The 288,358-nt window shown below is 39.6% G+C and overlaps 4 protein-coding genes, 5 long non-coding RNA genes, 1 pseudogene and 1 gene segment (V, D, J or C); 5 read left to right on the top strand and 6 right to left on the bottom strand.

Moving 5' to 3' along the window:
- The window catches only part of LOC100551879 (CD8 subunit beta), a 67,224-nt gene extending 34,488 nt beyond the window's left edge, over window positions 1–32,736 (bottom strand). Inside the window, exons 1-2 of one of the 2 annotated variants that reach the window (XM_062957827.1) lie at window positions 32,597–32,736; window positions 32,218–32,514 (exon numbers count right to left, since the gene is read on the bottom strand). In XM_062957827.1, coding sequence (XP_062813897.1) covers window positions 32,218–32,514; window positions 32,597–32,642 — 343 coding nt within the window. In that variant the 5' untranslated portion in view covers window positions 32,643–32,736. Of the gene's footprint in view, window positions 1–13,974; window positions 14,270–14,345; window positions 14,451–32,217; window positions 32,515–32,596 lie in introns of those variants that run through there. The other variant, XM_008113101.3, reaches the window with a different exon arrangement.
- Window positions 9,115–10,872, bottom strand: LOC134292547 (immunoglobulin kappa variable 3-11-like; annotated as a pseudogene). The gene is made up of 2 exons (XR_009999791.1): window positions 10,475–10,872; window positions 9,115–10,389 (listed from the first exon to the last, which is right to left on the bottom strand). The product of XR_009999791.1 is annotated as an immunoglobulin kappa variable 3-11-like (transcript).
- LOC134292548 (uncharacterized) lies at window positions 16,996–21,419 on the top strand. Its single transcript, XR_009999792.1, has 3 exons — window positions 16,996–18,602; window positions 19,542–19,695; window positions 20,799–21,419. It is a non-coding gene; the product is annotated as an uncharacterized LOC134292548 (long non-coding RNA).
- Window positions 24,389–24,951, bottom strand: LOC134292546 (immunoglobulin kappa variable 3-11-like). The segment is given in 2 exon segments: window positions 24,389–24,753; window positions 24,843–24,951. Coding segments are annotated over 2 exon segments (411 nt in total).
- Window positions 32,737–62,343: 29,607 nt separating the features above from the next.
- LOC100552664 (uncharacterized) lies at window positions 62,344–63,633 on the bottom strand. Its single transcript, XR_010007084.1, has 2 exons — window positions 62,915–63,633; window positions 62,344–62,830 (listed from the first exon to the last, which is right to left on the bottom strand). It is a non-coding gene; the product is annotated as an uncharacterized LOC100552664 (long non-coding RNA).
- A 5,878-nt stretch (window positions 63,634–69,511) lies between these two features.
- LOC134292473 (uncharacterized) lies at window positions 69,512–71,590 on the top strand. Its single transcript, XR_009999717.1, has 2 exons — window positions 69,512–69,968; window positions 70,489–71,590. It is a non-coding gene; the product is annotated as an uncharacterized LOC134292473 (long non-coding RNA).
- Window positions 71,591–77,038: 5,448 nt separating this feature from the next.
- Window positions 77,039–87,759, bottom strand: LOC100552861 (cytochrome c oxidase assembly protein COX18, mitochondrial). The gene is made up of 6 exons (XM_062957516.1): window positions 87,382–87,759; window positions 84,622–84,722; window positions 82,951–83,114; window positions 80,855–80,976; window positions 78,105–78,212; window positions 77,039–77,357 (listed from the first exon to the last, which is right to left on the bottom strand). The coding sequence occupies exons 1-6, from the start codon at window positions 87,757–87,759 to the stop codon at window positions 77,187–77,189; spliced, it is 1,044 nt and encodes a 347-aa protein (XP_062813586.1). The 3' UTR covers window positions 77,039–77,186.
- A 32-nt stretch (window positions 87,760–87,791) lies between these two features.
- LOC134292472 (uncharacterized) lies at window positions 87,792–93,613 on the top strand. Its single transcript, XR_009999716.1, has 2 exons — window positions 87,792–88,752; window positions 90,716–93,613. It is a non-coding gene; the product is annotated as an uncharacterized LOC134292472 (long non-coding RNA).
- On the bottom strand, window positions 92,220–206,991 carry LOC100553063 (ankyrin repeat domain-containing protein 17). Of its 6 annotated transcripts, none has more exons than XM_062957514.1 (34): window positions 206,409–206,991; window positions 154,266–154,419; window positions 153,459–153,615; window positions 150,481–150,628; window positions 141,402–141,549; window positions 136,764–136,997; window positions 135,637–135,731; window positions 134,784–135,021; window positions 133,502–133,693; window positions 133,077–133,186; window positions 126,981–127,068; window positions 125,880–126,007; window positions 124,872–125,015; window positions 123,381–123,483; window positions 119,836–120,594; window positions 117,310–117,458; window positions 116,269–116,380; window positions 115,777–115,922; window positions 114,106–114,248; window positions 112,541–112,754; window positions 112,104–112,279; window positions 111,627–111,789; window positions 110,327–110,422; window positions 108,996–109,112; window positions 107,003–107,174; window positions 103,452–103,899; window positions 102,261–102,416; window positions 101,500–101,649; window positions 99,237–100,906; window positions 98,107–98,316; window positions 97,291–97,542; window positions 96,731–96,843; window positions 95,048–95,212; window positions 92,220–94,645 (listed from the first exon to the last, which is right to left on the bottom strand). In XM_062957514.1, exons 1-34 carry the CDS (start codon window positions 206,859–206,861, stop codon window positions 94,586–94,588), a joined length of 7,863 nt encoding a protein of 2,620 aa, XP_062813584.1. In that variant the 5' UTR covers window positions 206,862–206,991; the 3' UTR covers window positions 92,220–94,585. The 6 variants fall into 6 exon arrangements, with proteins under 6 accessions (XP_062813584.1, XP_062813580.1, XP_062813582.1 ...); XM_062957510.1 differs by having other exon boundaries at window positions 96,731–96,909; window positions 206,409–206,990; XM_062957512.1 differs by having other exon boundaries at window positions 96,731–96,909; window positions 98,107–98,304; window positions 206,409–206,990.
- A 36,971-nt stretch (window positions 206,992–243,962) lies between these two features.
- On the top strand, window positions 243,963–252,639 carry LOC134292501 (uncharacterized). The gene is made up of 3 exons (XR_009999740.1): window positions 243,963–244,081; window positions 246,185–246,239; window positions 248,444–252,639. It is a non-coding gene; the product is annotated as an uncharacterized LOC134292501 (long non-coding RNA).
- Window positions 252,640–285,849: 33,210 nt separating this feature from the next.
- LOC100563503 (interleukin-8) overlaps window positions 285,850–288,358 on the top strand; it is a 3,382-nt gene continuing 873 nt past the window's right edge. The window contains exons 1-4 of the mRNA XM_003230039.4: window positions 285,850–286,032; window positions 287,030–287,165; window positions 287,431–287,514; window positions 288,250–288,358. The exon at window positions 288,250–288,358 is cut by the window's right edge and continues 873 nt beyond it. Coding sequence (XP_003230087.1) covers window positions 285,969–286,032; window positions 287,030–287,165; window positions 287,431–287,514; window positions 288,250–288,268 — 303 coding nt within the window. The 5' untranslated portion in view covers window positions 285,850–285,968 and the 3' untranslated portion in view covers window positions 288,269–288,358. The remainder of the gene's footprint in view (window positions 286,033–287,029; window positions 287,166–287,430; window positions 287,515–288,249) is intronic.

The following is a 288,358-nucleotide window of genomic DNA, read 5'->3' as shown; positions in this document are numbered from 1 at the left end:
GATGTGGGCGAAACGTCAGGAGAGAATACTTCTGGAACATGGCCATACAGCCCGGAAAACATATAACAACCCTGTGATCCCGGCCGTGAAAGCCTTCAACAACAACATGTTGGCCTTAACTTCTCTTCCACTCTCCCCACACTTGCCGATCCATCCTACAGTTACTTTCTTCCCCAAGGGAGGGGGGCGTAGCACTATAAAAGGCACTTAATAATTTGTAAGATTAAAAATTCTCATCATTTTAAACAATAGCAGGTGTGTAGAAGTGGTGGTGGACATGGATAATTTTCTTTATTGTGGTCAGAACAATGTTGTTTTCAAAATATGCAAAGCCCTCTTTTCATCTGTTAAATGTTGAAAGTCATGGCCAATGTCCAGCACAGCTCAAGTGAGATTTTTGTGTTCCCTGAGTTGCGAGAAACATGAGTTCAGGTTTTAGACTTTATTCCACTGCAGCAAAGCTGGGAAGTGCCTGGTGCCTTTCTGGTCTACCTGCCTTTTGTTTAACAAGTGGGCAACGTGAAAACAAAGTACGCATTTCTTTCTAACACTGTGCAGAATATATTGTTCACCTTGTTGACATCGACAATATCCACCATCAGCAGTTTCGGGGCTATTGGTGGTCAGAGTGAATCATTTTCCCTACTCCAGTTTGGTGGTTGTTTATCTTTTTAAGGATGTGTTTATGGGAATTGTCTCATATCAGTACATATCATCGTCCAAGGAGGCATCTAGACTCATCAGAATGTATCAGACTCTGTTTTAAAACGGGATTAAAATATTTGAAATCACGGCCATTCTTTGGGAGAGGGCTTCTTTGATTTAAATCGAGTAGACCTGTCACCTCAATTAAACTGTTCAGCTATTCTCTTTCAAAATCTTATTTTTCTGGCTCTTCTATACAATTTTGCCCTTCAGATGTATTGATAAAGGAGAAATACAGCATCATAGCATTAGACTTGCAGATGGTTTTTGTACTGAGATGTATCACTGTGTAGAGGTGTGCTATAGCCTTGGCCACAGTAATACTCCGCTGCATCTTCAGGACGTACACCGCTGATAGTGAAGGTGAAGTCAGTCCCACTGTAGCTGCCACTAAAGCGATCTGGGGTTCCTTCAAAACGGCTGGTAGCTCTATAAATCAGTAGCTTAGGCTTTTGTCCTGGGATAAATTGATATAAATGCATATAATTGCTGATGGAAGAGGAAGCTTTGCACTGAATGGTGACTCTGTCCCCAGGATTTACATGTAGAGAGGCTGGTGTTTGAGTGATGACAATTTGTCCACTGGATTCTGGAAGGAAGGAGAGAAAGGAAGCATGTTAATCTCTCCATAACATTTACCTGAGAATTAAGACAGCACCTTCATTAACACTTACTTTCAAAGAGACTCAAAGTTAGCCAGACCAAATATATTTGTAACATTGTGATGATGTTTTTCATCCAGCTGTTCACCCAGATATTTTTCTTTCTCCCAAAAATCAAACTTGCAATCACAGTCTACAGTGGGAATTTATTAAATGCCAAGTATGGAAATCTATGCAAATCAAAAACGGATGCAGTTACATTTCTTCTCCGCCTGCAGGAACATTTCTGTCTTCAAGGAGCTAGAAGCACTTGGGTGGGTGTCTCAAGTTGCTGAAGCATGAGGAAACCTGATGTTACCTTATCAGTCAAGGAGAACAATTATTCATCATGTGTTTCTGGCAGATCATGGTGTCTGGCAAGTCTCTGCAGTTGTGTTGTCATTTACAGATTCACTGGCACCCAGAACAACTATTGGGGTGGAGTGGTCCTCCCCAGGAGGCTAATGGATCCAGGTGGGTTCCTCTTGGCTGTTGGGAGTTTCCTGTCATCTCAGTGGGAAATTTTGTTGATGTTCTAGCTGGCCTGTGAAATGGGAAAATGGAGTTGGACACAGTCACTCCTCTAACAGAGTGGAGTCAAATCATCCACTTTGTTTTCCAGAGAGTTGGTGGTAATAAAATAAGTGATAGAGAGAGAGGAGCAACATTGACTGAAACCCCAGAGACAGTTGTGTGAGAGCTCCCTTCAATATGTTACTAAATTCAGTGTTTGAAATCAGCATTGCAGACAATTTTAAAAAGGAGACACTTTGCCATTCTAGTCATCTACTCCTTCCGAGAAACAACCTACATTATAGCCCGAACATCCTTCAGGAAAAGAGACAGATAAGTGTGACTGCTGGGAAAAAAGTGTTTCAGGCAGTTCATCTGATACCACATTATGCCAAAAGAGGAAAAGTCAGAAAGGGACCATAAGACCTGAATAGCTAGAGGCATGGTGAAGAAAAAAAAAATGCTTGCACACAGAAAATGTTGCATTCTCCTGATGAATTTGAATTTAGCACAACACAAGGTGGTATGCTAGCTAAAAATGCCAATGCAATTCTAGGATGCAATTTAAGGATGTGGCCAAACTGAGAAGGGTGATCGAAATATTCAATGGTCTGGAAGCTAAGCCTTATGATGATGGCTTAGGTAGATGGGCATGTTTAGCTTGGAGAAGAGAAAGTAAAGAGGGGACATAAATATTTGAAAGGGTTTCACATTGAGGAGAGGGCTTGTTTTCTGTTTCTCTGGAGACTAGAACACAGAGCAATGGATTCAAACTGCAGGAAAAAACATTCCAAGTAAACATTAGATGAATTCCATGACAATAAGAGCTGTTTAACAAGAAAATACACTACCTCAGAGCATGGTGAAGTATCTTTCTATGGAGGTTTATAAACAAGGCTAGATGGCTATTTGTTGGCATTGCTTTGATTTTGTGTTCCTGCATGAAAGGAGGTAGTGATGTCCGAAGCGCCAGCATTCAAATTGATATGAACCCGCAGCGGAGAGTTCCGCAGATCCATCACCAAAGGAACAGAGCGGGACCGCAGCGGACTATTATTAAAAGATCTTTTTTTCTTCACTTTCCCCTTCCCTGAACTATGTAACAAATCCCCCCAATAAAAGTAGCATACATTTTATAACAGTAGCACTCTCTATCTGGTTATTTTGTGTCTTTCCTTGACTCCTTTTTCTTAACATGCAATCCTCCCCCTCCCTCTCACTAACCCGTCCGTCCTTTAAACTCTGGCTGAGGCTCCTCCGCCATAGGTTAATACGGCGGACAATACAAATTGGCTCATATCTTTATCAAAATTACCCCTAGCACGCTCTTCTTTTAGTTCTAACCCTTCCTAAGGTTCCTGACCCAAAGACCACCAGCGGAACCAAAATCGGTCCAGTTTAAAGCTTCGGAACAGCTGACTGTCAGACTGAGCCGACTGCTCTTTCCAAGCCTTATCCCGGACTTTTCTCTCCCCACGACCCGCGGGATGGTTTTAAGAGATCACCGGCCCATTCTGTGAGCTGTGGATGATGGATCGCTCTCCCTGCCGGGAAGACATAGTTCTCCAAGGACCCTCACCCTCTCTACAGCTGCTAGGAGGGTGCCTGGACGGGCACCCTCCGTGTTTCATTCACACCTTCATAATTTTATGAATGAGAAGAACACTCTTCCCAAACCTACCCCTGAACTTATGAAATCCTATACTTCCAAAGACTGCAACTCACATGTACCTCTTCCCCATGCTATTTCTATGAATTCCTTCCACCACAGATGAACTCTTTTCCCAATGTATCCGTGAATTTTCATATTCTATGAACCTGGACACCCTCATGAATCACTGTTATATGAATTTCTAATCGTTGGGCTAACTTCATGAATTGTAAAATCATGCTGCTAAAACTCCACTTTTATGAATTTCCATGCTGGGTTCTCCAGATGTTATGAACTTCGTTCTTATCAAATATTTTCAATTGTTTATATCATTCATGATTCCCCTTTATGCAATGTAACTCACTTTTATGGATTCTCCCTTATTTCCATGAAATCTATCTATCTGCCTATATGTATTTGTACTCTTTGGGATCCCCAGAAAATATGTATTTTTCCCAGCATGGTTTATATTCCAACTTTATTTTATTTTTCATTTTATTTCATATAATTGTCAAGTCATGAAATCAAATAGGAAATATTTTGAACTCAACCTGAACCCCAGAACTTATCCCATTTCCTATGACCCAGGCTTCCTTTCCCAAAAAAACAAAAGGATAATCTGCCACCGCTAAACCCAATCAAATTCAAATTGCATGGACAACATAGGGCTTGAGTCGCCGAATTCGGAGTTTGCTGACCTAAAGGTGATTCGCCCCAAGGCAAACATTGTCATATCTCACCCAAAGGAAAAACCAGGACACCTCAGGAAGGCGCCCTGCAGAGCCTGTCAATATGGCTCATCACCACCCATCTTTGCTTCCATCTCTGACACCCCAAGGCATATCTAAAATCTGTATACGTGACAGAAACAACACCCTTGATTGCTGCCATTAATAAATTAAGCACCCTTTAGAAATCGGTCTAGCAGGACTTAATCCGCTAGTTCCTGCCCTGTCACCTCATTGTTTCAATAACTCTCGCCTTCTCTTTCCTGATTGGCCCGAGTAGAGACAAAAGGCAGCTTCCTATTGGGCCAACGGAGCAAGGCGGGAAACGAAAGCCCGCCTCGTTCAACCTTCTAGCCTATCAACGATCAGATGGGCGGGGGAGCAGGGCGGGAAATTCAAAGGGCTGTCAGACTGAAATTTTGTATAAATATGGCTTTATTTTGATTGTATGGTACCCTAGTAGACCGAATGATCGCTACTAGAGTCCTCTTCAGCTGAATTGCTCAATAAAGACTCCTTGGCGGATTTTCCTTCAACTTTGGCGGACCTTCTTCATTTCGGCTTCAGGTTGTATTGCGGCTCGTAATTCTCCTTTTGGCTTTGCCAAGGTCCGTTCTCTCAGGACCGGATCGGGTCTCTCCTTAAGGGCCCGATCCCCTAAAACGCGGTCAACAACAGTAGGACTGGATTGCCCTTGTGGTCTCTTCTGAGTACCCTATGAATCTATGTACAAAGAAATCAAAGCCATGTTTGGAAATTGGGCTTAATCTTTATTGGTGACTTTCTTTGTCATATAGGCTTTAGTTGTTCAGGTCTTGCCCTTTGGAGGCAGCTGGTATCCCTTCAGTGAGCTGGGAAAACATGATGGCTTTGTGAAGAAAACTCTGTTCACCTTAAATGCTCTTCCGCTCTCCCCATTCTTTCCGATCCAACTTACAGCTGGCTATTTCTTTTCTAGAGGAGAGTGCACTGCACTATAAAAAGATCCACATTTTCTGCAACCTTAAGCAGCCTCGTTTTTTGTACATCAAACAGTTTGGTGGGTGGAAGTGGGAGTGGTACACAAACATGCATAATTTTAGACAGTGACTGTTGGGTCAGTGCTGTTGTCAAAATCAATTTCTTCTTTTCATCTGTTAAATGTTGAAAGTCCTGGCCATAGTCCAGAACAGTTCACATAATTATGTTTTTTCTGAGTGTCTAGAACCTTGAATTCGGGTTTTGTGCTTCATTCTTCTTCAGCAGAGCTGGGAGGTGCCTGCTGCCTTTCTTGTCCACCTCCCTTTAGTTAAACAAGTGTGCAACATGAAGATAAGTATGGATTTCTTTCTAACACTGTGCAGAAGATATTGGTTATTAAGCTGTCATTGACAGTGTCCATCACCATCAGTTGGTGGCCAGTGTGACATCTTTTCACAATTCCAGTTTATTGATTGCTTACCTTATTGAAGAGGTGTTTAAGGGACTGATACTCACTTATGTAAAAAGGCATTAGCACTGATTGAAATGTCCCAGAGTCTGTTCTTGTTCTTTCCAGTCTTATACTGGGTTAAAATAAATTGATTTTGGCAGCTGGTATAAAAGGTCTCTTACTGTACTAGGGGCTGAAAGGAAACATTATGAGTTAAACAAAATGTGTATAGATTTCCAAAATATAATAAGAAACAAGAGGTACAAAATCTAGAATTGTCTGGTCTTTGTAATTTGTGTGGATGAACTCTATGTAGTCTTTCTCTAGAATTTAACTGTAACCCTTGATATGAAACATAGGAATAGTAACTCACTGGAATATTCCTACTTGACGTAAAATGCATGTATGATTGAGCTACTGAACATGCTCAAAAACAGATTCAGCACTTGGATAGATCCTTTAAAGCAGGGGTCCCCAAACTAAGGCCCGGGGGCCGGATGCGGCCCTCCGAGGTCATTTACCTGGCCCCCGCCAGGTAAATGTAATACAATATAACACTAATAATAATACAATATAATAATATTGATTATATATTCTATATTACATATAATATTACTAATAATATTACAGTATAGTGGTATAGTTCAATATAGTAATATATAATGCTAATATTGTGCTATGCTAATAATATAATATATTGTATGTACATATAATTTGTAAGCCACTCTGAGTCCCCTTTGGGGTGAGAAGGGTGGGATACAAATGTAGTAAATAAATGCAGTAAATAAATAATAAATAAATTTTAGACTTAGGCTCACCCAAAGTCTAAAATGACTTGAAGGCACATAACAACAACAACAACAACAACAACAACAACAACCCTAATTAACTTGACTATCTTATTGGCCAGAAGCAGGACCACACTTCCCATTGAAATCCTGATAAATGTATGTTGGTTAAAATTGTTTTTATTTTTAAATATTGTATTGTTCTTTCATTGTTGTTGTTGTTGTTGTTGTTGTTGTTGTTGTTGTTTTTGCACTACAAATAAGACATATGCAGTGTGCATCGGAATTTGTATTTTTTTTCAAATGATAATCCGGCCCCTCAACAGTCAGAAGGATTGTAGACTGGCCCTCGGCTTAAAAAGTTTGAGGACCCCTGCTTTAAAGTCTGAAGTGAAGGCCAAATTGGCAGTTCTGCCACCAAGGAAGCCTCCTGCTGTGCCCTGACTGTCTGACTTTGGAAGGAAAGCATTGCAGCAATTTCTTCTGAGGCTGAAGTCATGAAGCAACACAATTAACCTCAATGAATCACATTGGAAGCTCATGGCCAATAGGAACAGCACAGAAATCATGAGATGGGGAATGGTGGGTAAGAGGAGAATAAGCCTGCACTAGGTCTGCATTCAGTATATTCCAGTGCACTGAATAACCAGGAGAGAGACAACTGCTAGTGTATGATTTGAAGTCACAAGCCCTCTTTTTGAGCGAGACTATTTAGTTTAAATGGAGGGTAGCCTTCTTCCTGCATTAAACCATTCAGAAGGTTTTTGTGCTGAAATGTATCACTGTGTAAAGGTCTCCTGTTGCCTTGCCCACAGTAGTACTCTCCTTCATCTTCAGGACGTACACCGGCAGGGCCGGCCCCACTATGGAGGCCACTGAGGCCGCCACCTCGGGCACAGGTCCGGGGGGGCGCCGTCAGGCTGGGCGGGAGGCGGGGCACTGCCCTGACAGTGCCCCGCCTCCCGCCCAGTGCGCCCTGGCCTGGCTGGCCTTGCCCGTCCGGCTGCCGGCTGGGTAAGGCCAGCCAGGCCACAAGGCTTGCCCGGCCAGCTGCCACAAGGCCAGGGTGCACTGGGCGCGAGGCGGGGCACCGTCAGGGCGGTGCCCCGCCCTCCCGCCCAGCGTGCCCTGGCCCTGCCTCCCACGCTGCGTGGGAGGCGGGGCCAGGGCGAATAGCGCGGAAGGCGGGGCCAGAGTTGGCCCCGCCTCCAGCGCTATTTGCCCTCGCCCGTCTGGCCTTTTCTAGCTGGCCAGACTGCAGCGGAGGTCCCTCCAGGCCGCAATCGCGGCCTGGAGGGACCTCCGCTGCAGTCTGGCCAGCTAGAAAAGGCCAGACGGGCGAGCGGGAGTAGAGTGGGAGGCGGGGCCAACTCTGGCCCCGCCCCCCCGCCCAGCGTGCCCCGGCCCCGCCTCCCACGCAGCGTGGGACGCGGGGCAAGGGCAAGCTGGGCGGAGGGGGGGCAACTCTGGCCCCGCCTCCCACACTATTCGCCCTGGCCCCGCCTCCCACGCAGCGTGGGAGGCGGGGCCAGGGCGCGGGAGGCGGGGCCGGTGGCGGGGGTGCTTTTCAGCACCCCCGCTTAACATTGAAAATTTTCTCCGGCCGGCCCTGTACACCGCTGATAGTGATGGGGAAGTCAGTGCCACTGTAGGTGCCACTGAAGCAATCTGGGGTTCCTTCAAAACGGGTCTTAGTATTATGAATAAGAAGCTTAGGCTTTTGTCCTGGGATGAATTTATATAAATGCATATGAAAACTCATGGAAGCGGATGCTCTGCACCGAATTGTGACTCTGTCCCCAGGATTTACATGTAGAGAGGCTGGTGTCTGAGTGATGACAATTTGTCCACTAGATTCTGGAAGGAAGGAAAGATATTAAGAACATGGTCAATTCATAACATGCTCTTGCAAAATAAGAGGGAAGAAAGAACTACCAAATCTTACCCTGAAACAAAGTGAAGAGAACCCAAACCAGGTATGTCTGTAGCATTATGAAGGTCATCATAATATTTCTATCGGTTCCCAGAAAATGTTACCAAGGGATCCAAGCTGCAGAATGACAAACATCACAGTGGGGTCTTATTATGTGTCAAGCATGGAAAACTATGCAAATCTGCAAGTCATGTAAGGCTAGAGGATATTCTTGTCTCTGCTTTTAGGAAATGCCAGCCAACCCCCAGAAACACCTGACTGTGCTTTGCAAGTTGCTGAGGCAAGGGAAGAATATGACATATCAATCCCAGTCAAGGAGAAAAATTCTTATTTGAAGGTTCAAGCTAGGTTGTTATGTTCTTGACATTTATGTGATAGAAAATGTTATATGGAAATACACAAAGTTCTGATTTTCCACATGATGAATCTGCTTTTTGCATGTTTTATGGGGATCGAAGTTTTCTGCAATAACGAGTGTGATGTAGCAGTTTGGGCATTGGACTAAAATTCTGGAGATCAAAATTCAATTCCTTTCTTAACTATAGAAATCCACAAGTTGACACTGAGCTAATCACGTTCTCTCAGGTCAGAAGAAAACAAAGGCAAAATCACTTCTGAACAAATATTGCCAAGAAAAACCTGTGATAAGCAACCTTAGAGTTGGTATATGTTGGAAATTATTTCAATGCACACAACCCCACCACCACCACCACCACCACCAATAATTCTGAGGTATATCTCTGCTTGACATAATATACTGCCATTAATTGCTCTCTAGGTATTTACAAGTTTTCTTTGCAATCCTAAATGGTTTGAACACAGATTATTTGGCCAACTGGTGGTTGAGGAAGTCTTTGGAACAGCATTCACATGTGCCATATTGTTCTCATTTGTTGAAGCTGCTCCAGACCCCTCTGCATTTTATTATGTGCTTTATCCCTCTTTTATTTTCCCCGCTCTTGATTATCCAAACGCTGTGTCACAGCCTTTGCTTGCTCATATACTATAGCACTCCACTTCTGAGAGTAACTGCTATCCCCCAAGTAAGTTCTGGAGAAGCATAGTGCCTTTAAGGTGAAAACACTGAATTCTCTGTTAGGTTTAGTATTCGCACATTTGAAAAATGTGAGACAGATTCTTTAAAGTCTGAAGGAAAGTTCAATTTCACTGCTCTGCTTACCTGGAGACTTCCAGCTTCCCCTTTTTCCTACCCTAGCTGTGCCCTGTCTGATTTTAGAAGGAAATCATTATGCCAGTATATTCTAAGGCTGCAGTTATGGACAATCAAATCCCTCAAATCAAGAGTTAAAGTGATCTCAAAGACCACAGCACTGGGACTACATGGACAGTGGGAACACCTCAGAAATCGGGCAGTGAACAATCTTGAGTGGGTGGGGGTCTGAGCCTGCTTTCTGTGTGTTCCAATGCAATGAATACCGAGGAGATAGACAAATTACCAGATGATTACTTGAAACCACACCCACCATTTGGGCTGGTAGGTATTAGTTAAAATGGATTGTGTCTGCAACAAAGACTGTTTCAGCATACTCTCTCCAAACCTTCATGGATTTCTTGTTTTTCTGCTTTGTCTTGTCCATCACATATAGTCAAGACAGAGAAATACAGTGCCCATTACATGTCGACATCAAGGAGAGATACAGTGCCCTTCTTATTGCATTAGGCCATTGATATGGTTTTTGTACTGAGCTGTATCACTGTGTAGAGGTGTGGTATAGTCTTGGCCACAGTAATACTCCGCTGCATCTTCAGGACGTACACCGCTGATAGTGAAGGTGAAGTCAGTGCCACTGTAGCTGCCACTAAAGCGATCTGGGGTCCCTTCAAAACGGGTGTCACCATCATGAATAAGGAGCTTAGGCTTTTGTCCCAGGATAAATTGAATTAAGGCCATGTCATCACTCATGGAAGAGGATGCTTTGCACTGAATGGTGACTCTGTCCCCAGGATTTACATGTAGAGAGGCTGGTGTTTGAGTGATGACAATTTGTCCACTGGATTCTGGAAGGAAGGAGAGTAAGAAAGCATGTTAATTTCTTCATAACATTTACCTGAGAATTAAGAAAGCACTTCCACTGACACTTACTTTCAAAGAGACTCAAGGTTAGCCAGACCAAATACATTTGTAACATTGTGATGATATTTTTCATCCAGCTGTTCACCCAGATATTTTTCTTTCTCCCAAAATTAAACTAGGCAATTGCAGCCTGATGAAGATTACAGTGGGAACGTATTAAGTGCCAAGTATGGAAATCTATGCAAACCCAAAAAGGATGCACTTACGTGTTCTTCTCTGCCTGCAGGGACTTTTTTGTCTTCAAGGAGCTAGAAGCATTTGGGCAGGTGTCTCAAGTTGTTGAAGCGTGAGGAGGAACCTGATTCTCAGTCAAGGCGAACAATGAATAATCAATATGCCCACAGCTAAATGAGCTAGAGGCATGTTGAAGAAGAAAGTATGCTCAGACACAAAAAATGTTACATTCTCCTAATTGTTTGAAATGTATCTGAAAGCAAAGTATGGTTTAGGCCACATCAGTAGAAGTACAGTATCTAGACCAGGGGTCCCCAAACTAAGGCCCGGGGGCCGGATGCGGCCCTCCGAGGTCATTTACCTGGCCCCCGCCCTCAGTTTTATAATATAATATATTGTATATACATATAATACTGATAATAATATTATAATGCAATACAATATAACACTAATAATAATACCATATAATAATATTAATTATATAATCTATATTACATATAATATTACTAATAATATTACAGTATAGTGGTATAGTTCAATATAGTAATATATAATGCTAATATTGTGCTATGCTAATAATATAATATATTGTATGTACATATAATTTGTAAGCCACTCTGAGTCCCCTTTGGGGTGAGAAGGGTGTGATACAAATGTAGTAAATAAATGCAGTAAATAAATAAATAATAAATAAATAAATTTTAGACTTAGGCTCACCCAAAGTCTGAAATGACTTGAAGGCACACAACAACAACAACAACAACAACAACAACAACAACCCTAATTAACTTGACTATCTCATTGGCCAGAAGCAGGGCCACACTTCCCATTGAAATCCTGATAAATGTATGTTGGTTAAAATTGTTTTTATTTTTAAATAATGTATTGTTCTTTCATTGTTGTTTTGTTGTTGTTGTTGTTTTTGCACTACAAATAAGACCTGTGCAGTGTGCATCGGAATTTGTTTTTTTTGTTTTTTTGTTTTTTCAAATGATAATCCGGCCCCTCAACAGTCTGAAGGATTGTGGACCGGCCCTCGGCTTAAAAAGTTTGAGGACCCCTGATCTAGACTAAGGGATATAATAGTAAAGGTAAAGGTTTCCCCTGATGTTAAGTCCAGTTGTGTCCAACTCTGGGGATTGGTGCTCATTTCCATTTCTAAGAGAAGGATACAGTCCTGGTTCTTTGCCTTCTTCTCTCAGCAGCAAATAGGCCTCAAAAATAGCAAGGCCTTTCTGAGTACATAGTTCTTTTCTCCAGCAGTACTCAGTCAGCACTGAAAAAAACTTGTTCAAACTGGTTCTCCAGCAGCAGAACAGAACCAGTATCAAATCAATTCCCAAATCGTTGCAGGCTCAGCCAATTGGCTTCATGCACATCATTTTCCAGTTAACACACATATAGCAGTGTCTTTGCAAACCATAACACTTTAGACTGTGGTAGAGTCCCTTGTTGGAGTTTTTTAAACAGAGTTTGGCTGGCCATTTGTTGGCATTGCTTTGATTGTGTGTTCCTGTATGGCAGCTGGTTGGACTGAATGGTCCTTGTTATTATGCGTACAAAGCATACTGAGCCATGTTGGAAAATATCACTAAATCCTTATCGATGACTTCCTGTGCTATAGATTTTGGCTGCTTAGCTGCTGGCCTTATAGCTGTAGCACACCACTTTTCGGAGTAGCCGATATCCTTTAAGTTTGGACTGGAAAATCAAGGTGACTTTGAGAGGAAAACATTATTGGCCTTCTCTTCCACTCTCCGCACACTTGCCGATCTGCCCTGCAGTTGCTTTCTCCCCCAGGGGAGGATGCACTGCACTATAAAAAGGGACTTAATTATTTGCAAGATTAAGAATTCTCATCATTTGAAATAACAGCAAGTGCTTAGCAGTGGGGGTACACATGGATAATTTCCTTGACTGTGGTCAGAACAGTGTTGTTTTCAAAATATGCAAATCCCCCCTTTCATCTGTTAAATCAGTGGTTCTCAACATTCCTAATGCCGTGACTCCTTAATACAGTCCTTCATGTTATGGGGACCCCCAACCATAAAATTATTTTCGTTGCTACTCCATAAGTGTAATTTTGCTGTTATGAATCGTAATGTAAATATCTGATATGCAGGATGTATTTTCATTCACTGGACCAAATTTGGCACAAATACCCGATATGCCCAAATTTGAATACTGGTGGGGTTGGGGGGAGGGAACTGATTTTGTCATTTGGGAGTTGTAGTTGCTGGGATTTATAGTTCACCTACAACCAAAGAGTATTTTGAGCTCCACCAACAATGAAATTGAACCAATCTCCCATGACCAACAGAAAATACTGGAAGGTTTGATGAGCATTAACCTTGAGTTTTGGAGTTGTGGTTCACCTACATGCAGAGAGCACTGTGGATTCCAAACAATGATGGATCTGGACCAAACTTGGCACAAATACTCAATATGCCCAAATCTGAACACTGGTGGTTTGGGGGAAATAGACTTTGACATTTAGGAGTTGTCGTTCCTGGAATGTATAGTTCACCTATAATCAAAGAGCCTCTTGAACCCCACCAATGATAGAATTGGGCCAAACCTCCCAAACAGAACTCCCATGACCAATGGAAAATACTGGAGGGATTTTGGTTCCTGAGACCATCAGAAATACATGATCCCTCTGAAACCCCTCTCACGACCCCCCCCCCCAGGTTCCGACCCCCAGATTGAGAAATGTTGTGTTAAATGTTGAAAGTCATGGCTAGGGTCCAGCACAGCTCATGTAAGGTTTTTGTATTTCCTGAGCTGCCAATAACTAGAGTTTAGGTTTTATACTTTATTCCACTGTAGCAGAGCTGGGAAGTGCCTGCTGCCTTTCTGATCTACCTGCCTTTTGTTTAACAAGTGGGCAGCCTGAAGACAAAGTACGCATTTCTTTCTAACACTATGCAGAAGATATTGTTCACCTTGTTTACAGTGACAATATCCATCATCATCATTTCAGGGCCGTTGATGGTCAAAGTAAATTACTTTCCCTACTCCAGTTTGGTGGTTGTTTATCTTTTTAAGGATGTGTTTATGGGAATGGTTTCATCATCTAAGGAGGCATCTAGACTCATTAACATGCACAAAACTGTTTTTATACTGGATTAAAATATTTGAAGTCACAACCATTCTTTGAGAGGGGGCTTCTTTCGTTTTAATTGAGTGTGCCTGTCACCTAAATTAGACGGTTCAGCTATTCTCTTTCAAAAGCTTTTGTCCTTCACATGTATTGGTAAAGGAGAAATACAGCATTATTCTTATAGCATTAGACTTTCAGATGGTTTTTGTACTGACATGTATCACTGTGTAGAGGTGTGCTATAGTCTTGGCCACAGTAATACTCCGCTTCATCTTCAGGACGTACACCACTGATAGTGAAGGTGAAGTCAGTCCCACTGTAGCTGCCACTAAAGCGATCTGGGGTCCCTTCAAAACGGTAGGTAGCATGATAAATCAGTAGCTTGGGTTTTTGTCCTGGGATAAACTGATATAAATCCATCTCATTACTTATGGAAGAGGAAGCTTTGCACTTAATAGTGACTGTGTCCCCAGGATTTACGTGTAGTGAGGCTGGTGACTGAGTGACGACAATTTGACCACTTGATTCTGGAAGGAAGGATGTATGTTAGTTTCCCCAGACATTTGCCTGAGAACTGAGGACAGCATCTCCATTAAAACTTACCTTTAAATAAATTCAAGGTGAGCCAGATCAAATATATTTGGAACATTTTGATAGTGCTCTTCCTCTAACTATTTCTCTTGCCAGGCAGTCACTGCCTGATGAGAATCGCAGTGGGGACTTATGAAGAGCCAAGCATGGAAATCTATGCAAATCCCAAAGGGGCGGAGATAGCCTTTCCCTTTATTTTCGAAGGAATGGTACTGTCTCCTACAAGAGTATCTCAACTTGCACATGAGGTGGAACCTGGTATAATATTCTTAGCCAAGGAGAACAATTTATCATTTCAGACAAGTTCCTCTTCATTTGTTAAATGCTGAAAATCCTGGCCATGATCTAGAAATGTTCAAGTAATGTTTTTATGTTTCCTCAGCTTCCTTGACTTTTGAGGAATGTTTGGTCAAAGTTTGTGCATCATTCCACATCAGCAGAGCTGAGAAGCGCCTGCTGCCTTTCAAGTCTACATCGTCTTTTGTTAAACAAATGGGCAACGTGAAGACCCATATTGCTTTAAAAATGCTGCTGAAGATATTGGTCACATTGCTAACCATGAGAATATCCACCATCATCAACTTCAGGGCTGTTGATGATCAGTGTGAATTTTTTCCCCTACTCAGTTTGATAGTTGGTCACCTTATATCTACGGGTTGATCTCGCCATCTCTGAGTGCATTCGGGCTGATGAAAAAGGCCCCGATCCTGTTCTTGTTCTTTTTGATTTTGTATTTAATCATAGAATCATAAAGTTTCAGTTTTAATAATTTTAACTGTTTGTTTTTAATACTATTATTATTTAATTATATTTTAATGTTTGTATATTTTTTGGTTTTAAATTGGTTTACAATGGTTTTTATTGTAAGCCGTATTGAGTCTTTTTAATAGAAAGAAAAATATAAAGATATAAATAAAGATAAACATAATAATGACAACAACAAAAATAATGGTAATGATGTTAAAAGAGAACATAACAGCCACCAGTTAACCCCCTACCATGCAGGAAAATTCAAAGCACTCTCAAATAAAATTTGGGTCTAAAGGGGTTGTGAGTGGAAATGTTTAAGAAGCCCTGGTCTAGCCTACATTTATTAACATCCCTTCCACTCTCCCTACTATTTTCCCAGAGGAATGTGACCTGCAGTATAAAAGGGACCATATTCTTTGTGAGCATTAGCAGTCTCACAGCTTTTAAATAAAGGCTCATCCCTGGCACAGACCCTTTAAAATCTGAAAGAAAGCTCAAATTCACATCTCTGCTTACATGGAAGCCTCCAGCTGCCCCCTTTCCTCTCATAACTGTGCCCTGTCCATCTGATCTTGAAAGGAAAGAATTGCACAAGTTTGTTCTAAGGCTGTAGTCATGTACTACCACAATTTGTCTAGGTTCCCTCAAAGCAAGAGTCAAAGCGACCCAAGTGAATCAAGACCCACTTCACTGGCACTAGAGGACCTCATGACATGGATGAGGTCCCACAAAGCGATTTGCTTTCCACACTGCATTGTCTATCACAGGGGTCCCCAAACTAAGGCCCGGGTGCCGGATGCGGCCCATCAAAGCCATTTATCCGGCCCCCACAGCACAAGGGCAGAAGGGGGTTGGGCTAAATGACCCAAGGGGTCGCTTCTTCTCTTACAACCATTATTATTATTATTATTATTATTATTATTATTATTATTATTATTATTATTATTGTTATTATTATTATTATTATTATTATTAACATTGAGGCTGGGTGGCCATCTGTCAGGGGTGCTTTGCTTGTGCTTTTGGTGCACAAAGGCAGAAGGGGGTTGGAATAAATGGCATACGGGGTCTCTTCTAACCCTCTTTATTATTATTATTATTATTATTATTATTATTATTATTATTAACATTGAGGCTGGGTGGCCATCTGTCAGGGATGCTTTGCTAGTGCTTTTGGTGCACAAAGGCAGAAAGGAATTGGACTAAATGGCACAAGGGGTCTCTTCTAACCCTCTTTATTATTATTATTATTATTATTAACATTGAGGCTGGGTGGCCATCTGTCAGGGGTGCTTTGCTTGTGCTTTCAGTGCACAAAGGCAGATGGGGATTGGACTCAATGGCCCAAAGGGTCTCTTCCAACCTTCTTTTTTTATTATTGTTGTTGTTATTATTATTACTTATTATTGCTCTGTGGCCAACTATAGTTCGGCCCTCCAACGGTCCGAAGGATCGTGAACTGGCCCTCTGTTAAAAAAGTTTGGGGACCCCTGGTCTATCAGATGCAGAGATCATCATAAGAGATACTAGGAATATCTACACCAACACTGTAATGCACCTTTAAACCGGTTTGGGAATGTTGTTAATCTATGAGCGGTTAGACTAAAAAATAACCCTTTCTTAGCGGTGATTCCACCAGATATACCAGAGTGCCAGAAGCACACTTCACAACCAGCAGAAACTTACGTGTGGTGAGCTGGGAGCATCTGTTGCTTAGGATAGCACAGGATTGCAGACCCAAAAATGTACGGTAAGTTCAAAAGTATTTATTGAAATAAAAGAAATAAATTCTGGATAGGAAAGTTCTTGGAGCTAACTACCTTTCTAAATCTCATATTCTAGGGAAGGTAAAATATAAAGTAATGTATGCATGCAGTTACATCTTGCCTGGAGAATGGCAAGAGGCTTCCTCACAGGAGGAGACAAAAGGCAGCAAAGAAGGAAAATGGAGGCTGACCATGTGGTCAAAGCCAAGGCCCAAACAAGATGGCGATAGAGAGGAAGTTACCTCATACCTCAAAGAGGTATTGTTACATCAACCAATGGGGGAGGAGATAGTAGCAAACAGGAAGAGAGGGGCAGAGACAGAAAGTCTCTTACAGGAAGGCATGCATAGGAATACAAAGGAATCCTTCATTCTAATCCTGTTTTCCTAGTCTTGCTACTCACTGGGGACTGGAAACTTGTGGAGTCCAGGGTGACACCCAACAGGGAGGAACCATTTTCGCTATATGGCTGATTAGATTGTCCTGTCTAGAACTGGTTTGAGGCCAGGTGCAGTTTTGTTTTGTTTGTGCTTTTCCATTTCCTGTAAAGATGTGCATCAATACACCAGGGCACATGAGATTTTAAAGAGGGGAAGGTGACAGTTAAGAGTAAAGGTAATCCATTAGCCCTTCCAGGGGATCAATTCACTAGCCAGCCATTCTCTTGGAGTGTTTCTTGATAGCTATGGTTTGGAAAGGAGCCCTTGGTAGCGCAGCGGATTAAACCGCTGAGCTGCTGAACTTGCTGACCGAAAGATTAGCAATTCAGATCCAGGGAGTGGGGTGAGCTCCCACTATTAGACCCAGCTTCTGCCAACCTAGCAGTTCTAAAACATTCAAATTTGAGTAGATCAATAGGTACTGATCCAGCAATATGGTAACAGTGCTCCATGCAGTCATGCTGGCCACATGACCTTGGAGGTGTCTATGGACAACACCGGCTCTTCGGCTCAGAAATGAAGATGATCACCAACCCCAGACTCAGACACGACTAGACTTAATGTCAAGGGGAAATCTTTACTTATGGTTTGGAATTCTTTTTACTGCACTTCCGCAGGGGAAGGTTTCCTTAATGCATTCTCCGTTTTGTGGAGTTGATTTTGCCCTGAATTTGGGATAACCTGGCATCCGCTGCAGCACATTTTTTGGCTGAACTCGGACTTTACTGTGACTTTTAAAAATAAATAGTATCCCCTGTGATCCATGCTGAAACCATGGCTGCAATCAGTTTATGTTTTCTTGAAGCTTCATTATAATGTCAGTGTAGATGGGGCCACTGTGTCATACTGTAATAAATCTTTCAGGTGATTTTTGTTCTGAAACGTATCACTGTATAGAATTTGGTTGTAGTATTGGCCACAGTAATATTCCCCTTCATCTTCAGGACATACACCACTGATAGTGAAGGTGAAGTCAGTGCCACTGTAGCTGCCACTAAAGTGATTTGGGGACCCGGTGAAACATGTGGAACTCTCATAAAGAAGGAGAATGGGATTTTTTCCTGGGATGAATTGATATAAAGCCATGTCATCACTCATGGAAGAGGATGCTTTACACTGAAGGGTGACTCTGTCCCTAGGATTTACATGTAGAGAGACTGGTGTCTGAGTGATGAGAATTTCTCCACTAGATTCTGGAAGGAAGGAAAGATATTAAGAACATGGTGAATTCATAACATGTCCCTGCAAAATAAGAGGGAAGAAAAGAACTACCAAATCTTACCCTGAAACAAAGTGAGAACAACCCAAACTAGGTATGTCTGTAGTATTATGAAGGTCATCATAATATTTCTCTTGTTTCCCAGAAAATGTTACCTAGAGATCCAAGCTGCAGAATGACAAACATCACAGTGGGGTCTTATTATGTGTCAAGCATGGAAACCTATGCAAATCTCCAAGGCATGAAAGGCTAGAGGATATCCTTGTCTCTGCTTTTAGGAAATGCCGCCAACCCCCAGAAACATCTGAGTGTGCTTAGCAGGTTGCTGAAGCATGAGAAGAATAGCACATATCAATCCCAGTCAAGGAGAAAAATGCTTATTAGAAGGTTCAAGCTAGGTTGTTATGTCCTTTACATTTATGTGATAGAAAATACTAAATGGAAATGCACAAAGTTCTGATTTTCCACATGATGAATAATAACTTTATTCATAACTTTATGAATCTGCTTTTGAATGATTTATGGGGTCACAGCTTGCTGCAATTTTACTTTTATTTTATTGTGTCAGAAGAGAATTACAGTGACCTCAAGGACCACCGCACTGGGACTACATGGACAGTGGGAAAACCTCGGAAATTGGGCAGTTAGCAATTTTGGGTGGGTGGGGGTTAATAGTGAAGATAGAGAAATACAGTGCCCATTACATGTTGACTTCAAGAAGAGATACCATGCCCTTCTTATTGCATTAGGCCATTCAGATGGTTTTTGTACTAAGATGTATCACTGTGTAAAGGTCTGCTGTTACTTTGGCCACAGTAATACTCCGCTTCATCTTCAGGACGTACACCGCTGATAGTGAAGGTGAAGTCAGTTCCACTGTAGCTGCCACTAAAGCGATCTGGGGTTCCTTCAAAAAGGCCGGTAGCATAATAAATCAGTAGCTTAGGGTTTTGTCCTGGGATAAATTGATATAAATGCATATCATTACTGATGGAAGAGGATGTCTTGCACTGAATGCTGACTCTGTCCCCAGGATTTACATGTAGAGAGGCTGGTGCTTGAGTGATGACAATTTGTCCACTGGATTCTGGAAGGAAGGAGAGAAAGGAAGCATGTGAATTTCCCCATAACATTTGCCTGAAAATTTAGACAGCACCTCCATTAACACTTACTTTCAAAGACTCAAGGTAAGCCAGACCAAATATATTTGTAACATCGTGATGATGTTTTTCATCCTGCTGTTCACCCAGATATTTTTCTTTCTCCCAAAAATCAAACTAGGCAATCATAGCCTCATGAAGATTCCAGTGAGAACTTATGTAGTGCCAAGTATGGAAATCTATGCAAATCCAAAACAGATGTAGTACGTTTTATTCTCTGCCTGCAGGAACTTTTCTGTCTTCAGGGAGCTAGAAGCACTTGGGCGAATGTCTCAAGTTGCTGAAGCATGAGGAGGAACTTGATGTAACATTTTCAGTCAAGGAGAACAATCATTCACCATGTGTTTCTGGCAGATCATGGTTCAATGAAATCTTGTACAGCTCGATTCAAGCCATTCCTGCAGTCTTCTATCATGAACTAGGTTTTTGCACTACAGTCCTTCACAATCAAATCCCTCAAACCAAGAGTTAAATTGATCTCACTGGGACTACATGAACAGTGGGAACACCTCAGAAATTGGACAATGAACAATCTTGGGTAGATGAGGGTTTATAGTGAAGATAGAGAAATACATTGCCCATTACATGTTGACTTCAAGGTGAGATACAGTGCCCTTCTTATTGCATTAGGGCATTCAGATGGTTTTGTACTGCGACGTATCACTGTGTAAAGGTCTACTATAGTATTGGCCACAGTAATACTTTGCTTCATCTTCAGGATGTACACCGCTGATAGTGAAAGTAAAGTCAGTTCCACTGTAGCTGCCACTAAAGCGATCTGGGGTCCCTGTGAAACGTGTTGAACTCTCATACAGAAGGAGCTTAGGATTTTTTCCTGGGATAAATTGGTATAAAGCCATGTCATTACTCATGGAAGAGGGTGCTTTACACTGAATGATGACTCTGTCTCCAGGATTTACGTGTAGTGAGGCTGGTGTCTGAGTGATCACAATCTGCCCACTGGATTCTGGAAGGAAGGAGAGAAAGGAAGCATGTTAGTTTTCCCGGTCATTTGCCTGAGAACTTAGAAGTTCATTAAAACTTACCTTTAAACAGATTCAAGGTGAGCCAGATCAAATATATTTGGAACATTATGATAATGTTCTTCATCCAACTTTTTCTCTTTCCAGAAAATCTCACCAGGCAGCCACAGCCTGATGGGGATAGCAGGGGAAACTTAAGAAGTACCAAATATGGAAATTTATGCAAACCCAAAAGGGGGGCAGATATATTCTATACGTGTAGGAACTGCATTCTATCCTCCAACCTCCAGAAACACATGTGTGAGTATCTCAAATTGCTGAAGCATGAGGAGGAACCTGACATAACATTCTCAGTCAAGGAGACAATTTATCCTCACAATGCTGAAAATTCTGGCCATGATCTAGAACAAGGTTTTTGTTTTTCTTCAGTTTCCAGGACTTTGAGGAATGCCTCCTCAAATTTGTGCCTCGTTCTATGTCAGCACAACTGAGAAGTGCCTGCTGTCTTTCTAGTCTTTCAGTGCACCCAGAGATGGTGACATTGCCTTTTGTTCAAGGCAATGAAGACCCCTATTGCTTTAAAAATGGTGCTGGAGATATTGGTCACATTGCTAACCATGATAATATCCACCATCATCAGCTTCAGGGCTGTTGGTGATCAGTGTGAATTTTTTTTCCTTACTCCAGTTTGACAGTGGGTCGCCTTGCTACTATGAGATGATGTCACCATCTCTGGGTGCACGCGGGCTGATGAAAAAGGCCCTGATCCTATTCTTGTTCTTTTTGATTTTGAAGTTATAGAATCATAAAATTCTGAATATGTTTAAATCAGTTTTAAGAATTTAAACTGTTGGTTTTTAATACTATTATTATTTAGTTCTATTTTAATGTTTGTAACATGATGTAACATTCTCTGTCAAGGAGAATAATCATTCTCCATGTGTTCCTGGCAGATCATGGTGTGGGGCAAGTCTCTGCAGTTGTGTTGTCATTTACAGATACACTGGCACCCAAAATAACTTGGGACGGAGTGGTTCTCCCTAGGAGGCTAATGGATCCAGATGGGTTCCTGTTGGCTCTTGGGAGTTTCCTGTCATCTCAGTGGGACATTTTCTTGACGTTCTAGTTGGCCTCTGAAATGGGAAAATGGTGGTGGACAAAATCACTCCTCTTTCAGAGTGGAGTCAAATAATCCACTGGGTTTTCCAGAGCGTTGTTGGCAATGAAATAAGTGACATAGAAAGAGGAGCAACATTGTTTGAAAATCCAGATACTGTTGTGTGAGGGCTCTCCCCAGTATGTTGTTAAATTTATTATTTGAAACCAGCACTGTAGACAATGTTAAAAAGAAGACACTTTGCCATTCCAGTCATCTCTTCCTTCACAGGTAAAACCCACTGCTTAGACCAAACATCCCTCAGACAAAGAGACAGATAAGTGTGATGGCTGGCAAAAGACGTGTTAGGTGCAGCTAGTATTCCTTTTAGTGAGTTGGGAAAGCATGATGCCTTTGTGAGGAAAGCCCTGTTCACTTTAAATGCTCTCCCACTCTCCCCATGCATTCCGATCTGACTTACAGCTGCCTATTTCATCTCTAGAGGAGGGTGCACTGCGCTATACAAAGCTCCACATTCTCTGCCATCTTAAGCATCCTTATTTTTTGTAAATCAAGCAGTTCGGTGGGAGTGGTGCACAAACATGAATAATTTTAGACAGTGACTGTTGGGACAGTTCTGTTGTCAGAATCAACTATTTCTTCTTTTCATCTGTTAAATGCTGAAAGTCCTGCCCATGGTCCAGAACAGTTCACATAATTGTGTTCTTTCTGAGCAGCTAGAACCTTGAAGGTTTTGTGCTTCATTCTTCTGCCACATATAGATCCTTTAAAGTCTGAAGTGAAGGTCAAATTGGCAGTTTTGCTACAAGGGAAGCCTCCCGCTGTGTCCTGACAGTCTGACTTTGGAAGGAAAGCATTGCAGCAACTTGTTCTGAGGCTGAAGTCATGAAATAATACAATTAACCTCAATAAATCGCATTGGGAGCTCATGGCCAATAAGAGCAGCACAGAAGTCATGAGGTGGGGACAGTGGGCGAGAGGGGTAGGAGCCTGCATGAGATCTGCATTTAGTATATTCCAGTGCAGTGAAAAACCAGGAAACAGACAAACTGCCACTGTATTATTTGAAGTCACAAGCTTAGTTTAAGTGGAGGGTATCTATTATTTATTTATTACAGTTTAAAGGGAGGGTACCTAGACTGAATCAGCAATTCTCTTTCCAAATCTTCATAATGTGTTGGTTCTTCCATAACATTTTTGGCTGTCACTGCATTAAACCATTCAGAAGGTTTTTGTGCTGAAATAAATCACTGTGTAGAGGCAAGCTGTTGTCTTGGCCACAGTAATACTCTGCCTCATCTTCAGGACGTACACCGCTGATAGTGAAGGTGAAGTCAGTGCCACTGTAGCTGCCACTAAAGCGATCTGGGGTCTTGCTTTGAGAGAACGTAGACAAATTGTGGTGGTACATGACTAGAGCCTTAGAACAAACTTGTGCAATGCTTTTCTTTCAAGGTCAGATGTTCTAAGATTGTAGTCATGCACCACCACAACCTTAGAACATCTAATCTTGAAAGAAAAGCATTGCACAAGTTTGTTGTAAGGCTCTAGTCATGTACCACCACAATCTGTTTACATGCTCTCAAAGCAAGAGTCAAAGCCACCCCAGTGAATCAAGACCCACTTCACTGGGACTAGAAGACCTCATAGTATGGATGAGGTCTCACAGTGCGATTTGCCTTCCATATTGTATTACTTATCAGATGCAGAGATCAATGAGAGATACTGGAAATATCTACATTGACATTGTAATGTAGTTTGGAACTGGTTTGGGAGGAACCAGTTACACTATATGGGTGATTGGATTGACAGGTCTAGAACTGGCTTGAGGCCAGGCACATTGTTTTTGCATTTCCTATAAGGATGTGCATCAATACACCAGGGTATGTGAGATTTTAAAGAGGGGAAAGTGACAGTTAAGAGCAGAGGAAATCAATTAGCCCTCCCAGGGGATCGACTCAGTGGCTGCTAGCCAGCCATGCTCTTGGAGTGTTTCTTGATAGCTTTGGTTTGGAAAGGAGCCCCTGATAGTACAGCGGGTTAAACTGCTGAGCTGCTGAAATTGCTGACCAAAAGGTCAGCGGTTCAATCTGGAGAGCAGGGTAAAGTCCCACTGTTAGCCCCAGCTTCTGCCAACCTAGCAGACTGAAAACACACAAATGTGAGTAGATCAGTAAGTACCACTCTGGCGAGAAGGTAACACCGCTCCATGCAGCCATGCCGGCCACATGACCTTAGAGGTATCTATGGACAACACAGGCTCTTCGGCTTAGAAATGGAGATGAGCACCAACACTTCAGAGTCAGATATGATTAAACTTAATGTCAAGGGGAAGTCTTTACCTTTACTTATGGTTTGGAATCCTTTTTACTGCACTTCAGCAGTAAGGTTTCTTTAATGCATTTTCCCTTTTGCTGTGTTGATTTTTTCCCTGGATTTGAGATAACCTGGCATCTGCTGCAGCACATTTTTTTGGCTGAAATCAGACTTTCCTGTAACTTTTTTAAATGCATGGTGCCCCCTGTGATGCATGCTGAAGTGAGCATTGGCAGTGTGCGTTTTGCGGCTGCCATGGTTTTGTTCTCTTGAAGCTTCATTATACTGTCAGTGTAGATGGGGCCACACTGTGTCATTCTTACTGTAATAGATCTTTCAGCTGGTTTTTGTACTGAAACGTATCACTGTGTAGAGGGTAGCTGTAGTGTTGGCCACAGTAATATTCCCTTTCATCTTCAGGACGTACACCGCTGATAGTGAAGGTGAAGTCAGTGCCACTGTAGCTGCCACTAAAACGATCTGGGGTCCCTGTAAAACGGCTGGAACTATCATAAAGAAGGAGCTTGGGATTTTTTCCTGGGATAAATTGATATAAAGCCATGTCATCACTCATGGAAGAGGATGCTTTGCACTGAATGGTGACTCTGTCCCCAGGATTTACATGTAGAGAGGCTGGTGTCTGAGTGATGACAATTTGTCCACTAGATTCTGGAAGGAAGGAAAGATATTAAGAACATGGTGGAGTCATAACATGTTCCTGTAAAATAAGAGGGAAGAAAAGAACTACCAAATCTTACCCTGAAACAAAGTGAGGACAACCCAAACCAGGTATGTCTGTAGCATTATGAAGGTCATCATTATATTTCTCTAGGTTCCCAGAAAATGTTACCAAGGGATCCAAGCTGCAGAATGACAAACATCACAGTGGGTTCTTATTATGTGTCAAGTATGGAAACCTATGCAAATCTGCAAGGCATGTAAGGCTGGAGGATATTCTTGTCTCTGCTTTTAGAAAATGCCGGCCAACCCCCAGAAACATCTGAGTGTGCTTTGCAAGTTGCTGAGGCATAAGACGAATATCACATATCAATCCCAGTCAAAGAGAAAAATGCTTATTAGAAAGTTCAAGCTAGGTTATTTTGTTCTTGACATTTATGTGACAGAAAATGTTATATGGAAATATACCAAGTTCTGATTTTCCACATTGATGAATCTGCCTTTAAATGTTTTATAGGGTCAAAGCTTTCTACAAAAATGAGTGTGATGTAGCCGTTTGAGCATTGGACTATAGTTCTGGAGATCAGAATTCAGTATTTTCCCAGCCATAGAAACCCACAAGGTTACATTGAGTTAGTTGCATTCTCTCAGATTAGAAGAAATCAAAGGCAAAATCACATCTGAACAAATCTTGCCAAGAAGGAACCTTATCAAAGTTGGTACATGTTGGAAATTATTTCAGTTCACACAACAACAACAACAAAGATCTGAGATATATTTCTATTTGTGCCATGATCTCCAATCTTTGACATCTCCGGTCGGCTGACAAAGAACAGATGCCAGCCATAAAACGGGCCAGCCATAAAACTTCAGTTACCCTCTGTATGTGAGAGCTCCTATATAAGTGGGCCAAAGAGAAGGTTCTGGTATTCGGTACAATAAAATCTGTTGGAATCTACAGCGTGTGTCTTGGTGCTTTTTCTGATGGAAGACTGACCCACAGCACAGCTGGGAGAAGAGAACCCGACAGCTTGACAGAATAAAGTTTTCTTTCCAACTTTTTTTATGTTGATTTAAGACTCAGAATGAGATGTTATGCACTTCCTATCCATACAACAGGGGCACACAAACTTTCAGCTTTGGAGCTCTTTTTGAAGCCAAAGTTTCTCATGGAGCCCAATTAAAGTTTATATATTATAAATAAATGCCCCATTCCGATGGCAGCAGAGGCACCCACAATGGCCAGGAGCTTTGTCATTAACTAAAGAGCTGCAGTGGTGGTGACATAGGCATGATCCATTCTCTTTCCCTGTACTGATGAGCACAGAGAAAGAATGATGGCAGCACAGCCCAGTCTGGACAGAGATCAGATGAAATGGAACCTGATGCTACTGTCCAGACTGCCTTGAAGCCGCAGGATACTCCACAGTATCCAACACATTTCAAAATATCCCCAGCTGAAAATGAGACTGAGGCCCCTTCTACATTATCATATAAAATCGGGATTATCTGCTTTGAACTGGATTATATGACAGTGTAGACTCAGATAATCTAGTTCAAAGCAGGCAGTGTGGATTATCTGATTTGGTAATCAGATTATATGGCAGTGTAGAAGGGGCCCAAGTCAGTTCAAAGCCATAACAACAATACCCAAAAACCTCTCCAATACTCACTGGAAATTTCTGGGTATCATGGAGACAGACAGCCTTCCATTCACCACGAGGCTGGGTTTTTTTAAAAGTGTAAACAAACCCTAAATTAGTGTGCATATTTTAATATGTTGACTTTCTTTTGGTACGCTTTCAAGAATAAAGCAGAAGCACAGAAAAGTTCTGTTTGCTCCCCAAAGCATTTCTGGGAGGAGGAAGCACAGAGGCAGCATAGCTTAATATCTATTAAACTATCTACCTCTCCACTTTCCTCAAAGACTAATAGGATATTTCATTGAACAATATATATTTATTTATTACAGTCAATGACCAGCAACAATTCATTGAACAATCTTCCCTAACCCTTCCACTTATTCTGAAATGTCGCAAGGAATTTTTCCAGAGGCACTGGTACATTCTTATGTGCAAACATATGTTCACAAAACCGATCCTGTTTGCCTCCTCTCAAAAAGGTAAGTACTTTCCTTCACTTTCCTAGAAAATCTAGAATCCCCCCCCCAATTGTTATCATCTGATGGGCTGATGAAAGTTTTCTTAAAATTGATAGGTTTTAAAAGATGTATATGGGGCACTGTATTCTTTTAAATTGTACAGATCTAATTCTTGCTTATGTTTCAAAGTATGTTTTTATTAGTTTTGATATGCTTGATTCTTGGGTCTTTCATTTCAATAGGGTTCACTATTATCATCAGTTTTGCACAGCCATGGAAAGCCCAGTAATGAATCCTTTAAGAATAGGGGCTTGTACTGTGAATTGTTTCAGCAAAACTCACTTTCTTTGTTTCTTGCACAACCTCCCTTACACCAGCTAGAGGATGCTTTAGGTTCAATCTGAGGAATCGTGAAACAGGTTCACAGGCTCAAGCACTTTATACATCAACTTTTTAGACCTCTCTCCACCCCTTTCTCAGCACTCCTTTACTATAAGCCAGGTTTACTTTAATGTCGTATGCACAGAAGCCAACACACACATACTCCCTTGGGAATGAGCAGAGGGAAGGCATAGTGTCACAGAAAACCCAATCTGTTTCTAAAGCTTTGCTTTGCTGAGCTAGTTTTTGTACTGAGATGTATCACTGTGTAGAGGATAGCTTTGGCGTTGGCAACAATAGTACTCCCCCTCATCCTCAGACTGGACACCATTGATTGTGAATGTGAAGTCAGTGCCACTTCCTTGGCCACTGAAGCGATATGGGGTGCCTTCAAAACGGTTGGTAACATCATATATAAGTAGCTTAGGCTTTTGATTGTCCTTAAGCCTATATAAAGCCATATAACTACCCATAGAAGAGGAAGTTTGGCACCGAAAGATTACTTTGTCACCAGGATTTGCTTGTATCAAGGCTGGTGTCTGGGTGATGACAATCTGCCCAGTTGATGCTGGAAGGAGAGAAACAAAGCATGTTGGTGAATATATAATATCAGCCTTGGAACCCAGGAGAAACTGCAGCTCTGTGAAAATGTACCTTCAAACATAGCCATGATGAGCCCGAACATATATATCTGGAACATGTTGATGATATTCATGCAACTTTCCACTTATTTCACTGATGATATTACCAGTTAACCAAGCAGCAAGATGTTGAAGCCTTCAAAGTATTGAGCTATTAAGGGTCGGAAAGGGAAATCTATGCAAATTTTCAGGGTGTGTAAATTAGATATTTGTGTCTGCCATTAGGAACTGCCTGCTGCCTGCAAAGTCTTAGGAACACCTGGATGAAGGGAACCTGATGAGGCAGAAGGAGGGAGTTCATATAGCATATCCTCAGTCAACTGTGTCAATCATGCAATGCTTGTTATTTTGATAAAGAAAACTATTATAGTGACATAAATCAGTTTCTGACATAATGAATATGCTTAAAAAAGAAATTGTAATAAGTCAAAATGAAACATATGTATACAGTAGAGTCTCACTTATCCAAGCTAAACGGGCCAGCAGAAGCTTGGATAAGCGAATATCTTGGATAATAAGGAGGGATTAAGAAAAAGCCTATTAAATATCAAATTAGGTTATGATTTTACAAATTAAGCACCAAAACATCATGTTATACAACAAATTTGACAGAAAAAGTAGTTCAATACGCAGTAATGTTATGTTGTAATTACTGTATTTACGAATTTAGCACCAAAATATCACGATATATTGAAAACATTGACTACAAAAATGGCTTGGATTATACAGAGGCTTGGATAAGCGAGGCTTGGATAAGTGAGACTCTACTGTATTAGGCATGTATACACTTATGCACAAAAAGCTTGGATGTTCCAGAATAAAATGGATTACATGGTCATCCATGTGGGTTTAACATTTGGAGATTTGATTATTCACAGACTTTATTAATATGATTTCTCTAGGAATCTATAAATCCTCCAGTCTGTCAACTTCTATTGGATTACAGGAGAGGAAAAATTATAAAAGTTGATGGTATCAAAAGTGTCTGAGAAGCACAGCAGAGCCAACAGATATAACTCCTCTCTAGCCCTCTGCACAGGTCATTCACCAATAGCGTGTTTCCCCGAAAATAAGACAGTGTCTTAAATTAATTTTTGCTCCCAAAGATGTGCTAGGTCTTATTTTCAGGGGATGTCTTATTTTTCTATGAAGAAGAATTCACATTTATTGTTGAACAAAAAATGAACATTTATTATATACTGTACAGTAGTTGTCATCACAAACCAACATAATCAGACGAACTGTGAATCCTGTCAAGAATTGCTTGTTACTACCATTATTTCCATGTACAACTGGTATAACTGGTATGTACATTTACCAATCCTGCATGCTCTGGTGTTCTGTTTGTCAGGCGCTGGGCCTGCTTCCAAAGAAAAACTTTGCTAGGTCTTACTTTCGGGGGAGGCCTTATATTTAGTAATTCAGCAAAACTTCTACTAGGTCTTATTTTTCGGGGATGTCTTATTTTCGGGGAAACAGGGTATGATGAAAGCTGATTCTGCCCCATAGCCAAGCTTGAAGCCAGTGTGACGCCTCAGGCCAGCGTGAGCACTGGGAACCAGACACGGAGGCCAATAAACAATTTAATATCGTTATTAAAGAAATAAAGGAGACAAACGAAAATAAGCAGAGTATATAGTCCAACAATAGTCCTTTCAGAAAAGGTCAAATATAGTCCAGTAATGTGAAAGTAGATGTCCAGTATTAGAGTTCAAAGTTTTAAATCCGATAACCGAAACACACTTAAACTTCTAGGCTGTTTGAGTGGGGATTATAGCAAGGTCTGTCAAAGAGTTCCAGGTTTCAATTCCGAGGCTAGGATACATGGCAAGGCAAAGTTAGTTGTGGTAGAGCTGAATCGCTGTCCAGGCTTGGCAGGGAGACGAGATGCAACGGCGGTCTACTCGAGAGTAGCGCGCTGCAGAAACTAGAGTCGATGTGAATTCCTCAACTGACACGTTGAACACCGCAAAGGTCAGTCGGTGCCCAGAACTTTTATGGGACTACAATCTCCCCTCCAGCCAGGTGTCTGAACACTCTTTCCCAAGGGAAAGTGGACTAAAGTCAACAACTTGCCAGATGCAATCCTCCCGGGAAACTCTCAAGGGAACTAGCTTAATTAAGGCTTGCTCTCTCCGCTAATCTAGCGCTTCTTCTCAGATTCTGCTTCTCCGAGCGAGATGTTTCCCAAAACAATCTGCGGTCAAAAGGAGCGCTCTCTGGAGAACCGGGCTCTGGCTCAAGGGCCTTTTTAATTAACTGTGGGCTAAAACTGTCAACAGGGGACATCTGGAAGGGAGCAGAATCTTGCGGAATTGGCACAAACACCATATCTTCTTCGGTCTGATCCATAATGGCGACAGGGTCATGACTCGAGGGTCTCTGAGACACTACAGCCAGACAGAAATGGATCTAGATACTCCATTTCTTTCAGGAATGCCTGGAGCTGAGATGTCACCACACAATGCAAAAGTGCACCAAGGAGACTGTTCAGTAATTCTCCAGTATTGTGGAATTCAGGGAGATCTGTTTTTACAAACAGCCTGACCAGAGGGATTGCAACTTATCCAAGCAACTACAGTATCCAAGACAGAGCAGATGCAATCAATTTTGTTTGCAAAGTGTCTTGCAAATTTGTCACAGTGGTCTTTCATATAGACTTTGTTCTCTTATAGGCCAGAGTTTAAAAGGCCCCTGATCCCCTAAAACAGCTCTGGTGGGTGACACCATGAAGATGCAATGGTGGCAAAGAAGTATAATTTCTTTACCCTCACCTTCGCCAGAGTATGGGACTTCCAATGAGCTCCACCCCATGTTTAGTTAAATTCTCTCAGCTTAGTTAAATTCTCTCCTTATCACATGGGGCTTGGGCTCCGTCCTACGATGCTTCCTAGCAGCATCGTAGGACAGCGGCCTGAGCACATAGGTGGCTACCCGTGTTCTCATTATCTAATCCAGGGATAGTGCAGGGGGAAGCTGAGCAATGACAATTTCCCTCGTGTGATGGGGAAGGGGGCAATGCAGAGCCCACTGTCCAACGAATTTGACTTGCTGACGGACGGATTCCCCTGCTGTCCCCAGGCTTAAGGACCTCAATGTGATGGATCCTGAGTCTTCTGCCATCACCACTCTAGTCTCCATCCAATTAATTTTGCTGCTGCCAGCTTCCTAGCAAATTGGGTCCCCACTTGGTTGCACTTTGAGGGGGCGGGATGGTTAGAAATGATTGTGTTCACTGCCCAGGCCATTTCCCCATTCCAGAGGTCAACCGGGACTTTGACAGAATCATCTGCCTAGACAACAGGAATCTCCCAATTTTTCCCCATGAGAAATAAGAATGTAAAATACATGACTGGCATTTAAATGAAAAATTATAATTTAGCTTATAAAATATATATGGAGAAAAGGCAATCTAGTTATGGAAAACTTGACTTTTATGTGACAGGCACTGCAGCAGATCATTCAAGGGAGGAGAAGTGTTTGGTTATAATCTTAAATTGTCTGCCCCGAGTCCCCTTCGGGGGAGATGGAGGCGGGATATAAATAAACTTATTGTTATTATTATTATTTATTATTCTCTTTGTGCTGAAGAACCATAAAATGCCATGATCAAGTGGTGCATGTCAACACACACACACAGAACGCTACAGAGAGAAAACATGGGCTACCCTGGGTTCCATCTACAATTATCACAAAAGTCCAGAGTTGTTCAGAGTAGTAATACTTTAGACAAACCCTGAGGCAACTACACTGCCCACCTCTCTCCCATTGCATCAGCATGTCAGAGTCCAGAAATGGAGTTGGTCCAAACCCAGTTCAATCCTGCCAAGCATTGTTACTTCTCACCATGGCAGCTGGCTATAGAGTTCTGGAGATGCCATGGTCATTACTGAGTGCCTTTGCAGAGATCAACAGAAAGAAAAAAGATAATCATCAGAGGTAATGGCAACAAGTGACCTGGCCACCTGTTAAATTGACAAAGGGCACCCTTTTCCTTTCAAACAAGCATAGGGAAATTATACTCTGGAGTATTCCCTGCCAACATGGGGTAAATGTTGCTCTCTGATATTATACATGTTGGAGAAATTCAGTAAAATTATTATTTAAAAGGAAACAAGGAAAGATAAAAAGCCTCTTCTGAATGAGAGAAATTCTCATTTTACTTATTTGTATTTCTTAGGCATTGGAAGGCGTAATAGAGAAGGGGTAGTTGCAATTCCTATTTCAGCCTCCCTATGTACAGTCAAAGAAATCTTGCATAATTCAGTTCTAACTACTGCTGCAGTTGTAGATTATCAAGATGGTTTTTGTCATGAGGTGTATCACTGTGTAGAGGGTAGTCATAGCCTTGGCCACAGTAATACTCCCCTTCATCATCAGGACACACAACACTGATAGTGAAAGTGAAGTCAGTGCCACTTCCACTTCCACTGAAGCGATCTGGGGTTCCTTCAAAACGGCTGGTAACATAATAAATCAGTAGCTTGGGTTTTTGTCCTGGTATCAACTTGTAAAAGTTCATGTAAGTGCTGACTGTAGAGGAAGTCTTGCACTGAATGTCGACTCTGTCTCCAGGATTTTTCTGCAAAGAGGCCGGGGTCTGAGTGACAACAATGTCCCCACTTGACTCTAGGAGAGAAAATAAACATGTGAATCAAATGTTAATCCTTGCCTAGGAGCTGAGAGAGAAAAAACAACCCAATAAACGTACCTTTAAAGATATTCAATATGAGACACATCAAAGTTAATTGTAACATGATTCCAGTGTTAATACAACAATTATTTTCTCTTATTTCCCAGAAAATGTTAAAAGGGTGCCTATCTTTACTGTGATGAGGATCCAAGAGGGGATTTATGAAGTGTCCTGTATGGAAATCTATGCAAATCTTCAAGGGGTGGAAACAAAATCATTGTCTCTCCCTGTAGCATTTTTATACAGGAGAAAGCACCTGGTGAGGGATTCAAACTGATGGAGTCTTAGGAGAGACCACAACAGAGCAATCGCAGTGAAGGAGAACAATTTGTCACCACAATGACATGAGTCATTGGCCATTATTTGGATGGGCCGTAGGGGCAACTACACTGCACATCTCGCTCCCACAATGGCAATGGGATGTTATACAGTCTGTCCAGTTGGTCCAATCCCAATTGGGCACCATTGGACAAGTCATCAATATCCGGATTGTCCTTTGTCACTGCAATAACTGGCTCCAGCATTCCAGTGACATCATGGACTTGTTGGGTGCCTCTGTAGAAATCAGAAAAGGCACCTGAACTGCCTTTGGGAAGAATGGGAAATCATCAGCCAAGGCACCTGTTGATGGCCATGAGCTCTCAGGAGTTCCAAGGTTGCCTGTCATAGTGACAAAGGCAAGCAAAGATAAGCTTATTCTCTTTTCCCTGTGCGGCAGAGCACAGTACTATATTGACAGTTTGAATTAAAATGTGTCCTGTTGTCCACACCAACCGTGAAATGTGATTCTACTTTTAGTTGATTCCTGAATCGCTTATATGCACTGCCAGGATGGATAGTCAAAATATGGGGGAAATGGAGAATGTATTGATACAGAATTGGTTAAGCAGAACATGGGCCATAGTTTTATCTGAAAAAATTAACATACAAAGTAAGATGAGGGACAGAAGAAACAAAAGAGACTTTTTTCAAGATTATATGGAAACCATTTAGCATTTATATGTGCCAGAGAAATAGTATATTTAAATCACCTTCGAATCAAGTGAAATTTTGGATGGATGACTAGGGCGAGATATGAATGTTATTAATACAATTAGAAAATAGAGCGAGGGTAATTTATTAGTAAAAGAAATGGCAGGGAAGTAGCTTGTCAGCATCTATGGGAAAGGTGAATGGGATAAGGCAAGATTTTAGATTGTGATTTGTTGCTGTCTTGTGATATTGTATATATTGTGAAAACTCAATGAACAGTATTGTTTCTAAAAAGATAAGTAAAAAAGTAAGACAACAAAATACCTCCCAGCATAACATAAGAAAAATAGAACTTTTTGAATTATTTACAACACAAATGCATATAGGAGGGGAATTATAATAATCACAAGACAAGACACGAAAACACAAAACCAACATATCAAACAATTTGGCCCATACTCAGAATAAATCTTGTTGAAACCCAAAGGTCATTGGTATTTCAATGAGATTTACTCCTGAGTAAGTCTTCCTTCAGCCTCCAATGATGCATCTACACTGTAGAATTAATGCAGTTTGACACCTTTTTCACTGGGTCCCCTCCAACTCAATATGGGAAGCATATTAATTGAATGTCTGGAGAGTTTGGATGGTGCCTTTCTACCCGGAAGAAGAGGATCAGTCTAGATGTCCCTTAATAGTACTATGATTTCTGTTCCCTGTTTATAAATGGCAGTTCCTAATTGGTCCTGTCATAAACATGGAAAAAGTTTATTACACTGCCAAAACTTTGACTTTGTGCAAGGGATATCGCCCTAGAACATGTTTTGCTTTGTTGACTCTCGACCAATTTAACACAGTTTCTGCCACAAAAACAAAGTTTCTGGAGTAGAACAACTACTTTAGAAGTAAAGACCACACAATGAAACAGGAAATAACACTCTCACACTAGAAACTGATTTTCTTTATTATTAAAAAAAATATTTTTAGAAAAACTTTGAAAATTCACCAAAACTCCGTGGATAAGTCAAACATACTGAAATTTGGTGAACTAACAGTGGTAAATATCTTCTACCATTGTAGTATGTTTTGTTGGAGGCTGTAGATATAAATAAACAGAAGCTTTACCACAGTTTCTGAGCAAGATAAACCCTGCAGTATAATAAAGTGTCACTCAGGCTTGTGTAACAAGTAACAATAACTTTACTTCAGTTCAAAAGTTCAAACAGGGCAACAATATATACAGCAGTCTCTCTGAATTCACACAGAAAACAGAGGAAATAAACAGTCCTTTTAAACAGTCTTTAAAATATGCTTCATGCCTTAGAAACAATCAGTTGGCAGTCATTTCCTGCCTGGCTGTTTCCAGCCAGCGTTCTCTTCACCCTCTGAGGTGAAAGTGCAGTCAAAAATATTTGTCTCTCAGCAAGCCAGAGACAGCAGCCAATCGGAATTCTGACTCCTGGCATGCTCAGCCAATCAGCTGCTGACACATTCGTTTCCAGTCAACCCACTCTCTTCATGGTGCCTCTTTACAAATCCCCACAAGTTTCACCTCAATAGCTTTAAAATGAGGGAGACAGGAGGCTCTGAAGTTTCCCACTGACAGTGATGTTTTCCTTATTGCATATGCGCGGCCAGCCGGCCATCATTAACAAAGTAATTACGAATTTTCATAAGTTTTGTTAGAGTTTCAAAATTTTCACCACTAAAAATTTTGAAACACTTTAGAAATGAAGCGCCAACGCCCCCTAGTTTTCTAAGTACTTTAAATCCATTTTTTATGGATTGCACATGACTAATCTTTACCCTTCTCTGCCAAAGAGTGCCGGTGCCTCACCATGCTACACCAAGCTGTAAGTTACTAGTTCACAATTTAGTTAATTATGAGCATTTATTATTAGGTGTGTTTGGAAGGTGCACTATGGAACAGCTAGTACCAAACTAGAAGTTGTTGGCTCTGTCTCTTGCACTTCACCCTTGCTTTAAATACAGTACATTCAAAAGTATTTTGCACAGCTCAACTCGAGCTATTCCTGCAGTCTTCCACCACTAAGTGGGTTTTTGTACTGAAGTGTATCACTGTGTAGAGGGTAGCTTATGGCATGGCCACAGTAATACTCCCCTTCATCCTCAGGACGTACACCATTGATAGAGAATGTATAGTCGGTGCCACTTCCTTGGCCACTGAAACGGTGTGGGGTGCCTTGAAAACGGTTAGTAGCATAATAAATCAGTAGCTTGGGTTTCTGTCCTGGTATCAACTGAAAGAAGTTTATGTAACCATCGAGTGAAGAAGAACCTTTGCACTGAATGTCAACTCTGTCCCCAGGATTTTTCTGCAAAGAAGCCGGGGTCTGAGTGACCACAATTTCCCCACTTGACTCTAGGAGAAAAATTAAGCATTTTAGTCAAGCATTAATTTTTTTTACTTGGGAGCTGAAATGGAACAGCATATTATAAACCTACCTTTAAAGATACTCATGCTGGCCCAAATCACATATATTTGTAACATGATAGCAATGCTGTAAATTATCAATTATTCCTGTTACCCAGAAAAAAGAGTGCTTATCTTTACATTAATGAGGACCAAAGAGGGAGTTTATAAAGTGCCAAGTATGGAAATCTATGCAAATCTTCAGTGGACGGAAACAAAATAATTGTCTCTCCCCACATAAGTTTTATGTTTTTTTAAAAAAGCCTCAGAAACACCTAGGCGAGAGATTCAAACTGATCAAGTCTCAGGACAGAACAATCTCAGTCAAGGAGAACAATTTGTCACAAGATCAGAGCTACTCAATTTTATTTATTTATTTCGTGTCAAAAGCATTGGTACAGCAAATACATTTCAAATAATGGAAATAAAATAAAAAAAGAAAAGAAATCACAAGCAACTAAATAGTTTTGGACCAAAAGCGGGCAACAGCAACCACATTGTCTGTAGCTTTAAACAACTCCTCCTCCGTGCATGAGGCAGGGCATTGTGGGCAAGCATACATATGCTGAGTTGTTTGTTCAGCTCCACAGTCACACAAGGTGGAGGATTCCTCCAGGTAGTGCCACCTTGCCAAGTTGTCTTTTGATCTGCCCACTCCACTTCTGAGTCTGTTCAGGGACTTCCAAGTTGCCCATTCCTGGTTTGCCCCTGGAGGAAGACCCTCATGGGGGGCCATCCAGTTAGAATTGCCAGGTTTAGCTGCCCAGAGGGACACCCTTGCTGCTGCTGGAGGAACATCAAGAGGAGTGGTGGTTCTCATGAAGCCCTTCCTTGATTTGAGTCTGGTGGGAGGAGGCTGATAGTCATGCAGTGGGTGGTTTTCACAATGTTCGACCTTTTTTCTCTCACCGTTAGCAGCAACTTCCCGTTGCACGTCAGGAGGGGCAATGCCAGCTAACTTGTAGAGTTTATCAACAGGTGTAGGTTTAAGGCATCCCGTGATGATTCTGCATGTTTCATTCAGTGCTATGTCCACCTGCTTCGCATGGGCAGACTTGTGCCAAACAGGACAGGCATACTCTGCAGTTGAGAAAGACAAGGCCAAGGCTGATGTTCTTATTACTTGTGGGTCTGCTCCCCATGCGCTGCCAGTCAGTTTCCGCAGGATGTTATTGCGTGCAGCTACTTTGTGCTTGGTGTTCATGCAGTGTTTCCTATATGTTAGTGTTCGGTCTAAGGTGACACCAAGGTATTTAGGATGGAAACAGTGTTCGAGCTCTTGGCCTTCCCAAGTAACTTTCAGTTTCCTGTTGGCTTCGCGGTTACGTAGGTGGAAAGCACACACTTGTGTCTTGGCAGGGTTAGGCTTCAGGTGGTTCTCTTTGTAGTAGCTGGAGAGATCTTTCAAGGCATTGGTGAGTTGCTTTTCAACTGTTTCAAAATCTTTTGCTTGTGTTGTAAGGCCAAGGTCATCAGCATATATATAAAGCTCTTTGTAAGTGGTGGTAGTGGCTGATCGTTCGTGAAGATGTTAAATAAGGTTGGTGCAAGAACGCTGCCTTGGGGTAAACCATTCTTTTGCCTCCTCCATCTGCTTTTCTGGCCCTGAAACTCCACATAGAAGCTGCGGTTTTCTAAGAGGGTCTGGACAGTTTTTGTAAAGTCAAAGTCCCGGGTGATATGGTAGACTTTATGCAGCATTTTTTTATGTTGTTGTTATTCAATGACATGAGTAGTCAATATTATCGGAAAGAAAATATTTCATCAGGACATTTTCAATTCCACTTTGCTGCAGAATGACTGAAGCACAAATATAATTTGCATGCTAGGCATAACATGGAAAAGTGAGGTCTCTCATAATGCAATTGTGGGTGTGGGTGTGCCTGTATGTGTGTGCCTTGACTTGACTATTAAGAATTTGTACTTGGAGGGCCCAGCAGTTCTCTCCATTGCCCATCTCTCCCTCCCTCTCTCTATTTGAGCTTGGTCACATATGTGTACATATATTACATTTCTATATATATATAAGAGTGATGGAATCACGGCACCAGACAAAACAACAAAACTACAGGCCCCCCAACTTTGAAATTTGACAACACAACCCATCATCCACGGCTCTAGGTTGATACAACAAAAACAAAAGAAAAATAAAGTCCTAATTAGAGGGAGAGGAATAATTGCTTTTATCCAATTGCTGCCAGTTAGAAGGCTAAGCTCCTCCAACTTGATCTCCTAGCAACCCAATAAAAAATAATAAAAAACACTAAAAAATAATTAAAAACACTAAAAAATTAATATAATAAAATACTATAACAGAAAATAACTAAAAATAATACAAGAAAATAATAAAATATAATAAATAAAAAGATAACTTACAATAAAATTAATTAAAAAATACAAATAATGTCAAATAAAAATTACACAACAATTTTTAACCAATACCACCACCACTTTGCCACAGCAACGCGTGGCCGGGCACAGCTAGTTACTTTATATACGGTTGGCCATGGATTCTGGGATCCCAAACAGTTGGGACTAGTGTCTCTCAGGCACTGACCACATAAGAGTCCCCATTTGATACATCATGTCTGTGTGCAATGGAGGCAAACTTGCCCAGCTTGGTGGTGAATGCTTTTCATACACTGCCTACTGGCTGGGAGTTATTGTCTATGCATTTCCCTTCATGGTATCTTCAGTGGTTTTGCTATACAGAGCGATTTTTACCCATGATTATGCAATCCACCGAATATGTATTCTAATAGCATTTTTCTCTCCATACATCTGTGTCTTTAATAGATGTTATCCCTAAGGTAGCAGCAATCTGTAAATAATACATATATTTATTTATTTATTACATTTATACCCCGCCATCTCTCACCCTGAAGGGGACTCAGAGCGGCTTACAAGTTCTATTTACATACAATATATTATATCATTAGCATAGCACAATAATAGCATTATATATTACCATATTGCACTATACCACTATACCGTAATATTATTAGTAATATTACATTTAATATATAATATATAATTAATATTATTATATAGTATTATTAGTATTATATTGCATTACATTACAATATTAGTATCAATATTACATGTGTTATGGTTGAGCCTTCTGGCTCCGATACTAGGAGACGGGGTCGTAAGACTCCTCGAGAGTCAGACTCTTTTGAGGAGCGCGAAAGGAAACGGCTCCGGGACTTATTTGCAGAACCAACAGATGAAGACTCATTTGAGGGTTTTACCGAGCGAATGGAGGAAGAGATGGTTAGCTCAGAGGAGGATGACATGGAGTGGACTCGTGTAAGGGAGGATTTGGGTGTCACCGGCAATGATAGTATGGGAGACGATTGGCGGGTTGCAGGATCAGACCCATGGACGGGCTGGAGGGATGGAGCGGGATCCACAGCTGGGGATGCTGTGGGGCGTAGTCAAAGGTGTTTTAGCTCTGATGAGGATGATGATGATGAGGCACCTGGAATTAGGATAGCAGCTGACAGCGATGAGGAGTTATGAACTGGGATAAAATGGGGTTTAGGATCAATGGCTAATTGCGTTGGGCAAGGTAATCTGGACGAACGCTTGGGCTCTTGTTGGGGAACTTCCTGAAGACGGGTGTGATTCGTTGCTAGATACGTAAGTTACCAAGGACACTGGGCATAGACGGCGGGAGGAACTGTGTGGGGTTTTTCTGTGCAACTTGTGTTTAATCTTGATAGCTTGGACCTCCGTCATCTTTTTGACGGACATTAATTACCTACTCTGGATTGACGCTGGACTGACTGACTGACTACGACCTTGGACTATCCCTTCTGTGGCTATCGGTGGAACTTGTGGAACTTTAGACGTCTGTGCTTGGCTTTTGACCTTGGACCGGATTGGGACCCTGCTGACCGCCGTTACCCTGATTGATGTGCCTGGACCTGGATTTTGCTCGTTGCACGGAGGAGTAAACAGCCTGAGTTACTAATCTGTAGCTTTTGAGTAGCAGAGAGGAATCTGCTGCCAGTTTTTTGTGTTCATTTTGACCTCTGTTTACCATCTTTTGTTTGTTTAAATTGCCAGGCTGAAGTAAGCACTTTTGATTTAATCCGGATTAAACTCCTGTTTAATCCGGTTTATTCTTTCGAACCGTTTTAATTCAAACGAAGCTGTTTCTGTTACTTTTCACACTGAAGACAAGTGTTTGCCTAGTCCTTTGTTTCCTACGGGCATTTTTTAGTTCTGTAACCTCGATAAACTGTGTTGTACTCTATTTGGTGGCGTTCTGTCTATGACAACATGTATATACAATATATTATATTACTAGCTGTGCCCTGCCACGCATTGCTGTGGGCAATTGGAATTGCACTGATTAGCCTTGTTGCTTCAAAGCCTGGCTGCTTTCTATACAGGGGCATCCTTCCTTGGGCAAGTTGAATGGGACAGAGTAGGCTCATGGCTTCAAAACCTGAAGGTTTTCTATCTAGAGGAAATCTTGGTTGGCCAGGCTGAGTAGCACTGAATAGCCTTGCTGCTTGCAAGCCTGGCCGCTTTCTCCCTGTGCACTAAAAGTTTAATGTTTTGTAGAAGGCTTTCATGTCTGGAATCACTGGGTAGCTTTTTGGGCAGGAAGCTCCTTTCCTGTAGTTTGAAGCCATTGTTCCATGTCCTAGTTTCCAGGGTAGCAGAAAACAAGTTTGCTCCCTTCTCCCTATGACTTCCCTTCACATATTTATACATGGCTATCATATCTCCTCTCAGCCTTCACTTCTATAGGTTAAACATGCCCAGCTCTTTAAGCCGCTCCTCATAGGGCTTATTCTCCAGACCTTTGAACATTTTAGTCACCCTTCTCTGGATACATTCCAGCTTGTCGATATCTCCCTTAAATTGTGGTGCCAAGAATTGGACACAGTATTCTAGGTGTGGTCTGACCAAGGCAAAATAGAGGGGTAGCCTGACTTCCCTGGACCTAGACACTATACTCCTCTTTATGCAGGCCAAAATCCCATCCGCTTTTTTTGCTGCCACATCGCACGAGGATGCCTTTATCTTTTTCACATATACTGCTGCTGAGCCATCCAGTCTCTGTAATAATCATAACAACAACAACAACAACAGCAGCAGCAGCAATAAAAATAATAGCAGAAAACCCAGGGACTATCCAGTTCACTCCCTTCTGCCATGCAGGAAAAGAAGAATCAAACCATCCATATAGTATGAGTTAGTTGATGCTCTGTTTATTGTATAATTTGTGGAAATTCAATAAAAGTACTACAGTAGAGTCTCACTTATCCAAGCCTCACTTATCCAAGTTTCTGGATTATCCAAGCCATTTTTGTAGTCAATGTTTTCAATATATCATGATATTTTGGTGCTAAATTCATAACTACAGTAATTACAACATAACATTACTGCATATTGAACTGCTTTTTCTGTTAAACCTTTGGTGTTTAATTTGTAAAATCATAACCTAAATTGATGTTTAATAGGCTTTTCCTTAATCCCTCCTTATTATCCAAGATATTCGCTTATCTAAGCTTCTGCCAGCCCGTTTAGCTTGGATAAGTGAGACTCTACTGCACTACTAAAAAGGAAAAAGAGGGGAAAATAACAACGGAAAGACAAAAAAGCCTCTCCTAAATTAGAGGAATTCTCATTTTGTTATTTATTAGTATTTCACAGGTGTTGTTGGAAAGTGTACAAGAAAAAGGCTAGTTGAAATTCCCTCATCAGCCTCTCTATGTGCATTTAAAGAAATCTTGCACAGCTCAGTTCAAATGACTGTTACAAAAACTAGGTTTTTGTTCTGAAGTGTATCACTGTGTAGAGGGTGGCTATAGCCTTGCCCACAGTAATACTTCCCTTCGTCCTCAGGACGCACACCATTGATAGTGAAGGTGAAGTCAGTGCCACTTCCCCTTCCACTGAAGCGATCTGGGGTTCCTTCTGGTAGCATAATAAATCAGTAGCTTGGGTTTTTGTCCTGGTCGCAACTGGTAGAAGTTCATGTAGGAATAGGATGAACCAGTAACTGAAGAAGAAGTATTGCACTGAACGTCGACTCTGTCCCCAGGATTTTTCTGCAAAGAGGACGGGGTCTGAGTGACCACAATGTCCCCACTTGACTCTAGAAGGAGAGAAATTAAACATGTGAATCAAATGTCAATTTTCGCCTAGGAGCTAAGAGAGAAAGAACATCCCAACAAACATACCTTTAAAGATATTCAATATGAGACATATCAAAGATAATTGTAACATGATTCCAGTGCTGTCAATTCAACAATTTCTTCTTTTTCTCAGAAAATGTTAAAAGGGTGCCTATCTTTACTGTGGTGAAGATCCAAGAGGGGATTTATGAAGTGTCAAGTATGGAAATTATGCAAATCTTCAGGGGATGGAAACAAAATAATTGTCTCTCTGTGTAGATTTTTATGTTCTTTCTCAGTTTGGTTAGGTATTTATATATGTATATTCAACATTTTGCTATCACAACTGTGTGGGGGTAATTGGCATGTGTTCTGGATGTACAATTGTTGGAACTACTGTCTCTTAGGCTTTGGGGAAACATGTGGGTCCCCATTTCCTGCTTGGGATGTGTGCAATGGAGTCAGACTTATTCAGTTTGGGGTGAACACTTTCCCTATACCTCATGATAGAAGGGAGACTCAGAGGCAGGGGGCATCACCAAGGTGGGACTCTCTTGTAACCCAAAGAAATCTGGCATTGGGACAGAAGTGTGGGCTCACTAATCCACAGGGATTTTGGCCGATGCCTAGATCTGGACCCATGTGTGGGCCAATCCAAATCAACTTAAGGCCCCTTCTACACTGCTATATAAAATCCAGATTATCTGATTTGAACTGGAATATATGGCATTCAGATAATACAGTTCAAAGCAAATAACGTGGATTATTTGCTTTGATAATCTAGATCATATGGCAGTGTAGAAGGGACCTTAGACAAAAGTCTCAGGAAGGCCTCAACAGAAAAATCTCAATCGTGGAAAACAATTTGTTAACACAAGAACTGAGCTTCCCAATGACATAAGTAATTTATATTTTGAGAACGAAAATATTTTATCAAGATACCTTTAGCTCCAGTTTTCCATGGAATGACATGTTTTATGTTTTGAAGAGCAAATATAAGTTACATAGTAGGCATTACATTAAAAAGTGAGGTCAATTAACTTCTGAGCGACTACAATTTACCCAGGATTTCATCTTTTGTTTTCACCCCCAAATAAATGGTAATAATAATAATAATGTCGAAGGTTTAATGGCCAAGGGCAGCTCCATTCATCTTGATCCAACTTGATCCATGCTCAGGCCATTGGGCCTCTCTCTTCCATTCTAGAACTGTGGAAATGTAACAGTTGGGAAATGAACAGTTTGGGTTTCGTTAGATAATAAAATAATGTTACAGTAGAGTTTCACTTATCCAAGCTTCACTTATCCAAGGTTCTGTATTATCCAAGACAGTCTGCCTTTTAGTAATCATTGTTTTTGTAGTAAATGTTGCAATGTTTTGGTGCTAAATTCGTAAATGCAGTAGTTAATACATAACATTAATGTGTACTGAACTGATTTTTCTGTCAATTTCTTGTAAAACATGAGGTTTTGGTGCTTAATTTGTAAAATCATAATGTAATTTTATGTTTAATAGGCTTTTTTTAATCCCTCCTTATTATCCAAGATTTTCGCTTATCCAATGTTCTGCCAGCCCGTTTATCTTGGATAAGTGAGACTCTACTGTATTAATAAAAATAAGCTTTCATTTACAGAATATACATTGAATATTGATTAGTGTCACCATTTACGGGAAGGAAGTTCTATGTGGTATTGTTGGGGTTAATTTAAATTTAGGTTAGGTTAGTATCTATATGTTGGAAATAGAAACCTTCTACAAGCTTCCTATACTAGTTATTTGTTATGTATATATTTGAGATTGCTGACTATATTGTGTGTTATATTGGTGTGTATTTTCCCTCAACTCTGTGTTATTAAAGGTTGTGGGAGGGACTACAGACCACGTGATTCTGATCTTATGATGTTCAGGATGAGACTCCATTTTAGAATGCGTTTGAATCAGAAGTCAGTTGGAGTCAGTTAAGTCAGTTAGAAGTCTGTTGATGTCAGAGCAGGAGTTTAGTCAGGATGCTGCAGTGAGATGTTCAGTTGATATATGAGTCTGTTTGCAGTAGATGTATAGTACAGTATAGTAAAGGTTTAACTATTCTTCAGTTAACATGAAACCAATAACCAATCTACCTGTATGTTAAATACATGAAGTTTGTAAGTAAATCAACTATCCCCAAGATTTTTCTGCAAATAGGCCAGCATCTGAGTGACCACAATTTGCCCACTTGACCCTAAAAAGAGAAAAATGGAGCATATGAATCAAATGTTAAGTTTTGCCTGGGATTTGAGAAGGAACTGACTCCCATGAACTTACATTTAAAGATACCTCAGACAAGATATATCAAATACATTCGTAATATGATGCTACTGCTGTTAATTAAACAATTTATCCAGTATCTCAGAAAATCTTAAAAGGGTGCCTCTCTTTCCTACGTGGAGGGTAAAAGAGAGGATTCATGAAGTGTCAGGTATGGAAATCTATGCGAATCTTCAGGGAATGGAAACCGAATCATTGTTTCTCCCAATAAGACTTTTATGCTTCTTGAAATATTGTAGAAACACCTGGCTGAGAGTTTCAAACTGTTCATGTCTCAGGAAGGACCTCACCAGACGAATCTCAGTCAAGGAGAACAATTTGTCACCACAAGATCAGAGCTAGTCAATGACATGAATAGTTAATATTATCATAGTGAAAATATTTTATCAAGAAATGTTCATCTCCGCCTTTTTGCAGAATGAGCTTTTGTATCTTTTGAAGATACTCTAGGATTTTGTGAAATAGAGCAATGGAGTCAAAGGACAAGAAATGGGAGTCCAGATAGACATTCTGCTATTCCACTGGTTGCTGAGTGGGAGGGAGCCAGCCTTCAAACCAGGCACTCTCCAACAGTCGCTGAGAGGCCCTCACGCCATCTTTAACTGCCATTCCACCAACCTAGCTTTTCAAAAGCATGCAATGCAAGTGGATAAATAGGTACTGCCTCAGCTGGAAGATAAAAAGTTGTCCCGTGCACATATGCAAACATGATGGCAATACAGTTGGAGACATGTATGGATAAAAGTCTCCTCAGCATGGAAAAATGTCGGAGTTGAAAATCTCCTGCAGATGCTGGAGATTAAAAAAGGGGGGGGGGTAGACCTTTACCCTTGTGTGTGTGTTCTATGTCGTTGACTAAAGGATTTTTTTTCGTGTCAGGAGCAACCGGAGTTGCTTATGGTGTGAGAGAAATGGCCGTCTGCAAGGATGCTGCCCAGGGGATGTCCGGATATTTTGATGTTTTACCATCCTTGTGGGAGGCTTCTCTCATGTCCCCGCATGGAGCTGGAGCTGATAGAGGGAGCTCATCCACGCTCTCCCCGGGTGGGATTCGAACCTGGCAGCTTTCAGGTCAGCAACCCAACCTTCAAGTCACAAGGCTTTTATCCCATAGGCTACCGGGGGCTCCTGGAATTGAATGTTTCCCTCATATGTGTTTCTGTAAGCTGATTTGAGTCCTTCCGGGGAGATAAAGCGGAAAATAAATAAAGTGTATTATTATTGCTATAAACATGGAAACTCATGGGGTGGCTTTGGACAAGTCACACTTTCTCCTCTCCAGAGGGAAGAAAATGCAAATGCCCTCAGAATAAATCTGGCCAAGAAAACCCCCAAAAACATAGTCTGTGAAGTCTGAGAAAGCAGAGGTGCCACTCTCTCAGCCAACAACATGGAACATTTTGAATTTTGGACCTTTAATTGTATCTTTTCTTGGGATGCAGCTGTGGGCTTCTTGAATTGGTTGTAAACGATCAATTTGGAAACTAAAAAAGGTCTGGGAAGTGACATTCTACCATTGGAAGACCCTGGGCAAATCCCACTCTCAGATGCAGAGGAAGGCAAAGATGGCAGCCTCCCTCTTCAGAAGCCTCCCAGCATGCCCCCCCCCCATTCTTGTCCTTTTCCACCATTATCTCCCCAGGACCCCCCTCCAATGTCATAATGCCTCCCCTTCCCTCCATCCCCCCCTCCCCCCCTCCCCTGCCTCCCTCTTGATGTGACAATGTCTCCCCAGGCGACTGGACTGTTGCTGCCTCTCAGCCTCCTCAGTGCTTTCTCTTGCCTCCTTCTGCCCTCATCCTCTGCCTCATTGCTGCCCAGCCTGTCCTTTGCCTCTCTATTTGCCTCCTCTTGCGTTTCCTGGTATTTGTTTTTGATTCTTGTTTATTGGTTTACTTTTACTAGTAGTAGTAGTATTTGTTATATGTTTTTATAATTGTTTGGCTTGTTTGTATCTATTTTACACTGTTTGTTAATTGTTTTTGTTATTGAACGTATTGGTTTTTAAAAAATATATTTATTGGTAGTGTTTGTTGTTTATTCTTATTCCTATTATTAAGTTTGTCTTTTTAAAGTAAATTTATTTGTAGCATATGTTAGAGTTTTGAATATTCATTATTTCTGAAATAATTCCTTTTGTTGTTTTGTTCCTTTTGGTTTGACTATTTGGTTTATAGTAGCCCCGGTGGCAAAATGCAGTAAAGCACTGAGCTGGAGACCGAAAGGTCCCAGGTTCAAAACCCGGGAGTGGCGGGAGCGGCCGTTGTTAGCTCCAGCTCCTGCCAACCTAGCAATTCGAAAACATGCAAATGTGAGTAGATCAATAGGCACCGCTCCAGCGAGGAGATAATGGCGCTCCATGCAGTCATGCTGGCCACATGACCTTGGAGGTGTCTACGGACAACGCCGGCTCTTCGACTTAGACATGGAGATGAGCACCAACCTCCAGAGTCAGACATGACTGGACTTAATGTCAGGGGAAACCTTTACCTTTTATTTGGTTTATATTTATTGTCTGTTTTTTTTTGGGGGGGGGGGTGGTTTTTGCTTTTGTTTTGGTTTTTTGTGGAAATGCCATAGACATTTGGCATGGAGAATGATGATTTCTGAATCTGAACTGAGGTCTTTGGTGACTTTTCTTTCTTTTCTTGTTACGTTGCTGGAGGGAAGTTTTGCTTTCTCAGGAGCTTGCTGTTAACCTCTTACTTTCTCCATTTCTTCATCGCAGGACACTCAATCACTGATTCAACATTGGCAGTGATATTTTCTACTGTGATCATGCTGATGGAAACAGCAAAACCGCCTCTTTTAGCTAAAATTGATACTTTGCTACCTGAGAGTTGCCTAACAGTCAGATTGATCACAGTCTGCAATACATCTAGGTCAGATTAAGGTTGGCAAACGGCAAGGCCGGGGCACTGGCCTGGGAGGAGGGTAAGGTGATAACGTTTTTGCAGGAGGAGGACATGGACCTGCTCGAGGCAGTGGAATGATCTTCGATGGGTTTCACTGCTCCACACTCGAAGGCATCTTGGGGAGAAAGGACTGCTGTGTCATGACTTCACCCTCTCCCAACATTTGCCAGCCGGCACTCAAACTCAGGCCGGAGATCCTTATTGATGGAATTGTGTTCTATCTGCTCTTCCTTGCAGAGCTTCCTAAGGCCATGGGGCTTCCTTGGTAAGACAGGGCGCTCTTGCCGTTTCTGTCTTTGGATCTCCCTTTCCTCTTGCTGCTGTTTCACCTTCACCCTCAGGATTTCCGCTTGGGTGGCTTTCAGTGTTCCCACTTTCTACAAGGGGCGCCTCTGCCTGCTCGGCCGCTGAGGCTGGACGGGTGGCACTGGCCACGTGACGGGGGCTTCCTTGGAGTCAGGGGGCCGTAAATAAATGATCTTGATCTCTGGAAGCAGCTCGCCGGTACTAAGCATGTTGAATGCCTCCATCGCGTTTCTGTTGTCGACCGCGCTTTAGGGGATCGGGCCCTTAAGGAGAGACCCGATCTGGTCCTGAGAGAACGGACCTTGGCGGAGCCAATAGGAAAATATGAGCCGCCATACAACCTGAAGCCGAAATGAAGAAGGTCCGCCAAAGTTGAAGGAAAATTCCGCCAAGGAGTCTTTATTGAGCGATTCAGCTGAAAAGGACTCTAGTAGTGATCATTCAGTCTACTAGGGTACCATATTATCAAAATAAAGCCATATTTATACAAAGTTTCAGTCTGACAGCCCTTTGAATTTCCCGCCCCACTCCCCCGCCCATCTGATCGCTGGTTGGCTAGGAGGTTGAACGAGGCGGGCTTCCGTTTCCCGCCTTGCTCTGTTGGCCCAATAGGGAGCTGCTTTTTGTCCCCACTCGAGCCAATCAGGGAGGAGAAGGCGGGAGTTATTGAAACAATGAAGTGACAGGGCAGGAAAGATCATATTAATTCCTGCTAGACCGATTTCTAAAGGGATTAATGACAGCAATCAAGGGTTCCTGTCACGTATACAGATTTTAGATATGCCTTGGGGTGTCAGGGGGGGGAAGTGGTGATGGGTGTTGATGAGCCAAAATTGACAGGCTCCACAGGGCGCCTTCCTGAGGTGTCCTGGAATTTCCTTAGGATGAGATATGACAATGTTTGCCTTGGGGGCGAATCACCTTTAGGACTCAAGCCTTATATTGTCCATGCAATCTGAATTAGATTGGGTTAAGCTGTGGCAGATTATCCTTTTGTTTTTGGGAAGGGAAGCCTGGGTTATAGGAAATGAGTTAAGTTCTGGGGTTCAGGTTGAGTTCAAAATATTCCCTATTTGATTCCCTGACTTGACAATTATATGAAATAAAATGAAAAATAAAATAAAGTTGAAATATAAACCCTGCTGGGAAAAATACATATTTTCCGGGGATCCCAAAGAGTACAAATACATATAGGCAGACAGATAGATTTCATGGAAATATGGGAGAATCCATAAAGGTGGGTTACATTGCATAAAGGGGAATCATGAATGATATAAACAATTGAAAACATTTGATAAGAACGAAGTTCACAACATCTGGGGAACCCAATATGGAAATTCATAAAAGTGGAGTTTTAGCAGCATGATTTTACAATTCATGAAGTTGTTATCTCTTGCCTCAGAGTGCAGGGATAATCCACAGTAAACTCCAGTAAAAAGTCTCAATCACCTTCTACTATAAATATATGGAATATAGAACATAAAGTCTTGACTTTTGAACTATCTTTTACAAAGTCCTGGGGGGGAGGGTGGTCACCTCGATCACATTTTCCCCCCTTCGGGGCTTGGAAATGGCTATGAACATTTCCCAAAGCCCCGACATTTCACTGCATGCAGGGCCTCTGCCTTGGTAGATCAGATTGTGCCTTTTTGTTGGAGGGCAGGAGCTTGAAGAGGTGAAAGCTGAGGTTCAGTCAGTGGTGGGTGATCCCATGGTGTTGAAGCAGATGTCCCTTGGTCTGGAGTCATGGGAAATGGAGCGTGAAGGTGGAGGTGGTGAGGGCTGGGGATGATGGAGGCTGTGATGCAGTACTCCCATTTGGCTGCCTTTTCTTGGCTGCAGCTTGGGCCCCCCTTTGTAGTTGGCAGCTGGGGGCAACTGGGCACAGCTTCTGCGCCTCACAGCACGGAGCCTCCTGGTGACTGCAGGCAGGTCCAGCACTCCAACAGAGGAGACGGAAAGGAGAGAGTGCCTAGGGAAACTAAGGACAGATTATAAGCCCCCCCTCCCTCCCGTGGTGGGGTTAGTCAGGGAAGTCACTCATACCTTGTGAGGGCTCCAGCAGTCCTGGGGTCCTTCTTTGGCACAGCTCTGGTGAGGGTGGAACATCCTTCCCTCATGGTGGTCACTGGTAGAATCCTGTTCACTTCTTCTGGGACATCTTCTGCCATGGCGGCCAATTCTGTCCCCTGGTGATGTCATGAGGGCCTCCTTGGCAGCGTCAAAGGCAGACCTGCACTCAGTAGCCCCTTGCCAGGGCAGAACCAGGCCAGCTGGAGGGCACCATACGGTGGTCTGGCCATAAAAGCCTGCCATGTGCAAGAATCCTTTCAGCAGTGTCTTAGTCTCTAGCCCCTGAGCCAGGCAGATGGGGCTGCTTCCCCCGTGGGGGTCTCAGATCAGCCACAGGTGGGGCTGTCTCTTCTGGGTGACTGGGGGTCCGGGCTTACCCTCACAGGACCATCTCCAATGGCCTCTGGGTTCTAGCTGCTGCATGAAATCCACAGCGCACTCCGAGAGCCCCTACCCAGGTCTTAGAACTGTTCATGGTGGCAGGTATGGATTATGGGTCTTGCAGTCTGGTCTGATGTCCTCAGTCAGGTGGTTGGGTCCGGTCCTCTGGATCTCTTCAGCTGTGCCTGGAAGGTCCCCTGGACTCTGTACTGCCCCCCTCATATTTAAAGGCAGTTAGAGGGATTTTTAAAACATTCACACGCATGCACTCAGGGAAAGGGAGGGAGAAGGACCCGAAAGGAAGAAAGGAGATTGTTGGGGAACTGTGGAGAGTGAAAGAGTGCCTTTACTATAAAAGTAAACCAGGATTTTGACTGTATGTTTATAAGGAGAAATGGGGATGCTGGGAAGGAAGGGGGGGGAAGAAAGCTTTGAAAAAGGAGAATGTTGAAGTGCATTTTGGCCTAGGAAAACATGAAGTGAAAGAGAGAGAGAGAGAGGAAAAACTCACATATAGAAAAATACATCAATTCTTCCATCCCCCCCTTTTCTCTCTAAGATAAGGGAGGTTTGAGGAGAGAGAGACAAGAAAAAGTTAAAACCACAGAAGCAGCAGGATTTCTCTGGGGGGGGGGGGGGTCTCACAAAATATTAGGGCTTGAACCTTTGAAAATAGGGAGGTGAGATGGCACAGAAGAAAAGGGAGAGAGAGAGCATAGCACTAAGCTAGTCCATTCCAGCCCTCCTTCCCAGAAAACTATATATCACTGGTGGCTTTTAAGGCAAAGGGATGAGTAGAGAAGAGTTTACAGGCCACACATTACATAAACACACAAAATTTAACCAACACTTTTCTGGGAGTCCCCCTCCCCCACCCAAATCCTTTGCCATGCTTCCCAGATGGGAGAGAAAGAAAAGGGGAAATTAAGAAACAGAAGCGGCTAAAGGAATGCCCCCCTCCCCCCTTTGCCCCTCCAAAAACAGGAAGAGAAAAAAAGTGTCCTCTTTGCACAATCTCCCCACGGCCCCTCCTTCTCCTCTCTCTCCAAGAGAGGAATGAGCGCAGAGAGAGAGAGAGAGAGCCTGGTGGGGGCAAGAGAAGGAGGGGGGATGGTGGGGTGATTCTTCCCATCTGAGGAAAACTCAGAATGTAGCAGGAGTTGAGTGGCAGGGGCAGATACAATATTGGGGGGGGGGGGCATCAGGCTTCAAAGGAACGGCTGGGATGGGGGCTGAGAGAGTGTGACTTGAGAAGAGGAACAGTGTTTTGGATCAGGTGTGTTTTGGGGTGAGAGGGGAGGGGGCTGGGAGTCCTCCTCCACGTTAGACTGGGCTGAACTCTCTGGAGGGGAATTTCTTGGGGGGGGGGATCCCTGAAGTAAGGGTTCCCTTGGAAGGCCAATTTGGGAGTCCTAGATCAGTGTAGGACTCAGGGTGAGGAGAAAAAGTAGGGATAGGGATGGGGCAGAGGGCCTGGGCTGATGGGGTGGGGGGAGAAGGCAAGCAAATGTGTCCAGAAAATCCTCTGGAGGAGGGGGTAAGGGGAAAGGGTCTAGAGAGGAATCTTTGGGGGGGTTGTTTTTGGAGCCCAAATCTCTGCATGGGAAGACGTGGACCCCCTCCCCCCTCCAATTCTCTCCCTGGCTTAGGGCCATGAACATTGCGGCATAAGCAAGCTGGAACCACCTGCCCTCCCCATGGCGAGTCACCTTTAATTCGGCGACTCAAGCGGGGGGGGGGCAAGCTGTTCCCCCTTCAAGGGCCACAAGGGGCCACTTATGCGCGCTGAGTTAGCCCAACCTGGCCTGCACCATGTTTTTCGATGCAAGCCCACCCCAATTGGCCAGGATCTTACCCAATGGAGAATCCCTGGGGATGTCTGCTGGGGTGGGACACCCTAGACATGCTGAACAAACACCCATCCTTAGCTCAGCCCCTGCCCACACCGACAGTTAATGGAGTAACGACTCACCCAACCGGTCAGGATGCAGCTCGTCCTTTCAAGAGTTCCCTCCACTAAGGCTGAATGGCTAGCGTTCGTGGAATCCGCAGGTGACCCGGGAGCACAACCGTTCCCCTACCCTACGATCCTTGAACCTGCAACTGCAAGCTAGACTGCTCTCACATGCTTTCAGGTGCCAGATGTTCCCGTGTTTCACCAGGAATTTGTTACCGAACCCTGATCCGAAGTGCAATACCTCCAGAGCTCCGCCCACCTGGGTCTTAACAACGGAACCGGTTCCTTTTCAGGGCGTCCCCTGTTTCACGTTGACGCCTTTTCCTTCGAGGAGCTAAAAATCTGCTTCCTCCTATCTGGCTCCTTTGTTCAGTACCCTGAATCAGATCTAGAGAGAGAAAGGGACTGCCAGAGAAATTTAGATGTGAAATGAGGTCAAATTGTTGGTCGGAGGGCCCTCCTTGCAGCCGTTTCTCTCCCCAACCTGTTCCAGAATATCTGGACCAAGGTCGCCGCTTGGAATTTTAGCCTAAAAATTGATTTTTGGAACTTCCAAGCAAGTCCCTTCGTGGTAAAGCCAAATTATGTTGTTGACCGCGCTTTAGGGGATCGGGCCCTTAAGGAGAGACCCGATCTGGTCCTGAGAGAACGGATCTTGGCGGAGCCAATAGGAAAATATGAGCCGCCATACAACCTGAAGCTGAAATGAAGAAGGTCCGCCAAAGTTGAAGGAAAATTCCGCCAAGGAGTCTTTATTGAGCGATTCAGCTGAAAAGGACTCTAGTAGTGATCATTCAGTCTACTAGGGTACCATATTATCAAAATAAAGCCATATTTATACAAAGTTTCAGTCTGACAGCCCTTTGAATTTCCCGCCCCACTCCCCCGCCCATCTGATCGCTGGTTGGCTAGGAGGTTGAACGAGGCGGGCTTCCGTTTCCCGCCTTGCTCTGTTGGCCCAATAGGGAGCTGCTTTTTGTCCCCACTCGAGCCAATCAGGGAGGAGAAGGCGGGAGTTATTGAAACAATGAAGTGACAGGGCAGGAAAGATCATATTAATTCCTGCTAGACCGATTTCTAAAGGGATTAATGACAGCAATCAAGGGTTCCTGTCACGTATACAGATTTTAGATATGCCTTGGGGTGTCAGGGGGGGGGAAGTGGTGATGGGTGTTGATGAGCCAAAATTGACAGGCTCCACAGGGCGCCTTCCTGAGGTGTCCTGGAATTTCCTTAGGATGAGATATGACAATGTTTGCCTTGGGGGCGAATCACCTTTAGGACTCAAGCCTTATATTGTCCATGCAATCTGAATTAGATTGGGTTAAGCTGTGGCAGATTATCCTTTTGTTTTTGGGAAGGGAAGCCTGGGTTATAGGAAATGAGATAAGTTCTGGGGTTCAGGTTGAGTTCAAAATATTCCCTATTTGATTCCATGACTTGACAATTATATGAAATAAAATGAAAAATAAAATAAAGTTGAAATATAAACCCTGCTGGGAAAAATACATATTTTCCGGGGATCCCAAAGAGTACAAATACATATAGGCAGACAGATAGATTTCATGGAAATATGGGAGAATCCATAAAGGTGGGTTACATTGCATAAAGGGGAATCATGAATGATATAAACAATTGAAAACATTTGATAAGAACGAAGTTCACAACATCTGGGGAACCCAATATGGAAATTCATAAAAGTGGAGTTTTAGCAGCATGATTTTACAATTCATGAAGTTGTTATCTCTTGCCTCAGAGTGCAGGGATAATCCACAGTAAACTCCAGTAAAAAGTCTCAATCACCTTCTACTATAAATATATGGAATATAGAACATAAAGTCTTGACTTTTGAACTATCTTTTACAAAGTCCTGGGGGGGAGGGTGGTCACCTCGATCACATTTCCACAAAAAAACCCTCAAAACAAAAATAAAACCCAAACCAAAACAAAAACAACCAAACAATAAATGATATAGAGCAAATAGTGCAAACAAAATAATGTTTTTTTTTCCACCGCTACTAATGCTGATTCGGTGCCCCTAGCAAGGTGATCGGGGCTTCTTTCGATTCAAGGCCCCTTAAATAAATGACCCAAATATCAGGTAGGAGCAGGCAAGTATTCAGCTTGCCAAATGCTTCCGTGGCAATCCCAGAAAAAAACAAAAGCAAAAAACAAAAAAACCAAACAAATCATAAACAATATAAAGCAAATAGTGCAAACAAAATAAATGAAATATATAGGGGTATAATCTTTGGTGGCCTCCAAGGCTCTGGAATCGGAGGCACCTTGAGGCCACATGTGCAGGAAAGATTGTTGCCTCATTACTTCTGCCTTTCCCACCTTGGCCAGTCAGTGTGTATCCTGATGTCCCGAGGCAGCTTGGGCAGGAAGGATTGTTGCCTCCTGCCTCTCCCACCTCAGCCAGCCGGTGGTAAAACCCAGGACGGAGATCCTTCTTATTGATGGAGTGGGGCCGTGGGGGTGGTGAGTTTTGGCTTTTCTCGTTGTGCTCTTCCTTGGAGAGCATCCTCTTTTCCATTTTCTCAACGATGGAGGGCAAGAGGCCATGGCGCTGCCTTGGTAGGATGGGGGGCTCCTGCTGTTGAATCTTTGCCAGAAGGATTTCATCTTGTGTGGCTCTATGTGGAGCCTGTTCCCGAAAGGGGTGCCTCTTCCTCCTTGGACGCTGCTGCCGGTGCCAATTGGTTTCCACTGGCCAGGTAATGAGAGCTTCTTCCGAATCAAGGCCCCTTAAATAAATGACCCAAATCTGGGGTAGCAACAGGCCAGTATTCTCCATGCCAAATATCCCCCCCCCCCCAAAAAGGAAAGGAAAAACTGAAAAAACTACCAAACAGTAAATAATATAAACCAAATAGTACAACCAAAATGAACAAAAGAACAAAAGGATACAAATACATGAAAGTAAGTAAATAAATAAATGTATACTATATTTAAGAAACAAAACAAAATAATGAATGTTAAAATGTCTAACAAATAAATTTACTTAAAAATAAGAAAAATAAATAACAAATATAAACAATAAATATATATGTTTTGTTTAGTTTTTCTTCTGCATGGCTCCAAATGGTGAAGGTGTCATCCACATATCAGAACCATATATGGGCTTTTCTGGTGCTGTTTCCAGGTCTTGTTTCTCAAAGTGTTCCATGTAAAATTTGCTATGACAGGGCTAACGGAAATCATTAAAGATTCAATGATAAAATGGTCCAGAAATGTGGGTAGGCCGATAACTATGGATGAATGGAATAATATATGGAATAAAAAGACTAAACTGTGCTACTCAATGGATTTAAAAGAAAATTGGCTAAAAACAATACATAGGTGGTATTTGACACCAAAAAAATTAGGATTCATGTATAAGGATAGAGACAATATATGTTGGCATTGTAAAAATCAGGTTGGCTCATATTTCCATATGTGGTGGAACTGTAAAGTAATTAAAAAGTATTGGAGGATAATTCATATGGAATGTAAGAAAAATTTTAAATTAGAATTTGATTGTAAGCCAGAATACTATTTATTAGGACTATATAATTTCAAAGAAGAGGGAGAAATAATTACAGAGAAAGAAAAAGACAATAAAGAGAGAATATTTACTTATGCTGTTACAGCAGCAAGAATAGTACTAGCGAGAAATTGGAAAGGTGGGGAAAATCGCACTAAAGAACTGTGGTTGGAAAAGCTTATGGACATTAAAAATATGGACAGACTGACTTTTTTGATTAAAAAAACTACTGGAAGACCAATGAGAGAAACGAACTGGTCAATTTTAGAAGACTACCTTCAAGAAACGGTGAAATGAAGAAACGACTTCAATTGTGGATGGAAGTTGGAAGATCGGAAGTCAACCTAATCCCCCCTCTTCCTTTCCCCATAGGGCCTCCTTTCCCGGGAGTCTAGCAATAGACTCCTTTTACCTCTTTCCTTCTCTCCCCTCCCTCCTTCTTTCCTTCTTATTTTTATTTTATCCCCTCCTCCCCCCCCTTTTGAAATATCATTATTCCTTCCCGCCCCTCACTTCCTTCCCTTAGAGTATCCTTTTGTAACACTGCAAAACTTTAATAAAAATTAAATTTAAAAAATTGCTATGACAGGGCTAAGAGGGCTCCGTGTGGCTACTCCATCTTTCTGTTCAAAGAATTCATTGTCCCACTGGAAGTACAGTAGAGTCTCACTTATCCAACATTCGCTTATCTCGAGGAGGCAAGCTAAGTAGGGTGCACAGTTGTCCCATTTTTCTATACCCAATTGCCCCTTAAAAAGGAAGAAAATCTCTGTTAAGGGAAAAATTGTTGTTCTTTTTTTCTTTCTTATGCCTACTTTCATTGTTAAAAACAAATTGGGATGGCATGAGAAGGCTGGTGTAAAACAGATGTGATCCATTAGCCTCTTGGCTTGAGTAAGATAGAAATATCTTTACATCTCAGCCTAATGCTGAACCTCAATGCAGGCTGAGAGTGGGATTATGCTGCATACTGGCCAGGCTGGTGTCATCCCCGTTGCCGTTCATGGGGTTCCCAGCAATGGATTGAGGAGAACTTGCTTGTTTCTTATTTCACTGTTTTTGTCATCGTATCTCTTTCTTTAATAAATTTATTTCTGGAATTGTTACCACTTGTTGTGCATATTGCATTTGGATCCCAATGTTGATTGTGTTAGTAGTCCTGCTAGCAAGTGTCATGTTCAGGAAATCCATCACCTGCCTACCTATGATTGTTCTTTTCCTCTTCTTGTTGGCACTCTTCTAACCTTCTAACAATTTCTTTGCTCTGTCTTCCATTTGCTTGCATACAGTGCCATGCGTGATCAACGAACCAACCTGGAACTTTTTGGACCAAACCAGCGACTCTTTTATTTGATCTCTGAACCTCTGGTATGAACTGCAAGGATGGAGATAGTAAAGGTATGGAAATAATTAGCAAATTTATTTGTACAGAATTAGTTACACAGAGTATGGAACTATTTGGGAAATTAACACGCAACATCAGATTAGAGAGACGAGAAATAAAAGATGATGTCTTTGTGGCTATATGAGAACCATTTATCACGCTACGTGCCATATGAACAGCAGATTTAAACCACCTTTAGATCAAATAAGATTTTGGATGAATGTCTAGGGGAAAAGAGCTATTATTAATACATTTAGACAATAAAGGACAATTTATTAGTAAGCCAATTGACAGGGAAGCAGTTTGCACACTCCAATGACTTGGAGACTGCAGGGAGGGTGGATGTGATAAAGCAAGATCTTGGATTATGATTTGTTACTATACTGTAATATTGTATGTATTGTGGACATTAAATGAAATATTATTTAAATGAAAAGTAAAATAAACTTTTAAAAAAGACAACAAAACTTTTATGACCAAGTAAAGTTACTATTTCTCACTTTAGTTCATTATTAGCATTTCTTAAGTGCGTTTGGAAGATATCCTAGGGAAACGCTAGCGTCAAAGTATTCATCGATGGCACGCTTTCTCTCACACAATTCATCCTCTCTTTAGGTACATTCAAAGAAATCTTGAACAGCACAATTCAAGCTATTTCTGCAGTCTTCCATCACTAACTAGGTTTTTGTACTGAAGTGTATCATTGTGTAGAGGTAAGCTCTTTGCTTGGCCACAGTAATACTCCCCTTCGTCCTCAGGACGCACACCATTGATCGTGAAAGTGAAGTCAGTGCCGCTTCCTCTTCCACTGAAGCGATATGGGGTTCCTTCAAAACGGTTGGTAGTTCCATGAATCAATAGCTTAGATTTTTGCCCCGGTATCAATTGATAGAAGTTCATGTAAGTGTTGACAGAAGAGGAAGCCTTGCACTGAATATCCACTCTGTCCCCAGGATTTTTCTGCAAAAAAGCTGGGGTCTGAGTGACAATTTGCCCACTTGATTCTGAAAGGATAAAATATAAAAATGTAAATCAAATGTTAATTGTTGCCTAGGAGCTGAATGAGAAACAACATTCCAATAATCATACCTTTAAAGATATTCAAGAGGAGACATATCAGAGATAATTGTAACATGATTCCAGTGCTATCAATTCAACAATTTCTTCTTTTTCTCAGATAATGATAAAAACGGTGTCTATCTTTACTGTGATGAAGATCCAAGAGGGGATTTATGCAGTGCCAAGTATGGAAATCTATGCAAATCTTTAGGGGATAGAAACAAAATCATTGTTTCTCTGTGTAGATGATATTTATGCTCATTGAAAAGCCCCCGAAGCACCTGGTGAGGATTTCAAACTGATCAAGTCTCAGGAAGGACCTCCCCAGAGCAATCTCAATCAAGAAGAACAATTTATCACCGCAAGATTAGAGCTATTCAATGACATGAGTATTTAATATTTTCAGAAATATAATATTTTATCAAGTTAGTTAGCTTCAGTTTTTCACAGAATGATTTTTTGTGTCTCTTAAAGAACAAAGATAAAATTATGTACTAGGTAGTAAATTGAAAAGTTAGGTCTCTCATAGGAGAAAGCAATTATGTTTGTGTCTGTGGAAACAGAGTTGGTTATTTGTTTATTTATTTATTACAACATTTCTACCCCACCTTTCTCACCCATTAGGGGACTCAGGGCGGCTTACAAATATTTATTGATTTATTTTATTTCCAGTATTTATATTCCGCCCTTCTCACCCCGAAGGGGACTCAGGCCAGATCACATTACACATATAAGGCAAACATTCAATGCCTTAACATAGAACAAAGACAAGGCAAACATGGGGCTCCGAGCTGGCCTCGAACTCATGACCTCTTGGTCAGAGTGATTTGTTGCAGTTGGTTGCTCAACAGCCTGCGCCACAGCCCGGCCCACATATATAAACTAATTACCGTGTTTCCCCGAAAATAAGACAGTGTCTTATATTAATTTTTGCTCCCAAAGATGCTCTAGGTCTTATTTTCAGGGGATGTCTTATTTTTCCATGAAGAAGAATTCACATTTATTGTTTAACAAAAAATGAACATTTATTATATACTGTACAGTAGTTGTCATTACAAACCAACATAACCAGACAAACTCTGAATCCTATCAAGAATTTCTTGTTACTACCATTATTTCCATGTACAGCTGGTATGTACATTTACCAACCCTGCATGCTCTGGTGTTCTGTTTGGCGGGCATGCTTCCAAACAAAACCTTTGCTAGGTCTTACTTTTGGGGGAGGCCTTATATTTAGTAATTCAGCAAAACTTCTACTACGTCTTATTTTTCGGGGATGTCTTATTTTCGGGGAAACAGGGTACAATCACATTTCAATCCGTTTAAATTAAATTACATTGAAACATTCATAAATATTGGGCCCTGCTGAAGAAGAGACCCTGGGGCCTGAGTATTTGCCATCCAGCTTTGCTGCCTTGCTCAGCCCTGGGCTTACCCATAAGGAGACCTGCAGCCACACCCTCATTCCATCCAGCTGACCCAGCAGCTTCCAAGAGGAGAACATAAAAGGACTGACCTAGAGGCCTGGGAGAGCTCTGTTGGGCCCTGCTGCAGGGGAGACCCTGGGGCTTGAGCATTTGCCATCCAGCTTTGCTGCCTTGCTCAGCCCTGATCTTATCCACGTGGAGATCACAAGGCCAGTGGTCATGCCTCATTGCATCTAGGGCCACTGGCCTGCAGCATGGGGTCTTTTCCATCTCCCATCTGCTGCCTTCGCTGCCTTCAGTGCGGCCAGCACATGGCCCTTCTGGGTCCAAGCCAGCTGGACTGCTCCTGAAGGCACTCTCCATTTGGCCTTAGATATCATCCCAGAGTTCTTTTGATTATTGTCCATTCAAGTTTTAAATAGGTTTAATCATTGTGGCCTGGTCGTTGAATTCCACTCTAAACTGGACATTGAGTATTGATATCAAATACTTTACTTCACAATCTAAACCTCAGCCCTCCTGCATTTTAAGATCTCGTGTTTTAAAATTGTGGCACCTGTACCCTAATCCTGTAGCCTTTTACACTAGCACTTTATATCACCTTACCCCATGGTAATAACACATAAGACCACTTTTACTAGCAGACTTATGTTTGGCCTGTGGGGGGAGCGTGATTGGGAAACTATGTTTTTAATCTGTTTTATTGCATTTATATGTTTTTCATCTGTTTTATAATTTGAAATGTTACATTTAGTATTTGTATGTATAATGCAGCATTGAATTTTGCCATAATCTGTAAGCCGCTCTGAGTCCCCTGTGGGGTCAGAAGAGCGAGGTGTAAATATAGTAAATAAATAAACAAACATTCAAGGCACATTCCAAGTCCAAACTGGCTCTGTCATTATATCTTGGATCATATAATTCTAAGTAATGCTACTATTATTGGTCAAAGGCCTGGTCCCACAACCAAGTTTTCACTCTTTTTCGGAAGGACAGGAGAGAGGGAACCTGTCTGTTTTCATTTGGGTGTTCCATAGACGGGGGGGGGGGGGGGGGGCACCACTGAAAAGGCCCTGTCTCTTGGCCCTGCCAGCTGCACCTGTGAGGCTGGCGGGACCGAGAGCAGGGCCTCCCCTGAAGATCTTAAATTATGTGATGGGTCATAGCGGGAGACACGTTTGGACAAGTAAGCTGAGCTGCTTTATAGACTAAAGCCAGCACTTTGAATTGTGTGCGATAGCTAATCTGCAGCCAGTGGAGCTGACGTAAGTAGTTTACTTAGGGGACCCAGCAGTTCTCTCCTTCATATCCCTTTTTCATTATTTGTTCACAAATATGCTACATTTCACTGTCACATATTCTGGGGACAGTTGGCATAGACTTTGGATTCTGTATGGTTGAGTCTAGTGTTTTCAGGCATTGGTCACACATGGGGTTTCCCATTTGCTCTGAGCTAAGACAGTATCCACCTAAAATATGTTCTAATAGAATTGCCTCCATAATTCTATTTCTTGAACAATTGTTCTCCCTAAGGTCACACACATCTGGAAATAACACATATTTAACTTATTTTACTAGGTTAAAGAATACATTAATCTCATCAGTTAATGAATTTTCGTTCTTTAGTTTTCAGCCTCAAATATAAATGCTTCGGCTTTAAAGAAATTGCTGCTTGGTTGAGATTTAGCTTCACAGAAAACAAGAACAGTGTGTGTAGATAGAAAATACAAGAGTACCTATCTCATTCATCTGATGTGGCAATATTATCTGTCTGTCTGTTTATTTATTTTGGCTATTCTTTTTGAGTCTGCATATGCAGCTGGGATATCTAGTGCTATGGTCTGGTACTGGACATGATTCTTCAACCTGTCAAGAACCTGAGCTGGTGATATCAAGTGTTTAGAGCTATTCATTTGATCGACATCATGAATGTGGCTTATGTGGGTCTTGGAAACAACAAGATCCTTCTTCAAAGGCAGCAGAGCGAGATGTGTTTGGTTAATGCAGCTCATAGAGAGCGAAATAAGGGGTGTTATCTTTCAAAGGAGAAGTGTTTGATTATAATCTTAAATTGCCTGTCTTCTCTTTGTGCTGGAGCGCCATAAAATGCCATAATACATGTCAACACGCACACACAGAGTGCTAGAAAGAGAAAACAATGGGCTGCCCTAGGTTCCATCTACTCTAATCACAAAATCCAAGAATTGTCTGGAGAAGTAATACTTTAGACCAACTCTGGGGCAGCAACACTGCCCAGCTCTCTTCCAATGCACCAGTATGTCAAAGTCCTGGCTGCCCAGTTGATCCACACCCAGTTTTGTCCTGCCAGGCATTGTCACTTGTCACCATGGCAGCTGGCTGCAGAGATGTCATGGAGATGTCATGGCCTTCACTGGGTGCTTTTGCAGAAATCAGCAGAAAGACAATGCACATTCCAATAACATTTATCTCTCCATAAATCTATTTTTCTACTAGTTGTTTTATCTAAGGGGGCAGACACTACTCTCAGTTCTGGCAGAAATCTGAAGCATTTTCTGGCTTCTACTACTTCTACTAACATGGGCTACAAATAGGTTTCTCCTGTGTTATGGGTCAGAAGTCCCTGGATGTCATGTGGACGTATAGAAGTGACTTCTGTCCTGATTCATGGTGTCTAGCCAGTAGACTAGGCTTCACCTAGTCTACTCAGAAGAATTCTATTAGAAATCACAAAATAGCCATTTTTGTACATAAATCAATCAGAGAGCATGCACAGCTTTGCCCACATTGTATGAGTGGGTTCTGGCTCTCTGATATTATATATGATGTGAAAATTCAATAAAAAAACTATTAATATTAAAAAGGAAAAATAGAAAGAAAAAAGACTCTTCTGAATTAGAGAAATCTCATTTTTGTTATTTATTATTATTTCTTAGGATTTGTTCAAAGGTGTAATTTCTAGTAGCAATTCCTATTTTAGCCTCTATGTACATTCAAAGAAATCTTGCACATCCCAACTGAAAACTACTGCTGCAGTCTAGATCGTCCACTAGGTTTTTGTACTGAAGTGTATCACTGTGTAGAGGACTGTTATTTACTTGGCCACAGTAATACTCCCCTTCGTCCTCGGGACGCACACCATCGATAGTGAAGGTGAAGTCAGTGCCACTTCCTCTTCCACTGAAGCGATCTGGGGTCCCTTCAAAACGCCTGGTAGCATAATAAATCAGTAGCTTGGGTTTTTGTCCTGGTAGAATCTGATAGAAGTTTATGAAGTTAGTGTATGAACTGGTTACTGAAGAGGAAGTCTTGCACTGAATTTCGACTCTGTCCCCAGGATTTTTCTGTAAAGAGGCCGGGGTCTAAGTGATCACATTTTCCCCACTTGATTCTAGAAGGAGAGAAATTAAGCATGTCAGTCAGTTGTTAATATTTACTTGGAATCTGAGATGGAACAGCATTCCCATAAACCTACCTTTAAAGATATTCAAGACAAGCCAAATCAAATGTATTTGTAACATGATGTTAATGCTGTCAATTCAACAATTTCTCCTTTTCCCCAGAAAGTGTTAAAATGGTTTCTATCTTTACCATGGAGAGAATCACAGCGATGATTTATGAAGAGTCAAAAATGGAAATCTATGCAAATCTTCAGGGAATAGAAAAAATCATTGTCTCTCCCCATAGGAGTCTTATGCTTCCTGAAAAGTCTCAGAAACACCTGGGTGAGAGTTACAAACTGATGAACTCTCCGGAGGGATCTCAACCGAACAATCTCAATCAAGGAGAACAATTTGTCACCACAAGATCAGAGCTATTCATTGATATGGGAAGTTAATATATTTATAAAGAAAATATTTTATCAAGACATTTCCAGCTCCAGTTTCTCAAGGAATGACATTTTGAGTGTTTTGAAGGACAACTATAAATGACATGCTAGGTATTACATGGAAAATGAGATCTACCAGAATAGAAAGCAATCCTATGTATGTGTATTTCTGCAAAAAAACAACATAGTTATTAAGGGGCTTACTTGGAGGACCCAGCTGTTCTCTCCATGCTTCATCCCCCCCCCCCCCCTTTTTTGTTTGGTTAGGTATTTGTATAAATATATTATTCCATTTGCTGTCAGTTATGTGGGGATGTTTAACATGTGTTCTGGATGTATGATTGTTGGGATTAGTATCTGTCAGGCTTTGGAAATAAATAAATTATTATTATTATTATTATTATTATTATTATTATTATTATTATTATTATTAATCATAATAACTTTATATTCTGCCCTATTTCCCCAAGGGGACTCAAGGAAGATTCCAGCATACAATGGCAAACATTCAATGCCTCCATAAACAAACAAATATTGACATAAAATCCCAGAGATATGTATTCATGTGTATGTAGAGATAAGAGAGGCTAAGACTGCATATTTCACTTACCCGATGTGCCAATATTATTTATTTGTTTGTTTGTTTGTTTTGGCCACTCTATTTTACTCTGCATATGTAGCTGGAATTCTTAGTGCTGTTCTTCAGCATCTGAAGTGACACCAGGAATTTAAAGTTGTCTAATTGAGCATTGTTATGAATGTGGCTTACATCAGAAAGAGCAGGGTGGAGATGTGCTAATCCAGCACATAGAGGGAGAAATAAAGGTGCCACCAGGGGCATGTCAGGGATGTATAAAGCTTGTGTAGAATCTTAAACTGGCTCGGTCTTCTCTCTGTGCTGAATCTGCATGAAATAATGGAATAGCTATAGACTGAATCGAATTTGGGACATTATAAAAGACGTCCATAGGACTAGAGACTACTATTAGAGACTATGTTTATGTTTAAATCCAGTTTAAATCCTATATGAGTTTAGAGAGTAATCGACCACCCAGTCTCCAGAACCTACGACGGAACTTATTCCGATATAGACTGAATCAAATTTGGGACATTATAAAAGACAGCCATAGGACTGGATACTATTATTAGAGACTATTTATGTTTAAGTTTAAATCCGGTTTAGATCCTATATGAGTTTAGAGATTTGATTGTTTACCTTTGTAATCGACCATCCAGTTCCAGAACTTACGACGGAACTTGTCCCACTATAGATGGACTTGATACTACTATTAGAGACTGTTTAAGTTCAAATCCAGTTTAAATCCAATACGATTTTTTGAGATTTGTTTGTTTACTTTTATATTGGGTTTTATAAAGGTTGGTGTAATATAAGCATTGTGACTTACTATTAGATACCATACCTGTTGTGTATATTGCATGTAATAGACATCTGTGCTTTTTGCACATCAGTAATGGTATGCCATCAGTAATGGAAAGGATGAAGGCAAAAAATGGAAACTTAACCCAGAAAAGACAGAGGTACTCCTGATCAGTCGGAAGATTGATTCAGCCTGTGCTGGATGGGGTTACACTCTCTCTGAAGACACAAGTCCACCGTCTGGGGATCCTCCTGGACTCAGCGCTGAACTTGGAGGCCCAGAAATCTGTGGTGGCCAGGAGGGCCCTTGCACAATTAAAACTGTTGTGCCAACTGCACCCATTCCTTGAGAAGCCAGATCTGGCCACAGTGGTACATCCTTAGTTACATCCTGTCTGGTTTACTGTAACATGCTCTACGTGGGACTGCCTCTGAAGAGTGATAGAGTATTCTCATTAGTGAAGGGATTTTCTTTCTTCTTCTTTTGTTTGCAGCCTAAAATACAAAAAGTTCAGCCCTGGTCTTAACATACCATGTCATAATAAGAGGATCACACAATCTACCTAATACACATTCTAATAGCATTTATCTCTCTATCAATTTATTTATCTAATACAGTTGTTGTTTTTTCTGTGGGGGCACACACCTGTAAATAATATATATTTAAATCTTTTAATGGCATTCTTTTTAGAATAGACTACTCTTAGTTCTGGCAAAACACTGGAAAAATTCACTGACCTCTGCTAACATAGGGCAAATATGGGTTTATCCTATGTTAAGGGCCAGAAGCCCCTGGGTGTCATGTGGATGCACAGGAGTGACTTCTGACCTGATTCATGATTTCTGGTCATTGTAGACAATCACTCCAGTTTCTCCTATTTTACTCAGAAGGAATTCCATTAGAAATCACAAAATAGCCATTGTCATATTTGAACCAATGAGAGAGCACATGCAATTCAACCCACAAGGTGTGACTGGGCTATAGCTTTTGGATATTATATACACTGTAGAAATGCAATACAAATATTATTGTTCACAAGGAAAAAGAGTAAAAAAAATATAAAAAAGGAAAGACAAAAAAGCCTCTTCCGAATAAGAGTTTTTGTTTTAGTAAATTATTAGCATTTATAATTGTTGTTGTAAGGTGTAATACAGAAGGGCAAACAGCATTTCCCATTTCACTCTGTCATTATGTACAGTAGAGTCTCACTTAACCAACCTTCGCTAATACAACGTTCTGGATTATCCAACACAGTCTGCCTCCGGCCCGTATCCACAGCTGTTTCTCTAGCAGCAAGGACTGAACTTTGTACAGATTTAACTTCCAACAATGTTGTTACTGCAAGTTCATTTAATGCAATTCCATCTTTATTTGTAGTCAATTTTTTTAGTAGTCAATGTTTTTGTAGTCAATGTTTTCAATATATTGCAATGTTTTGGTGCTAAATTCGTAAATACTGCATAGTAATTACTACATAACGTTACCGTGTATTGAACTGCTTTTTCTGTCGATGTGTTTTGGGGCACAATTTGTAAAAATCATAACATAATTTGACATTTAATGGGCTTTTCCTTAATCCCTCCTTATTATCCAATGTTTTCACTTATTCAATGTTCTGCCAGCCCATTTATGTTGGATAAGTGTGACTCTACTGTACATTGCATTGCATTCCATATAACTCAGGGCCCATCCAGACAGGGCCTATATCCCAGGTCCTCTTGCACCGTTATTAGAGGAGTCCAAACGGAACCTCCAGGAAAAGAGGATTAATTCGACACAAAGCAGGAAAACCCTGCTTTATCCCAAATTAATTAGATAGCCCATTAGATCTGCACCTTCCTGAAAGGCCCAGTTCTGATGGGCTACGGCCCCTGTGTAGACAGGCCCACGAGAAGTCATGGGTCTATCCTGGGGCCTGTCCAGACACCCATCTCGCACCTTCTGGAGGCCAGAGATGCAAGATGGCTCCCACCCTCTTACCAAAAAGCCCCCCCCCCCCCAAAGTCCTAAAATGATTAAGAACTTACCAGGTCACCATTAGGCCTAGCAGCACACTTCCTGGAGTGTGCCAATTATGCTGAGGAAGCAAGGGGAGGCCAAATTGCGCCCCCCACCCCCCGGCTTCTTGGTATATTCCAGGAAATGTACTGCAAGGCCTAATGGTGGCCCGGTAAGTTCTTAACCATTTTTAGGGCTTTGGGGGGGGGGGGGGGTGTTGGGTGTGTGTGGCTGAATATAATCCCGGTAGTTACAGGGATGGTATGTATCCACCTAACTGGGAAAGGCTTGGTTTTTTAGTGGTGTGTGGACTTTAAACTGCGCCAAAGCAGGTTTTTTAAACCCTCTTTTGGCATGAGATAAAGTGCTGTCTGGAAGCGGCCTCAGACTATCAAAGCAGAAAATATTACAATATCTGCTTTGAACTGGGTTTTCTGAGTCCACACTGCCATAATTCCAGTACAAAGCAGAAATGTGGGGTTTTATTCAGCTGTATCTAGGGCCGGTTCCACACAGAGGAAAAGTCCGGTCCGACCTGGGTTTAAATCGATAGCCATGTTATGGATTGGAAAGAGCCCAATGTTGGGCCTCCAAGGGAAGGGATTTCATATTCCTCTGATATTTATTTATTTAAAACATTTATATTCCATCCTTCTCACCCCGAAGGGGCAACATAAATACGGCAAACATTCAATGCCGGTGCATAAAATAAACCATAAATATACATAAACACTAAAATCGGTTATCTTCGCATTAAAACCGTTATTTAAAACCATCGCAATTCAGCCGCACTGTATCTGGTCAGCAGAGTGAAATTTCCTATTGCTGTTGTTCTTGCATTGCCCCAAAGGCTTGATCCCACAGCCAGGTCTTTACCATCTTTCTAAAGGACAGGAGGGAGGGGGCTGATCTAATCTCGCCAGGGAGGGAGTTCCATAGCCGAGAGGCAATCATTGAGAAGGCCCTGTCTCTCGTCCCCGCTAATCGCGCCTGTGATGGTGGCAGGCCTCCCTGGAAGATCTTAATCTCCGCGGTGGTTCATAGAGGGAGATGCGTTCGGACACTTCATATTGCCTCCTGTAGAGCAACATGGAGGCAAGAGGTGGGGGTCACTTTTCAGGCCGATATATATGGAGTGAGGTGCTCATGCTGTTGAGAGCCTTAATATCATCACCAACCCCTTGAATTCTGACACAAAGTCAGTTGGTAATAGCTTCCTTTTCTGAGAGGCAGAGAATCTACTCTAAGTATTACGATGAACTTCAGATCAGGCATCCAAGGTCCACAAATGTTTGCAGTGTGGATAAATTTCTATCACAGTGGGTTTTCATTGGTTAAAAATTAACTGCTTTGAAAATTACAGACATTTCCAGAAAGTTATTTATTTATTTATTTATTTATTTTTGACATTTATGTCCCGCCCTTCTCACCTCATATATACCCTGTCTCCAGAGGGGGAAGGGGTTGGGATGACCCATGGCAGCACAATAGTTAATGTTGCTATGCAGGGACACCTTCCCTCGCTCAGATTTTTGACCAGATTTTTGGAGGAAAATGCAACTTAAACCTGGGACAAGATCCAGCATCCCTTGGGCTGGGGATACAAACACAGTCAGTCCTATGGGCATCAAAAGGGCTTCAATCTCCTTTTGCGTTTCCATAAGGGAAAAAGAAGGAATCCCAGAATTTCTCCATTAGCCCAGGCAGGCAAGAGGGCTAGTTGGGGTCACTCTAAGACTAGGAGTCGGTGCAAGGAATGGATGGGGTTCATGCAGGAGTGGGGGGAGGGGTCCCTGATACTTAAACATTCATTAAAAGACATAGAAAAGATATGTTTAGATCGCCTTGCCTATGCTCATTCATAAGAAGGCACACTCATTCATAAAAAGGACCAATTCATGTGCGGGGAGGTGAGTCGGGTTCTCCTGCAGCAGAAAACAAGATTCTAATTCTATGAAAAGAAATAAGACAGCAGAGCAGCAAACAGAGGGAACTCCAGGATTACCTGAAGAAGGTCTACCTGAAGAAGGTCACCGAAACTGGATGCATACCCGGGAGACCAGTCGTTACTACTGACATGGAACTTTGTTGCTATTGACATGGAACTTTGATTTACTTTAAATGAGTTACTATTGACATGGAACTTTGATTTACTTTGAATGATCGAATTTGAAGAAGAGTACTACAAACCTTGAGAACACTATCAAGATTATATTTGTTAAAATTGGACATTGAAATATGTACTTATCTGTACAGTTGGAATATATAAATTGATATTACAGTCATAATATATGTGATTATATCACTTGAGGAAATATAGAACTATAACTTACTTTAAAGTACAATATATACCATACTTTTCCTTTTTTCCTTTTTGCAGCTAGCAGAAAACAAGATGACAGCCGAGTTTAGAAAAGGTTCCGGAGTAGAATGAAATTGGTCTGGAGTGAATTAGTTAAGTCATGGATACGGGGGCCGAGCAGTTTCCATATCTGCGATTGAAAGAACTATGTTTCCCTGCTCCCGAGGCGGTCCTGGACTGCTTCGGACAAGCCGGCTGAGATCTGCGGCTTGGAAGGGGTTTTTATGACAGTTTTTGGTTTTTTAAAGCTGCCTGCAAAGGGCTGCTTTTTGCAGGCAGTGGAAGTGAAAGCAGGTCAGATATAATTTATTGCTCTGGGTTAATATGTAACAAGGGTCAATGAAGCTTCAATGGAGAGAGAGTGCCTGAGGTTTTCTGCTCCTGTAAGGGAGGAAACAATGCATCTATGTGACTGAGGTTCTTCTGAAAAGGGAAATCCAGGGTTCCTGTGAGCCTGTGGAACTCCTGGCAGGAATCAGCTGTATGTCAGAGCAATGTAAGTGCGGGGGCTTGTGTATTCGTCATCATCACAATGTCTCCTCCTCCCCTCCCTCCCCCTGATGTCACAATGTCTCCCCCTCCCCTCCCTCCCTCTGATGTCACAATGTCTCCCCAGGTGACTGGACTGTTGCTGCCTCTCAGTCTTTTCAGTGCTTCCTCTTGCCTCCTCCTGCCCTCCTGCCCTGCTGATCGCTGCCCTGCCCGCCCTGCCCTCTGCCTCTGTCCTTGATTCCTCTTGTGCTTCCTGGTATTTGGGCCCAGTTTTTGTTGATTGGTTTGCTTTTGTTAGAGTTTTGAATATTCATTATTGCGCTTTGTTTCTGAAATATTGTTTACATTTATTTTATTTTAGGAGAAAATTTTGCTGTTACCTCCAGCACAATCCCAGTAATAAACATCATTGCCGAAGTTGAATCAGTGATTGACTGTTGCCTGAGGAAAAAGTGGCAGAAGCTGGAGGGTATATTATTTAGCTTTATTTCTGAAATATTGTTTAGATTTATTTTAGTTTATTACTTTTATTTATTGGTTTGTATTCTTTTCTATTTTGTTTAGACTTTTTAAAAAATTATTTATTGTTTGATTGTTTTTAACAACTTTAACAACTTTAGAAGCACAAAGTTGGGGCAAGGAAGCACAAAGTGAAGAGGCAGAAGCACCTCCCCAAAAGAAACGGCACACACATGGAAAATATTGTTGTGCATGCAGCATTCTGTCTTAAAAGGAAGCTGTTTCATTTCTTGGAAGTGTTTGTTATTTATTCTTATTCCTATTATTAAGTTGGTGTTTGGAAGTAAATTTATTTCTAGTATTTGTTAGAGTTTTGAATATTCATTATTTCGCTTTGTTTCTGAAATGTTGTTTACATTTATTTTATTTTATTACTTTTATTTATTGGTTTGTATTCTTTTCTATTTTGTTTAGACTTTTTAAAAAATTATTTATTGTTTGATTGTTTTTTGTTTTATTTTTGTTTTTAGGTTTGCTTTTCCTGGAACCGCCATAGAGGCATTTGACATGCTCAATATTGGCCGGCTGTTTCCTCGGATCAGGGTCATTTATTTAAGGGCCCTTGACTCCGAGGAAGCCCCCCATTACTTGGCCGGTGCCACCTATTCAACAGCAGCAGCAGCGCCTGAGCAGGCAGAGGCAGCCCTTGTGGGAACTGGAGCCACAGAAAGCTGCCCAAGCCGAAATTCTGAGGGCAAAGATGAAACAGCAGCAGGAGGAAAAGAAGATCCAGAGACAGAAACGGAAGGAGCCCCCTCTCCTACCAAGGCAGCCCCACGGCCTCGGGAAGCTCTCCAAAGAAGAGCACAAAGAAGAGCACCACTCCATCAATAAGGATGTCCGGCCTGGGTTTGTGCGCCAGCTGGCAAATGTTGAGGAGGCAGAAGTCACAAGGCAGCAGTCTTTCCTGCCTAAGCTACTTCCAAAGGAAGAGCAGTGTAGCCCAGAAAAAATTATTCACCTGCCTCGAGCAGGTTCACGGCCTCCTCCAGCAAAAACTTTATCACCTTGCCCTCCTCCCAGGATAGTGCCCCAGCCTTGCCGTTTACAAATATTAATCTGAACGGAATGTATTGCGGGAAACAGAACAACACAAAGAAAAAAGTCAGACAACTCCTGGATCCCGCAACAACCAATATTCAACCAACCAAATCACCAAGAAAACCAACTCTTGAAGAATGCAATGAAGCTTTCTTTTATTCCCAGCAGTCTTTTTGCTGGCTTGAGGGCCCCCAAACCAGCTTTTCTGTATGAATTGCTTCTCTCCAATATCAAGCTTCAACCTGCATGATCATTCCTGTGTAGAACCACCTTCAATTAAATTTTGAAAAAATAATTAGGGGAAGTTAAGATTAACATTAATAAAATGGAAAATAGAGTAAAGGATAATGTATTAGTGAAATAATTGACAGAGAGGTGTTGTGTAAATCTCTGACTTGGGGATTGGAGGGAAAGTGAATGGGATAAGGCAAGATTGTAGATTGTGATTTGTTGCTGTACCGTGACATGGTAGAAATTGTGGAAATTCAATAAATATGATTATTTTAAAATAAAAGTAAGACCACAAAATTATTCTGAGAAAGTGAAGTTATTAGTTCTCACTTTAATTAATTATTAGCACTTCCTAGACATATTTGGAAGGTATATTGGGGCAGAGCTAGTTCTAAACTACTGATGGCACTCTTTCTCGCAATTCATCCTTTATTTAAAACAATCAAAGAAATCTTGCCCAGCTCCGTTCAAGCCACTCCTGATCTTAAATCATCAACTAGGTTTTTGTACTGAAGTGTATCACTGTGTAGATGAAAGCTGTTTACTTGGCCACAGTAATACTCCCCTTCATCCTCAGGACGCACACCATTGATAGTGAAGGTAAAGTCAGTGCCACTTCCTCTTCCACTGAAGCGATCTGGGGTCCCTTCAAAACGGTTGGTAACATAATAAATCAGTAGCTTGGGTTTTTGTCCTGGCAGCAACTGATAGAAGTTCACGTTAGTACCGACTGAGGAGGAAGTTTTGCACTAAATGTCAACTCTGTCCCCAGGATTTTTCTGCAAAGACGCCGGGGTCTGAGTGACAATTTGCTCACATGACCCTAGGAGAAGAGATAATAAGCATGTGAATCAAATATAATTTTTTTGCCTTGGCTCTGAGAAGGAATTGCCTCCCACAAACTTACCTTTAAAAATACTCAAGATGAGACATATTAAATGTATTTGTAACATGATGATACTCTTGATTCAGCAATTTCTCCAGTATCCCAGAAAAAAAGTTAAATGGGTGCCTATCTTTACTGTGGTGAAGATCAAAGAGAGGGTATATGAAGAGATAAATATGGAAATCTATGCAAATCTTCACTGGTTGGAAACAAAATTATTGCCTCTTCATGAAGGAGCCGAGTGGAAAGGCCCCAGAAACACCAGAATGAAGGTTTGAAGCCGATGACAACTCAAGAAATATAAGAATAGTGATTCTGGAGATGCAATAACCTCACAGAAGGTTATATGGAGTGTGGGGTGGTGGTGGTGGTGGTGTATGTTGCACTGATTTACCATTGACATGTTCTTTGAGAAGAATCAAGGATGTCAACTGGTGTTTGCCAAATCTTAAACTGAACACGTGTTGATGTATTCTCCCTCGTTCCTGGGATCCAGGGGAGAAAAACATAAAGCAAGCACTGGAAGGAGTGTTGGGCTGATTATCTAGCTCCTGAGCTGCCAGGCAACAAAATCCCACAATCTGATTTATAATCAAAACACAGAGCAAAGAGGAAAAAGTACTTGGGTAGAGTAAGTAAAGAAATTGAGTGATCTTTTCTAGGATATCAATTATAGTGTGACACACACTGGAATCCTATCTCAGCTGTAAGTAATTTGTGGAAATGTATTTGGACACCAGGAAGAAGGCAAGGAATTACATAAGATTGCTTAGGGGAAAAAATCTGTATTGAACATTCCTTTGCCATTAATCCTACAAAATACGTTATCTACTTGGTTTTTAAAAAAAGTAAAAATATGCCTGCCCTGTCTTGGCCCTGTATAATACAGTGGGTGGACAGTTCGACATGGGAGGTAATCCACGGTTTCAGACAGGTTTGTGTGTCCCACGATCAAGGTGTCTTTCCACTGTTGCATACAGACTTGCTGTTTTCACTATTACTATTGCGAAGGAGTGGAATTTTAATTTTGAATAGTTTGCCAATAGTGTTAACAAGGACATTTGTTGAGGGAATGAACAAAACAATCTAGTAGAAATTTTCCCCCTCCTGTATGTATGTTATGTGCCTTCACATAACATGAATTTTGCAGGGGTTTTTTAGGCAAGGAATCCTAGAGGTGATTTTGCCAGTTCCTGCCTCTGAAATATAGCTGAACTTTAAAATTTTCAGCATCCATATTAAAGATAGCTGCATTTCAACCTTTTTATCATCCACATTTTATCCAATGGTATCACAATTGTGCTGTATTCATCCTCACCACCATCACCATCTTCATCCTCACCACCACCACATCCCAGCTATTGTCTTCACTATCACAGACACAAAGTTTTTGGCAGGCTGTGACTTCCATGTGCATTTACCATGGTCTAATGGTATACCAGCAATTAAAATAAAACTGAACCAGATGTAGTAACATAGTCCAAATGTAAATCTGTAAATACATGCCCCTTTTATAACACTGGAATATGGGTTATTAGTCCAATACGGCTTGCCAATGTGAAGAGACATTCTAGATAGGTTTTTGTGCAGAAGTGTGTCACTGTGGGAAGAATGTCACACTCATGACCACAGGACTATTCTCTGCTTCGCTAATAAAGATGATATGCCCATTGTACCTGGCACTAAAAATTTGCAGGAGTATCATTCAAGCAGTTGGTGACAAGACGATCATTAATTTCCCTGTTGTTTGAGAGGAAGGATCTCTGCTCCTTCCTGCTAAGGAATATAACCAGCTGCTGTCCAATCCATGTTAGAGGAGAATTCAGCCATGTTCCCTTATAAATAGATATCTATGGAGGAAAACCTACCCTTAGTATCTATTGTTGATTAGCAAAATGTTGCTGTGCAAATTAACAGAGGAAATACACTGATGTGTTAAAGAAAACTTTTGTCTGTAGTTAATCCTCCAGATCGGTGTATTCAGAATCGGTGGATTTAAATCCCTCTTAAACATATTCAAAAAGCAAACCTTGATTGTGCCATTTTAAAACAGAGACACTGGTATGTCATTAGATATAATGGAACTGGAATATCCATGGATTCTGATATCCTGGAATCAAACTCAAGTGGTACCAAGTGTTCACTGTACATTTGCAAAGAAATATAAGGGATTGGATTTTCCCCCATGTCAGGAGCTACTTGAGAAACTTCAATTTTCTCAAACTGGGATTGGATGACTAGAGGTTACATAATTAATTTACCCCATATGTAAAGATGGGGTACTGTCTACCTTAAAACAAACCTCTGAATGCTCTACTAAATGTTACTAGAAAGATAAAATTATAAAAAAAATCATCAGAAAAATTGTAAACCAGCAAAAGTATGCATAATTCCCTTCAAAGCAATCTGTTTTCCAAAATTTCCTTCAAGTGGTATTTTTAAAAGCTTAGTAGACAGTGGCACCATGTGTTCATGCCTAGAAATACATATGAAAATGCACCCAACGATCAAGAATACCTCTCCTCCTTCCTTCCCCAAATTATTGGCCATTCTGGAAGAAACATTTTGTGATGGAGTGGAAGTCTTCCTGTGCAGAATAGGGGAAGATGTTGCATACATTGGATGTTGAAAGGAGGTGGCAGGTAGCCTTTTGAAGGCTGCTCAAAAATGGCACCAAGCTCTTCAATCTCTCACACAAGTCTAGAATTGTAGCCACATATTAATTGTGGATTGTCACCTTACAGCACCCTTAAGCCAGTTTGGCTTATGGACATTCAGACAGCTGCCATGCTCAACTAACAACGCTGGTTAAAAAAATCAGTCTTTGCAATACCTGCTGAACTGGCTGATTTTCCTTTTTTATGAAGCAGATGAAGCATCTTCTGCAGAGCCCACTGTAAACACTAAAAACAAGAGATTCATGTCCATGTCTGAAACAGCCACTCAGTGACCTTAGAAATATTTTATTGTTGCCAAATTTTTGTGACCCCAACACTGAGCTAAGGGGACCTATGCCATCACACCCAGGCACCTTTTAAAACTTTAGGATGTGCTTCTTCCTTTGCCCAGGTGAATTGCGGGGCCTTATTTAGAAGCTCTGGAAATCCCAGTAACCAAAGGCACTTCAAGTAGAACAATCAAACAAAATTTTATTTTCACAAACTCCTTGGCAGACTTGGCACATGTAATTAAAGTTGCAAATAAAAAGTCAACTTATAAAATCTTGCAGATGCTCTTTTCTTGCTTTTGCCCCTTAGTTGCTGGGTTAACTTCCACCAAAGGCAAAGAGATCCTGAGATCCTCTTCACCCTAGCTCTGAGCTGCTATCAAAAAGATCTATAACTATCTAAGCTCAAAGCTAGTTTTTGAGGCGAAGTTAGTAGGGCTTCTTCCAGTGGCAAAGAAATCCGAAGATGTTCTTTGCCCCAGTGCCAAAGCTATTAGAAAGAACAGGTCTTTCCCCTATCTATGCTTGGCACTGTTTTTAAAGGCAGGTCAGTATTTATGATGGCCTTTTCAGAGTTGGCCTGCCTTGGCCACACAAGCACATCTATGTTGTTTCTCCTTCAGTCTAGAAGGCAGAATAGGCTTCTCAAAATGGAGCCTTCTATCCCCAGGAAAAAGGGCGGTCTCAAGAACAAAATGATACATTTGCAGGCTGCAAGCAGCAAAGACTTGCAAACAGGCTAAACTATCAGACTGCCACAGATTCTGCAGCAACCCTGGAGCAAATGCATACAGATGCTATTCCTACAACTATAAAAATGCAAACCAAACCTCTGGGGGACGGAACAGGACCCCATTTTGGGTCCAGATCCAGTTTAAGAAGCAGTGGTAGAGTTGCTTGAGAGACCTTGACATTTCTAAAGATACCCCCTCTAGGAATTTGCTATGTCCTTCAGGAAGTCTCTATGGCAACTTTCAGTGGAAACATAACATAGAATCACCTGGATGACCTAGAAAATTTCTCAAGAGACCATATTTTGTCAGGTGCAGTTCCACGGGTTATACTGTATTTTCTTTCCTTTTTTACTACTGATTTTTACTGATAGTATTGTATTTTCAGGGAGCCCCCAGTGTCACAGTGGATTAAACCATGGAGCTACTGAACTTGCTGACCGAAAGATCAGAGATTAGAATCCGGGGAGCGGGGTGAGCTCCCGCTGTTAGCACCAGCTTCTGCCAACCTAGCAGTTTGAAAACATGCAAATGTGAGTGGACCAATAGGTACCGCTCTGGCGGGAAGGTAACAATGTTCCATGCAGTCATACCAGGCACATGACCTTGGAGGTGTCTATGGACAAAGCTGGCTCTTCAGCTTAGAAATGGAGATGAGCACCAAACCCCAGAGTCGGACATGACTCAACTTAATGTCAGGGGAAAACCTTTACCTTACCTATTCTATTTTCAAGACAGAAAGCCTTCTGTCTCAGGTACATTCCACCACCTTGTCCACCCAAGACAAGGAGCTTTAAGTATCTGATTACTTATTCTATAACCTCTGATTTTTTAAACATACTTCAGGTAGGAACCAATGCAGACTCTAACCCCTGAAATTCTAACTCCAGAACTCACTCTCAATATTACAAAAGGTAGGTATCAAAAATATGAATGAATGAAACAACCTGGGATTTTCAAGACTATGTTCTAAATAATGCTGATTATCTTCAGAATAGTGTAGAAAGAGTCTGTTAAATTAACTGATGCTTAAAAATTTAGTAACAATTTTTAAGATCTCTGAAACCTACTACAAGCTGAAAGTACACACAAAAATGTTTCAGAAGCTGCATGTATTTCATGAAACTGCAAAATATATAATTCCCTGGGGTGTAGCACACATATGTCAAACTCTCAACACAAGATCTCTGTATACTTTTTTATTGTATGTGCTCCTTTATTATCAAAATAAATATAATGCCACATTTGTCATTGTTTACATGGAGTATGAATCTTTCACCATGTTTCAGTCACCTATGTCTGTATCACATATCTTCTCAACAACTAATTAATTTACTTGAAGAAATATTTTACGTAGAAAGCAGAAACAATGTCCCTGTAAGGAGTGTCTGAATCAGATTTGGTCCGAGGAATGCGGCACAATCTACGGAAAGCAGGGGAGCGTAGCAAAAGGTTGTGTAAGAGGCCCATGAAACTTGATGATACCCAGTACAAAGCTATGGCCTGCAATTTAAAAAATGAAATATTACTTTCAACAAAGCAAAGACGTTTTTATGAAATAACATGTCCCCAAGTGAATGTGTGTTGCCATTCTTTATTAGAAATATTCAATGTGAACAACTTAATTTACTCAATTATATTTTAGTAATGTCAAGGTGATATATACGTTTGTATATGTCAAGGTGATATATACGTTTTGTATCCCTCTTTCATTTCATTCTCAAAACAAAGTCAGGAAGGCTTAGTGAAGCACTATAACAATATACAAATACCTTAAGTCAAATACCTTGACTTAAAAATTTAATTTGTTCCGTGACTTAGCTCTTAACTCAAAACATCTTATCTCAAAGTGAATGTTCCCATTGAAATGCTATTAATCCATTCCAACCTCCAAATCCCCCATATTTTTGTTACGTGTTTTTAAATAAGAAAATGTACTTTATAAATAACAAATAATGTATAAATGCATATTCACATGGAACAATAACAAAGAAGGAACAACTTTAACAACTTTAGAAGCACAAAGTTGGGGCAAGGAAGCACAAAGTAAAGAAGCAGAAGCACCTCCCCAAAAGACACGGCACATACATGGAAAATATTGTTGTGCATGCAGCATTCTGTCTTAAAAAGAAGCTGTTTCACAAAGGTATTTCCAGACTCATTCGAGCAAACTATGGGTTGATTTCCAATGCATTTCATGGTACACACCAGAATTAAAAGACTTCAGCATTACTGTTCTGAATTGCTTACCGAAGGCACAGTTGCAGCAACTGGGATCATAAATATAGATATCCCACGGAAGAAGTTTGTAGCATACCTCTGAAATCTGGAAGATTCTATTTTTCGTAAAGCAAAAATCTAGGGAGATAAATGTCACTTTTAAGAACTGCAGGAAACAGACTGGTATGATGTCATGCAAATGTGAGATTCAGTAACAGGAACATTCAAGTCAAATAAATTAATAAGCTATGAAGACACTCCCCAGGTTACAAACACGATAGGTTTTATATGTTGTTTTTAAATTGAATCTGTATGGAAGTCTGAACAGGTACATTTTTAAGTGTAACTCCAACCAAAAACATGTATTTATATTAGTTTCGGATAGCATGGAGGCGGGTGGGTTTAAAAGCACTGTAACATTTATTTTGCTGTCTTTGCCTGTTCAGATCTCACCTCAACTTCTCTCCCTGTGACAATTGGATTTTGAAAATTTGGCACTGTCGTGGTAACAAACATTGGGGACAGACCTTTTTCTCATGATAACTTTTACAGGAGTGAATTTCCCTTCCTAGGAGTAGATTTCCTTTCACTTCTTGTTGTCTTACCTCGCTTTGTAACAAAGAGTTTTATATAACTCGGGGACTGTTTGTACTGTATTTTCACTTCTTTGCATGTCTGTATCTGCTCCATATATTAAACAATTTGCAAATACCCTTATCTTTAGTTGGAAATTATCATGTGCTAGATTTGGGATTAACCTCATCTACAGTGTTCCCTCACTTATCGCTGGGGTTAGGTTCCAGGACCACCCGCAATAAGAGAAAATCCGCGAAGTAGAGACGCTATATTAATTTTAAAATTTATTCATTATTTTAGTAGTTATACACTATTTTAGGATCAATTCCCGGGAGCGGCGTGAGCGGCCGCTGTTAGTTCCAGCTCCTGCCAACCTAGCAGTTCGAAAACATGCCAATGTGAGTAGATCAATAGGTACCGCTCTGGCGAGAAGGTAACGGCGCTCCATGCAGTCATGCCAGCCACATGACCGTGGAGGTATCTATGGACAATGCCGGCTCTTCAGCTTAGAAATGGAGATGAGCACCAACCCCCAGAATCAGACTTAACGTCAGGGGAAAACCTTTAAAACCTAAACACTATTTTAAGTCTTTAGCAACCAATCATGTGTTGATAAATCACCTCCTTCTCCTCCCGTTGCCGCTTGGGCTCCTTTTCTCTCCCTCTGGCTTCTCCTTCCTCCCTTCCTTAGGCTGTGAATTGTAATTTTTTATTATTTATAATAGTCTTTTAGAGTTTACTGAAAAACTGCGAAACAGTGAATCCGCAAAAAGTGAACCACGAAGTAGTGAGGGAACACTGTACACTGATCTCTTATCCCAGGGCTTATCTGGTATGGTATATAGGAGGCTGTAGAGACAGGAGGAAATCCTAACCACTTACATTCTCTCCCTTTCTTCTTGTCACAGTAGTCTGAGTGTGACATGTGTCCTGTCAGTCATTCATCACCTGAAATAACATTGGGCAGGGCATCGGAACGATGGGAGAGAGAGTCCAGGGAGAATCACCCCTTCCGTTTCTTCCTCTCTTCTTCAATCATTTCCTTGCTCTACTTGACATCAAAGCAGGCAACAAGTGACCAGCAGGACCTATGTCACACCTGGAGTGACACAGAATAGGAGGGACATCCCATGTCCCTGGACTACTCAAGCTCCTGGAGTTATGTAAACAGTTATGGCTGATTCCATCTCAGAACTGATCCATCTGGTTACGTGGGTCTATCTCAAGGCCAAGTTAAACTGGGCCTGCTCAGTTTGTAATTAGGTGGTCACAGAGTTTATTCAGGTGCCCTTTGTGCTAAATGGTGAGTGTAGATGTGCCCCCTGTCTCCCTGATGGGTAACTGCTCCCAAAAAAGAAGTGGGAATTTTCATTGTACCTATGAGGCAATTTAGCACATCATCTATAACTGTGCCAACAAGATTGTAAAACCTATTCTGCTCCTGGCAGCATTTTTCAGAAATTATCAGAAGCAAGACAAGTTCACAATTTCCAAAATGAAGGCTACCTGGGCACTTGTAATATTTTACAAGAATGGCTCATGAGTAGGAATGGCGACTGCAACTGTTCATTTTCATCCATTTTTACTGAGAAATTGCTTTGCTATTTGCAATATAATTGCTGCAGTGAAACTTTGAATTTTTAAAAACTTTCAACTATAGAAAATCAATTAGTTTTTAATTTTGGCATTCTGCAGAAGGGAGAATAAACATGGAAAATAGTTTCCTAGGGTGAAGTTACAGTGATCTGAACAAGAATTTATGACTGTAAGTATTTACATAAAAGCTCTGTTGATTTGCAATGAAAAACAGTATTACATCACCATTAAGCAAACCCCAATATACATAATCCAGATAACAGGAAATTAACACAAAATTAGGTGTGAGCATTTCTATGTAATAAAGACCATTTTGGTTTTTTTTCCCTAACTGTTCATTTATCAGGCACAAGAAGGAATATCTTATCAGAAGTTCTTCCACATTCCTTTGCTCAGAAATCTCTGCTTTCCTAATTGTTTTGACAGATTGAGAAAACAGCTTTCTCCTCTTTGTGCCTTTTAAAATTGTCTCTCTGTGCTTTCTTTTTGAAATGGGAACCCATAGTTCATTCAGTCTTACTCCTTTTTTCTCAAACAGAAATGTAAAATCACAGTGCTATCATAATTAATTGCAAGCCAATTAAAGATGTGGTGTGATCTTTAAATACCTCCACTATCAGCAGATTGAGGACTCCAAGAATGATTGGCATGATCCAAGTGGGGTCAGGTACAGTAAGATCTGGAAACCAAAGCATGCCACCTGTGGAAAGTTGCTCCTGAATGAAAAGCCCTGCAGAAAATATACACATAAAAATAAATGTGGCAAATCATGACCATGTTTAGCAGAAGTGAGCACTGAATCAATACCAGGGGAAATCACTGGTACATCCTTGCCCAACAGTTGGCAGCTGCTGAATCTTGGCCTCTCTCTAAGTGATTCAGACTTGCAAGCACTGAAGAAAAGTTTCAGCAGTAGCTCATGCTGATTTTTAAAAGTTGGAAACTTTCCAAGTTACATAATCCCAACTAGGGTTCCATAAATTACGACAGTCTTAAATATTTTTCAGAACAAAATCAAACCATGCAGAATGCTGCCAGTTTCTGGAGATTCAACTGGCTTGTTTAGAAGTCCCCCCTTTATCTAATACAGTATTCAATTTCAACAATTGAAACTAAGAGGCATCTCTGAACTGTAAGATTCCAAAGTCCAACAGCTACACCTGCAGGAGACTTTGTGTATTGAGGAAGAAAAAGATATGCCGCTATCCATTTGTAACTAACCACATAAGCCTCTCTCAATTTAGGGCTAGGGAGAGGAGAAGACTGACCTGTGCAACAATGCTATGTATGGGTCTTGTTAATAATAAACAAGTATTTTAAGATTGTACCTATATGCATTTAGGTAGAGAATTTTTTAAATCATGTCAGATGCAAATTGAGAACACACTGCAAGTCGCTTCTAGTGTGAGAGAATTGGCCGTCTACAAAGAAATTTGCCCAAGGATGCCCGGATGTGTTACCATCCTGCTGGGAAGCTTCTCTAATGTCCTCGCATGGGAAGCTGGGGCTGACAGATGGGAGTTCATGCCATCTCACATATTCAAACTGCTGACCTTCAGGTTCAGCCGGCACAAAGGATTAACCCATTATGTCACTGAGGTTCAATAGAAATGAATGTCCTTCTCTCTAGGCTACCATTTTATAGTAAGCTGTTTAAGGTTAATGGCACATTTGTTCATGCATTAATAATGATTTATAATGACAAGTTGTCTTGTTAGTGCCAACCAAGGTATATAATTGGCTTCTAAACCATAGGTTTGCATATTTGAAACTTTGTGTTTCTGTGCATGGAAATCTGTCTGGTCAGGAAAACAGAGTCAATCGCTCTCTCTATACATACACATGCACAAACCAAACATGGGCAAAGGAAGGGCAGAATGCTGTTCACATTGGAGTTTTTTGGCTTGGTTCAATTTACAGTAGAGTCTCACTTATCCAAGCCTCGCTTATCCAAGCCTCTGGATTATCCAAGCCATTTTTGTCATCAATGTTTTCAATATATTATGATATTTTGGTGCTAAATTTGTAAATACAGTAATTACAACATAACATTACTGCATATTGAATTACTTTTTCTGTCAAATTTGTTGTATAACATGATGTTTTGGTGCTTCATTTGTAAAATCATAACTTAATTTTATGTTTAATAGGCTTTTCCTTAATCCCTCCTTATTATCCAAGATATTCGCTCATCCAAGCTTCTGCCGGCCGTTTACCTTGGATAAGTGAGACTCTACTGTATATTATTCCAAGTTACTTTCATACTACATATGCTGAAATTATTGACTGAAGTCATTCAGTTCAATGCCTCTCCTGTGTCTGGAAGGCTGCTGCCAAGCTCTGGAACTGGTATGGCCATTTCTTGTTGTCATGGATGTGCAGAATCAGGTACACATCCATATGATCCCAAATTATACATTTATGTCATTACCTAAATTTTAGCCATAGTAGTCAAAGTAAAAGTATTAATTTACCAATGTGCTTCACATAAGTCTTCCAGTACAACAATTGATTACATTAGAGAAAACGTTTATTGTGAACAAAACTTCCATAATCAGCCGACTGTCATTCCAGTACAAGGAACAATAACAACTTTTTAGCCTTGAATACTCTTCCCATTTAAGAATGTATGATCATCTCTTCAAATTTTGGCTTTCACATTGGTTGTTCAATGATTAGAGCAACATGAGTTTAAAATTATTACCTTCAGAAGATGCTCTACCAACACTGAAGTTCCGCAAAGCAATGGAAACAAAGACCCAGAGTGGAATCTGTATCCATATAAGTAGGCTGGCCTTGACAGGATGGCAGTTATCACGAACATACAAGTCCGAAACAATCCTTTTCAGGTTCTTCTTGAAATGTAACCTGTTTCAAAATACAACCAAAAAGCAATTCCAAAGATTAGTAGAGACCCTGTACATATTTGCTCAGACTTCAGTTTCCAAATGTTTACTTAAAATGAGTTTTAAGTACAGTAGAGTCTCACTTATCCAACATAAACGGGCCAGCAGAATGTTGGATAAGCGAATATGTTGGATAATGAGGCATTAAGGAAAAGCCTATTAAACATCAAATTAGGTTATGATTTTACAAATGAAGCACCAAAACATCATGTTAGACAACAAATTTGGCAGAAAAAGTAGTTCAATATGCAGTAATGCTATGTAGTAATTAATGTATTTATGAATTTAGCACCAAAATATCACAATATATTGAAAACATTGACTACAAAAATGCGTTGGATAATCCAGAATGTTGGATAAGCGAGTGTTGGATAAGTGAGACTCTACTGTATAATGAAGTATTAGTCTTACTGAAGACTGAAGTGCAAATTTCACCTAGTTTCCTTTAATTAAGGATAAAGGCTACTCAGCCTATAATATCCCTATATTTAACTTTCAAATCACCACACAGTAAAATTATTTCTGATATATTAATGCATTGATTTTATTTACCAGTTTAATGCTGACAATCTTCATTCCATTCTATGTACTGATATACATAGAATGGAACTGGCTATTTGGTGTAAGTAGCCTATTTGGTGTAAGTAGTGTTCCTGGGTATTACTTCTTTAACATTTACTGCCAAAGAAATAAAATGGAAATAATATTGATAGGTTCCTATAGCAGAAAAATATTCCAGAAAACCTTTTATCAAAACCCAACAATATGTACATTTGAAATGAAACAACTACATCACGTAAGCCTTGTATATGTGGACAAAAACCACTAGAAAATTTCTTCCAAAATACATTCAAGGATGGCATAACATAGACATTACTGTACACTTACAAAGGCATTACTGTAGTGCATACAAAGATTTCACAGAAAGTACAGAAAGATGGATCCTAGAGATGGGCATACAGGCAGCATAGAGTAATAACAAAATCTAAGATAGACTACACTAAAGAATTATACATTGCAGAAATTTACCACTAGATAAGAGGAATTCCAGTTGTATCAGTACATACAGTAGAGACTCGCTTATCTAACATTCTGTATTATCCAATGCAGTCTGCATTTTAGTAGTCAGTGTTTTTGTAGTCAATGTTTTCAATACATTGCTATGTTTTGGTGCTAAATTCATAAATACAGTAATTACTACATAACGTTACCGTGCATTGAACTGCTTTTTCTGTCATTTGTTGTAAAACATGATGTTTTGGTGCTTAATTTGTAAAATCATAATGTCATCCGATGTTTAATAGGCATTTCCTTAATCCCTCCTTATTATCCAACATTTTTGCTTATCCGGCCCATTTATGTTGGATAAGCAAGACTCTACTGTAGCTGTAACAAATATAAATATTAAATGCTAAAGAACATTCATAGCTTCTTAGGTTTGATTAGTTATGCTGCTCTAAAGCTCTTACCTGGCTAGTTTTTCAGACCAACCCTGTTGTTTTGCATATACTGAAACTTCATAGCGGAGATGCTTGGCTAGGCTTTGAATTTCAGGTTGCAAGTTTTCCAGCTAGCTGAAAAGATACAGAAATGGTAGTCAGAAACTTTCTTTCTTTGTGTACAGGCAGTCCCTGAATTACAAGCAAGATAGGTTCTGTAGGTTTGTTCTTGAGTTGACTGTATGTTAAGTTGGAACAGGTACATTTTTAAAGTGCCTACGTATTTGGATAGCACAAGGAATGTTTAACACTCCTGTGGCATTTGTTTTACTGTTTGTGCCCCTGTTCAGATTATTGCATCTCACTTTGAATTAGATTTTGAAAAAAAATGGCTTGCTGTGGAAACAAGGATTGGTAATAAAGCTTCAGCTGAAACACCTTTCGCCCATGATAACTCCATAGCACTGAGCCATGGCAGTTATAGTGGTGCCAAATCACATCCATTATTCAATGCAATTTGACACCACTTTAATTGTCATGGCTCAATGTTATGGAATCATGGGAGTTATTATCCTACAACTTACACTGAGTTCATTACATGAGTGAAACTACTTCTGGCTGTCATGCATAGCCCCCTTCCAGTGGTTTAAAAGAGGAAGAAGTGTCCTGAAAAGAGGGAAATTCGGCAATCAACCTCATCACATTGAGAGATTTTCCCCTGGTAGGACACTTCTGCCTCTTTTCTAGCATGGAGAAGTACGGAGCTCATCACATGTTTCAGGGTTGAAAAGAGGCAGAACTGTCCTGAAAGGAGGGACCCCTGAACACAGGCCAGCAATCGTGTTCAGAGCTCCTACCCCTTATTACACTTTACTCAAATTTTTACAACTGAAAAACAGGTGGGAGGCAACCATCAAAGTTTCCCCTCCTATTTCACTGGCCAACAATGAGCGATGGTTTTAACCTGGATCACTGTCTCTTGCATCCTATGGGCTTTGATGGAGAACAAAAGGATCCCATGGAAAGCAATGGTTTTAACCTGGATCACTGTCCCTTGTATCCTACTGCTTTAATGCAGAATCACAGGATGACATGGAAAGTTCCCCTCAGTAACAATCACGATGTCTGACATATTTTATTCTGCTCTGTCACCCAGAAATAACTTCATTTTTCACCCTCAAGCCCTCTTTTAAACACAGCACATTACCCATCCACCTCACCCATTGGGTTTACAATTCTTGCATTTTGGCTCAGCTTGCTCTTGTTTAACCTTAGTTTTGCTTTTATATTATGTTTTATTATGTCATTCTTGTTTTTTGCTATTTTGTTATGTCATTGCGGACAACTGAATTTTACCTTGTCTATTTTGTATGATGTATATATTTTATCCTTTTATGGTGTGTTTACCTGGGCTTGGCCCCATGTTAGCCGCCCTGGGTCCCTTTGGTGAGATGGAGGCAGGGTTTAAAAATAAAGTTGTTGTTGTTGTTGTTATTATTATTATTATTATTTTAACCTATTGTCAGTCTCCTTTAATGTAGGGGGCGTTTGGGCAGGGCAAGGGATCTCTTGGTTTTCGGTTACTGTTGTTTCTCCTGACTTTTTAAAAAAAGTAATACCGACCTTGTGGTGAATGTAAAAAGAACATATTGCCAACTCTTACGTTTCCACTGTCCCTGTGAGTGTGATGGGGAGGCAGAACCCTATCCAGGATTGCTGACAATGTAAGAGGGGTGATTCTCAACTCTTAAAGGGACGGTCACCCATGCTTCCCCTCTCAATGTGATGAGGTGGTTAAAATGCAGTAGTAGTTTGAACTGAGCTGTACCAGATTTATGGTCATGTTTGATGTCCATAAAATGAGGCTGAAATGAGAATTGCTACTAGCTCTGTTGTATTACACCTTCCAATAACACCTAGATGGCAATTAGTACCAAATGAGAATTTCTCTCATTCAGAAGAGGCTTTTTAGTCTTTCATACTATGTGGGATGAGTTGTGCAAGCTCTCACGTGGGTTTGTGTATGAAAATGTGATTTCTAATGGAATTCCATCTCACTATACTAGGAGTGGCTATACTAGAGCCTGGAGGCACAGTGTGTTAAAGCGCTGAGCTGCTGAACTTACGGACCAAAAGGTCCCAGGTTCAAATCCCGGGAGCGGAATGAGCGCTCGCTGTTAGCCCCAGCTCCTGCCAACCTAGCAGTTTGAAAACATGCAAATGTGAGTAGATCAATAGGTACCGCTCCGGTGGGAAGGTAACAGCGCTCCATGCAGTCATGCCGGCCACATGACCTTGGAGGTGTCTATGGACAATGCTGGCTCTTCGGCTTAGAAATGAAGATGAGCACCAACCCCCAGAGTTGGTCACGACTGGACTTAACGTCAGGGGAAACCTTTTCCTTTACCTATACTAGGAGAAGCCACAGTTCTTGTCTACACTGGCCAGAATCCATGTATTCCAGAAGTCCTTCTTATGCACCCACATAACACCCCAGGACATCTGGCCCACAACACTGGGCAAACCCTTTATACTGCATGTTAGCAGATGCCAGGGAATGCTCCAGATTCCTGCCAAGAAAGGAAAGCCAGTAAACGATTGAAATATATATTATTTAGAGGTATGTGACCCTTAGAGAAATCAACTAGTGCCAAACGACGCTAATTCTACAATGTAGAGAGGCACCCCGAGTCTCCAATCGCCATCAATGTCCACTTCCCCAATCTCCCACCTGGTTCCAAGGAAGAGGCATACTGCGCATGCTCAGAGATGCCCCAAAGTTTTGCCCACCTTGGCGAGGACGCGGCTCTGTAAGGCGGCGAGAGGGAGCGTGAGGCCCGTGCGGAGGAGTGCGCTGGCAGTCACCACGGTGGCCCACCACGGGAGCCCCGAGGCGGCCTGCAGCGTGGCCAAGCCGGCCTCCGCACAGGCGACGGGCGCCGACGAAGCCAAGGCCTCATACCAGCCCCAGGAAGGGGCTCCGAGGCCCCTGCCGCCGCCGCCGCCGCCACCCTCGGGCGCATGCGTACTGAGGGCGCGCGCTCCCAAGCCAAGAGACTGGAAGCCGAGGAGGCGCGAGGAGCACGGCAATAGCCCTCGCGCGGGCCAAGAAATCGTTAGCAGCCGCGGCGCAACGTGGGTCGCCATCTTGCCCGTCGCGATGCGCATGCGCATGCGCATCGCGACGGGCAAGATGGCGACCCACGTTGCGGCGGAGTTCTCGTGTTTGTAGTAACAAGCTGCCCAAAGTGAACAATTTTAGTGTTTAGAGATTGTGTATTTTTTTAATTGTATTTTGGAAGGCAGAATTGTAGAGCTGAAAAGGACTGGCCTCTTCCATAGATCTGAATAAAATCCCACATTATCTGCTTTGAACTCGAATATATGGCAGTGTGGACTCAGATAACCCAGTTCAAAGCAGATATTGTGGGATTTTCTGCCTTGATATTCTGGGTGATATGGCATCAAACTAAAATACTCCTGAGAGATGAAGTGAAAACTGGAAGTGGTGCAATGTGGTTTTTAAATAACAATAACAGAGTCGGAAGAGACCACATGGGCCATCTAGTCCAGCCCCCTGCCATGCAGGAAAATCACAAAGAAGCCCAGGAAGATCTGTTTAAAAGCTTCCAAGGATGGAGCTTCCACCACACTCCAAGGCAGAGAGTTCCACTGTTGAACAGCTCTCACAGCCAGGAAGTTCTTCCTAACGTTCAGGTGGAATCTCCTTTCCTGTAATTTAAACCCATTGCTCAGAGTCCTCAGGCCCTTCCACACAGCCACATAACCCAGAATATCAAGGCAGAAAATACCACAATATCTGCTTTGAACTGGTCCACATTGCCATATATTCCAGTTCAAAGCAGAAAATGTGGAATTTTATTCACCTGTGTGGAAGGGGCCCTAGTTTCCAGGGCAGCAGAAAACAATACAGCTCCCTCTTCCTTATGCGGTCCATTGACATATTTATATATGGCTATCATGTCTCCTCTCAACCTTCGTGCCAGCAGGCTAAACATCCCAAGCTCTTTAAGACGATCCTCATAGGGATTCATGGTCTCCAGGCCTTTGATCATTCCGAGTTGCCCTCCTCTGGACAAATTCCAGCTTTTCGATATCTCTTTTGAATTATGGTTTCCAGAATTGGACACAGTATTCCAGGTGAGGTTTGACCAAAACTGAAGAGGCACCATGACTTCTTGATCTAGATGCTATACTCCTTTTGATGCAGCCCAAAATCCCATTGTCTTTTTAGCTCATGTTGGCTCATGTTCAACTTGTCCATGAAGACTCCCAAGATCTTTTTCACACGTACTGTTGTCGAGCCAGGCATCACCCATTCTATATTTTTGTATTTTGGTTTTTTCTGCCTAAGTGTAGTGTCTTACATTTGTCCTTGTTGAAATTCAAGGATTTCCTCAACTGTTGCTTACTTTGAGTTGGTTGCTGAAATTCCCACTCCTATAGATATGAAGGCTGGGAACTGATTGGGTGGGTGGGTGGGGGTGAATTTTCATCTTTCCGTAATTCTCATAGCTAATTGTGGGAAGATAAGTGATATCTCATTATTTTTTGTGTCTGCAATTTATCCAGGATTAAACTGGATAAATTGGCTTGGGGTAGTCTGTGTAGAATTAGTTTGGGGTGCTCAATTCTATCATTGGTTGTGACAGGACTCCAGCTTCATTTACCACCCCTAAAGCTTATCTTATAGCGGTAATGTGTGCCAGTGTAGGCACCAAAAAGAACCCTTGGAGAGGCCTGGCACTATACTACACTTCTGCTATGCGTGTAATAGGAACAGGCCTAGGATGCTATTAATTTTCCTCAGCGCAAATTGCCTATTTATCTCTATATTAACTATAGAAAACACTTAAATGCAGAACACAATGCATTTCCTGTTTATCATTTGTAGTTAACAACTGCCTTCTTACAGTTCAGACCAGATCATACCAAAATCTTTAATCTTGCAACAGCAGCAAAGAGATTCCTTACTATGTTGAACTTCCAGCCAACAAGCAATGACATTTTTCAAGTTTCAAGTCATCTCTGACTTATGACAACCTTATAATGAGAGTTTCTTGGTGCCTTTGTCTTTCTCTGAGGCTGAATGTCACTTACTCAAGATGGATTTCCATGGCTAAGTGGGGATCCAAACCCTGGTCTCCAGCATTGTAGTCCTATGCTCAAACCACTCCAAATTGAGAGCACTTATCTGGAAATCTAAAATGCTCCATTTTTTTTAAAAAAAAAGCATACACATAATTTATAGTGAGTAATTGGATCAGTGTTGTTTACCCAAACTTTGTTTCATCAACAAAATTATAGAAAAAATGTCTATAAAATTACACTCAGGCTATGTATATAAGGTGCATAGAAAACAAAGAATTTTGTCTTTAGACTTGGGTGGCATCTCCAAATTCTCTCATCATGTACTTGCATGATTCTAAAATCCGAAAAAAAATCTAAAATTCAAAACACTTCTGACCCCAAGCATTTCAGATGGACACCCAGCTGTTGTCACATTGGATCTAAAAAACATTTTTTAAAAAAATTAGTTTCAAGTGAAACATGGAATATTGGTTCAATCCAAACCTTCATATATTATGCATTTGAGAATAAAACTTTTTTAAAGTTTAAATTTCAGGAAAAAATATTTTAGTTTGCTTTAGTAACAAAATACGAATTGGAGCATTTCATGAAAAATTAATTTTGCCTGGTAATTCAAAATGATGATGTTTGTCTTTCATCATCAATCAGTGAAAAATCTCAGACCCAATTAGGTGGTTGTACCCTTTACTCCCAAGGATCCCCAACTTGGCAGAGGGAAGATCAGTCTGGCTATAATCTAGCCATACTATAGGGCAGGAATGGGCAAACTTTGGCCTTCCAGGTGTTTTGAACTTCAACTCCCACAATTCCTAACAGGCTGTTAGGATTTGTGGGAGTTGAAGTCCAAAACACCTGGAGGGCTGAAGTTTGCCTATGTCTGCTAGAGGGCAGCAGGTAGCTTGTCTTTTCCCTGCTTTGCCCAGGAACAATCTTCTCTAAAGATGGCAGTATAGCCTTCTTGTATTCTTTAATATTATAACCTGCCTTCCTCTCTTTGGACCTTCTTTCCTAGGGAGATCAAACTGGCTCCCCATCTTCTGGCAGACATTCGTAAGTTGTTCGGGTTTTTGTTCTTTCCTTAAATGTATATCAAAACAAAACCAGAACAGTTTTACAGTAGTTTTTATTTATTTATTTATTTATTTATATATATAACACCTTCTAAATCATTTTAGATAAATTGCAGTTTTGAATTTTTACCTTGGACTTTTTAAAATTGCTTTGTTTCACCTTGAGTCAGTTCTGTAAAAATGGCAGGATATAACTGAATAAAACATGCCTGGAAGGTTCAGGACCTGCTTATCTCTGCGATCGCCTCCTCCCCTATGAACCCACATGGGCCTTGAGATCCTCCGGGGAGGCCCTTCTCTTGTTCCCCGCCTTCATCTCAGGTGTGGTTGGTGGGGACGAGGGAGAGGGCCTTCTCGGCTGTGGCCCCTCAGCTCTGGAACTCCCTCCCCAGGGAGATCAGACTGGCACTTTCCCTGTCCACCTTTCATAGGACCTTAAAACATGGCTGTATCGATGCACCTTCGAATGAATTGTTCTAGTTAGATATTAACTTGTCACAATTATTGCATTTTATCAATATCCCTCACCCTTGTTGATTTTAATCTTGTAATCTTCCCTGATTACCCTATATTATTATCCTCGAGTCTCACGTAGAATCTGCACAAGCTCACCCTTACATATTTGTACTATGCTCTAGGTTTGAAGAAATGGATATGTTTATGCTGTTTTATGCTGTGTAATGTTGTTTTTATTGTTTTATGTTGTTTTAAATTATAAATTACGACTCTGTTTTAATGTATGATGATGCTGGGCTTGTCCCCATGTGAGCTGCCCCGACTCCCTTCGGGGAGATGGGAGCAGGATATAAAAATAAAGTCATTATTATATTATTATTATTTAACTGAAAATGAACATTTTTTCAATCAAGTTTCATGTTGTGGTGTTTTAAAAACCCAATACTGTCTTTATCCCTTTTCATTGTTGGTAGAAATGTATTTTACATTATCAGTGAGTTAATTCCTTGATTTAATTTGTCTTCTAGGACTTTTGCTCAGATAATACTTATTTGAACTCTTAACTTGCTGGTACAATTTGCTTTATGGAAAGTTCTTAAGTGTCATTAATTCTTCAAATGAAGCCATTGGTTTGAAATGTATTTCTATACATTACTGACTGGGTGGGACATCAAATAAAGCAATACACTACCATTCAGATGTTTGTGTGAAATGGTCAAAAATAGATTATTATTATTATATTTATACCCCACTTTATCTCTCCCACACGAGACTTAAAGTGGCTTAATATAAAAATAGGCTTGTTATTAATTTCTACAACATGTAGGACCCTTGTTACAATGAACACCAACACCTCAGAAGTAACGCAGTCACTTTTCATTTCCCAGTTATCTTATTTTCTAAATAAAATGAAAAAAAAAAGATTTATCTACAAAGATTCCAAGTTGGTAGAAAATAAAAAATTTAAAAATAGAGAAGACCTCAAAGGTCTCAAAAAGAACACGTTCCTTATTTTTATTGGTCATGTATGCATTACATTTGAAATATAAAAAAGTGTTCCAAAAGTTTTCCTAATACAGACCCTCTTATCACCCTCCACCTTGATATTTAGTTTAACAAGCCTTATTCCATAAACAAGACATGGGGCATTCCAACCTGTTCTCCTATCAACAGTTTTGCTTCCAACTCACCAAAATACACATAAGCTTTAATAAGAAACCACATCCTAAGAAACTTAGCTCACCTGAACCTATTCGTTGTAATAAATACTAAGCAGCATCTACTCCACCAAAGGATTATTTTAAGGAAGCAAAAAATAATAATCCTCATTAGCTGTGGAGGGACATAAACTAAGGGGAGTGGTAAATGTTATACAAAATATTTGAACAGCATTATTCTCCACTCATTAAAGTGCTGAAAACTGGATTTTTCTCTTTTCTAACTCTTGTTTTGGTTAGGCATTCCTTTTTTACTTCAACCAATTTCAATTTTTTTTCAGTAGGAATAGTGACAATTGAAATGTTATTTTTATTTTAAGAACACTAATAGACAATGGCATGTACACAGACCATCTGGTATAATTCATAAGCCTTCCAAAATCTTTAAAGATGCATTTAAAAAGCTGCAGAGTTCTTTGGGAAAAATCATTTTTCTTGCTAGCTCTACATGTGAAACAGCAGTTCTAGAGCTTCAGTGTTGCAATTGAGCTGCTCTAGGTGATCACAGAGGTTTCATTCCACTAAGTCTCATTTTCAGCCAACTGAGGCTGCAATCCTATCATCAATTGCCTGTAAGTCCAAAATGCAATTAGATTTACTTTTGAGTTTGATGTATACAAGATTATAATGTAACTCTATGGAAAAGGGGTGATTCAAGTGATACTGTAACATTAAACGAAATTTCAGTTCACTTTCTGCCAACTAGCAAAAGAAAGAGACAATGGGCTGTTTGTATCCTAACATGCAATACTAAACATGAGTAATAGATCAGTTTATAAAATTTAAAAATACATATCACACATTCACAGACATATCAGTTATAAGTAGGGCCTTGCGTAAAGATAATGAAGCGTCATCGGCTGGCACGGATGCCTCTAAAATCTGCTCTAGAGCTAGACAGCTTCATTCCTAGGTAGAATTATTATGTTTCCATTCCAGTCAAACATACAGGTGATGAAAATTACCAAGTATGTGTTTACACATCTTTAACTGGAATTTCGTTAATCAAAACAACTATGCAGTTTCTCTTTTGGAACAGATTACTTCCTGGCTTGATTCCTCAGTATCTTCTGAAAAATGCTTGGTTTTGGGACACTTCTGTTAGCAAAGTTCTTAGCAGATGCTGCTGCTGGACATGCTCAGTTCATTGTCATGGATACAAAATAACATATGGCAACAGTTACGTGACATAAGACTAAAATCCAAAAAAAAAAGGCTATGCTTAAATTCATTACTGGGTTTCATTCAGTTTTATTAGCCTATCTTTGTAGAAATTCATTTAGCAAGAGCCCTCCAGAGCTGCAAAATCCATTAAAGAACAATGAAATGTACTGATAGCGAGGCAGGAGTGGGGTGGGAGATTAGATTTTGATAGTGTATGAAAGTTGCAGAAATTAGGTTTGTGTTTGCCTTTTGACTTGTTTATAAAATTTGTAAAGGAGCAAAATATCTACTTCTTTAGCTTCATTTTCATGTTAGAAAATCAAATCAAATACATGAATAGATGTTGAATTCTATAGTATAAAGCTGTGGGGAAAATCCATAAATAATGCCCATTTTATGTTGTATGTAAAATTACACAAGTAGAAAAAAGTTATGCTTATTAATAGTTTAATGTATGAAGGAAACATCCAGACCGCTGTATATGAAGATACATCTGTCACATTAAAGTCTACATTAAGTAGAGCCTCTATACTGACATACTGAAAAGATTTACTTTCTGCTTAGCCATTTCTGTTATGTAAACAATTGTACATTTATCTGCCATTCTAAAACTTCAGGATCAAGTTTACATAATTTTGCTAAATTTCTGTGTATGCCCAGAAGCAGCTTACAGTACTAAAAACCAACCAGCCAAAGAACAGCTTTAACAGAAAGTTTTGTCCAAAATTAAGAATAATCATAAGGGAAAGGAAATGAAACTAAGAGAGGCTAAGTTGAACCGTATGATGGTAGGGAATGGGCAGTCACAATGTTCACAGAAAAGGGTCAGTTAGTACGTTCTTCTGCGAAAGCCTACACACTTCAGTCCAGAACAACCGAAGAATGATCAGAGAGCTGAGGAAAAATTGGTTCTTTCGTTTATATTTTGCCTCTAAGCCAAAAGAAAACCTCTCGGCTGTGAGCAGTGATCCCCATTCAGCCAAGCTGGTTCATATGCACACTGTTCATGTGAGGTGTCCACGTTCCAGTCCATACCTAAAGGAAAAGGGAAAAGGTTTTAAGCTCCGGTGTCTCAAATGTATATAACATCTCACTGCAACAAAGTCCTATTCTGCTTGGTTCCACATTTAAAAATACACAGTATGCCTCAATGTAAATCATCTTGGATGTGCAAATGATTCTGACATTTCCCCATCCCACTCTTGAGACTGCATTATGTGCGTACACCACCACAAATAAAAAAATCAAAAACTTTTAACAAACTAGAAATAGTGCTTCAGTGTTATGAGTCCAAAGCATCCGGAGAGCACCAGGCTGCATACCCTTGCCCTACAGTATCTCCAACATTCTGACTCCAGGGACTATATTGTAAAAATCAAGGGTTGACAGTCATCAGTCCATCCAATTTGTCTAAAGCAGTAAGATTTTAAGACTTACTGTCTGAGGGCCATTATTCTCTGTAGAATTTGAAACCATCTTTATCAGTGAGTTCCAGGATGGGTCAGCAGCATGAGGTCCATTAAATACAGGCCCTCCAGCACCATCTGCGATGGATGCAACAGGAGGAATCATTGCATTCCCATACACGGAGAAAGGCATGCCCTGTCAGGGAAAAGAACAAGTCATTCAATATGTATTTCATACAAATATTTCTGTCATAGTAATATAGATTCACGTTGCCTCTATGTTAGGAAAATACAATTTTCCATTCAAGAATTCCAAAATGAGCTTACTCTGGTGGATGGTAGGTAATTTTTATTACCATTTCCCTGAGAAATGTTATGAAGTATAACTGGCAGATAATCTGAGTTATTCTATATCAGGGTGGGCACAGATACAGGGGGCACTTTTATGCCCTGGGACCCTACAGATCCTGCAAGGACTATCCAAAAAATTAGGTTTTTTATGTTAAATAGTACATGCAGGCTTTGAAACCTACTGAAAAGGTAGGCTTCTAGGAGTAGGAATTCACCCTCTGTTTGGGGATTCTGGAAGTATGAGGGAGTGCAAATTTTGGGGGACTACATACACCAAGTGCACACTTTTCCAACCCTGTTTTAAATGATCAAATTGTTCACATTACACTTTCTTTTTGCCATGCTGCTCTTTAGATTTGCTAGTGGGCAGTTTATGATATGACTAACAGACCTTATTCAGCTCTAGAACTCTGCCAGAACAGCCTCCTCCCTGTTGTCCGTCCAGTGGCAGCTAAAACCTTTATTTGGGTGGGTTTTTAGAAAAGAAAGGATATTTGAATTTTAACAGTTTTTAATCGTTTTAATGGATTTTAATTAACTGATTTATTATTTTAATCTTTGACTATTATGGATTTTAAACTGCACTATTTTTAATGCTATGAGCTGTTTTGTGTTTCGATTATTATTATATATATAATAAATAAATACTTATTTATAATAATTACTGCAAATGCAAGTGTTGCTTGATTATTTTTAGCACTTTAGACTCTTTCCAGATATCTTGGCACTGGCATAACATCTGTTTGAAAGCTGGGTCAGAGAGAGAAAAAACAATATGGTACACCTAGAAAAGTGGATCTGAGTCCAGAAAGACTTCAGGGAATGCTCCGGAGGAGAAAAGTGTGGGTTCTTGTGTGGATTAAAAGGAACAATGTTATGTTTTGTGGCCTGGACTCATTTGAACAGTAGTTTCCTTCTGCTTTTTCATCTTTAAAAGCAAGCCTCGACCTTTCCATTATTATTTTTTAAATGAACAAAATTGTATACAACTAAAAGTTTATCAGAAGAATTAAGAAATATAAATTGACATTCTGAGGCTGAAAAATAAAAAAGTTGGAAAGAAAAAGGGCCACTCCCACTTCAAATGCTTGTAAAAAGAGAAATCTAGTCAAGGAACTGTACTAGGTCAAATGCCTTGCTCTTTGTACCAAAACCTGCACAGAGCAACAATATGCTGTTCCTAGGAATCAGAATTTGACTCATATATGACCTTGGTATAAACACAAAACTTGTATAGCTATCTACATTAAACAGCCAGAAAGAAATCACAAGGTAGCACATGTCCTGCCCCATGACAGTATATGAAAGAGTTTTTAAAGAAGATAGATGTATCTAAAGATTGTTTTCAGCAAAGCATCATTACCCCAACTTTAGGGAAGTCCATATATCCTGCAGGAACATGTTGATGGAATGTACCAGAAGGAGTTACAATTCCTGTGCTGTCTCTCTCCATTGCTTGATGTTGTGAAAATACACCTGGATCAGACATTGGCCTGTGAATCATATGATTTCCCATTCCACTGTGACACCAATCTACTTTATCTAACAAGAAAGAAGTGGGTACATCAATTAGTAGCTCACTTTTACCTAAATTATTCAGATATGGCAGGAAAAAGTTATTGCTAGATAGATAATACCAATGTTTGGCAGAATGATCTGGAATTTAAACAAGTGAAAGCAGATTGGTTTTGCTCCAGTTTTTTTGTAATGCACCACAGTGTAATATTAGTTTTTAAAACAATAATTTAAATATTTAACTTTAAATGAATCAATAAACAATAAACAATGACGGTGCTATGGAACAAATACAATTCTTGCCATTCCTATGCCTTCGCTGCCTTCTTGCCATTCCAATCAAGGCCTTAGCTGCCCCCTAACACAGTAGCAGAGGATGATACATAAATGTGTACAAGCAATACCTACCACCTTGATTTCCCCCTATCCCTTCGAAAGACCATATACCACTGTGACCGACTGGGGTGGCTAAGTTGCTGCCTATAACAGAGGGCGTCGTTGTTCCAGTTTGCCTGATACGTGCAGAACGCTCAGTTCCAATTGGGACAGGGACCTTTCTGTCCTGAGACACACTGTTGGGCTTTTCTGACCCGAGGGAAACAGCCGAAGGTGTTGGGGAGGGTGCTCTAACTCCCGCAGATACTGGCTGAGCAGGGGGCTCTAGAGAAAAAAGAGTATTTAAACACATTAGAGAAGTTCAACAGTTCTAACATTTCAAGAAGACAGGCTTCCACCACAATCTACACTTACAACAGGAGACTGAACCTCATTGGCTGCTACGTCATGATCAAAATCCACCTAACCATGTTCTACCCACCAAGCTGAATGCTGGGCCAATTATTTCAGGTATTCACAACTGACTTTCTAAATGTACAATGGGAATAATTATTGGAAGGATCTTTTTGGCAGAGTGCATCACAAGCACAGTTGTCAGCATTCCAATTTCTAAGAAAAAGGGAGAGTTTAATCTGTCAGCAAACCAAACTGTATGTTCTGTAAAGATTAAATTAAATCCTTTAATAGTACAGAATCAGACAGGCTATACTATTAGGCTCTAGTGGACATAATGGAGGCATGACTGTAACCATTTCAGTGTAAAAAATATTCCAATCAAAACAGAGCCAATGAAAAAGAAGTAATTCTCTCCTTCTGTATGGCACCAATCCGGGAGATCTAATAGAATGTTGGAATACCCAGAGTTACAAATACTTCAACAAAACTCACCATTTGATGCAGAGGAACATGGAGGCAAAAGGTTGAGTGGGGAGAAATGCTGTCTGTTAAAATTAGCAGCTGCCGGTGCTCCTCCAAGAGGTGTTCCCGGTGCATACACTTGACCACTTGAAATATTTGAGGCAAAGTTGCCCAAATGCGTAGAAGAAGGTGTTACAGAACCATATGGCGAATCCATGCTGACAATACCTATCAAATGATCTGCAAAATATTAGTTCTACTAATAATGATATAAGTCCACCTTCTAGTTCCATTTAAAATAATTCATTAAAATTCATTAAATGTGTTTGTTCTACCTGGCACTAACAACTGCACTTAAACCCTAGTTGCAAGTACATTTAAACAGGATACCTATCCAAAATTATATTGTGAGTTCCCTTACGTCTTCACAATCTCAAGATAAACTAGAAGTAGGGTTGGGGTTGAATCCTGTTTCATCTGTTTCATTCGTGGTTTTGTACCGTTTCGTCCATTCAGATTGCACGGAACAGCACAACTCCATGGGAACAAAAAAACCAGTGAAACCAATTTTAAAATCAGCTGTTCGGCTGATTTTCGTCACTTGGCTGCAGGCCCTGGCTCACTTGAACATTTAGCAAACAGTTTCTGTGTCAACTGAAAAAGCTTTTCTTTGTGTACTTTTCTAACTTGGCATAAATTGTACAAAATGTACAAAATAAATCTATTGAAAGGAAGGGATCTTATGAATTTACTAATCCAAACATGCAAAATAATGAGATAATTTGTCATCTTTCCATGGTGCTCAATGACACTGAGTTATAATTTCTCTATTGATATTCAACTAGTTTACATTTGTACAGAGCAGATCAATTTGTTGTTGAGGAGAAAGATGAGTTGTGAGAAGGAAATATGAAATATCTGATATTCTGTGCTCCAGCTAAGCCTTTCTTCCATGAAAAAGGTTCCTACTGCAGAGAAAGAATACCTCTATCCCATCCAAAAGTTTCAAACTACTGGGAAACAATATGCAAGAAATACACAGTAAGATCAAGTTATACTAACCAGATTATTTAGTATCAAGTACACATAAAGATACATAAATTGATATATAAATTGTGTGATAGTATTGTGAAGCAAGAAAAGAAAGTGTAAATATTCACCTGAGGAATTTGGAGCTGGTCTCTGCAGTGGGGGCCTAAAACCTGGAGCTTTGGAAGTATCTAATTGGTGTAATGTATCTGGGTTTGGCAGAAATGAAGATTTTCCAGGTATAATGGACTCTGGAGCTGTCTGAGATGACAAGACAGATCCACCCCAGAAGGCATGAGCAGAAGCAGGGTTGTTTTCAAACAGTGTGCTGAAGGGTCCAAATGGTAAAGCAGCACTGAAGTTAGTGGCCATAGACTTGTTTGGTGGGTGGACTGAATTTTGAGAAGCACTTTGTGTACTTAAGGTAGAAGGAAGTTGCACTGATGAAGGAACGCTATGGGGTCTTTTTATGTGGTTGACATTAAGGACGGCAACTGAAGAATTCTGGACAGGAATGGAATTCTTGTGCGTGGGATTTGTCCCATGGGAAGGCAGCCGGATAGCGGGGCTTTCCATTTTAACTGGAGGAGGTTGCTGAGGAGCTGCCACTGATGCTTGAGGCAAAAGATAGTTTGCTGGGGAATTCACAGGTGCAATAGCGGGAGCAACTGCTGGGGCAGAAGAACTCACTGCTGCTAAGTTTGGAGGCACAACCATTCGAGGATCTTGTGATGGAACCTGAGGCTGCTGTAGAGGTGGCCTCGCTTCTTGAGAAACAGACCTGAGAGGCTGTGGCTGAGAAGGGTGCTCTGAAGAAACACCAACAGAACCACTGCTTGATTGCCTGTTGCTGGCCAGATTTGCTGCTTCGACTGCTGGAGGGCTCCCCACTTCCTGATCAGAGGAAAGCACGCCTTTACTTGGAGAACCTGTCACACATTCTGAAGGACTGCTTCTAGAAGCTCTCACTGGCTGGGCTGGTGGAGAAGGGGAGGAAGTGGACGACACGGGATAGTGCTCTTTGGCAGTAGGAAAAGGATATGTGGCATTGGTAGGTGTTGTGCTATTGTTGCTTGCTGTGGTTGCTATTGTGGTCGTGGTGGTACTGGATGTCTTAACTACAGTGACAAACAGCTGCCTTCGAACTGAAGGTGAGCTGGGGCTGCCACTTGCAGAAGAAACAGGCACAGTAGACACAGCTGAACTCGTGGTAGCTGTCGGACTGGATGTTGAAGAACCCACTGAATTCACCTGAGAACCACTGCTGTTCTGATTGTTATGGCGAGGCACCGTGTGAGGCTTAGGTGAGTTGGTTGCTCTTGCAGGGCTCAGAGGTCGAACGGGGAAGGGGCCCCAGGTGGACTGGGCTGGTGGGAAAGTTCCTCCAAAATGAGTCATAGGCAACCTCGGAGGACGGATCTGTTGGAAAGTCTGAGCAGCAAGCAAAGCATGTGCAAACTGGGGAGGAGGATATGCTAATGGCAGAGAAACTGGAAATCCAGGCCGCACATTATTCACAGGGTTTTTGACTGTTTTGTGAGTAGATACGGAACAAGCAGCAGGCACGGAAAGTGCTGTGGAAATCTGAGGTGATGATGAGATTGCTACTGTGGTTGCCTTGCTTCCGTTTACAGAACTGTGAGCAGTTGCAGTGGCGGTATGTATTGCCATCCCCGTCTTGGGGTAGGCTGCAGAATTTTTCAAACGATTCTTTGGAATGAGCTCATCAATTTCCTTGTCTGGATCCTTAATCAAAGCATTTATGAGCTGTGTTGCTTGTCTTGTTGATTCAGTGCCTCCCCTATTAACAGAATTGAACAAACACATGAGGACCTGACCACTGTTTTCTCATTTACAAATACATTGACATTTTCCCACATATTAAGAAAATGTACAAAATGAATAAACTTTGAAGAAATGAAATTTAACAGCTTTACAGTATAGTATTTGTAGAATAATAGCTTTTTTCTAACAACAATCATCCACAGGACTGGAACCAAAACAGAGCCAGTGTGAAACAAGCAAAGAAGTATCAGCATACTCAGGTGAATCTTGAAATATCCAGAAGTATAAACTGAAAGAAGGAAAAGAAGAAGGAAAAAAGCAGGGAGGACTGAGAATGCCCACTGGCTTTCAAGAACTGCCAAATGTTATTGTCAACTGGAAACCTGGAGAGACATTACTGGTCTGCATGAATCTCATATATGTCCTGGAAGAGTACAAGAGTACTGATCCACTAGTAGCAGCTCATAGATGCATCTCTTCTGCTAAAGACCAACAATATACTATGTTTAATTGCAGCTCTTACAAACGTATCTATAAAAATATTCAGAAATCTGTCTCATTTAACATATTATTATGACAGCTAAAATAAAAAATCTGAATTTGTATTACCTTATTGTTATGATTCTGTCGCCTGTTTTGTCCTTTTGCTTATCAATGTCTATGTGCGCTCCAGTGAATTCTCTGATAGCATTAATATTACAACCACCTCTTCCAATTACTCTGGAAATAACAGTCGATGGAACAGAGACCTTCTTTGATCTAAAAAAAGAAAAACTTATGAATATCAAGTATAATTGTTTCAATAAACTCCAAGTTAGGCAGAGATAAGTAAGGAGCGAGGTAGGTACATAAATCATGATGAACAGCAGGCTCTTGTATCAAGGAGCTTTTTACATGCAAGTAAACTCACAGAATCACAAATTTAGTGGGCCAGAAAGGTACATTCTTGTACATTCTAAGAGTTTGTCCTTTCCAGCTAATTTGTAAGTGCAAAGAAAGGCTGCAGCAATACATGAAACTAGGAATTGAGATTTCAGGGCCAGACTTAGAAAGTTGTGGACAACACCAAATACTGAAGCACTTTAAAAATGCCCATCTTCTATGAAAAAGGCTGACAAGACTGAGTAAAATCACTAGCATGGGAAGGATATTCACCTTCTGCTTATCTGGTGCTGGCCTAGAAAAAGCTTTGATATTAATCCATGACTTGAAATAACAAGCTGAGATATGTGTACATAAAACAATGCATACAATTACCAGCTAAATATGACGTTTTGCAACAATATAAAACAATACTAATGTAAAACCTTTGAAAAGGAGACTGCCACTGAGGAAAATGAAATTGATCATAGTAGCAGAATTTCACTTGCCTTCTTACAACCTCCTTCCACCCTTCTTCCCTCTTCTGACCACGTTTAGGGCTGGCTAAAGTGATTTTTCCATTAGGAGAGGAGAGTGGCGATGGACAAGATTTTGTGCAAGTAGATAAGGAATTATTCGTGACTTCTGTAATGACGTCTGACAACCTTTCACAGGAAAGGGGGTGGGTTGGGAAAAATAAAGAATTGCATGTTAACATAGTGTTTATAAGATCAAAATACAAGACAAATGCAGGCACTTCCCCCTGGTCTACTGAGTGGCAGCTTTAACATCAGAACACTGGAATGAATTCAGTAGACCAAATCCAACAAGAATATACGGAGTTGATCCAATAAAATAAATTAGAGTTTATAGTAATGAATAACTTTCCTCCCAATGATTGTATTGTGTCTGTCTAGGGAAGACTAATGTTGGATTTAGTCATATGGTTTTTAGAATACAGCTACTGAAATGAATGGAAGCCTGAATCCAAGCAATTACATTTCCCTCAGGCTCAAAAGTCAAATGAACAATTACATGAAAGATACAATTTAATATTATTTGTTCAGGATAAAAAAATCAAGTGTGCTGTGTTTACACTTAATTATATTTTGACATTAAGTCCTGATGACTGATCTCAGTATCAAAGATTCACAGAAAAAAATGCACTAGATGATTACTAAAAACTGCCAAATCAACCTAAATTGACAACATATGGGGGAAAACCCATATTTTCCTTTAAATTTTCTTGCAAATGATTCACAAATCTACCATATTTCACCATGTAATAGTCACCACCATTTAATAGTCATCCCTCTTTGACCAAAGGGGATGGGTGCACAAGCAAGGGGGCATATCTGCTACCTTTCCAGTTACAGGGCTTCACTTGGCTGCTGGTCAAGTTAAGTCTTGTAGTTGGAATTTTTCACCACATAATACTCACACCCCTATTCTTAGGTAAAAAAGGATAAACAGTATGACTATTATGCAATTAAATATAGTAATCAATAAAATAATGCATGATAAAGAGGATAAAAGTCACAAGGGTGTCCTAAGAGATCAGAAAGTCTTCTTCAGAACTCTTTCAGGCAGATTGGTTTACAACTCCCATTATCTTCAGTCAGCATGGCCAAATGGGACTTGTAGATCATGTTATTATGAAGGCTGTGTTAAATGAGGAAGCAAAAGCCTTAGATGCTTACTTGACTGAAGATTTGCCAGAAACAGCTTTCCGCTCTTCCTTTGGGAAGGTGACCAGAACTGAGGGCTGCTTCTTGTTGCTCTGAGCAATAGGGGCCATTGTAGAAGATTGGCTGTCACTTTTGAGGCTGCTGTTACTGTTGCTGCTTTCATCACTACAGCTGGAAATCCTCATGTTGTCGCTATCACCACTCTCGCTGGTACTACTGCTTTTTGATTCACCATTCATTTTCTCTGGTTGAGAATAGGAGATTGGGAGTTGCTCATCAAAAATAATCTGAACAGAATCTTGGTTGATTTTGTTTTTCCGGCTTTTCCTCTTGGAGCTGCTAGTGGTGACAGTATTTATTCTTTTTCCATGGGAACCTGCCAAAGTTGTCCATGTTGCAGATATACCTATGGTGGTGATGGTAGTAGCACTGGGCGGTTCTGTGAGGACCTCTGGCTCATCTATTTGAGAAAAATAGTTCTATTATATTACCGGCCCACACAAATCTACAGGAGTCATTTATGGAGTAGTGGCATCCCATAAAATTACATCATATGTCAATATCTATTTGCAGGATACATAGGGCATAAAAGCATGCAGTTCTATTCCATCTCTAACAGTAGTGTATGTTAACAGGAACATGATACACAAACATCCAAACAAACAGTACACTTGGGTTCAGAAACTGATGGTGAAGGCCCAATTTACCAGGCTTTGCAAGCAACTCACATTATATAAAAAAAACCCTCCTCTGGGGAAAAACCCTTGAGCCCTTTACTTGGGCTTAAGTCCAAGCTGCCAAGTAGGAAGATAACTGGATGTTGCCCCTCTTGACATACATATGTCTAGGCAAGATGCAAGCAGAAGCAGCACAACATTCTCACAAATTCCAGCTGTAGGTAAAAATAAAAAAAGTTTCCATGAGAGGGTTTAGAAAGCAAAATGTGTGAGGAACCTGTGGACAAAAGTATTTTATATTTAAGAATATTGTGGCACCTTAAAAGTAAAGCTTCAAGGCTCTTTGTTTATATTGGAACCTCCCAGGTTATATAAACACACTTTCATAAACAGAAAGGATTATTTGCAAAAGGATGATGACAGACTTATTTGGGTGAGTATGTTATCATGTATTCACATAGTGAAATCTGGTTAGCTAGAGACTAAGACTCATTATATCTGTTCTATGTAAATTCCCAAGTTGATCTCTGAAGTGGAAATTGGTATATTTGCTAGGTGATTCTGACAGAAAATGTAACATAAAGGTAAAGGTTTCCCCTGACGTTAAGTCCAGTCATGTCTGACTCTGGGGGTTGGTGCTTATCTCCATTTCTAAGCTGAAGAGCCGGCGTTGTCCGTAGACACCTCCAAGGTCATGTGGCCGGCATGACTGCAAGGAGCACTGTTACCTTCCCGCTGGAGCGGTACCTATTGATCTACTCACATTGGCATGGTTTCGAACTGCTAGGTTGGCAGAAGCTGGAGCAACAGCGGGCGCTCACTCTGCTCCCGGGATTTGAACCTGGGACCTTTCGGTCTGCAAGTTCAGCAGCTCAGTGCTTTAACACACTTCGCCATAACATAACATAACATAACATAATGCCAAAATCAATTAGACTATGTTTTGCATACATATATAACAACTGGATCTGTCTTATGACCAAAATATTACTATTTAGGTTGTTTTTAGTTTTAGGCATCACATTCATTTTCTATATCGTTTTTCAGATGGCAGGATAATAATAAAGTGGGATATTAGAAATTATAAATGTCTTATAGTGAAATGGCAGCAATATTTAATTCTGTAATAATGGCTGTTGTTTCGGGAAATCTCAATAACTATTTGGAACTGAGAAAGGCAATTCTTATCATTAGTTATGACATTTACTTTGCAAGCACACCTCAGTTAACAAAGCCTCTGAGAAAGAAGCTTATTTTTACAATGCCTTTTGCAATTATTTATTTATTTATTTATGGCTCTTTTATCCCGCCTTTCTCAACCTGGAGGGGACTCAAGGCGGCTTCACAACATGGGCAATGCCTTTAAAAACATAGTACAATAAAAATAACCATACCAAAGCAAAGGAATAAAGAAGAATAAATGACTGTAGGTGGTGACTGAAGAGAAGAAATAAGATGAATACAGATCGGAAATCCACACATACCCCCTTTCCTCCCTAACCCCCTAATGTACCCCCCCTATACCCCCCCAGACATACCCCTCCCCTCCCCTTTCCTACCCCAGAACCTTTCAACATACCCTTTCCCTCCTCTGGTCTCAACCTTTCCTCCCCCAAACCTTCCCTTCCCAACGCCCCTCCTTTACCCTCCCCTTGCCCCCTTAATATGTACTGTATAACAAAATCACAATAAAAATTAATTGAAATGTGAAAAAAAAATAACCATACCATTAAAACAATTAAAGCATTTAAATCCATACAACAAGTTAAAATCACGTGATTCATAGGCGTAGTCCGGGCTGTTCCATAGGACAATTACACATCTTTCATATCTAATTATTGCACTAGATTTTCAAAGGCTTGGTCAAAGAGCCACGTCTTCACTTTTTTGCTGAAGGTCAGGAAGGAGGGAGCTTATTTAATCTCTCTGGGAAGGGAGTTCCATAGCTGAGGGGCCACCACCGAGAAGGCTCTGTCTTTCGTCTCCACCAATCACGCCTGTGAAGAAGGCGGAGGCGAGAGCAGGGCCTTTCCAGATGATCTTAAACTCTAAGATGGTTCATAGAGGGAGATATGTTCAGACAAGTAAGCTGGGCCAGAACCATTTAGTGCTTTATAGGCCAAAGCCAGCACTTTGAATTGTGCACGGTAGCACAATTTTATGTCTACCTAGTCTTCCATTTCCTCTTTGTACTCTGTCTACCTAAGATTTTTTAGCAGTATCAGCACTGGGAGAATGATGAAGGAGGTCTATAAATACGCAGTTTTAGTGTTAGGTTGCAGAAACAATGTCCATAGTAAACAATACTTGGAAGCCTGAGCACAGAAAGAGCAGATTCTGTTCTAGCCAATGCAACGGTATGCCTCCTTACAACAGGAAAAGTAAACAAAACCTTCTCTAGAATCCCTTAGTCAGCATCTATGAACAGCAGAACAGGTATAAAAGGCAAGAACAGATGAGCCACACCATCTCCTCTTAGCATGTTACAAAAACATAGATCTACATGTTTGGCCTTCAAAGGGGAAAATCATCCCTGGATGCATTTTTCAATTTCTATCTTCTAAGTTTGATCAATGTTAGCCCATAATCACATGACATTTCTTCAATAATTTATCCTGACTTTGCCCTGACTTGTTGTATAGTCATAGAATCATAGAGTTGGAAGAGATCCTGTGGGCCATCCTGTCCAACCCTCTGCCAAAAAGCAGAAAAATCACTTTCAAAGCATCCCCAAATACAGTCTGGTTGATAGGATTAATGACCAGTTTAAAGATAATTGTTTTGGAGCAAAACACAGATGCTAAGAATGGAAGAACATAAATGTTTGTGTCCGGAAGAATTTTTGCAACTTACTCTGAGTCTACAGCATACAAGCCTAATTCTTACCTTCAGCTTTCAGTTTTTCCTTTTCTTGAGCAGCTTGTAGTTCAAAATTTTCTTTGTTTTTTGCCTCTATTTCTTCCAACTTCCTCCTCTGTTCTTCCTTTTTCTTTCGTCTCTTCTCCTTTCTTTTCTCTCTTTTTGCAGCGAGAGCCAGCCTTCTACTTTCTTCCCTTAGCTGCAAGTTAAGATCATTCAAAGGCAATCAAAGGTAGCTATGAAACAACAACTAGATCTTGTATACGTAAGGCCACCCCTGGCTGGGCCTTTCATTAAACTGAGAATAATCAATCCAAGTTGACTACTTATATGAACTCTCAGTGTTTATGCAAAAAAAATATCCCACATATCTGTTAGCTCACACTAAAGCTACATATGTATCGTGAATTTTGTCTAAGGCTATTTAGATTAATGTATTTTAAGCAACACTGCCTACCAGAACAGAGGTGAAATCTACTGGCTCACAAATTTTATGTGATTTGCTAAATATTTTCTTATTCAGTAGGTCTACAGGAGGGAGAGGTTCAGAATTGGGTTTCTTTGCAGGTCTCTTGTATGTGTCACCTTTGACAACTTGAATAACAAGTGATTTAAAACAGAAATTAGAAATTATTATGCATTCCCTTTCTTAGTAATTTCAGGGGCATTTCCTCTTGGTAGAAAGTACAGTCCTTTTTCAAACATTTCCAAAGGGTCCTATGGAACATGCTAGTTTCTGGTTGAAGCCTAGGGAAGTTCAGTTTCCAAGATAAATACAGTCATGAGTACATCAATGATGGAAAATATCTAACTACAAAGCAAAAGTAAAGCAGCAAAGCGGAAAGGAAAACATCATCCAATTGGTCTTAAAATATCTAAGCCTGAAACTGGAAATTTGTAGACGTTCTTATAATGCAAAATGCTAACTGGTTTTGCCCTGCTCTAAGAGGTATGTGTTTTCATCAGGATGCAAAGAATGCCCCATCCTAAAATTAGTGATAACAGAAATTCAGGGTTCACATTATCCAGTTATTTGGAGTCAAACAGTTCTTAAAAAGCAGTTGCCAAATAGAGGCAGAATGAGTGTCCTCATTTAACAACTACAAAGAACAAGTATGCCAAAAAGCAACATCAGCCTAAGAGAAAACTACACTTGAAATTATGTTCTGAAATGCTCCGTATTTGGATGTCTGGCCAAATATAACAATTTGGTTAGCTGCTTCATCTCAAAGTATACCCTTGGTTACACAAAATCACAAAATAAACAGGGCTTACTGGACATTAGTTCTCCTTCATGATCACCAATGCTTTGTCTGGGTTTTTTGTTTGTTTCCATTTGTATGAGATCCAGTGCTTATCCAAACTGTTTGGATTTACTGACACAAACCCTGGCTAGACAGAATTAGCAATACAAACCCATTTCCTGGTAGCACAACCAAGTATTTTTCCATGCTGCTGCCCTGCCCACAACACTGCTCCTAAGGAGAGAACTTAGCCCTAAACTAGAAAGACAGCAGCAACTAGATTAGTCACCACTTTACTAAGAGTCCAGGATTTTGGTGACTACTCAGAACAAGGAGTGGCTTCTGATCTATCAGAAAAATAGAACATTCATTGGGTAAGAATTCTGTCTCTGTTTCAAACAAGACGTCATCCATGGAAACATAATATTTAAAAAGAAGAGCATAAATCTTCCCTTCTGAAATATCTTGGTAGCCTGTGAGTGCTAATTCTAAAGTATTGTGGGGAAAACCCTTTATTCAAAAGCAGATTCTTCTAAGATGAAGCTCTTTGTTGTGAATTGGATCCTGTTGCAGGAAACAATTTTTTTCACTCAATACTAGCACTCCAACTATAGTCATGTCCATGCTATAATCCATTCACCAGAATGTCCTTTGCAAAAGGACCATGCCATAGGTACTTTTCTGATAATGATTACATGATTCCTTAACTCAAGGCTTCTATAATTTTCATTTTTTTTAACCCAGAGATAATTTTTAATCAAAAAGTTATTTCTTACCTTCTCTAAATCCAACTCCTCTAAAAGAATGCTTGCATTTTTATTTGCTTCAGCAGCCTGTCTGTCTTTGGCTTGAACAATTGATTCTATACAAAGATGGCACTTTTTCAACATTTCCTAAAATAACAATATTTTTTAAAAATCACATTTTTGAATGAACATGAATATAACCAAAGATGCAAATGAATCCCTTGGCTCCTTTGAGATTGAGAGAAAGACAGTTTTACTATAAGATTTTGTGGACTCTAGTCCACTTCATGGAGTGATGCCTCTGTGGGTTGTGATGGAGTGACAACTTCACTCTCAATGATTAAGGAACTTTTAGTAGCTGTGATGACAAAGAGTATTTCAACTATGTGTGATGTACCAAGAACCCATTTCTGAGCATTCTGCTCACAGTTACAAAGTAAGTTTCTCATATGTGTTTTATTACAACACTTTTACTGTACTTCGACTTGTATCGATGCACGAGACATAGACATTTTTCCTTTATTCATATGTTCAATCATCACTGAGATTGAACTTGTTACTCCATCAACATACCCACTCATTTTGCATTTCTATTACAGCACACTCATCATCTATATATATACACACACACACACACACACACACACACACACACACTTGTCCAAAGAAGCTTGACTCTATACACCTGATTAAGTGAAATGGAGTCCATGAAACCTTATATTACAAATTTTGCTTTCTCAGTTCGTTTGAAATGTATTATGAAACAGATTACTATGGTTTTGAATAGTATTAGCACAACCAGCTAAATAACAGACTTAAACACTCAGCAATGAAATGATATAGAATGATGGAAGCTCTTTATGACTCCAAATGTAGAAGGTAAGAGTCCAAAAATCCTTAAGCTGGATTCCAAGACTCTGGTATTAGTAGATGATTAACTGCTAATAATTGTAGGCTCATTGTGTAAGGGGAAATGTGTGTGTGGCAAAGGGAAAAACAGACAACAGAGCACATAAAGCAAAGTTTCTACATTAGAGTGTTAAGAGGGTTATATCGGACTTGGGAAAGAGGTGGGATGCATGGAAAAGTATTGTGAACTAAGGCTTCAAGCTATAACACAACAGGATTTTAGATACTTTTTTAAAAAGGTTTTAATTGGTTTAAAAATAATGTTGAGGAGCTGCAATATGTAACTTAACCGTTCTTTTTCATATTTCTTTGAAGCCACTGTCAATGAACTAGTAACATCTAACTGTTATTCGAAGTTGAGAACTGCAGGATTTTAATAAACAGCTACAGAGATTTCATAAATGTACAATAAAACATGTGTTCTGAGGAATGAGGAACCAAAGGATTCTTACCTTATCAGTAACTGTTGCTATATATCTCATACATTCTGAATCTGATGGGAATTGATTTACCTCTTTTACTAGATAGCGTACAACCTTCACATGGCCCTAAGAATTAAGTTTCCAGTATTAGTCCCTTTCAAATGAAGACAGATTTCACATTTATATTCATCCATGATAAATATCAGACCTATAAGTAAACTGAGCAAAAAGTCCTCCTAGTCACTGCTGCAATGCTGTTTCCCCCCAAAATCCCCAGTTAGTATAGAAGCATGTCAACAAAGCAGATCTGTACATCTGGGGAAGATCAACTCTTATCCTCTTTGAATAACTCATTCTGTGGGAACCTGAGTAAGCCCAAAGATTTTCACTCGATTTGGTGATTTCAGAACTCAATGCAGAATTAACTGTTAGTACTGAAGCCAGTTTACACTTACACTGCCTTACACGGAGTCAGATCAGATCAACAGTCCATTTGGGCAAGTGTTTCAGAAAGGGTTTTTGCAGTCCAAAAAGTATGTCAGGGATTATATCTGGAATTTCTTGTCTGTAAAGCATGTGCTTTACTATAAAAAACCTTTGGTCCTTAGAATCTGAACTGTCCGATCATTATATTATCACTATGATTATCTCTAGAAGCCAAGTATCTATGAATATCACAATATTTTACATTATTTAAATCTGTAACATAACATTCTTACATGTGCTTCATGTGGGGGACAATATCACAAAGTTAGAATACAATCATATGACTATCTGCTCAATTAGTCTCACTGGTTTCATGAGTTAATAACATAAAAGCCTAGGAAATGGCAAACATTATCTGTTCTGTTTGAAGCATAATTTTCAAAACCATGTGCGTCTTTAGGGTTGCAATTCTATAATTAGTTACATGTCAGTAAGCCCTACTAAATCTCATGAAATTTACTTCTGAATTGTTGGGAATGAGAATACATGGTACGTCTACTTGGAATTTAAAATATCTATATATATTGTGATTTTTCTGATTTTATAGACAAAGCTTTTAATATGAAGACATTAACAGATCAAACTAGTCAACTATTGCAAAACAGAATTCAATCTGACTAAGAAAACAACTATTGATTTAATTTAGTTACCCTCCTCCATTTTTCTTATCCTGTATACTTTTAAAATTTTGAATCAAATAAGTACTGCCACATGACACCAGCAAATATCAAATAGCATCTTTAAAAAAATCAACAAATTAGTTCCCTGTGACTCAAGCAATCTCTTCAAAAAACATGCATTTTCAGAAATGAGAAAAGAGGAAAACCAAAAGTTTCCATTTTACCTTTCTAAAGGCTGCCATCAGTGGCGTTATTTTTCTGTTATCGGCAGCATCAACATCTGCTCCTGCTTGTACCAGCAACTGGACAACATCTAAATGACCGCCATTTGCAGCAAGCCATAACGGAGTATTTCCTTTCTTATTACGAACATCAATGTGAGCTCCTCTACAAAAGGAAAAGAGCTTGATCAATGTAATGAATGCTTAAGTTAAGGTGCTACTGATTCTCAAAAAGCTAAAAATCTGTCAAAATCAGCTGTCCTGGGTCTATTATCCAGAGAAGGGTGGGTTATAAATTAAATAAATAAATATTCTAGATTTAAGGAATGATTTAAAATTGAAGGACAAAATGATGACATTAGCAGCTTTTTCCCCTCTAGAAAGCAGTCTATTCTGCTAAGAAATGTGTAACCCAGACCCTTTGCACCTCTCCATTGCAGAAAAATGAAACTGTATTCTGTAAAGAAGCATATATGTTACCTGCTAATAAGAAGCTCACAGAATTTGTAGTGGCCTTTGTCTGCTGCAATGGTTAAAGCAGTGTCTCTTGACGAAGGGACTGGAGGGGCATTCACATCAGCACCTTTGTCTAGAAGAACCCTGCCTACTTCAGCATATCCACCAGATGCAGCTTCCATTAATGGTGTCAGACCAGTCTAGACAAAGAACAACATTAAAGGCGCTTTCTCAATTGAAATACGAGGATCAGTATATTGCTTTCCCATTAGCTCAGAAAACAGGACCATTGTTAACATATTAAAAGTTAAGAAAGGAGCAAATAAGTATCTCTGACTCCATTCCAAACATCCCAAATATGAACTCATTAAATTTTTAAGACCAGTTGTGTTCAAAAGTACTTTGGGGAATTTCAGGAGTGTAAAAAAAATACAAATAAAGGTAAGAGGAAGATTCCTCACCTTAGCTCTGTGCTCAACATTCGCTTTTCTATCAAGAAGAAGGCTAACCACCTCCGTTCTTCCTTGGAAGCAGGCCAGTGTCAAGGCAGTATTCCTATTAGTCTCTATTTGTGCATTAATATCTGAACCCATATCCAAGAGCAGCTTGACAGCAGCTGTATGACCATTCATGGCTGCCAACATTAATGGAGAAATACCCAGCTTGCTCCCAGTTCTGAAAACAAATAAACATGAACTACGTATTAATTTTGTAATTAATTAATTACCCACACTTTTTGTTGTGTGTCTCCAAATAGTATTCATTTTATGGCAACCTTAATTTATTTATTTACAGTATTTAAGGCAACTCTATCAAGTTTTTCTTGGCAAGATCTGCTCAAAGGGAGTTTACCTTGCTTTCTTTAAATCCAGCAAAAATGTCAACTTGTGTTTTACTACAATATTGTTATTCTTAAAAACAAACTTGTTATTCTGAGTTTGTTTTATTTATTTTTTGATATTGCCATTTATGTATTAGGCTTTACTTTCACTTGGATTTTATACTGTGATTTATTTTTTGTAAGCTGCCCCAAGTCCTGTTTGGAGAGGGGGCAGGATATAAATAAAGATGATGATGATGATTATTATTATTATTCTGCAGCTGAGGGAGAGCGATTGACAAATCGAAGTCCATCTAAATATGAAGCTATGAGTGTAACCTTCTTATCTACCAACAGACCAAATGGTGATGGATTCAGAGGATATATGCATGTACTGGCAATTATACAAAGGGAGCATTTGAAAAATAACAACAGTATTTTAAAAAATAAGGTTAAAAGTTCTGAAGGATCAAATAAAACAAAATTCAAGAACTTAGTAAATGTCAATAATATCTGTCATGCATTCCCTTTTAAGCAACTGATCTTTTAAGAAACGGATGTTACCCACTCCTACCAAAACTGGGCCATAAACTCATTGGCCATGTAGAAGGCAGACAGTGATTAACCTCTTGCCAAATAGTTTTTTAAAATTACGCAAAAAGGTGAATGTGTTCATTAGGGTAAGAGATTATTTGGCATATTCATTGTTAAGCTCCCCCCCTCCCCGAAAAAGAGGAGGGACCACATGTTTGGAATTGAGGTATTATGCCAAGGAAGGAGTAAATGAAAATTTTAGAGAAAGGACTTGAGCCTCAAACAACTGGCTCATACATTCTAATGCTAATATATAGTTTCCAAAAACTGTGAAAATGTAATGCATATGAGCTAATTTTTTTTTACCAAACTGAGTTTTAACTCAATATTCTGTTTATCTATCAGACACTTCATTAGTTCAATCTTCAGAATCTGATGTTAGTACCTACAAGTCTTTCAGAGCTTTTCAGACATTTTTTCATGGCTTGCATGAATTTCACTGTAATCTAGAAAGTAAATGTCTCCTGAAAACAATGAGAAGCTTTGAGGAGAAAGATTGGTTAGCAATATCAAGAGAAGAGTCATCACCCCACAACTATTTTAGCTGAATGAACAAGCAGCTTTCTTTAGAATATAGGAATAATATAGCAGAGGTGTAAAACCAGAACTTACCTTGAATTGATCTCTGCACCAGCATTCAGCAGTATTTTGATGATGTTCACATAACCACCAGAAGCAGCTAAACTTAGAGGTGTGTAGTCAGAAACATTTCTATGCTCTTTGTTTGCACCTCGAGCCAGGAGAAGCTCCACAACCTGAATTAAACATATATATATATAAAGTTACTACAAGAAATGACTGCCTTTCTAGTTGCAAACATATCATGTGCACCATCCACTGCTAACCCAAAGTGAGTTAGAATAGAACAGAATGCTTATTGCCATCTCTTATAGTTGTTCCCACATCTTCCCAGGTAACAGACACCATTGAATGTTCTCTACCTTATCACTTTTGTTGGCACTTTGTCACTTTTGTTGCCTCGGGGAGATAGGACAGGTTATAAGTGAAGTATTATTATTATTATTATTATTATTATTATTATTATTATTATTAAGCAGCTGCTGAACTTGCTGACGGAAAGGTCGGAGATTCAAATCCAGGGAGCTAGGTGAACTCTCACTCCAGCAGGAAGGTAACGGCGCACCATGCAGTCATTATGGCCCCATGACCTTAGAGGTGTCTACGGACAATGCCGGCTCTTCGGCTTAGAAATGGAGATGAGCACCAACCCACAGAGTCAGACACGACTAGACTTAATGTTAGGGGAAAACCTTTACCTTTACCTTAACATAGTTACAGATAATGCTATAAAGTGCAAGCTTTATCATGATAACTATATAATATCCATAAAATACAGAGACATGTCTCAAGATATTGTGAATTAAAAAAAAAAACCAGTATGATTTGGCCCAGGGACTGAAAAGCAGACAACTGGAAGGTTTGAGGGTTTTATGTGCGATGTTATGGCTCATAACACATAAATATAACATTTAAAATCTTCAGCCATCTGTAATAAATGATACTGAACTCCATTTGTTCAAAACCTTCTGCAGTCTTTTTCCTTTGTCTCCTAAAAAACCACCTTGACAAACATCCACAGGTTGCAACACATTAGTTTTTTAGCTGTTAAACATATTTTTATATCTTGAGCCATGTCTCTGCTTTTTCATGGGGTTTGTTGGATTCTTTCTAGTCCCTCCACCCATGCTATATACTGTAATACTACACGTCTGTTTTTATGGTTATATAATATCACCAGAACCAGCAATGTCAGAAGCACTATGCATCTCAATATCAGCTGCTAGAGTAGGGAAGGCGGATGCACACACCTACAGCAGTCATGTCCAACTGTGGGCTTCTCATAGTCATCTTATTGGTCACTGCTGAAACAGGCCTTTGTTTTGATCTAACCCAGCTCATGATCTTAAGTTAAGTTAGCAAACAATTGCTAAGCATTAGAAGTCTACTGGTGATATATCATTTTAGCATTCTGATCCAACAGGTTCTATATATACAAAAAGGGACTATCCTAAATACTCAAGTCCTAAATGTGATAACTGAAAAAGATCTAATCAATTTCAGTGGAGCTTACTTTCTATTGCACTAAGATACCATTCAGTTCTATCATCTATTCTACGGTATCCACAGAAAGATATTTCCTTGAAATAAACTGATCAAATTCTCAAGGAACTTCTTTAGGATGAAGGATCAAAGTAGTAAAATGACTTTTATGATGTAGGTTCTATTTTCAGCTACTATACCAAAGTCATACTTATTCCTTACCTCCTGTCTACCCCCAGAACAAGCTAAAGATAATGGTGTGTCCTTAGTTCTCTCAGACTGAGCTTCAATATCTGCACCATTGTCCAATAAGATCTCAACAACACCAACATGACCAGCTGTTGCAGCCAAAATAAGCGGAGTAAAACCTGGAAAAAACAGGTAATAGTTAAGGTTTATTATGTGTGTTTTTTTTAAAAAAAATAACAACTCAATCTTAAAAATTACTATAAATTTTAACAGGAGAGACAAGAAATCTAACTGCAGCACCCAGGACATTAACAAAATGAAATTATATAATAATTTGTGTACATAGTTATCAGCTCAGTAAACATGAAAAGCTAACGCAGAACAGATTTACTTACTGGTGAAGGAATTAAAAAAAAAAAAACCAGGCATGGGAGCCATCCTCAAATCTACTGCTCAGAGAGTACATAAATATACAACTCACAGAAAACTGGAATGAATACTCATACTTAACCAGCAGGTACACACCTTTTTTGTCCCTGTGTTCTATATTTGCGCCCCTTTCTAGAAGTGTTTGTACCAGCTCTTCATGTCCACCAGCACAAGCGAGAGTCAATGCCGTGTCATGGTTACTTTCAGTCTAGAAAATATGTCATTAATGTTCTCAATTACAAATCAAGATTGCTTGTCGCCTATAAGAAAATATACATCATATACCAACTACAAACTTTATTATATTTAAGAGACGCAAATTGTTTATAATGAATGGCATGACCCATGCGTAGACCTAACACAGTCTCCAGTGAAAAACCTTATTCTCTGTTTCTTTCATCTGCCCCCAAAAGCCACCAGAAACCCCCCAGAAGTACATAAGAACAGATAGTTCAAAACTGCCAGTTGCTATTTTGAATCAGTTCACTTTTACATATACATATGAAAAGTTGTGGTTTGTTCTTAAGAGTGAATAAATAACATGAGGATCTGAAGCCACAGTATGGTCACAGTTTCCTGTTCTAACCATGTTTTGGTTCAAATCATATAACGGGAGACAATGTTTTGTTGAAAATAGGAATTAAGAGTCATGTGAAGGAATTGAAAGTAAACAACGTCTTGGAGCACAATTGTTCACAGCACAAAATGAAGAGTAGTTTTTCACCTCAACTTGCCCACTGTCTTCAAGATTACTAACAGGGGGAAAAACATTGCTAAATAATTATTTGGTTTAGTTTAGCACTGTGGCATCCATAAATTAGTTTGCTTAGAACTTGCTGTTCCTCATCAAGGGCAAAGTCTTTAAGACCTGATTTCTTTAACAAGAGCGACAATTAATTTTTCTGGAAACAGAAAATATTCTGAATTGATTGTGTGTTTTCTCCCTTATTCATCAAAGATTATATTTATATCTATATATCAAACTAACATACATCTAGTGATAAACCAAAGCCGTGTCACATAAAATCAAAGGATTTATATGTTCAAATTCAAGGATAAACAGCATTTTTGTTCTGCAGCTTTAAAAAAAAATCCAAACATATTTCACAAAAGTTAGAAATTTCACTTTGGACTTACCTGTGCATCAATATCTATGGCAGGGTATACTGGAAGCATGGCTGAAGGAGAAATGATGGGACTTGGTGCTGGAGTCTGAGGTTGAGAAACTGATGTTACAATGTTGTGGATGGGAGGGTTCGATACTGCAGATGCTCTTCCACTCACTGCTATTGGAGAAAATAACTGTGCTTATTAAAAGTAGGGTTAGCTGCAGTTTAGGAAATTCCTCACATTTTTGTAAAATGTTGTACTAAAAACATCTGAAACAGTTTGTTAGGATACAAACTATATCCAACATGAGGTATCCATTCCCCTTCCTTCTGGGGTTAAAAATACAACTAAAATTATTCAACCGCATGGGAAGATGGCTACATCACACCCTGATGAAAACCATTGCAATTTATTTTATATTAATTTGATTGCTGTTTGGAATGTATTGCCACTTTTGATAAGATATACAGATAAATGGAAAGTCAGAAATAAAATAGAGGCATGAATCAACGTAAGAGTATTGGGATCCTTTAAGTAACAAAACAAAATGTTCAGGATTGTCAGAATTCAAAAGCTATTCAGATTTTCACAAAGACTACTATCACTGAACAGTAAGACAAAAAAAATCCCTATGCTGTGCCTGGGTATGTACATCAGGATATGCAAGTCACAGGAATTCCTTAACTTGGGAAAGCATATTCAAAAATCTAAGCCAATATGAAGAAAATCATATATTAATATAACTTAGTTAAATTTTAGACTGGAACTCCAATATGCTTCTCTACCTCAAAAAGTTATGGGGAAGAGGGAGAGGATGGATATCAAAATTTAGTAATTTATTTAGATCCACCACCACCTCAGGAAAAAAAAAGCTCTGTTATCCTTTGTGTCCTCAAATATATAGATACACTGGAAATTAATCGTAAGTGCCTAATTTAAGAGCCCTGAACTTAACTGCCTTTCACAGGCTGAATAAAAAGAGTTGAATTGGCAAGCTGTTGTTTACAATGCCTTGTATACTTTAATGATAGCCAAGTAGTTTTTACAGTATGCTGTGTTAAATATTCCTGCAGTACACAGGAAGCAAATGACAGTAATAAGCATGGAAACTGTTCAAATCCTCAGGGAGGTTAATATCAAGAAGGAAGTTATACACACATCAGATGATGTAAATATAACCACATATTGATATTAACAAAACATTACCTCAGCCTTGTATTTTTGAATATATCGATTTATGATCAACTTGTGAATCAACTTATGTTAGGTCTGTTGTTAAATATTCTTAGAGTTACATATGTTTCAGGATCCTCTAGAAAGAATTTGTCAATTGACTTGGATAAAAGCCCCAAAACGTATGAGTAGACTGGAGCAACTAAAATGAAATGGAGAACTAGTAGAGCATCCGTGTAGGAAGGGCTTGCCGAATTTCTACCGAAGCTAACAAATTTGCTCAGCAAACCTCTGGGCTAAAAAATGGGATATAAGACATGCTGAACAAATGAACACAACTAATTTTAGCAGAGACCACATCTAAAAAGTTAGAGCATGGTGACAATAGCAGTGGGGGGGAAATTCAACCACCTTTCTCTGCTTGCTACTACAAGCAGAAAGTATCAATCAAGTCTGTATGATGAAAACCTATATTTTAGAGATAAAGAAGTTGTAAACAGTCCAATATATCCTAGGGACCCTTGCTGAAGATTGAACAATCCTATGTATGCTGTAACAAATTTGTGATCTATTCCTCCAAGCAAAAGAAAAGAAAAATCCCTTGACTTTGGGATTTCATGAGGTATTACAGATTGCTTCCCCATCAAGCCTTGCTATGCCAAAAGTGCAGTGGATGGAAAGCAATCCCCCTTCCCTCAAAGTGCAAGATGTGCACTGGAATAAGTGAGTCAGCTATGATAGTTTCAGACTCATTCTGTTGAGGTGCTTTGTTTTTTGTTTTGTTTTTTTCAAAAGGAAGAAATTTATATTTCTTGTGCGAATCCCCTTCCCAGTTTTTTCTAGCATAATTCAGATGTATTTGATCAATATATTATTTCTTGTGTATTTAGAAACTTGAAAAAGTACTGTAACCAAAAATATTTTTTAAAAATTAAAAATTAATTGAGCTCAACTCAAAGTAAAGAATGCAATACTATTATCCAGGAAAAAACATCTCCCTTGAGACAAGTTGAACATCACAGATGCTTTCATGTCATGACTGCCAATTTCTTCCTTTGCCTCTCTGCTGGAGATAGGCAATTGGGCCCAGAACACCAATATTCTGTACCAGTTCTATTAAAGTGCTGTTCTTTTTCACACTATTATTCACGTGAAACAAAATACTATTTCCCAAAATACCAGCCTGTTTTAATAACCTTGTAGGCAATATTGCAATGCATACGAGAATGTCAGCTTCTGTTCTATTGCAGATGTATGTTAATTTAAAATTGGACAACATGCCAAAATAACCCAATATCTGTTCAACAGTAAAGATACTGGCATACTCAAGTTGTATCCCAGCATTAGACATAGTACCTGTACATAATGAATTATACACACCTGCCATGATGTCATCCAAAGTGTCATTGAGAGTCTGGGCAGGGCTCGCTACCATTAACCCTTGCTGTGCGTCTGTCAAAATTCCTTGTCCCAGCCCTGTAAGTTGTGCTTGGCCCAGTACTGGTTGTCCAACTATAACACCTTGCAGTTCAGTAAGATTTGCAATAGACCCTGGAGGTAAGGAGCTTGTGGCCAGAGGCAAGGCCTGGGGCATTGCAAGAGGCTGAATTGGAGCAAAGCCCATCTGGGCAGCAGCTTGCTGGGGATCGTCTTTGAGTAAATATGGGTCCACCTGTTGTAAGCGTGCATAGTCTCCCTCACTAAGCTGCTCCCCCACACCAACAGGAGTTAGCAGTCCCAAATGCTGACAAGACTGTTGCTGTTGTTGCTGCTGTTGTAATTGAATTCGCTGTGCTTTGACCTCTAGGTATTGCTTTTTCAGTTGCTGCTGAGTTTTCAGCTGCAACTCCCGTTCTACTTTCTGCAGCTCCTCAAGAATTTTTTGCTTCTTCTGAATTTGTTCCTCTCTAGTTTTGTTCAGTTCCTCGATCTTCTCCTTGGTGAGCTGGTCAGCATGTGCCAATTCCAAGGACTGCAGCTGGGCGTTCTTTTCTATGGCTTCCTTTATTCTTTGCTCCAGCTCTGTCAGCTTGCCCTGAGCCTCCTCAACAATGCTTTCTGGAGACTGATTGGCGATGTAACCTTGAACGTCTGGGCTGGCTGGTTGCAAATGGCTGCTGGACTTTTGTTTGGAAGTGGCTGTGTGAAAGAGAAACCCTCTCAGAACCAAATGGAAGTGCATATGAACAGTATCCTCATTAAAGAACTACTGGTCAATAAAGCATAAAGGCACTGGAGCACCAATAGTGAAAAGGTCTAAAGAGAAAAGTCAAACCTGTTTTTCTGTTATTGAAGAATTAGATAACAAATCTAAACAGTTTAGTTGGCACAGATTTCTGATATACAGTACTGATGTTGCTGGTTATGGATAATGACTACATATATTACAAGATGTTTTTATAAACAACTTCTCTTGGAAAGTAACTCACAGCACAAGTTCAGGCATGTTTACCCAAAAGGAAAATGAACTGTGTGTAGTAAAGCTTACTTCTAGGTAAGAAAGCTGCAGCATAAACATCTTAAGTTGAAAATGGAGTTGCAGATATCTCAAGAGACTTGATTATCACCAAGCAAACAAAGATGAAAGTACAGGTTGCAACCAGAGGTGGGAGGTCACTTCCTTAACCTGACATTGTGCTTAAAAAATATTTAATCACGGGTACAGAAACAAACTTAGGAAATTCAGATGATATTTTTGCAAAACTATTTAGATATAACAATATATCATACTGTGAATGCCTATGTCCCTGTTAGGCTGAGGCAATAGAAACTGTGGGACACATTTTACTGTACTGCTTTTTCTACCAAGACCTTCAACACCATTTTGTTAATCCAATCTTACAAAGGTTTACCTGGGAGACTTGAAAATTTTATATTGATTATCCTTTGGCTGACCAATCTTCTGATATTACTGCCAAGGTTTTAAACTTCTGTGCAGTAGCAACAGCAAGATGTTGTCACAATCTTAAAAGGTTTTATTACTATTCTTGTGCATTCGGGGTAAACCTTAATCCATTTCGTATCTTAGCTTTCGGTGGGGGCCCTGATCCGTTTCTACCGAGCCTCCCGAAATTAGGAGGGCAGATATTTGTTTTTGGTTTTTTTGGTGCTGAAAGATCTGTTTTATTTCGGCCCATTATTGGGGGTGGGGGCTTCCCATCCAGGCTCCCTTTCCCAGCGTGCACTTTTGAATGGGGTTTGCCTCACCACCTGGGGAGTCTAAAGGCTCCCTGGCTGGGGCTCAAGACCCATCGCATCCTTGTTCCACAACCCAAAGTGTAGGCCCTGGAAGGCCCTGCACTCAACTGCCAAGTAAGGAGCTCTCCTTACTTGGCGGTCAGGTGCAGGGCCTTGTAGAGTTAGGCTTACGCATATGGCAATCAATCCAAAAAGCAGGCCTGGAGCCGGTACCTGCTCCCGCCTGCCTTTTGGATCAAGTTTGTTCCAGGGGAGCCTTCCCATTCTGTGTCATTTGAATGGACGGTACGAAATGGAAGCACTAATCAGACGGATGATACAAATACTGGACCCATGTCTATTTATTACACTATCTGTTCCTGGTTTGAAAGTAGTATTTTCTGTTTAACTGTGTGGTGCTTACTTTGAAAGTATACTCCAGAAACTTTGTTTTTGTGGCTGCCACAAACTTATCTTGAATTGGTTGAGAACCTATGAGATATTCATTGAAAAACTATACTGCTGTTTGATCTTAGCTTTTATCATTGTTGTACTGGTAGTGTAATATGTTGTTATGATGTACTGGTAGTGATCCTACCAGTTGTGTAAGCCGCCCTGAGTCCCCTCGGGGAGAAGGGTGGGGTAGAAATATTGGAAATAAATAAATTGTTCTTACAAATATTTAATACTGTTTTAACTCTCATACTTAATACTGTCTCTGAACTCTGCTTTTAAAAGCTGTATTTTAAGTCTACATGTTTGTTTTTTAAACCTTCTACTGTCTGTTTTAATGCTGGACCGAAATACAAATATGCATTCATTTATTTCAAAATAGGCCAATTATCTTCCGCTTCATTTTTCATACTGAAGTAGTTTAAAAACCTTATCTTGTTGTATTTATAAAAACTATGGATTAATAATAAATCCTTTTGCAAAGAGACATTTAGTACCCAATACTGAAGGAAAAAATCCAGGAAAAAAAGGCTCCCAGCGACCACGAGTATTTTGTATATAAGATATGGCTGTGCTCTTGTTCACTTGAATTTACTAACAAATACACAAAAAGTTTTCAGTCTTTACTTAAAGTCAAATATTTGCTTATAAATATTACTCTCTGCTCAGGAAAAACCCAGCTGATCTCGAACAATGTTATAATATTTCACTGTAGATATTTCTACATAAAATATTTGTAAGCTAAGAAAAAAGCTATTTATTCTAAATGGAAAATTACACCCCATTTTAGACTGAAATGGGAGGTTGATATCTATTGTGAAAACCACTCTAGGAAGACTAAAGGAACAATCCACATGCCATCTGAACAAGGCAGGAGACCAAGATTCCAAATGGTTTAATCTGTTCTCCTTTGATTCTCCCCTTCAATTTTATTACATGGCCTTATATTCTGTCAGTTTGGATTAGAAATTTTGATCTCCTGTCTTGATCAGCAAGTTGTGTAGATGGCTCCTTCAGCCCTTCTGAGAATATTCCACCCACTAAACAAGTTTTTAAAATGACTTTTTAATCTGTAGAACGGTTATTCACAACCTTCAATTTCTTCTACCATGACACATCTACAAGTTTAACAAAAAAATCTATAATAATGCAATCCAGAAAAGCCTAAAAAATAGCCAAACACTGAGAAAAAAAAATCCATGATAAAAATAATTTGTTGAACAGAAATATCCTGTACCGCTGTTGCAGAAACAACTGTTTATGTTACTGTGATAATCTACAGTGTTACAATTTACCTTTATTTCTGATGGGAAGGGTTGTGGCAACATTAGCTGGGGGCTTATCAGGCTCTTGGGGTGGGACAACCATGGGAAGTGCCTGAACAGGAACGCGAGGAGCCTAAAAAATGGGACACTGCAATTAAAATACATGAAGCAAACAAACTGATATGAGTTGTCGAAGGCTTTCATGGCCGGGATCACAGGGTTGTTGTATGTTTTCCGGGCTGTATGGCCATGTTCCAGAAGTATTCTCTCCTGACGTTTCGCCCACATCTATGGCAGGCCTCAGAACCTCTGAGGATGCCTGCCATAGATGTGGGTGGAACGTCAGGAGAGAATACTTCTGGAACATGGCCATACAGCCCGGAAAACACACAACAAAACTGATATGAACCATATAAATATGTATGCAGTTCATAAGACAAAATCATTAGTTGTAATTACAGTTTAGATCAGGGGTCCCCAAACTAAGGCCCGGGGGCCGGATGCGGCCCTCCAAGGTCATTTACCTGGCCCCCGCCCTCAGTTTTATAATATAATATTTTATATCAGTTTTAATAATATAATATATTGTATATACATATAATATTGATAATAATCTTATTATTATCTTACAATATAATACTAATAGTAATACCATATAATAATATTAATTATATGGTATATATTACATATTATATAATAGTATAGTGGTATAGTTCAATATAGTAATATATAATGCTAATATTGTGTTATGCTAATAATATAATATATTGTATGTACATACAGCTGCTCTGAGTCCCCTTCGGGGTGAGAAGGGTGGGATATAAATGTAGTAAATAAATGCAGTAAATAAATAATTAATTTTAGACTTAGGCTCGGCCAAAGTTTGACATGACTTGAAGGCACACAACAACAACAAGAATCCTAATTAACTTGACTATCTCATTGGCCAGTAGCAGGCCCACACTTTCCATTGAAATCCTAATAGATTTATGTTGGTTAAAATTGTTTTCATTTTTAAATATTGTATTCTTTCGTTGTTGTTGTTGCACTACAAATAAGACATGTGCAGTATGCATAGGAATTTGTTTGTGTTTTTTTTTTCAAATGATAATTCGGCCCCTCAACAGTCTGAAGGATTGTGGACCGGCCCTCTGCTTAAAAAGTTTGGGGACCCCTGGTTTAGATGATAGATAATTTCATTCCTAGGGTTTTCAGCACTGATAGAAGCATTTTAATATTGTAATGGAGACTATAAAACTGTAAGAAGGCATAAATGGTCCCAGTTAACTAACCAGATAAAAATTCCTTCATAGTCAAGACTTCCCTAGAATAGTTTTCTGGCAGAACCAGGTAGCAAAAATTAAACCCAACAAAAGATTACCTACTTTCTTTCAATTTTAACACTTTCAGATCAAAGAAGTGGTCAACAGCACTATTTACTACAATACCAGTTTCCAGATGAGAATAGTAATTAAATGGAATATATAATAAAATACAAAATGTTTTCTATTTCAATCTTACCCGATTCAAATCATGAGACGGGGGAGTCAGCTGGGTAGACTCAGGTGGAGGAGCAGAAAGTAAGTTGTTTGGGTAGTCCAACAGATAACAAACCACACTTGTATGACCACCTTTAGCAGCTTCTATTAGCATGGTCGAACCATCCTATTGGGAAACAGTTAGGTATCATAAAGAATATTTATTTATTTCTATTATGTCCTCTAAAGATTTCAGGGTTATATACAATGAAGCTAATTTGACTAATTTAAAACAATAACATTAATATTTATTAAAGTATTTAAAATAACACTGTCATATTTAAAGTAACACTAAGAGATTTACTGTCATTTTATATTTTGGAATACTTCCCCAGAACACAAAATTATTATGTTTCTTAATATCCAGTGCATTATAAAATATTTTAAAAGATATTTTAATTTATTATTCAGTATTAAAATGCATTAAATCCACAGATATTCATTCCTCCCCTCTCCACTTCATATGACTTCCAGCCTGTTGTAAGTTTCCTTGGTTGCAGAAAAGGAACAGAATGGTAGCAGGCTCATTAAATATAAAACTATAATATTATTGGATGAGATTAGATGTATATGAACAAGGTCCTTTACACAACAGTAACATACAAAATAGTGTGCAATATCCATTTATATCTGAAAAAAATACTTATCATATATCATATGGGCAAACTTTGGCCCTTCAGGTGTTTTGGATTTCGACTCCCATTATTTCTAACAGCTGGTAAGCTACTCTCCTGGTGCTTCTTTGAGGGAAAACTACCATATCCATTTTCTCATCCAGGCATTCAAAAAGTCCAGAAATGGTATCACAGTGGAAAAAGCAGGGGGTTGGTGCTTACATTAACCCATGGATAAATTGAGCTAAGTTTTTTTGGTAAATTTTTAAACTAAAATTTCTGGAGTGTACATAATATAAGGCTTTGGGCTCTGTTTCTCAATGCCCAACAATATCCACTCAATACAGAATAAGATTAGAGAAAACACTATTACATACTTTCAGTCTGTGAGTAGGATCAGAGCCATGTGCCAACAACAATTCCACTACTGCCAGGTGCCCTCCGGCACAAGCAAGCGATAAAACTGTATGATCATTATTAGCTGTTGTCCTGTTCACATTTGCTCCTGTTAAAAAAATAAAAAGATGAGCACTAATTCTTATTCTTAACTGAACTATTACCACTGGTCTTCTCCTATTAATGAGAGAACTACAAGCCTCAGTCTATCTCTGAAGTGAAACAATCCCTTCTACTATAGTGGCAATGACTGATACAGCAAAGATGCCTTCAGCTATCCTACTACCTGAGTTATGATCAGGGAAGGGAGAACTAAGAAAATTCATGAAGACTGTGACAAAGATGCACAGCTCACATTATGGTATTTCTGCACTTTTGCACAAGGCAAGCTGGAATCCAGGGGGTAGGCAATTCTCCCACAAGAAAGAATGGCTCTAAACTGCATAGCTTTTCTCTAGAACTGACAGCAGTAATCATGTCTACTACAAAAGGACACTATTTCCTTTATTCTTAGTACATCACAGGTATTCATAGGTTATGAAGTTGTTGTTTTATCCCCCCTTCTACTTGCACATATCGCTCTGAGCCCAATTAAGGATACAGTGATACATACAGCACCAAAACCATGCAGTATTCTGTTCATTTAGTTTATTTTAAGGCCTTAAAATTCTGTATAGAATCCAAAATCACACATTCAAGATGACTGCAGCAATCATATACAGATGGCTGACTTGTTTTTTTTCAAGCAGTAAACCTCACTGACACCCATTCTCCAATAGCCACTCATAGATTTCTTTCAGTTTTGAGATTGGATTGGTGTATAATGGGCATGGGGAAGGGAAAGCTAATTGTTTAAATCAGAAATATCCCAAAGCTCCCATAGGTTCACAATCACTAGCTAATCAGTCCTCCGAACCCTGGTTGTTGAAAATATTTATGCTTCCTTTTATTGCTTCCTTGATTCAGTTCAGAAATAAATATATGAAGATCAATCAAAACATAAAAGCTACATTTTGATACAAACGATCCTTAAAGAAACATGAAAACAGTAACAAAAGTAAATATTCTTTACAAAAACCTACCTTTACTAATTAAAAACTGAACAGTGCAGACATGACCTGCTCTTGCAGCTTTCATAAGAGGCGTTCTTCCTCCTTCAGATTCATGTTCCTAGAAAAGATATTAGAGATGGGGGGAAGGAAGAGAACAAAACCATCTTTAAAATAAGGAAGCCTTAATTATTATTAACATAGTATTTATACAGGCAATATTTTAAAGGTTTGACACATGCACATATATCCTGCTTTCCCTTCAATAATGTCAAGGCAGCACAAATGGCTCTTCCTCTCCACACTTTATATCCAGAACTCTGAAAGCGTGTAACTGAAAGCGTGTAACTGGTCCAAGCAATCCTAATAACAACAACTTTACTTTTAGATCCTGCCAACATCTTCCCGAAGGAGCGGCTTTGAAAGCTAAAACCACATTTAAACATAATATACATAAACCAATCTGATTAAACAATTAAAAACTGCAGAATATAAAACAACCAATTAAAATGAATCACAACAAAAATCCTAGTGAATTTCATCACTCAGCGTACATATCTTCATTGTAGAATAAAGGAAATTTGATGTCACTTTAACTGCCATGGCTCACTGGGATGGAATCATGGGAATTGTACTTTTAAAGATTTTTAGACTTCTCTTCCAAAGAGTGGTTGTATCAAACTACAAATCCTAGGATTCCACAGAATTGAAACATGGCACTTTCAGTGATACCAAGCTGCATTAATTCTACAGTGTAGATGTAAACTGAGATGTGGATACCCCAAGTCTTCAGGCCAAGACTACAAACAGTGTTTTTCAAAGTGTTTTTGTTGTTGAATTCAATTGACTGTGCAATATGATATCCCGAGTTAATGATTCCCAGACAATCACAATGGAACAATTCTATGCGTTCAAAAAGTAAATTCACCTACTCTACAACAGAATAATAAAAAATGTATAGCCCAAACTAGAAAATTTAACATGGATAAGATACCGGGGGGGGGGGGGGGGGGAACGGGGGACGGAAGGAGGGACTGCCCAAGGCAATTTAGCTAACAGGGAATCATAACTTAACTAACATTCTGGGGGTGTAGGATGACAGTTAAATGAAGTGCTGCAACAATAAATGACTACCCACTAGAAAAATGCATAGATGATGATGATGATGACGACTGTTATTATTATCTTTATTTGTATCCTGCCTTTTTTCCTTGTGGGACTCAAGGTGGCTAACAATCCCACAATTAGTCAAGTTTTCAAAGTGAAATACAAAAGTTAAAAAACCGTATAATAAAAACAGATTGAAATACAATAAAAACACTTGAAATAGCATTTAAAATTCATTGCACCCCTTCAAATCCCATCCACAGCCTCTCCAAAGCATGTCCCTTATATTTCCTCAAATACCTGCTGGCAGAAGGTGGTCTTGACCTTGGCCTTCTAGATTATGACAGGAACGAATTTTTAGATACAATGCCAGACTTGGGAGTTTCTTAGTCTGGCCCAAATGCTTAGAAGAATTCAGCTGTGCAATGGCTAAGCCAAGAAGAGGAGGGGCAAATGAACATCTAAAACCAGAAGAATCTTGTGGATGCTTGTAAATACAGTAGAGTCTCATTTATCCAAGCTTCACTTATCCAAGGTTCTGTATTATCCAAGTCAGTCTGCCTTTTAGTAGCAATTGTTTTTGTAGTAAATGTTGCAATGATTTGGTGCTAAATTCGTAAATACAGTAATTACTACATAACATTGCTGTGTATTGAACTGCTTTTTCTGTCAGTTTGTTGTAAAACATGATGTTTTGGTGCTTAATTTGTAAAATCATAATGTAATTTTATGTTTAATAGGCTCTTTTCGTAATCCCTCCTTATTATCCAAGATTTTCGCTTATCCAATGTTCTGCCAGCCCGTTTATCTTGGATAAGTGAGACTCTACTGTATGTATCTTTAGTCAGTCATAACACTGCTCAGAAGGGAGGAAACCTTGTTCCTTGATGGTGCTCTACACCTGATATATGACAAGAAAACTTTTCAACACAGAACAGGTGAGCCAACGCTTATGTAGAGAATCATTCTAAACATTCTAATCTGCACAGCAGTCCAGGAGTTGATGATGAAATCTGTTAATATCAAAATCACCAAGATCTCTATTTATTTTAGCTTCTGCTGAGGAAGCCCGGTCGTGTGGATGCAAGGAATATGCATTTCCCGTTAAAACAGTTCCATTGGCTGCCAGGCTGTTCCCGGGCACCATTCAAAATGTTGGTCATGACCTGTAAAGCCCTATATGGCTCAGGTTCAGACTATTTGGCAGATTATATCTTCCAGTAAGAAAGGGCCCGGTCCCTAAAATTCTCAGGGGAGGCTCTTCTCTTGGTCCCACCACCATAACAAACATAGGGGGATGGGATGCCAGGAAGCGCCTTCTCGGTGGCTGATGTAGGCTTGGGAACCTTCTGCCTATGGAGGCTGGAATGGACATTCTGTTGTCCTTCCAATGATAGCTAAAACCTTTTTATTCAGGCAGGCTTTTGAAGAAGAAGTTGTTAAGAATCATAGAATCATAGAATAGTAGAGTTGGAAGAGACCACATGGGCCATCTAGTCCAACCCCCTGCTAAGAAGCAGGAAATCGCATTCAAAGCACCCCCGACAGATGGCCATCCAGCCTCTGCTTAAAAGCCTCCAAGGAAGGAGCCTCCACCACAGCCCCGGGGAGAGAGTTCCACTGTCGAACAGCTCTCACAGTGAGGAAGTTCTTCCTGATGTTCAGGTGGAATCTCCTTTCCTGTAGTTTGAAGCCATTGTTCCGTGTCCTAGTCTGCAGGGCAGCAGAAAACAAGCTTGCTCCCTCTTCCTTATGACTTCCCTTCACATATTTGTACATGGCTATCATGTCTCCTCTCAGCCTTCTCTTCTGCAGGCTAAACATGCCCAGCTCTTTAAGCCGCTCCTCATAGGGCTTGTTCTCCAGACCCTTAATCATTTTAGTCGCCCTCCTCTGGACGCTTTCCAGCTTGTCAACATCTCCCTTCAACTGTGGTGCCCAAAATTGGACACAGTATTCCAGGTGTGGTCTGACCAAGGCAGAATAGAGGGGGAGCATAACTTCCCTGGATCTAGACGCTATTCCCCTATTGATGCAGGCCAGAATCCCATTGGCTTTTTTAGCAGCCGCATCACATTGTTGGCTCATGTTTAACTTGTTGTCCACGAGGACTCCAAGGTCTTTTTCGCACACACTGCTGTCAAGCCAGGCGTCCCCCATTCTGTATCTTTGATTTCCATTTTTTCTGCCGAAGTGAAGTATCTTGCATTTGTCCCTGTTGAACTTCATTTTGTTAGTTTTGGCCCATCTCTCTAGTCTGTCAAGATCGTTTTGAATTCTGCTCCTGTCTTCTGGAGTGTTAGCTATCCCTCCCAGTTTTGTGTTGTCTGCAAACTTGATGATCGTGCCTTCTAACCCTTCGTCTAAGTCGTTAATAAAGATGTTGAACAGAACCGGGCCCAGGACGGAGCCCTGCGGCACTCCACTTGTCACTTCTTTCCATGATGAAGACGACGCATTGGTGAGCACCCTTTGGGTTCGTTCGCTTAGCCAATTACAGATCCACCTAACCGTAGTTTTGTCTAGCCCACATTTTACTAGTTTGTTTGCCAGAAGGTCGTGGGGGACTTTGTCGAAGGCCTTACTGAAATCCAGGTACGCTACATCCACAGCATTCCCTGTATCGACCCAATTCGTAACTCTATCGAAAAAAGAGATCAGATTAGTCTGGCATGACTTGTTTTTGGTAAATCCGTGTTGACTATTAGCAATGACCGCATTTGTTTCTAAGTGTTCGCAGACCACTTCCTTAATGATCTTTTCCAGAATTTTGCCTGGTATTGATGTGAGGCTGACCGGACGGTAATTGTTTGGGTCGTTCTTTTTTCCCTTCTTGAAGATAGGGACCACATTCGCCCTCCTCCAATCTGCTGGGACTTCTCCCGTTCTCCAAGAACTCTCGAAGATAATTGCCAGTGGTTCTGAAATAACTTCCGCTAGTTCCTTCAGTACTCTTGGGTGTAGCTGATCTGGCCCTGGGGACTTGAATTCGTTTAGAGAGGCCAAGTGTTCCTGGACAACTTGTTTCCCTATTTGGGGTTGGATTTCCCCCAATCCTTCGTCCATTCCGTGTTGCTGAGGTTGAAGATGGCTTTCTTTTTCTGAGAAGACCGAGGCAAAGAAGGCATTAAGTAGTTCTGCCTTTTCTCTGTCCCCTGTCGCCATCACCCCATCTTCTCCTTGCAATGGCCCTATCGCCTCCTTTTTCTTCCTTTTTCTACCAACGTAAGCAAAAAAGCCTTTTTTGTTGTTTTTTATGTCCCTGGCAAGCCTGAGCTCATTTTGCGCTTTAGCCTTGCGAACCTTTTCCCTACAGGTGTTGGCTATACGTTTGAATTCTTCTTTGGTGATTTCTCCCCTTTTCCACTTCTTGTGCATGTCACTTTTGAGCTTTAGCTCAGTTAGAAGTTCTTTGGACATCCATTCTGGCTTCTTTGCACTTGTCTTATTTTTCTTCTTTGTTGGCACTGTTTGCATTTGCGCCTTGAGTATTTCACTTTTGAAAAACTCCCATCCATCCTTAACTCCCTTGTTTTTTAATATCGGCGTCCATGGAATGCCGCTCAGTAATTCCTTCATTTTTTGGAAGTCAGCTCTCTTAAAGTCCAGAATGCGTGTTTGACTTGTCTTAGTTTCAGCATTCCTTTGTATTGCAAACTGCAGGAGCACATGGTCACTTGCCCCTAAGGATCCAACCACTTCAACTGTATTGATCAGGTCTTCCACATTTGTTAAGATTAGATCAAGAGTTGCTGATCCCCTTGTTGCCTCTTCTACCTTCTGGACCATAAAATTATCTGCAAGGCAAGTGAGGAATTTGTTGGACTTTGTACTCTTGGCTGAGTTTGTTTTCCAGCAGATATCGGGATAATTGAAATCGCCCATGACTACTATATCTCTTCTTTGTGCCTGTTTGGTCAGCTGTTGACAGAAGGCTTCATCAAGTCCTTCATCCTGACTCGGAGGTCTGTAGTAGACACCCACGACAAGATCTTTTTGAGTCCCGGTTCCCTTGATTCTTATCCAGATGCTTTCAAACTGGTTTCCCGGATTACAGTCTTGCATTTCTTCTGCAACGTAACTGTTTTTGACATATAAAGCTACTCCCCCTCCTCTCCCCTTTGTTCTATTTCTGTGAAAGAGGTTATAGCCCTCAATGGTTAAATTCCAGTGATGGGAGTCATCCCACCAGGTTTCAGTGATGCCTATGACATCGTATGTGTGGTGCTGTGCTAGGAGTTGGAGTTCGTCTTGCTTATTTCCCATGCTCTGAGCATTAGTGTAAAGACATGTAAGCCCCTGTGACCTCCCCTCGAACTGTTTATTTGGGATTATTGTGCTCTCTGTACTTGGTCCTTGCTGTGTTTGTGCAGCCCTCCGTTTAGCCTTTCGGCGGTTCCCTGTGGTCGTGGGTAATATAGTGTTCGCCAGGCTGTTGTTCCCCTCCCCCAGTGGATCTAGTTTAAAGTGCGCCTGATGAGGTTTGTGAGTCTGTGTGCAAAAAGATGTTTTCCTACTTGTGTGAGATGCACCCCATCGCTTGCCAGTAGTCCATCCTCTTGGAAGAGTAGACCAGGAAGACAGGATATTGTTTGTGGCATTTTAATTGTTTAAACTGTTTTAAAGTATTTTAAGTGATTTTAACTGATTTGTATGTTTAATCCTATTTTAATATTTATATGTCATAACTTTTAAATTACATTTGTAATGTTGTAAGCTGTTTTGTGTCTCAATTGAAGAGATAAAAGTGGGATATTATTATTATTATTATTATTATCATTATCATTATATCATCTTCTTTATCTCAGGACATGAGAATGATGTGGAAAAGGTTTGGAGCTTTTCTCAGTCGAGAAATTCACCCTTCAACCCTTTTTATTTAGGACAGCTTTCCTAATTGATTTTCTCACAGTCAGCTAAAAGCTTCCTAAAACATAACCCATATTGAAATGCATCAAGGCAAAATGGTTTCTTCTTAAATGGATGGCAAACAAATACAGGAAAATCCCAAAGCTAGCTTACCAGATCTGCATCTGCTTGAAGCAACACATCTGCTACATCGGTATGGCCATTCTCACAGGCATATGTCAGTGCTGTATCTCCTGTAGCTGTTGTTGCGTGCACATTTGCTCCTGAAGCAGTGTGAAATACAGTAAATTTAGAAAATATGCAAGACTCCAATGTTATTTTGCAAAACTGCCTGCAGTATTTAACTGCATTTCAAAATATTACAGTATTAAAATACTGAATTATGACGGTTTGTTGTTACTATTTCACACATATTTACACTGATGCAAGTACCATAATACCATATAAAACGGCATGTCTAATAGATTAATTCTTTCAGTAAGTCAGTATAGAATATAACCTCATGACAGTGAAACTTCAGCAGTTTTATGGAGTGTGTAACCACAAACAACACATGCATACAAAGGGAAATTCCGTACCTGCAGCTAATAAATATTTCACTAGCTCCAGATGACCCTCCTGAGCAGCTTCCATTAAGGGTGTAGAACAACCAAGTTCTATATCAGCTCCTGCTTTAATGAGGAAATCAGCAACTTCCAAAAAGCCCCCACAGCATGCTAAAGTTAAGGCAGTTTCTTGGGTCTCTTCTGTCTGAGCATTGATGTTGGCTCCTTCAAAAAAGAAATATATCAAGACCAATTAAATTTGGTACAGCATTTTGCGATATTTCGACATTACTTGTATACAATTTCTCAAACCAATAGAGCCAGCCCAGTTATTTATTAGTACTATTCACAACGTGGCACTATACAAGCCTAACAGCCTAAGAGTCTGTCAAGCAAACCAATTAAAAGGAGATAAATTAAATACCCTTCCGCTTGACAAAGAGATTATCTAAGCAGTGTATTTTTCTTTTCAAGAAGAAAAGTTGTGTTAATCTGTTTAAGCATAAAAATAAAAATTGGGGACTATTGCAATATCACAGAAATTGACTGGACGGATACATTTCAGCACAATAAAAAATTGTGCTGAAATGTATCTGTTGGTCTCAAAGGTGTTCCTAGATACATTCTTCCTCTTCCTTTTCTTCTTTTAATTTATCTGATAATTTATTAAAATTTTGAATATTAAGAATTTAATCATCTTATAATCTATGGCATTCCTGGAATATAGTTTTTACATGTAGAATAGAAAAAATCCACCATGAAAATATTATTATTATTTAACAAATATATACCCCACCTTTCCCCACTTAAGGGCCCAAAGCAGCTTAACAGCAACTAAAAACATGCATAAGAAAAGTTAAAACATTTAAAAACCAAAAATTAGTAGTTGCTGTCACACATCCTAAAACATACATTAAACTATAATAAAACATTAACACTTTAAAACCACTCCTAAATACATCATACAGTCCAGGTTCTTCATCAATTTTGTAAGCCCTGAGTTCAAAGGTTTCCTTAAAAAGATAGGTGTTAAGGGTCCTCCTAAACTCCAACAGAGAGGGCACTGCTCTAATTTCCCCTGGGAGGGCATTCCAAAAGAGAGGGGCCACTCCCAAAAAGGATGCTTCTCTGGAAATCTTTAACCTGAGCGAATCACGGAACTTAGTCGACACCAACCTTTCCCCACTAGATCTAAGAGTTCTTGTTGTGTATTGTGGGACCCACTGCTGCAAGTAATCTGGGCCGATGCCATGAAGGGCAAATATCTTCAACACTGTTAGTAGCATAGATGATGAAAGAATACTTCTGTAGTTACCTTGACCTAGAAGTAATGCTACCATCTCCTCATGACCTTCCCGGGCTGCCTCCATCAGTGGAGTATAGCCTTCATCATTTACTTCCTCCAGATTAGCCCCTCGCTCAATCAATAAGGCGGCCAGCTCCACATGCCCACCGCAGGCCGCCAAAGTTAATGGAGATTCAAAAGAGTCAGCAGGCATGTTCACCTGAGCACCACTATCAAGAAGTAACCTAGCAACTTCCACATGGCCATCCTAAAAAGAAAAGATAATACATTAAAAACTACACCAATGCAGAATAAAGCTCCTACACATTTGTATTTAGTATCAAAACTACATGATTTCATAACAATGAATCAGGGCAGTTAAAATGGATTCATTCTATAGCATAGCTGCTAGTCAAGGTTTCCCTTTCTATCTCTAAATGCTTTGGTATTCCAACACGTTGGTTTTTAAAGAAGGAATTCTAAACAAGTAACAACTGTAATGCACACCTTTTTTGGCCAAGTTGCAACAAGTGCACTTTTTGCCATTGCACATTACATTAGCTAGCAAATACTTTGGGTTTCAGGGTTTTAAAAACTGAGGTGTATAGTAGATTCTATGGCGCATTAGACGAGTAAATACAGGTATTTGTTATATGCTCTGTTTGGGTATGTATGCTTAGAAAAGTTTTCTACTCAGTGGGCAAAACTGATTGTTGTGTTTTAAAGATATTTTACAAGATTTTCCATACCAGTTTCATTTCCTTTTTATGGGTCTTTATCATTTTAAAGCTATTCATTCATAACATGATCAGACAGCTTTTAATCTGCTGTGAAACAGAGAGTCCGACTGATTTTTGGATCATGAACAACTGACACCTCTTACCATGCATGCCTCCATTAATGCAGTATGCATTTCATCTGTTTTATGCTCCTGGTCCGCACCTGCTTCCAGCAAAAATCTCACCATTTCTAAATGCCCTAAAATAATAATAAAAATAATAACAATAACAACAGACTACATTAAAAAAACTAGGTTCATAATCTATTCAATGTATCAATATGCATAAGATTACCTAAACATTAGGAAAAACCTCCTGATGGTAATTGCTGTTCCCTGAAATTTTTAAATAGAATCTGAATAGCTCATCAGAAGAGCTTTGGCAAGAGGTTGGACTAGATAGGCTTTGCAGCCTCTTCCAACTCTGATTCTGTGAACAACTGCTAAAAGGATTTCCAAAAACTTATAGGACCCTTTTAATTACTCAGTTAGTACCAAGAATTACTGTAAGTCTTTTATTATTTAAACACAAAAGTAGAGTAGAAATGCTGATGTTAATTAAAACTCTACATATGGCATTTGGGCATTCTTTCAAGATTAGAAAAGAAAAATGTTTGGGATTTCAAATCCAAAGCACAAAACCTCTAACATGAAATAGGCAAACATTCTCAGGAAAAACAAAAGAAAACAATATGGTGTTTAGTCTTCAAAGTTGCTACCTCTTTAAAACAACAGACAGCAGAAGAAAACATCTTTTAAAATCCTAATCTGTTTTCTTTTCACATCATTCAATACAGGGTGTTGTTGTAATATAGGCAATTTGTTCTAAACTTTCTCATTGCTTCAATCTGTTTCCAGCTTTTGCAAATGCCAAATTCCATTCTCCAGCAGAAAGGAACTGAACTATAGCACGAACGCTGAACACCAACTGTGCCCTAATAAAAATATTTGCATACAATACAATATTCCCTGCACTTTGTATTTCAGCTTGTTCCAGTACTGAATTGTTATACTCAGCTATTCTCCACAGAGAATAAGAATCTTGATAAATATCAAATACAGACAGGGCTGCACTCTAATGACATTCTACCCTTATTTAGGGTAAAAATAAAACAATATTGTCATTTCCTTTTAAATAAAATAAGAAGTCCTAATAATGGCAATGTGCTTAGAAAAGTACTGATAATATTTTTCAGTAAAACACTATAGTGGAAAGATTTCAATACCGTTACCTTTATAGCAAGCCAGTGTAAGTGCACTCTCCTTAAATTCATTGGAATGCGTATTGATCCCAGCTCCATTTTCTAACAGGACTCTGGCAACTTCCACATGTCCAGCACTCCCTGCCTCCATAAGGGGAGTGTGGCCGTTTTCATTGTGGTCCTCAATACTAGCACCAGATTCTAACAGGGCCTTCACAACATCAACATAGCCTCCAGCACAAGCGTACGTGAGTGCTGTGTTGCCTAGTTCCAAGAAAGAAAAAGAACAAGTTTTACGTGGGAGATTTAGGCATTTGTCATTTACAGTAGTTCAGTATTATCAACACTGTGGCCCTCCAGGTTGTTTTGGACTTCAGCACCCAGAATTCCTGACCAACAAGTTGACTGGAGCTTCTGGGAGTTGGGAGTCCCAAAGATATGGAGGGCCAAAAGTTTGACACTTATGCACCATCAAATCCTCCTTAGAACTCATTGACTGGCCTAAGAAAATCCACTATCTGACAGCCTTCACCTACAACAATGATTCTCAATCTGGGGTCCCCAAATGTTTTTGGCCTACAACTCCCAGAAATCCCAGCCAGTTTACCAGCTGTTAGGATTTCTGGGAGTTGAAGGCCAAAAACATCTGGGGACCCCAGGTTGAGAACCACTGACCTACAATATCCCATGATATAGGGCAAGATAGAAGTGTAATAACCACCACCACCACTACCATCATTTGTAGGTCTTTAATAATTCAGTCTTTTCCCACAGAAAGAACAACAACATTCTGTGGTGATACTTTCAAAGCAATTCCAAATAGACTGAGGAACATCTGACTCAAGTTGCCATAAAGAAGCATGACAACAGCAAAATTAAAAAGTAACCTTAACATTCATGTTATCTGGCAAACCCTCACTGATTTGTGGATTCTTGAACAGAATTGGAATCACAGATTGTCAAAAACTCCAGTTAGTAGCATGTGGTAAATTGGGAAACCAAGATTATAATGGAATGATAATACTGTATCCCTTAAGATCATTGTAAAGTTTAAAAGATAAATAGTTTGTGTGAAGCAACTGAAACTCTTTAATCTATTTTTTATCAGCTAAAGGGTTCCTCCAGCCCTGTCCTTCCATTTGCAGAAAGTTATTTTATTCATCAGATCTTTTCAGTGAACGGGAGAGAAAAGAGGCTATTTGTCCAAATGTGCATTAGAACAGCAGGGAATCCCTGTAAACCTTACAGACACAGAGTAGGAAATCTGTAAGAAAAAAAGAAATTGAGAAAATACTGATTTAATCTCTGTACTCCTATCCTGCAAATCTCTTCACCTGAGGACATATCTGCAGAAAAACAGACTGACCCAAACTGACTGGTGGATCTCCATACTTTTAGACCTTATCACAGAAATTAATTCCAGAGAAGTCTCTGTCAGTTGGCTGAAAGCAATCATTACGACTGGATAGGAAAAGGGGGAAGATCAGAATCTTCTAATTAGTACTTAGTTTAAGTCAATAGTTAGAAAACTATATGTATCATATCTTCCCCCGAAATTAAAAAGATGGGGGTCAAGAAATCCAATATACTTGGGAACAATCAAGATGGATTCAAAGCACACTACTAAGGAGTAGATCATTCCTTGACTTTATTACATCTTAATTGAAAAAATACCTATAGCTAAAGATAGGAGACTGTACCTTCTCTCCATTCAAGAGGAGTATCATATTCTTGCTACTACAGCCAAAATTATGGGACAAGCTACAGACTTGACAAATGAAATGTCTTCAATATGTAAAAAAGGACTTTTAACAGTATTTATGAGCACATACATTGCATCCATGTTGTATTCAACACACACACATTCCCTTGTTCAAGTAAAATGAGTAATTAAAACAAGGAGTACTATATTTTTTTCTTTTTTTTCTTCAGTGTTTGTCCCGCTTGATGGTGGGGTCCGCCATTTCAGCAGGTCGTGTGCCTGGTTAGGGTGTATGTCAGTAGTCTTCAGATCGTTGTGCAATATGTCCAGCCAGCATTGCTTTGGTCATCCCTTTGGTCTCTTGCCAGGAACTTCTAAATCAAGAGCAATCTTACAAAAGATCTCGTCTTCACCTTGGAGAGTATGACCATACCATCTGAGGCGTGATTCTCATAGTCTGTTTGCAATTGGAGCAATGCCAAAACGTTGCCAGATATCATCGTTGCAGATGTGGTCAAGGCATGTGATGTCAGTGGTAAATCATAGCATCCTCATCTCCATAATACCGAGGTGGCATTGTGCTTCCTTTATTGTCGGCCAACATTCGGCTCCATATATTGCAGCAGGCCTTATGGCAGTTCAATTGGTTTTTGATTTTAGGTGATCGGGCATCTTCTTGTTGCAGAATACACCTGCTACCAAGAGCCATTTAATCCAAGCCATGTTAATCCCTGTGGTGACTTTGTCAGTGTTGAAGCCTGTGATACTCTGAGGATGAGGATTTTCTGGTTGAGCCTGGTGTTTCTGTGGGGGGAAACAAGTATTTTTTTCGAAATGATGGGAATGTTTTGGGTAGATCTGTTGTCGGGGAAACAAGCAGCAATTCTCATGAAAATTGGCCAGGGATTGACTCTGAAAGGAATGTGGAGGAGACAGGAGTGTTACATGATTTTATGTCTATGTTTTAAATGTATTTATGTGGCTGTATTTTATTGTGTATTGTTGGGCTTGGTCCCCATGTGAGCCGCCCTGAGTCCCTTCAGGGAGATGGGGTGGGCTATAAGAATAAAGTTATTATTAGATTATTATTACAAATAACCCAGCATTTACAGATCAGAAAAGATAATGCGGAAACAGAGACAAATCCAATGTTCCCAGAGACTGAAATATAAACAAAGGGAACTCATGTGTGAGAAAGGGTGATGTCATGGGCAAGAAAGAGTATTCTTAAGGAAGTGGAGTTAATCGTCAGTGACATCAACATTGGATTTCCATGTGTCAAGTTGCCTGTCTTGTGAGCTTGTGGGCTCCGAGTTAGGAGGTCTGTTCTGTTTTACTGTTTTGAGTTCTATAGCATCAGTTTGGATTACAAATCTTGTTTCAAGTTTCAAGCCTTGGGGATTATTGTCAAGTTCAAGTATCAAGCCTTTGGATTATGGTTATGTTAATGCTTTCAAGCTTTTGCATATAATTGTAGTTGAAGTGCAACAAACCTTGGATTAGTTTCTTGCTTTTGCCTTAAGTGATTTTTGGAATCCCTGTTCAGAGTTGGTCATTGCTTTTGGTAAGCTTCTGGAAATCTAACTCATGGATGTATTTTGAAATTGTTTTTATATTATATACTCTTTTCTTAATAAATTTACTATTTCTTTTCATCAGTGTGGCATAAAAGGGATCAAGTAAGCGGGTGGGCTGCAACCGTCAAAAAGTTTGTCATTTGAAGTTAACATCCATCCGAGATATTTGAAAGTGTTGATCTTTGGGAGATACACCCTGTCCGCCTGGATGGTACCAGTCACCTCCTCATTGGTCATCAGGTACTTCGTCTTTTTGACGTTGAGGCAAAGACTGAATTGCGCTAACCAGTCACACCATGTTTGCACTTGACATTCAAATTCTTGTCCTCAGAACAAGCATTACAACGTCCTAGGTGCCAATTTCTGCAGGGCTCTAGTAACTGCATTCATTGCAACAACTAAAAGCAGGGGAGACAGAGTTGAGTCCTGGTGCACACCAATGATGATGAGGAACTCCAACAATGTGCCTGCAGTGGCCTTCACCCTACTTTTAGGATTTGTGTACAGAATCCAGACCCAGTTGACCAGTTCTTCAGGAACAGCAAGTTGTTATAACGGGTACCAAATAACTTCATGAGGAAAGCAATATAATACTTTCTCCAAATCGAGGAATGCAACATGAAGTGGCTTTCGTTTCTCACAGTGTATCTTGACCAAGAGTCAAGTGGCATGAATTGCATCGATGGTACCACAACTGGAGACAAATCCGCATTTTGTGAGATGGACAATTTCACGAATTCTCTGGTTGATGACATGTTAAAAGATCTTCATAGAATGGGATAGCAGGCGAATCGGCCGGTAAATTATACAATGCGCAGGACTGCATTCGTCTTCTGGATTAGTATAGTCATGCTTTGCTGACAATCCACAAGTGTCTTTTTCTCAGCAACAATCTGATTGAGCAATTGCGTCAGCAAGCCAGCATGATACCTGCATTTCGATTGCCACATACTATAGTACTATATTTTTTATTGCAATGTAATCTACCCCTCCATTGGTGACTGATATCCATGTTGCTATTGGCACATTACATGGTTTTATTAACTAAAGAATAGGGGCTAGCACCCCTGAAAATTGTTCTATGATGGCTATACTTTATTGCGCATACCCCCAAATCAGAAAGAATTGTATACTCAATTATCTTACTGTTGTGTTGTTCTCATATCCTTGAGTGATACACCACCCAGTTATGTCGCTTATACTCCACTATTCAGTAACCTCTGCCAAAATTTTAAAGATCATCAGACATAAAGTTTACATTGATGCTTCCAGTTGATTTAAGATTACATTTGCTTGCAAACATGAATCTCCCTGATAAGAAATATTGTGGCACTGAGTCCAACGGTTGCTCTGAATTCTTATTGTGTTTAATTGTAGCACATTTATTACCTGTTGAAGACTGTGCATTGACATCAGCACCATGAGCTAGCAGCAACTTGACAATTTTCACATGCCCTCCATTAGCAGCAGCCATTAAGGGTGTTATATCTCCTTTGACACCTCTGTCTTCAACGTTTGCATGCATTGCCAGGAGAACCTGTGGACAAAGACAACAAATAATTGGTAATTAAAATAAGCCATGACCAAGTTATTCATTAGGAGGTCCCAATTTTTCACCATAGGATTGAATGAGAATATACTTTTCTCATAATGCATGTGCTAACTGTATTATTAGTACCAAGGTGTGTTATTGGTAACAGTTCTAGAGATATGTAGTGTTAAAAAGATACCTGTCTCATATCTTCAACTTTCTCAGTTTAATTTCCCTTTGAACCCAATGGTTTCAATTGGTGATCTCAACTATGTTTACTGTATACATATCTGAATTTCAGCATAAGCTTAGTTTATACTGCAATAAATTAGGTAATGATGCAACTCTTTGTTGTTTCAGATCTATCATATAATTATGCAGTTGCAATCCTGTAACACTTCTTATGTACTGTAAAACAAACACTTACAAACACCTTTTGTGAATAATGGCAGTTATAACCTAGTATTTAAGCAACATTATTCAACATCAAAAGTGTTCCAGGATTATAACAATGGAAGATGCATAATCCTTTGTTTAGAATTTCAGGTATATGTACAATATGCATGGTCGAGATCACCAACTGGAGGCAGTGAGAGCAAGGAAAAATACATTAGAGGAAGCCAGTGTGCGGTAATGTTTGAAGGCTGAGTTAGGATTCTGACAGACCATAGTTCATGAAACAGGGCAAGTCACATTCTCTAGAATTTTACAGGAAGGCAATACCAAGCCTCCTTTCAAACAATATTGTCAAGAAAATCTTGGTTAGGACTGCCGTAAGTTGGAGCTAACTTGAAGGCACATAATAAATAACAAGTCCCAAGACTGCTTGTGGTTTTACTTTCCAAGAATGACAACATAATACACACAGGAATACTTTGTTTAGAAAGAGCTTCCTAAGCACGCCATACTTCTCAGTTTCTAACCTCTGGTCCATTTTATTTTATAACAAACAGCTTTGACTTGGTTGGTTTCTCTCGTGCAAAATGTCTTTTAAAATTACTATCTATAAACCATTTTAATCTGTTTCTGCAGGCATGCCTACTACTGGGAGCTACAAGGGGCAGGGAAGGATGACCTGATCCAGTAGTCTATGATATACAATGTTCTGATAAGGAGATTGGCAGTACCAGTAGTGGCAGAAGGAAGAAATGTGTCCAATACATTATTAATAAGCAGGTGTGATTTTTTTCCCCATACCATTCACTATTACTTTAATGCATTCTTCTGTTTTCTTTTCCTTCTTAGTTCTATCCCCATCGGATGTATGTACTGATATGTGAAAAAACCAGATGCCTTTGGGATCTCACAAATAATTCTAATCAACTAGTACCATGTATCAAATTGATGACCTCACTGAGAGACAAATTTCTAACACTTATATTGTCCTTTGCAGCTATTTCCTCAAACTGCAAAATGAGGGGGTTTTGTGGAGAAAGAACTAATAAAATGATTACAAAATGCAGAAATTTCAGGGCTTAAGTTTGCCTAAGCAAAGAATGTGCAAGTGTGTGTGTGTGTATGTGTATGTATATGAGACAAATGTTACAGATCAGACAAAAATGCTGCAACATGTAGAAACACTAATCATTGACTGAGAAAGGAAAGACAATCTCATTTAAGTGTTTCTTTCATTGGATGTTTTATGCTGCTTACCTCACAAATCTCCTTTCTGGTAAAGGTCTCCTGAATGGAGTATTTTTGCATTAACCCTGCCCCTTTCTGGTAGGAATATAATCCTGACACCTAAATCCAGTTCCAAGTCTGCCATTAACCTTGTGTGAGTTTACAAATGACCACACAAAGAAACAGTTACAGGTAAGCAGCCTATTTTCTTCTTCTTCATTGTCTCTCTTACATACAGTAGAGTCTCAGTTATCTGACATAAATGGGCAGGCAGAATGCCGGATAAGTGAAACGGTTGGATAATAGGGAGGGATAGGCCTCCCCTCGCTCACCCGCCCTCCCTCGCTCGCTCACTCAGCAGGCCGGGTCCTGGTTCTGCCAACGCCGCCGCCACCACCTTTGCCACTAAGACCCAGCCTGGTGATGAGTGAGCGAGCGAGCGAGGGCAGCAAAGGCGGCAGCAGAAGCAGGAGCCTGGTCGCCTCTTCCAGGCTCCTGCTTCTGCTGTTGTCTTTGCAGCCTGCCCTCCCTCCCTCTCTCACTCACCGGCCGGGTCTTAGCGAGAAGGAAGGAGGGGAAAAAACCAGGTGAGTGAGTGAGGGAGGGCAGGTTACAAACACGACAGCAGCAGCAGCAGAAAGAGCAGCCTGGAAGAGGTGGCCAAGCTCCTGCTTCTAATGCTACTGTCACCTTTGCAGCCAACCTCTCTCTCTCTCTCACCTGCCCTTTTTTCCTCTCCCTCCTTCTTGCTAAACCTGTTGGATAATACAGAGTGTAAGATGAGCAGAAGTCAGATAGCCAAGACTCTACTATATATGTGGGAAAAGTAAACTAAACTCACTAAGAATAGTAGATCATGCCAGAACTGACAACACCACTGCCCTACCAAATGTCGCATTGGATGAAGATTGAGAATGCAGATTGTAATGAGACATGAATGTAGAGAGCTATAATCACACAGCAATGAACAGAGTTCTGGAGAGAGAAACCATTCTGAGACATGCCAACAAGTTTGCTGCTTCCTAGGTCAAAAGAGTTTTGATGCCATCAGAAGACCTTTACCAGAAAGGAGATACGTGAAATGAACAGCATAAAACATCAAAGGAAAGAAACACTTAAATGAGATTGTCTTCCCTTTCATAGGCAATGAACAGCTACAGCACCCATTTTAAATCTATGATATGAAGAACATACTCCAGATAAGAAAATGGGTTTCTATGAATCTGAGAAATACCAGCAGCTGTTTAAGAAGTAATGTGTAAACCATGTTTGATAGGAAAGAGATATGGAAAGGATCATCTTGTTCCTATGAAAAACACAAATAAGACAGATCTATCCTTTTGTTGTTGTTTATTCGTTCAGTCACTTCCGACTCTTCGTGACCTCATGGACCAGCCCATGTCAGAGCTTCCTGTCAGCTGTCGCCGCCACCAGTTCCTTCAAGGTCAAGCCAGTCACTTCAAGTATACCATCCATCCATCTTGTCCTTGGTTGGCCCCTCTTCCTTTTTCCTTCCGTTTTCCCCAGCATCATGATCTTTTCCCAAGCTTTCCTGTCTTCTCATTATGTGGCCAAAGTACTTCATTTTTGCCTCTAATATCCTTCCCTCCAGTGAGCAGTTGGGCATTATTTCCTGGAGTATGGACTGGTTGGATCTTCTTGAGGTCTAAGGGACTCTCAGAATTTTCCTCCAACACCACAGTTCAAAAGCATCTATCTTCCTTCACCCAGCCTTCGTTATGGTCCAGCTTTCGTATCCATAGGTGACTATGGGAAATACCATTGCTTTAATTATGCGGGACCTTCATTGCCAGTGTGATGTCTCTGCTCTTCACTATTTTATCGTGGTTGGCCATTGCTCTCCTCCCAAGAAGTAAACGTCGTCTGATTTCCTGGCTGCAGTCTGCATCTGCAGTGATCTTCGCACCTAGAAATATAAAGTCTGTCACTGCCTCCACGTTTTCTCCCTCTATTTGCCAGTTATCAATTAGTCTGGTTGCCATCATCTTGGTTTTCTTGATGTTTAACTGCAACACAGTTTTTGTACTTTCTTCTTTCACCTTGGTGATAAGGCTCCTCAGCTCCACCTTGCTTTCAGCCATCAGAGTGGTATCATCTGCATATCAAAAGTTAATGTTTCTTCCAGCAATTTTAACTCCACCCTTGGATTCGTCAAGCCCCGCACATCACATGATGTGTTCTGTGTACAAGTTGAATAGATAGTATACAGATCCATCCTAAACAGTGCCAATTTTCTGGCCCTAAGGGCAGATATGACGGCACCAAGAAATACTGCCTTCCAGGAAAGCCAATCAAGATTACCAGACATCATGAATGTAGTCCTTTAAGAAAACTCTTACCTTCAGGTGCACTGACTGAGAGAGGACACCCTGCAGCTTATATTTGAGCAGAGATGGCCACCAGGTATACATTCGGAGTACAGTATGGCAAGTCTTTAGCTTTCAAAGAGAGAAGGAAAGTAAACACATGTGAAGTTTCCATGCAATGACAGGGTAGTCATGCTGAGGTGGAGAATTCAGCCATCTTGCATGGTGAGATGATCAGAGCATTCTGGAATGCAGAAGTTCCCATTGGACTCCCTGAGGAGTTAGGAAAACCACAGGTTCTGAAGCCACTACAGGGTGATGAGAATAATATCTGCATTGTCCTTCTTGATCTTCATGATGACTCTCATGAAAAAAGAGGGTGTACAGCAGAGATCTGTCCTGTGAGAAAAGAAACTTGTTTTTACAGAGCTGAGCTTCAGTGACTCCTGCTGCAGAACTCAGTGCACTGGACATTTTCTGGGATCACGAAGAGATCTATTTGGGTGTTTCCCAATGACAAAAGAGACAACGGCAGAGGGCTGAGTCCAACTTCCATTCATGGGGGAAATGAGGTTGTTTTGCTAAGATAATCAACAAGAATACTGTTGCTGTCTAAGAGATGCACCTCCAGGAGGAATGTGCTCCTGCATATGCACAAATCCCAGATTAAGCTGAACTGAAGGAGGTTTCAAGAATGCCTAGCTCCTTGCTTAATCATAGTAGGATGAATTTTCCATTTCCATGGAGTCAAGTACTGCCCCTATAAACTGTATATATTGGACATAATGAACATGTTTCCCATTTTATCATGAAGTCCAGATAACAAAGGAAAGAAACTGTAATAATGACATCTTGCAGGGACTGGTGGAAAGAACAGACCAGTCAACTAAATATGGGAAGATTGAGACTTGTCTCTCAATCAAACAACTACCACAGTCAGATGTTTTATAAAAACCTATGAGCAAAACCACTAGAAGTCTTGGGACCATTGTGAGGCTGATGGGGAGAATACGGAATTGGTAATGCTTCAGCTTGACACAGAATTTGAGAAAGTGCCTGGTGGATGGATGGATATGAAAGAACATGTTTTATAGTGAAGCACTCTTTGCTGTGGAGGAGGGAAAGAATATTCTGGTTCTGAGAAATGAAGGAAATAACTTCACTGAGATCCCAGATTAGGTGCTCATGTCAGCCAAAGGGAAGAGAGGATTTTTATCTCATATCAGAAGGTTGAAGGAGAAAGCAGAGGTACTCTATAGAAATTAACCTGCTCCACCACCAATAATGACTCAGCTGAGGAGTGTCTATCGACCCCTCTAGGAGGCTAATATTGAGGTCTATGTTAAATAAAAGCAACATTATGTCAATGTCAAGGTAAAGAAGGCTATGGCAGAGTTGGGCTAATTGGAATTAGCTGAATCTGAAGTCTGGCAGCAGGTTCACTGGCTGGTAGAGCAGATTATACCAGAGCTCTTGAAAACTGCTGGAGATCTCTATTTGAAAGTATGAGAGTGAGCAAGGGAGTCAGGCAGAGAATGATTTTTTCTGCAGTCATGATTGTGAGAGGAATAATTTTAGTATGGATCTCAACAATAATGGTAGCACATAATTGGGTGCGTGTCCCAGTATTCAGGTGGAGGAGAGAAATGATCCCCACAATAATGACAATGTTTCAAATCACTGTAATAGTACAAAGAAGAATAATATTGGTTTCAAGACTAAGAAACCACTTGGGAACAAGACCTATGCTAGTATCATAACAGAATGGGAAGTCAAAGTTCCCTATCAGTCAAACACATTCCAGCATCTTAGGATCCTTGTGGTGACCCTCCACTGAAGATTTTCACCTATCATTGTCTCATATTCTTACCTCACTAGTGTATCATCATTGTTTCCTAGGTTCAGTCTTGGAGAAAACTGCTTGAGGTCTTAATTTGCAATCTGACTAGGTTCAAGTCATGTTTTTACTAAAAAGGGGAACTTTTTGACAACTCTTGCCAAATCCTTCTCCTAGGCTTCCCCGCAAGATTGGACCTAGGAGACAATGACAACACCCCAGGAAGTTAAGAATATGAGACAATGGGTGAGGATCTTGAATGGAGGATCCCAATGAAGCAAAATCTTGGGAAGTGAGGCTTGGATGCTCCTTCTCTCCTTCTCCTTCCTCCTTTTTCAGCTGTGATGAAGCTTAGGGAGGATGGAAGTTTCTCTTTCTTCAGTTCCTTGTCTGGCAATTTACCAGGTGCAACCAGAAGGTCTCTAGATTTTTGAACCTTGCAAGAGAGCTTAGAAGCATTTTTAGTAGTGAAACCAACAGTGCCAATTTGTCCCCCAAGGAAGCTTGAAGAGAAGTTGAAGGACCTAGTGAATAACCTTAACACAAGAAGTTCTGTTATACTTCACTTGCCATGTAAGGATTTGGCAAAATGCATGAGTCAACTGTGTGACCCTCCTCCAGGCAGATCATAAGCATGACTATGTGAAAACTGGATTTTCACCCCACAACCTAGACAGTTCTTGAATAAACTCTACAGCCCACAAGTCCCTGGAGAGAGAAAAGACAATACTACTATGCTGACAAGAGTTTTAATGGAAACACATGGCTTATATGTATGTAGATGGGGGCGGGGCTACTGCCAATTTTTGGAATACAGAATGTTCAAAGAGGCATGAGACAGAAAGCCAATGGGAGGCTTCTATGCCCAAGGCTTCTATACCAAGAAGTTATTTTTTTAAAGTTTTTCGTTGACCCAAGTAAAGATGGTCCTTGCCAGCACTGATGTTGTCCAATTTCCATGGCCAAGCCCCTCTTCAGAGAGCAGTTTCAGCAGCATCATGGTGATCAACTGAGAGCTTCATCTTCTTCCTTACTCAGGATGTAATTGAGGGAAGCTAGAACAGTGTTTTGAGGAGAGCAGTAGTTGAATCCCTACTAAGCCATACAAACCCACTGAGAATTTTGGGCAACACTCTCTCAGCCTCAGAACAAGGCAATGACAAACTCTCCAAATAAATCAGTCCAGGAAAATCCTAGAATAAGATCACCATAGGTTGGAGTTGACTTGACTAGGAACAACAACAAAATGAAGGCATTGATGTTTGGATGGGAGAAAAGCAAAAAAGGCGAAATCCCCCCCCCCCCCCCCCCATTTTTGTTGGTTTTAGACAGACAAAACTTCAGGAATGTTTATCCAGCTGAAAGAAAGAAATGAAGATGGATGGAAAAAGAAAAATTGCAGAACCTTTAAGAGCAACTGATTTTTATTTTCAGATGAGCATTATTGGTTATAAATCTACTTCTTCAGATACAGTAACAAGCAGAAGTTTTTCATGATTGTAAGAGCACTGTAGGGAAGCTATCACAAGGAAAACAAAGCTTATATCATGATAGTTCATCCAAAGCATTCTCCTTGGAAAGCCCACAGATAAGTATCTAACAATAATAATCAGGATGACTTGTAGCTCAGTAGTTTGGGAGGAAAACCTGACTATCTAGATAAGCTTGTGGCTGCTTGTCCTAAGGTAGATGCCATTGGAGATGATATCCTTTGTCTCTTTCATATGTCATCAGGCAGACAGAATGAAGAGATGGCCTCCTTCTGTTTGGAGATCTTAGCGGTCTTGTCCCCAAAATCTTTCTGGAATATGGGATCCAATTCTCATCAAGAATCTAATGTTTGCAGTAGGTTGTATTACAGAGCAACAGCAGAAGGAATAGTGATCTCAGAAGCTACAATATTCCTATATCTGTTCCTTAATAGGTGGCAGAAAAATATCTGTAGTTGGCTAAGGCTTCCATTCTCACCAATTATAACAGAGTTATATTTTCTTCCTCTCTGGGGAATTTTTATCCAAGTCAGGCCAGAAGTCTCCGTAGTGTTAAAACATTTGTGATATGAAAAATGGATGAATACCATCTCTCTCCCCCTAGTTAGATCATTCTAGGTCCTCAATTATTCCCATACAGAAATCAATCATCATTGCAAAGGCCCAACTCTGACTCATGGGAGAAAGGTACCAATTTTTAAGACAATCCTCCCCAAGATAATGAAAACAGACACTGGATAACTGGACCTAGAAACCCCATATTTGCCAATCGTCACTTCTGAAAACAGACTAAGGTGGATGTATGACACTGATATCGTGGCAGGGATCTAAATCCAATGGAAGGTCCCAACTAGAATTGACCACTGAATCAAATTTTGAATAGTAAATCAGTATTATAATACAACGGTTCCCAAACTTTTTCGGCCATGGAACCCCTTCAGAAGGCATTAATTTTTGGCAGAGCCATATTGTATTCCTTATCATTTTAATCAATATATTTATTCTAGATAATTTAACACTAATTCAAATGTGTCTCACAATTTCTTATGCAATGTCTAGTTTTTGAGTAAGTATTACCTGTTCCAGTTTACATACGAATTCAACATAAGAACAAGCCTACAAAACTTATCTTGTTTGTAACCCAATGCAAATGTGAGTAGATCAATAGGTACCGCTCCGGCGGGAAGGGAACGGTGATCCATGCAGTCATGCCGGCCACATGACCTTGGAGGAGTCTACGGACAATGCTGGCTCTTCAGCTTAGAAACTGAGATGAGCACCAACCCCCAGAGTTGGACATGATTAGACAATGTCAGGGGAAAACCTTTACCTTTACCTAAGGTTGAAATATGTAGCCAGTAACAACATACCTGATAGTTATAGCACAAATTACCTATTGCAGAAACTGTAAACCAAATAGTTGGCCTCATGGCCAAATTTTAAATTTGATTTTAAAATTTTTTTTTGGTGGAAGCACAGCTTGGAAAATGGTGCTCTAGTAAATTCCATTAATTCAATGAGTCGACTCTATGGGACTAGCATCTGGATTTAGGACATAATCATTTGGAAAGAAAATCAAATTAAAATGGACTGCAACTGAAAAACAGGCTGTAAATCTGGAATGGTCAAAGGTGCAGTGTAAAAGTATAACGAGACAAACCTGGGCAAGTTCATAGTACCCAGCAGAACAGGCTAAACAAAGAAGACTTTCTCCTTCTTCGGTGTGCTCATTCACACTTCGTCCTTCAATAAGCAACTTTCGCACAGCATTCACATCTCCCTCTGAACAAGCTTCTGCTAGGCTGCGGCTATGGACAGAAAGAGGAAATTATAGTTAGCTCATGCATTGATTGTCAAATAGTGCCATTAGGTTCTCATCATATTTAGGCATAACTTGGCACTTGGATCTAGAGAAATGTAACAGTCAGATGCTTAAAATATACACACACATGAAAATTACTGCAGCATTTTGTGTCCTTTGTAAAGTTATTCATGTGATTATAAAATAAAGGTTGTAAAAGGATCATCCTAATTCCTATCTGCCTTTCAAAAATGGCAACCAGAGTCCTAGGAAGTAAAAGCTCAGTGCCAAGGATGGCTGCATGTTATAGATAAAGACTCTTATGGGGCTATACCAGGCTTGGATAAACTTTAGCCCTCCAGGTGTTTTGGACTTCAACTCCCACAATTCCTAACAGCCGTTAGGAATTGTGAAAACTGAAGTGCAAAACACTTGGAGGGCCCAAGTTTGCCCATGCCTGGGCTATACAATCCATCATTTAATAGTGGTTGCAGGTAAACAGTTATGAAACTACACAACTGTGGGAGACCCATATTCTAATCCCACTGATTACTATGGTGAATTATACTACTGCCTCTGCATGTTCTTGCTGAATATATTATTCACTCAATGTCAATATCCATAAAGGCAAATTCTGAGTTATACAAAATGAGTCAGTTGTGCTCTATTTGAAGCTGAAGAGAAGGAGTAATAGCATCCATCAGGAAAATCTGGATTCACATTTGGCATCTCATATAACACTCTTAACCATTAAGCTGCCATCACAAACATAATACATCTTCAACTCCTATGGTCTATATCTAGAGTTAATGTCTCAATTCCGATGCCTCCAGACATTGTTTAGTTATAAAACATTTACCCAATAGGCTTAGGTTCAGTCAGGGCATGTTCAAATAATATCCTAAATGCATATCAAATAGGTTTGTTAAATCAGCAAGGAGATTTACAAGGAGGAAGGTCTGAGGTGCCACTGTGCAACATCATGCCAATACTTCTAATTTAATACTTCAGAGCTGCCAGAGTAAACAGTACAAAAGTGATTCCCTATCCTTGTGACATTCCCTGGACATGATTTAGAAGAGGAGGAAGGGAAGAACTGGGTGAAAAGCCAATAGCCACACAATTCTGAAAATGCCGCACACTAACTAATGTTTTCTTTCGATAGTTACTATAGGAATAATCTAGCAATGATGGGATTGTTGAGTAATTTTTTATACATACTTTCAATGGGGGTTAAATGTTATTGTTGCTTTGTTTATTCTTTTAATATGATTAGTGTTGTGTTGCTGCTGAATGTATCTGGAATAGATCACTGGTTTAGGACACTGAAAGCAATGCCACCTTAATTTGAGGAAACTTCCTTGTTAGTACTTAAAAATACAACAGATAATATTCAGCCTGACGTAGGACCAGATAAAGTGCAGCCTTGAAGTCACATCTGACACCTGATAATGTTTTTAAATTCTCCACTTCCCACATATGCAAGATGCAAGAGGACAAGATACTGCACAATTTGTGACCTCAAACAATACTTGGCTACCAAGTTATGGCAAGACTTCTGACTACTTCTTCTAGGGATTTAAGTTCATTCCAATGTGCAGTGCACTACTTTCCCACTTTGGGATCCATACAAACAAAGAAGTTAAATAAGAAATGTCATATTTTAAAATCTTAATTGACAGTGTTGTTGTTTATTCGTTCAGTTGCTTCAGACTCTTTGTGACCTCATGGACCAGCCCACACCAGAGCTCCCTGTCGGTTGTTGCCACCCCTAGCTTCTTCAAGGTCAAGCCAGTCACTTTATGGATACCATCCATCCATCTTGCCCTTGGTCGGCCCCTCTTCCTTTTCCTTCCATTTCCCTGGCATCATTATCTTCTCCAAGTTTTCCTGTTTTTTCATTATGTAGCCAAAGTACTTCATCTTTGCCTTTAATATCCTTCCCTCCAGTGAGCAGTCAGGCATTATTTCCTGCAATATGGAGGGGTTTGATCTTCTTGCGATCCAAGGCACTCTCAGAATTTTCCTCCAACACCACAGTTCAAAATCATCTCCATATCTAAGGCTGTTAATGTTTCTTCCAGGAATTTTAACTCCAGCCTTAAATTCCTCAAGCCCCACATGTCACATGGTCTGTTCTGATATAAGTTGAATAAGCAGGATGAGAGTATACAGCCCTGCCATATTCCTTTCCCAATCTTGAACCAGTCTGTTGTTCCGTGGTCTGTTCTTACTGTTGCTACTTGGTCGTTTTATAGATTCCTCAGGAGACAGACAAGGTGACTTGGTATCCCCATACCATCAAGAGCTTGCCATAATTTATTATGATCCACACAATCAAAGGCTTTAGAATAGTCAATAAAACAGGGTTTTTCTGAAACTTCCTACCTTCCTCCATTATCCAGCAGATATTGAAAAGTTGGTCTCTCATTCCTCTGCCTTTTCTAAACCCAGCTTGTACATCTGGCAACTCTTGCTCTATGTATTGCTGGAGTCTGCCTTGTAGGATCTTGAGCATTACCTTGCTGGCATGTGAAATAAGTGCCACTGTATGAAAGTTTAAGCATTCTTTAGCATTTCCCACATCCTATTTTAAGATTTTAAACATTTCAGCTGAGATCCCATCATCTCCTGCTGCCTTGTTATTAGGAATGCTTCTTAAGGCCCATTCAACCTCACTCCTCAGGTTCTAATTCATTCACCACACTAAATTAGAACCAGACACTCTGAGGAGTAAGGTTGAATTGATGATAGTATAAAATGGCTTTATTGCAGCAAAATCATAAAGAGCATCTATCAAGACTTCCAGAACTTGCTTTCGAAAAATAAACACTCACTTGTCCATCTGCCCTGCACTTGCTGTGCTTTCAGCTCTCATCCGGGTTAGTGCAGCAGCAGCTTCATCCAACGCACAGCTGACCGAAGAAGTCAGTCTGCGGAGCACCTCAGGATCTGCAAAGGCTTTCCCATCAGCTGTGGATAATTTACCTATTCCTTTTTAGATGATGGGATAAAGAGCATTGGAAAGGAAAAGATGAAAATAAAAACAACTTAAAACTGTACAGTATACTAAAACGCACCTAGTACATGTCTTCACTATGTAACTTCCAATCATAACATCAGTTTAAAGTGTAATATAACCTTTTGAATGTACGAGAAAAAACAACAGACATAGGAGGGAAAAATGCCTTAGATAAAATCAGTAACATAAGCAGCAGTAATCTTAATTAAAACCTTTGTATAAAACAATATAAACCTGTCTGCAGATGTTATTTACAGGTTAAAACAGGTTCATTTTGTTAAAACCTGGACAACCTCAAAAATTGACTAAAAATGAGGTCTTAACTGGTGCCTAAAGCTTTGTAAAGACAGCACTAAATAGATGAGGCACCACCAAGACCACCTACCTCATATCTTATTTGTGGGGGCCACATAAAACACACCAGCCACCCCATGTGATAAAATGTCCCCTCATTGGAGAGTAGAGAGGGGAAATTTTAGTCAATTTTTGAAGTTTCAAGTTGTTTTACAGCACGGGAGTGAGTTGGACCTTAGGACATTTCTGGTTGAAGATTTCATCAACTGATGCCACTTTCTAAAAAACATAGCTCTTCAAAATCGGAATATGAATTTGTAGTCTTTACCTGCAGCCTCCAGTAAAGCTTCTAACCTAGCTTGGGTTTCTGGGTCTACTGTTCTTAAATCAGCACCATCAGCAGTACTTGACAGCAGTAATTTTGAAGCCGTCTCCAGCATTGGATTTTCCAGGTCATCCTGATCCAAAATGAAGGACTCCACCTAGAAGAAAAAATGTTTTTTTAAAAAAACAAAGACAAAAAACAAAAAACCAAGACTCATGCTGTGATTATGTCATAAGAAGTTCATGCTGTACAAATGTTTTATTTTCTAAATGTTTACAAATGCATCATATATGATCCGTATTATAATCCATGTCAGTTGGCTTCCAATACAACAACGTGAAAACCATGAAGTATAAAGATTAATGTTTACTTCTCACTTCTAAAGTTGCTCCATTTCTTCTTGTTGTTTCAATTTAGAAACAATGTTATCCATTACTGCTCCCGTAGAATAATTCTCCCTCCTCTCTAGCACACCTCTAGAGTAATCAAGAGCCCTGGACAAACTTTTTACAAAGTTGTATTGAGACCATAAGTCATGACTGTTTTATAAGATTTTATCAAATACATATCCAAAGTTGATTGCTTCTCCTTCACTATCCATGCCTTTGACAATGGTGCATTAAGCCTGACTTCTGTAGGCCGAAAGCAGTATAAACATTGCACAAATTCCTCAGAATTATTCAGGCAGCACTTGAGCCATCAATTAAAAGGGCAAAGGAAATTATAGAATATTTTTTAGTTGCAGTCGAACGAACGTGACACAGAAGTTCATATTAAGACTCATTGGATAAAAACTGTTCTTCGTTTTGTCTTCACATAAATAATCAGTTTATTTAAAGAATAAGACAAAGGGAAGCTCAGAAATCTTTCCTACGCAAGAGTTCAATGTTGCTTGAAAGACAGGGATATGTAGAGAAAACAGATTCAGAAGCACAATTCTCAATCAGCTGTGTTTAGTCAGAAAAAAATCCCAAGGGACAGTTAAGAGACTATCCAAAGAGCATGGCTTATTTCTCATTTAAGAAAAAATTAAGAGATCACTACAGTATCCAGGATTTCTTTGAAAACAAAGTACACGCTCCCTATAAAACTTCTTCTGAAACTAAAATGCAGCATTTTTCTCGCATGGCTGGCAGTTACGTTTAATTTTCCATTTCCCTGACTATCCCTGTCAAAATACTGTCCAGTTTCCAAACAAGTGTTCAAAAAATAACCACAAGATTTTAAAAAAATCAACAATGACATTCCATTAAACAAAGGTTTTATAAAATTGTTTTAAGCTTCACAAATAATGAAATATATATTTAAAACATAGAAGCTTTAGCAAACAATGCTTGTTAACTAAAAAAAGAATTCTATTTTAAAACAGCACTAAAAATCACATCGAAATGAAAATGCCAGAATAATTGTTTCTGCTAGGACAGAAATATTTATCTGCAGCATTCATAATAGAGAAGGCAACTCTTGTATAAGCAAGAAACCAAATAGTGACGATCAGCTTATTCCAGACCTATAGCTGACCAAAGCCTAGAATACTGCTAGTGTGTGCTATTTATTTTCTTCCTTTGCAAGTAATTAAGGAAAAATGTTTCAGAAGTTTGTTTTAAGTCTCCACACTGAGAAGTGCCCTCTCATGAGACAAATATTTTAACCAACCAGCATAATAATCCATACCATTATCTGTCAGGCCTCCCCTGAAATACTCATCTACATACACACACAAACACACACGTTACTCTCTCCCATATAGATACAAGTTTTCCAAGAAAATAGATTACACAAGACACTATGTCATTCAGTAAATTATTCTTCAAGTCTAAAAACAAAAAGTTGGAACTGTGTTTATTTAATACTGCATAAGTACTTCTACCTTGCACAGTTCATTCAATTACAACTGAAATTTTAACAGCTCTGTTAGCAAATTTTAAAACTATGTAAAAACCTGACTTACGTTTCTATATTGACATCTCACTGGATTTATCCCACTAGTTCCTGGAGTTCTGACCAGACAGATTTCAGATGAGAAGGATTGATGACACATAATAAACATGTAAAATAGAATTTCACCTGAGTTAAGAAACGGAAGGTGGTTTTACATTTGTGTAGCTAAGGCTGAATGTTTGATTATAAGTGGAGAGACAGTTTTTCAGACACAGTATCCTTTCACACATATTACTGTGGCTAGAATATTGTAAAGTATTTTTCAAAAACAAAGGTCTTAAAAACCCTACACAGAAATGTTTTCACTATTGTTTAAGAAGAATACTCCTTGTTTGATGATTCCTAGATTATATTTAAATATTTTAATGCTGTCTGACAACATACTTCCTACAATAAATCTAGTATGGTCTCTATATATCATATCGACCACACGTGTTAGCAAGAATACTTAACAAAATTTTGGAATCTATGTTCTTGTTCAAATTATGCTCTGTATCTAGAACATTCATTTAAGTGTAGTACATCAGATACTTCCCTTTCTTTCTCCACAATATCCTCTCTTCCTTGAACTTTATCTTGCCTATACGTCCACTGTTTTTTAAACTTTTCTAATCTACATCTCTGAAATTTTAATGCCTTGATATTGCAACGGCTATTATTGCTGCCACCAACAATCCAAATACTCTGATATTATGAACCACTATATCACACCAACACTTCCAAGAGCAGATGCATCCCTGCCTGCCCAAACTAGAAAAGAAAACAACATAGGACTGCCACCCAACCCATCAACTGCAAAAACACAGCAGAAAAATAATAGAGGAATATGTATGTGTATAGAACAACTATGTGGTAAAACAGAAGAAAGCAAAGAAAGATAGAATATTTAGAAGTCTCTCTCACACATCTATGAGAAGGCAAAAGCCTGAAAACATCAAACATGCATACAGGATAGTTCTTTAGGAAACAAAACCAGAATCAGGAGTCACAAAGAATACAGGAACACCTAGTTTAATACCTTGAGGGGTTCTCAACATCCTTTGTGAGGCAAAAATAACCTCAAAGTGGGAATGCAACATAAATCTTTTCTATTACCTTCTGCCCAATGGCTGTACTGTACATAATAGAGGGGGTTTAATGAGCCATTATAGCATTGTTAACGTTTGGACTGGGACTTGATAAAACTAACATTTGGGTCACTTTGTCATGAAATTTAATGGATGGTCATGGTAATCTCTCTCAGCATGATTTTACCAATGAGAATAAAGCAGAAAGGAGAAGCACATGTCATTTTGAGCTCACTGAAGGAAATGTGGGTTACATAGGCTACAAACTAACTAATAGAGAACAGAAGTAGTGTTGGAGATAAATGAACTAGATAAACAAGACAATAGCAAAAGGTTTGGCATCACTCTCTTTCTCTAGTCATGGAAAGCCACTGAGTGACAAATTTGCCAAATAAATATTTAAGGATCACCTTGGGATCACCATAAGTCACAAGACACACAACAACAATCCCACTGTTGGTGGCTACTGTGCTCTTCTGCACGATCTAGTGGTACAAGCCATCCTCAATAGTTTTTAGATTTGCTATCGTGAGCTTAGCTGCCTGAGATCATGCTAGTTAGAAAGTCATTGATCACATAATGGTCTCTCCTGGGTTGTTTCCCCTAGTTTACTTTGTAAGGAAGGTGCAAATGAGACAGCAATGCTTGGATGCATAGGGAAAAGAAGAACAGTTCTACTTCACTTCTACCAGTGAATAGTTATTTTTCTTTATTTTTCCATGTTTTTTTTCTTCTCCTCATGGCAAATTTTCCATTATAGAGGTAATGTCAATGACTGCATTTATATTTCTTACCTGTATAAGAAAAACCAAACAAAAACTTACAAATAATCTCAGAATTATATTTAATAGCTCTTTCAACTAATAGGATGCATACATGCACATTCCAAGGGCATGGAGGGATAATTCATGTTTACAAATGAAATGCCAAGCATCAAAGAATGATTTAGATATGCCAACAGAACAGACAAACATCTAAAACTGTGCCTACGAAGAACAGCTGATGTTACACATATTACAGGCTACACATTTACAGCTAATATGTGACTATGTCACACATATACAGTCAATACTAATGGAAAATTTAAATTTGTATTCAGAAACATTCATTCTGTAACATTTCAACATCTAATCTAAAGAGTTGGAGGGGTTGTAGAAAGACAGACATAATCATAGAGGTATCGCGTATCTCACATTTGGCCCCCCAGAAAAATTTGAGAAACTACTGCATTTTGACATGCATTATCTTTTTACAGATGATTATGGCAAATCATAACTGGACTTTCCAAAAATTCTTAATTATTTCCATTATTAAAAATCCCAAGTATACTTCAAAGTCATGGGAAAGATAAGATCTCTTATGGATTAGTTATTAGCTGAGAAAGAGGGGAAAAACCTGTAAGAACAAAGAGATTGTTTTGACAATGAAAAGAAAATGTAACAGGCACCCCAAAAGAATATGTATTGGAACTGATGTTATTTATTTTGTTCATAACATGATTAGATCATAGATATGAACAATTAAGTGACCAAATATATGTTTGATGCCAAATATTTAAGAAAGATGGGAATATAACCATACTGTAAGGAGTTCCAAAATGATCTCTCAATTAAATGCAGTTGAGTAACAAAAAAGAAAAAAGAAAAAAAAAAGTACACTTAACCCTCCTCATTTGCTGGAATTAGGGGTGCAGAAGTGGAAAAGAACATGAATAAAAAACCCACAACCTTTTTGACCTGAGAGAAATCTCTAGGTCCTCCAGTGTAACTCTATGGACAACCTCTGCTTGAAGCTGACCATAAAAACATGCTGCAGAACCTACAAATGCCCAAAGAAACTCTCTTTCTAGAAATCTCTGGATCCTCAAGCACAGCTCTAAAGGCAGATGTTGGTCGTGGACGATGCTTGAGAACCTAGAGATTCCTAGAGAGAAAATATAAATTTAATCAAATCCACAAAAATGAAAGACACAAATATGGAGGGCTGATAGCAAAGTCATATGCCAAGAAGAAATTTCATGCACATCTATTTTCAATATACACTCATAAAAGTCTGAATAAATAGTGACTAATCAGAAAAGCAATCTTGAGGTCACAGAATCTAAGTTTTAGGTGGACCTCTGGAATGATCCAACAGAACTCTGATATTTGACATGCACAATTGGTAAGGAAAAATGAAGATAAACATTATTCTCCTAAAGAATATTATTCTATAAAAACTTTAGGATATAAGAAGATTCCCACATCATAATATAAGAAAAGCTATACTTCAACGTTCTTCTTGAATAAATACACTATTAGCTTCTACTTATATATCCCACCTAAGCTTGCATACCAAAAGTAATAGGCTAACTGTCTCTAGACAAGTTATACAAATGTTATGTCAATGAAGGATCTTGTTCTGCTTACAGTCACTAACAAGACAGGGTAACATATCACCTCCGAACCATGCTTTTAAATAGAAGAATGTGTGTTCTATATAGCTTGAGAAACACAGCTATCATTTTAAAAGTTAACAGCATTTTAGACTGGAGAAATCTAAAGATGTAACAGCAAATGCAGTACAAATGTGTTTTACTAAGAAAGATATATTTTAGTGAATTATGTATACCTTAAGTATTCAAATTAACTAGAAGCTACCAGCTCATGATTCATCTCAGACTGAGAAGCAGATTGACTACACAGTCTAAAATCAATTTCAGAAAACATCATTTGAGATTTGTTAAACTAGTACAATTACATGTAGCTTTTGCACTACTAATACACCTCTTTCATATTCACCTTCAATCTTCTTTTCAAACTTGCTCAGCAAGTGACCTCAAAAATTATTTCCCTGAATGTGCAACCTAATAAATGTCCATGTACAAAAAAACAAACCAGAAAGCTAATATGTCTAGTTAGAAGTCAAAACCGCTGGGAGAGATCAAAGCCGCTGGGAGAGATCATCAGGAGTTTCGGGGTGCGGTGTCATCTCTATGAAGATGATGTCCAGCTCTGTCACTCCTTTCCACCTGTCACTAAGGAGGCTGTTCAGGTCCTGAACCGGTGCTTAGCTGCTGTGTCGGACTGGATGAGGGCCAACAAATTGAAATTGAATCCAGACAAGACAGAGGTCCTCCTGGTCAGTCGGAAGGCCGAACAGGGTATAGAGTTACAGCCTGTGCTGGATGGGGTCACACTTCCCCTGAAGGTACAGGTGCGCAGTCTGGGGGTGATCCTAGACTCATCATTGAGCCTGGAGCCCCAGGTCTCAGCGGTGGCTAGGGGAGCCTTTGCACAATTAAAACTTGTGTGCCAGCTGCGCTCGTACCTTGGGAAGCCGGACCTGGCCACGGTGGTCCACGCTCTTGTTACATCCCGACTAGATTACTGCAATGCACTTTACGTGGGGCTGCCTTTGAAGACTGTTCGGAAGTTCCAACTAGTCCAATGGGAGGCAGCCAGACTATTAACTGGAGCAACGTACAGGGAGCGTACTACCCCTCTGTTACATCAGCTCCACTGGCTGCCGATCAGCTACCGACACAATTCAAAGTGCTGGCTTTAGCCTATAAAGCGTTAAACGGTTCCAGTTTACTTGTTCGAACGTGTCTCCCACTATGACCCATCACGGAATCTAAGATCTTCCAGGGAGGCCCTGCTCTCGGTCCCGCCAGCCTCACAGGTGCGACTGGCGGGGACGAGGGACAGGGCCTTTTCAGTGGTGCCCCCCCGTCTATGGAACGCCCTCCCAAATGAAATTAGACAGGCTCCCTCCCTCCTGTCTTTCCGAAAGAGAACAAAAATGTGGTTATGGGATCAGGCATTTGAGCATGAGTAGAAGCAGAATCGCGATATGAATATATGACTCACTGACAGACCCCCACCTGGACATGAAAAGCGCCTTATATGTATATTTAAATGTACAATTATGCAGGTTTTTAATGTATATTTTAATTTTTATTGTAATTTTTTAATTTTGAAAGACTTTAAATCTGATGTAAACTGTTTTTCTTATGTATATGTTTATATTGTAAGCTGCCCTGAGTCCCCTGATGGGTGAGAAGGGCAGGGTATAAGGGATGTAATAAATAAATAAAATAAATAAAACTGGAACTTGCAGGTACACACCACTTACGCAAAACACACTATACAATGATCTATTTTCCTGTATTTAGGCTATAACATGATGCCCATTTTCCCGTATATAACGCAAAGCATGATGTCCATAAAAGGTTAAGGCATTCTTGTGTAATGATATCACCTGCACTTAAACAATACTGTATCTCTTGGCTGTTAGTTATTTTTGTATGATTCCCAAAACCGGAATTTCACAATAAAGAACTTGTCCTTGTATCACAAGCATGATGTTTTTCCCTTGGTGATCGGGGGAAATTTTTTAAAAATCTGCTAAATTTTACTGTAGCTACAATTTAAAATGCATATTGGACACTGCATTTTAAATGAATTGTAATGGTTTTTGCATATTACCAATTTTATTGCAAAGATCTGCTATAAAAATCCACATATGGTGAACTGGATTAAAGAAAGCCAAATGGATTTTGTTATGAAGATGTCTGGCTTAATCCTACAATTGACCGCTGTTAAAGAGTGTGTGTTAAAGATGCAGTATAATTTACAGCCAAATTGGATAACCCATCAGCAACAGTTTCAGCCATGGGGCAGTTATTTTTTCAACCCAACAGGAAAAAATATAAACCTTGAGGTAATGCACTCTTCACCATCCCCCCTACCAACAAAACACCCAGTTCAGGTGATGTTTTTAAGTGTAAAATGTAATTGACAATAGCGTCAACCATCTAGAAAAGATTATATTGATCTGTCACAGGATGATTTCACAGTATAGGTCTCTGTCCTAATTACATCTAAGAGGACAATCTAGTTGAAACACGTATTCCAGAAAAAATTAATTTATTCCTAGCAAAAATTGATTTTATAGGCTCCTTTTTTGCTACTTCTTGAACCTCAGCTATGTTCAAGAATATTTTACATACAATATTCACCACAGAAGTTGAGGAATATATGGCTTTCCAGATGTTGCTGCACTGCACTCAATCTCATCACTTATCCAGCATAGTCAAGGGTGAGAGATAATAAATAACATCTGGCAAGCAATACATTCTCCTCCCAATTCGTCATGCACGTTCAGGAAGAAGGGAAATGAGAATTTGATGTGAGATGCCAGTAATATGCTTATTAACACTATATTCTCCAATAATGTAAACTTCAACAAGGTCAATACACTGGAAGTAAAACACAATGAGATGAAGATTATGTAGGTTTGCCTGTTCAGGTAGATCCTGGTCAAGCTGCTTAAAATGTGCTTGCCTTTGTTAAAGAATAAGGTTACAGTTTGGGGTCACTCTTAATATAGCTTTTGCAAAAAGGTCCAATTTATCTGTGTGAGAAGGCCATCAGATTAGGCTGATGTTCTGGCTGTAATATGACTTCTTCAGGACAGACATAACTAGGCCAGAGTTGTATGCTTTTGGTGACTGCAAGGAAGAGATGTAACATTTTCAGCATTTTTGAAGTCACAGGGGAATGATGTTTCCCCTCTCTTTTTCTCCAAGAAAAAAATAACATTTTCCAAAAAAAACAATTATTGAGAGCACTCATTACACTGGCCAACACACATTTTGGTGCCTCAAATGTTAGCCGTGTTTCTGAGTATATCTGACCTGCTGATTCCAAAAATGGCACCAGTCTTCCCCAATCACCTCTAAATTTTGGGATACAGAACATATGCCATTTACCAGTTGCCATCGGATTACCCATAGAAAACTATGATAACCAAATCTAAAAAACTATGGCTATTCAATGCACTTTTCTGAATCAGTGCCCCAAATAGGAATAGGCCTAAAAACCAAGACACTAAGAATTTTTTTTGGTTGGGTTGTGTTATACCATGAACATCTGTTACTTTCAGAACATAAGTACAGTTTCTTCACAAAAATAATTACCAACCAAATGGGAGGGGCATAAATGAAGTTGTGTGAGATCCTAAAATGTAAATTGGACACATGAATTATAAGAATACTCTTTGCTTTTTCCATTTATGAAGACCAGGCTGAATAAAGCAATAAAAAAGAAATCATCAGCATTATAAAATAATGAAAATTATATTGTTTCCTTTAGTCCACCCTAGGGTCAAAAATCATAAAGCCCTGAAAAAGGGAAATCAAGACTAGGAACTGCAACGGTTGTCAGATAAAGTAGTTTTACATAAAAGTATACTTGCTACATAGTTTTTATGAATATTGTGGCAAGAATAAATATAATAACACATTTCTTAAAATATTTTATGCATCACTCTAAAAGAAGGCAATCGCATATTAATCTTGAATTTTTTTCAAAGCAAGAAGGGCAACCAAAAATTGAGAAAACACCTACACGCTGTTTAAAATACAGCTGTCTGTCTGTTGCCTTAGACTAGTACCGTAAGTAAAAACCCACCTAGAGAAACTAAAAAGAAATTAGTGGCTTCCATGACAAATAATTGTGTATAAGGCTTTTTAAAAAAGTCTTACAGAACTTTGGGCTGCGATTTCTGAAGAAACCAGCCTACCTGTGAAATGGCAGAGGTCAGATGATGCAGAGTTATCATATTCTGCTTATTATCTTCAAAATGAGGATCTTTATTTTTCTTACTCTGTTATTACCACTATTCTGGCTATACTAGATATTTTGGGCATTTTCAAGAATGCTTCTTAAAAGTAGTGAATGAAATGATAAACCTCAAAATAGCTATATTTAGTCCTTCTAAAATCATGAACTTTCTAACTACTATATCTATCAGGTGCCTATCATTTGTATTAAGTTCCCCAAACTGCCAGTTTGTTTATTGTATTATGTATAAAACATTTACTAGTCTGAAAAAGAAACATTTTAGAGATGGAATGGTTTATATTGCCTTTTAAATAAAAGCTCTTCACTTATTTCAAGATACTTCTGACATCTTATTTATGACTTCATTTTCTGGATTTTATCCCTTCATATATAGATCCACTTGTATTATTATTCTATACACAATATTTAAGCGTATCTTTATTTTAAATTACTCACTGATCTTTGAAAAAGAAGTATTTTTTGTTTACTTGATCTGTCATGATTGAACTGGGGTAATAATAAGAGAATTGAATGTGTTAGAGGACAGGGATATTGTTCCTCCTCCTAATTAGAAAAGAAATGACTTTATATTATCCACAGTCAGGAAAAGAAGCAGAAGCAGTTTATGTTTCTGCATTTCATATCCTACAGTAGAGATATTTTATTTATTTAATTGATATGCTGCTTTTCTTCCTTACTGTGATCTAAGGTGATCATGTTTGATCCAAATAAATACCTCTCTGACAGCTATGTGGCCCTGGAAAGAGGGAGATGGATAACAGAAAAATCTCAAGTGCAGATAAGCTCAGTATTTGGCTCAGATATTTCATTTTTCTAACAAAGACATGCAAAAGACTTTGTCCTTCTGTATAATTGGCTGAAAATATAACATCTATCAAAGGAGCTTGCTCATTCAAATTAAGCATATATTCAAGAAGTGGAGATCACTGACAACTTTTTACATCAAGAGAGCAAACACAAGTTGCAGTAAGCCACAGATATTAGAAATGCTAAAAAGCAAAGTGTCACATCAACACCTGTGTATTGAATACTACGAGTACAGCTGGTTTGCTAGCTTTTTCCTAAAGAGCCAAAGAGCTTCAGGGCCACATCATGCAACACTTCCCATATAAACCTTGCGTATTAAGACCCAAGGAGGTCTTTCTTCTCATTCTAGCTATAAGGGAGTATACTTTTCTCTACAAAGCACAAGGTCTTATCTGAAGTGGCATTCCAACTTTGGAATGCTTTCACACCAAGGGTATATATTATGTAATTACTGTACTTTTTTGATACCAAGTTAAAATCTTTACTGGTTTTGATCTGTATCTTATAAAAAATAAAACAGATAAAAGGATAGTTCCTCTAAAAAGGATAGCATTTAAACAGTTGGAAAAATGTTATAGCTTTCTTCGCAAAACAGTATCTCCTTTGGGATTGCAGATAGAGCCCAACTGCCTCATTCTCTTCCCGAACTCATGAAGAAAACAAGACACCAGAACTGGCAATATCAAGAAAATCAGTTTTATCCTTTAAATACTTCACAACACATTTTAGAAAGTGCCAGGAGATTAAGATATGGGTTCTAATGGTCCTGATTTAGTCAAATATCCAATTCTTGGCTTTTTATTTGGGGGGGGGGGAGAGATTTCACAGTATTTATGGCCTTTCTAAAATGAACCCCAGTTTAAACAGCACATGTCTCTACACTGGTTTTGCAAGTGAGAACAGACATCTATCTCCAATAGGATGATTTCTATACAGGAAGGAAGACTGGATACAAGATTAAAACTGTGTTATTATGTTATTAGTATGCTATTACAAACAGGAGATTTCCCCAAAGAATAGGAACATTGAAAAGTTATTCAAATGAAATAAAACTGAAAAATAAAACTGCTTTGCAACAAAGATACAAATTGAAACTACTTTCCTACTCCAAAAAAATAAATCATATAAATGGCCAAACAAAAAGTCGAAAGTCGAAGACACTAAGTGTTTAATGAAAAATTTCTTTTATCAATGCAAATATAAACTGATAAAATATAAAGTAGACTGCAAGATTTGCATGTTTAGTAGTTCAGCCCAGTTCTGCTGACCCTTTACTCATACTATCCCTTACTGTTGCTGACTACTCTTTTTCATCTCCCCACAGCAATAGCAGCTTCTATATGCATATCATGCTAAAGAGGACACAGTGATACCTTCTATTGTAGTTTTGTTGCTAGCTCTTAAGAATAGAAGGAAAAATGAGCAGGCTATGTGTCTTTTTCTCTCAACACTGTTAAATTAACATGAAATAAGAAATGCTACAGAGGTTGTACAGTGACTAATTCATTCCTGAGAGATAGGGAGGAAAATTAAAAAGGTAAACATGAATGCTCTGTAGTGTATATTCATGCTAAGAGACAATGGAGATGACATGTGGGATTTGTCTCTACTAAAATAAGACTGATAGAGACTTTATAAAGGCAATGCTAAAAGGATTGTTATCCCTGAGCATCAATTCCATATATAAAAACATTATGGCACCTCTATATGAAGCTCCATCCCTACACCTCGGTAGGCAACCACTCCTCTAGATGGCAGAAGCAAACTAAAATAGGGTCTATTTACACTGTAAAATTAATGCCTTAACTCAAAACTATAGAATATTGGGAGTTGTAGTTTGGTGAGGTATCAGCACTCTTTGGCAGAAATATTGTAGAACTACAAATCCCATGATTCCATAGCATTGAACCATGGCAGTTAAAGTAGTGTCAAACTGCATTACTTCTGCTGTGTAGATGCACCCACAGCCTACTATGCTAATGAAAAAGTTTTAAATGAGGAGACTAGCAAATGAAAAAGGATCACGGTCGTTACTTCCCTTTATTGGTGGGTGCTATTTCACAGGCAAGTTGTCATCAAATTTTACCCCACTTCTGTATGATAACTCTAAATCAAGGCTAGAATAGATACCAGAAAGTAGCGCTCTTCAACATGGAGAAAAATTCTGTGAAAAAAGAGAAGATGTATCCAAAGCACAATAAACAATAGTGTAAAAACACTTGCTTAGGAGATAATTATATAATTACACTATTTTTCCCTAAAGGAAAATTGCAAGAATTCTCCACAAAGACCACGAAAACCCAAGCCACAAATATGTTATGTAACATTAAATTTTAAATACAGAAAGTGTATATATTTCCAAATGTTTGAACTGTTGATATTTTTGAACAAAGCAAATTACATTCCTTCCATTATGTGTGTATTCATAAAATATGCACTTCACTTTTGGTTTTAAAAAATTAACATTGTATAAAACAAGCCTGGGCAAACCTCAGCCCCCAGGTGTTTTGGACTTCAACTCCCATAACTCCCAAAAGCCGATAGGAAGTCCAAAACACCTGGAGGGCCGAAGTTTGTGCAGGCCTGGTATAAAGGAAGGAGAAGACATATTGTGAATTGATTTAGGTCCCAATTATGAGGAAAGATAGTGATGGCAATAGTAATAACAACAACAACAATACAACTAAAGTTTAAGTAATAGGATTTATGAGGATAACTAGATCACACAAAACACACCCCTGGGAATGAAGCTTCCTTTTACAAAGGGGTTTTAGCCCATGTTCCTATAAATGTATACCTTTCCCTTCTTCCAATTCAGTGGAGGTGAAGAGTTTCCTAGGGCACCAGCTTACCCACTAATCTGGACGCTATAGTGATGAACCAACTCCCTATCAGTAGAAATGGATGGAACAATAGACTTTAGGTTGCTAAAAGGGGTTGAGCTGTTGTGTGCACTCAAGTCATTTCCAATTCATGGCAAACCTATGGAGATCCTATCACAGGGTTTTCTTGACAAGATTTCATCAGAGGCATTTTGCCTTTATTTTCTTCTGAGGCTGAGAGTGTGCCACTCACCCAAAGTCATCCAGTAGGTTTTATGGCTGACTGGCGATTCAAACCATGGTCTCCAAACTACCATACCACTGAGGTCTTAGTGATTTTATTGCATTTATTGTTTAATTTCATTTTAGTTTTTGTATGTTATGAATTTTTAGCAATATGTTTTTAACATTGTGAAATGCTTTGAGTCCTGAAATGGGAGAAAATCATGATAGAAATATGAGGAAGGACAATCACACCTCAACTTCTGCAAGTATGAGGACTACCGGCACAATTCTCAAGATTACAAGTGGAACCTATAGTCTGATAAATAGCACGAAAAAGCTAAATGCTGCATGTAAATCACTAGCCCTTTAATAATACACAAACTTGGTTCTCATGACAAACTCCACATTGACACTAAAGAAACAAAGGGTTCTCTATATATTGTATGAATAAATGTAGCAGGAGCAGCAACCCTCACACTTTCACAATAGTGAGCCTTGAATTGTAATGTCAAGAGAGAAGTGTTTTGTCCAACTCAGATGGTACCACATTTCCTCATTTGAAAAGGTCAATGGGGACTTAAACTATAGGAGGATCACTTTTCATTAGCAAATGCTTTCCTAACCACCCCATCTTCCTAATAACACTTGATTGCAAAGGTTTCATATTTTAAAAGGTATGCAGACTTCAAGTTGTATTGATTTGGCACCGGTACCCCTCTAGGCCTAAAATGATTCATTACTACATGTTTAAATCACTGGTCTTCTAAAGTGCAGCTCATTAGGGTCACAAAGATCAAAATGATAGACTTATTAGGTATAGAAAAAAGGAAGAATGAGCACTTTTTAAAAGGCTGAGGATAAAGGAAAGTTCTCTCCCTAAAATTATTGATCTAGATCACATGCACTTTTCTTTTCATAGTTTAAAAGCAAATAAATTACATATAGTAAAGAAGCAGCCTAATAAATGCCATTTTTATCTCACAAATGCACTTGTGAACATCATGAGAGCAACTAACTTTCTGTCTGTTCTGCTCAGTAATTTTTCTTTTCAAATGGAGTGACTAAAGTGATGAACTATTGACTGTGAAGGTGAGTGCAAGTTAGGAAAGTATAGAGACAGAAAACCATGCCAGTCTCTCTAGAGGTTAATGGCTATTTGGTTATTCTATTTATCTTAAAAAGCACAAAGTGATTCCAGATTTTAAAAGGAAGGCTGGGTGAAGGAAGTTCAAATTTCTCTTTTAGGGTTAAAAACGTTGCAGTCATTTAAAAAAAGCACTCCTCCAGTTTCAACTAGCTGTCTGAAGTCCAAAGGAATAAATATGATGGCCCCTGAAACTGACGAGGGTTAGGATCAGAAGGAGTTTCACTTTCTTTGATGGACCTCCTAGGCCAATTTCGAATTTATAAGAAAAAACAGCATTTCTCTCAAATTGTTTAGCTTTTGATTTCAAATGCTGTGTGAAATAAACATTAAACAAGCTTTGGTGTTTATTATAGGTTTCTCCTAGACATGAAAGACAGAGCATGAAAAAATTAAAATTACCAAGTGTTAGTATCCCACCAAAAAAAGGGTTAACATGGGGCAGACTGCTTTTTTAGTTATATTGTCTTTAGAACGTAACACACTTTTATCTTGTATTTATTTATTTATTTATTTATTTATTTATTTATTTCCGGTATTTCTACCCTGCCCTTCTCCCCTGGGGGACTCAGGGCAGCTTACAAATTGGCAAATTGTAAAATACAGACTGTTCTAATAAATTTCAGGAATTACTCATCCTTACCCAATTAATGTCAGGGTAAATATTTTGTCCATAAACCTTAGGAAGAAAGGATTTCCCAGAACACTGAGAAAATATCACAAAGACTGTCATTTGTTTATATTGTAAAATACATAATTACAACTTCCATTTGGAAGCAAAACTCCCAACTTGTCAAGGATTAATGGGAACGCAATGGCTCAGCACTTGAGAGAATACAATTGGTTCAGTGGGTTTACTATAAGTGGCAATAGCAATTCATACCTTTAGATATTGTATGACTTTGTGATGTTAAGATATAATAAGCTGCCACAAGCCATATATGAGCACTAAAATTGTGGAATAGTATTCCTACAGACTAAACTAAAGAAATCACATGATTAACAAATTAAATTCTTACACCATTAATACATATATTGATAGAAAATAACAGGTTTATAATGTATAAACTTTTGTAACGCCAAAGTTTTGCATTTTTTATTCTTTCAGAATATCATGTAGCACAAATAAAAAAGATATGATGCTAAAAATATATATATCGTAGACCTATTAAATGTTCTGGTATATTGGTATTCCTAGCCTACATTAATGTATTTCAAATGCCAGCCAAACATCCATAAATCATCATACATCAATGTGAAAGGGAAGTCCCTCATAGCAGACCTTAAATTACACTTTTTGGTAAAGTATAAAAGGCACTGCATAATGTTTTCAGGAGGACTTCCTACCACTGTTAAGGCTGACCCACTCAAGAAAGCCCACAGCCCAGTTCTCTGAAGCAGGGAACTGGTGAATATAGAAGTATTTTACTGTCTGTGGCAATGACCAATGTGTTGTATATTACTTTTTAAAGAGAACTAATGATATTGTTCATTATTCTGATCATCCAAGAGATCTAGTTTGAAAATCAAGAAAGTAAATAGCTGAAAAACATATGACTACTGGGCCACATGAAAATGTTCTCTGGTTCTTTCCACCTGTGATCCTCATAATTCTGAATGGCCTCTACTTGTAGCCTGCTACCCAACCATTCATATGGGCATAAAAGACTATTCAAGCTGTCACATGCACTACACACAGATGGTTTGGATGGGCACAAAGAAACAGCACCCACTCAATCCCCTTCTGCCCTAAACAAATTGCTTAAGTCTCATGCCTGAGCCTGCCTTAGGCATGCAGAAAAATACATCCCACTCCTTTAAATGTTGTCATTCACATCAGCCACGTCACTCCAAGTGCACACTAAGTGCCACTGTTTGGAGCAGCCAGCCTGGCAAGGCAGCTCCCCTCTCTCCCATTGATTCTGTCCTTTTCTTTGTGACAGTACCAAAAGTAATGTTTTGAGAAATTTTTTTTGGGATTTTTAATCCTAACCTGAGTTTCTAGTACAGGAAGGGTCAACACCTGTGGTGTTTGTTTTGCTATTTGTGCCCCTGTTCAGATGATTTCACTTCACTTTCTGTCTCTGTGATAATTGGAATTTGAAAAATTTGGCTTGCTGTAGAAACAAGGATTGGTGATAAAGCTTCAGTGGAGACACTTTTTCAGGAGAGCATTCCCTTCCTAAGGGTAGATTTCTCTTACTTCCTGTTGTCTCACTCTTGTTCTAAACTATGAGTAGTATGTAAGTCAGATGTTTGTAACTCGGAGACTGCCTGTACTTCTCATATTTGCAATGCGTTTCATCCTCCCTCTTTTTCCCCCTTATTGCTGGGTCCTCTGTTTCTTGCTAGTTGCACAACACTCCACAAAGAAGGGTGACATGGGTACTCATCCATGTGACCCTTCCCTTCCCACTGCTAAGAATGAATCACAATACATCCAATAATGAGTAACAGGCAGGAAACTTGTTATATTGCTCTGCAGAGAAGTAAATTATAGCTACAGTTGTTACAGGTAAAACAAAGAACACTGTTCAGCTCCTTATGTGAAAAGTAACTAATTACCAAAATACCGTGCCACAAGAAATATTTATTTATTTATACAATACTTATATCCTGCCCTTCTCACCCACAGGGGACTCAGGGCGGCTTACAATAAAACACAGTATAAAACTATTACAGGCAATTCAATCAGTTAAAAATCAAATACATTAAACATTGATTAAAATCTATATATATAAAAGAGTGATGGCATCAGGGCAGCGGACAAAACAACAAAACTACAGGCCCCCCAACCTCGAAATTTGACAACACAACCCATCATTCACGGCTCTAGGTTGATACAACAAAAAGAAAAGAAAAATAAAGTCCTAATTACAGGGAGAGGAATAATAGTTTTTATCCAATTGCTGCCAGTTTGAAGGCTAAGCTCCACCCACTTGGTCTCCTAGCAACCTACTCAGCCCAGGGGACAGGCACAGTTAGGCCTCACTTAGGCCTCTTCCACAGATTATCAGATTTTAACTGGATTATATGGCAGTGTAGACTCAAGGCCTTTCCAAACAGCTATATAACCCATTTAGAATCTTATATTATCTGCTTTGAACTGGATTATCTTGACTCCACACTGCCATATAATCCACTTCAGTGTGCATACTAAACATAAAGACAACCATACAACAGACATTCAATACCACCACTACCTCAACAATTTCTCACCAACACCACCAGACAACGCCACAGCAACGCGTGGCCGGGCACAGCTAGTATGCATATAAATATACAGTTGGCACATTTCAAATCTGATAACTGGTCTGTCATTGAGTTCTAAGATGGTGATAATTGATGCTGCTGTTATTAATCGAGAGCCTGGTCCCACAACCAGGTCTTAACTTTCCTACGGAAGGATAGAAGGGAGGGAGCCTGCCTGATATCATTTGGGAGGGCGTTCCATAGCATTGTAGCAGTGACACAGAAGAGAAATACCTGGCTTATAGGCTTGCAAAGCCAACCAGATCCAATGTCTTGCTTTATGGATTCTTGGAGTTGAAGCATAAGCAGACTTCCAGAGCACTCTGCCCATAATCCCTAGCTCTCAGGAAAACCCCCGAGAGCCATGTACTTAGGTCTGGCAAGCTCTTTGGAAAGCAGGGATAAAAGGAAAAGTACCAAGCCACAACCCATTTTTGCATATTTACACACATTTTGCCTGTACCACAAGTGCAGGGAACCTGATGTCGTTCAGATATTTTTAAATACATAATTACATTGATCTGTGGATAAGTCGACCCAAGTTTTTTGGGTCACTTTTGAGTAAAATTTCTAGACTATTACATTAGTATGTACTGTATATAAAGCAAGTAGTCTTCCCCTCTCATAAGAGAACTTGTAATTCAGTGAAACTGATTGGCAGACAGCACATTACAGTATTTATCATCTCTGACAAATGTAAATATGGCAGATCACCTTGTCAAAAAAGAGCAATCCCCTTCTCTGAGAACAGGCAAAGTTGAGAACTTAATTTGTCCTAGACATGTGGTTCTCAACCTGTGAGTCCCCAGATGTTTTGGCCTTCAATTCCCAGAAATACTAACAGCTGGTAAACTGGCTGAGATTTCTGTGAGTTGTAGGCCAAAACAGCTGGGGACCCACAGATTGAGAAGCACTGTCCTAGATGAACCTAATGGAAGCACTGAGCCCTTCTACTTTCACCTATGTGATTTCACGCCTGGAAAATGGTGGTGGCAGCCAGGATCAACCGGCATTTCCCTTCTCTCCACATTATGAGCCTTGAATTATCCATGGGTCATATCAAAATCTATCATTATGGCCCCAAAACCTACCCAGGCCATACATGAGGGCAACTTTCACAAGAGTACATAAGATACTTTTTCTCCAAAAATTCTAAATATATAAAGTTGTTTCATGGTCCTTTAACTTCAACTAAAAAACCTCAAGCGTTGTAGCCTTATCATACACTGAAGACTGCCTGTTTCTGCACCTTACCCAGTTCTGTAATAGCATTCTGAACTATAAACAGGATTCAAAATGTAGCAGTACAGATCTCCAACAATCTTATAATTATCTTCCTGGTTGGTCACAGGTAATTTGAACCCAATTTCAAATTTTACACACACACACACACACACAAAGAGTTAGGTTTTTGACCTTAGTACAGCAACAGAAAGGAACCAGCAAACCGCCTTTCAATATTCCTTGCCTAAGAAAGCCCTGACTTGACTTCAAGGTGACCTGAAGGTACATACACAGATAGAGAGCCAGTATAGTGCACTGGTTTGAGCTTTGGACCATAAGTCTGGAGACCAGAGTTCAAATTCCCTCTTGGCCATGGCAAGTCACACTCTTCTGCATCAGAGGACGGTGATGGCAAACATCTTCTGAACAAATTTTGTCAAGAAAACCCTGGGATATGGTTGCCTTAGGATCAGCATAAAATAGAAAAGACTTAAAGGCACACAATAATAAAAGCCCTCACACATTGGAGAAACAGACTGAAAACACTGATGTAAATTTTTGTTTTTATTATCATCCCACTTATATCTCTTGAGATGCAAAGCAGTCAAAACATTGAATAAATGTAAATAATAAAACCCAAAACAAAATATCAACCACATAGTCCAGTAGCAACAAACTAGAGTGTTTGTCTTATAAATTCCACCTTCTGAGATTTATCCTCCAGGACTGAAACCATAAAATCTTCCAAGCCCAACTAGGTCAGAAAGCCCTATGATACTGAAAACCACCAAGAAGCTCAGGAAAGCATTCCACCTCTCCATAAGTCACCTACCATCAATGTCCTGAAAAGTATTTATAAAGACATTTCTAGATGACATTTCTACTTCTATCAGCTTCAGCAAGAAGGTTGCTCAGTCTTGTCTTAGGTTCCTAGCATAAGGTATGCCACTCAAATCTGACTGGTTGACTACTCAAAATATAGAATATATTTTGTTATGGATCCAGTACAGAGACATATTTTTGATATCCTCACAAATTGCTTAAGTTTTCACCATGCTGAATAATTTCCAAAACTTTCTACTTCACTGTTCGTCTCACCTCCAGACTCCTAGAAAACCTGCTTATTCATGGCAGAAGTAGGACATCCCCATTTATCCTCACTTTCTACTCACTGACATCTAATCAGCTACTAATTCAAAAGATACCCATTCTCTTGTCTCTGAATTGTTAAGTTCACTCAAGAGCTACTGTTGAAGGAATTTAGCAAAAACTTCTAATTTTACTGTCCAACTTAGCAACTCATATTCATGTTTTTTGACGCTCTTCAAAGGACCTCAAAATTTACTGAAGCAGGGTCTATCTTTACAGAAACTAGACTTGATCTGCAGGGCAATACATGTGCACCTGGCAGTATGAGTGAACTTAAATAATCCTGCTTCTGAGTAAGCATTCATAGAATTTAACTTCTGCTTTTTTCTTTGTATTATCATATTCTCCAAAATTCTGTCTTTAATGCTTATTTGACACACTTATATGTGGCTGATATTTTAGGGACACATTCCTTATTTTGATTGGGCTAAGATTTTTAAACGTCTCCATTTTGAAATCTCAGGTAGATATTATGCAGTGATTTGACATTTTCAATTTTCAAAAAATTCGGTATTTAATCACATTAATTCCTTTTCAAGGACTCTTTCAGTTTCCTTCTCTATATTGAATAAGTTCAAGAATCATTATCTGTTCTGTACTTTCTGTAGGCAAAGATATGAAAAATGTCCACCCAACTTTTCTGCAATATTCTTCTTCTCTTTTACCACACTCTACACTTTTTTGTCTGATCAAACATCTTCCAGAATCTAGGGTATACCTCTAAGTGTTCAAATTATTTCCAGGGCAACACAATAAATAGAAGTGTCTTTTGATAATTACACTTAATCTATGTGATGCTGCAAAGGCTAGCTAGCAACGCAACATCATTTAGGAAAAAAGTGATTAGTCAGAAATGTTGGCTTTCCATTAACTACTAATATATTAAGTGAATTACAGCGAATCAACTCTTCTCCTAATAGTTTTGTCAGCTGTGCCTTCCCTACAAGGCATTTGGTATAGCCACTGATATTTTGTACCTAAATTTAACAACAACAACAACAACAAATTTTATTTGTTACCTTCCTCTCCCTATGGCTCGAGGTGGGGTATAAAATGGTTAAAACCACAACTAAGATGCATATATCAATACACACAACAAAGATCAACACCAAAACAAACAAAATGCAGGTTAAAATTCACAGTTTAAAGTTAGCTGGGCAGGTCTGCCATAAGAGATAGGTCTTCAGTTGTGTCTTGAATTATGACAGCTGATTTAGCTGTCAAAGCTCTTCCATTCCAGCAGGCCATTCCACAGTTTTAGGGCAGCAGATGAAAAGGTTCTCTGGGTGACGGCTGCCAGCTGGGTTCTAGCTGGCTGGAGTAGATGCCCCTCAATAAGACCTCAGTGTCCAGGATGGATTATATTAGACACAGCAAACATGTAGGTACACTGGACCCAAACCATGTAGGGCTTTAAAGCTCAAAACCAATGCTTTGTACTTTGCTTGAAAAATCACTGGCAACCAGTGGATTGACTTTAGTATGGGTGTAATATTCTCACTCCTAGAAGTTCGTGTAACCAGTCTGGCTTCCATGTTCTGCGCTTATTGGAGTTTCTGATCTTGGTACAAATGTAACCCAATGAATTTCATATTAAGTCCACAATGAGGGAGACTTGTGGAAACTATCTTAATTGATTGCCAGGTTGCCCTGTGCCTTTTTGCTGATTATTTCAATTTACTTTTTGATACTAAAATTCATATAAGTCATTTTACTGTACCAAGATTGTTAACTACTTCAGAATTCCTGTGCTTTAAAAATCTGTGAAATTTAAACTTTAGAAATAGGTTATACTGCATAAAATATAGTGTTCTACCTAAAACAAGTGCCCTGATCTCCCATATGTATGTATGGGGGGGATCTGATTATAAAATCTGTATATACAATGATTATTAATGTATATTCTTTATTTGTAGGCTAAGAAAAAGTTTCATAAAGTAGCTGCCTCAAGCTATCTCAATGAAAGGCATTTAATGACCATGTCTACCAGCTTTTTGTAAGGAGTGTGCAAAATCAACTGTAAAGTGTGGATTCAGTATCTGAAGAATAAACTGCATAATAAAAATATTTCTTACTTTCATGTTCCACTGCAAGTACTGCTAAAGACCATTCACTAACATATTTAAGATGCACCCATAAGTAAACTTGGAAGAAATATCACTTAAATTGAAAAGGGAGCTGAGCCGTTCATATTTTATGACTGGAAAATGGGGTGGGCTGTTTCTCAGATGCAGTACAAGAGAAGGCTAACAAAAGGCAGGGATTTAAGTAACACAAATTACAGGAGTAGTTTTCATTCTCCAGATCAGAGAAAAGCATAAACTGCTACTGCAGTGTCATCCCCAACCACCACACGCACGCACACTCTCTCGCTATCCCCCCTTGCTCCAAGAAAATGTTCATTGATCATGCAGCACTTTATAATGCGCAGGCCTTTATCTCTTCCACTGTGTGTTCTCGTCCCAGCTCAGCATTATTGTTAACCAGGAATTCAAATAGCTTGCATGCTATATACATCTTTTTCTTTTAAGAAATGTGATCTGACCTCCCTCTCCTCAGCTGTCAAATAACCTACAAATCTACAAAAACACAGCAGTGCATATGATAGGCCACAACCTATTAGCCAAGGCTGGTATATTTCTTTTATGTGTGAATGGTAAACAGGATGAGGCTATGTATTCTTGTGTGTCAAAGCCTTCAAGTCACTTTGCAATTAATTTTTCTCTTACGGTTGTCTTTTATTTGAATCAATGTCAATGAGAACATTAAACAATACTGCTCCCTCTAAATTGGAAGTACAAAACATGATCTTTTTGTGAAGAATTTACTGTGTAAGCAATAAAATCCAACATGATTACCTGCTGATTTGCAGTCTCACCTTCTAATGAGTTAATCTAAAGGTCATAAGCAGGCTAGCACACTGTGAAATCCCAGGCTGCTCTCTCTCCCCCGGCTTCCCCCTGCTCCATATTTCACATCCACAATTTATAAACACCAAATTGGAACAACGTTAAATTCTTGACTGTTCCAGCTGCACTGCGAGTCAGTCTTGGCACATCACACACGTAACAAGGACTCTCTGACTCGCCTTAATTCACAGCTTCCCTTCTCATGGACTTCTTATTTACTGGTTCTAGCTTCGACTCTGCAATATGTAAAAATGCAAACCCTACCTCAAGAATGTCTTCTAAAACATAGGCTTCCATTTCAGCCGCTGTCTCCACCATGTTTTATCAAACTGCCATGATTCTTACTGCACTATGATTAGATCACTGCCAGTAGGAACACTCCTCTGTGTCAGCAAGGGAACAGGAAATGGAATGTTCTATTATAGCCCTCAAGCAGCTTTACTGCTGGAAAAGGAGGACTCTACCAACAGAGCAGGGGTGACTCCCTGATTATACACTCATTAAAGTCACAGCTGTTTCTTTCTGGAACACACATATAAAAACACAAGCATATAGAACTGAATGATTTTCTATGTTTTTTTTCTGAGAACCTGAACCTTAAATAAAAACTGGTATTAAAAGAAACATGGACTAGTGATTTCTAACTAAATATCAATTTACCAGACTCAATGCTTTGGACAGGGCACATTGCCTTGAAAAACTTCAGCTGACCAGACAAATGCATACTATTTTACACTGAGCACAATCTGCATTTAGTTAGGTATGTATGGCAAACTTCTAGTACTTTGCTCAGTCATAATTGCTAGTTATAGGTATTCTCATGACACTTAAAATGCAAATATGTAAATAATATGATTTTTCTGGCAATTTAATTAATGTCCAGATATCTCCATATGTCAATACATAATTTCAGGCAGGCTTATCCACATTAAATTCTTCAATGCTTAATACAAGATTACCAATATATGATTTCAAAAGAATTAGATTTGTAGGAGAATCTAAACATTTTTTTCTTTCCAAACACAGACTGACCAGAGCCAGAGATATATGCAATCTGTCCTGAAGAAATTTAAAATGTTGTGCTTAGGCAATGAAAAATCTACAGTCATGAAAAGATAGATTCCATTACTTATATAAATTATGTATACTTTCAATTTGCATAATCCCTTTTATCTGCCATAGTTATCTTCCATGCTGGTTTTGCTACTCAGGGGAGAATCAAGCTGTTATAATGGGTACTGAAGCTCCACCTAGCAAAAGTTGGGAGTCTTGAGCAGCCAACTGTTTGACTTCCTGAATGTAACACACAAAAGAGCTGGACACTATATATTTTTTGGTCTAAAATGAAAATTAGGATTCTCAGCACATTCTGAATTCTCACTTAATTATGGGCATGCACATACCTTCAACCTTTTGTATCCCAAATATCTAAACTACTAGAATTGTTCTAAGACAGGTCACGGTTACATTTGAGGTGGCCAAACTGTCCTCAAGACTACTGTTTAAAGCAAGAACAAACTGACAGATGTATGCAGAAAGTCTCCAAGTTACAAACATCTAACTTACAAATGACTCATAGTTAAGAATGGGGCTGAGACAATAGGAAGTGAAGGAAATCTACGCCTCTGAAGGGAAATTCACTCTTGGAAAAGTTATCACGGGAGAAAGAGGTCTCCACTGAAGCTTTCTTACCAATTCTTGTTTCCACAACAAGCCTTTTTCCCCCCCAATATTCAGGAGAATATGAGGCGAAATCTTCTGAACAGGGGCACAGGCAGCAAAACAACACCACACCACAGGGGTGTTAACCCTTCCATATGCTATCCATAGAGGAGCCCCCGGTGGCACAGTGTATTAAAGCGCTGAGCTGCTGAACTTGCAGACCAAAAGGTCTCAGGTTCGAATCTGGGGAGCGGAATGAGCGCCCACTGTTAGATCCAGCTTCTGCCAACCTAGCAGTTCGAAAACATGCAAATGTGAGTAGATCAATAGGTACCACTCCGGCGGGAAGGTAACGGTGCTCCATGCAGTCATGCCGGCCACATGACCTTGGAGGTGTCTACGGACAACGCCAGTTCTTCGGCTTAGAAATGGAGATAAGCCCTCAGAGTCGGACATGACTGGACCTAACGTCAGGGGAAACCTTTACCTTTTACCTATGCTAGCCAAAGCGTGCGTGTGTGTATGTGTATGTGTGTGTATGTGTATATATATATGTGTGTGTGTGTGTGTGTGTGTGTGTGTATATATATATATATATATATACACACACACACACACACACACACACACATACATACATACACACACACATATACATACACACACACACATAGTGTAACTCCAACCATATCTGTCTATCTATCTATCTATCTATCTATCTATCTATCTATCTATCTATATATGAGTCACACTTAAAAATGTATCTGTTCCATCTTACATACAAATTCAGCTTAAAAACAAACCTACATAACCCGTCTTGTTCATAATTTGGGGACTGCTTGTATTCTAAAAGTGACAGGATGCAACTTAGCTAGATTAGCAATAAAGCTATTGATAGAAAACACACAGCCCCTCAAGGATAAAAGGGATTAAGGAACACACATTTTTCCGACAAAAACACACCATATGTGAAAGATAGGGCAAAGCAAATGAATATGAACACATGTTATAGAAATACAATATATGCAACACAAATGTTACATGGATCATAAAGAAAGATTTTCTTCTTTTCCTTACATTTTTTTTTAAAAAACCAGCACTTATGTTTGCTAGAGCCGGTGTGGTGGCCAACAGCTATCCCTCTGGGTCTGGAGTTGGCTGTTGGACCACTATTTGATAATGTCTTAGCTATTCCCAAAAATCTTATAGATACAAAGACACAGAGCATATTAAGGTATTCTAGATTTTATAGTTAATCCACAGTTAAGGCATGAGTAAAAAGGGGCTTACAAACTGGTAAAACTAAGTTTCAAAGAAAAGTACTTTCCAAATAACATATAAATCACGATTCAGGGTGCATAACAATGTATCAGGAGATGCAGTTTTGTCAAATAGTGTCTCTAATACATAAATAGACCCCAAAACAACAAAACCAGTAGCCAGTTCAATTTCTGTATGCTGGCCACAAGTTTAAAAGGACAAACTGAAGACTTAGAAGAGCACATTAATACTGTGCTACAATGGGCTCTTTAACACTGCTGATAACTAGCACTGCTTGATCACCTGTAAACTGACAATAATCTGTAGTCTTGTACAGTCTTTAAAAATAACCAAATACCATATCCAGGAATGCAATAATTTCAAACATTAACCAGAAACATCTGTGGACTCATACCACCTCTCAAAGTTATTTACTCTCTAAATAAGATAGCCTCCACATAGACACTGAAACATGAATATAAGTCACCCTAGTGATCTAGGTCCATCGATTTGTCTAAATTAAATGAGAGATGGGCCAAAAACTAACAAAATGAAGTTCAACAGGGACAAATGCAAGATACTTCACTTAGGCAGAAAAAATGAAATGCAAAGATACAGAATGGGGGACGATGCCTGGCTCGACAGCAGTATGTGTGAAAAAGACCTTGGAGTCCTTGTGGACAACAAGTTAAACATGAGCCAGCAATGTGATGCGGCGGTGAAAAAAGCCAATGGGATTTTGGCTTGCATAAATAGGGGTATAGCATCTAGATCCAGGGAAGTCATGCTACCCCTCTATTCTGCCTTGGTCAGGCCACACCCGGAATACTGTGTCCAATTCTGGGCACCGCAATTTAAGGGAGATGTTGACATGCTGGAAAGCGTCCAGAGGAGGGCAACTAAAATGATCAAAGGTCTAGAGAACAAGCCCTTGAGGAGTGGCTTAAAGAACTGGGTATGTTTAGCCTGCAAAAGAGAAGGCTGAGAGGGGACATGATAGCCATGTACAAATATGTGAGGGGAAGTCATAGGGAGGAGGGAGCAAGCTTGTTTGCTGCTGCCCTGCAGACTAGAACGCAGAACAATGGCTTCAAACTACAGGAAAGGAGATTCCACCTGAACATCAGGAAGAACTTCCTCACTGTGAGAGCTGTTCGGCAGTGGAACTCTCTCCCCCGGACAGTGGTGGAGGCTCCTTCTTTGGAGGCTTTTAAGCAGAGGCTGGATGGCCACCTGTCGGGGGTGCTTTGAATGAGATTTTCCTGCTTCTTGCAGGGGGTTGGACTGGATGGCCCACGAGGTCTCTTCTTACTCTATGATTTATATAATAAATGTTCATTTTAAGATATTGTGGAAGTAGTAGCTTCCAGCCACAGAGATTTACAGAAAATAATATCAGAAACACCTTGGTAACCTAACATTTTATTTTATTTTGGTACTGGTCCCATTTTCATTTGTGATTACAGCTCAGTTACCTAAATAGCTGAGTTCTTGGACATTATAGGGTGGCTATCTGTGCTTGCTGGGATTACATGTCAGCAGTCTGGGGGTCCTCTTGGACTCGGCACTGATGCTTGAAGCTCAGGTGTCAACGGTGGCAGGAGGGCCTTTGCAGTTAAACCTTGTGCACCAACTGCGACTGTACTTCGAAAAGCCTGATTCAGCCATGGTGGTCCATGCCTTAGTTACATCTAGACTGGATTACTGCAATGCACTCTATGTGGGGCTGCCTTTGAAGATGGCTTGGAAACTGTAACTGGTGCAGAGATCAGCAGCCAGGCTACTAACTGGAGCTAACTATAGAAAGCACACAAAGCCCCTTCTAAAGCAGCTCCATTGGTTGCCAATAAGTTTCCAGTCCTAATTTAAAGTGCAGGTTATTACCTACAAAGTCCTAAATGGTTCGGGTCCCGCTTATCTTTGTGACCATGAACCGGCGCGGACTCTTAAGAATTGCCAGGAAGGCCCTCCTCTCAGTCCCACCACTGTCAAAAGGTGGGGACAAGGAAGAGGGCCTTCTAGGTGGTGGCTCCCCGGCTTTGGAACACTCTCCCATGGATATTAGGCAAGCCCCCACAATGTCCGCCTTTCGTAAGGATCTGAAGACCTGGATGTTCAAACAAGCTTTTGATAACGCTTAGTTCCTAGTTGTTCTGTGCAATTTGTTATGTACTCTTGCACTACATCCCATGCCCTTGTCCCATGGCTGCATCTTTGCACTTATCCGATTCCCCTGCCCATTATTTACAGCCTGGCTATGTTTACAGTAGCTTACCGCAGATGAGCACCATTTTAATTGTGTTTTATATGCCTATTTATTTAATTGCATTTTATATTGTGTTTTATTTTATGCTCTGTTTTTAGGCACTTTTGCATTGTGTGTAAGCCGTCCCAAGGCCCTTCGGGGAGATGGTGGTGGGATACAAAAATAAAGTTATTATTATTAGTAGTAGTAGTAGTAATTACTAATCATGAAAACAAGAGCACATAACTGCAAGTATAATCCAGAGGTTTGGTACAGTTTTACTTCTGCAAGTAACTACATGGCCTGTAATGCCTTAGAACTGGGCATCCCCAATGAGAAGTCTTCTCTTCAATGTCCCTAGTGATCAGTACAAAATTAAAACCAGGAAACCGTTCCTTCCTCTTTTTTCTATTTTTATTAAGCTGACCTATATTTAGAGGCCTACATGAAAGGTTTACACACACACACCCATCTCTTAACTGCAACATCTAGTACACTGAACCCAGAGCACAGCTCAGATTCTATTATAAGCCACCATTCGGTCTTCAAAACAATTTGAAATGGGAAGGCTAAGGGACATCATGTCTGAACACTATGCCATACTTTATTGTGGGAGTAAACAGGAAGAATACTGTACAGAACATTTTATGTAAAGATTTGTATATAATATCCTCCCTACATATACACTGCCATCACTAGAGTCCCGTGATTCAGAGCTCCAGATTTAAAGCCCTAAATTATACCAGGTGAGAATATTATCCTTATTTCCCAGTATTGTCAATCCAAACCAGCAACTACTTTCTCATGTCTTAAGAAGAAAGTCTGCCCAGTCATGCTAACTCAGTATAAAACCAATGGAAATTAAAACTAAGGACTTACATACGCAAGGGCCAATATTTCTTTTAAGTTACTTGTAATTTGATTTTTATGTAGGGCTCCCATATTTATCAGCCTTCTGGGTGGCTGCTCCCAGACTTTAAAACTTCTTCCCTAGGGAGGCCAGCATGGCTCTATTCTTACTATTTATTTTTTATGACATCAGGTTTTTAGAAACTGATTGGATTTGCCTTTTAATGCTGTGTGGTGTTCCTTTAAAGGTTATTATGTAGTCTTTTAATCAATGTTAATGTTTTAGTGTATAAATTGTATTTAAAATAATGTTTATATTTATACTTTTATTGAATAGTTTGTGTGGTTTTAACTTGTATAACTTGAAATATGCTGTTAGCATCCTTGAATCACATTGTTGAGATAAATATAAATGATGATAATAATATACAGATCAGTTTTTCTATAGTGCTACTATCACCAAAGGGAAAAAGCTATCCATGTATGGAATATAAGGGACAGAAAAAAAGTCTGACCACCCAATCTACCAGAATACTACTACATATATTTGTATACATTTATATGCAAATGAGGCCTACCCCTCAAACCCCAGGGCCATTTCGTCATAAGCTACCAATCAGAATTATCAGAGAATATTATTTACCCTTGTCTTAGAAGTAAGCAGGTAAAAGACACTGTTCTGCAGTTGTGCTTCACTTGAACTCTGCTTCTAGTTGTACAGAACTTCCTTCTCAGGGATGGACCCCTTAGTGTAGAAAAATTCACAGTGCCACTGACATCGCAGCAGAGTTGGAAGAGTAGCAAAGAGTATGCATCCCATCCGAAATCTTGTGGTTGCCTCCTGCAGAATTCTGGAGCTTGTAGTTTAGAGGAGGGGTAGTTAAAATGCTCAGCCAAAGTGGTCCTGAGTGTCACTAAGCTACAAGCTGCAGAATTCTGTAGGAAGAAGCCATAGAATTTCAGCTGGGATGCATACCTTTGCCTACTCTTTCAGCTCTAGTGTGATAAGACGCCAGGGCCTGCAGAGACAGTACCAGTTCAACCTTTCCTACCAGTTCTGGAGATGAAGGTAGTGGCTGCTTACTTTGCAATGAACTGTAGAGGAGACTTATACAAAATAGATACAACGGGCATCACATCAGAATTTAGTAGTACAGACAAAACAGACTGCATGATGTAACCAATGGGCCTTAGGCACAGCTTGCAAGATCATACAAGCCCATTCTAACAAGGTTGCATAGATATGAAGACAGAGGAGGGCTGTTAGGTAATAAGCCCAACCTTCCCTCGCTACGTTCCCACTGTGTTTAAAAGCACACAAAGGGCTTTCACAGTATAAACATATACAAGCAAGGATATACAAGCAAAATGGAGCAGCTAATTTGTCACAGAAATTTAACAGAAACAAGATATGTATACACATATGTATACCATTTGGTTTGAAACCTATACATTCAGGTTTCAAACCAAAACCCTAAAATCAAACTGACACATGTAGGTTCCAAATTCTATAATACATGTACATTTCAACTTTGGTTTGACATCAATTTGTGACTGCGTATAAAATGACACATTGTTGCATACACAAACATTATCATGTTGCTGTATATATCACCCTCCCCCCATATTAATAGCACCCTTCCTTTATTTTGTACTGTGTAGTCATCCAAAATTAATGGGCTGAGACAGGCTCTCTTGCTTCTTGATCAAAGGGAAATCAAGATCATGCATGCTCCTTTTCTTTTCAGAGCAGCCACCCCTGGCCAGCAGTTCTCAACAGAAAGGTCTTCCTAAAGGCCATATGCTGTTCTTGTTCACATCTCTGAAGTGGGATTGGTCAGAGTAAAATACAGGGGGAAGTGAAAAAACAAACACATACAAGCTCCCCACCACCACCACCACAATGGCACAGAACATATTGATGCTCAGTAGTCAGGACAACCACCAAGTTCACTGCACTAACAGTGATGAAAGGCACATTAATTACCCAGCATTGTTTCCTTAAAGCCTCTGGAAGACAGTTTAGTTCTCTAAAATGCAATTGTTTGGAGAATTAGCACAATTATTTGTGTTCGCTGAGTGTTCTAATAAAATAATTATTTAGAAGCTTGACAATATGTTGTCTATCAGCTGAACAAGACCTGCTTTTGTTCACAGGTCAAATACCAAAAGTACAATCCCAAACCAACAGAATGAAACTTTATAGATATTCAAAATTCTCTTACCACTACAATAACACACTTCTTGTTGTACATGTTCAACATCAATTATTTTAACTGTTTAAAATCATTTTAGACAGGCAGGCAGACAACTTTAGTAGTATTTGGTTTAGAAAATGAAAACTTACGGCATATGTTTCCACAGTTTTGGGTGCTGTGATTTCTAATGCATTTTTGTTGCTACCTGCCACCTACTCAACTTCAACTTATAGCAACCCTATGAATCAGAGACTTCAAGAACCCTAGTCTTGCAAATTCAAGAACTGCATGTATAATACAGTAAAATGTATCTTTTAAACTAAGGCTTTCTATGAAATGTCTTGAAATACTTCCTGGCTGGTTCCACATCTGGCACTTTGAAGGTTATGGCCTTGAAAATAACAGTTTTTAAAAGTCAAGTAAATTGCTAGCAACAATGAAAAACATACTATCACAGATTGCAGGATTTTCCCAAAAGGGTTTTCAGAGTAACAGCCTAGGGATATTCTGCCTCATCTGCCAGGCCCTTGGCCAGACTTCTTGGCAACAACTGGGGAGGAATGTGGATGAACAACACTACCAAGCTCAGCTATAATGGTTCAGTAGTTGATCAGACAGTAATTATTCCCCCCTCAACTTTTTTGAGTGAGTGATGCCATGTGACAATTCTGTCTTACTAAAATAAAATAGAAGATATAATGCATTGCTGTTTGCTGCAATCATACACCATGAAGTACCAGACTCAGAAATTGCTTTTAGGATTCAGAGATTGTTGGTACAAAAAGTTACAGGCTTGATTAAGCAGTCATAAACAACAATGCACCTTTCAGAGTGATGAGCAACAACTATATTTTTATTATGCATTTGTTTTGAAAGATAATAAATTTATCCTTGTACAAGATCAGTTGTTTTGTTATATCTAATTAATACAAGGCACAGCTAAAAAGTATTTGTACTAAAGTTTTTTTAAAAAATTAAGCAAACAACGCTATTCAAAACAAAAAGTTAAAACAGTTTAAAAACTATGGTTCCCAAACTTTGAACCACTAGATGTTTTGGACTTAGCTTCCAAAATTCCTCACTGTTGGCCAAGCTAGTTGGGGCTTCTAGAAGCTGAAATTCAAAACACCTGCAGCAACCGTTGGTTGTTAAAATAAATTTAACACAAAATAAAAAAAGACAAAGGCAAAGCCCCCTCTGTCACATTCCATATATACTCATGTATGTCAACCTCAGAGCCCCTGATGGTGCTGAGCTGCTGAACTTGTTGACCATAAGGTCAGTGGTTCAAATTCAGAGAGCACGGTGAGCTCCCGCTGTTAGCCCCAGCTTCTGCCAACCTAGCAGTTTGAAAACATGCAAATGTGAGTAGATCAATAGCTACCACTCCGGCAGGAAGATAATGGCGCTCAGTGCAGTTGTGCCAGCCACAGACAATGCCAGCTCTTCAGCTTAGAAATGGAGATGAGCACCAACCCCCAGAGTCAAACATGACTAGACTTAATGTCAAGGGAAAACCTTTACCTTTACTATGTCAACCTCATGTATCAGTTAAGAATGGGTTTAGGGACCAAAATTTTGGATTTTGATATGATCCACAGATAATTGTGGAGATGGGAATGCAGCAATATTCCCTCTGGGGGTTAGCCGTACCTGGCTGACATCATTTCCCTGTCCAGCCATTCAAAAAGGCCAGAAGTAGTGATACAGCAGAGAACAGAGGTCAGTGTTTCTTTTAGATTCTCCTGGGACAGACTAAACTCATGCCTTTTACCACTCTACTCAGATAAGGGGACAGTTCCTTTTTTATGTATAAAAGTTATGGTACAGTAGCCACATTGAACCATGATTTTTGGATTGATTATTATAATTTCTAGACTTATGCATGAGTGTATAACCAAATCATAAATAAAAGGTCTGCCTAAATAAAACAGCCTGTTTCAACCAGTGGAAAGAGATAGGAGAGGGGGTCACTCAAAGTTCCCATGTGGTCCACAACAATCCATGACCTACATGCAACAACTTTCCACAACAGGATAGCGGTCAATGTTGTCTTACCAATTGTCTGACAATGTAAGATCATCCTCTCCTTCCTCTGTACCAACAAGCCAACTGCAATACCTCCCTCACTTTTTAAAAGAGATTTGAAGGGCCAAGACACTCTTTCCTTATCTCTCAAAGATGGCACAAGAACATAGGCACATTATTCAGTGCAGGATTTTAAGAACATGCATACTTCACTAGCCAGGATATATCTTTTCTACATTTTTATATAAAATCAAGACAGAATCTCCACCCAGGAAACACAATGCAACATTTTATTTTGAGACGGAAAACAAAAACTAGCAAACAAAACCCCAACTACTTTGCACATCTGTTACTTTTTCAGCAATAGCTTGCCTCCACTGCTTCGGTCGACACTTTATTATAAACTTTGGTTTGAGAGAAAAAGAACTTTCAACATTCATACAGGACAATCACTTTTATATAGGGTTTTTTGTGTTTCTATAAAACTACAAAAGATTAAGGAGATCATCAGTCACGTTTGACCTCAGACAACCAAGTTGCATGCATCTTTCACTTTCTTTTCCATTACCTTCAATGCAGTGTAGGGTTAAAAATCACTGCAGACACACAGATCTGATTCAGTTATCACACAATCAGTTAAGAACCTTGGTAAGAATCCACTTTCCCCCTAATTAGGTCATTTCATTTATATTTTTCCAGTTCCTGAAGATGTTTTTATAAGCTATTCCCTGTCCTGTTTTCCTGGGATGCGCTACAACCAGAAATTTTATCATCCAAAATCTATATTCAATCATGAAACATATTACCTTTGGCCATTAAATCATAGAGAGAATTTGATTTTGTTATGTATATATGGCTGCCCTCAAAGCAGTCTTGGATGTCTACTCTTATCGAGAGTTACTGGAATAGCTTGGCAGGAAATTTCAATGCTAGAATACTTTCGCATTTTCCTCACACAATTTAAAATTAGTTTATTCTGAATGCTTCAGAATCAAAATTGATCAAGGGTCTGCCACAACTCCTATAAAATAGAATATTTGCAATGATTTTATCAACGAGACATGCAACTTGCTTATACAACAAAGGTGCAAAAACACCTCAAAATATCTCAAAACCTTGCCATTTAGTTTGAGGAGGGAATCACAAAAAATCCTGCCCACTTTCCATATCTGAAGTAATACCATCTATACTTGTGTACAAGTGAACTACAGTTTGGGGGACAAAATTATGGATTTTGATATAACCTGTGGATAAATCATGGGTTATTCTGCAGGGGAGGAAATGCCAGCATTACCTAGAGGCCAGTCACCCCTGGCCACTACTACTACCACTATTTTATTGCCCAGTCATTCAAAGAGTCCAAAAGTGGTGCCACAGCAGAGTGTAGAGGGGGTGTATTTTAGGTCATCCTCGAATAGAGTGAGATCTGACCTTTTGCCAACGTATTCAAAAATTCTTTCTTTTTTAAAAAGTAAAAGTTAGCGTATACTAGGGACGTATGCGGTATATATTTCCTTTATGCATTCGTTTCATGTCAACCGTGCATCCATACGACACTGACGACATTTTCGTACGAAACAAGAGGTGGCACATGGTCATCGTGTTTGCTTTCGTTTTCTGGCCACATGGCCTCCATGCCTGCAATCGCTTCCTCATGCGTCAGAGAAGGAGGCGGGGAGGAGGTGATCCTTGGCTAATTGGAGGACAAGGAATCAATGAAGTGGGCTACTCAGGGAGGGCAGGGAGGGTTTATAAGGGGGGGGGTGCCCCTAAAGCAGCCTTTGTTGCTGGTGCTGGGTGCTGGGGATGGCTGGAATGGGTTGCTTGCTGTTGCTGTGTCTCCACTTGGCTTGCCTTTCCTTTTTCCTTTTTGCCTTGCCCAGCTGTTTGCCTTGCTGGTGAGGGCACTGGTGGGGACTGGGATTTGGAGATTTGCCTGGCTGCTGCTTGCCTTATTTTAATTTTTTTTTTCTTTGAAGGGAAGGGGATGCGATTTTTCAAGTGGCTGGGGAGCATGTGGGGGGGGGGGGGGTCTTATTTATTCTTAGTTTAAAAAACCCCTTTTCCTTCCTCCCTCCCTCCTATTGGTTATTTGTTTAAAAATAAATAAATTTAAAAGGAAAGAACTTGTTGGGCTTCCCTTCTCTGTTTATCTCACTGGCTCTTTCTGTATTGACTCTGCCTTGGTCCTCCCTCTCCTTTGGGCTACAGTAAGGGTAGTCTTATTATTTTTTATAGTTAGCATATTTTTGAAAGCAAAGACATTTTTGGGCTTTGTACCTTTGTAATCCCCAACCCCTGAGTGCTGCTTCCTTGCCTTGCTGGAGAGGACACAGTGGGCACTGGGGATTTTGGGTTTGGGGTTTTGCCTGGCTGCCCCCCTTATTTTAAATTTTTTATAATTTAATAATAATTAAAAAATAAATAATATTAAGGAAGGGGCTGAGATTTTTCAAGTGGGTAGGGCCCTTGAGAACTAGCCCTTTCCTTCATCACTGTATTACAGGCCAGTGGCTTGTGGGTGGGTAGGTGGGAGTTGCGTGTCGCCCCGGAAGGGAGACTAACCGCATCTGGCCAGTCTCCGTAAGCTATTTTGAGGTGCACGGGGCTTGGCCCTTGGGAAAACTACGTTTCCTTTCCCCTCCTTAGTTGAGTTTTCAGTTTTCTGATCAATGGCACAAAAATTTTCAGTTTTTTCATAAGCGAGGTGAAAATTCTATTCGTACAGGTGCCCCGTTTTCAGAAACGGGAACAAATACGAAAAAGAGACAAAACGAATGAAACTAAACAAAACAAACAGCAATTCCATACAAATACACAACACTACTGTACACTATATACTGACTGATAGTTAAGCACCCAGGTTTTTCAGGGTCAATTTTTTACTAAAATTTCTACATGTATATATGAGTATATACATAGTACTATCTGCTGTTGCTGCATCAATTGAGGTTGGATTGCCATTCTCATCATTCCTGAACAAACACCATACTGGTTGTTGCTAACTATAGAGAGAATTCTACAATATCAAGAGGGCTACAAGTTTCCATCCCTGATATAGACTAACCCAATTCAAATATTTTCTAAGCAGCAGAAAATTAACTAACTGCAAATTAACTAATGCGACAAAACTGTCTATTTATGATGGGAACAAGAAAAAGGGGAGAGAGGAGAATCAGATTAACAAATGACTGGAAACTTACATGACAGTTTTCTATCACTTTTCTGTCTGGGGAATTAAAAAAGTTGCATAGGAAGGTTTATTACATGCCATGATAAAATAAGAGCTCTAAATGAAAGCTGAAAAGTACAATAATAAGAATTATCAAATATTTTCCAAAATGTTAAGAAGTGCAACATAAACCCAAAGAAAGTGTTATAGAAATAGAGAGGAAGATTATCCAAATAATGTAATGGTCATCAAAATGGAAATAATACAAAAGACAAGTTTCTTTGGGAACTTGTCAATAATATAAATACAAGACATCAGAATGTCTCAACAGGTATGAAAATAAAACACATTGATAGTTACAACATCCTATATTATTTGTAAGAACCTGAGGATAGCATAAAATCATAGAGTTGGAGGACACCAGAGGGGCCATTCAGTCCAACCACTGTCATGTAGGGATGTGCAATCAAACACTCCTGATAGATGGACATCCAAACTCTGTTTAAAAACCTCTAAAGAAGTAGACTCCACTGTATCTGAAGGTACTGTATTCCTCTGTAAAACAGCTCTTACCATCAGTAAGTTCTTCCTAATGTTTAGGTGAAATTTTCTTTTTCTGTAATTTGAATCCAGTGTTCCATGTCTGTGGAGCATCAGAAAACAAGCCAGCTCCACCTTTCATATGCCATCCTTTCAAGTATTTGAAATGGCTATCATTTCACCACATAACCTTCTCTTCAACATACCCAGCTCTTTGAGCCTCTCATCATATAGCATAGTATCAAGAACTTTTATCATTTTGGCATACAAAGAGTTGTTTTTTCTATTTATCCTTAAAATCTAAATCTAAATCCATAATAAAAGTGAAAACCCATATGTGTGTATGTGGCACAGCTGTCCACTCACACAGACAGCCTCCGGCCTCCACAAACAGGCTACACTTCCCACTCCAGAGAAATCAGCAAGTCACTCCTTTGCACTGACATTGCGGTTACAGCGAGCACCATGAACATGTAGGCCAAACCCTGCTAATGTCCTCCCCAAGCACTACGGCCTACCACCCAAGGAATGCTTTCATTTGGGGACCATTTCATCCTAGATTTTGCTTTTTCTTCCACCACAGGCAGGCATCCCAGGGTTCTCCATTTCTGTGGAGTTTGCATGACCCCGCCTACTGCCCTTTCCTTTCAAATCTCTCTGCATAACAAACAGAGCAACACTGAGCTCCAACTACATTTAATGGAGGAGTTTGGGGGATTGACACCACATGATGGAAGTTGTAGTTCACCCCGCACCAAGTCAGAGCACTGTGACTCCTATTGGGGAATTTAAAGGAGTTATAGTTCACCTACACCCAGAACACTATGAACCCAAACAATGATGGGTCTGGACCAAACTTGCCATGCATACCTGATATGCCCAATTTCAATACTGGGGGGTTTGGAGGACAATTACCCTGGACATTTGGAAGTCGTAACTACTGGGATTTATAGTTCACCTGCAATGAATGAGCACTCTGAACCCCACCGATGATATACCAGGAACAAACTTGGCACACAAAGCCCCCATAACCAATAGAACATATTGTACAAGTTTGGGGTAAAGGGAGTTATAGTTCACCTGCATCCAGAGAAACAGTGAACCACACCGACAATGGACCAGGACCACACTTCGCACAGAGAATCCTCATGACCAACTGAACATACTGCAGGTGTTTTTGGGAATGGGCCTTTATTTTGGGAGTTGAAATTCACCTGCATCCAAAGACCACTGAACCCAGCCAATGACGGATCTGGACCAAACTTGGCACAGAGACGGAACATTGCCTGCTGTGGATACTGACAGATGTTTTGGGGCAATTATCCCAGGACTCTGGGAGTTGTGGTCATTCACCCCCATCCAGAGAGTACTCCACCCAGGCGATGACCAGCCAATGACAGATCTGGACCACACTTGGTACACAGGCCTCAAAATTGCCAACTTTTCATACTGGCTGGGTTTGGGGAGGATTGACCCACGATTCTGGGAATTGTAGTTCACCCACTCCAAACAGAATACATAACATTGAAAGACAAATAATACCATTCTCAAATGACCCGGGCACTGCCGGGTCCCCAAGCTAGTATCTTATAAAATAGTTAAATGTTATACTTTAGACAATCAAACCTTATGGATAACCATCGATTTCGCTAGGCTGTCCAATGTTCTGTAAGAAAAATGGGAATCATATGGTCCTTCAATATTGTTGACATGCAGCAGAGAGAATGGTTTGCTAGTAGCAAACCTAGCATGATCTGCTGAATTTTACAGTCCAGCAACTTCTGAAGAGCAATATAATTTCCATCCCACATCCCATTCTATTAACATTTCATTAACTCATAAATACAATCTAAAGTAAGCATTACATGGAACTATAAAACTGTAACAGTCCCAGGAAACAACATTCCAGGAACAATCTCAGGAATCAACACTCAGCAAAATGGAAGACTCAGTGGTCTGGGTGACAAATACTAAAAAGAAATAACAGATCAAATCTAGCCTCTAGAAGTTTTTACCAAATAGCCACATTTTTCTGCCCATTCTATGATAAACATCACACATCTGTTCAATTGGAATCAAGAAAACAAATGGGACAGTAAGTGAATAACTTGAAAAGCATGCTTATGTAGACAGTCAAACTAGAAATGAGCTTTCTAATAAAAAGTTTGTAAGGAAAAAAACAAAGAATAAGAATTGTCTCTATTGGAACACTAGAAAGAAAAAGAAAACAAATACAATAATGTAACTATTTGCATTGCAGTGCTTTCTTTCTGAGTTTGAGTTGATCACAAAACATATTATAGTTGTGAAAACAAAGTGTGCCATTTGTGGCACTCCAGCTGAAACTCTTATTATCCTTAGCTAGCACACTGACTAAAAATATCTGGGGAGTTACACATTAGCAGCTTAGGGCTCTTTCAGACAGGCCCTATATCCCAGGGTCTGATCCCTGGTTTTCTGCTTTAAACTGGATTATATGAGTCCACACTGCCAAATAATCTGGGATAAACAGAAAACCTGGGATCAGATCCTGGGATATAGGGCCTGTTTGGAAGGACCCTTAGGCACTTAGCCAAAAACAAAGTATAATTTTGTAATAGTGCCTGATCAGAAAATATGGCTTTCAGCAGACACTTTGTATTTAAGTTTGCTGAAATTTCACATGGAAGAAAATTCTATGCTGAAAATGCATAGATTAAAAACAAAGTTGCTTTGACAGCAAAAATAGCTTAAACATTGAGGAACTGTGGGCAGACTCACCCTGAATACTCGACTGAATCCATTCTTGGTTCCACTCCTGCTACTGGCACAATTTTATACCAGCCCCAGTGTAAATACCGTATTTCAGTTCAAGATAAAGCGAGTTAAAATACATTCACTTCAATGATTGGAGCCCCTGATGGCGCAAGGAGTTGAACTCTTGTGCCGGCAGGGCTGCTGACTGAAAGATTGGCAATTCAACTTCAGGGAGCAAGGTGATCTCCCGTAGGTCAGCTCTAGCTCCCTATGTGGGGACATGAGAGAAGCCACCCACAGGATGGTAAAACATCAAACATCCAGGCATTCCCTGGGCAACATCGTTGCAGATGGCCAATTGTCTCATACCAGAAGCGACTTGAGATGAAAAAAAAACCCTCCATGTTAATAGACATATCATTCAGGAGAGGGAGGGAAAGGGAGGGAGGGAGATCAATTAGGAAATAGGCATACTAGAAGAGAATCTAGTACAAAACTGCCTGTCCACAGAACAGGGAAGAGCATTATTTATTTATTTATTTATTATTTACAACATTTATACCCCGCCCTTCTCACCCGAGGGGACTCAGGGCGGCTTACAAAAATTGGCAAAATTTAATGCCCAAAATGCAATCATAAAAACAAAACATTATAAACAGATCCATTAATAACATTGTTAAAACACATTATAAAAACCTTAAAAACGTATATATAATTAATTCCATTCATCTGAGATCCTCATGCTTCATCCTTAAATCAGGCCATGTCAACTTTGTCATTTACTCATCAAAAGCTTGGGCACATAACCATGTTTTCACAGCCCTTCTGAATCCCAGCAGGGTAGGAACATGATGCATACTGTTATAAGTAGCTTCTGGGCCTGTTTTTCAAATCTTGTTTCTTGTGTAAAATGTATTACTTTAACATTCTCCACTTCATCCTCTCTCCCCCCCCCCCCCCCCCCCCGCTTAAACATATACACACACACCAGTGAATAGCATTTCCAACATGCAACAGAGGTGCCTTGCATACAAGTAATGTGCCACTTCAAATAGGCCAGGCACTGCACTCTAACCTTCGCATTTTCTGGTGAAATATTAATGAATGCTTCTGCTGTATATGATCACAACCAAGATGCATGCACTGCAATCCTCAAGTCAGAAACAAGAAGTATGGTTGCTACTCTTCCACTATCCTCAGAGGGGTGGGAGCCTGAGGCACAACTGATAGCTGACCACACAAGTGGCTCCGTGCCCTTTCTCTCCACAGCCCTCAAAACATACCATGCATTGAGCTGCAGATCTCATTATTCTTTGTCTGTCTGTGCTCTTCATAAGTCACTGTCCCACAGGAAGTGTCTATCCCATTTTCAGCAGATCACAAAGAAGATCCAGTTGCAGGAGCAGCATCAGGAGCCATTCTACTTAAGATTCATGGACATACTTGATCTAAGGGGGCTTCTCTGTTCTTGGATGTCCTTTGAGATGTAGGTCTGCAGCAGATGAAGGTCTTCCTAGCATGGCATTGTTAGGACATCCATCTGCTATCTGCACATCTGCAAGCCCTTCAAGCTGGACAAGTGAAATGCGTGCTCTTAACAAAGGTAATTATGAAATCAAGAGGGGAAAGGGTGACATGAGTCCTGCTGGGATGCTACTTATCATGCAAAATGGAAAGACGGGAAAACAAACTGATGACATGGTCAATCTGTAGAAGGTCGGAGCCCAGGCAGCTATACAAGGTGGGGGGTGGGGTGTTCCTTTCTGGTCCTATCGAAGGATTGTGTCTCAAATCCAAACTTAAACCCTGCCCCCCCCCCAGCATGTGAAACTTAACTGTTTCACCCAAAGCTCCTGCAGTTTCTAATCCTGCAAAATTTTGAATGCAAGTCTGGAGTTGGTGACAGAGAGAAGAAAAAAAATATGGCCCCATTATGTATCTTTTACCCAGTGTTTGAAATGTGGCTTCTCCAAAATCTGAGGCCATTCTTTTTCTCCTGGAATGGCATTTGATTTTCAAGGTGTACAAAAAGCAAGGAGTAAATTACCTCTATTAGAGCTTTGCAATCCCATCACCTCTGTAGTGAGCTATACTGTAGTCTTCTGTGGTTCCCGTAGTTGTATGGTGGTATGGTCCTCCTTTTAGCTGCTTTGCAAAAAGTATTTTCCATAATCCCAAGTGGATCTCAAATAGTTACTCCTAGAAAAACTATGTGCACTCTCCATGCAGCTTGCAAAGGGATCTACAAAAATTCCTATGGAATTCTGTAGGTACACACAGAATACTGTTTGTAAACACGTAATGGTCCATTATAAGACAAAGCATTCTCCAGATTCATGGGGGAGGGCAGTAGAGAAGGCAGCAGCAGGAGACAAGGCTGCCGACTTGAAGCTGCTTATTTCTGTAATGTGTGGCTTGCAGGAGAAAGAAAGTAATCACAAGAAAAGTGCCCGAGTCGCGGCAGCTTGGGCAATAATTTCTGCAATGCCTTCCAGAACACTTTCACTGTAAGGACATATACTATATTTTATTTATTTATTTACATCATTTTTACCCTGCCCTTCTCACCCGGAGGGACTCAGGGTGGCTTACAACAGTCGGAAAATTACATTGCCCAAAATACATTCAATAAAACAACAATATATTAATAAACAATAAAACAGTATCACATTAATTAAAACTCTAATTATAGACTCTATAAAACCATGAATTATAAAATTTAAAATGCATGTCAACTTAAATTCATCCACTAACACTTTCATGTGCACCTTAATTCATGTCATGCCCCAAAATCATGTATTTGAAAAATTAGCTGGAAACCAACAGACTTCTCTCCTACTTGCCTTTTTTTTTTTTTGCACCTATTGTGCTTTCACTCTTGGTGCTACCACAGGATCCAAACACTAAATAGCCATTGTAAGATATAAAACATAACATATCTAAAGGAAGCTAACTACAGTAAGAAACACGTGTGGGATTCTTTCAATACAGATCTACTCCTGGATTCAGCCTTGAGCCTGAAGGCCTAGGTTTTAACAGTGACTAACAGTGAATTTGCAGTTGAAGCTACTGTGTCAACTGCACCAATTCCTGGAAAAGTCTGATCAGGTCATGGTAACATCCTGCTTGGATTATTGCCATGCACTTCTGAGCACCTTTGAAAAAGTGCTCAGAAACTTCAATTGGCCCAAACAGCTGCAGCCAGATTATTAACTGAGACTGGCTATTGAGAATATACAATTCTCTTTTGCAACAGGACTACTGGTGGCCAATCTGTTTCAAAGTTCTGGTGATGATATAAAAAGCTCTACACAAGTTCAGCTCCAATAATTTGAAGGACAGCACAGTCCTATCAACAACCGGTTAGAACTACAAGATCTCCAGGAAAAGTCATTCTCTTTATGCTATTACTTTCTCAGACTTGTCTGTTGGGAACAAAGAAAAAAGCCTTGTTAGTGGTCACTCCCAGACTTCAGAACTCTCTTTGGAACTAGGATGGCTTTCTCCATGCTCTCCTTCCACCAGCATGTAACTTTCCTCTTCTGCCAGGCTTGAAGAAATTGACTGTGATGGTCATTTAGTGGTATGTTATGCTGTTTTATTTTTAATATATTTTAATAAACTTTAAATGGTCTTATCTCTGTAGATGGTTATCTGTTCTTTTTAATAACTTTTATGCTTATATTTTAACTGATGTTTTTGTATAACCTTTCTAGAGTATTGTACATTCTCAATGCTTCTTATGCTATCTGATGTCAGAGGCCAGCAAGGTTCATTCAGAAGTTTTAGATGATCCAAAGTATTGAGCCCAAATTATAAAACAATCAGATATTGGCAAGCAAAGCTTCTTTCTTACAAGGACTAATGTAACCTCAAGTTCATTTCCAGCAACAATCAAAATGTTATACTACTTAGCAAGTTCTACATAGTTAACCAAGTATTCTGAAGACTCATTTTTATAACCAAAATCATGTAACCTTCTAGATGTTGTCTGACAGCAACTCCCAGCACTTTTTATTTCTTTAATAACAGACTAAATTGCTTGGAGATATTTATGTAAGCATATTTCCTTGTCTTCAAAGGGACTAACACAATCTGTGGCCCTCCAGGTGTTTTGGACTTCAGCTTCCAGAATTCCTGACAAGCTAGTTAAGTTGGCTAGGGTTTTTGGGAGTCCCAAACACTTGGAAGACTACAGGGTTTGCTAACACATCATACTTCCAATAACAAAGACCCTGGTTATTTGAAGGTTCTCATATTGAGACGTAAGTTGTTCACTGTGGATCTAACTGATTAAACCATGACCTGTGGAATCCCATATGAAACCAATATATAAACAAGCCTTCTGTACCTTCTAGAACACTGCTACTCAAAGTGTGGGTCCCAAACCCAAATGGGGTCCCCTTAACTCAATGTGTGGTCCCAAAAAATTGTGGAAACAGTAAGTTTTCTGAATGCAACTTAGTTGTAGTTTTAGAGATTTATGCAGAACTTAGTACAGTATTTACAGTGAAGTCTGTGGAAAATGCTTCAGCTGTACTTCATAAAGAAGAGAAGCAACCTGTTTAGCAAGCCTTGCAAATGCTGATTTGTTATCAGTAAATGTTTGACTTTTATAACTACTTTATATAGCTACATATCCGGGGTCACGTAAAAATTCCTCAGGCCAAAAGGAGTCATGAGTGGAAAAGTTTTAAAAGCCCTGTTCTAAAACACTAATTATTATTAAAAATATCTCTTTGCTCAAATAGTTCTGGACCATTAGCACTTATATTACAATCCTACATTTTATTTTTGTTTTTGTATTAACAATTTGGTTTTAATGTAAGTTTGAGGATTGTGCAACATTTTAATATTGTGTTAGAGGTAAGTGGCATACAACTGTCCTAAAGAAATGTTTGAATATGATTGCAACTAACAAATCTTAAAAATAGATTACAATGATGTAAGCATCTTCTTCAACCTGGACTCCTACTAATAATTTCAAATCCGACTTCCACCAGTTCAAGCTAGTATGCTCAATGGTTAGAGTTAATGAGGCTTGCAGTCCACAATATGTAGAGAGCCCCAGGCTGTAGAAGGTTTTTCACAAGTCATAAAGTGATAAAAAAATCCCTTGCTCAACTAAACACAAACACTCTGACCAATCTGTCCTGATTCAAAATTTTGATCTAAATTTTGACATAGGCCACAAAGCTTCTGCATACAAGATATGGAATGAGAAGGGAAACCGACCTCTGTTTTAGTATGGGTATATTCCTTAGTAAAGTCTGCAACAGAAACTAATTTCTAAAAGAAAGTGGTGGTGCTGGAAAGCTGCCAGTTCTCCTTCAGCAAGGGAAAATTAACTGTTTTCTATGCAGGCTGTTGTGAAATGAGATCTACCATATACCCCTGTCTGCATGAAACCAAACTACCACTAGCACTCAACGGACACTGCTAAAAAAATTATTTGCAGACCCAATTTCCCTTAACTGTGAGAGTAAAGGCTTCTGCCTACGCATTCCACTTGTAGATAAGCTGTTCTCAGTCGGACATCCTTTCCACAACACTGTCAGCTTCACAGCTTCAGCACCTCTCTAATTTCATTATAATAAACAAGAAAGAAAGACAATTGCTGTTAGTTTTCTTCTTTGAAAGACATTTAAAATTGTCACCTCAAAGCATTAAGTAGTGGTTCTGCTGAAAGGAAAAACGAAAAATACAGGGCTAATTTCTTTGTAAATTAGAATGTTTCCCTCTTATCTTTTCTTAACTCTAGTTTTTCTGTGCTCCCAGATTCAGTCCTATCATTTCTTAAAGCTGGCACCATACACACCTTTACAATTAGTAAAAAATGTTTTGACAGAATTGTAGCCAATCTTTTTTTCTCCTTTGCCCTATAGCATGGTAAAATTGTAAAGCCTTCCATCCTGCTTCTCGGCAGGGGGTAGGACTGGATGGCCACGAGGTCTCTTCCAACTCTATGATTCTATGATTCTAGGAAGACTTTTAGAGAAGAAAGTTTATACGACCGAGGCAGGGTATAGTGTTTTTAGGTACGTTGATAGCTTTTAATTGTTTTAATGGTTTTAACTGCTTATTTTTAATAGTTCGCTGTTTAGTCCTATTTTAGTGTTTCTATTTTCTTACCTTTTAAATTGTATATCACACTATTTATGGTGTTAGCGGCTTTTGATCTCTTTTTAAAGAGATAAAGCAAGATCGAGATGATGATGATAAAAATAATAGACTACAACTCCCACAAGCCCCAGTATAGATAACGAATACCCAAGCTGTGATCCAGCAAAATGCACAGGAGCATTCGATTTCCACTCCTGCCTACATCAAGAATTTATTGACAATTCATATGCCATATCTTGCAAACTTCATCCTCACAGAAGGTACATGTGGATCTGCTGGTAGATTTCCACAGTGATCAACAGCAGATCAAAAAGGGCTTTGAACTCCCAGCTGTTGCAACAAAACAATCACTAGCTCTAAATTCTTCTGCTCAAATAAAAAAAGCAAAGACTATCAGCATACCTTACCAGAAGGCCTAACACATTTAAATGGCACAAGGCTGGGGAAAGCTGGCATAACATAATGAAAGGGAAAAGGTACTTAAATTACTTTGAAATGTCAAACATTTAAAAGGAAAAGTGTATCATGATGGTGTACTTTCTATAATACTCAGCAGAAGGCACTGCTCTGCAAGTGCAGGGGAAAAATAAAGAGCAATTTTGATTGCTTTTTGGATTGGAACACTTGCTAGAGTTATTTTATTTGATATACACATTGTTTTTCTTTTGTTTTAGAAAACTGCACTGACAAATTAATCAGAATTAACAGTTTAAGATTTAGGACTACCTTACTAAATTTCATCCACAGAACTAAAATTAATCCTTTTAAATTTTTAAATTTTATTGACTGCCTTTATCAATAGAAAAGTTTTATTTTTAAAGATGAGGATAAACAGATAATATATTATGTGATTATGCTATAATTCTATGATTAGAGCTCAGATTTATTATGGGATGCTTCTGCCTGATCAGGTCACGTAAAAACACAAAAATATGACCTGTTAAAATATAACAAAAAAAATTCAAAATATTCTTTGGTTTGATGTTATAATAAAACATCAGTACCATAGGAAAAAAGGGTTTTGAGAACTAAAATGCAAGCAGAATCAATATGAGAAGTTCACCTAGAATAGGCAGTCTATCAAATTCTTTCTTAAGGAGAGATTTGATAATGTTGATGCAGTGACTCTGCTGAGTACAATCATAAAGAGCTTGGAGGAAGCTATTTTATTCATTTAGGTTGATGGCTTTCAATCTTTGGCCTCCAGCTCTTGTTGGGACTATAATTTTTATTATCCCTTACCATTATTCATGATGACTGTAGTTTCTGATGGCTGACACTGACAAATACTTAAGAGATCCAAGTTTGGGGGAAAACTGAAGTATGACATTTTAAGAACCAGAAGCATAATTAAGAACTATCACTATACCTAGAAATAAAGTCTGTGTAGATTAAATGAAACTGAAACATCATGATCCAAAAAGGTGGCAGATCAATATGGACATCACATTCTGCAACAGCCAAAGTTGCTGTGTTTTTCAAAAGCAGGTTTATGCAGGTAGTGTGGTACATAATAAAACTAGATGTGATATGCCAGTGAGATCTGCTTTATTCAGGAACAAGAGCAACACAGATGGCGTAGTGGACTAAGTGACTTGAAGGTTGGGTTGCTGACCTGAAAGCTGCCAGGTTCGAATCCCACCCGGGGAGAGCGCGGATGAGCTCCCTCTACCAGCTCCAGCTCTATGTGGGGACATGAGAGAAGCCACCCACAAGGATGGTAAAAAACATCAAAACATCCGGGCGTCCCCTGGGCAACGTCCTTGCAGACGGCCAATTCTCTCACTCCAGAAGCGACTTAAGTTGCTCCTGACACGAAAAAAAAAACTCTGTATAAAAGCACTGCATGTCAAAGCCTCAATTTGGGACAGGCAAGATGTAGAAATGCTACCAACATGCAAGCTGCTCTTTTTTAATAGAAGAAAAAAGAGAAGATTCAAGTAGCACATTTAAGATACACTGGCTTATTTTTGCATGAGCTAGATTTCAACTCAGTACTACAGGCATCTAAAGAAGTGGTTTGAAATCCTCAAAAGCTCAACCTAAAATAAGCTATTCGGTCTTAAAGGTGCTGTTAGACCTCTTCCTTCCACCCTGCATTTTTTTCCTTTTAATGATTTGACTAAAAGCCTTATCACACCACACTATTATAGTGTTACTACTCCACTTCAACTGTCATTGTAGCACAATATAGAAAATATCTGGAATTTACAGTTTAGGGAGAATTGATTAGAATTTTTAACCAGAGTTCTTGGGCCTTCCTAAATTAGAAATATCTGGATTCCACAGAATGCTATAATGAGATAATAGCACTATAACAGTGTAAAGTGATAAAGACCTAACAAAGCCGTCTCTTTGAAAACTGGTCTTTTAATGAGGGTAATCTTATCAAAAGCATGACACTGATCAACAGTATTGTCTAGGTCAATACTCAAGCTTATTACCATACATTCAAGCCATTACTGCCTGGCAAAGATTCAGGACTTCCCTTGCTACCCAGTATTAGAGAAAAAAGCTTTCATCTAGATATTGATGATTCCCTAACTTCAGTGTCATATTTTCTGTTACTATCTGACAAGGTCTGTTTTCTGCTTAATGCAGTTTGTAGGACTAAACCTATCAAGACTATTCTCCTGACTCTTCATGAAAGCACTTAATTGTATTAACTAATCATATCTAGAACTCTCCAACTAATTATACGTGGCCTATCATAATAATTTGATTTTAAAATGCTAATGGTGCTCAGTGCACATATTTCCTTACAATATTCTGCCACAACATGTTTATACATGTATAATTTGAGAACACTGTATACATTTTTTTGATATGGCCCAAAACCTGGTACCCAAATAAAAAAATGACCTACTTCTTCCAAGGATAACACTGATGTTTCTTCTAGGACAAATGGAAATGTGCTCCATTTGGTTAGAACAGAGCTAGATGGTTAAATTTAACTTCAAATAAGGATTCGAAAAAAGTTTTCAATTAAAGACGCAACAACTTACCTGGATGAAATGGCAACTGAAACCAAGAAGCCTGATTTCAGAGTAAATATGGTTACAATCAGACTGTAAGATCACAGTTATATGCGTTCTTGTTAGGAACTCAACATACCTAAGATTTTGGAAAACAGATGCTGAGCAGCCAATACCTGGGTTTTTTGGAAGCCAAATACTTCATTAAGCAAAAGAGTCAATTCTGCGTATACAAACCCACAAAAAGACAGCAAATGAATACGTGAGCTGTTAAGACCTAATAACTTTGTAAAAGTGCCAATCCAACTGCCCAAGAAGGCAGGCCTTCCCTTGTTACCTTCATACATCTGGATCCCCCACTCCTTCCTTTCTCCTCGATGCACAGCTAAGGAGACTGATGGGCCCCTACAAGATTTCAGATTGTGAAAGTAAAAGAAACATGTGACTGCAGCCCCATGCAATACCTACTGGAAGGAAATTCTAGTCGGATTTAATATAGGACATATATATTATTTGGAACAAGTGAGAATTCTAAATAACACGATATGAATGCTCATTGTACTGAAGCTTAAGGAGCTATTGACCACACATGGGTGAATGCTTCAAGCCAACAATACACACTGGATGACTCCTTCAACCTCACCAGAATGACCAACCACTTATTTTCACTCCATCGTCTGTGTAACCATGGCATAGATGAGAGGCTGATACTCACCAGGAATGGTCACTCTAGTGAGGCTGAAGGAGCAATTCACTGGACTTCATGTCAACCACTTGTAGTGGATTGCTCCTTTAGCTTCAGTAGTGACCATTCATGGTGAGCATCAACCCGTCATTTTCACCATGTCTTCTGTGCAAGCATGCTGTAAACCCCTGCAGCAAGTGTAGCTCAGAGCTTTCCAAAAGGTGTGTTGTGACACTTTAGTGTGCCAGCTGCAACACACTAGCATGTCATGCAAACAAAACAACAAACCTCAGAGTCTACGTAAAATAAGCATTTGAAAATTATAAATGAAATATTTTTATGGGATACATTGTGCCCCCATACATTTCATTATTAGTCTAAGTCTGTGTCTGAATCTCTTATCAAAGATTGGTTTCACCTCCACTTTGCTAGTAAAACTGAGTAAAGCTGTGTCACAAAATGATGCATGTCAAAGAAAAGTATGTCACCAACCTGAAATGTTCAGAAAGCTCTGGTCTAGTTGTTGCTTGGGAATGGAGTGTGGCAGAGAGGTGGGTTCAGCTCTTCACAGACCCTTTCCATCCCAAGTAGGACTGTATCCACACTATAGAATTATATAGTATGGTGTTATAATTCTATAACACCATACTGATGCCCACTATGGAATTCTGGGATATGTTGTTTGGGGATATCGACTCTTCTCTGTCAGAGAATTCAGGTGGAGCAACACACTACAAACCCCAGAATTCCACAGGTGCCCAGAATTGGAAACAGTATTCCAGGTGAGGTCCAACCAAAGCAGAATACAAAGGCACCATGACTTCCCTTGATCTAGATCAGTGGTTCTCAACCTGGGGTCCCCAAATGTTTTTGGCCTACAACTCCCAGAGACCCCAGGTTGGGAACCACTGATCTACGCAGTATACTCCTTTTGCTACAGCCAAAAATTCCAGTCATTGGCTTTTCTGGCTGCTGCCTCACACTGTTGGCTCATATTCAATTTGTTGTCCACGAGGACTGCAAGATCTTTTTACATGGACTGATGTCAACCCAGGCATCACCCATCCTGCATCTTTGCATTTCCTTTTTTCTACCTTAGTATCTTACATTTGTTAGTGATGAAACTCATTTTGTTAGTTCTTACCCAGCTCTCTAACCTGTTATGGTCATTTTGAATTTGGATCCTGTCCTCTGGAGTACTCACTATCCCTCCCAATTTAGTGTCATCTGTAAATGTGATAAGCACGCCCTCTTTAATGAACGTTAAATATTGTGACTGCCTCCTGCAATGTGTAGTTTAGGGAGAGGCCTTTAAAGGACTCATCCAGAGAAGCCCTAAACTACCAACTTCAGAATTCTGCAGGAGGCAGGTACAGTATTTAAAGTGGATTAGGGTAGATAAATGCTCAAGTGTGAGCAGGCCTCTAGACCAGGCATGGGCAAACTTCATCCTGGCAGGTGTTTTGGACTGCAACTCCCACAATCTCAAACATGCCTGACTTAGACACTATACTCCTTTTGATACAGCCCAAAATCCCACTGGCTTTTTAGCTGCTGCCTCACACTGTTGGCTGATATTCAATTTGTTGTCCACAAGGACTGCAAGATCTTTTTACATGGACTGTTGTCAAGCCAGGCATCACCCATCCTGTATCTTTGCATTTCATTTTTTCTGCCTAAGTGTAGGATCTTAGATTTGTCTTTGTTGAAATTATTAGCTATCCCTTCCAATTTGGTGTCATCTGCAAAATTGATAAGCACGCCCCCTTCAATCCACTTTAAATGCTATGACTGCCTTCTACAGAATTCTGAAGTGTGCAGTTTAGGGAGGGGCCTTTAAACGGCGCATCCAGAGAAGCCCTAAACTACAAGCTCCAGCATTCTGGAGGCGGCAGTCACAGCATTTAAAGTGGATTCGAGTGGATAAATGCTCAAGTGTGAGCAGGCCTCTAGACCAGGAATGAGCAAACTTTGTCTTGTCAGGTGTTTTGGACTTCAATTCCCATAATCTTGAAAAACAGCCTAACAAAGTTGGAGTCCAAGGGCTTCATCATACTGGAGTTTGGATTCAGTTTAAATCCACTTTAGGGAGGTGCCTTTAAACATCTCAGCCAGATATCCTGGACCTCAGCAAACTACAAACCCCAGAATTCTGCAGGAGGCAGAAACCAGATTTAAAGTGGATAAATGCTCAAGTGTGATGAGGCCCCAAAACACCTTGCAGGAGGAAGTTTGCCCATGCCTGATCTAGACACTTGACTCCTTTTGATGCAGCCCATAATCCCATTGGCTTTTAAAGATGCTGCCTCTTACTGTTGGCTCATGTTCAACTTGTTGTCTATTGAAGACTCCAAGATAATAATAATAATGATAATGATGATGATGATCTAATGCAGTTACCAAACTCTGTTACATGCCAATGGAGATGTGCGTAGGTTAGGAAACGAGGCTAGTCTCCTCTTCTCCTCTCCCAAGAAGGGAGAGGCTAGCCCTGAAGAGATTACCTCAGACACTTCCTCGTCGTCCTCCTCTTCTTCGTCCTCTTCTTCGTCCTCCTCCTCGTCCTCCTCGTCCTCCTCCTCCTCGTCTTCCTCCTCCTCCTCTTCCTCTTCTTCCTCTTCCTCCTCCTCTTCGCTGCTTTCGCTGCTGCTGCTACTGCTGTTGCCCCCGCCGCCTTCCACTCCCGGGGGCCGCTCTTGCTGTTGCTGCTGCCGTCGGTGTCGAGCCCAGGTCCGCTTCGGCGGCGGCTGAGGGAGAAGAGGCGACAGCGGGCTTGGCGGCTGCTGTTGCTGCTGCTGAGGCGACGGCTCCTCTCCCTGGACGCGGAGGTCGCAGACGCGTGCCAGCCCCTCCGCGGTGGCCGGAGAGGCGGGCTTCCCCTCCTCCTCCTCCGCCTCAGCCCCGCAGCCCTTCTCCTCAGGAGCCGGAGGGGGAGGAGGAAGCGGCGGGAGCTCCATCGTCACTCTTGCCTCCACCGCGCTCTCGCCTGCCTGCCTCCCTCACAGCCTCTCTCTCTCGTTCCCTCACAGCCGGTCACCTCCAGAGCCGTCGCGCGAGGAAGGAAGGAAGGAGCAAGTGAGGCTGCGTGACGAAAATCTCGCGAGACTTCCGGGACCCCACGCGACCCGGCTCTCTCTTTTTCCCTCCCTGGCTTTTTCCGTCAGTCCTCTTTCAGCGCATGCGCGGCCGCCGGGAAAGGCTCGTGCCCTCCCCTGTTGCGCAGGCTCCGCGGCTGAAGCTTCCGGGTAGCGGCCCAACGTCATCTTCCCGCGCCGTTGAGGGATGTAGCGAAGGTGAGAACCGTTCTCGCTGCCGGCTTCCAGTTTCTGCCTGGTTTTTTTCCACTGCAGAGGCGGAGGTTTTCTTTTCTTTAAGGAAAAAAAACACCATTAGTTTCTATGTTGGACTTCTGCAATTTATATATTTATGTACGGGCACAGTCCCGTAGCCAGAAAAAAACATTCGGGAGGAGTTGAAACTCTCTCCCCCCGAGATGACATTTCAAGCCAGTGTCTCCTGATCAACAAGGCTCTGAAATTACCGCCATTGTGCAAAGGTTCTTCACAGGTAACAGGTCCCGAATCATTGCTCCCTCTTAAAGCCAGTTCTTGGCCACAAAGGACAATAGTTTCCACAATGGTCAGAAGTTTCATCCCTGTTTTCTACTACAGTAGAGTCTCACTTGGTCCCCTGGTGGTAGCGCAGTGTGTTAAAGCATTGAGCTGCTGAACTTGCAGACTGAAAGGCCCCAAGTTCAAATCCTGGGAGCGGAATGAGCGCCCACTGTTAGCTCCAGCTCCTGCCAACCTAGAAGTTCGAAAACATGCAAATGTGAGTAGATCAATAGATACCGCTCCGGCGGGAAGGTAACAACGCTCCATGCAATCATGCCAGCCACATGACCTTGGAGGTGTCTACGGACAACACCAGTTTTTCGGCTTAGAAATGGAGATGAGCACCAACCCCCAGAGTCGGTCACGACTGGACTTAACGTCAGGGGAAAATCTTTACCTTTACCTAGAGTCTCACTTATCCAACATAAATGGGCCAGCAGAACGTTGGATAAGCGAAAATGTTGGATAATAAGGAGGAAAAGCCTATTAAACATCAAATTACGTTATGATTTTACAAATTATGCACCAAAACATCATGTTTTACATCAAACTGACGGAAAAAGCAGTCCAATACATGGTAACATTATGTAGTAACTATGGTATTTACGAATTTAGCACCAAAACATCGTAGTGTATTGAAAATATTGACTACAAAAACATTGGCTACTAACAAATTGACTACAAATAAGGATGGAATTGCATTAAATAAACGTACAGTAACAACATTGTCGGAAATTAAATGTGTTAAAAGTTCAGTCCTTGCCACCTAGAGAAACAGCTGTGGGAGGCAGATTGCATTGGATAATCCAGAACGTTGGATAAGCGAATGTTGGATAAGTAAGACTCTACTGTACTTATTTCCTTTCCTTTCTCATGACGACGGGTTACATCAAGAATGTGAGTCAGCAAGAAATTTTCAGTCAAGCACAAGTTGTTCTGATGGTAGTCTGCTTTTTGGTGCCTGTTGCAGTTTTCCATCACACAAATGGTTTAGCAACCAATGCACCAAGCTTCTGATGAGCACCTTTGCCCCCCACTTTTCCAAAACACCACACCATACTTACAGAATGCACCTTGATGATGCATTAACAGAACCTGAAGCAGCTCTCAACATAATACAATACAAATCAAAGCACATTTAACAAGACAAAAATCACACAAAGCATAATACTGTCCAGAAATAAGACATAAATAAATATTAAGCATTAAAAACATTTAAAACCAATTACAATTATTGTGGAGACTCGTCAATTAAATAGTATATTTTGCTAAGCTCAGTGCAAATAGACCTTGCTGTCATTAGCAATTGAATTCATTCATCAAAAGCTTCCTTGAACAGGTGGGTCTTCAATTGGTTCTTGAAAGACAACAGGGAAGGGGGCAGTTTTAATCTCAATAGGGAGGGAGTTGAAAGGGCTGGGGCGGCTACCGAGAATGCCCCCTCTCTTGTTGCTCCCAACCACCTTTGAAAGAACTTCTGCTAGTTCATTCAATACTCTTGAATGTAGTTCATCTGATCCTGGAGACTTTAATTCATTTAGAGTAGCCAGGTATTCCTGGACTACTACTTTACCTATTTTGAGTTGCATTTCCCCTAGGAAACGTTAGGCTGTGTGATTTGGTTTCTGGATGCTCAAGTCCCATTATATACATCCATTGATGTAATAACATGCTATTACTTAAATAAAACTGCAAAATCAAGCTTTATTTTGGGCAGACATCCTCAAACTCAGTCCCTCCAGCTGTTTGGGCCTCACAACTCCATTGAACAAGCAGGCTAGAACTTCCAGGAGTTGGAAGCCCAAATTGGGGGGGGGGGGTGTAACAGTTTGAGGATGCCTGCCCAAAATAAACCTTGATTTTGCAGTTTTATATAAGGAACAGGATATTATTACACCAATGTATGTATCAAATGGGACTTGAGCAACCAGAGATTTTGGTATTCACGGAGAGGGTCCTAGAACCCTCAGAACAGATACCAAGGGTCCACTGTATTTATCTGTTGATTATAAAGCAACAGTGTTAGCATTGTGCTGTGGTGTTGTTACAGTGTTGGTTTATATTCACCACTGCTAACAGATGATAAGCTGCCAATGAAGGTCAGAGCAGATATCTTAAATACTAAATGTTATACACATCTGAAACAAGGGCAACAACAAAGTTAGAGGAGGAAAAACGTGACTCAGGCCCCTTTCACACAGTTGTATATAATCCACATTGAGCTGGATTATATGGCAGTATTGTGGATTATCTACTTTGATATTCTGAGTTATATGGCTGTGTGGAAGGGTCCTAAGAGAGGAGAGAGAAAAAGGATGTGTGGTGTTACAATAAGAGATATAGTGAGCAATAAAGAGCTGTGTCAAAGAACCGGGCTATGTGGTGTGGTCAATGAAATCTATGAGGCAAAAACAAGATGGGCACAGCATATAGCATGAACAAAAGGCAACCGTTGGACATGTTGACTAATGAATTGGATACCAAGAGTCCACTAGCAGCCCTTGGGCAGACCTCGTACCTGATGGGACAAACCAATAGTAAAGCGATTGGGCCGGAAATGGGAAAGAAAAGCACAGGATCGTATATTTTGGCAAATTGCGTGAATTTTGCGTGAAGTACAAAGGACTGGATTGATGATAAATCGGATAGGATAGGATATAAAGCAACAGAAGATTTCAGTCTGGTGTCAGGAAACTGATGCTTAGAATTGTGACATGCTTGGCAAAGAAGATATACTGGTTATTTAGGACTGATGTTTGCCCCATCACCTGACCCTTTTTAGGTACCATTCAGGTTGGGTTGGGGTTGGGATGAAGTAGGAGTGCTTACCCCGATACTACACAACTCCACAGATCTCCCTCGGTAATGAGAGAGATAACTGAGGGTGAAGGGAACCAACTGGATAAGTCAGTTAGCTGCTCCACCCATAGCTGCTCATGAGCCTGCTGTAGTAAGCTTGTGTATGGCTCAGAACTGAAGTGAATACACTGTGATGTTTGGTTAGATAAAGAGCAGATTGAGGCATTTCATTTACATTTTTGTCAAGTAAATAACTGGCACGCTGGACCGTGTCTTGAAATCTAACTTTCTCCTCATTCTACAGTCCTGGAAAATTCCTGTTTCAGGAGAGAAGAAAGAGAAATGCTAGTTACTCTGGATGATTCAGTGGCAGATTATAGTAGGGAAGAACAAAACAACCTCCACAGCTATGACCTGTGTGCCCAGAGCTGTTGCATTTAATTAAAAATACCTGGATCGTTTTAGGTATCAGTCTAATCCAGCATTCATTTTGCAATAGTGGCCAAATGTGCCATGGAAGCTTACAGGCAGGGTATTTAGAGAGCAATAACCCTTTTCTCCTTGGAAGCTGGTATTTAGTCCTATACTGCCTCTAAATACTAATTTGCCATTTAGTTTTGAGATAACAGACTGCCCTCTTATTAATTTATAATTAAACTCTCTTATAAACTTGAAGGTTCGTGCAGATATCTTTAACACTATGGTTTTACCAGCAATGTTATACACATCTGAAACATCTGAAACAACAAAGTTAGAGGAGGAAAAACTGGCGGCAACTCGGAGAGCAATGGAAAGAAGGATGTAACACAACAATAAGAGATAAAGTCAGCAGTAAAGAGCTGCGTCAAAGAACCGGGGTACGTGACGTGGTCAATGAAATCTATGAAGCAAAAAGAAGATAGGCGGAGCCTATAGCATGAACAAAAGGCAACTGATGAACATGTTGACTAACGAACTGGATGCCAAGAGATCACAAGTGGCCCTTGGGCAGACCTTGTACCTGATAGGACAAGCCAATGGTTAAGCTATTGGGCCAAAATGGAAAAGAAAAGCACATGATCGTATATTTTGACAAATGTTAGATTTGCATGAAGCCCAAAAGGAGTGGATTGATGACAAATAGGATAGGATAGATGTTGTTTCCAGAGACCCCTGTGCAAGAGGCCATGGTTGCTGCTCCTAAAAATAACATCAGTGCCTTTATTGCAAATCTTTAATGGTAAGAGTTCCTACACTTCCCAATTGGACTGGCACCTAGCTATCACAAAGCATCCATCTCTCTGACAGTAGTACTAGTACTCTGGAAAAGTGATATTTTGTTGCAAAGTCTCCCAAAGCTGAGGCACTTTGTGCTTTGCAGTGTATAAAAGTACATTTTTCTAACTGCTAATGGAACAGTTGTATAGTCCTGTCATGGTTATGATATTCAGGTACATTAGTGTAAACAGAACTGATATCAATATTTCCAGTAGAACATTTATGAAAAGATTGGTAAGCAAGCTAATGTTGAAAAACATGGAGTGGACTCTGTGCTGTCCTTGTATAAGATTGTATAGTGTGTAATGTTAGAATCTCTAAATTGTGGGGATTTTTTATGATTTGACATAGATAAGCTTAGCTTTAGCATGGTAACATACAATTTGAGAACAAAAACAAGACAATCCCAAAAGTTACAATGAAACTCTGGTAAAACTACAGCACTAGACTAAAACCAGATATAAAGCCGGCTGAAATGCCCAGACCAGTTTTCACATGTCAGCGAAAAAGACAACAAGCAAGTTCCTCTAGGATAACATTTCAGGTTTAGCCTGCCATGATAGAGAAGGTCTATCTCTCCGCTTGCAAAGTACATCATTATTTTATTTATTTAACTGGTGGGAAGAAGATCCTGTGAAGAAGGAAGATTTCAGAGATGGTAAAATTACAAGTACTTTTATCAGGATCAGTAAAACAGTCTCTCCAGGCAAAGACAACAAAGACATAATTCAAGAGTGGAGCACAAAAGGAATTCTATCGCTGGAAATGTAGTACAGTATAAGCAAATGAACTTCAGCACTGAAATTCAGAAAAATACCATGTGTAAGAAGACCCTTTAAATACTCAGTCTCAGAGCCATTTAGCTTGCATGGTACAATGTCACTTGAGGTTCTAGTGGTCAAACTGAATTAATACCATAAGTATTTATGTATTTATATTCCACTTAAATTCAGTGCTATTACTTAATATTTGATAAAAACTGAATAGAACTTTTCTGTTCAGAAAGACTGCATGGAAGTCTGAGCTTCCAATTAGAAATCCCTTCCTTGGCCTCAGGAATCTTGAATTGCATAATTTGTTGTGAGCTTGAGTTCTGAATGGTACAGTTTATTTGTCATGGGTTTGTGAAAGAAAATGTTTCATTAGAAAAGACTATAAGGCTTGGTATAGTAAAATGCCGGGCACAAAATTTCTGGTGGTTGTCACTTGTTGCATCCCCTAATGCTGGCCAGAGCAATAACCTGAATGGAAGATACAGTCCTACTCTTCAGGTTGCCCCTCAGTTTCCAAAGCCACCTGCTTTATTCTTTGTGGAACTTCTTTACACTTTGTGGAACTTCCTGAGGGTGAGCTGAGCTCACTCAGCTCACCCTCAGGAAGACAACCATTGCGAAGTCTTTTTCATGTCACTCCCAATTTTATTTAATATCTCCAGTCAAAGTGATGTTTAGTTGTATTTACTACCTATAAGACTTTCATGATGCTGTCACAAGGCAAGTGAGAAAACCTATGGTAAAAAGTGAGCATGCTTCAGAAAACCTCACCCTTGTAAACTGGCTAAATGCAGCCTAGGAGCTTTGAAGCTGGCAGTGCATGTTTAGACATGGGACACATTCTGGCTCAGCAGGTGGTTTATGCCAAAGTGTTTCTTTTAAAGGTTTGATGATATCTGTATTAGAAAAACACACTAGGTGCTAGTGGGCAACACACCCCTCCAGAATGTGAGACATGCTATCTTGTAAATTGCATACAGTCCTTTCAATCACTTGGTAAGAGTAGTGGGTAATTTGGTAGATGAGAATCCCTGTGTGATACTGGGGAGAAAGTCTGAATCCTGGAAAACCTTGCTTCACCTTGCCTAATCTTATGAAAATAGCCACACTTCCAACTTTCCAAGATCACAAAGGAGGAGGGTCGTAGATATGGAATAGGCTTTGTATCCATTATTAGCAATTCTGGAAAATATTTTTGTCAAAGCTTTTTAAGACCAATCTGAAAGACCCTGATGACTGCTGATGATTTTCATCTTATTTGAACCCAGCTCTCCACTGTCCAATCCAATTCTACATTTTATCAAATATACAGCACTGACTTTTTTATATTTAGTGGTAAAATCTCTATATGTCTAATAGCACTTCCTATTCTGAGAATAATAGTGTTCAGCAGATAAATAAATGCCATTAGCAACATTGCTGCACTTCTACAAGGAAAAAATATGTTAAAATCCATTTTTAACAGGAGGTGCAGCCGCTAAAAATTAGGTAGAGTGAGGCATCTGATTCAAGCAGCAAAAATTTGGTATTAAGAAAGTGGTATTGAGAATGGTTATTTACTTACGGTAGTTTATTATTGCATATTTGCCACTACAGATAATAAGGCCCCATCTACATTGCCATATAATGCAGGTTCATAATGTAGTTTAACTTCATTGAACTGCATTATATGAGTCTTCACTGCCATATAATGTAGTTCAATGCAGTTAAATTGCATTCTGAAACTGCATTATATGGCAATATAGATGAGACCTAAGAAGTACTTGAGAATTGTTCTTCATTTTCTGTTAGACTAACATGGTTGGCTTTATGTAATATGAACCTTAACCTTGGAAACAATTCAGTGTTTATCCAATTGCCTATTCACTATAATATCTGAGAACTACAGAAATACCTAAAAAAATCCAAAATTCCCTGCATATATTGCTTTCTGATTGTTTAATGTACACAAACATTCATAAAAATACTAAAAATGTTGTATATAGAATTATATTCACACGTTTTATATAACGTATCTATGAAACATAAACTCTGTTTATAGACCTGATTCCCATCTCCAAGATATCTCATTATAATATGTGCAAGTATTCCATAATCAGAACAACTTCAAAATATAGAGGATTTCTTGTACCAGGCATTTCCAATAAGGGATACTCAACCTGTACTAGCTTAAAATTCTCCAGTGCCTTTTTTTTCTTGAGAAGCTCTCCAATACCAAGCTTTTTTTTTCCTCAGAGGCCTGAGAAACATTAATTCATTACATAAAAATATTCCTATCTATAATAATTTTGCAGATCAGCAGAAATCTTCAGTAAAAGATCTTCTGAAATTGCTTGCATTTTGTACATTGTGTGGTGTTATCTATAATTTTTTTATGTATGTATGTGCATTGAAGTTGCCTGCCAACTTATGGAAACTCTATACATTTCACAGGGCTTTTTTCAGAATATTTACAGATGTTTTGCCAATCTCTTCCTTCTAAATATAGCCTAAAGCACCTGATACCTGTTAGCAGTCCCTCAGTTACTTATTAAACAGGATTGACCCTGCTTAACTTCCAAGATGAGATGGGTTCTGCTGCCTTTAGGATATTCAGGTGCTACTAACGGTCTAAAATATATTACAGTAGAGTCTCATTTATCCAAGATAAACGGGCCAGCAGAACGTTGGATAAGCGAATATGTTGGATAATAAGGAGAGATTAAGAAAAAGCATATTAAACATCAAAATAGGTTATGATTTTAGAAATTAAGCACCAATACATCATGATATACAACAAATTTGACAGAAAAAATAGTTCACTACACATTAATGCTATGTAGTAATTACTGTATTTACAAATTTAGCACCAAAATATCACAATGCATTGAAAACATTGACTACAAAAATGCGTTGGATAATCCAGAACGTTGGATAAGTGAGACTCTACTGTACTTATTTTTGTATATCACATGTATTTGTGTTTTATGACAGTCTAATCAAAATTTTCTGCTGAATTTTCGATATGTTTTCCATTTGTTGGGTGTGGATGCCCGTTTATGCCCATGCAAGCACTATAATTCAATCTCTTTATGATTGCTGATGCAAGATAGTAGGGAAAAGACAGTGGGTGCAGGAAAGCAAACAGGAAGTTTGCAAGCTAGCAATTACTGGGTACAGGCATGCAAGAGTTGCTACCTCTAACATTATTGGACTGGGACCAAGAACAACTGAGGATTTACACCACCTGCCTCCGAAGAGGAATATTATGAGCAAAAAGAAAGCTAGCCTGACATATCCACAAAGGTGGAAATATGTAGCGCCAGAGGCTAACCTTAAGAAAAGTGAGACTATTAAAATTAGAAGGTCGTGATTTACCTTTTGGATGGCATGCCTATATATAGTATCAAAAAGCAAAAGTGCATGCAGACTCAAGAAGAACTGAAGGATGCAGGACTTCATCTACAGTGGTACAGATATAGGCAACCTAAAAAATTACACTGGACAGTAAAAATATGGGATTTGAAAGAGACCAATCAGGAAAGGAACTGTGTACCAATGAAATAAATTGTGTACCTTATTGGAAATATATAAAAAGTATTACTGAAGTTGGAAATGGAAACAGAACTGATTAACAGATACAGTAGAGTCTCACTTATCCAAGCCTCGCTTATCCAAGCTTCTGGATTATCCAAGCCATTTTTGTAGTCAATGTTTTCAATATATTGTGATATTTTGGTGCTAAATTCGTAAATACAGTAATTACAACATAACATTACTGCGTATTGAACTACTTTTTCTGTCAAATTTGTTGTATAACATGATGTTTTGGTGCGTAATTTGTATAACATGATGTTTTGGTGCCTGTCTCCTGGGCTGAGTAGGTTGCTAGGAGACCAAGTGGGCGGAGCTTAGCCCTCTAACTGGCAGCAATTGGATAAAAACAATTATTCCTCTCCCTCTAATTAGGACTTTATTTTTCGTTTCTTTTTGTTGTATCAACCTAGAGCCGTGGATGATGGGTTGTGTTGTCAAATTTCGAGGTTGGGGGGCCTGTAGTTTTGTTGTTTTGTCCGGTGCCCTGATTCCATCACTCTTTTATATAGATAGATAGATAGATAGATAGATAGATAGATAGATAGATAGATAGAACGAGCCCTTGATTTTAGCCCTTGATTTTTGTGTGCCAGGTTGATAACAAATTTAGAGCAGGTATGAATGTATGAATAAAATAATGAAACAAGCATTGAAATAGAGCAGCATCCAGATGGAGGATGTTTCTTAGCATCTGTCAGATCGGTGAAATTGAGGTGGTGAATCTATTTATGGTATTCATCAAAATCCAGCAGGTGGCAATATTTTACCAGGAAGAAATGCAAGCAATGCAAACACAGCAAAAGGAAATCCAAAGGGTTTATATAGAAGTCTGAAATCTTTATTATGCCCTTTGCTTTGCCTCACCAAACTGTATTCCCCAGTATTTCATAAGATGCAGCCATGGCAGTTAAAGTGAAATCATAATGCTTTAACTATGAGGTATAAAAAGGCTGTAGATCAATACAGATTGTTTGCCATACTAGAACCCTTGTCCCTACTCCACTCCTGGCATTGCCCTGGTTTCTAGTTCAATATCTATTGTGGGTTAAAATGTGTCTACAGTAGAGTCTCACTTATCCAAGCTAAACGGGCCAGCAGAAGCTTGGATAAGCGAATATCTTGGATAACAAGGAGGGATTAAGGAAAAGCCTATTAAACATCAAATTAGGTCATGATTTTACAAATTAAGCACCAAAACATCATGTTATACAACAAATTTGACAGAAAAAATAGTTCAATACGCAGTAATGTTATGTTGTAATTACTGTATTTACGAATTTAGCACCAAAATATCACGATATATTGAAAACATTGACTACAAAAATGGCTTGGATAATCCAGAGGCTTGGATAAGCGAGGCTTGGATAAGTGAAACTCTACTGTACTTAAAAGATCTTGGAGTCCTCATGAACAAGTTAAACATGAGCCAACAATGTGATGCATGCAGCTAAAAGGCCAATGGAATTTTGGCCTGCATGAATAGGAGTATAGTAGTCCACTTGATGGTGCCAGACTCTAATACACCACTTGAAACCTATGAATCAGGATAGATAAAAAATTCATCTGGTTTATGGATTTTGATAAGAATTTTCCAAAAGTCATAAACTGGATGAAGGGTAAATTGAGATGCAAATGAGAGACAATGAAATGAATATATTTCTGTCCAGGCAGGGTACTTTAAGTGTGCAACCTTTTACTCTCACTGTCTAGAGGCTCCTTTTAATATTCAGTCAAAATTTACTGTCCAGTTACTCCAAAGCGTTAGATCTGTTTCTACCCTCTGGAGCAATAGAGAACAAGTCTGTTCCTTTCTGTAATTTCACTTGAGTATTTAAAGAGTGCAATCATGTTAGCTCTCAGTTTTCTCTTCACCAAACTCAACATGCCCAGATCCTTCAACTTTTTCTCCTATGTGTTGTTATCCAAACCTCTTATTTCTGCTGCCCTTCTCTGAACCTGCAAAAACTTGCCTATATCCTTCTTAAAATGAGGAGCCCAGAACTGAACGCAGGATCCAGATGAAGACTGACCAGTGCAGAATATAGTGCAGCAATTCCTTCCCTCTGCTTGGATGCTATGCTTTTATTAATGCAGAATAAAACATTATTTCCCTTCTTTGCTGAAGCATCACATTTCTGATTCATGCTCAATTAATGATCAACAATAATTTTCTTTTACATGTAGTGCTGTTAAGCCATGTATCCTTCATCCTAGAACTTCATTTGGGTTTTGTGGCCCAAATGCAGTATTTTGCATTTTTTTCTATTGGTTTTTGTTTTTAATTTTAATTTTCTGGTTTATCTAAGTCCTTTAGAATTTTGTTCCCATCTTTCAATGTGCTAGACAACTTTTCCAGTTAGGTGTCATCAGCAAATGTGATAAGGATTTCCTTCACCACTTCATCTAAGTCATTGCTAAAGTAATTGTTGACAGGTAAGGTTTTGAGGTTCAAACCCAGGACATTCCGCTTAAAATAAACTTCCAGTGTGAAGTACAGGCATTTGGTAATGATTTTTTCCATACAGTTTGCCAAACAATTGTAGACCCATCTGACACTGTTGACATCTATTCCACATTTAACCAGTTTGCTAATCAAAATATTATGGGGGACCTTATCAAACACGGTGCTGAAATCTAGATAAATGACATCCACAGCATTCCCGCCATCTACTAAACCTGTTTTTAAAAGAGATATAACATTAGTTAGGCAGGATTTGTAACAAAGCCATTCTGGCTCCTACTGATCATTTTATTGTCATCAAGATTAATGCTAGATAGATTCCTGTATAATCTCTTCTAAGATTTTACTGGTTTTGATGTCGGGACCCCCTTTTCTGCTATCATTTTAGGAACCCTTCTCTAAGAGTTCCTAAAAATGATAGCAAGGAGTAAATGAGAAGGGAATAAGGCATGCCTCACATGTGTAGTAATAAAATATGAGAAAACTTGAATTGTAGCAGAAGTTGCATGGATTTTTGTTTTGTTTTCTAAAGCTGCTTAGGAGAAGGAAAAATAACACTATGCAACAAAATTTGAAAAAAATTGTTCCTGGTTTGAAAGTGTTATTTCCTGTTTAATTGTGCGGTACTTACTTTGAAAGTAGTTGTTATACTCCAGAAACTTCTTTTTGTGGCTGCCAGAAACCATCGGAGAGGGTGGGTTAAAAATGAAGTTGTTGTTGTTGTTGTTGTTGTTGTTATTTTGAATTGGTTGAGAATCAATCAGATATTCATTGGAAAAACTATAGCAAAATGTGCTGCAGGATGTCCCGCAACAACAAAGTTTTTGGAGTTTCCATGTTTTTAGGATGGAACCAATTAGAAAATTACATTTATAACCGAGGAAAAAAAATATGTTACATAGTGTAATCAGTGAGGGGAGGGAGAGGAGGAATGACATTTTCTTTTTATTTAAAGATGAGGAAGGGAAAACTGTCTAGAAAGCAAAAGAGAACATGGGAACAGAGTTCCCTAGGTTGGCCTTTCTCTCTTTTCTGCTTTCTGCAATTTTATAAAAACTGAAAATACTCTCAGAAAAATAAAACAAACTTCAAAGCCTTGATTTGAGCAATGGTGGCTGCTGCTATCCCATCGTCTCTTCTTCCGTCCCTGCCAGCCAGAGATGCGCCGATGGATGACTATCTCTTTACTTCCATCAGTCTCAAACTCAGGACGTTGCATAACTGATTGGGCACAGAAATTAATATTGTAACATTAACATTTTATTTTCAGATTCTTAGTGCTCATTTTGAAAGAAAAAAAGGTGAAAGAGAAGTCACATGTGGAAATGAATCACACATTTGAACACCGTTATATAGCACAGTGAATATTTTGATACAGTCATCTTATGCAATGAATTTTCGGAAGTATTAAAAAAAGTGGTGGCAGATGGTCACAATAGGAAGGATGTTTTAAAAATGTGAATGAATAATTGTTAGACCACTGCCACATCATCCTGTCACAAAGAGAAGCAAGAAAGGGAATTCTTTTTTTCATTTTTCTCAGAATGTGATGCAACTTCCAGTGAGTAATAATTTCTATTGATCATGACAATGCAATCTTTAAAATCTGCAGATTTTTTTAATGATACAAACTCATTTTATAAAACAGTTAATTCCGAGGCAGCAATAATAGGGCCATCTCCCTGTATCCAGCAGAGCTCTTCTTTTTCCTTTTTTTCCTTTTTTATTTATTTAAATATTTATTTATAAAGATATTTGTGTGCTGCCTTTGAGCACCTCCTACATAAGTGCCCTCAAAATGGCTAATAACACCAAATACAAGAAAGAAAAAATGAGACAGTAGAAAAAACAAAAAAAGTACAATTAACAGAGAAATAAAACCCATTGATACCTGGCAGAATATATATTGGCTTCACTCGTCGTCGTCGTCTCACTCGTTCAGTCGTTTTCGACTCTTCGTGACCTCATGGACCAGTCCACGCCAGAGCTCCCTGTCGGCCGTCACCACCCCCAGTTCCTTCAAGGTCGAGCCAGTCACTTCAAGGATACCGTCCATCCATCTCGCCCTTGGTCGTCCTCTCTTCCCTTTTCCTTCCATTTTCCCCAGCATTATGATCTTCTCTAAGCTTTCCTGTCTTCTCATGATGTGGCCAAAATACTTCAACTTTGCCTCTAATATCCTTCCCTCCAGTGAGCAGCCGGGCATTATTTCCTGGAGGATGGACTGTTTTGATCTTCTTGCGGTCCATGGCACTCTCAGGATTTTCCTCCAGCACCAAAGTTCAAAAGCGTCTATCTTCTTTCGCTCAGCCTTCCATAGGTTACTATGGGGAATACCATTGCTTTCACTATGCAGACCTTCGTTGCCAGTGTGATGTCTCTGCTTTTCAGTATTTTATCGAGGTTGGCCATTGCTCTCCTCTCAAGAAGTAGACGTCTTCTAATTTCCTGGCTGCAGTCTGCATCTGCAGTGATCTTGCACCTAGAAATATAAAATCTGTCACTGTCTCCACATTTTCTCCCTCTATTTGCCAGTTGTCAATCGGTCTGGTTGCCATGATTTTGGTTTTCTTGATGTTTAACTGCAGCCCGGCTTTTGCACTTTCTTCTTTCACCTTGGTGATAAGGCTCCTCAGCTCTTCCTCACTTTCAGCCATCAGCCATTGGCTTCACTACCCACCTAAAAAAATACTAGAAGATAGGTATTAACTATGGTGAGCATTACAATTATTAAAAACAGAAGTGATTACATTGCAAAACCCAAATTTACCTGTCTGCTTTTATAAGTTATTGTCCACATTATTGTCCACACAAGTTATTGTCCACACTAATTACACAAAATAATAATAATAATAATAATAATAATAATAATAATTATTATTATTATTATTATTATTATTTATTCTGTGTATGTGAGGCTGGCCCAAAAAATTAAAACGTATCAATTATATATATATATCCTTTCATATTATATAAATTTTTATTGTATGCATATTATCTAGTGCAGGGGTCCCCAAACTAAGGCCCGGGGGCCGGATGCGGCCCTCCGAGGTCATTTATCTGGCCCCCGCCCTCAGTTTTATAATATAATATATTGTATATACATATAATATTACTAATAATATTACAGTATAGTGGTATAGTTCAATAAAGTAATATATAATGCTAATATTGTGCTATGCTAATAATATAATATATTGTATGTACATATAATTTGTAAGCCACTCTGAGTCCCCTTTGGGGTGAGAAGGGTGTGATACAAATGTACTAAATAAATGCAGTAAATAAATAAATAATTAATAAATACATTAACTTGACTATCTCACTGGCCAGAAGCAGGAGCACACTTCCCATTGAAATCCTGATAAATGTATGTTGGTTAAAATTATTTTTATTTTTAAATATTGTATTGTTCTTTCATTGTTGTTGTTGTTGTTTTGCACTACAAATAAGACAAATATGCAGTGTGCATAGGAATTTGTTTGTATTTTTTTTCCCAAATGATAATCCGGCCCCTCAACAGTCTGAAGGATTGTGGACCGGCCCTCGGCTTAAAAAGTTTGAGGACCCCTGATCTAGTGAATTGTGTATAGTATACTAGATTAACATTCTAAACATTAAATCCCCATATTGGAATCTTCTCTTCTTCCAATAAGTTTTTATAGGTTCCCAATCTTTTTTGAACATTGAAGGGTCTTTCGTCTGTAGATACCTTGTTAGAGTGTTCATTTCCACTTCATCTAATTTTACTATCCATTCTTCCATTTTTGGTGTTTCTTCTAGTTTCCATGTCCATGCATACACAATTCTTGCTGTAGTTGTCATCAGAATGAAAAGTCTATCATGTCTTCAAAAGTGACCTGTCTGTTATGCCTAGTAAGACTGCCCCTTGAATCCAGAGGCATTCTAACTAGGCATAACAGATAAAATTTGTGGACTTTTGAAATTAAAACGTCAAATCATCATTTAAATCACACAATAAATATATACCAGTTGCATAGCATAGATCACCGACTTTTAAACATGCTCCATAAAAGTCTGAGATGACTTGTAAACTTAAAAAAGACTTGAGAAATAGAAACATGTATTTCACCACACAAGTTAACTTAAAACATGAGGTTTTTTTCCGTAGCTTGAATGCACAGTTCTTAAAGTGTAAACATTATAGACAACAATGCAATGGAATTGAATAATCATGTTAGCATACTCAGCAAATATTGGAGCATTATCCATAATTTGCATTGTAATTACAAACAATTCAGCCAGAAAAAGTGAAAACCTGTTAAAATTAACTAATTAAGAGCAAGAGGACTCTGTTGTGATGTTGCATAAAATGAATTGCGAAAAAGAATTCAAGTGTGTATTCTGTACTTGGCATAGCGCCACCGCATGCTGTATGCTCTTGCTATTTGTACAAATGTGTGGCTTCCATAAATTATTTATTATTTTTTATTCACTGTATTTATATGATGCCCTTCTCACCACAGAGGGGACTCAGCGAATTACAGAAAGGCACAACTCGATGCCACATATACGTACATACAATAAACAATAAATTTTCTCTTAATCATATCTAAGGATCTTATCTAAGGAGGGGGGAGTGCCATATATTTGTGGTGTTATGTCCTGCTGCTTTAGAAAGTAAAATGTATCATTTTTCAGGTCTCATCATATATTATGGTTTCTTGCCATTTCTCTCAAAATCATCCATATTCAGATGCATAACATGAGCAAATCCAGTTCCTGCTCATTAAAAAAAATCAACCTTGAGAGAGAAAAAAATTGGGGCTACTACACTTTCCCTTCCAATCCTGCTACTCCTGAGGAGACAGGAGGCATTGATCTGCACCCTCCCCCTTCTCTGAGCTCCTCTCCTTCCTCCCAATTTCATTGCTTTCAATCACGGAAGTCCGAAACAAAAATTAAAAAGCTAGCCATAGCAGACTTTCAAAAGTCAAGATTACCTGAGTCCCCTTGGGGAGATACGGTGAGATAGAAATAAAGTTTTAGATGATGAGGATGATGATGAGGAGGAGGATGATTGAGAAATGACAGGAAAAACAAAGTGGTGATATTTTAAAATTTCAGCATTTTTAATGATTAACTTAATTTTTAAAAAATTACCATGCCAGGCTTATGACATGGGATTTTGGGAAGAGATGACAATGTTCGTTAGGAAACGGCCCATAGGAATGGCCCTTACTCAACGTCATTGAAGTGATTCAACCCAGGCAGATTTAACAGATCCCATCCCACATGTTTTCCCAATTCATCCAGTGGTATAGTGATTTCTGAGTTCAGAAGATGATCTCTACCCATCTCCCCCCCTCCCCCTGTTTCCAGACACTTCAGAAACACTTCCCTGATGAGACATGACTGACAGGGCTCTGGTGAGCTCTGTAATACATCTATTCCTTTCTGTATTACAAGTGTTCAGAAATGATGGGATGGGGGGGCTGCATGGGATAACGTCCCAAAACTGCAAGGTAACTTTATTCTCTGTCACCAGCCAAAAGATGATATAGGAATCTTTAAGAAATTTCTGGGTATTCGAAAGGCTACTGAATCCAATGGGATGGCAGTTATTGCTATCTTAACAACATATACAATCGACTTAGCATTGTCTTTTGCTGGGAATAAACCCTGTTGAGCTTATGACTTTCACACTCAGGTAACCCAAGACTGTGACATGAAACCACTTTGTAACACCAACAACTTCTTTGGATATGCTGTTTCTTAGAAATAAACCCCATTGTATCCATTTAGGGATTCCCTACAGATGTTTACTTCTTGGGAGGAGAACAATGACCAACCTCGATAAAATAATGAAGAGTAGAGACATCACATTGGTAACGAAGATCTGCATAATTAAAGCAATGGTATTCCCCGTAGTAACCTACGGATGTGAGAACTGAACCATAAGGAAGGCTGTGCAAAGGAAGATAGATGCTTTTGAACTGTGGTGTTGAAGGAAAATTCTGAGAGTGCCATGGACCACAAGAAGATCCAACCAGTCCATACTCCAGGAAATAATGTCCGACTGCTCACTGAAGGGAAGGATATTAGAGGCAAGGATGAAGTACTTTGCCTACATAATGAGAAGACATGAAAGCTTGAAGAAGAGAATGATGCTGGAGAAAATGAAAAGAAAAAGGAAGAGGGGCTGACCAAAGGCAAGATGGATGGATCTTATCCTTGAAGTGACTGGCTTGACCTTGAAGGAGCTGGGGGTGGCGACGGCCGATAGGAAGCTCTGGCGTGGGCTGGTCCATGAGGTCACGAAGAGTCGGAAGTGACTGAATGAATAAACAACAACAGGGATTCCCTGTATGCAGTGTTTAAAATACTATAAACCAAAATACTATAAATGTAAACAGATAGCCTAGAGATTTTATCGGCAACACAAGTTAAAGTGTTGTTCTGAGCATCTCTAGAGCATGGATAGTTACAGGAAAGGAGATAATTTCTACCATTTTTCTATCACCTGAGTTCTGAAACAGCTTATTTTGCTTAAATGTACCATAGTGGTTACAATAATGCCACATTGTTAACCTCTTTTTTAAAAATCCATCTATGCTTGTGTTCTTGCAAAACTGCAGCAATGTTTAACACTGGAAGGGACAACTGTGACTTCCCCTAAATGTTTTTGGACTGCAGTTCCCAAAATCATTCAACATGGACTATGCTATCTAGGATTGATAGGAAACAGGATTTCAACCAACTGGGCTACAGGAGACAGAAAATTACCTTTTTTGGGGAAATTGTTTTAGCCAGATTTTGATCTGTACCCATAACGAAATTGGGACTGTGATAATAGGCATGTAGAACAGACAACAATAACATGGAGGAAGAGCAAAAGAAACAGAAATAAAGATAGAGAAAAAGATTGTACAATACTGAGACTAAGAGCTTCCGGGAAAGAAAATAACTGTGGTCTGCAGTGTTAATATGTGTTCTGGGAGCAATTCCAAACTAACTCACATTACATCCAAATGAAATTGCCAAAGATAGGATCAGAGCAGCACTGCGCTTTTTACAAGGAGTGGAACTGTGTTCAACATGTCACATAATATCATGACATCTCACCAATTTCTAGATTCATGGATAAGATCCATATCAGTGATGGTCTAAAAATCCAGTCAACAATACCTAGTAAACTGTGAAGCCAAGACGCAACAAACAAATAAACAACCATTAAAATACTTAATGATCAAGATCATCTGATTGGAATTTCTGCTGGTGACACTAGTAAGTGGAACGATCTTTTGTCAGTCCTGAGTAAACAAAACAAGAAAGAAAGGAAATTCCCATTCAAATAATTTGATATTTTAGTCTGTATGGATTCTCCCTTGCTTGGAAAGGATGACTGCACAAAACCTGTCTTACAGAGAGAATCCTGTAACCTGGTTGATACCTTTCCTTGCAATCTGTAATTACAGTGAGATATAAAAAATGCTCTATTTCCACAATATTATTGTATAAATCTACTAGCTTAAGGAGGGCATGCTTTTAAAAAGACATTCAGAAAATGCTCACATTGGTGTCACTTGCATAGGAGCATAAACCATTAATTAATTATCCTTCATTTGCAGTAATTTTAGCTAAGAGTTGCCACACTTCTAGCTGAGGTCTTAGGGAACTACTGTGCTTTTTCAGTTATACAGGAAGGGAGACAAATCTCAGGGGATGAGGATAAGGAAGAAGTTCGGTTTTTGTACATGAGGTGGCTTTAATGCCTAGACACTCACCTCCACCCATTCCCAGCAGCCACAAAAGCTCTCTGACTCATTACAAAGATTGATGCACCAAAAAGCCAAGAGTAATAAAATGGGAACAAGGAGTAAGAGAATAAGGACCTTTTGAGACACAGGGAAGGAGCGTCCTCTCCCGCTCCTCTCCGTTGCCACCACTGAGTTCCATGGACCCCATCACATGACTCAAGACGACTTGCTGTGGGATTCCGTTGTGGCAGTATTGCAACAATGTTGTGTAATCTGACTCCTCACTGAAGAAGGGAAGAGGAGCTGAAGAGGAAGCAGGGACAGACAGGGAAAGTATGAGAAAAGAAAGACTATGGATCCTGATAGGAGGGAATAGATCCTGCCTGTTCCCTCCAATGCCCCACGATATAGCCTCTGCTCTCCACTTCACCCCTACCCATCTGATAAGATCCTAAGTCCCTGAACACTAGAATCATCACAGCCAACTGCCTTCCTTGAAAGGGACAAATTTCAAATTAAACCACTCTTGTTACATCCCGTTTGGACTATGGCAATGCTCTCTATGTGGGGTTGCCTTTGAAGACGGCCCGGAAGCTCCCACTAGTACAATGGGCGGCAGCCAGATTAATAGCTGGAGCGGCATACAGGGAGCGTACCACCCCCCTGCTAAGCCAGCTCCACTGGCTGCCAATATGCTACCGAGCCCATTTCAAAGTGCTGGTTTTGATCTATAAAGCCCTAAACGGTTCAGGCCCAAACTCCTTGAACCACCTCCTATGAACCAACTAGGTTGTTAAGATCATCTGGAGAGGCCCTGCTCTCGGTCCCACCTTCTTCGCAGACCTGGCTGCCCTCCCCAGTAGTGTTCGACAAGCCCCGACTCTCCTAGGTTTTAGGAAAGCAGTGAAGACATGGCTATGTGCTCAAGCATTTGAGGAGTAAATATCTGAGGTGATATGGCTTGAATCAAGGCGTACGCAAAAGGTGTCAGTGGACAAATCTAATCACATATGCATTTCAAATGTTATCATTCATGTTTTAATTGAGTTTAATAGCGTTTTTAATTGATGTGATATTGTTTTATTGTTTATTGATCTTGTTATTGTTTTATTGAGTGTGTTTTGGGCAATGTAATTCGCCGACTGTTGTAAGCCGCCCTGAGTCCCTACGGGTGAGAAGGGCGGGGTAAAAGTGATTGTAAATAAATAAATAAATATACATGTGTTCCAAAGAGAACTTGGAAAGGATTTTAAAAGAGGGAAATACAATTCTTAGACTCTACAGGCAGCAACCTCTCTAAGGACTTTTTCACACAGCCCCAGGGCCATGCCATTTCGCTGGCAATGCCTTGTGGCTCCTCATGACCTTCCCTCCTTCTCCCCATCATATGGTGGGGACGGGACCTTTCCCCCATCATATGGGGAAAAGGGGAGGAAAGTGCGGGTAGCTTTATTGGAGCTACCCAAAAAACACTTTCCTCCTTTTGGTGTGGGAGGAAGCATCTTATGATGCTTCCCTTCCACTTCGGAAGGAATATGTGCGGGGCCTGCTGATCGTCATTTGATGACACTCAGGCCTGGAAAAAAGCCGCAAAAATGAGGCTGAAAAAGCCCCATGAGAAGAGATCCTAAGAAATAGTAATATGAGGGTATTATTGTGCTAGGATAAGTTACTTGCCTTCAAAGATCCCATGTACAAGAGCATTCTCAGAAAGTATGTAAGTTCAATGTGTGTGGGAACTTGGGAACAAAACATTCACTCAGAAGTAACTTTATATGCTCAATGTTCTAGCATCTTTATTACCTGTCAAAAGAGGATCAAGTTAATTGGTACATGAGGTTACAAATCTGTCAAGACAAAATGATATGTAAATAAATGTAAGATAGCTGTCAGGCTTTGCTTTTGTCACCATCAGAATGTTCATGTTACCACCAAGTTCATATATCAGTAAGCCCGGGACTTTCTGGGCTCCATTCAAAGCCAAACCAAACTTAGAAAATATAATTCTCTTTCAGGTGTTCCACAAAGGGATGTTCATGTGACCAAGGAGCAGGAGAGTTGCACAAGTGGTCATAGCCCTGAGGTTATGTGGCTTCCGTTGAACCTGTCCCTGACGTACATCCTTCAGATATAGACTTCTGAACTTGCTCCATGAACTCATATGTCTAGTCTTGCTCAGCTCCTGGAACATCCTTGAATCGTAATAACTCAAGCTGATAATGGCAAGGGGGAAGCCCAGCCTGGATTAATAATAGCATCTAGGAACTGAAGTAAATTATGTTGTCCAATGTCCACTCACAAAATGCTGAACAAATGACTTGCATTAGATTTTAAAGGGTTCAATATACTCATGGCTCACAGAACTGTTTTAAGGCTAGGAGCTCAACATTAGCAATGAGGCCATTCTTAATTTCACCTTCTTCTAAATCCATTTTAATAAAACAATTAAAAACATATTAAAATCATTAGCAGCAGCGTCCCATCATCCAGCAGTAATTAGTAGAAACCTGACTACTATGAAAGTGCACAATAGGAAAAATGAAGTATAGTCAGCCTTCCACATTTACAGGTTTGATTTTTGATTTGATTATTCAGAGATTTGATGAATATGTTCCCCATAGAAATCTCTATGCCCTTCACTGTGCCTCTATGGCAAGGCAAAGGTTGACCATAGAGTTGTTCTAAGGGACTAAAAGATTCCTCTTTTATGTGTTTTTATTTGCTGTTTCCCCACTTTTGCAGGGGTCCTGAGTTCCTAACCCCAGTGAATGTATAGGGTGCACTGTGTAATAAAATTTAATAAGTAATAAATAAAATTCATATATCACACAAACGAAAAATATGCAAGACCCTATGAATTGAATGCAAAAGTAGTCTGAAAGCTTTTACCCTTCTACTTTACAACTTTAAGAGCAGATATGAGAAGAAACTGAGTGATAAAGAGCAGATAAAAAGTCAGAAAGCATTGCATTGGGGACCATTTGAAAACTGTTCCATCTATTGGCCTTATTACATTGTACAATTATAATACTATGTTTCCACTTAAACTGCCATACCAGCACCCTGGGAATTTGCAATTTGTGGGTAATAAATGCTGGGATTTGCAATTTGTAGGCAGTATTTCAGATTCTTAGCTACACAAATCTAGTGTCCCATCAGATGAGAAATCCCAGAACTCTATGGCATGCATTCATGTCAGTTCAAGTAAAACCACAGAACCATAATTGTTAGGGGCGTGAAAATTTTCATTTTTATTTACAACATTTATACCCCGCCCTTCTCACCCGACTTAATTAGTAAGTCATATATAATTCATAAGTTTTGTATATACGAACAGATATTAAGAAACACCAGGGGCACCCATGCAAAAGTCGCCCAATGCTTTTTTATTTGAATTCTGTCATTAAATTAATGGCCTCTCTCAATAAGAAGAGGAAATCAGGAGGGTGGGATAAAACTGAGTGAGCTGAGAAAGAGACTGAGAGAGCACAGAATTCTGGGAAATGTAGTTTGGGAAGACAAAGAGCTCTATGGCAGAGAATTCAAAAGGCCCTACCCTAAATTACATTTCCAAATTAGGATAGGGGAGAGATTTTTCCTCCTAGCAGCAGTCAGAGTTCCAATAAATTGTTGAAGAGGACTAGCCGATACTTCAATACAAGTAAGTTAATCAGTGCTGAGCTGGAAAAAATACCTAAATTAAAGTTATATTGGCTAATATGAGAGACATTTAATGAGATAGCTGTTGTGGCTTTTTTAGGACATCAAGTCCAGTCATGTCTGACTCTGGGATGTGGCCGGCATGACTGCATGGAGCACCATTATCTTTTCGCCAGAGCTGTACCTATTGATCTACGCACATTTGCATGTTTTCAAACTGCTAGGTAGGCAGAAACTGGAGCTAACAGCGGGTGCTCACCCGGCTCTCCAGATTTGAACCGCCGACCTTTCGGACAGCAAGTTCAGTGATTCAAATTCTTTTTTTTTAAATGTTTTTGTCAATACTTTAAAAAAATCCCAAAAATCAGTGGATGTATAAATATGATCCCCTGTTATCTTGTGTCATTGTATAGAAAATTCAAAGAGATAGCTCTTGTGGGTGTTTTACAAAATATTGTTTGTAAAATTTTTTGAAAATTCCCCAAAATCCATGGATGAGTGAAACATTCTAAAACTTGATGAGCTAAGACTGTTGAATGTGTTCTATAATCATAGCAAGTTTCATGCCAGTAGCTCTAACAATGAGGGAGAAAGCCGCCCCTGAGGTTTCCCCATTGGCACAATTAATTACTTAACCAGAAGTAACAGAAAAGTAGTTAACTCATAGTTACAAAACAAACCCCACCCAATTTCGGAACCACTTTAGAAACTATTTTTCCCCCACCCCCTAATTTTGCAATTAGTATTGAAACATTTTTTTATTAATCGCAGAGGCCTAATAATTGTGTAGTAAGAAAGGGCTTTATTCCAGAAGCCCCCTTTCCATAGAATCTGTGGGAAGAGAAAATATGTTATCTCCATGTAGACAGAAAATCAGATGAAAAAAACCCAAGATCTACTGTAAAACTACAATTTTGTTTTGAAAATGCTACCAAAAACAGTAAGGTAGAACAGACATTTCCTCTTATATATTGATTTTGGCCGAAACCAAATGCCAAGAGCCAACTATGCTGGTTTAGTTATATTCACAATGAAAGGGTGGGGGAACTCTGTGAGACAAGGTGTGAGAAACAGGTCACTAGGGCATTAAATGTTAAATGGCTTTTGTTGACACCCATCCTGTAAATTCCATCCACCTGACTCTTCAACTACCCATAAAGAGTAAAGTCGGGGAGTGGGGAGAAGAAATAGAGAAGTATTGACTTCCTGGTGTCATCTATCTTCAACCTGTCAAAAGTGAAAATAAGAGTATTGTTTGTTTATCTTGTCATCTTTTTGAGAATGTTTGATTTAGTACATTTCCTATCTGGCCAATCTTTTTTACTTGTATAAATAAGAACAATTGTCACGTGCACAGTCCATGAGATTAGCTGCTTAATGATCATGAAAGGAGATGGTCCGATGTGAATGTTTGCTTATGCTTAGAAATAGAGAATGTACTTCAGCAGCTCTTATGAATAATAGGAATGAGGATGGAGAATAAATTTTAACTAGAAGCTCAGAAGTTGACATTTAGCAAAGGAGTGAACCTGTTTGTCTGGTTCATAATTGCACTAGAGACAACAGCAGTGCTTGCTGCTACTGTAGATTTTCTGCCTCTTGGACCCCACTGGCGTGACTGCACCATCACACACATTTGCGCTCTCTCTCACGTATACTACTCCATGTTGTAATCCCAGATGGCTTCCAGATACGTATATGAATGAGACTAGAGATAACCACATGAACAGAGCTAGGCAAATTGAGGTTTCAATCCAGTCATTCCCTTCATTGTCATATGGGAAGCCATATGTCATGGATACAAGTCTACTATGCAGATGGCTTGCCACATCACAGCTTCTCAGCAACAACACCTCCAGCAGCCTATAGAAATGCTGCTTATTCCTCCTCTGAAGTTACTGGAAACAAATGCATATGTATGTGTTAGAGGAATCTTGGTGTCTCTGAAGTTGCTGAATTGGTGCTGGATCAGTGGGTTCTAATCTTGCAAAAGGTCATAAGACAACGGCTTTGCAACATGCAGTACAGACTTAGGACCTCATCAGGGGCTTTGCCTGGCTTTGGCAAGAAAAGAGAGGGGCAGCGGGACGAATCTGTTGCCCTGCATGCCGCTCCCTCTCAGCAAAACTATCCACATCACACTTGGGAAGTATTGCCTTTCTGTAGAAGATCCGTGGTGGCTCCACTGGAGCTAGACAACACAGGAAGTTTCCCATGTTGTGTGAGAAGCCTCTAACAACACTTCCACCTAGGTTGGGGGTGGGGCCTCTGCTGGAAATCACACAACATTGTGTGATGTCCAGCGTAGAGCTCCATCCCCAAGACAAGGTGGAAGTGACCTAGGACCCTAAATTTACCTCGTTTGATGAGGCCCTTAGCAGGCAACAAGGAAGGATGAGGCAATTTCCACAGTGAAGGCAAATGGCCAATGATTCCTTAGCCACATTATTGCAAAATTTGTACTTGCAGACTTCCCCTTTCAGTTTCAGCAACCTCAGGAAGGTGAGTCATCAAACCTCAATTGCCTCCAGTATGCAAGGTGACCGCATCTTTAGGATATACAAACCAGTAGTCAACTGATCTACTTAGACATTCAAATTACAAATCACTAAAAAATTACAAATCACTGCTGTGCTTTTTTTCTGCGTGAAGTTCTCAAATCTTTTAATGGAATCCTGAAATTCAAAACTATGGAGCAGCATTTAGCTCTAGTTCTCCATGGAACGATACACTCCAGAATTCCATAGGATAGAACCATGGCAGTTAAAATAGAATCATAGGCAAATCTACACCAACCACTTAGATTGGTGTAAAAGTGGATCAGTCTCGCAGTGGCTAAGACTGTCCACTTCTTCACATTAAGTAGGGAAGTGTGTGGCAGAGGAGAACAGAGAAGAGCTCAGTCTTACTCTGTTTTGTTATGAAACTGATGTTTTCCCTACCTTCATCACACTGTTAAATGTCTCTCATTTTCATTGCATATTCTTTCACTGCCGCCGCCTTCACACTGCAAAAATTTGGCCCTACCCACCATCCCTCTCACTGCTCATTGTTGGAAAAAAAAAACCTTCATCACTTTGAAATCCCTACTAACGCAAGATAACATCGGCAAGATCTGAGAAGTTCTCAGCATGCTCAGTCTGTCCAAACGCTATGTGCTGCTGAAGGAAGCAACAAATGCCATCACATTAGAGATTTGGCAAATCATCCAAATCATTTCAAAGAATTCACTTCCACACCACCTCCAGAAACGTTGGAAAAGAATGCTGACCCCCACGCTTAAAATACACAAAGAATGCTGTATCCTACACTTGAACTGAAACTAATGTGATGAACACAGTGAATAACCAGATTTTAATTGTAGGACTCTGTGGAATTTAACTAATGTGATGAAGTGGTGGATCTATGCTGCCATATAATCCAGTTTCTGAATCCAGACTATCTGCTTTGAACTGGATTATATGAGTCTACACTGCCATATAATCCAGTTCAAAGAAGATAATTTCGATTCAGAAACTGGATTATATGCAAGTGTAAATGGGGTACCATCAAGACCTGTAATGTTTGGTTGTGATGACAAACCTCTTTTCCAAAGAAACCACAACAAAGACAATAGCCATTAATATACATGGGAAAGGTGTGCAAGATAAGGCTGTGGAGTCATGTCCTATCTCAATAGTTGAGGTATTGCAAAGGAAAGTAACAAATATTGCTTGTTGCAGCCCAGTGTTCTGGCCGCACATCCTGACTATTGTGTAACACAGGGGCTGGAAAGGAAGCTTTCTCAGAGAGTTATGACAGCTATTCATCAATCAGATATTCAGACAAAAGCTTACTTGATAATGTTAAGTGATTAAAACTGGTCTAGAAGAGATTTCTGGGGAAAATGTGTCACCTAATTTCCACAATAGCCTAAAGAACTGCAACTCAGTGTCAGTTTTGATCAGACTTCAAACAATCAATGTTAGCCGTCCATGTTGTTATTATACTTCTCCTGAAAAATCGAGAAGGAGGCTGTCCAGATTTTACTTCAACGTCCTACTCTCCTCCATGTCTCCACTACTGGTGAGATATGAACAGTGGCATCACAGGTGGTGGTGGGAAGCAGATCACACCGGGTGGCACAATCAGTGGGCATGTTACTAAACCAAATGTCTATAATTTTTTATGCAATGATTCAGCAGGAGTTATTAAATAAATGCATTCCTATAGTTAGTATAGTTAGTAATAACCACAAAACATTTTCTGTAAGATCTCTTACATGTACTGAATCAATATACCTACAAGATTAAAACTCTTAATGTCATGCACTCTGGTCAGAGCTGTCATTATTACCTAGTTAGGATGATGCTTTGAATCATGTGGATTCATCTGCACATGCCAGAAACATGCACCGTTTTCACTGCTGCCGGGTGTTTTTATAGTTGCTGTTTTTGTCATTTATGGGGTAGTTTAACTGCAGTATTGTGGTCTGGTCAGGTCTGGTCTGATAAATAAGGAAGTCCATGGGGGTGACAGCATAAGTTACCTTGAGTGATACCTACTCTGGTGACGTCACTGGATTTGAAGTGAAAGTTGTATTCTTCACATTTTTTCCACAGAAAGAGAGAAAGAGAGAGACCCCAGTCACCAGGAAGATCAAATGTGCCTAGAATTCCCTCTAAGCAAAGACACAGGGACTAGCTTCCTCAGGTGATCCTTCTAACACAGAATCATATTATCATATAATGGAAAGGACCACAATTGTCATCTGATCCAGACCCTGCCATTCAGAATATATCATCAAAGATACCCATCCATCATCTTGTTAAAGACAATCTGAATCCATTTGTTTTTGTTATAGTCTCCAGAGCAGCTGCTCCATCATTAATATGGCATCCTTTCACACATTTAAATATGGATATTATATCACATCTTACGACCTTACCACATGGGGCAATTGAAGTGTCCTAAGATGCTTTTGCCCTGTTTTGCCCATGGAACCCCATGCCACCCATCCAATGACATATGGCGACTTCCGGTAAGGCTCCGTGGGCAAACTGGAGCAAAAGCATGGTGGGACACTACCACTGCCAGCACTGAAGCTGCCCCGTGAACAATAGGGCTTTGGTGGAGTGCCAACACTTTCCGCCGACAGCTGGTGGCTAGGGTGCCCTGCTTCCACTCCGCTGCTGCCATGATTTGCCAAGGAAGCTGGTAGCGAATCATGGCGCTGGGCCTCATCCATATGATGAGGTCCTAAGCCTTCTCTTCTCCAGTGCTCCATGCTTTCACTTCTGTCTTTATATTAAGGTACCCTCATCTTAACTTTCATCAGTTTGCCAACCCACCAAAGTTTCCTGAGAATGGACTGATTACCTGTCAGAGAGCACAATTCAGATATAATTCACCTGATCAAGAAAAGATATGTTCATGGATCTTGAACCAAGATGACTTACCATTAGCAACACAGTTCATGTGCTATCCTTGTTAGATTCATTAATATCTTTAAGGTTATAAAGCTACAAAAGGAATCCCCAGATGCAGAATCATGATGATGATGATGATTATTATTATTATTATTATTTATACCCCACTTTATCTCTCCTCAAGGAGACTCTCCTTTTCTGGCCCACTACCCCTTTCAGGAGCCAACCCAGGATTTTATCAAAGTATGCTTATTGTTTATTGGTATATGTGATTTTATTTGTTTATGATTTGTTTTATTGTTGAGTTTTATATTGCTTTTTGCCTGGACTTGGCCCCATGTAAGCTGCCCCGAGTCCCCTCGGGGAGATGGGGCAGGGTATAAAAATAAAATAATAATAATAATAATAATTTGCTTTTTGTATATGAGTCAGGGGCATAATAATAATAATAATAATAATAATAATAATAATTATTATTATTATTATGCCCCTGACTCATATACAAAAAGCAAACTAAGGAATTAAAATCTCCCTATCTTGTGAAGCAGGAACTAATGAAAGTTGTATGAGTTGACTAGATTGAACATGCTCCCAATTAAGGATTTACAACTCAATTAATTGGACCTTGAAGGTCCTTTGAAGAAGGCCAAGGAAAGAGGAATCTCCCACCCAGATGGATAATTCTGTAGTGTGAGTGACTGCAAATAACTTGCATAATACATTTTTAAGTCTGTTCCAATTTTTGCTGCTGAGCTGCTCATGAACTGAAACTAGATTGGAAGGAGATGAATATTTTACAGCTCAAAATCTTAAGCTTAAATTACCTGGCAATTTCAGAACTAAACGCAATATATTTTAGACTTGAGACTTTGATTGTTAAATAAAATCAACACGGTTTCTGAATGCTGGATTATGATCAAAGTGTTTTATAGCACATCATAAAACATCCCTAAAGTGGTTACTACTAGGAAATCTTCTAAAGTGGATGAACTGGAAATTGCATTAGTGAAAGTAAAAGTGGCTGTAACTGAGATATCTACAGATATGAATAAATAGTCTGAATAACAGTCTGATCTTAGAACAGAAGACTGAAAAGAAATTGGAGGTGTTATTATCATTCATATCACCTAGCTTCTGGGATAAGAGTTTCAGGAAATCACTGCCTCTGTCATGAAGTTAACTACTGAACATAAAAATATGGCTGACAGTATTCAGAAAACTGCAAATTTGTGGCAAGATCTTTAAAAGACATAACATAAGAGTCATGATCTCAGGTCCAAAGACATGCTGATAAAATGTCACAAGAGGTGGTTGATTTAAAGCAGACATTTGTAGGAGAGATACTACAAGCCATAAACATTGCTTCAGAAGAGATTAAGGACATTATCCCACGTGTGTGGGGGAAGCGTCATATTACCATGGCATTATGCGCTATTGCATTAGAAAGAAAATTGTATCATTTCTCAGATCCCATCACATGTTGTTCTTTCTTGCCTTTTCTTCTGAAAACATCCATTTTCAGATTTATCACATGAACAAGTGCCGTTCCTACCCATTCCATTTAAAAACAAAAGGAATCTTTGGGAAAAACTTTGGGGATACTTGGCTTTCACTTCCAATCCCACTATTGTGGAGTAGACCTGAGGCACTGATCTTAACTAGACACCACTTTGGGAATACTGGGCTTTTTTCCCAGTCTCAATACATTCCATCACGCAATTCCAAAACTTAAAAAGCTAGCTGTACTGCAGCTTCAAAAGCCAAGAATACTGAAGGAGAAATGACAGTATTTTGAAATGTTGGTATTTCTAATTATTACATGACTTTTTTTTTAATGCCAAGCTCATGAAGCAGGATTTTGAGGGGGAAATATCAATGCTTGCTAGAGGACCGCCTACACTAACATCCCTTACTCCATGTCACTGAAAGGATTGAACATGTGCAAATTTGACATATACCATTCCACATCTTTTTTGCTTTTTACTCCAGTTCTGTCGATTCCTGAGCTCAGAAGATCTCTGCCTGTCTTATCCTATGAGAAAGCCCATAGAAATATGTTAATCTGCTATATACAGGAGAACTGCAATATTTATTTATTTATTTACAGCATTTATATTCCGCCCTTCTCACCCCGAAGGGGACTCAGGGCGGATCACATTACACATATAGGCAAACATTCAATGCCTTTTTAACATAGAACAAAGACAAGACAAACACAGGCTCCGAGCGGGCCTCGAACTCATGACCTCCTGGTCAGAGTGATTCATTGCAGCTGGTTACAGCTGGCTTGCTCTCCAGCCTGCGCCACAGCCTGAGCCCAAATATTGAAATATTGATTATAAGTAAAGGCTTCAAAGAAATCTAAATGAAATAATGGTGTTCAAAGAAATCACAGAAAGATTGTTGAAGCAACACAAAGATCGCAAATGTTGGTAGCACTACTTAGAAAGAAAGACATGGTTTCTTGTTGGATAGTACTAGAGGGTGTTGCCAGAATTATGCAACAAATTATCCAGAAAAAACAAGGGTGAAATTTCTAAAACTGAAAGTAAGTAACCCCAGAAAAGGTCATTTAAACAACCAGCAGCTGTTAAGTAGTAAGTTCAACTGAAACGTACTCCAGAAGAGGTAGTTTAAACAACTGGCAGCTGTTAAGAAGTTATAAGTTCAACAATTTAAATTTTTTATTTACAAACATAAAAGGACTAAAGTGGACTTGAAAATAATTTAATGGAACACTAATGCCTTTTTCTCTTCCTGGAAAAGGGAGGGGGCAGCATTTTTTAAAGTCCTAAATACAAAATTGTAATAACTTTTAAGGAAATTTCTTTAAGATGATATCAAGTTAGTATCTGACACCAGAGAGGCTTTCTAAAATGTTTAAAAGTAGATCTAGTAACTGTTGGAAATGTCAGAAAAACATTTTACCGTATGTGATGGTCTTGTAAAAAGGCCCAGAAATATTTGACTCGGATATGCAAGGAGAAATTCTTGACTAAATTCAAAAAAGACTGGGACATATTTATTACAGGTAATCCCCGAGTTACAAATATCTGATTTACAAACCATTCATAGTTAAGAATGGAGATGAGATAACAGGAACAGGGAGAAATCTACCCCTAGGAAGGGAAATTTACTCCTGAAAGAGTTATCACAGGGAAAAGATGCTTCCATTGAAGCTTTCTCCCCAATTCTTGTTTCCACAACCAGCCAGATTTTTCAAAATCCAATTGTCTCAGGAACAGAAACAGAGGTGAAATCTTCTGAATAGAGGCAAAGACAGCAAAACAAATGTCACAAGGGTATTAGCCCTTCCCAATGCTATCAGCAACTCATTGTGAGGAATTTGCTAGGTTCTTTGCAGATAAAGTTACTCAGATCCACTCTGACATTGACGCCAATGTCAATGCAGTCTACATAGACTTCTGTAGGCATCTGTTTATGATGGTTCTATGGATTCCTTTCAACCTATTCAGCCCAAACCATGGGCAAGATCTTGGGAGAAATGAGAGTGACCACATGTTCTCTGGACCTGTTCTCTGGACCCGAAGGGGGGGGGGGACTGGCAAAGGGGGTGAAGGTGCTGGTAAATGCCTCCCTGATCCAGGGCACAATGTCAACTAGTTTCAGGGAGGCAGTAGTAAGACCCTTATAAAAGAAACCGGCACTGGATCCCACTCAACTGAGTAATTATCAGCCAGTATTGAATCACCCCTTTCTGGGCAAGGTTTTAGAGAAGGTGGTGGCCTCATGATTCCAAAGGTTCTTGGATGAAACTTATTATCTGGATCCATTTCAATCTGGTTTCAAGCCTGGCTATGGGATAGAGATGGCGTTGGTCACTTTGGTGAATGTTCTACAAAGGGAACTAGACAAGGGGATTTTGACCCTACTGGTTCTCCCGGACCTCACAGAGGCTTTTAATACCATTGACCATGGTATCCTTCTGGGTTGTCTCTCTGGGATAGGGCTTGAGGGCACTATTTTACAGAGGCTCTGGTCCTTCCTAGAGGATTGTACCCAGATGGTGGTGCTGAGGGACTCCTGTTCATCTCCCTGGCCGGTGGCCTGTGGGGTTCCTCAGGGTTCAATTCTGTCCCCTATGCTGTTGAACATTTACATGAAACTAATGGGAAAGACCATCCAGAGTTTTGGAGTTTGGTGTCAGATTTATGCAGATGACACCCAACTCTATTATTCCTTTCCACCAAAAGCCAAGGATGCCATCCTGCCCCTAAACCAGTGCCTGTCATCAGTAATGGACTGGGTGAGAGCTAACAAGTTGAAAGTAAATCCAGACAAAACAGAGGTAATCCTGGTGAGTCGGAAGGCAGGCCAGGGTGTGGGGTTATAACCTGTGTTGGACGGGGTTGCGCTCCCCCTGAAGATGCAGATTTGCAGTCTGGAGGTGATCCTGGACACATCGCTGACCCTGGAACCCCAGGTATCAGCGGTGGCCAGGAGCACCTTCGCCCAATTAAAACTTGTGCACCAGCTGCACCCATACTTTGAGTTGCCAGATCTGGCCAGGGAAATACATGGCTTTGTTGCACCCCGCCTGGACTACTGCAGTGCTCTCTATGTGGGCCTACCTTTGATGTTCCCTTGGATTCAGCCCTGACCACGATGCCTTGGTTTCTGCAGTGGACAGGAGCACATTTGCACAGTTAAAGCTAGTATCCATTTGCACTCATTACTTGCGATGTCAGAGTTGGCCATGGTGATAATGTTACATTCTGATTAGACTGCTGCAATGCACTCTATGCGGGGCTACCTTTGAAGAGGGGTGAGAAACCAGCTGATTCAAAGTGCTGCAGTCAGATTGCTAACCCATGTTGGTTACAGAGAGCACACTATTCCCTTGCTGCAACAGTCCAATTCAAAATGCTGACTTTGACCCGATAAACCCTTCTACAGCTTAGTTCCGGGCCATTTAAAGGTCTGTATCTTCCCATATGAGCCCAGCCAATCTTTCAAATCTGCAGAAGAGGTGCAACTCTCTGTCCCACTGCTGTCATAGGCATATTAAGTGATAGAGATGTGTGCGGTATTTGTCCTATTTGTTTCATTCGTGTTTCCATTTCGTATTCGGATGACACGAAATGGAAAGACCCCCAAAGAAACAAAAACTGACTCGAAACGAAAGGCAGGCGGGAGCCGGAATCGGCTCCTAGCCTGCCTTTAGGATTGATCTGCTGTAGGCCCTGCGAGGCCCAAGTGTGTAGGCCCAAAGCCTGTACCTGTAGGCCCAAAGCTCCCGGGCCTATGGGTGCAGGTTTTGGGCCTACGCGCACAGGCCTGGTGGGGGGAGGAGGCTGGAGGTTGCTGGGCTGTCCTGCATCTCCCTTCTCGCCCTTTGCCTGGCTCCTTACCAGGTATTGGAGCAGTGCTGGCTGGTGCTGAGGCCTTGGCTGGCACCTCCCCCCCCCCCCCCATAAAAAACAACAACAACAAAAACAAAAACAAATGTCTGACCTCCGATTTCAGGTCAGAGGAAAACGGATCAGGGCTTCGACGAAAGCCGAGACAAGAAACGGAACAAATTAAGTCCCAAATGCACAACTCTATTAGGTCAGAACATGGGAGAAGGCCTTCCCCTGTGGCTGCTCCACACATTGGAACTCCCTCCCCAGGGAAGCGAAAATGCCCTTACACAGTTATCCTTTTAATGGCAAGTTAAGACCTTTCTTTTTCCAGAAAGCCTTTAGAAACTGATTTTAACAAACTGATCATTTCAACGAATTTTACGCATGTGCATTTCCCTTCAGTATTGGCAAATTAGTTGAAATTGTTCTGACATTGTTCTTTCAGTTATATGGGTCTGCCCTCTAGTCAAAAGTTCAGATCCAGTAAAATTTGCTGAATCAAGCAAGCAAAATAGGGCATATTTCAGTTTCCAGTTAATTGCATTCAGTTCCAGTTAAGTTGTGACTCAGTAAATTAGGTACCTTTCTAAATGTAGTTGGATGTCAGCACCCAGTATCACTAATCAGTGGCCATTCTTGCTACAATTTATGGTACAGTAGAGTCTCACTTATCCAATGTCCTGGATTATCCAACACATTTTTTTGTAGTCAATGTTTTCAATATATTGTGATATTTTGGTGCTAAATTCGTAAATACAGTAATTACTACATAGCATTACTGCGTATTGAACTACTTTTTCTGTCAAATTTGTTGTATAACATGATGTTTTGGTTCATAATTTTTAAAATCATAACCTAATTTGATGTTTAATAGGCTTTTCCTTAATCCCTCCTTATTATCCAACATATTCGCTTATCCAACATTCTGCCGGCCCGTTTACGTTGGATAAATGAGACTCTACTGTAGTTGTAATCCCTCCACATCCAAAAGGTTATTGGTGGAAGTGAGAACACATGCAGTCAATTCTGCAGACTATATTTGAGAGGAAGCCAATCGCAACCACCTTAGAGAGCTTTTTCCGAGAAAACTCTATGGAACTCATGGGCTTGCCAGAAGTGGACCACAGACGTTGAGCTCAGAAAATCTCCAGACATCCTACAGAGGGGAACAATAAAACTGATTCAAAGGGACATCTAAAAAAGCAGGACGATTCCCATCCTCACTCCCCCATTTGAATCTGTGCCCCAGGTTATAACATAGATTTCTAGCACTCGTATAAATCATTTGGGAAGAATATGGACTAGTCTGCTTTGGGAGAAGGTCTTTATTAAAATGAAAGTTTTTTTTGTACAATCCTTATATCCATAATGCCTGTGCCAAAATTGCATGCTTAGTCCAACAGGTTTCTTCTAGTCAAAATATCACAATTCAAAGCTACTCAGTGATGATTATTCAATTCCAGTGGTAAAGATCACTTTAATGTGACTAAGGAGAAGCCTTACACGCGATGGGACCATTTCTTCATTATGCCAGTTTCCGTCTTTTTGCATCATGTACTTCTCTGTTTCCTGAGTGTGTAGCATGCTCATACAAGCGGCTCTCTGCCAGAAAGAAAAAAAAAGGACACTCATCAGATAGAGGGTCAGAAATGGCCTTGAGGCCCTGTACTCCTTGGCCTGGGAGAGCGATGTGACTGGGTTAACTTTTGTCACACTTCTGTTTCATAAGAGCTGAGAAAAGTAAAGAATGGGAGTTACTCATGGCATCTTCAAAGCATCATGGGGTTCATCCAGATTATGGAGAAGAAATTGGGCAAAAATGGGCGTTGAGATGGCGAGACATGGTGCTGATCAATGTGGTTGGGTTAGTAGCCATGTTGCAATGTACTCAAGTGAAAATACACTTGTAGCCTAAGGACAACTTCGCTCATACCTGCTCACGGCTTAATGAGTATTGATCCATATGTTCAGCCAGAGGTCATTAAGTGCTGGGATACTTACTGGTGAGAAATTGGGTTGTAAACATATGTGTATGAATCAGTCCTTTAAAATGCAAACCTGTATGGAAGGTTATGGTGCTTTCTGGAAGTAAGGATTTTTTAAAATCATATTTCAACATATTCTGTACCCTTACAAGGTAGACATGCGCTCGCAAACGTTCTATTGCTCCACATGTAACTCTTGGCAGATCCAAGAACTTTTTATGTTTTTCATGATGCAAAGAAACACTAGAATGATCACTGTGAAAACAGCAAAGTCTCCCTTTGTTTCAAGGTCTTCCATCCCTAGTTCACATCTTTAAGTTTGACAGAAAAGAAGAAAGATAAGAGATATTTTATTCATTTTGACCATTTCCCCCACATTTAGCTGCAATTCTGTCTTAGGCTCCATCTATGGTGCTCTATAATGCAGTTCCATAATGTAATTTAACTACATTGAACTGCATTATATGGCACTGTAGACTCATGCAATGCAGTTCAATGTAGTTAAGGTGCATTATGAAACTGCATTATTGGGCAGTGTAGATGATATGTGATATGTGGTTATGACAATTGTGAGAGGCAAGAGAAAATACACTGCCTGCATTTTTCCATGTGGAGAAGTAAAGGGTACAGGTTTCCCCTGACATTTAGTCTAGTCGTGTCCGACTCTGGGGGTTGGTGCTTATCTCTATTTCTAAACCGAAGAGATGGCGTTGTCCATAGACACCTCCAAGGTCATGTGGCCGGCATGACTGCATGGAATGCCATAACCTTCCCGCTGAAGCGGTACCTATTCATCTACTCACATGTGCATGTTTTTGAACTGCTAGGTTGGCAGAAGCTGGAGCTAACAGCAGGAGCTCACCTCACTCCTTGGATTTCAACTGCCAACCTTTTGGTCAGCAAGTTCAGCAGCTCAGCAGTTTAACCCGCTGCGCCGCCAGAGGGCCTTCTGTGGAGGAGTACAGAAGAGAAAAAGGTGTCATTTTTTATTTTGGGAAGAATTTAGGACAATTTGGCTATTATTCAGTGATTAATTTTTTAAAATAACTTGATAAAACACTTCTTACAGACAAAAATTGAAACTATTAATTCATTTGCAATGATATTTTCATTGTGTGCCTTCAAGTTGTTTCCAATTTATGGTGACTCAAAGGTGAATCTATTACAGTATTCTCTTGGTAGAATTTGTTCAGAGAGGATTTGCCCTATCTTTGAGGCTGAGAAAGTGTGACTTACCCATTGGGTTTCCATGGTTGAGGAGTTTAAAGCCCAGACCACTACACCACGTTGGCTCTATCATTAAGATGCATGTATCAATTACACTATATGCTGTTTTCTTAACTGATGAAATGTGTGTTTAGGAGGGCAGGTTTAGCCATTCTGCGGGACAGTATGAAGAAACAAATTGTGGCCATGGTGGCTGAGGAGATATTAAACTCCCACCCTATAATTTTACTTATCTTAATTGTTTTCCTTGAACACATATTTCCTGCTTATCTGCATGGCCCTTGGACACAATACAGTAAACAGGAGTGTTACATACTATTTCTCCAAAAGGTAAGCGGTTTATCAGAAGTTATTATGGTTCAATGACCTTCACAAGGGGTGCTGTCTAGAAATATATAACTGTAAGGAAAGTTATTGGACCTGCCTCTCACACAGCTATTAACAAACTAAATCCAAAATTAGGGTGCATCTACACCGCAGTCCGCCACCACTAACTGAATACTCTGGAATTCGTGGGAGCTTTGGTTTTTCACGGTTTAGCCTTCTCTGCCAAAGGAGTACTGGTGCCTCACCAAATTACAAATCACAGGATTCCATAACATTGAGCCATGGTAGATAAAGTGGTGTAAAACTGCATTAATTCTACATTGTAGATACAACCTTATTCTCCATTAGTGTAGACCCATTGAATTAACTGCTGAAAAGTAACACTTAGGTAACTCGGTGGGTTCAGCCTGTTTAAGGTTAGCAGTAAGATTTAGGCCTTCACTGCTTGTAAACATGGTTGAATGATGGAAAGTCAGGAATGTAAGTGCTAACCACTCAGATACCTTTCACACTGTACAATCACATTTTTTTATTCCATTTTAACTCTCATGGCAACATCTTATCAAATCCTGGGATTTGTTGTATCATTTGGATATGTATAATTTTCTCCAAGAACACATTATTGCTTCACCAAACTACACATCCCAGGATTTCAAACAATGTTGCCATGGCTATAAAAGTACTATAACTACATGGTGGATTTACTAAGAATTCTTCTTTCCTTCTAGCTCTGAAACGGCTGTAATTGCAATTACTCATGGACAATACTGTGGTCCTAGCACTAGGAAATTGTATAGGTTGGCTTAGAAATGAATCAGAGAGGTTATTCACATTGCAGTTATAGCAGTTTGATGCCACCTTAACTACCATATGTCCATCCCAGGGCTGTAGCTAAGGGCGAAGGGTTTAGGGGTTCAACCCCCCTCTCACCTGAAATTTTTCAGGTTTTAAAAAAGTGGTTTACTTGTGAATTTTAAATGATTAACCAAATCCCCATAAGTGTCCACTGAAGTTTATCTGTCTTGAGTATACACTGAAGTTTATTAGTGGAGCCTGATTTCTAAATTATTTAGCATTATGGAACTCCTCCTCATGATTCACTAAAAAAAAGTTTCAAACCTCCCACCCCTGAATTTTTTTTCTGTCGATCGTCCTGGTCCAGCCTATGGAATCCTGGGATTTGTAGTAAGTGGTGACACCAGAACTCATAAAATGACATATCCTAGAATTCCATAGAATTTATCCTGGTCAATTACATGTGTCAAACCGCTATAATTCTGCGATGTGGATACAGCCCAAAGGTACCTTAAAAACAACCTTTGAAAGTGTACTCACTATGCCTCCTTCATGCAGATGAGGCTGTAAACCACAGCTGGGATTCATGTGACCCTCTATTGCTGGTTGGCCTGTGATTCCCAATATTTTTCACCATTGCCTAGGGTTGCAGTTGAACTAAATGTGAAAAGCTGCATGGTTACCCTTTTGTGGCCCTCCCGTGTTGCTCTATCCCAACTCACTGCAGAAAATATGTTAAGAAAAGAGCAAAAATGAAGCCTCGCTTCTTTGCAGCATGGAAATGCATGTCTGAGTCACACTGGGAGGAGCTGTCCTTGCAGGTGGCAGGCTGGGGATGTCCCTCTTTGTGGTATCGCTGGCCGTGCACTTCCCATTTTACATCCTGTCCTGGAAATCCTTTTCCTGATCTACCAGCTCTCAGCCGTGCTTCACGGGATGACACTTGTTTTTATTCTCCTCACTTCACTTAGCAATTTGATTGGCAGATGACTCAACAAACAGCAGCACTTACTTCAAAGTCATGGTTCTGGCTCTAATCTTATAAGGCTGCAGCAATCCCCGAGTCTTGTAGTGCAGGCTCAGTCTATTTTTTAAATTTTTTTCTGATGTGCTGCCATAAAATTTTTTATGAATCAATAATTGGTTAAGAGTTAATTGAAAGTAGGAACAGGATCCTATACCTTGGAAGGTAAGAACAGATTTCAGCAGGAAAAAAGGCTTCTAGCAACAACTACAACATTCCTCTGGTTTATGTGTGTTTCCTCAGGACTTCATTACATGCAATAAAATCAGTCTTTCTATACATTTAAGAAACTGCAGCCGATGGAGCCCATCACATGACACAAGCTCTTACTGTGGGTTCCAGGTATGTGGATTTTTCCAACAATTCCTAAATCATTTGGTATTCAATTTCTTTTCAATTCCCCATGTAGCAATGGGCAAAATGGCCAATTTCCCCATGTGATGTTAATCCCTGTTGTCCACTTTTAAATAAAACGATGCTGTGTAGGAAAGTAGCCGAAATGCCAATTTCCCTGATGGAAAGATCGGGCTTAATTAAAAACCACTTCCTAGCTATCCCAGTGGAAAGGCTTGGGGAATAATCAGGATTAATTGAAATCACTTCCATATTTTTTAAAAAAGATAAATAATCGAAATCCTGAAACCCACTTTTCTGCTCCTCTTCCCTGCTTGTATTTTTGGCTGCAATAAAATATCTCTTCCCCAGAGAAACTTAACCAGCTCTCAGATTGGTGGAAACTTACAGGCCCCAGATTCATGTTTGTTGCAAAATTCACACAGAATTGAACTTTTAAGAGGGGTCATTTCAATCAACAATGTCTATGAATTTTAGTCAGTCATCTCTCATAATTTTTTAACAAAGGATGAAATGGTTGCTATAAAACAATACATTATATAATAATAATAATAATAATAATAATAATAATAATAATAATAATAATGATAATGATAATGGAAAATGAAAAGATACTGTTTGACTTCCAAATCCAGACTGACAAAGTTCTGGAACACAACACACCATACATCACAGTTGTGGAAAAGAAAAAGGTTTGGATTATTGATGTCGCCATACCAGGTGACAGTCGAATTGATGAAAAACAACAGGAAAACAGGAAAAACTCAGCCGCTATCAGGACCTCAAGATTGAACTTCAAAGACTCTGGCAGAAACCAGTACAGGTGGTCCCGGTGGTGATTGGCACACTGGGTGCCATGCCAAAAGATCTTAGACAGCATTTGGAAACAATAGACATTGACAAAATTACGATCTGTCAGCTGCAAAAGGCCACCTTACTGGGATCTACATGCATCATCCGAAAATACAACACACAGTCCTAGACACTGTTTGACTTGTGATTTTGTGATATGAAATCCAGCATATCTATCTTGTTTGCTGTGTCGTACTATGTCTTTGTGTCAATAATAATAATAATAATAATAATAATAATAATAATAATAACAACAAGAACTTTATTATTGTACCTCGCCTCCATTTCCCCGAAGGGACTAGGGGCGACTTATATAAGAAAAACAATCCATACATTTAAAACACAATATAATAACATAGTTTTAAAACAACATAACATGACAATTATTAAAACCAAGACATCAGTTGCTATGTACAATATTTATACAATTTCATCAGAAAGGAGAAAGCCATGAAAATGAACAAAATCTGGCTACCAGTATTCAAAAACTCTAAAATCAGAACAGTAAATAAAGAACAACACTTTGGAAACAAAGGAATTACAGACATGAATCAATCAGGGCCACTTAACACCTCCAAACAAAGGATTCCCCTGGGCAGGAATGAAGCTGGCAAGGCCATTAATGCTAATCAAGGTGATTAATTACAACATTCACACTGGCCTCCAACAGACAAAAGGTCTTTCTCCCTCCCTTGCTTAGTTTTCCAATATACCTCACAACCTCTGAGAATGACTGCCATAGATGTGGACAAAATGTCAGGAGAGAATGCTTCTGGAACATGGCCATACAGTCTGGAAAATGCACTGCAACCCATTATTTATTTGCTTATTTATTTTACATTTGTGAATTTTAATTTGCCTTCCATAAGTGGATTTTAACTTGTATTTTAACTCTCTGTATCTTGTTGTATGTGTTTTAATAGTGTTTAATCTCTACTGTTAACAATATTGTAACCTACCTCACACCATAGGGAAAGGCGGATAATAAATTTATCATCATCATCATCATCATCATCATCATCATCATCATCATCATCATCATCATCATCTGTGGGACTGCTATCTGCAGTGTCTTTTTTCCATATCCAACTAAATATGCCTTCTCTAGGCATCTTCTTGGTCCTCCAGCATGACTATTTATTCTTGAGCCAGAAGACCTTCACTCCAATAGGGTTCACTGTTATTAATAATTATAATTATAATTATAATTTTATTTCTTACCTGCCTCTCTTCATGGTTTTACGTAAAATATGTTTCCATAAAATATATATTAAAATACACAAAAGTTAGACATAGAATGAATAATAATAATAATAATAACAATAATAATATCTATGCAGACTGTGCAAGGAAACCGACGAAACCATTGATCATCTCCTCAGCTGCTGTAAGAAAATTACACAGACAGACTACAAACAGAGGCACAACTACGTGGCCCAAATGATTCATTGGAACTTATGCCTCAAGTACCACCTCCCAGCAGCAAAGAACTAGTGGGATCACAAACCTGCAAAAGTATTGGAAAATGAACATGCAAAGATACTGTGGGACTTCCGAATCCAGACTGACAAAGTTCTGGAACACAACACACCAGACATCACAGTTGTGGAAAAGAAAAAGGTTTGGATCATTGATGTTGCCATCCCAGGTGACAATCGCATTGATGAAAAACAACAGGAAAAACTCAGCCGCTATCAGGACCTCAAGATGGAACTTCAAAGACTCTAGCAGAAACCAGTGCAGGTGGTCCCGGTGGTGATCGGCACACTGGGTGCAGTGCCAAAAGATCTCAGCCGGCATTTGGAAACAATAGACATTGACAAAATTACGATCTGCCAACTGCAAAAGGCCACCCTGCTGGGATCTGCACGCATCATCCGAAAATACATCACACAGTCCTAGACACTTGGGAAGTGTTCGACTTGTGAAATCCAGCATGTCTATCTTGTTTGCTGTGTCATACAATAAAATAATAATAATAATATCTATGGGGTTGTTGTATGTCTTTCGACAACACATAATATCTATGGCTTTGTGTATCCACACAAAGTCTAGAAATGTATCCCCTGTCAACTGCATATATGGGAGTTGCACAGTCTTGGGGAGAAAAAGTGAAATGAGATGCCTGCCGATTGTGTGTGTGTGCACCATTGACTTATATTTGACATACCGGTACAGTAGAGTCTCACTTATCCAAACCTCGCTTATCCAAGCTTCTGGATAATCCAAGCCATTTTTGTAGTCAATGTTTTCAATATATCATGATATTTTGGTGTTAAATTCGTAAATATAGTAATTACAACATAACATTACTGCATATTGAACTACTTTTTCTGTCAAATGTGTTGTATAACATGATGTTTTGGCGCTTAATTTGTAAAATCATAATCTAATTTGATGTTTAATAGGCTTTTCCTTAATCCCTCCTTATTATCCAAGATATTCGCTTATCCAAGCTTCTGCTGGCCCGTTTAGCTTGGATAAGTGAGACTCTACTGTATTTGACTTGAGGAACTGTGCATCTCAGTGTAGACTACGCATTATGCCCTGTAACATGGATGCAATATTTCAGATTAATTTTTTAAAAACGGTAGCACTGTGCCAGCTGACAGTCTGAAACAGCAGAAGAAACTCTCTGCACTCAACTCACTCACCGCAGGAATGCCTTTTGTTTGTTGTGGCGGAAATCCCAACTTGCGCCAGTGACTGTGTCCAAAGTCCTGACAAGGAGTGAGCAGGCGAGGAGCCAAATCTCTGTTGAAGTTAACAAGAGGTTATGCGGAAGACTTCCTGATGCTTGGATTTTCCTGTAAATGATCAGAAAGGGAATTGCCCCGGGACCTATATTATGAAGTAAGGCCAAGATACGGGTGCCAAGGAGCGTTAACTGAGTTGAGAATACTACAGAAAAACAACACAGAAGAAGGGAGAAAAGACTTATGGGGCAGAATACTCCAGAGCTTAGTCATTTCTTTTTTTCTTTTGTTTTGAGATGGTGTGATATTTAGTTGGCTGCCTCACTAGGGAATTTTTTTTTACTAGAACGTGACTTCCACCTTGCTATAGTTTTCTTCATATAGTTATATTGTTATTGTTATATTTATTTATTTACAGCATTTATATTCCGCCCTTCTCACCCCGAAGGGGACTCAGGGCGGATCACATTACACATATAGGCAAACATTCAATGCCTTTTAACATAGAACAAAGACAAGACAAACATCGGCTCCGAGCGGGCCTCGAACTCATGACCTCCTGGTCAGAGTGATTCATTGCAGCTGGTTGCAGTTGGCTTGCTCTCCAGCCTGCGCCACAGCCCGGGCCTTATATTGTTATCTTCATATTGTTATATTGTTAGCCATGAGTTCACAAATGTAGAGCATTGCAATTGCCAAAAGCATTCCATGAAAAGAGACAAGACACAAAAATGCCAAGTCTCTTCTCTTCTCTTCTCTTCTCTTCTCTTCTCTTCTCTTCTCTTCTCTTCTCTTCTCTCTCTCTCTCTCTCTCTCTCTCTCTCTCTCTCTCTCTCTCTCACACACACACACACACACACACACACACACATATGATTGGCTAATGCTTCCAATTAATTGATGAAATTAATCACAATTAGATATGCTGGAGCCCACAGTAACGCAGCACGTTAAATCACTGAGCTGCTGAATTGCTGACCGAAAGGTCGGTGGTTCGAATCCAGGGAGCAGGGTGAGCTCCCACTGTTAGCCACAGCCTAGCAGTTTGGAAACATGCAAATGTGAGTAGATCAATAGGTACTGCTCTGGCGGGAAGGTAATGGTGCTCCATGCAATCATGCTGGTCACATGACCTTTGAGATTTTATGGACAACGTCGGCTCTTTGGCTTAGAAATGGAGATGAGCACCAACCCCCCCCCCCCCCCCGAGTCAGACACACCTAGACTTAATGACAAGGGAAAACCTTTATCTTTACCTTTACCTTAGATATGTTGGATATCCTTCTCAGAGGTGTACAGTAACAGCCTCTTCTGCGATGATTTTCTACAGCCTCCCTTCCATATCCATGGATTCTGTGTTCATGGAGTCAACCATCCACAAGTTGAAATTGTTTGTTAAAAATCCAAAAGCATACCTTGATTTTGCATGTTATATAAGGAGCAGCATTTTATTGCACCCTTGTATAAAATGAGGCTTGAGTATCCATAAATTTTGTTATTCACTGGGGGATCCTGGAACCAAACAACAGAAGATACTAAGGACCTCATCACAAAGGCCCATGTATTTGCCATGCATCATGGAAAATCCATGGGGTTTCGGCGGGGTGTGTGGAGAACCCATTGCTCCATGCCCTGCATCGCCTGCCTTACCTTGACCCCCATCTCATGGGTGGAAGCATCATCGTACAGTCCCCCCACTGCTCCTAAGGCAACTTGGAAAGTCACCCATGTTGCCACAGGGGTGGCATACTCTGATTGCTATGCATCATCTAATGGGCTCCATGTTGAAAGTGACGAGCAAGCAGCATACGATAGGCAAAGCAGCCCACTATACGGGCTTACTATACAATAATCTGAACTGTGTGGAGCCTTTGGGCATAAAGCTCTTTCCTATAGGAAGTTGCACAAAAGAGCAGCAATTTTAAATTGTTTGATGTAGTTTAATTACATCAAACCATGGCAGCAAATAAAATCAGAGCAAGACTGATTGTGGACATTGCAGTCGACTGCACCGGGGATGCTTTTATCTAGTTTTTAACGTGACTGATATTTTATACTGGCTTTTTACCGGTTATATTTTGCAAGCTCTGTTTTATACTCCATGCATCCTGCTTTTAACTGTGGAATTTTACAGTGTTTCTATAGATGCTTGGTTGATATTGTTACTTATGTTTTTTTTTAAAAATGACTGATCGTATATATTGGTACCCTGTTTCCCCTAAAATAAGACATCCTCAGAAAATAAGACCTAGTAGAGGTTTTGCTGAATTGCTAAATATAAGGCCTCCCCCGAAAGTAAGACCTAGCACCGTTTGTGTTTGGAAGCATGCCCGCCGAACAGAACACCAGAGCATATGCAGGTTTGGTAAATGTACGTACCATAGATTGTTGTACATGGAAATAATGGTAGTAACAAGAAATTCTTGATAGGATTCACAGTTTGTCTGGTTATGCTTGTTTGTGATGACAACTACTGTAAAGTATATAATAAATGTTCATTTTTTTAATTCAACAATAAATGTGAATTCTTCTTCATGGAAAAATAAGACATCCCCTGAAAATAAGACCTAGAGCATCTTTGGGAGCAAAAATTTATATAAGACACTGTCTTATTTTCGGGGAAACACGGTATTTTACCGGTAATTGTGCAGTTTCCAGCACATGTTGCACTTGTGCTGCTGCACCTCACAATGTATATTTTGCATGCTCTGTTTTATCCTGCTTGCATCCTACTTTTAACTGTTGGATTTTACAGTGCTTTCTATAGATGTTTGTTTGATGTTGTTTTTGTAAATGCATATGACCATTGGTCGGAACATTAATAAATTGATTGCAATGCTTGCAATTGTATTTTTTACTTCCAGGAAGCAACACATGGTGTATTTTTTGTCTCAGATGCCCAAATATTTTGGTCAGGCAGGCCCAGAGAAAGGAGGGAAGGACACAGACATAATTCTAGATAATGGTAAAGCCCCCAGATGGCGTAGTGGACTAAGTGACTTGAAGGTTGGGTTACTGACCTGAAAGCTGCCAGGTTCGAATCCCACCTGGGGAGAGTGTGGATGAGCTCCCTCTATCAGCTCCAGCTCCATGCGGGGACATGAGAGAAGCCTCCCACAAGGATGGTAAAAACATCAAAACATCCGGGCGTCCCCCTGGGCAACGTCCTTGCAGACGGCCAATTCTCTCACTCCAGAAGCAATTCCGGTTGCTCCTGACACGAAAAAAAAATGGTAAAGAAAATAGTTTTTAAACTCTGTTTCTTCCCCTTTTGGTCGCCTCACATTTCAGCATAGAACTAAGACTGATGCCAGAAATGTGAGGTTTTTTTAAGGACCCGTGAATACCGAGGGATGCCTGGCAAGCTTAGCTAACCGAGAATGTTTCAAGATGGAAATCAGGAATCTCACCAGTGGAAGGCAAAAGACAGAAGCATTTATTAAATCTGCACAAAAGGAACATTTGCACAGTATGAATGCTCAAAGAGTATTTTATTACGGGTGGGGGTGGTTGTGTTCGATAACAAGACCACCTAAGTCTTTGACATTTGCATAGCATTGCTTTCTGGTGGTTCCTAATCATGCATGCAGTTTTGAATGTGTTTATATTGAAGTAAAATCGACAGATCCACTCTCAACTAAATTCATAGGACTTAAATTAATCTTTGACTTCTCATGAAGCGTGTTCTTGCTTTAAAAAAAAAAGAAATTCCTGAGAATGTATACCTTAGAAATATGGTTTCTTACATATGGTTTGTTACATATTATTATGTTCAGTGGCTTGATTTTTGAGCCTAGCAAATGCTCTCATAAGCCTTGCATCAATTTCTGCAGCTGTTTGGATGTTTCCCAATATTCAAAGGAATCCACGTAGCATTAGACAGGAAATTTTGTTAATTTCAATAGAGGTTAGTGTCCAGCCAAAGCACACATGACATTAATCAAGTGAATGTTCCTTCCATGCTGGTTTTCCCATTAAACAGTCACTATCTCAGATTTTAATCTTAAACAAGATCAAAACTGTGGCATACAGAGTAGTGGGTATGATTCTTTTGCCTCTGACATGGTCTTGATCAAAATCAGAAGGCCTTGAATTATTTACTGGAATTGGGGGATTTAGATTTACATCAGTATTGCTTCTCTATTAAAGTTTGTTGTAGTGATTTGAGTGTTAGACTATGGACATTATCCCATGCAGCCCCCGCCCCATTACTTCCATAATTTGTTTTTTTTTTCAATTTACATATTCATAAAAAATGAAACAAATATGTATATATGTATGTATACATAAACCAATACAACACTCGCTAATATTGATACAATATCCATTTTTGGTTATACCCTTCCCTTCTCCCACCCCCCCCCCCCAATTTGGTGACTTCCTGTCCCTTGAGTTGGAGACATTTATATATAATTCCGTTCTTCTTATTATATTGTTTTGCTATTCTCATGTGATAAATCTGAATACAGCCAATTTTAGTAAAACCAGCCAGAAAAGACACCGTATGATGAGGAATGAGGAATGAAACTATTTCCTTTATAACACTTTAGAGTAGTGTTTCTCAACCTATGGTCCTTGGATGTTTTTGGCTTTCAAGTCCCAAAAACCCTAACAGCTGATAAACTGACTGGGATTTCTGGGAGTTGTAGGCCAAAATAACCTGGGGACCACAGGTTGAGAACCACTGCTATAGAGCATGGTTTCCCCTTGCCATTAAGTCTAGTCGAATCTGACTCTGGCGAGTGATGCTCATCTCCATTTCTAAGCTGAAGAGCTGATGATGTCCGTAGACACCTCCAAGGTCATGTGGCCTGCATGACTGCATGGAGCACCGTTACCTTCCCGCCAAAGTGGTACCTATTGATCTACTCACATTTGCATGTTTTCAAATTGCTACCCCATGAGATAACATCTGGAGACTCTGGAGACTTGAGTTCAAATCCCCACTCAGCCATGGAAACCTCAGAGGAATGCCATTACAAACCATTTCTGAATAATAATAATAATAATAATAATCATCATCATCATCATCATCATCATCATCATCAGCAGCAGCAGCAGCAGCAGCAGCATAAATTACCACCTCCTGGCAGTAAAGAATTGGTGGGATCACAAACCTGCAAAAGTATTGGAGAATGAGCACGCAAAGATACTGTGGGACTTCCGAATCCAGACTGACAAAGTTCTGGAACACAACACATCAGACATCACAGTTGTGGAAAAGAAAAAGGTTTGGATCATTGATGTTGCCATACCAGGTAACAGTCACATTGACAAAAAACAACAGGAAAAACTCAGCCGCTATCAGGACCTCAAGATTGAACTTCAAAGACTCTGGCAGAAACCAGTACAGGTGGTCCCGGTGGTGATGGGCACACTGGGTGCCGTACCAAAAGATCTCAGCCGGCATTTGGAAACAATAGACATTGACAAAATTACGATCTGCCAACTGTAAAAGGCCACCCTGCTGGGATCTGCGTGCTTCATCCAAAAATACATCACACAGTCCTAGACACTTGGGAAGTGTTTGACTTGTGGTTTTGTGATACGAAATCCAGCATATCTATCTTGTTTGCTGTGTCATAATAAAATAATAATAATAATAATTTATTTCTTATATGCTGCCTCCATTTCTCCGAGGGGACTCGGGGCGGCTCACATGGGGACAAAGACCTAAGAACAACAGTTGACATATAAATAAAATAGTACAAGTTACAACATTAAAATACATAGCAAAAGCCAAACAATTTAATTTTTTAAAAAAATAATCACATATCAAAGCAGTTAGGCAAGGGAGTGGGGCTGTTTGGGATTGCATGGGAGGGGCAGACTTGTGCACCTGAGAATCAAGCGTCAACACTGAGTCCAGGAGGACCCCCAGACTGCGGACCTGTGTCTTCCGGGGGAGCACTAGCATAGAACAAAGCTTCTTAAACTTTGGGTTGCCGTAACGCTATGTTACTAAAACTGCTATGTAAGGGCTCCTGGTGGCACAGTGCGTTAAAGCGCTGAGCTGCTGAACTTGTGGACCAAAAGATGCCCGGTTCAAATCCCGGGAGCAGAATGAGCGCCCGCTGTTAGCCCCAGCTCCTGCCAACCTAGCAGTTTCGAAAACATGCCAATGTGAGTAGATCAATAGGTACAGCTCCAGCGGGAAGGTAATGGCGCTCCATGCAGTCATGCCGGTCACATGACCTCGGAGGTGTCTATGGACAACGCTGGCTCTTCAGCTTAGAAATGGAGATGAGCACCAACCTCCAGAGTCGGTCATGACTGGACTTAACGTCAGGGGAAAATCTTTACCTACCTAACACTATGTTGGGTTTCCAAAATATTTTGAAACAGTAAATGTTTTCTAAATGCCACCTTGGTTGAGTTCCTAAATCATACTCAACTGAAACCAAAAATGTCAGTCATCAACATCAGGAAGAATTTGTCTAATATTCAAGAGACAGAGGTTTAAAACTCAAGTTTTCTCAAAAGAATTGCTAAATGAATTTTGCTTGGAATTAGGATAGAGTTTCCAACAATTTCTGAGATGGCTCTAAGTTTTCATGTTGCTGCCATGCTTTTTAGACACGCATCCTTTCATGACACTGTAATTCAGATTAGCTGGGGGTTAAAGCCCTTATAAGAGTATCATACTATATGTGTGTGTGTTTCATATAACCTTTACTGTTTAAATGAGGTTTGAAATATCTTCCTTTACACTTCTTATGTCCTACAGTTGATTCTTGTGTTGTTTCCTCTATGGCAGCTCTCCATGGTTCTTCACAAACATCATTGTCAACAGATTTTGTTTTTTTAATTAGAAACCTATCCATTTTGGTGGTAATTACTGCAAGCCAGTCAGCAAATTAAGCAAATTATAAATGTTATAACAGTACCTACACTTGAACAGCGTCAGCACTTCACTTCTGTAGTGATTAAACCTGTCTGGAGGTTTTTAAATGGATGCTGAATGGTCAACCAATGGTGCTTTGACTGTGTCTTCCAGCTTTACAGAAAGGGGTTAGGCTAGATGCCCTTTTGGGTCCATTTCTTCCTCAGTACTGCTTTTGTTTGTGGGGGGGGGGGATTAAAAATGCATTCTTTTTCATTCGCAAATTCTCCTCTTTTGTGGCGATCCCAATGAATGCAGACTTGTACTTGGGAAGAAATGTTTAAGGAGCTGCTCTTCTGGTCTCCTTTCCATGCAGTTTCTCTCCTTTCAGTATAACTCTTGTAGAAATAGACAGAAAAAGCTAGCCTTTCGCTCAGCGCTTGAAATATGCCAGACTGATGCATTCCAAAATATAGAACAGATGTCTTGCAAGCAATAGCTTTAGAAGAAAGTAAGACGGGAAATTTGGATATGAATCTGCTGAATCATCTTTCGTCTTCCTGCGTTGTTGTCACCAGATTCAGGCTGAAAGCACGAGCGTCCCTCAGAGTTCTAGACCACATGCGTCATGTGTGCATTTGTGTGCAATGGGCCTGTGCAACGATTTCCCTTTTGGGAAATCACATCCTGTGTATGAGGAGCATAGCAGATTAACCAGGCAGGAGGTCATGCACATATCTCTAAACCCTTTATCCCATCCTTGCATTGGAAAGATAAGATAATGGGATTTGCTAGAAAGTTTAGCAACTGGAACGCCACTCTAATAGAAACAAGTTTAGATAAACTACAAGTGAAGTTCCACTAGAATCCAGCTACCATCATCGTCTTCCTAAAGACATCACAGCCTTCCTAAAGATCGAAACTGTGAATCTCTTTAATACTATACAGAACCATATTCTACTCTAAAAGTCATAGAATCACAAAGTTGGAAGAGATCACACGGATCATCCAGTACATCCCCTGTCATGCAGAAGCACACAACCAAAGCACTGCAGACAGATGGCCATTCATCCTCTGCTTAAAAACCTCCACCATATTCAAAGGCAGCTAATATTCCACTGCGGAACAGCTTTTACTGTCAGGATGTTCTTCATTATCTTTAGGTGGAATATCTTTCCCTGCAGTTTGTGAATCCATTGCTCCGTGTTCTAGTCTCTGGGGCCCTTTCCACACAGCTGAATAAAATCCCACTGGAATATATGGCAGTGTGGACTTAGATAACCCAGTTCAACAGAGAAAAATGTATGCTCCTATATTTAGGTAGGAAAAAATGAAATGCACAGATATAGAATAGGTGACACCAAGCTTGAAAACAATACATGTGAAAGCTATTTAAGAATCTAAGGTAGACACAAATTGAATAAGAGTCAACAGTATTATGAGGCAGCTACAAAATCCAATGTGATTCTGCCTTGATTTATTGGGATATATGGTGTGTGGAAGGGCCCTGGAGCAGTAGATAACACATTTGCCCCCTTTCAAATATTTAAACATGGCTTCTTTTCTCCAAGTTAAACATTTCCAGCTCCCTAATACACTCTCCATAGTGCTTGGCTTCCAGACCTTCTATTATTTTGATAATCCTCTTCTGAACAAGTTCCAGTTTGTCTTCAATTGTGGCACCTAGAACTGGACAGAGTATTCCAGGTGAGATCTGACCAAAGCAGAATAGAGTGGGACTATTACTACCTTCAAACCAGACATTATATCCCTGTTTACGCAACCTAGAATCACATTGGATTTTGTAGCTGCCTCATAACACTGGTGACTCTTATTCAACTTGTGGTCTACCTTAAATTCTTAAATGGCTTTCACGTGTATTTTTTTCAAGCTTGGTGTCACCCATTCTGTATCTGTGCATTTCATTTTTTTTCCTGCCTAAATATAGGACGTTACATTTTTCTCTGTTGAAGTTCATTTTGTTAGTCTCGGCCCAGATTTCTAGTCTTTGAATGTCATTTTGGATTCTGTGCAGTGGGAAAGCTATCCCTTCCAATTTGGTGTCATTTGCAAATTTGATAAGCATGACCTCTTTTGCAACAGTTTGTGTCCACTCAAGACCAAGAGACTTCCAAATATTTATTTCAGCTGTGATAGCTCAGAACAACAGAGAGTTCCTGGGAATATCCATTTCTTCTTTAGCTTTTTCAGGCACTTTCAATAAACTTGGAGGGCTCAGAGAAGTCCAAGGGGTGATGGAGAGGACAAAGATGTCCTAGATTATGCATATCAAAATGTTTTAGGACTCAGTCCTTCAAGCTCTGTTTCATTACGCCAGTACTTTGGTCCTCCAGATATTTTGGACCTCGTCTCCCAGTTTTAGGATCACTATGCTACTTAAGGCAGTGTGATGTGGTGTTCAATGTTGGACTAAAAGATCCTATGAGACTAATGCTTGAATCCCAGTCACCCATGAAAACTTCACTATATGGTTTTGAACAAATCACATATAATCCCAGATTCAGAGGAAGACAATGGCAAACCTTCTTTAAATAAATCTATGAAGAAAACACTATGATAGGATTGCCGTGAGTTGTAGATAATTAGAAAGCAGACAACATAATAATAATAATAATAATAATAATAATAATAATAATAATAATAATAATACACTTTTTTTATATACCGCCCTATCTCCCGGATGGGACTCAGGGCGGTTTACAGTCATAAAAGCAACACAAACATTACATAACAACATAGTACACATTATTAAACAAAGTAAAATATACAGTTATAACAATAAATCACACTTACATGACCAGATCAAGGGGACGGGAACCATAAAACCAATATATTAAAATGTATCATTTTAGGCTAGGGAAATCTTGTGCAATATATTCAGGCTCAGAAATCGGCGGTAGTCCAATGTAATTACTCAAAAACCTGCCGACACCACCAGGTCTTCAGTTCCTTACGGAAATTGGATAATGTAGGGGATTGCCTGATCTCTTTTGGCAGTGCATTCCAGAGCCGGGGGGCCACTGCCGAGAAGGCTCGTTCCCTTGTCCCCACCAGCCGCACTTGAGACGGTGGTGGGAGCGCGAGAAGAGCCTCCCCGGAAGATCTCAAGGTCCGCACTGGCTCATAGGAGGAGATGCGATCACGGAGATAGGTAGGGCCCGAGCCGTGTAGGGCTTTAGAGGTCAAAACCTGCACCTTGAATTGGGCCCGGCAGTTTATCGGCAGCCAGTGGAGCTGCTTTAATAGGGGCATTGTGTGCTCCCTATAGCCGGCTCCCGTTAGAAATCCCGTTAGGGTCTGAGCGGCTTCCTTGGAGTTTGGTGGAAAAGAGTAGTAGAGTTGGGTGTCATCTGCATAGAGATGGCACCGAACTCCAAAACCCCGGATGACCTCTCCCAACGGTTTCATGTAGATGTTGAAAAGCATGGGGGACAGAATGGAACCTTGCGGAACCCCACAGGTCAAAGGCCAGGGGTCCGAGCAGGTGTCCCCCAGCTTCACCATCTGGGAACGACCCTCCAGGAAGGAGCGGAGCCACTGCAAAGCAATGCCCCCAAGACCCATTCCCGAGAGCCGCCCCAGAAGGATACCATGGTCGATGGTATCGAAAGCTGCTGAGAGGTCCAGGAGAACCAGAAGGGATGCACTCCCCCTATCTAGTTCTCTGCGGAGGTCATCCACCAAGGCGACCAAAGCCGTTTCAGTCCCATAACCAGGCCTGAAGCCAGACTGTGACGAATCCAGATAATCGGTCTCAACCAAGAATTCCTGGAGCTGAGAAGCAACCACCCTCTCCAGGACCTTGCCCAAAAATCAAACATCTAGTTGTCTACAGTTCAGGACCTTAAAGCAGTGGTTCTCAAAGTGTGCTCCAGGGAGTCCTTGGTGCTCCATGAAGCATACCAATGGGCTCCGTACTCTCCTTCTCCTTCTCCTCCATCCTCATCTCCATTCCCCTCCAAGCTTTACTTCTTGCTCCTCCTTCCTCTTCACGCCTCCCTTACTCTCAAAAGCCTTCTCCACTCCCTTGCCACCAAAAGCCTTTTTTCCTTGCCTCCGTCATCCCCAAAAGTCTTTTTTCCGTCATCTTCCTTACCACCCAGATCCTTTCCCCCTCACTTTCTTTACTTCCAAAACCTTATTTCCCTCCCGCCACTCAGGAGGTGCTTTGATTGTGTTTTTTATTTTGTTTGTGTTGAGTTTATGTTGGTCTAAAAGTTTTACCATGCCTGATATATAATACTAGCTGTGCCCGGCCACGCGTTGCTGTGGCGAAGAATGGTGGTATGGGAAATAAAGTATTGAGGAATTGGTGGTAGTTAAGGTCAAGGGTAAACGTTTTCCTTGGACATTAATCCCAGTCATGTATGATTCTGGGGGTTGGTGCTCATCTCCATTTCTAAGCCGAAGAGCCGTCGTTGTCCGTAGACTCCTCCAAGGTCATGTGGGATGACTGCATGGAGCGGCGTTACCTTCCCACCGGAGCAGTACCTATTGATGCACTCACATTTACATGTTTTTGAACTTCTGGGTTGGCAGAAGCTGGGGCTAACAGTGGGGGCTCTGTCAGTTCCCGCAATTCAAACCTGCGGCCTTTCGGTCCAGAAGTTCAGCAGCTCAGCGCTTTAACATGCTGTGCCATCAGGGGACATTATTTCCTAAAGGTTGTGAATATGCAATATTTCTGATTGTTTTTTTTTTTTTGTCTGTTGGAGGCAAGTATGAATGCTGCAATTAGGAAAAATGATTAGGATGTAATGGCCTTGCAGATTTAAAGCCTAGCTGTTTCCTCCCTGAGTGATTTGTTTGTTGGGAGGTGTTAGCTGGCCCTGATTGTTTCCTGTCTGGAATTACCTTGTTTTCAGAGTGGTGTTGTTTGCGATATTTTATATGCTTCTACTGTCTGTGGCCCTGAGAAAACAGAGGATTGGCCAGACTTTGATGATGGGAATCCTTTGTTGGGAGGTGTTAGCTGGCCCTGATTGTTTTCTGTGTGGAATTCCCCTATTTTCAGAGTGTTGTTCTTTATTTAGTGTTCTGATTTTAGAGATTGTATTGTTCTGTTTTATTATACCACATTAATTTTTTTATATTCTGATTTTAGTGTTTTTGAATACTTGGAGCCAGATTGTATTCATTTTCACGGTTGACCGCAACACAATAATAATAATAATAATAATAATAATAATAATAATAATAATAATAATAATAGTAAGGATAGTAATGATAGTAATAATAAGGACTTTGGTAATACATAGTGCTTCACTGCCTTCTCAGCTTCCTTTCTGGAAGAATCCTTTCTTGGGAGGTGTTAGCTGGCCCTGATTGTTTCCTTTGTGGAATTTCCAATTTCCTTGCTTTATTTACTTTCTTTATTTCTTTATTTCTTTATTACTGTCCTGGTTTTAGAGATTATATTGTTCTGCATTATTCTATCCTAGAAATTATTTCATATCAAAGTAGAATCTCACTTATCCAACATTCGCTTATACAGTGTTCTGGATTATCCAACACAGTCTGCCTTTTCATAATCAATGTTTTTGTAGTCAGTGTTTCAAATTCATTGTGATATTTTACTGGTAAATTTGTAAATACAGTACAGTAGAGTCTCACTTATCCAACATAAGTGGGCTGGCAAAATGTTGGATAACCGAATATGTTGGATAATAAGGAGGCGTTAAGGAAAAGCCTATTAAATATCAAATTAGGTTATGATTTTACAAATGAAACACCAAAACATCATGTTAGACAACAAATTTGGCAGAAAAAGTAGTTCAATACGCAGTAATGCTATGTAGTAATTACTGTATTTATGAATTTAGCACCAAAATATCACGATATATTGAAAACATTGACTACAACAATGCGTTGGATAATCCAGAACGTTGGATAAGCGAGTGTTGGATAAGTGAGACTCTACTGTAATTACTACATAGCATTACTGCGCATGGAACTACCTTTTCTGTCAAATTTGTTGTATAATATGATGTTTTGGTGCTTAATTTGTATAACGATTACCTAATTTGATGTTTAATCAACTTTTCCTGAATCCCTTCTTATTATCTAGTATATTTACTTATCCTGCCGGCCTGTTTATGTTGGATAAGTGAGAGTCTACTGTATATTTCTAATCTTATATTATCTGCTCAGAACTGGATTATATGAGGCCATTTCTTCACAGTTGTATAAAATGCACACTGAAGTGGATTATATGGCAGTGTAGAGTCAAGATACTCCAGTGCAAAGCAGATAATATAAGATTATAAATGGGTTATATAGCTGTGTGGAAGGACCTTGAGTCTACACTGCCATATAATCCAGTTCAAATCAGATAATCTGTGGAAGAAGTCTAAGTGAGGCCTACATCGGCCTGTCCCCTAACTGAAACCTGGCTGTCCCTTGGTTGCTAGGCAACGAAGTGGGCAGAGATTAGCCCTCTAAACTGGCAGCAATTGGATAAAAACAATTATTCCTCTCCCTCTAATTAGGACTTTATTTTTCTTTTCTTTTTGTTGTATCAACCTTGAGGCGTGGATGATGGGTTGTGTTGTCAAATTTCGAGGTTGGGGGGCCTGTAGTTTTGTTGTTTTGTCCACTGCCCTGATGCCATCACTCTTTTATATATATAGACTAGCTGTGCCCGGCCACGCGTTGCTGTGGCTTAGTCTGGTGGTGTTGGTCAGTCTACATTAGGTTGTATTTATGCTGTGAGCTCCACCTTCTTTATACTCACATTAGTAGTAGTATTTGAAGTCTGTTACCTTCTTCAATTTTTGTGTTGATTGATAATTGCTTGAGATCCCTGTTGTCTTTTGTTTGTTGTTAGTTGTAATGTCTGATTCTGCTGAGTGCGGTTTATATTTTTATTGTGGTACAATAGTCTTTTTTTTGTTTTGCCTGTGTAGGTGTTTATTATTATTGTTGTTGTAGTGGTCATGAAGGTTGGATAAGTTAGATGCTACTGTATTGTTTTTTGGAGGCCCAGTGTAGCACTGACTGGCCTCTCAGCCTCAGTGCCAGGCTGTTTCTTGCCTGTGATGGTGTTGATTCTTATTGTTGTTGTTGTTGTCATTGTTATTATTGTAATTGTTTTTTTGGAGGCCAAGTGTGAATGTAGGGATTGGGGAGGTGGATGAGTTGTGTTGTCAAATTTTGTATTTGTTATAGTCACAATGCGTTGTTGTGAGTTTTGTCGGTCCGGATTGTGGTTTTGTGGTGTGGTTGTGTTGTTACAACTGAGAGGCAAGGCTTTTGTGTTGTGTTGCCAAGTTTTGTATTTCTGGGGCGTTTAGTTGTGTGCCAAGTTTTGTATTTCTGGGGCGTTTAGTTGTGTTGATATAGTCACGATGCACTGTTGTGAGTTTTGTGGGTCCGGATTGTGGTTTTGTGGTGTGGTTGTGTTGTTACAATTGGGAGGGAATGCTTTTGTGTTGTGTTGCCAAGTTTCGTATTTCTGGGGCGTTTAGTTGTGTTGTTATAGTCATGATGCGTTGTTGTGAGTTTTGTGGGTCCAGTGTGGTTTTGTGGTGTGGTTGTGTTGTTACAACTGGGAGGCAAGGCTTTTGCATTGTTTTGCCAAGTTTTGAATTTCTGGGGCGTTTAGTTGTGTTGTTATAGTCATGATGCATTGTTGTGAGTTTTGTGGGTCCGGATTGTGGTTTTGTGGTGTGGTTGTGTTGTTACAAATGGGAGGCAAGGCTTTTGCATTGTTTTGCCAAGTTTTGTATTTCTGGGGCATTTAGTTGTGTGCCAAGTTTCGTATTTCTGGGACGTTTAGTTGTGTTGTTATAGTCATGATGCATTGTTGTGAGTTTTGTGGGTCCGGATTGTGGTTTTGTGGTGTGGTTGTGTTGTTACAAATGGGAGGCAAGGCTTTTGCATTGTTTTGCCAAGTTTTGTATTTCTGGGGCGTTTAGTTGTGTGCCAAGTTTTGTATTTCTGGGGCGTTTAGTTGTGTTGTTATAGTCACGATGCATTGTTGTGAGTTTTGTGGGTCCGGATTGTGGTTTTGTGGTGTGGTTGTGTTGTTACAACCGGGAGGCAAGGCTTTTGCGTTGTGTTGTCAAGTTTTATATTTCTGGGGTGTTTAGTTGTGTGCCAAGTTTCATATTTCTGGGGCGTTTAGTTGTGTTGTTATAGTCACGATGCGTTGTTGTGAGTTTTATGGGTCTGGATTGTGGTTTTGTGGTGTGGTTGTGTTGTTACAACCGGGAGGCAAGGCTTTTGCATTGTGTTGTCAAGTTTCGTATTTCTGGGGCGTTTAGTTGTGTTGTTATAGTCATGATGCGTTGTTGTGAGTTTTGTGGGTCCTGTGTGGTTTTGTGGTGTGGTTGTGTTGTTACAACTGGGAGGCAAGGCTTTTGCATTGTGTTGCCAAGTTTTGTATTTCTGGGGCGTTTAGTTGTGTTGTTATCGCATGATGCGTTGTTGTGAGTGTTGTGGGTCTGGATTGTGGTTTTGTGGTGTGGTTGTGTTGTTGTAACCTGGAGGCAAGCCTTTTGCATTGTGTTGCCAAATTTCGTATTTCTGGGATGTTTAGTTTTGTTGTTATAGTCACTGCGCAAACAACTTTATCATTTTATATATATAGATAGTGTAGTGTAGTGTAGTGTAGTGTAGTGTAGTGTAGTATAGTATAGTATAATATAGTATCATTATATTATATTATTAAATTAGGGCGCACAAGAAGCTTTTGCTTCAAAAAGTGATCCATGGCTGAAAAAGTTTGAGAACCCCTGCCTGAAAAGATATCACTTGCTAAGGCCCTGAACTATTAGCGGCATTGAGCACTGTGAGCTGAACCAGAAATTAACAGCCACAATGCTTTATACCGGAACACATGGGGACTGAAGCAAAATGTTTGCAGGATTCCCCTGATCAAGTTGTCAGCCACAGACGCCTATTGTCAAATACTTCCCTCTGTCCCTCCCTTATTTCTCAGGCCCTGGTCAGCCAGCATTTTTTGGCTACGCAGCATGTTTATATATTCTGAGTGAGCTGTTTTCTGGGTTTTTCCCTCTCTAGAAATTTTTTTGGGCTAAAGATTTTTTATGCTTCTGCAAACTTTGGGATTTCCCTGTGTCTGTTGAGACACCATAGAAGGTGTTGTTTTGGCCACATCTGAAGAATGAGTTCATTATTAGTGCGTAGAATGATGTGTCTGCTCTCTCGGGGTCATAATCTAGCAATTGTGTTTGGAAGTGACAATATTAACAAGATCATTTTAAAGATAAAAAAAAATCACAGATGATTTTATTCAAAACATTAAAAGACTGCCCTTGGTTTAAACAACTCTGCAGTGGTTTGCAATAAAAATATAATGCAAATAAAAAAGAAAGTCCCTAAGCATTTGGGCATTCTTCTCTGCTAGTGGAGTCCTGTTTGTGATCTGTCCATCACTTCTAAAGTCGGCATGCTGCATTTGGGTGCAATAGGGAGAATGCTTTTTTTTTTTGTCCACATTGAGGCCCAGGACACTTTTATCCTCAAAGCAAAATGGCTTGGGCCAGCCTTGAGAAACAGGATTCCCCAAATCTCAGTGTTTGAAGCCTCTTCTCTGGTTCTCTGGGTGAGAGCTCTGCCTTGAAAAGTGTATATGTGTCTGTTTATTTAGAGCACTGCTTCTTAAACTATGAGTCCCAACCCCAAATGGGACCCCCTTAGCTCAATGTTAAAGGTAAAGGTAAAGGTTTCCCTTGACGTTAAGTCTAGTCGTGTCCGACTCTGGGGGTTGGTGCTCATCTCCATTTCTAAGCCGAAGAGCCGGCGTTGTCCATAGAACCTCCAAGGTCATGTGGCTGGCATGACTGCATGGAGCGCCCTTACCTTGCCGCCGGAGCGGTACCTATTGATCTACTCACATTTATATGTTTTTGAACTTCTAGGTTGGCAGAAGCTGGAGCTAACAGCGGGTGCTCACTCCACTCCCCGGATTTGAACCTGTGACCTTTTAACAGCTCAGCTCTTTAACACACTTCGCCACCGGGGGCTCCTAGCTCAATGTTAGGGTCATGAAAATTTTTGCAACAGTCACATGTTTTTGAAAGTCACCCATTTATACAAATCTGTAAACAACAACATGTAGTTTTTACATTGTACTCTACAGAAAATGCAAGTCTTGCAACTGCTGATTTATTTTCAATAAATGTTGGATTTTATATGTCTTTCAGATACCTATATACTAGGGGTATGCACAATATCAGACCGCTGTTTCGGATTCAAAGGATTTGGCTGATTTAGCAGTCTAATCCCTAGGCGGACAGGTGTAGGAGACCAGCAATAACTAGGTGGGTGGAGGCCAGTCTTTGGCTGTATCAGCTGCATTAGGCTACCGTGAGAGAACAGCAACCATGCTCTGGTTTTTCCTTCCCCCACCCCAGCCTTGCCAGAGCCAATCATAAAAAGAAAGCAGATCAAGTGTCTTTTTGCAAAGCTGGGATTTGAGAGGGAGAGATGTGCTAGCTCTGTGTGTCTCAGTGCTTAGGGAATGGATCTCTTTTTGAGAATTCATTTTTCTTCTACATTAAATTTTCTTAGCTAAATATATTTCCATCTTTCTTTTATTTTATTAGTAATTTTGCTAGGGAGGTATAATAAATATAAATAAATAATATATAATTATAATTATAATAACAAGTATGGGGCTTTTTCAATAAAGATATTTGAAATTTTAAAAATGTCCTAAAAATCAGTGGATGATCCAAACATTTTGAAACTTAGGGGGCTTGCAGTGGTAAATGTGTGGCCAGTTTTGTCTCAATACCCATAAATGACGGAAAGAGGAGCCTCGCCATTTTCCCCATTGACACCAATGGCCAGATCTTCCCAAAACAAAAATAGCTGCCAGATCCTAGAAACGGCATTTCCTCCTGCCAATTTCGGGACCATCTTTTCCCGAATTGCACACACCTACTATATACCTGAGGTCACATAAAAATGTCTTGGACAGAAAGGGGTCTTGTGTATTTATCCTCAACTCTTCAGCCACAAAGGCTCTCTTTACCAATTTATTTATTTATTTATTATTTACAGCATTTATATTCCGCCCTTCTCACCACGAAGGGGACTCAGGGCGGATCACGTTGCACACATAAAGGCAAACATTCACTGCCATAACATAGAACAGAGATAAAGACAAGATGCAAGCACGGGTGGGCCTCGAACTCATGACCTCTTGGTCAGAATGATTTGTTGCAGCTGGCTTGCTTTCCAGCCTGCACCACAGCCCGGCCTATTGTTAATTTAGCAGTATCATGCCCTTGGATTTAAAGTCTGAGACCTGACACACAAAGGAAAGGGAATGGCGATGTGATAGGGGATTAAGTTTAGCAGATACTGCCAGTTTTTACCTCCCTCCAAGAGCAGAGCAATGGCAGTTGGGATCGTGGGTGGGACTTTCATTTGCTTCAGGGCATAGAAAGTGCCTGGGTCTTCTCTCCTTCTGAGGTGAAGGCAGTTGTTTATGCCACCGCTTCTTAAACTATGGATCTCAACCCTAGATGGAATCTGCTTAGCTCAATGTTGGTGTCATGAAAAATTGGCAATATTTCTGGATGCTACCCATTTACACAAAACAACACACAGTGTTTACAGTGGATTCTGCAAAAAATGCTTCAGCTGTGCTCCACAAAAAGAAAAACCACCCTGTTCAACAAGCCTAGCAAATGCTGATTTATTACATTATGTAATATTATTTTGTTCCTAGGTTATAAATGTCATTTCCTCATTGGTTCTATAGTGTTTTTGGGAGACATCCTGCAGCACCTTTTGCTATAGTTTTGCAGTGAATATATTTATTTATTTATTTATTTATTTATTTATTTATTTATTTACTTACAGTATTTATATTCCGCCCTTCTCACCCCAAAGGGGACTCAGGCCGGATCACATTGTACACATATAAGGCAAACATTCAATGTCATATAACATAGAACAGAGACATAGACAGACGCAGAGACAATTTAAACTTTCTCCAGCCTCCAGCTTCCTGAGGGTATGCTTGATTCCGGTCACAGGGGGAGCAGCTGCTTCATCATCCACTGTGATGGCACTTCCTCATTCCAACGGCGACTGGGTGATTTTTATGGTGTTGTAAATTAGCCTCCCCACATATAAGTGGTACCTAAATTTCCTACTTGATAGATGTAACTATCTTTCGGGTTGCTTAGGTCAGCAACGAACAGGGTCTATATTTTATTTTTAATTGTCGGGTGCTCACCGCGACACGGGCTGGCCTCAAACTCATGACCTCTTGGTCAGAGTGATTTATTGCAGCTGGCTGCTAACCAGCCTGCGCCACGGCCCCAACTCTATATACTATAGAGTCTCAACTAATTCAACATAGTTTGTGGCAGCCACAAAAAGTTTCTGGGGTATAACAACTACTTTCAAAGTAAGTACCATACAATTAAACAAGAAATAACACTTTCAAATCAGAAACAGATTTTTCCAGGTTTTTACACAGTGTTATCAGTAAATGTTTGATTTTTATATTAGTTTTACATGCCTATCCACATGGGGTCAAATAAAAATTTATTGGACGGAAAGGGAGTGGAAAAGGTTTAAGAAGCCCTAGTGTATACCTTCTATGTTGAAGTATTTTCTTATCACTCATTCACCCCAAATATTCTGATCCTAGCATTTGCAAAACAAACTTTGCCCCCCTTTGAGAAGTGTTCTGAGATATAAAGTTGTCTGTGGTGAAAAGTTGTCTATAGAATTTAGAAAGAATCTTCCATATTTATTTTGCAGAGCTATGGTGTCACACTGAAGGATGCAGAAATTCCTCGACAGAAAATCTTTCTTGGAATTTCCAGGTCCAGAGAGGACCAATCTGGTAGAGATCAAATATTGTTTTTAACACTTGCTAAAGATCGTGACGGTGCATTTTTGTGAAGACTGACTGACTACATCCCTTGAAACAAACCAACCCTTGAGTCACGAGTTAAAACATTCTAGAATTTCCAGTCTATTCTTCAAAAAATTAAAAACTCTTGAAGATTAAGTTATTTGCGGTTGATTCTTTATTGCTCATTCTCTGCACAGATCACGTCTCATGTTAATCTAAGATTTTCTTTAAACAAACGCCTTCTTAACTCTATTGTTGCATGATTAATAGGAGTATTTTTTAGAGAGGAAGTTATTTGTAAGATATCAGGCTAGTAGAGTTTGACTGTTGCAGGAAAATGTTGTAACTTTGAAAAAAAAACAGGAGAGGCATTAATTCAACAAGGGAAGGGTTTAATGGCCTGGAGGGAATTATAATTATTATACGTGGTCCATGACACATAGGCTAGTAAGAATCTCTGAAACTAGTGTCTTTTTTCTTTAAAAATTAGGAAATACTTTCAAAATTATCTCTTTGTATCTCTTAGGATAAGAAATCCATAGAATTACACACACATTCTATTATTTTATATATATTTTTCAGCAGTATAAGTGTCATTATACATTTTGTAAAGTCATAATTTTCCACTAAATCACTTTTACCTCCAATGCACTCATTAAAGCCAATTTCCTCATTCCCGCCACTTAAAAACAATACTCATAAAATAAAACATAATAAAGTTAAAATAGATATATGATGAATATAATGTGCCCATTTCCAGCAGTTCTAGAACCTTTGTAATCCAGTAGTTCTTTATTTTTTTCCATTTCTGCACATAAAATATTCTTGCTGCTATAATCATATAATGGAACCTGAAATTCATATTTGTCGTTTGTCCATTTGGAAGCCCCAGTGTTGGATTTGGCTGTATTCCGATTTTAAAGATCTCTTTTATAGTATTTTGTTTTATTCTTAAATATTATTTTACCTTGTCACATGTCCACTACATATAGTAGGACGTACCTTGATGTGTTTCACATTTCAAATATATTTTTAGTGTCCTTACACATCTTCATCAGTTTGACTAAAGTAATTTCTTGGAAGTTCTATTTCGGATAAAACTTAATATGTCTTTTAATTCTTCTAACCACATTTTCTCCCATCATTCCAGCTCAAGATTCTGTCCAATATTTTCTGCCCATTGAATCATATATTCATTTAGTTGTTCTTCTAATTCGACTTTCAATAAAAATTCATACATTTTTCCAATTAAGTGAATATCCTCTGTACATATATTGATTTCAGAGTAGATTCATACCTAATTGGCCTGGGAAACCATCATCTACCACTCTTTTTTCTTATTTAATTTTGTACCCTTGTCCTGAGCAATCAATGAGATCCCCAGACTATATAACAACTGGACAGAAACATGGCATTTTCTCTGAAAACTTTAAAAAACTTTCAAGCTAACTGATTAAAATTGGCATTCTAATGATCACTGGGAATAGAACATCATTAAAACAATTGCTTGGGGCGATAGATGTCTATTGGCAACCATGGCTCATATGTACTGTTACATATTATGCATGCCAGATATATGAGTGTGGCAGTAAAGTTCTCGATGTACATAGAAGAGAATTGGGTGTGGACCCTGGCAGAGAATTTTGAGCCTGTTTTGTAATCTCTATATCATTTATTACAAATCATCACCACTGTACTACCCCATCTACTGCTTATCAGATTGGCAGTGAGAAATAACCACTCCTTGACAAGGAATGTCTATACTCATACATCCCAAATATACAGAAAAGTATTACTTTGTGAATTAAAAGTGGACAGATGATAGAATCCACCAAACAAGTCAACGAAGTTCAGCATTCAGTAGCTTCAGGAGCAGATGAACATTTATGTCCGTGGTGGGCGTGAGAAGGAAAGTAAGGTGGCAAAGTGAATTGGTCTCATTAAGACACTAATGTATACAATCATGGGAAGAAGAACTACATTGAAGCCTTGAAAATTAATAAAAATTCCTACTTTGCAAAGAAATAATAATAATAATAATAACAATAATAATAATAATAATTTTATTTTTGTACCCCACCACCATCTCCCCAGAGGGATTCGGGGCGGCTTACAGATACCAACATACAATAATATCAAATACAAAAACACACAAATAAATTTAAAAGGCATTAAAAAATCACAATCATCATAAAACACTTGAGAAACATAGCAATAAAAACATAAAATGAGCTTTAAAATACATGGTGAGGTATTAAAATGAGCTTTAAAATTACTATATTACGACCCCAAATAATATAGATCTGTTTAATTTAATTTATTCATGGCTGACAATATATGTTCTTTCTAGGAACCTTCTAGGTCCTCCAGTGTGATGCTATGGTATTCCTGGGACAGATGTTCTCCATTTAAATAGGATTTGCTATTATCTGTTAAAGGTATTCGGCTTGTTCGTCAGGCCATAATGGTAAGGATTCAACCGCCTTGTTTTTTTGGGGGCAAAATCGACCAAACAACAGCTGGTCACAGCTCCTCCTCTCCTGTTCGGCATCACGTCCCATGCGAAGAGGTTGTTGCATGCTCACACGGGGTTTCCCTGTGAGCCCTGCCTGTTGGGCCAATCAGAATAGAAGAATGCTGTGACATGACTTACACAAGTTTTGATGGGACAAGTGCCTCCATTGCTCTCAGTTGTGTCCTGGTTCTAGAGAGGTGCTTCAGTCCAATTGCCTTGCCACTCGCTCTCAACTTTAGTTTTTGCCTTAGTTTGGCTAGGCTTCTCTCTAGCATTGAATCTTTTCAATTTTTCTTTATTTTCTTTTTTTTCATATAGTTTTTATTTATTTCATGCAAGTATAATACATAGAAAGTGGGAGAACAAAATGTAGATAGAAAGATATTAGGAAGTAGTGGAAAGGCTAGGGAGGAGAGAGAAGGGAAAAGAAATATATATATTTATTTTCTTGATTCTTTTTATTTAGTGGGACTGGGAGATGGAAAAGTGCAAATAAGAAATGCAAAAGCTTTGGAAGAAGTTGCTTGCTGATTTGTTTTTAATAAGTAAAGAAGAAAATATAATAGTGGGTCACTGGGTTGTGTGATGTGGAAGTGCATCTTTGACATTTGGCAGGAAGGAATAGAGCCCTGCTGCAGCTTCTGGAAAAGTTACACGGTGGGGCCGGCGGAGGGATACCTTTTGGGGAATTTTTAAGGAGATTTTATTTCTAAAAAGAAAAGAAAATCCTAAAAATCAGGGGATGACCCAAACATTATGAAACTTGGTGGGTTAACAGTAGTAGATATGTGCTCCAAGTGTGGTCATTTTCATCCTGATAGCCCTAAAAATGATGGGAAAGGGAGCCCAGGGAGCCCCCCATTGCTTTCAATGGGCTGGATCTAGCCGCTTTTTTCAGCGGCAGACTGAAAATGGCTATTTACCTACCTGCCCGTTTTTGGGAGATGTGTGAAAACGGATCTTGGGGTCTCCCAAAAGTTGGCCAGCAGAAACAGATCAAGGTTCAGCCAAAATGCACAAGCCTATTACATAGTAATTTAAAGCTATATCCAGTAATGAAGTGTGCAAGTTAAAGTTCTTTGGAGTAGCGGATTTTTTTACTTAGTTCTTAGTAGATAACTGAAACAAAGAGTATCCACCATTATGAGCAGTAAATTGGGACATGGTGGGGGATATAACAAGGGAAGAATGCTGCATTTTCAAGCTATGTAGTCTGCAGTGGCTAAATATGAAAGTATGCTTGTTTATCTCTTTTTAAAAAAGGATCAAGGTTTGAAACCTTTGTTTTTGTGTAAGAAGATTCTCTACTAAATTTAGCCAAAGATGTATCAAATACTGATCTCTTTCACATTTTAGGAATTAAAAAGTAAAAAAAAAAAACCCTCTTGAGAAGGAACATGTGAGAATGCATCTACCAGCACAGAGTTGATACATTCAGCTTCAGATCATAAGAATCATGCAGCGATCTGGTTCAGAATCTCCCTCTTATGTTATTATAACAAGGGCAATGTAAAGCACAATAAATAATATCTTCCACCTGACGCAACTCACAGGGAGACTATGAAATTAGCTCCTAGGGTACACAGGGAACATATTTTGGAAATGTAAACTTATAAATGTCTTTCATAAAGAGGCGCAAATATCGTCAGTAAGGTAGAAAAACATGTATCTATGCTTCATAAAATACCTGTACCACCTGGAAAATTTGAGAGTTGGACCAAATTGACAACTTGATTAACATCTTGGAGAAATAGCCAATTATATCTCAGAATTTAATGACTTTTAGCTAAGGTTAGGGGTGAGTCTGTAAAACAGGTAAAAGAGTCCTAGTCTATATAATCCCCATCTCTGATATGCCAAAAACAAAATTTAACTAGTTATCAGAAAAGCCATCCAGTTTCTTAAAATTTCTGATGAACTAAAGGGAGCCCAACTTAGAAGAATTGAAGACAGCCTAACTTTTAGTTTTAGGTGAATAGTAAAACAACTCTGGGAAAACCCAAAGTTGTCCTTAGAAAATAGTTTTGGGCTCTAGCTTAGACTTTTGTTCCATATTTTAGCATTATATAAAACTATGAAATAACTGCCCTTGAAAATTTTAAGGGTAGGGCATTGTGATTTCTCACACTAATCACTGTCTACTTTTAAGCCTACTGTACTTCCTCCCCAAAATTATAATTTTATCTTTGTAAAAGTTAATTCTTGTCCTTTTCTAGTCAGCCAGTTTTGCCATTATCCTTCTAAGCCTAACTTCAACATAGGAAATAAGTACGATATCATGAGCATTAAAGAAAATTGAGATTTGTACACCCATTGAGAGAAGAGTTAGAAGGAATGTTTGTGACTCAATTGCCTGAACAATATCACTAATATAGAAATAAAATAAGAAAAGGGTTAACGGTCAACCTTATTTGTCATCTCCCCTTGAAGGGTATAGGGTCAGAAAAACCCACTCTTGGCCCTACTGTTATATTGGTGTATAATTGAATCAATCGTATAAGAAGCTGTCTATCAATGTGCATCTTTTCTAAATTTCCCATAATCTTACTGTTAATAGAAAAAAATGTTTCTGATGTGAGGTTAGTAAACCCAACGGTTACTTGCCACACTTGTTAAATATTTCTTGATCAAGATCTTCAAAGTAATGCAATAAAAATTGATTTGTGATCCCTTTGAAAGCCTGTTTGTTCAGAATCTTTTTTGGTCAATTCTGCTGACTCATCAGGTTTGATTAAGAAATAGTAAGTGTATATAGTGTGAATGATGTGCCCAATAAACTGACTGGGCCGAAGTTAATCTTTAAAAATAAATTTGGATAACCAATACTTTGCTTCCAGTTAGGGTATATAGTTCATGTATTCTCCATTTCAGTGAAAAGCCTTACCAAAATCGGAAGCAACTAGTTAATATTTGGCTTGTAAACGTCAGGAAGTACCATATCCTCCCCATGAGCTTTTCCTGGAATCAGCGTGGCACTCAACTGCTTACATTTCAAAAACTGATATAGCAGATCACACTAAAAGTGAAGGTAAAATCAGGAAGTGGATATTAAGTTGTCTAATTCTCAACACTGATACAGATGACTGAGAAATGTTGGTGGCACACTTGGCTGGAATTTGAGCATTTAAGATGAAACGAGGCTAATTTACAAAACTTTCCATCCTTCTTGAGGTATAAAAAGGCCAGTTCTTTCTACTGGGCTTTACGATAACAACACTTTTTTTCACCCTTTCAGAATTTACAATAAAATTGGATTGATATATGAGAAAAATGTTATGTTGATTAGAAGGAAAGAGGAGACATTATAGCCATTTTTTCATATCAGGAGCGGCTTGCAGTTGATAGCCATGTTTAAATATTTGAAAGGATGTCATAAAGCTGAGAGAGCAGGCTTGGCCGGGGGTTGGACTGGATGGCCCATGTGATCTCTTCCAACTCTAATATTCTATGATTCTGTGATTTTATCACAGAATCATAGAATCATAGAGTTGGAAGAGACTTCATGGGCGATCCAATCCAACCCCCTGCCAAGAAGCAGGAAAATCACATTCAAAGTACCTCCGACAGATGACCATCCAGCCTTTGTTTAAAAGCCTCCAAAGAAGAAGCCTCCAGTACACTCCAGGGCAGAGAGTTCCACTGCTGAACAGCACTCACAGTTAGGAAGTTCTTCCTAATGTTGAGGTGAAATCTCCCTTCCTGTAGTTTGAAGCCATTGTTCTGCATTCTAGTCTCCAGGGCAGCAAAAAACATGCTTGCTTCCTCCTCCCTATGACTTCCTCTCACATATTCATCCATGGCCATCATGTCTCCTCTCAGCCTTCTCTTCTGCAGGCTACACATGCTTAGCTCTTTAAGCCGCTCCTCATAGGGCTTGTTTTCCAGACCTTTGCTCATTTTATTTGCCCTCCTCTGAACACATCATTGGGATTAAAACATGTTCTGAGTATGGGCAAATTCTTTCTTTTATTGAACTTAAACTTCCAGATGAGACCAGAAATATACTTATTAGGAATGATGGATAGAAATTGGAGAAAAATACTGGGGAAAAATTGAACTATATGACAACAGCTGTGAGGATCGTATATGCCAGAGTCTGGAGACAAAACGAAACTCCCAACACAGAACAATGGCTGATTAAACTATTAGAAATAAAAAACATGGATAGATTGACATATCTAATGACGCAGCAACAAGGAAGACCGCAAAAAGAAACAGATTGGAGACTAATACAGAAATATATTACAAAAGATAACAAGAAGTAAATAAACAAACAAAATAAGAAAAAGATATACACCAGAAGGTAAAACAAAAAGGAGAGGAATAACTGTGTAAAGAAGGAAGAACAGAATGAAAATGTCGTATTGAGGATGATCGGAAATTGCAGTTTTTTATATCTTCATTTTTTTATATTCCCCTCTTTTTCTTTTTTTCCTCTTTTCTTCTTCTTTCTCTTCTCTTTCTGCCCCCCTACCCTCCATTTACCTTTTCTTTGAATTTTTAAATACGTATGGAAAAATGTTAATAAAGATTTTTTTTATATATAAAAAGGAAACCATATCTCATTAGTCTTGAGAGTCATGAGAATGCCACTCGCCTCCAGAAAAATATTCCAGCTCCAACCCAATTGAGTTTTCAGAGGGGTAAAACTGCATTGTATCATACAACATCTGTCATTTGATAGTGTTTTAACTTTCCTTGTTTTAAACCTGGTCTTATTGTTTTAATTTATATTTCAACAATATTTCTGTCTGATATACTAAGAGGGATAAAATAAATATGTTAATAAATAGATACATATACACATGCATGCATTCTTACAACAGAGAATGTTGCAATAGAAGGAGACCTGCAAATTATTGAGTGTTTTAAGTTTAAAGAACAGTTACTTGAATATAATGATTTATGTAATATAATAAATTTTATAGTGCTTCAGCTGGAAGTAATAGATATGAGTAAACAAGATATTGTTCAAGTACCAGGTAGATGTTATTGGCCAATACATAGTTTCCTGTGCCAATGGTTCTAAAAAAGAGATCTTATTGGAGAACAATATGTAACAAAATTTTCAAATTTTTCTGTTCCTGATTTGAAAGTGTTATTTTCTGTTTAATTGTGCAGTACTTACTTTGAAAGTAGTTCTTATACTCCAGAAAATTTGTGTTTGGAGCTGCCACAAACTATGTTGAATTAGTTGAGACTCTTTGAGATATTCATTGAAAAACTATAGAAAAATGTGCTGCAGAATGTTTACAAAAACAAAGTTTTTGCACTTTAAAAAACTTTCCCCATGTTTTTATGATAGACTGAATTAGAAAATGACATTTATAACCCAGGAATAAAAATCATGTTACATAGTATTTATTTAGTTAGTTATTAGCGACATTTATATCCCGCCCTTCTCACCCCGAAGGGGACTCAGGGCGGCTTACAAGTTATATATACATACAATATATTATATTATTAGTATAGCACAATATAAGCACTTCATAAGCATTATACATTATTACTAGCTGTGCCCGGCCACGCGTTGCTGTGGCGAAGTCTGGTGGTATGGAAAATAAAGTATTGAGGAATTGGTGGTAGTTAAGGTAAAGGGTAAAGGTTTTACCTTACATTAAGTCCATTATAAATGGGTTATATAGCTGTGTGGAAGGGCCTTGAGTCTACACTGCCATATAATCCAGTTAAAATCAGATAATCCGCATCTTATAGGCAGTGTGGAAGAGGCCTAAGTGAGGCCTAACTCTGCCTGTCCCCTGGGCTGAGTGGGTTGCTAGGAGACCAAGTGGGCGGAGCTTAGCCTTTTAACTGGCAGCAATTGGATAAAAACAATTATTCCTCTCCCACTAATTAGGACTTTATTTTTTCTTTTCTTTTTGTTGTATGAACGTAGAGGCATGGATGAGGGGTTGTGTTGCCAAGTTTAGTGTTTCTGGGATGTTTAGTTTTGTTGTTTTGTCCTAGGCCGAATTTTTTTTATCATTTTATATATATAGATATTGTACTATACGATTATAACATACGAGTATAACACATTAGAAGCAGCTTTAAAATAAGGAGTGATGTTACACAATATCAAGGGGGAAAAACATAAGGTCTAAGTATGTTCATTAATCTCCAGATCCATACACTTTTGAGAATCCTTCACTTCCAGCTGAAAATAGCAAGGGAAAGCCCCTAACAGAGTATAATACCTTTGACAAAAAGGGGATTATGCCCTAGGCAGGGCTGCATACCAGGGGAACTTAAAAAAATACCCCCACAACACTACAAACTTCAGAAGGAGGAAATAAGTATATAATTTTTTCCTCTCCATTATGTAGCAATAGATTGTTCAGATTTGTGGCTGTCTTCTTTCCTGACACATCTCCAGAATCACGTGAATTGCTTATATAGTCAGCCTGGCTTTGTCGCTTTCATATCATTCAAAGGGATGTCAGAACTTTCTGGGTGGAGTAAAGTCAAATCGGGGTCATTACAGTTCAAAAAAGTTTCTTATGTGTCATGTAGGAATCATACTGAGGGGTAACATACAACATGCAAGCTTCACTGGTTTCTTCATCAGGCAAAAATCATACAGGAGAAAAAAAAGTGAAAATATTAAAATTACAGACCTAACTTTGGGCTCAGATGCTATTCCTGGTGGAATGGAAGCATGGCCAAATGGTAACATGGACAAAGAGCAATAAAAGAGAGGGGGAAATTGCAATTCCACAGAAAAGTAACTTTCTGCGATATCTAGTCTGTTTCTGCTCTGTGCAAAGTCGACTGTCCCTTTCTTAGACAGAAAACTGAATTTCTCAAGAAGTCTCTGATGGATCAAGATATTAGGAATATGTAGTCCTGCAATGTGAGTTTCAGCACTTAAGTAAATAAAAAACACAGTAAAACTCTGATTTATTACGAGAAATCAAAATGTCTCATAAATATTCCAACATTCAGATTCTCCAGAACTATTTATCAATCAAAAAAATTAAAAAGAAGCAGAGGCAGGTAGAAATGGGAAAGTCCCAGAATTAGACCAGAAATACAGCTAGATTCAGGTCACAAGATAGAAACTGGAAGCTACATGCATCATTAGAGGATATGAAAGTATAATTTCACACTTAGCAATTCATACTGGGATAAACAGCTAGAGGCTGGTATCCATTTTTGAAAACACACACTTTGAACTGTGCCATGAAACAGACTGGTAACCAGTGCTGGTGTTGTAAGAGAAGGCAATTAATTTTATTGTGCAAATCATACATGTTTCTGTATGAAGCAGAAGCAAAAATATTAATAAATATTAATAATATTAGCATTTAAAAGATAAATAATTTGGGAAAATCAGCTAAGTATGCAGTTAATTAATCTAAGGGCACAACTGCATTGTGGAATCAATGCACCGTGACCCCACTTTCACTTCCACGGCTAAATGCTGTCGAATTCTGGAATGTGTAGTTTAGTGAGGTGCCAGCACTCTTAGGCAAAGAAGGCTAAAGACCTTGTAAAACGACAACTCCCATGACTCCATTACATTAAACCATGGCACTTATAGTAGTCACAAACCACAATCATTATACAGTGTAGATGCACCTTTGTCAGAAATACTACCAGTGGCTGTAAAGACATATTCCAGTGAATTTAAAGCATGGCAATTTTGCTGCTGCAGTTAGAAATGTGTAGTAAATGTGGCCTTGACAATTGCATTTGCAATAGACTTGTGCTAAATTGACCTTATGGAGTAATCCAGATTTAAAAATTGGTAAAAAATAATTTCTGTGAAAGTTATGGGCTGAATATAGATTGCCACCTTAAATTGGATAAAAGTAAAGGTTTCCCCTGACAATAAGTCCAGTCATGTCTGACTCTCGGGGTTGGTGCTCATCTCCATTTCTAAGCTGAAGAGCCGGCGTTGTCCGTAGACACCTCCAAGGTCATGTGGCCGGCATGACTGCATGGAGCGCCGTTACCTTCCCGCCGGAGCCGTACCTATTGATCTACTCACATTGGCATGTTTTCGAACTGCTAGGTTGGCAGAAGCTGGCGCTAACAGCGGGCGCTCACTCCGCTCCCGGGATTTGAACCTGCGATCTTTCGGTCTGCAAGTTCAGCAGCTCAGTGCTTTAACACACTTCGCCACACAATTGGATACTTGGCGCTAATGGTGAGGTTTTGCCTTTTTTAGTTTTGAAAGGGCAGTTTAAACTTTCTCAGCTAAATAGAGATATTCACAGCTAAAAATATTTGTTACAATCCATATTTGGCACTACAGCTTTTCATGCATCTAGTTTTCCCTTAATATTGGAGGCATGAATTGAGGCCAACCAAGTATTCAACTAACAATTTATACATATATCAATTTCTGTTATCTATAAATAAATATGGCATATGGGGTTTACAGCAAAAATGAAATAAAGAATATCCAATTCTGACTAATGGCCATCTGTTTTAATATTTATAATTAATATAGCTATAGCTCTCCAACTAATTTTTATATAGGGGTATATTGGTCGTCACAACATCTATTCACATTACTGTAATGATTGAATGTAGGCTGTGGCTGGGATATTGTCCTACTAATTTTAATGCCAATTAGTAATATGTTTTATTGATTCTAGGATCGGTCTTTTATTTTTGTAATGTGCTATTTTTATGTGAACTGATATTGTCATTCTCTAATATGTTGATGTGAATTTACCTGTATGCTATGTCTTTATGGAATTTGTATGTGCTTCTGTAAGCTGCCCGACTCCTTTTTGGGAGATGGTGGTGGGGTATAAATTATCATCATCATCATCATCATCATCATCATCATCATCATCATTCAAGAAGAGGCTTTCTAAATTAGTAAATTGTTGGAGGTTAATACTGCACTAATCTATATGTTTTGGAATTGTCCCACAAAAGCAATATTTTGGGTAGAAGTCACAACACAAATAAATTTGGTTTTGGGAAGTTCTTTGATATACCTGGTTTTTGGAAATTAACAAATGGCCACCAGAAGTCAATTTGTCACACCCTTTGGATTGCTAAAAGATTGAAAACTTGCTAATTTAGAATTAATTTTTCTCTGCAAGCCAATGAATAGAAGATCTAATAATACTGGCAACAATTGAAAGAATGATGTATAGACAATATTTACAGATCTACTTACAGTGTTATATTTGATCAACTTTTTAAAAAGTTGGTTGTTTTTCCCCTTTTGTGTTTTTATTTCTCTGCTTTTGTTTTACTAGAACATTATTGGATGTAATTGAGATTCCTTTCGAATGTCAATAATTTTTTTTAAGTAGGAGCAAGTATACAGTCATAGCTGAGTTTGGTATGTTCATGTGTAAGTGTATATGCCTTACAGCAATAGCGTGCATTTCTTAGGCAAGAAGTACTAGAGGTGGTTTTTCCAGTCCCTTCTTCTGAAATATACAGTACGGGCTGGTTGACCCTTATCAAAAGTGCTTGTGATCATAAGTGTTTTAGATTTTAGATCAGTTTAGACATCATAATATCTTTCTTTGCAAATATGTAGCCAATGAGATATAATGGAGATGGGATCCCACCACTTCATCAAATTCATTAAATGCTATTGAGCCACCCACTTAAGAAACAGCAACCTGCTGTGTTCATCACATGATGTAGGTTTCAAGTGTAGGGTAGAGATATCTTGGCATTTAAAAAGGGTTGCAAAGAGTTATCTTTTTAGATGCTTTCTAAGCTGGTTGGGAAGTGACTTTTTTTTGCAAATTATCTGGATAGAGATGGGCAAAACGATCAGTTCTGTCATTTGATGGTATTTGTTGTTCTCAGGTAAATCAACTGAGAACTCCTGAATAAAACGGATAGTTTGCTAGTGTGTGATAGAGATAGGAAAATCATAAATTTAATTTAAAAATGGAGTATGCCTGAGCTATATGTTAAACCTGCTTTTCCAACGCCATTCATTCATGGTTTATGTACACCTTTCACAAATAGCCTGAAGGTCATTTTACACATTTTAAATGTGCATGAAACAAAGTTTGTCTGCACCAGTAGTTCTCAACCTGTGGGTCCCCAGATGTTTTGGCCTTCAACTCCCAGAAATCCTAACAGCTGGTAAATTGGCTGGGATTTCTAGGAGTTGTAGGCTAAAACATCTGGGGACCCACAGGTTGAGAACCACTGGTCTAAACTGAATCTTCAAGAAGCAAACATGTCATTATCTCAGTCACATATGTGAAGTTTGGGATTGTGCAGTATTTGAGATTTTGGAATTCCAGATAAGGGATGTTCAACCTGTGTCTGATATTTCTTTGGCAATCTGTCATCCAAACACTAACCAGGACCTTCTTATCTTTCAAGATCAGACAGGATCTTTTGGGAATATTTAGGTGGTATAGTAGGAATAAAAACTGCTCTGGAGGCACAAAAAGTTCTCCAAGAAAGGCAAAATATATTTTGCTGCTATGCTCATCCACATCCTGGTTTATTAGTAGAAATGCTGTTAATACTTTAACATTTTTAAAAAGACATGGTAGCATGTTTATTTATTGGTGCCAATTAGTTTTTGTTTGGTTTTGTATTTGGCGGAATGAGATCGCTAGATGAGATTCCAAATGTAGTAGCTGCTTCCTTTTCCCATTTTGCTGATGTCAAGCAAGGTAACAGCTACCAAAAGCCAAAAGACAACACACCCACAATCAAAATTAAGGAGTGCCTAGCTCCAAGGATGGAAAGACTGACACACCCTTCTACGTATACCATTTTTTTTTCACTTAAGGCATCGGAGGCCAGCTCAATGTCTCTGTGATACCGGGATGAGGAAAAGATGGAAAGGAAAGGCATGAGAATGCATTTGTCTTATATAGCAGAGGTAAACAACTGTGGAAAGCAAGTGGGCTACATCAGTGCTATAGGAGACTTTAGAGGGCCAACCCCAACCCCATTCACTCCACCTAAAAATAATGTAAAATTCTCCAAAACACAGCCTAAGGAACCTGGGAGACATTTTTATCACTTCCTATTTACTTCCTGTTTTTAAAAAAAGGCTTCCTGGGGCTAATTTACTCCCCAAATATTATGGAAAATGGTGCATTTGTGAGCAAAAACAATTTTTAAAACCATAAATGCTTTACTCTTTGAGCCAGAGACATCTTTTAAACACCACTATAACCTCCTGAAGGCAGTTTTGGGGCATTTGGGAGCAAATTTTGGGGACTCCAGGGGTTACATGCAGTTTGCAAGACACACATTCTCCATTCCTTGACTATACAGCAAGCAAGGGCAACTATGTTCTCAAAATGTTGGATATCGGTTCCCGTGGTCCCTTACCATTGACTGTAAGTTTGGTGTTCTTTGTAGCAAGTGGTAAGAGTGTGACTTGCAGGCAGGGAGCTTTATAGAGATCACTGTCAGGTGGCATTTAGGCTCATGGGGGACAAGAGAAAAGGATCAGTTAGGATGTTTCACAGCAGACACCCAGAGATGGATGAATATTGCCTTATAAAGCAGTTTCAGAATGCAGTTTAACTACATCAAACTGGATTATATGAGTCTACATTTAACACAGTGTGTTAAAGCGCTGAGCTGCTGAACTTGCGGATCAAAAGGTCACAGGTTCAAACCCTTGGAGAGGAATGAGCACCCGCTGTTAGCCCCAGCTCCTGCCAACCTAGAAGTACAAAAGCATGCAAATGTGAGTAGATCAATAGGTACCACTCCGGCAGGAAGGTAACAGCACTCCATGCAGTCATGCCAGCCACATGACCTTGAAGATGTCTATGGACAACGCCGGCTTATCCAACATAAACGGGCTGGCTGGATAAGTGAGACTCTACTGTATATGATAATGTAGGTAAAGGTAAAGCATTTCCCCTGACATATCCAACATAAACGGGCTGGCGGAGACCCCAGATGGCGTAGTGGACTAAGTGACTTGAAGGTTGGGTTGCTGACCTGAAAGCTGCCAGGTTCGAATCCCACCTGGGGAGAGGGTGGATGAGCTCCCTCTATCAGCTCCAGCTCCATGCGGGGACACGAGAGAAGCCTCCCACAAGGATGGTAAAAACATCAAAACATCCGGGCGTCCCCTGGGCAACGTCCTTGCAGGCGGCCAATTCTCTCACTCCAGAAGCAACTCCGGTTGCTCCTGACACGAAAAAAACAACAAAACAAAACAAAAAAAAACGGGCTGGCAGAATGTTGGATAAGCGAATATGTTGGATAATAAGGAGGGATGCGTGTCTTCAAGTTGTTTCTTACTTATCGTGGGGTTTTCTTGTCAAGATGTGTTCAGAAGGCTTTGCTTTTGCGTTCCCCTGAGTTGTTTAAAGTCATCCAGTGGGTTTCTATAGCTGAGTGGTGATTCAAACCCTGGGGCACACTATTCTGACCCAATGTTCCTTCAGCTAAATAACGTTTACAAATACAATCATGTAACTTGTAATTATGGTCCTGTACCTTGTAATTATGGTACTATAGGTCAAACTACAGAGTAAATTGTTATCACTTTTTGGAACGTGGGATTTTAGAATCCTGAGAGTAATAGTTTTATGAGGCACCGGCACCATTTGGCAAAAGGCTAAAGACCTCATAAAAGTGATACAGTGTTCCCTTACTTATTGCTGGGGTTAGGTTCCAGGACCACCCGCAATAAGTGAAAATCCGCAAAGTAGGGACACGATATTTATTTTAATATTTATACATTATTTTAATAGTTATACACTATTTTAAGTCTTTATCAACCAATCGTGTGTTGATAAATCACCTCCTTCTCCTCCCATTGCCATTTGGGCTCCTTTTCTCTCCCTTTGGCTTCTGCCTCCTCCCTTCCTTAGGCTGTAAATAGTAATTTTTTATGATTTATAATAGATGTTTAGAGTTTATTGAAAAACCGCAAAACAGTGAATCCGCAAAAAGTGAACCACAAAGTAGTGAGGGAACACTCTATACCCATTATTCCATAGCATTGAGCCATGACAGTAATTAAATAATAGTGGTGTCAAACTGTAATAATTCTCTAGCATACGTAGAAGCAGCCTTGGTGAGGTCCTCTGAGTAAGGATTGTAATTTGAAGTATCTGATAATCCTCTGATCAAGTCCATCTTCTATCCCCTTTAAAGTATAATACAGTAGAGTCTCATTTATCCAACATAAATGGGCTGGCAGAATGCTGGATAAGCGAATATGTTGGATAATAAGGAGAGATTAAGGAGAAGCCTATTAAACGTCAAATTAGGTATTACAAATTAAGCACCAAAAACATCATGTTATACAACAAATTTGACAGAAAAAGTAGTTCAATACTCAGTAATGCTACGTAGTAATTACTGTATTTACGAATTTAGCACCAAAATATCATGATGTATTGAAAACATTGACTACAAAAATGCGTTGGATAATCCAGAACGTTGGATAAGCGAATGTTGGATAAGCGAAACTCTACTGTATTATCAACTTCTTTAATAATGATGAAGGAGTGCAAAGATATATTTCTAGGGGCAAAACTTCAGGGAAAAATTGAACCTAGGCCAGTACAAAAAAATAATCACCCTCCAAATAACCCTTTTAGTGTTTTGGACTCAAATGTGGTCTAGGAAGACTCTGCTAGCCCTGGGAGCATATGTTGTGATGAGTGAATGTGGAGTTCAGACAACACATAGGCTGACACAAGTTCATTTTGGGGGGAGAAAATGATGCACAACCGATTACAAAGCCCAAAGATTTAGAAATAATTAATTAATTAGGAAGCGCTGGGTTGGATTTCACACCCGTAAGAACTACATCGCAATACATGCCCGCAAGATTTCCTAATGACTCATTTTTATGATAGCGTCTTGCTTGCCCTGGGAATTTCCTCTGACAGGCCCCTCTGGAGAGCAAGATTGTATATAAGCCAGAGCGTTTGCAGAACTCAATCAGTCAAGCACAAACCTTCTCAGGCAAACAAGCATCCTGCTGCCTCTCAGGACCACAGCCAAGAAAGACTTAATTCGCCTCGCCATGAACACCAAGGTTGTTGTTGCACTTCTGGCTTTTTTCTTGGCCTGTGCCACTCTGACCGAAGGTAAGAAACTTCTTGTTTCATGCTCCTACTTGTATTTGTTTCTGAACGATAATATTTCTGCAGTTATTTCCTTCAGGTTGTTGAATAGAAGAGCTTCTGTTACAAATACCATGTTTGTAAAGAGAGGGAAGTAGCTGAATATAACACATTTGTTTTAGTATTATAGCCAAAAAAAAAAATCAATATTATATTTAGAATGCTATGTAAGTAGAATTTTTAAAAACTGCTGACCTCTTGTGGAAAATATAGAGAAATGTAAAAACATTGGGCTTTTAAATTTCTTTTAAATTTAAATTTAATTAAATTTAAATTTCTTCTTTAGAGGGACTTATTAGCTCCAGCTCCTGATAACCTAGCAGTTCAAAAACATGCCAATGTGAGTAGATCAATAGGTACCGCTCCAGCGGGAAGGTAACAGTGCTCCATGCAGTCATGCCGGCCACATGACCTTGGAGGTGTCTACGGACAACGCCGGCTCTTCGGCTTAGAAACGGAGATGAGCACCAACCCCCAGAGTTAGACATGACTGGACTTAATGTCAGGGGAAACCTAAACATATTTATTGATGATTGCTCCATCTACATCTATTACAAATAATGGCTAAATGGAATCTCCCGGTTTCATAGCAGAGAGTATGGATGCTGGAAACAAATGACAGGGATTCAGGAGAGACCTATGCCATTATATCATTCATATGATCTGGTACATTTGACAGAAGGACTTTTAAACCTCATCCAGATCAAAATTCTGGCCAAGTAGTTCACATGCTGATCAAAATTAACTTCATTCATGCAGAAGTCTGTAGCAGTTTTGAGTGCTAGGAATCGCTGATCTTTATTTTTTACTTAAAGAGGGACATTTTTAATGACATTGAAACAGGATTTAAGTTCGATTAGATAGTGTGAAACTTTGGGGGAAAGTTAATAATTGGATTTTTAGAACAACACTGCTTGAGAATAAATTATTTAACCATTTTTATCCCTCTATTCCTTTACAGCTCTCCCAATGGCCCGGATGGGGAGTGAATTGCGGTGCCAGTGCATATCCACCCATTCCAGGTTCATCCCTCCCAGAAACATCCAGGATGTCAAACTGACTCAAAGTGGGCCCCACTGCACAAATGTCGAAGTCATGTAAGTATCTTACTAATCTCAATCTCTCTTTCTTAATAGATAGATACTAGGGATATCTCTCTGCAGCTCTTATGCATTTCATAACGGGAGAATTTCCCAGTGGGATGTGCCCTTGGGGCTTTTCCTGAATTGTAAAAAAAGGAGAACCAGCCTTTAAGGAAAAGTATTGGCAATGGAACTAGAACAGTTTACCTTTATAAAAAGTGCACCAGCAGGAATCCACTTCAAACAGGTGTCTGATGCTCCTGATTTTCTTGCATTGCAGTGCAACTCTCAAGGACGGCAGAGAGGTCTGCTTGGAACCGACGGCAAACTGGGTGAAGGTGATCATCAAAGCCATCTTGGACAAGTAAGTGCTTCTTTTCCCAATTCAAAAACACCATCATCAGCTTGTTTCTTCAGAAATAAGTCCCACCAAGTTAAATGGAGCTTTACTTCAAAGATTAATCAAAACCTTGCAGTATTGATCTTCTTATGAATGAAGATAGAATAGCGGAGATTCTTGGATCCAATCCGTCTTTCTGTTTGCTCCGGTCAACTCTGTTCAGCTCCAGATTTACCACCCTTGCCTGTTCAAGAGGCAATAATTAAGGTCCTTTGCATAACGTAGACTATAAAAATGAATATACTTTGCAGTCAAAACTAAACAGATATGCACTGGAGATATGTCACTGACCCAGACAGAAAAGAGTCCCCTTTCAAATTCATTACCTGTAAAATTGGATAGAGATTAGCAGAACACATTACTAAACAGGTTTCTGTCTTTTTGTATTTCCCTATCAATTTGGGTGAATTAATTTTAGCCTACGGCTACGGTTGGCAATCCATCAGCCAACAAGGGCATTTCAATGTTGGTTAGCGATGCTGTGATTTGTCTTACAAATCTGAAAATTGTAAGACAATTTTACCTCCTGAAAATTGAATTACTGTATTTCTTCAGTTTTAAGAAATACAGTGAAAACATCTCTAAAAGTGGGGTGTGTCTCAGAATTGCAGACTATATATAGTAGATTTTTTTTATTATATTAAAAAATTCAATGGGTTTGACAGAACACTAATGTCTTCTGCTTTTGCTTTCTTCCAGGGCTCAAGGCAATGTTTAATCACCACTACAAGGAAATCCATCGAGAGTTTCTCCCGCCTGTCTTCACTGAAAGAAACTGAGCCATTTCAATCAAGCCTACTTGTTTTAA

Source organism: Anolis carolinensis, chromosome 6 (assembly GCF_035594765.1).
Source record: "Anolis carolinensis isolate JA03-04 chromosome 6, rAnoCar3.1.pri, whole genome shotgun sequence".
Taxonomy (NCBI): Eukaryota; Metazoa; Chordata; class Lepidosauria; order Squamata; family Dactyloidae; genus Anolis; species Anolis carolinensis.
The sequence above is the reverse complement of the archived record's forward strand: the minus strand, read 5'-3'. Positions and strand labels throughout refer to the sequence as shown.

Coding starts and splice junctions, on each gene's coding strand:
- LOC100552861 (XM_062957516.1), bottom strand. CDS start 87,759: ATGCGCATCGCGACGGGCAAGATGGCGACCCACGTTGCGCCGCGGCTG. Junction 84,723..87,381: donor AGAGCCGCGTCCTCGCCAAG/GTGGGCAAAACT, acceptor CTTTTCAGCTAG/CTGGAAAACTTGCAACCTGA. Junction 80,977..82,950: donor TGGTAGAGCATCTTCTGAAG/GTAATAATTTTA, acceptor TATTTTCTGCAG/GGCTTTTCATTCAGGAGCAA.
- LOC100553063 (XM_062957510.1), bottom strand. CDS start 206,861: ATGGAGCTCCCGCCGCTTCCTCCTCCCCCTCCGGCTCCTGAGGAGAAG. Junction 136,998..141,401: donor CAATGCACAGTCTTCAACAG/GTAATAAATGTG, acceptor TCTTGGAACTAG/GCAACACAGCACTCACGTAC. Junction 101,650..102,260: donor TGGAAGGAGGTTGTAAGAAG/GCAAGTGAAATT, acceptor TTCTTTTTTTAG/ATCAAAGAAGGTCTCTGTTC.